This window comes from Leopardus geoffroyi, chromosome B2 (genome assembly GCF_018350155.1).
Source record: "Leopardus geoffroyi isolate Oge1 chromosome B2, O.geoffroyi_Oge1_pat1.0, whole genome shotgun sequence".
Taxonomy (NCBI): Eukaryota; Metazoa; Chordata; class Mammalia; order Carnivora; family Felidae; genus Leopardus; species Leopardus geoffroyi.
Window position 1 is genome coordinate 35,353,861 of NC_059332.1, and position 284,209 is coordinate 35,638,069.

Here is a 284,209-nt window from a genome sequence, read left to right on the forward strand (position 1 = left end):
TTGCTGTAAGCATCTCATGTACATTAACTCATTTACTAGTTACCCTCATTTTACAGATGGGGAAACTGAGGCACGGAGCCATTTAGTAACTCGCTTAGGGTTATTATTTAGCTAGTGAGTGGCAGAGGCCATATGAACCCAGTTAGTGTGACTTCGCTCCCCACATTCCTCACCGAGTCACCTCATTGTCCAGAGACCAGACACATGAATAGCTAGCTGTTGGCGGCACAGGTAGTGAACGCCACATAGGGAGGGCCTCGCAGAGGTGGCAACTCGTGTCATCCATTCATCCAATAAATCTTTAGACTGGGGTGTGATGATGAGCAAAAACAGACATTTCACCTGCTTTTGGGAAAAGCCTCTAGTAGACACACAGACATTAACCAAATTTCCACACCGAAAAAAGTCAGCTCCAATAAACAGGTTCCCTGTGCTATGAAAACTGTAACCACAGACATTTGTTATTTGGTATAAATGTGAAAATGAGAAGGCTGCTTCTTGGAGGATGTGATGGCTGGGCTGGGGCATAAAAGATAAGCGGAAGTTAATCAGATGTAGAACAGAAAGAAGAAAGAATGTTCCAGGCAGAGGGAACAGCATTTGCAAAGGCGCTGAGATGTGTGTGTGGGGGTGGGGTGGGGTGGGTATGAGTGTAAGAACTGTAAGTCCTGCCCCTGAACTCTGGCCGGCTGGCCGGCTGGCCTTGGCAGCCCTCCCAGGCACGTAGCCCACCAGTCCAGTTCGGAGCCCCAGGCCCAACCCTTCTTGGATCATGCTGGAGGCTGGCCATCACCTAGTAGTGTGGGTACCAACCTCCCTGAGCTTCAAGTAACAGGCTGGCCTCAGGGGCCTCTGGAGGGAGGCCTGAAAAAGCTCCTAGAAGCTGGTCAAGGGACTAACAGGGACAGTCTTGTTGGATAGGGAGTGGGGCAAGTCCTCAGTGAGTTTTTGAAGAGTGAGTGAATGGGGGCACCATATAAATGACCTTTGTAAAAAGAAGCCTCAGGCAGCTGGGGGCTCAAATAGGCAATGATTGAACCCTCCCGGAACCACCAGAGCCTCCACTGGGAGTCAGAGCACTCAACTCATACCAATTACCTCCCACGCCTTGAGCGGGTGGGGAGGCAATGATTGAGCCCATTTTACAGGACAGGGAAAGGGAAAGGCAAGGCTACAGAGGAAAGTTGGAGCTTTGGGGCCACTTCTCAGCCTGACCCTTTTGAGAGGCAGCTGGGCCTTCGGCACATGAGACTCCGAAAGCCTTGCAGAGGTTTTATGCAGGGTCCAGAGGCTCTGGGATGAGCGGGCAAGACCTTAGCCTCCTAATGGGTCAGAAAGGGGGACAGACAGACTAGAGGAGAGGGAGCCCCCACTTCCTGTCTCCGGCGCCCTCTCCTCTCTCTGCCCTGTTTACAGAAAACAAAGTGCCTTTGGCTGACTCTGAACTGGTTGCCCTGAAGCAATTAGAGCAACCACTGTCACGCTTCTCCACCCCCTCCCACCATCCACCGAGCTGTCAGCCCAGCTGGGGGCCCCATGCTGGCGTCAGTTAGGATCTGCATGCCTGGGGCCCTGACCCTCTTCCCCCACCCCAGACAGCACTGAAAGGTGCCCAAAGCCGTCCAAGTTTCCACGGGCCCAACCTAATCGAGACTAATTGAGGGCTGTGTCATCCTCATCGCCGGGGGTATCTCATGAGAAGGCACATCACGGAATGGGCCCCTCTGGCTCCCCATGGGAATACGGGCCCCTCCCTTCCTGACTCCCCTTGTTGCCTGAGGTAGCTCTTTCAGCAGAACCACCCGACCAGAGGCACCGAACAAAGACGATTTGAATTCTCTGAGCCTCCCTTCAGCGCCAGGGTGAGGGCCTGTGCACAAATCCCTGTTGCGCCCCGTTGGGTTGGGGGGCCCCTGCAGGATGCCGCCACCCATCTGCCAGGACAGGGGAGTCACCTGATGGGATGGCATAGGCCAGGACCCAGGGTCTTGGACACTCAGTGGCTGACAGAGGGGCGGCCCCCATTGATTTGTGGTGGTCCAGAGACTCTCTGTGTCTTCTGAACACTTGACATCATCTTTCCTACCAGGCTGCCATACCGCAGGAGGGGTTTCTTTCCCCCTCCTCTACTTTGCGCCCACCTGCCTCACTCTAAGCGGGGTGTGCTGGAGCCAGTTCCTACAGACTTGCAAAAGTCAATTGTTAAAGATTCAGGAATTTTGTGAGCTGATTGTTAAACACAGCCATCGCTGAAAATTAAATTCTATAGGCGTGCCTGGGTGGCTCAGTTGGTTGAGCAGCTGACTTCAGCTCAGGTCAGGATCTCATGGTTCGTGGGTTCGAGCCCCATGTGGGGCTCTGTGCTGACAGCACAGAGCTTGCTTTGGATTCTCTGTCTCCTTCTCTCTGCCCCTCACCTGCTCATTCTCTCTCTATTTCTCTCTAAAAACTAAATAAACATTGGGGTGCCTGAGTGGTTTAGTCGGTTAAGCGTCTGACTCTTGATTCCAGCTCAGGTCATGATCTCGCCCGCAGTCATGGGATCAAGCCCCATGTTGGGCTCCATGGTGATTGTGGACCCTGCTTGGGATTCTGTTTCTCTCCTTCTATGTCCCTACTCTCTCTCTCAAAATAAATAAGTAAACATTAAAAAATCTTTATAAAAAATAAATAAACATTTTAAAAAACCAAAAAAAAATTAGGGGCGCTTGGGTGGCTCAGCCAGTTAGCAGTCCGACTTCAGCTCAGGTCATGATCTCACAGTTTGTGGGTTCCAGCCCCGCCTCAGGCTCTGTGCTGACAGCTCAGAGCCTGCAGCCTGCTTAGGATTCTGTGTCTCCCTCTCTCTCTGCCCCTCCCCTGTTCACGCTCTGTTTCTCTCTGTCTCTCAAAAACAAATAAATGTTAAAAAATTTAAAAAATTAAATTATACAAACCAGTGTTTCTCATCCTTTTGCTCACTATTGCCTACTAAACAGCCTTTTCAGACATTTTTCCCCCTAATTTCCTACCACCCTCCCCATGAAAATTTAATGTCACAAGACATGCTATATGTCTGTTTATGTACTGAATGCCTATCTTTATACATAAAAAGAGTAAGATTGTTTTTGTCCCCAACAAGAATGCATTTTCACCCCTGTTGAAAATGGAAGCTGTAAACTCACAAATATATTATATTAAAAATAAAAGTAATGTATACTGAGAACACATCACTTTCTAGTTATTTTACTATATATTTTTAAAAGTTTATTTATTTTGAGGGGGGTAGGGCAGAGGGAGAGGGAGAGGGAGAGAATCCCAAGCAGGCTCCATGCAGAGCCTGATATGGGACTTGAACTCACAAACCATGAGATCATGACCTGAGCTGAAACTATGAGTTGGGTGCTCAACCGACTGAGTCACCCAAGCACCCCTAATTTTTTTTATCATTGGTTCTTTCAAAGTTATATATATATGTATGTATGTATATATATGTATACATATATGTATACATATATGTATATATATATGTGTATATGTATATGTGTATATATATATATGTATATATATATATATATTCCCCCCCCCCCCCCCCCCCGGAGAGCTGATGGTTCAACATTTACCAGCACACCATTGGTCAGGTCTTTTAGTAAAAGAACAAATACTTTGAGAGGTGATTGATTGTTGTCACAGAAAGATCAGTTTGTCTAGCAAAAGCCTCACTTGAAGAAGCATGGGAGGACCTGGAAAATTCCAGTGAATGCGGGGAGAAGAGGGAGAGAAGCCAGGAGACAGAAACGACCCTCTGATGCTGACTCCATAGTCAGCTACAGAGTGCCTCTGTGTGAAAAGTTTAAAAAGGGGGAAAAAGTGTGTATATGTGAGTGAGTGTGTGTGTGTGTGTGTGTGTAATCCACACCCTGATGCTCTAGGAATGTTTGTGATTAGCAACTGCTTGCTTTCACCTCAGGTGTTGTGCACATTTTCAGCCACCCTTAGAGGCTGAGACCTCTGCACTGTCCCATTTCCTCCCAGTGTCCATGTCTAGAGTGTTCTGTAAATACTTGAATCTCGGTTCTACAGAGAGCGCTGAGAAACACCTAGTGAGGCCGGGTCTGAGGAGAGGGAGGACACGGGATGCTCACAGGCAGACCACGCTGTGGAAACTTCCCTTGCCAGTCTCCTCACCATCAGATGGGAGAAGAGCTCGAGTTCTCAGGAGGGCCTTCCAGCTCTCAGCGTCCTTGCCTGGAAAGCCAGCTCCTCTTCCTCCATGTGGACAAACCTGCCAGGTCCATCCTGTCCAGGCACGGCCTCCTGCCGCTCCTGGGGCCTCGCTCACGCCCCTCCGCCTGCAGGAGGGTCTTGGAGAGCTTAGCCTGGCTCCCTCTGCTTCTCCCACAAAAGGCCACACGTGAGACGGCGGGGTGCAAACTCAAACGTTCTGCCATTACTTGTCAGCTGGTGGGCCCCTGTCCCAGCACCAGCTCCCCCATCTTTCACACAGGAACGAGGCCTGCAGGGCCCAGGCTGGGGTAAAATTACATGAGCTGATGTGCTGAACGCAGTGTTGCTCCTTGTTAGGCCAGAATTGTGCCCACCCCGTTCCCCATTCATATGTTGAAGAGACTTAAAACCCCAGTTCCTTAAATGTGGCTGTATTTGGAGAGAGGGCTCTTACACAGGTAATTAAGTTAAAATGGGGCCGTTAGGGTGGGCCCTAATTCAGTCTAACTGCTGTCCTCATAAAAAGAGATTAGGAGGCACAGAGAGACTCTAGGGGCATGAATGCTCAGAGGGACGACCATGTTAGGAGGCAGCAACAGGGCAACTGTCTGCAGGCCAAGGAGAGGCTTCCAGAGAAATCAAGCCTTCTGGCAACCCTGATCTTGGCCTTCCAGCCTCCAGAACTATGAGCAAGTACACTTGTTTAAATCATGGCCTGTGGTATTTTGTTATGGCAGCTGTAGAATACTTTAATGCAGTCTTTAAGAGGTACTGATTCTTTCTGACATTAATTTGTGTCAGCCTTGTGTTATGCGTGAGGACTTTGTTTCTCTGCTTATAAATAACTGGAGGTGAGATCCAGGCAGACGTATCTTTCCTGTGTCTTCAGGGTCTTCGATGCCACACACAAAATATATACGCTTGGGCCTCTGTCCTCACTGCCTGCCTTGCCCACCTGCAGGCAAGGGAAGGGGGAACCAGTTGCCAACCCCCACGATACTGTTCAAACTTCAGGTCACGGACAAAGCAGGAAAGAATATCCAGTGGAAAAAAGGCAGTCTCTTCAACAAACGGTGTTGGGAAAACTGGACAGCGACGTGCAGAAGCATGAACCTGGACCACTTTCTTACACCATACACAAAAATAAACTCAAAATGGATGAAAGATCTAAATGTGAGACAGGAAACCATCAAAATCCTAGAGGGGAACACAGGCAGTAACCTCTATGACCTCAGCCAGAGCAACTTCTTACTAGACATGTTGCCGCAGGCAAGGGAAATAAAAGCAAAAATGAACTATTGGGACTTCATCAAGATAAGAAGCCTCTGCACAGCGAAGGAAACAAAACTAAAAGGCAGCCTACGGAATGGGAGAAGGTATTTGCAAATGACATATCTGATAAAGGGTTAATATCCAAAATCTATAAAGAACTTCTCAAACTCAGCACCCAACAAACAAATAATCCAATTAAGAAACGGGCAGAAGACATGAACGGACATTTTCCAAAGAAGACATTCTGATGGCCAACTGACACATGAAAAGATGCTCAACATCCCTCATCGTCAGGGAAACATAAATCAAAACCACGATGAGATACCACCTCACAGCTGTCAGAGTAGCTAAACTTAACAACACAAGAAACAACAGGTGAAGAGGATGCAGAGAAAGACGAACGCTCTTGCACTGTTGGTGGGAATGCAAACTGGTGCAGCCACTCTGGAAAACAGTATGGAGTTTCCTCAAAAAGTTAAAAATAGGGACTCCTGATGGCTCAGTCAGTTAAATGTCCGATTTCGGCTCAGGTCATGACCTCATGGTCTGTAAGTTCGAACCCCGTGTCGGGCTCTGTGCTGACAGCTCAGAGCCTGGAGCCTGCTTCACATTCTGTCTCCCTCTCTCTCTGCCCCTCCCCTGCTTGTGCTCTGCCTGTCTCCCAAAAATAAATAAACATTAAGACAATTTTTTAAAAGTTAAAAATAGAGCTATCCTATAACCCAGCAATTACATTACTACTTACCCAAAGGGTACAAAAATACTGATTCAAAGGGACACACGTACCGCGATGTTTATAGCAGCACTATCAACAATAGCCAAGTTATGGAAAGAGCCCAAATGTCCACCAACTGATGAATGGATAAAGAAGATGTGGTATATACATATACGATGGAATGGAATTACTCAGCCATCAAAAATAATGAAATCTTGCCATTTGCAATGACGTGGATGGAACTAGAGTGCATTATCCTAAGCAAAATAAGTCAGTCGGAGGACAAACACCATATGATTTCACTCATAGGTGGAATTTAAGAAACAAAACAGATGAACAAGTTGGGGGGGGGTGGAGAGAGTGAAAGAAACCATAAGAGACTCTTAATAGAGAACAAACTGAGGGTTGAAGAGGGAGGTGAGTGGGAGATGGGCTAGATGGGTGATAGGTACTAAGTAGGGCACTTGTTGGGATGAGCACTGGGTGCTGTATGTAAGCGATGAATCACCGAATTCTACCCCCTGAAACCAATATTGCAATATTGTATGTTAACTAACCAGAATTTAAAGAAAAATTTGAAAAGGAAAAGAAATCTTCAAAACCCAAATGCCAGGCCATGGAATCAATGCAGTGAGTCACATGAGCACTTTTCAAAAATAATGACACTGAATAGCAGAGATTAGAGAATGCCAGAGTGCATCTCAGGCAGGAAGGGAAACATTATTTCTTGAAACTTGAATTTGGTTTTACATATTTGTAAATAAACAAATGAAGTAACTACAAATTATTCTAAACGCTATGAATTATGTTTGTGTGTCTGGTTACTGCATTGTGGTATTAAATGCATTTCTTACTGTGACTTACAATCCACAAAGTCTGGGAAAAAAAACAAAAACACTGATCTACCAGTGATTTTCAATTTTCCTCTGAGTAAGTTGATGGTTGAAAAGCCAGTCAACCATCCAGAGGAGGCTTGGGGTGGGTGGTGCGGTGGGGTGGGGGTGGGGATGGGGGGGTGGGGAAAGGACCCTCAGGGGAGGACCTGAATGGGCAGAGTCACTTTGTCCAGGCCATAGCCATGGAGCCCTGACTTTGGGTTCTTTCCTCTCTGTGTCCTGGAACAAGTGACATGACCGGCCTGGGCCTCAGTTTCCCTAATCTCCCAAACCCACTCGCAGATGTGCTATGAAGATTACTAGAAACCAAAGAACCTGAAGGCACACACTCAATGCGGTAAGAGATGGTTTTGTTATTTCATCATTTCATTCAGGTCTGTCTACTCTAGTACGTGAATTGTTTCTCTACCATCTCAGGACAAAGGAATGCACATACCCCTCGCCCCTCGGGGATCCCTGGCTGGGGGTAGGCCAGGGACACAGGGATATCCAGAAAGGTATTTCAGAGTCTAAATCCCCAGGGGAGACTCTCTTCTTAAGGATTTTATGCAGATAACGTCAATTCTGGCAAACTCTCAAGCAGTTTCCAAAGGTGAGTCAATGTCCCCAGAGGCCAGGAGAAGGGTAGCTTCCCACCCTTTGTTCAGGAAACAGAGGGGTCCGGGCCTGCTGCCACCCCTTCCCCCTCTGGCTGGGTTCCCAGAACATTGCCTGCAAGTCTTGTCACTGCTAGAGGCCGTTCTGGGCTCCCGGGAGTGCAGAGCTGGGACAGCTCCCCGCCAAGGTGGTCCCATGAATCCCATGGCCTGGCAACCCCCTGCCTCAGCCAGGCTGCTTCTCAGCACACCTGTCTTCTCTGGGCCGACGCCTCTCTGAAACCCGTGTTGGCAAATCTGTTTCCAAGCAGAAAACTTGGACATGAGTGGAATATCTGGAATTCCTGGAGGATTTATAACCCAGCAACTGGGACAGGTGTGGGTAGCTGACCCCAACCCTACCCCAGCTCTGACCCTGCCTCCAGCTCTCCGCTGGTCTCCCTTCCCTGGCCCCACATCTAGGTCACCGTCCTGGCCTCCGTCCCCTGGTCCAGAGCAGACAGTCCTGGATGCAGAGCCAGGAGCTCGGTTTCTAGCTCCAGCTCTGCTTCTAACTCTCTCCGTGACCTCAGGCAGGCCACCTCACATCTCCAGACCTGTTTCCTCACCTGTAAAATGGGCAGGCTGATAGGACAAGGGTTAGTGCTGGATTTTCTGTAAGAGTCAGATCTTTAACTGTTCTTTCTAAAATTCTAGGAAATGGACTAGAGGAGTTGACATCATGCTGGTTTCCTCCCTAAGGAGAAAAACGGGCACCTGCGTTCCTGGGGATAGAGCCAGAGCTTGTGAACTATCAGATCAGCCTCCAGGGTTTGGAATCTTTGCTGGGACAGGGGCTGGGCATCCTTTCTGCAGCCCACACCGGCAGGGTGTGGCCTCTGGACTGCACAGGGTGTACTTAAGTCTGGGGTGGGGCAGAGAGAATGGTTGTTCCCCACACAGCTGCATTCTGCACCAGAGTGGGGAAATGGGGAACTTCTCTCTGGCAGTCCTCACATGCTGTTCTCCCTTCCCTTCCTGTGTCTCAGCACAGAGACCCTCAGCCTTATTTTGGGAATGCCCCTTGTCCAGGGCTGATCAGAAGGACCCCCAAACTATACCCATTCAGATCTGCCCCCAGATCATTGCTATCACCCATCACCCCATTCCCACCCCGCAACGCCCTGTCATCGCACCTGCCCAGTTGTGCTTTGTGAGTCAGGAGACCAACAGATATTCATCCCTCTGGCTTGGAATTTCACTTGGTGAAATTAATCCTCAAAAAGGTAGCCCTCGAATGTTCTTCCTCCTTTGTGAAACCTGACCTGACCACTGTCCCAGTTCCGGTGCCTGTCCCCACTTCCTCCACACCAGACATTCAATTTAATCAGCATATATTGAGTGCTGGCTACCTACCCTGTGCTCTGCTGGGTGCTGGGATGAAAGTGAAAAACAGACCCAGCTCTGCCTCTATGGGAGTTTAGGGCCCGCTGGACAGGGGCTCTTCTTACATATCCCTTCCTCCTTGCCCCCACCTTTCCGGCCCCCACTCCCTCCTAGACCAGCTCCCCAGGACAGCACCCTGTCATACACATCTTTGTAGCTCAGCACCCAGCAAGTGCCCGTCATCTAACAGGGCTCCAGTATATTGCAGACTACATTTGTGTGCCCATGAAGGGAAATTGGTTTATGCCTGAAGTTGGTCCTAACTCTGTTATTTAGGGATAACAGATGATAGGGAGAGTAATTAAGGCTAGACATTGGGTTAAATCATATGTTACTGCTGCCTGCAGGGTGCAGTTTGGCCACAGCTCTCAACATTATAAATGCATTCACTTTTGGACCCAGTAGTTTCACTTCTCTGAGTTTATTGGACAGATGGATGCTCACACATGTGAAATGATACAGGTATGGTGTCACTGTAGTATTGTTTGCAACAGATTGGCAATGACTTAAATGTTCATCTATGGGGACTATTTTTTTACTTAAAAAATTTTTTTAATGTTTATTTATTGAGAGAGAGAGAGAGAGAGAGAGAGAGAGAGAGAGAGTATAAGCAGGGTAGGAGCAGAGAGAAAGGGAGACACAGAATCCGAAGCAGGCTCCAGGCTCTGAGCTGTCAGCACAGAGCCCGACACGGGGCTCAAACTCACGAATGGTGAGATCATGACCTGAACCGAAGTTGGACACTCAACTGACTGAGCCACCCAGGAGCCTATGGGGTCTATTTAATACATTATGCTACACCTATATGGAGCAGAATCCTACGCAGTATGAAAAAAAAGAAGTTGTCTTTGTTGTTTTGTTTTTATTTTTAAGTAAACTCTGTGCCCAGAGTGGGGTTTGAACTCATGACCTTGATATCAAGAGTCACATGCTCTACCTACTGAGCCAGCCAGGCGCCGGAAGAAGCTCTCTTTGGATATAAATAGGAAAACCTCTAAGACATATTGTTGCATCAAAACAGAAGTTGACAAAGAGTGTAGTAGTTCACGTAGTGTAAAAACTGGAGTAATGGGGAAGGAATGTATTTAAATATATACCTATTTGTTTCCATATGTGTAGAAGAGTCCTTAGGGAGAGTCTCAGGAAATGGGTAACAGTGAGCATCATGGGAGGGAAAATGGGCAAATGGGGAACAAGGTAGGAAGAGATCTTTCCACTGAAGAGCCTGCGAATCTTTTGAATATTGTATCATGTAAATATGTAACCTGTTAAAAATAAAAATAAAAATAAAATAAACTATAAAGATTATGAGGCAGCATGGAAAAATGTTTATAAGATAGGTGAGAAAAGGGGCGCCTGGGTGGCGCAGTCGGTTAAGCGTCCGACTTCAGCCAGGTCACGATCTCGCGGCCCGTGGGTTCGAGCCCCGCGTCGGGCTCTGGGCTGATGGCTCAGAGCCTGGAGCCTGTTTCCGATTCTGTGTCTCCCTCTCTCTGCCCCTCCCCCGTTCATGCTCTGTCTCTCTCTGTCCCAAAAATAAATAATAAAAAACGTTGAAAAAAAAAATTTATAAAAAAAAAAAGATAGGTGAGAAAAAAGATTTTTAAAAGTCTGTATTCAGAATTATAAACATGTAAAATAAATGCATGTTAAAAATTTCTATCTTGTGGAAGGGATAGTCTGGGTAATTTTTATTTCCTTTCTTTTTTGTAATTTCCCCCCCAAATTTCTATAATAAACACATACTACTTCTTTTTTAATGTTTATTTATTTTTGAAAGAGAGAATGAGTGGAGGATGGGCAGAGAGAGAGAGAGAGAGGGAGAGAATCCCAAGCAGGCTTTGTGCTGTCAGCATGCCCAGGCACCCAATTTTATTATTAGAAACAAACCTGTGACATAAGAAAATACATATATACTAAGCAAATTGTATATTCTGTATAATCTGAATTATGGAAACAAGGTTGAAAAAGACTAGAAGGAAATATGCAAAATGTTCACAGTGGTTGTCATATTAGATAATTTTTATTTTTTTAGTGTTTATTTTTTTGAGAGAGAGAGAGACAGAGACAGAATATGGGTGGGGGAGGGGCAGAGATTGAGAGAGAGAGAGGGAGACACAGAATGCAAAGCAGACTCCAGGTTCTGAGCTGTCAGCACAGAGCTGGATGTGGGGCTCGAATTCATGGACCGCGAGATAATGACCTGAGTCGAAGTCGGACACTTGGCCCACTGAGCCACCCAGATGCCCTAATAATTTTTAAAACATTACAATATTTTGTATTATTTTCATGACACCTGGAAGGAAGGAAGGGAGGGAGGGAATCTAGTGGAAGGGAGTTCTTCAAAACAACAGTTGTGTTAGGGAAGTAAGATAATGAGTCATTTTTGTTGTTTTGTTCAGTTTTCCAAACTTTTCATTATGTGGTTTCATTGTTATTTTAGCAGGAATGGAACCCTCACTGCTGTAGAGTGGGATCCCTGAAGTGCTGCTGATTTGTGCTAAGGACCTGAGCTCCCTGTTATTCATTCCAAGTCACGAAGCCCAAGGAGTTGCCCTGGATGGTGATGGGAGATTTCTACCGGTGACATGTTGCTGGGGAGAAAAATAGCCCAAATCAGAGCACCTTTGGGCCCTTCAAAGTTGGCAAACATTTAGGGAATCCTGACTGCCAGGCCTGGTGCTGGGACTACAGGGTACCAAAATCCAGTCCCTGCCCTTGCTGGGCTCTAGGCTCCTATGGCATCCCAAGGCCAAGAGGTTTCATGCAGAGAGAACAGGGGTCCTCCAGAAGGTCTGAGCAGAGGCCTGGCAAGATCAGGCCTTGTAAGCAGTGACGGACTCTGACAGTGGACAAAATTGGGCCTAAAATTAGGCCTGTTCAAGGGTTGGGCTCTCACTGGTCCTAAACTGCCTTGCCATAGGGAGCACATGTCCCCTCAGAATGTCCTCAGTGGAAGGACACTAACTAGTGATTATAAACCAAACTGCCCAGCAAAGATTTGGGTCATCCAAACTGGAGAGATCTGGACTCTGAATCTGGCTTTACCATTAACCAGCTATGAGATCTTGAACAAGTAATTTCACCTTTATGAGCCTCAGTCTCCTTATCTACAAAATGGGGAAAATCATTATGATAATGAACAGTCCCTCCCTATCTCCCAGACTTTCTGTGAGGATCAGCTGACATAATGTATATAAAAGCATTTTAGGGGCGCCTGGGTGGTACAGTCGGTTAAGCGTCCGACTTCAGCCAGGTCACGATCTCGCGGTCCGTGAGTTCGAGCCCTGCGTCAGGCTCTGGGCTGATGGCTCAGAGCCTGGAGCCTGTTTCTGATTCTGTGTCTCCCTCTCTCTCTGCCCCTCCCCCGTTCATGCTCTGTCTCTCTCTGTCCCAAAAATAAATAAACGTTGAAAAAAAAATTAAAAAAAAAAAAAAAAGCATTTTAAAAGCATAAAGGATGGGAGCACCTGGGTGGCTCAGTCGGTTAAGCGTCCGACTTTGGCTCAGGTCATGATCTTATGATTCCTGGATTTGAGCCCTGCATCAGGATCTCTACTGTCAGCTCAGAGCTGCTTCAGAACCTTGGTCTCCCTCTCCCTTTGCCCCTCCCCCACTTGCGTGCACACACGCGCGCTCGAGCTCTCTCAAAAATAAACAAACACTAAAAAAAAAAGTATAAAGGACGTCTGCTGACAAACGGATACACAAAATGTGGCATACCAATACAATGGAATACTATTCAATCTTAAAAAGGAACAAAGTATTGATACGTGACAACATGGATGAACCTTGAAAACATTATGGTTAGCAAAAGAAGCCAGACACATAATTTCATTTATGTAAAACATCCACAACAGGCAAATATACAAAGAAAGAGAGATTAGTGGTTGCCAGTGGCTGGGGGAGGAGAAACGGAAAGTGGCTGATTAATGGGTATGGGGTTTCCTTTTAAGGTGATGGAAATGTTCCGGTACTAGACAGAGGTGACGGTTGCACAACACCATGAATGTACTAAATGCCATGAATTGTACACTCAAGTGCTTAAAACGGTAAATTTTAGGTTATATTTATTTTACCACAATTTTTTAAAACTTATAAACAGTATACATGATGATTCAAATCTGAGTTTATTATAATTAATATTTCCATGGTTAATAATCAAACAGATTTGACGTTCAGAATTTCCGAATTTTCATCTGTACTAGGGCAGAGTGAAAAGTGCCTAGAAAAAGCAAAAAGAGAGAAAGGAAATCCCCCTCAAAGTGTGCAGAGCCCTAGGGATTCGAACCATTCAGCCCAGAAGCAGTATGACCAGAGGGGAAACCCAGAATGCCAAGGCCAGGGAAGCAATGATGTGGGAATTTCAAAATCCATCTGCGTGGGCTTACCCTTTAATTTGGTGGCTGTGAAATCCCTTGGGGAAGATTTAATCCCCAGCCTCCTGCCCCCCAAATTGTTTCCCAGCCAGACTGGAAGAGTCCTTCCTGGCTCCTGCCCCGAGAACGAAGGGCAGCTTCCAGGACATAAAAGGGCCCAAACCTGGCTTCGTTGCTGAGTGACCCTGGGCCCACAGCCTTTAAAGCCTGAAAGACTGTCCTATGAAGAGTTCTTGATGACAATGATGTGACACTTTGATGCTGATGTGATGTAACAAGAGAAACAATTCACTTGCAGGACACTCAGATGTGTAAAGAAGATAGTTTCTTTTTCTCCGTTACTGATACAATCTGTCTCTTGAGCCCCACCTCAGGGAGTAGGAGCCAGCAAGGGAGGGGACAACTTACCAGTTAGGCATCTTGGTCTGTTCCCATTAAACTCCATTCAGTAGGGGCTCCTGGGTGGCTCACATGGTTGACCGTCCAACTTTTGATCTCAGCTCAGATCTTGATCTCAGGGTTGTGAGTTCAAGCCCCGCAACTGAGCTCCGAGCTGGGCATGAAGCCTACTTAAATAAATAAAATAAAATAAAATAAAAATAAACTGCATCTAACAGATAAATATTCAGTCACTTCATAGAGGCACTTCTCCCTTCCCTGCCACTCCCTGGCCCCATGCCACCTTGGGGAAGGGTCCGTTGGCACACAGGGAACCTCGTGCTTCCCCTGCATCTTTCCCTCTCCTCCCCACAATGCACCAGGCCATGAAAGGCCGACACACCCTCTCTGCCAGGGGTTCCTAAGCTTCCATGACAAGAACCAGTAACTTGGGCACTGGTTTAAAATGCCCTTTCTGATTCTTTCCCTCTAAATAAATAAATAAATGTAAATAAATAAAATGCCCATTCTGGGGTGCCTGGGTTGTTCAGTCAGTTAAGGTTCTAATTCTTGGTTTTGGCTCAGGTCATGATCTCGTGGTTTCATGAGTTCAAGCCCTGTGTTGAGCTCTGTGCTCGCAACATGGAGCCAGCTTGGGATTTTCTGTCTCCCTTTCTCTCTGTCCCTCCCTCACTAGCGCTCTCTCTCAAAAATAAACTTTAAGAAAAAAAATTTTTAATGTTTATCTTTGAGAGAGAGAGAGAGAGAGAGAGAGAGAAAGCAGGGGAAAGGCAAAGAAAAGAGGGAGACACAGAATCTGAAGCAGGCTCCAGCTCTGATCTGTCAGCACAGAGCCTGATGTAGGGCTTGAACACATGAACCGTGAGATCATGACCTGAACCAAAGTCAGACGCTTAACTGACTGAGCCACACAGGCACACCAACTAAGGGTTCTTTTAACTGCTAAGATACCCCTTCCCTGAGTTTGAGGCCTCTTGGAAATCATCTAGTCCAACTTTTTTTTTTTTTTTTTTTTTTAGAGAAAGAGTGCACATAACCAGGGAGAGACAGGGAGAGGGGAAGAGAGTGATTGAGAGACAGAGAGAGAGAGAGAGAGAACCTCAAGCAGGCTCCATGCTCTGCGTGGGTCCTGATGCAGGGCTCCATCCCATGACCCTGGGATCATGACCTGAGCCAAAATCAAGAGTTGGATGCTCAATTACTGAGCCACCAGGCGCCCCCAACCTCTCTGTTACAGGTGTGGAGACCCAGACTTGGAGAATGAGTGACTTGCCCAGGACATACAACTAGTCAACAGCAGGGCTGGGAATGGACCCCAAGCCTGATCCAGTGCTCAGCCTCAGCGCTGGCATTTGATGTGTGATGTTTGCCATTGGGTAACTGCTGTTGAACTAAGGACAGAGAGTCTTCAGAGGAGTGAGATCTACCCCATGGTTTCAGAATTTCACTGAGTTGTTAAAATGAGAGGACCCATCTAAAAGCACTGCTTCAGTGTTGTTGCACCATAAATTTGTATTCATTGACATCTTCTCTTAAAATTATTTATTTATTTTTTTTATTTTTTTTTCAACGTTTTTTATTTATTTTTGGGACAGAGAGAGACAGAGCATGAACGGGGGAGGGGCAGAGAGAGAGGGAGACACAGAATCGGAAACAGGCTCCAGGCTCTGAGCCATCAGCCCAGAGCCTGACGCGGGGCTCGAACTCACGGACCGCGAGATCGCGACCTGGCTGAAGTCGGACGCTTAACCGACTGCGCCACCCAGGCGCCCCAAAATTATTTTTTTAAAAGTAAAGTCTTTACCCAACATGGGGCTCAAACTTATGATCCCCTGATCAAGAGTCACATACTCCACCGTTCCACTGACTGAGTCAGCCAGGAGGCCCTCTATTCATTGATTTCTTCTTTTTTTTTTTTTTTAATGTTTTTAATTTTTATTTTTGAGAGAGAGATGGGCACAGAGGATCCGAGGCTGGCTGTGCACTGAGCCCGATGCATGGCTCGAACTCAAGAACTGTGAGATCATGACCTGAGCTGAAGTCGGAAACTCAACGGACTGAGCAGACTGAGCCAAGTAGGTGCCCCTAGTCACTAATTTTTAATATGTGTGTTTTTTGGTTATGACTCCAAACCTAATTGCAGCCTAATTGTTTTGCAGATTTGGGGGAGCCAAAAGGGTGAGGGTGGTAGCTCCAGGGTCCATCAGGGGGTTTCTGGACCCACTCAACGCTAGTTTCACCTTTGCAAGGTGCAAAGCCCTGAGGCAGAGAACTCTTTTGAGGTGGTGAGTAATGGGTGAGAAGCCTTCTGAGCTCCAGTCATAGGATCTTTGTCCCAGCACATTTCACAATCTGGAAGGGCGAACTCCCAACTCCAAAGGGTAGGAAGAAAGGGAGCCCACGGTTAGTGAGCAGCTGCCGATGAGCCAGACTGTGTGTTAAATACTTGACAGAGTTGTTTCATTCCCACCCTCACCCTGCAAGGCTGGTACTGTTATCCCCATTTTATAGATGAAGAAATCAAGGGTTAGAGAGGGTGAGGGTAATTGGCCCGAAGTCTCACACGTTTTAAATTAGCTGACCTGGAGTTTGAACGAAGTCTGCTAGACTCCAGAGACTCTGTGGACGCCACGGAGCTTTCAAGGGTGAAATGCCACCTGCCAACTTTACTGAGGCTTGCAGATCCCACCATCTGCTCCCAGCCATGGCTCCTCTTCCTCCTCCCCTGTTCCTGATCCTCCACTGGACTGGCAGTTCCTGATGATGTGCTGCTCTCATCGGGGGCTCATGCTTATGCTCAGTCTTAGCTTTCATTTTTCTGACCAGTTCACAGCCTTACTGAGGCGGTGTCCTAGAGACGCAGTCACTGCGTGCCCCACCCACATTCCTTCTGGAGGACCGTTACCTGAAAACCTGCCCTCAGGGTCCCAGCTGACTGTTCCAAGGCAGACAACTGAGCGAGGTCAGTTGGGCTGTGAGAGCCCCACTGCTCGTGCTTTGTGGGACTTGGCTTAGTAAAGAGGAGCTGTTTCAGTCAGATGCCTTTTCAAGAACTGGGAATTGGGAAATCCAAGAATGGCCGTCGAATCAGTCATGGCACTTGAATTACAAAGGTTGTGATATAGACAGAAGTGGGAAAAGGTATGACGAGCCACTTCCGGATTGATGAGTAAATAAACCAGACATATTCAATGAGAAAAGAGTAGGGTGTGTGTGCAGAGGGGCAGAAAGACCACACATACCCATGCATGGCAGCCGCAGTTCCTGTGCTTGGATTCCCACGAGCCTGCTGGATCCTCCATGATAACTTTTTCCTGAGGTAAACTGAATGGGCTTCTTTTTCTTGAAACCAAAGAAGCTTTGTCTAGAGCAGGAGGAAACGAAATAACTTACGTTTGAACTTCCTTACAATTGGCAAGGGACACCTTTGGGTTAAGGCTCCCAAAGAGCTCCAACCAACACTTGGAGCAGCTTTTAAGCAGTGAAGAAAAAGGAGTCACATGGTTTTCCAGTTATCTATTGCCGTGAATACCACCCCGAACTTAGAGGCTGAAAACAACCATTATTTATTTTGCTCATAAACCCGTAATTTGGGCAGGGCTGCTCGGGGACGACTTGTTTCTGTTCCACTCGGCATCCGTTAGGGTGGCTCGAAGGCTGGGACTAGAATCACCTGAAGACTCACTCACTCATTCAGATGGGTAGAGGCTGGTGAGTGGGGCCTCAGCTGTCTGCCACACACGCCCATATGTGGCCTCTCCACGTGGGTTTGCCCCTTTCCTGTGGCATGGTGATTAGGTTCCAAGAACCAGCATTTCTAGAGGACTGAGTGCAACCGGTATCATCTTTTATGACCTTATAAGTCACACAGCATCATGAACCCACTCAGATTCAAGGGGAGAAAGCATACGTGGTGGGTGGAATGTCAACATTACATTGTAAGAACATGTTGGATGTGATATGTTGTGGTGCCCATTTTTGGAATAATCTGCCACATAGCGCCATATAGTGAGCTATAGACATTAGGAAGACAGTGAAAGCCCCTGGCCCATATTCAAACAATTGCATATTAGATGCAGCAACAGATTAAAAGGCTCAATAAAACCACTACACTGAGACCGAATTATGAAAGCAGACAGAAGTAGAAAGCACAGCAGTGTGGGACTATTCAATGCAGGTGCAAACAGCCTAGCAGACCTCAGTAATTTCCGGGAGTCTCACTATCTAAGAGCACACCAATGTTGGATTTGAACCTTCTGTTAAGAAGCGAAGGATGGGGTGATATACTTTGGAATGAGTTACACCAGAAATCATTAAAACGATGGTTTGGGTTTTATTTAAGATTGAATGTATGTAGGGGTGCCCGGGTGGCTGTCGGTTGAGCATCCGACTTCGGCTCAGGTCATGATCTCCCAGTTTGTGAGTTCGAGCCCCGCGCTGGGCTCTGTGCCGACAGCTCAGAGCCTGGAACCTGCTTCCGATTCTGTGTCTCCCTCTCTCTCTGCCCCTTCCCTGCTCATGCTCTGTCTCTGTCTGTCTCTCAAAAATAAATAAAGTTAAAAAAAAATAAAAATAAGTAGTGTATGTATATATATGTATGTACTTAAACTCATGACCCTGAGATGAAGACCTGGGCTGAGGTCAAGGCTCAGATGCTTAACGACTGAGACACCTAGGTGCCCCAGTTTTGGTTTTTAAATGGATGATGACTTCAGTAACACATTAGCTTTCCCTCAGGATGATATAAAAATCTTACTATGGTGTCTTACACTTATTTTATGTTCTACCTTTCAACTGGAGCAACCTACCTTAGAATTCTCTTGGAGATATCATTCCGTTATCTTCCAGCCTCTATTGCTGCTGAAGGTAGTCCGCTGTTAATCTTAGTTTCTTTATAAACTGTCTTATTTCCCTGGCTGCATTTAAGATTTTTTTTTTCTTTGTCTTTGGCGTACTGCATTTGCTCTTACATATATGTCTACCGGGGGAATTTTTAAAAATTCTGCTCGGGGCACCTGGTGGGCTCAGTCAAGAACATGTGACTCTTGATCTCCGAGTTGCATGTTTGAGCCCCACATTGGGTGTAGAGATTATTAAAAAGGAATAAATAAACCTAAAAAGACAATTCTGCTAGGGTTCAATATGATTCTTTTTTTTTCCAAGTTTATTTATTTTGAGAAAGAGCAAGAGAACCCCAAGCAGACCCCTGCTGTCAGCACAGACCCCTATGGAGGGCTTGATCCCATGAACTGTGAGATTAGGACCTGAACTGAAATCAAGAGTCAAATGCTCAACTGACTGAGCCACCCAGGCGCCTCTCAATGATTCTTTAATCTGATGATACATGTTATATATAAAAAATTTGGTCTTTGTCCCGGGTTCCTGTAGGGAAGATTCTAAACCCTTCCTAATTTTCCAAATAGACTATCGTTGTTAATTACGATGGGACCCTTAGACCACATCTGAGTTTATGTTAATGAGTAACTCAGGATGGGGCTGGTCACGCCAGAAAGACTAACCATGTGATTAGAGGGTTGGGGATTTGAGCCACATGGTATCAGCCTAACTTCCTCTTGGGAAAGGAGGGGGCTGGAGAGTCAGTTCGATCAATTGTGTATATAATGAAATCCCAACAAAAACTGTGGACACCCAAAGCTTGGGGGAGCCTCCTGGCTAGTAAATCCATCAATGTGCTGGGAAGGTGGCACATCCTGATTCCAACAGGGAAGGGGGCAGGGAAAGTCTATGTTTGGGACCCTCCCAGACCTCACCTATGTGTCTCTTCATTTGGCTAGTTCTGACTTACATCCTCTAAAACTGTTATTAAGTATAGCCCTTTCCTGAATTCTATAAATCATCCCAGCAAATTATGGAACTTGAAGGGGTCATGGGAGCCTCTGAATTTGTAGCCCATTGGTTAGAAGTGAGGATGTCCCGCAACCCCTTGAATTGGCAGCTGGGGTCTGAGTAGAGACATCTTATTTGGACACTGTGCTCTTAACCTGCGGAGGCTGTGCTAACTCTGGGCTATTACTGTCAGAATAATAATGTGTGTCAGTATTGCACACATCTTTATTCACTCTGGAGAGATTTCAACGTTAGAAATCTGTGGTCATCAAATACTACCCCAGATTATGAACAACCAGTAACGACTTCCCATTGCCTATTGTTCCAATCACAATAAACTGTGGCTCCTCCGCCTGGCATCAAAGACACACCATTAACCACAGGAGAAACACTGTCATGCCTTTGATGTAGCAATAAGAGTGTAAAGTAAAGGCCGTGTGGAAGATGGCATTAATGTTTCTTTAGCAGACATCACTGGTTCTCTGCTCAGATCTTTTCAGATCTCTTTTCAGGTTCTGATCCTTCTCCCGATTTCTGTGTGCCTTTGTTTCTAAGAGCCATGCACCTGTGACTCTTTTTAAAGGGCTGTTCCGGGGCTACTGGAGCTGCTTCACCCGCATTCCGAAAGCCCAAACTGCACAGTTGCCTATGTTCCCATGGAGCAGTCCCTTAGCCAATGACGGACAGCTGTGGAAATACGAGAGCCTAACTCCCCTGCCTGCAGGTGGGACAGACTCTGAGGTGTAATTTACACTCCAGAATGCCCTGCAGGGTGAGGTTCATCCCAGGACTTTGCCTGATAATACTTAGCTTTGTCCCCTTCCCTGTTCTGTTCCCCTTACTCCTTTTCTGGATTCTCCTAGGAACACTTCCTTAGTAAATCACTTACCCACAAATCCTTGACTCAGAGTCTACTTCTGGGGAACCTAACCTAAAATAGCTCCTAATTATTCATTGCCAAGCAGGTTGCCATGTGACTTGCAATGCCTGGGGAGGGGGGAGGGAACAGGCATTGTACGCTACACATTACTTGAATCTTAAGAATCATCACATTGTTACTAGAATTGCTTTTTTCTCTGGGGGAAAGGCCAACACAGGGGCTGCTCCCTCAGCCTGGGTCCCAGAACAAGACATGTGAAGAGCTACAGCTGACACAAAGCCAACATGTAACATGAGCAAGAATGAACCTTTATTGGAAGACCATGAGATTTGGGGTTTTCACTGCAGAACTCAACAGATATTAATACAGGCAGTGAGTGTGACATAGCAGTTAAGAGCATACATCCTGGAGCTAAACAGCCAAGCTCTACGGCTATCTGTATAACCTTGACCAAGGTGCTTAGCCTCTCTGAGCCTCAGTTTCTCCATTTGTAAAATAGGGATATTAATCATATCCACTTCATAAGGTCACTGTGCAGACCAAATGAGTTAACATATATAGAGTGCTTCAAACAGTGTTTGGCACATGGTAAATGCTTGATAAATATTAACTGAAGTGAACTATAATAGCTAGCTCATCCCCAAGTTTTCACTGTTTCCTCCCCAGCATCCATTCCACTCTTCCCACAGTACTGATTTCTATTTGAGGATCTATCTGGTTCTGAGAAAGCTATTTTACTCTGACTTCACTTGGCCCAACATGAACCTAATAGCTAGTAGTGTGTTGGTAAACTGGATCCAAGGAGGGTGGGGAGGGAAGGCAATTTCCACAGTGTAAATACTCCCTACTTAGCCAATTTCGAGCTATCAGTGGTTTTTAACAATTGGCTTCCAAAATTCTTGAATATTTAATAATCACCCGGGGAGCCAGTACTCGCCAGCTCCAACACCTCACATGCCACTCCTCTAGCTACAATGCATAAATCCCAAGCTGCTCTCATCTGTGAGAATCTCAGAATTTCTGCAACTCTACTCCAACACAGTTTCCCTGCATGTTGTAAAACATGAAGGAGCTTTCCTAAACGTGTTAGGTTGAACATACAGAATTGCCAACATTTAACTCGTTTTGATCTACATAAAGAAAGGGTCGCTTTCATATGATCCAACTTAACAGATCAAATGCACAGGAAAAATGGTAGCAGAAAGAGTAAGGAATGAGGACAGATGGAAGGAAGGAGGAGGAGGAGAAAGTGGAGGAGGACGTCGATCCCACCAGAAGCAAATCTGGACTATGACCACGTGGAGTTTAAAAAGATGTTAATCCTTTACTCCACAGTGGGTATTAAACATAATTATGGACAATTAGCTTCTTTATTATTCAACTATATACCCTCTGGGAAGTATCATATTTTACCCTATAAGCATATCCAACAACTTCATTCTTCCAACTTTGCTTTTATGGCACTAAACCTAGTTCCATCATGGGCTAGAAATTCAGAAAGGTCTTAGGAGAGATTTTGGCAAGCACCTTGCGACAGGTGTTTGAGAACACTCAGGGTCACGCTACCCAGAGTTCCATTTCCCTATGGCGTTTTTCTCCTCCGTAAACTCACTTGCAGCAAGTTGGCGCGTCAGGGAGCCGAGGGCAGAGGGCAGCGGGTTCCTTCACCTCTCCGAGGTTGAGGTCATTCACCTGTCTGGTGGGGATAAGAACTCCCCTCAAGAGCTGGCCCCGAGTACTAACGGGGGAAATACAGGTAGGAGGCAAGGCGCTCGGCTGCCAAGAGCCCTTAAGTTAGACAATGTAGACACCGAGGGGCTGTCACAAAGCCCAGCCCGCACCAGGTGAGCAGACACACGCCGGGCACCACGTGCAAATTCAGCGCTCCCGCCTCCGCCGCTTCCAGGCGGCCCCTGCGGTGGGCGCGGCCCCGCTTTCCTGAATGCCCCGCAAGTGGGCCCCCGGGCCCACAGCATGAGCGAGTCTGGCCCGAGGGCCCCCGACCCCGCCCCAGCCCCGCCCCTCCGCCCCAGCCCCGCCCCTTCTCGTCCTACGGCCCCCTCCCCACCGCGGAGATCCGCGCCTCCTACCAGGCAGCCCCCAAGAGCAGCCCAAACGAGGTGACACCTGCACAGATAACACTAGCACACACCTCCACACACGGCTACACTCTGCTTTTGGCTCACAAACGATCCACGTCTCCCCCACGCCACACAAAATCCACGCACCACGGCACTCGGAGCATGCGCAAACCGCAAAGCCGTGTTCCTGCCTGCCACTGGTACTTGTCAGTTCCGACATTGATTACAGCGTTCACTCTGCTCACCAAAGGCAGAAGTCCCTCAATACCTCACACACAACACACACTAGCGCACCACCTATACAAGCACGCACTATAAACACCATGTATTTTGCAGAATACGTGAGTCACTCACATCCACACACCACAACGCACCGCTCCCTCCTCATGCCGATGACAGGCATACATTCCACACTACACCGAACACAAAATATATACTTAAACCTCTGATTTAAAAAAAACCCATCACATTGCACACAAATGACGTGCATACATGACCCACACCACACTAAATACAACACGTTATACAAGCCCTACACATACGCATGCATCTTAGAAACACATGCACATAGCACATCTTCACACACTCAGCAACTGAACCACATAACTTCTAGGTACCCTTATGGTGACCAGCCGTCCTTTATGTACCCAGAACCGGCCTGGTTTTAGCACCGAAAATCCTACATCCTGAGAAAGCCCTCAATCCTGGGCAATCTGGGAAGATGGTCCCCCCCCCCCCACACACACACTGTTCCAATGAATTAGGCTCGTCCCCCAATAAGTACCAGTGATAAAATCTGAGCTGCTCTGGGAGCAGAGAGATAGGGGGAGAAGGCCAGAGCTAAGGGGACTCAGGTGTGGCTCTCTCAGCAGTAAGTTCCATCCTCTGACTTGTCTGTAGGGGGAAATGCAGTTAGGGAAAAAAAAATGCCTTAAAAATAAAGTTGCTCACTGCACCTTCCAAAAAAAAAAAAAGGAAAAAAAGAAAAAAGAGAAGAAAGAGTCAAAGAAGTCTAACCACACCTGACTTTGAGGTTTTACCCCTGGCAAAACACTTTGACTGAAGTTATCTCATCTTAGAAAAACCTGTGAGGTAGGTAGTATAGGTGCTATCATGACAATGATGCTGGAGAGGCGCAGGCACCTGCCTGAAGTCACAGAGCACAGGTCAGGCGGAGCAAGTCTGGAAGAAGTCCCATCCATCTCCCGGATCACCCCACCCAGGCTTCCTCCTCCTGCCAGCTGTCTGCACAGCCCCCCTCTTTCCTCCAGCCTGGCTGAGACAGTGTGGCTGCAATCAAGAAGCCACCTGTCTTGAGCCACCACCTTCAAAAGCCTTTCATTCCGTCCTAATGGGGCAAGGCGCCCAGGCCGCCCCACCCTTAGGGCGGATTAGGCCTCGCCTCCCTTTTGGGGTTTAAGGTACATCAAAAGAGCTCCCTGCACCAAAATAGCTCTCACAGGCCCTGTCTGGTAGCTTGAAATCACACCACAAGAGATCTCTTTTAGGTAAAAGACGTTGTGCTTCGAAGGCCCCTGCTCGAAGTGCACCTGTGTCCCTGGGACAGCCTCCCCCACGGCAGCCTCCAGCACCTCGAAGCTGGTGTTGTCTTCCCTGCCGCTCCGTGCATTGCAACACACATTGCCTAATGCCAGCCTGCTGATGGAATTGGATTGTTTCTAGCAAGTCCTGCGGGAATGGGGCACAGGCTGGGAAAGTTTGATCGTGGCCGAGGGAAGGTGTGAGAAGGGTGCAGTGTGGCTTGGAGATGGGAAAACAGGATTGTACAGGTATGGGGACAGGATTGAGAAAGATGGGGACATGCCCTTGGTAGGAGTGGAGGAGACCCTGAGTCTAAGAGAAAGGCAGAGGGAATGCCATGAGCTTTCCAGAGAGACCAGGAAGTAGAAGAGGGTCAAATGTATATGGTGAGCATAAGGGGGGGGGGGGGGGATGGAGAGGTTGGTGGGAGAGAGCTGTTTGGGGGGGACACTGTGGCTCCTTGCTGGCAGCACCCTGGTCAGGACACTTGAGCAATCACAGATTATTCCTCTGTAAAAGTTGCAGAAGAAAACGTAAGGTCATGGGAAATGTTTGCGATGTATTGATAAGTGAGAAAAAAGGTTTCAAAACAGGACATAGAATGGGATCCCTATTTTGTAACAGTGGCTGGAAAGCCACCAAAATGTTAGCTGTGGTTACCCCTGCTGTAGGGAGGATGGTTTGCATTTCATCTTGGACGCTTTCTGTATTTTCCAGACTTTCTACAATGAACTTGGAACATTCTGTATATATCGGAAAGAGTTCTTTTAGATGAAGATTCACTGAGTATTTATCAGGTGCTTATTAAATTCTACAGTGTAGGCACCACACATAATGAAGAGAAATGGAAGCCGTGACCACTGCTCTCCGATTACCCTTAAATCCAGTCATGGCACAGGGGTTCAGGTCCATGCGCAAAAATGTGGCCTCAGGAACCAGACTGCCTAGTTCAAGTCCCTCTTCTGTAGCTTCCTAGCTGTGCGACTCGGGCGAGTGCCTGGACCTTTCTGTGCTTTGGTTGTAATCCCCACCTAAGTGTTAGCTGTTATTGTTATTAGTGGGTAAGAGCTTTGCCTCTGGAGCCAGCCTGTCTGGGTTCAAATCCTTGTTCTGTCTCTGTCTGGCTTGGGCAAATAGTGTAATATCTGTTTCTACCTCAGTTTCCTAATCTTTAAAATGGGGATGCCAATAATGGTGCTTCACAGAGTTGTTATGAATATTCACCGAGTAGCTATGGAGAAAGTACTTAGAACAGTGCCTGGCACATAGAAAGTGCTCATTAAATGTCAGCTGCTATAATACTAATTATTGTTGCTGCTGTTATCATTGCTATTGGGGAGGCAGGGATTGGACACCACCCAGCAGGGCACCCCACGTAGGGGCAGCCGGGGGTACAGGATGCACGAGATGGGGCTAAGCTGGGCCCTGCAAGATGGCCCCATCCCCTCTCGCCTCTCTCGTATTCTCCTCCAGCCCAGGTTAGTCTAGGCCTTTAAGTTTCAAAACTGTGGCCCCTAAGGTGCCACTCCTTGCATGTACACCACCGCCTCCCTGATCTTTATTTAGCCATAAACAGGGTAGATTTATGGTAAAGCTGATGAAGGGAGGCTTCCAGGACTTATTTGCATGGGGAGTGCCTGGCAATATTACATTTATAATTGTGTTCTTCTTCTTTCCATCATTACATAAATTTCAGCCCCACCCGGATCCTCCTTTAATTTGGGGAAGGGGACTTCTAATTCAGACTTCTGATGAAATCCAGCTCCTTTCTTCTTTTTAATTTTTAAAATTATTTTTAAATTATTTTTTAATGTTTGTTTACTTTTGAGAGAGAGACAGAGTGTGAGTGGGGGAGAAGCAGAGAGAGGGGGGAGACACAGAATCCGAAGCAGGCTCCAGGCTCTGAGCTGTCAGCACAGAGCCCGATGCGGGGCTCGAACTCATGAACCACAAGATCATGACCCGAGCTGAAGTCGGACGCCTACCGACCGAGCCACCCAGGCGCCCCAAACCAGCTTCTTTCTTTAACTGGGCCTGGTCACTGAGACCTACCCGGGTGGGATTTTTGCACATGTGAATCTGTTTTCCTTTGTTACTGGTGCATAGTACTTTATGTCTCTTCTTGCAGCCATAGCCTCTACTTGAATGAATGAATGAATGAATGAATACACTCTGGGTCTGTTTTGTTCTCAAGGTAAACCAGCAGAAAAATGGCTTAGTTCTTGGAGCAAAGCTCTTGGCAGACAGGAGAAGTTGGAAGGCCTTTTGAATCTATGTGGAACAAGAAGCCTCTGAAATCTTGGGAGTGTTTGGCAGCTTAGGAACTTGACTACAGGTCTACTTGGGAAAATATGTTAAGTCTGGAAACTCAACCAGAAGCTGAAATTGATGAACAGTCACAGGTCAGGGAGGGAGGATCCCTGTCATACCTGTGTTCTTCATTGACAGCTGGTGTTCTCTAGCTTTCTTAAGGCTGCTCTGGTGTTCTTCTTCTTCTTTTTTTTTTTAATGTTTATTTATTTGTTTTTGAGAGAGGGGGAAAGGGCAGAGAGAGAAGGAGACAGAGAATCTGAAGCAGGCTCCGCACTGTCAGCACAGAGCCCGACACTGGGTCCCAGCTCACAAACCATGAGATTATGACCTGATCTGAAGTCATATGCTTAACGACTGAGCCACCCAGGAGCCCCTCTGCTGTTCTTTATTAAAGATTTGTGTTTTTATTTAAAAATGGGCAAAATCCAGAGGGGAAGCTGGCTCGTCCCAGTGTTAGGCATGAACTCCAGTGTATCTCTGGATTTCTGGACTATACTTGAGGGGACTTTTTCAGGCCATGCTCAGAACCTTGCCGTTTATCTCATACTAGCTGCGTCATACTCTTTGTGATTATTTTATGTGTCCCAGCTTTATCTCCTCTGTGACCGTTAATTCTGGAAAGGTGGGGGCTTTCACATCCCGTCCCTGACAAACGCTCAAAGGTGAAGTATTAAATACCCCAGCATTAAATAGGTATGATGATTAATTTTGTATTAACTTAGTACCCAGTTGTTTGGTGAAACACCAGTCTAGCTGTTGCTGAGAAGGTATCTTTTTTTTGTTTTAACGTTTATTGATTTTTTTTTTTTTTTAAATAGGATTTTAACGTTTATTTATTTTTGGGACAGAGAGAGACAGAGCATGAACGGGGGAGGGGCAGAGAGAGAGGGAGACACAGAATCGGAAACAGGCTCCAGGCTCTGAGACATCAGCCCAGAGCCTGACGCGGGGCTCGAACTCACGGACCGGACCGCGAGATTGTGACCTGGCTGAAGTCGGATGCTTAACCAAATGCGCCACCCAGGCGCCCCTAACGTTTATTGATTTTTGAGAGAGAGAGCAGGGGAGGGGCAGAGAGAGGGGAGACAAAGAATAGGAAGCAGGCTCCAGGCTCTGAGCTGTCTGTCATCACAGAGCCCAGTGCAGGGCTCGAACTCACAAACTGAATGATCATGACCTGAGTGGAACTCAATCGCTTTAACCCACTGAGCCATCCAGGGGCTCCGCTGAGAGGGTATCTTTTAGATGTGATTAACATTTAAATCAATAGACTTTGAGTCTATTGAGGTAATTACCCTCCTTAATGTGGTTGGGCCTCATCCAGTCAGCTGAAGGCCTACAAGAAAAGACCACCGAGGCTCCCACCCGCACTCTAAGAAACAAAGGAATTCTGCCTCTGGAGGGTCTCCCAAGATCGCAACATCAAGTCTTGCTGAAATTGCCACCCTGCCCCTACATGAGGGACATAACAGCCCTCCCCAAAAGGACAAACCCCAGTACCTCACAGTAAACCTATTTGTCTGTCTGTCTCTGGATACATACACAGAAAGTAGAGTGTTCTACAAAAACTTTCGTAAGCCCATACGGTGAAAGCGAAGAAGCAATTGCTGTCAACTTCCATGGAATTTTTTTGAGTGTTCTCAGACCCGAAATAAACTTCTCTTAGGCTTTTCAGATCTGTTAGGACACATCTTGCTAATGGATGCATGAAATAAATTGAGATAAAGCACGGATGTTCACAGACACAGTTCAAAGCTGTGGCCTCTTGGTGCTGAGATGCTGAAGGCGGTTCTGGGGGCGGGAGCTACAGTTGGTGGCGCCACTCTCCCTGCCCCAGTGCGCTGTGTCTACGACAGCTGGGTGCAGAACAAACACTGAACGCTATTTTCACTCTCAGCACCCCCCTCCCCCCCCTTTTTTTTTGTAAAAGTGACAGTCCTCTTCAGATTTCTTTTGGTTAGCAAAACCAGGTACAAACGTAGGTCTTGCATAAAAACAGAGTGTAGTAATGCAAACTTTTGCAAAGCGAGGGATACCTGTATGTATATATATTTAGTGTGTATACAAAATTTGGTTCTGTTTCTCTAGAGAACCCTAGTACAGCATGTGGCTTTCTTACTTGGAAAAAAAAATCATTCGTGATGCCTTTTCATGATGTTAAATGCTTGGACAGGTGCAGGAGGTCTGGGAGAGGTCAGCAGGACTTCTTGTATCTTGCCTCTTTTTTTTTTTTTTAAGTTTACTTATTTATTTTGAGAGAGAGAGAGAGAGAGAGCATGCAGGGGAGGGGCAGACACAGAGGGACAGAGAGAGAATCGCAAGAAGGCTCTCCGCTGTCGGTACAGAGCCCATCATGGGGCTCGAACTCACGAATCGTGAGATCATGACCTGAGCTGAAATCAAGAGTTGGTTGCTTAACTGACTGTGAGGCACCCAAGTGCCCCTTGCCGGGCTCTTGATCAGGCTCGGACTTAAACTTTCAGTCACAAATAAGCATTAGAAATGAAGATCAGTTCTTCCTTTGCTACCTGCCATGCAGGCAGCTACATCTAAAACCATGTGTGTTTGTAATAACGAAAGACTAGGGGCGGCCAAAATGTCTGTCCACATGATGGAGTGCCATGCGATGGCAAAGGGAATGGGGCTCCTTGTACCGACGTGGAACAGCTGTGGGACAAATTGAGTGGAAAAAAGCAACGTGCCCCACACTGTGCTTCCATGTGGCCAGGTGATGGGAATATATGAATATTTATATATTCATATATATACACAATCTTTGGTTTGTGTCAAATTTGTACGGTAGCAATACCAGAGCTAAAAGGATGTGAAGACATTTTGCAGTGTTACTTACCCCTATTAGTGTGAATATCTTACACCCCAGACCTCGGGTGACCAATCATCCTGTTTGCCTGGGACCGACAGGGTTCCCTGGGCACGGAGCTGACGGTATGGAAACCCCAAAGGTGAGTCATCCTAATACACAACCTAATCGGGTGGGGGGTGTTACTGAATACGTGCATTTGCACCTTATTACATGTCTGAAATCTGAAAAGTTCTAGATTCTGAAACCACTCTGTCCCCTGGGGTTTGGAGGAAGGACTGGGGACCTGGATGTTCACGGGTCTACCTCTGGCAGGAGACGCAGCAACCAGCCACAGCCTCTGGGAAGGAAATGGGTGGCTGGAGGGCAGGGATAGGATAGAACATTTTCACTGCATTTTCTTTTGCATCTTTTGACTACGAAACACGTGAGTGCATTGTCTCCTCAAAAAAAATAAATACAGGAAATTATGGAGAAGCAGAACTCCCTGCACTTTTGACTAAACTATAAATGGAACTTGAAAGATTTGGAAAAACTACATTACTGTGCTACTGTTGTTGATGCCCTCGAAACAATATTTGTCTTTTTGATTCTGCTGATTCCAGCGTATCCTGTCCTGAGAGCCGCTTCGCCTACGGAGCCCTGATTTGGGAGTCCGGAGACTTGCTTTTCATTTTGTAAACCAAGAATGCTGAGTAGGTCTCTCTGCAGCAGCAGGTGGCCCGGGGCTCCTGCTCCAGCAGCCTGCTCCACAGCCCCGGGCGATTTTTTTTTTTCTTTTCCTGGCTGGTAGTGGTTATTATTATTTTGAAAAATCAAGAACGATCATGCAGAGCAAGTAGAAACAGGCTGGGTCAGCTGAAAAATGCCCACACGCTCCCGCCCTGGGTCTCTGGGTGATATAATTAGCTGGTTGTATCCAGCGGTGAGTGGGCGGCTGGCTCCCCTGGCACCCGCAAGGCCAGAAGATGATGTAACAAAAGACTAGCCCGGGCAAGGCCAAGCCTGAGCTGTGCCTCCAGAGAGGCTGACTTGGCGTTCTGCGGGCGGGAGGGGGAAGGGAGTGGGGGTTTCAGGGCTGCAGGGTGGGGGGTGCCGACTGCCCAGGAGGAAAAGCCAGCCTTCTGCTCACTCAGCCTCGAGCACCCGTCCTGTACCCCCATCCCTACTTCTCTCATTCTCACCAGGGTAGAAGGATCTGCTGAGAACTTCTTAAGCTGAGGAAGGGGTCTTGAGCTTGGATAGACTAACTACATCAGGGTCCCCAAAGCTGTGAGGGTGCAGGATGTGGATGTCTCAGGCACCTGGGAGATTTTTCAAATGACCTGTGAACTTGTGTAGCTGGCTGACCCTCACCCAATTTTCATTCAGTAGGTTTGGAGAGGGCCAGAAATCGTGCTGACAGCACAGAGCCTGCTTGGAATTCTCTCTCTCCCTTTCTCTGCCCCTACCTAGCTCCCACACGCTCTCTCTCTCTCTCTCTCTCTCTCAAAACTAAGTAAATAAACATAAAAAAATAAAATGAGGGGCGCCTGGGTGGCTCAGTCGATTAAGTGTCCGACTCTTGATTTTGGCTCAGATCATGATCTCATGATTCGTGACATTGATTCCCACGTTGGGTTCTGCATTGAGTGTGGGGCCCACTTGGGATTCTCTCTCTCTCTCTCTCTCTCTCTCAAAATAAATAACTAAACATTAAAAAAACAAAATGATATTAATGATTACAAAGATACATTATGAGGAATAAGCCTACCTCGTACCCCGGGCCAAGCAGGCTGTACACAGCACAACTCCAGGGGGCACTGTCCACGCAGTTGGATGGTGCTCGGTGCCCCGGACGTGGGTGACGCAGTCATTATTTCTTGTGTCTTCTTCCAGAGAGAGCCCATATGTTTGCAGGATCTGAACATTTTTCCAAAGGGGTTTTCCTTTCCTCCCACTCTGTTGAGAGGCAGTGAACTAGAGGGAGCGAGGTCTGATGGAGAGAGTTCAGGCCTCTACACGGTGATAGAGGATGGGGCCCTCCCTGAAGCCTCACCCTCCGCCCCACCAGCCAGGCTGGCTCCCACAAACCCCATCAAGAACCTGTCAGGGTCTCTGTACCTGCATTTCAGGCAATAAAAGGCCCTTTCTTAACAATCCTCCAAGGCCCCCAGGCAGTTTTCAGATGGATTTGCTGAGTAAGGGGTTTTCCATGCATTTCAGTGTTCTCAGCAGACTTTGATGTTGACTAGTAAAAACAAAACAAAACAAAACAAAACAAACCTGTGTACCAGAGAGAGGAAATTGGATCCCGCTGTGTGACTTTAGACAAGTCACACTGTCTCTTTGTGTGCTGGTTTCCTCCTTTGGGAACTGAGGAGTATCAGGCCTATTTCATGTTTTTCCATCCTCTCAGGGAGGTTGCAAGACCGTGGATATGAAAGTACCCATCTTATAGATGAAGATATTGAGGTCTAAGTTCACGCGGCTCAGAGGTGGCACTGTTCTTCTTGTGGCAAGGTCCAGAAACTCAGCAGGAAAAGACTCTCCTGGGGCGCCTGGGTGGCTCAGTCGGTTAAGCTTCTGACTTTGGCTCAGGTCGTGATCTCACGGTTTGTGAGTTCGAGCCCCATGGAGCCTGCTTCGGATTCTGTGTGTGTGTCTGTCTCTGTCTCTGCTCCTCCCCCGTTTGTGCTCTCTCTCTCTCTCTCTCTCTCTCTCTCTCTCTCTCAGAATAAACATTTAAAAAAAAAAGACTCTCGGGGCGCCTGGGTGGCGCAGTCGGTTAAGCGTCCGACTTCAGCCAGGTCAAGATCTCGCGGTCCCTGAGTTCGAGCCCCGCGTTGGGCTCTGGGCTGATGGCTCAGAGCCTGGAGCCTGTTTCCCATTCTGTGTCTCCCTCTCTCTCTGCCCCTCCCCTGTTGATGCTCTGACTCTCTCTGTCCCAAAAATAAATAAAAACGTTGAAAAAAAAAAAAAACAAAAAAAAAGACTCTCATAAAAAAAAAAAAAAAAGGAAAAGACTCTCTTATAGGAAGGTGGGGGGCGGGGGTAGAAGGCAGGGAGAGGCTTTCATTTGCCTCTCTCTCCTGCTGTGGCACAGATGACTAGCAGCTCATCATAAATCTGTGCCCCTATCCAGGGACTACATTGACCCTTGCATCTAGGTGGGGACGCATGACAAGTTCTTATCAATGAAATGGGGGTGGGAAATGATACACGTGACTTCTGAGCCAGATGTGAAGAAAGGCATAGGCCTGCTGGAAGCAGAGACCCTGATGTCCTAGGGGATGGGGAACTACAGGATGGAAAGAACCTGCATCCCTGAATCACCACGTGGAGGTCAGCTACTCGACGGCCATAACACCTTAGTTGTATTCATACGTGTGTGAGAAATACACTTCTTTGGGTTGGTCTTGAAAATCAGTTGGAGACTTTATTTGTTACAGTGGGTAGTAGCATCCGCACACGCACCCCCCACTTTTCTTCCTAAGTCCAGCCTTGAGCTGCTTACATGTACCCAAAAGGAGACGAGGACAACCGTCCAATTATTCCTTACAGCAAACTGAATGTGTGGAACGGGAGATATTGTCTCCCCCCTCGCTCTGAGATTGGGGCCACCAGCATTTGGGGCTTGGTGGTTGCAGCTGTTGGCATTCGGCAATGGCCCTGGCGGTATTATGACCATGGGTGACGCTCAGAGCCATCCTAGGGAAGCAAAGACAAGGACAAGCAGCTGATGGGAGGGTGGGGCCACAGCCAGAGGCCTGGGTCTGCCCAGACTCTCTGCCTGTGTCACCTCAGCCAAAGTCAGTGCCTCCTGGGGCCTCCATTTCCCCATCTGTAATATGAGTCTAAAACACTTGTCGTGGGGGTGCCTGGCTGGCTCAGCCGGTAGAGCAGGTGACTCTTGATCTCTGGGTCGGGAGTTCAGGCTCCATGTTGGGTGTAGAGTCTACTTAAAACACACACACACACACACACACGCTCATACACACACAACACCTGTCATGGATGGGGAGGCAGGGAGGAAAAGATCGTGAGGGGTGAGATAATAAATCTGAAATTCACTTCCTAAGACTCCACACTTCTGTGCAATCAAAAGATCCAAACCCAACACCCTCAGGACTTTGATGTGTAGGCCGGGGCTATTCTTTGGGAGGTACTTAAAGATAATATGAGAGAAGAAAACAGTGAAAGATCACATAATTCCTACTCTTTGGGGGATCATCCAGAAGGCTGTTCTAAGCTAATGGGGCTGGGAGAAGGGTGTCTTGGAGCTTTGAAGGCCAGTGAACCCAGTGTCTGTGGGTAGTTTCCTTTGCCACCAAATGTCTGCTCTCAGGTGTCTGATATCTGTAATTCCGACATTACTGCTTCATTGTTCTGGATTCCTGTTTGTTCCTCCACAAAAATGCAAACAATGATGATCCCTAATATTTGTTCAGTGTTTTACACTTGTTCCAATAATCCTGAAAGAGATAGACGGGCCCAGACACTGGGTGTGGTGTTTCTCAATCACTTTTCCTGACAGGAAGATGGTGGGCAGTTCTACTCCTAGGTGTATATCCAAGACAAATTCTGGCATGTGTGCCCTAGAGAATTGGATAAGAATAGTTGGAATAGAATAACACAATATTGGAAATAACCCAAGTGCTCCCTGACAGGAGATGGGGACCACTGGATGTTAAATAACAGTGACAGTGATTGAGCCCTGTTTTAATTAACAAGACACCATGTTAGAACATGGTGACAAGCACAATCTTTATTTGCTCACAATTCCGTAATTCAGGCAGGTGCACATTGGGGATGGCTTGTCTCTACTCCATGTGGCTTCGACTGGGAAGGCTCGCCTGGGAAATCAACTTTCAAGATGGTGCTGCTCACATGGCTGGCACATTAATGCTGGCCATGAGCTAGGAGGTCAGCTGGGGCTATTTGGTGTGTGTCGGGGAGGGGTTCAGTTATCTTGCACGTGGCCTCTCCACATGATTTCTCACAGCATGGTGGTCTCAGAGTAACCAAAGTCTCACACATGTTTCAAGGCCCCCAAGAATGCAAAAGCAGAAAGTTGCTAGACTTTCTTTTTTTTTTTTAATGTTTATTTTTTTTTTTAATTTTTTTTCAACGTTTATTTATTTTTGGGACAGAGAGAGACAGAGCATGAACGGGGGAGGGGCAGAGAGAGAGGGAGACACAGAATCGGAAACAGGCTCCAGGCTCCGAACCATCAGCCCAGAGCCTGACACGGGGCTCGAACTCAGGGACCGCGAGATCGTGACCTGGCTGAAGTCGGACGCTTAACCGACTGCGCCACCCAGGCGCCCCAATGTTTATTTATTTTTGAGAGAGAGAGACAAAGCGTGAGTGGGGGAGGGGCAGAGAGAGAGGGAGACACAGAATCCGAGGCAGGCTTCAGGCTCTGAGCTGTCAGCACAGAGCCCTACACGGGACTTGAACTCACGAACTTCTAGATCATGACCCGAGCTGAAATCGAGAGTTGAATGCTTAACCGACTGAGGCACCCAGGTGCCCCAGAAAGATGCTAGACCTTCTTAAGGCTTAAACCTGGAGCGGGTACCAGCTTATTTCTGTCCCATTCTATTGGCCCAAAGAGTTACAACCTAGACAGATTTAAGGGGAAGAAACTACGAGAGAGTGTGAAGAACCAGAGGTGTAGTTCATTGGGTGCCACGGCCTTCTACAGATGGCAACCACCCAAGGCCACGCGGATAAATCTTAGGTAGGTTATGGTGCAGGAACAAATAATCGCCACATCTCAGTGACTTTACACAATAAAGGGTTACTGCTTTCTCACAGATCCCACACAAAGCGGTGGGGTACTCTGTTCCACACAATCTGCCAGGAACCCAGGCTGATGGAAGCTCCACCATGTTGAGGTGGCAGCATCTGGGACACGCACTCCCACTTTTGCCACAGCCACGGGAGGCAGAAAGCCTGGAGAGTTTCACTTGGCTTCAGCCCTGAAGAGGCAAATGTCACTTATGCTCACATTTCATTGGCCAGAACTAGTCACGTGACCCTGTGTAAGTACAAGGAGGGGCTGGGAACGCATAGAAAAGTGGGTGAGCGTTAAGGTCTTGGCCACATGGGATGAAACTACTGAAAACAAAGGAAAGCTCAACATAAAATTCAAGATCGTGTTTACTGCAGGATAAGGGAGGAACTCACAGGAAGGTGTCAGTGATTTGTAATGTTCTGGTTCTTGGGTTGAGCAATGAGTGTTAATTTTATATATCTATAAATGAATGGATGAGTGAATAGATGAATGAATAAATAGAAGAAGGGACTCAGAAGCAGTGACACTGAAGCCTAATCTCAGAGGGCAGGCCAAAAATGGCCATTTCATAAATATTCCATGAGCTCTGGCTGAGGCCGCTAGACCTCAAAGGTACAAAGATGAATAAAATATGGGCTCATCCCCTCCAGGTTCCCAGCTCAGGCAATGCACTAGGCCCACAAACCAAGCAAGCCAGCAAGGCACAGGGAAATGGATTGCTCACCAGTTCTGGGAGCCAGAGGAAGCCCTGTGAAGGCCTCCTTCAGAAGGGTCATGAGGGTTGGGTCGTGCAGGATCAGTAGGAGTTCAACAGGTAGCGAAAGGAGTGGAGGTGGGTGGGGTAGGTTGGTCAGGAAAACTCATTCTAGGAACAGCGAACAATACGTACAAGGTACAGAGAGCCCTTCATTCCTCAGCTGCCTGTGTTCGCAGGGTTTCCTCGCCACCTTCTCGTCCCTGAATGATCTGATCAGCCCTTTCACCTGTGCTGTATGCCCCCCCCCCCCCCAGAACCCTCTGCAGGACCCAGGCACACATTCTCCCTACTGGCTGTTGGGAGCATGGGTTGCTGATGAGTCTTTCTTCAGGAATCGGCCCCATATAAGGGAGCTCTCTTGTCCAAGGTCATGCACCCCCTCCCTACCCCAGGGGCAGACACATTCAAATGACTGGTGAAAGCAGGAATATAAAGGTCTAGCTCCCTTACTTCAATTCAGGGAGCTCAGCAGGGCATCCCAGCTCCAGAGCTCCCTGTGGGATCAGCTAGGGCCTGTCTGGAGTCTCCAGTCTCCATTATAGTCCAACTCATCTCTCTGCTAGATCCTGTTCCTTTTGTACCCCCCCCCCACAGGTGTTGATTGTGAATGCACTCCCCAAGAAACCTCGTTCAAGAGTATCTCCACTTCAGGGCACCTGGGTGGCTCAGTGGGTTAAGTGTCTGACTGCCTTGGGTTATGGTCTCACGGTTCATGAGTTCAAGCCCTGTCTTGGGCTCTGTGCTGACAGTGCAGAGCCTGCTTGAGATTCTCTCTGTCTCTCTCTCTCTCTCCCCCACTTGAGCTCGCTTTAAATACATAAACTTAAAAAAGAGTATCTCCACTTCAGGTGTGTTTTCTAGGAAACCTATCTAAGGTACCCACTAAGTAAGTGATTAAGTAAGTGATTACTTAATCAGGGATGAAAACCCCCTTCCTAGAGGCGCTTCTATAGCAACAATATTAACGAATATTCACAGAGTGATTTCTGAGCTAGGCACTATGCTAAGCACTTTGCCTATGTGAGTTTATTTAATAAAGAACGGAATGAGTTAATGCCAAAGAAATGAATTTCTAATGGTGAAATTTCAGACTCTGGGAAGGTGAGATTGTCAGCTTAGGGAGTCTGGAAGTGTTTGTGTGGCACATATTCTGTCACAGACTTTTTTCTCTGTCTTGCTGTTTAGTAGTCCTAATCTTTTGTATTGGCTGGGTAAAGCCCCCAGCAAGTCAGGGATAAGGCTCCCAAACTCATTCTTCCTTAAAAAAAAAAAAAAAAAGAAGAAGAAGCAGCAAAGAAGAAGGACTTCTGCTCTTCTCAGTGGTGCAATAATATTTCTGTTCTGTCTTTTTTTTGGGGGGGGGTCTCGCTTCTTGGGAGCCTGTGTGGAGGTGAATTCCTCTGAAAGCCAAGTGCCCCTGTTTGGGACTCCCCAGACATTTTCTGAGAAATGGTGACATTGTTCCTCGTACTTCCTCTCCCTTCCTGAGCAGCCCCTGTAGCTACTTATATCCTCCTTCTTCAGGCTTGGGCTTTCCACCTTTCCTTTCTGTCATCACCTGCTTCCTGGTGGGAGCCGATCTGAAATTTCTTGTCTCCCAGGCTGATCCTCTCTCCATCCCTAAGCTGCCTCCTTCCTGGGGAGCATGCCCAGGCAGCAGGCTGTAGCCCTGACTGGCCTTCCGGCCGTCAGGAACATGTCCCAACATGTTGGGCACTGACTCGCGGCTGCTTATCCTTTGAGCTGCCTGCTTTGGGGCAAAGAGGGGGGTGGTGGGATACAGGAGACCCCCCCGAGACCTCAAGGAGACCTTGGTCTGAATTTCTCTGAACAGCAATATGTGCTTTGCAGCAGATCTCTTGGGATTGGCCTGGGATCTGGTGTGTGTGTGTGTGTGTGTGTGTGTGTGTGTGTGCATTTTTTGCATCAGATCTTGCATGTGACTTCCAACAACCTGCTCTTTTGCCCTCTTCAGGGCAGAAGTCCTTTAAGGGCACACCTGGCTACACACTCAAGTGTATGGTTGGAAATTCTTTTTTTTTTTTTTTTTTTTTTTTTGAGTACTGAACAGTATTAGACACTTAGTAGGTGCTTAATACTTGTTGAATTCTGTTGTGGTGGTGGTGAGCTAAAAGTTATAGAAAAAAAAAAAAAAACAGAACTCACTTCCCAACAACAACAACAAAAAGAATCATCTTGTGAAGTTCAGTATCACAAAACTTTAAATAATTCAATACGGGCCTTCATTAACTTTTTTTTCCCCCAAAGTAAACAGACAGACAATGTCAAGTCTCTTTGAAATGCCTGAAAGCCAAGGGGAGTCAAGGCAGTAGGAGGATATGCCTGTCTTCTTCTGGACATTTGACAACGCAGTCTTTGGTATGTTGGGGGTGGGGGCTGCATGGAGAAAGGGAGGAGGGGACTGGTCCTGGGGTCTTGGCCTTTTTGAGGCCCTCCTGAGGTCCATCTGCAGTCCTGGCCCAAATCCAAGATCAGGTAGGCAAGAGAGTCTGTTCTGTGCCCTCCCACTCCTAACTGGGCTCCTATGCCAGCAGTAGAGAAGACCTGTCCTCCCTGAGGTCAGCTGCATTAGAGGAAGAAAACTGGGCATGTCTGGACAGAGATTTCTAGACACTGAAGAGTCCTAGATGTCAGTAATTGTAGCTGTTCTAAGCCTGAGTTCTAATTTTTAGTGGGATTTCTGTTCAAATTAACATTCTGTTCTCTGCAAATTTTTTTTTAAAGATTTAAACATTTATTTTATTTTACTATTTCAGTTTATTTTTTTGAAGTAAGCTCTATGCCCAACATAGGACTAGAACTCAGACTCCCAAATCAAGAGTCACATGCTCTACTAACTGAGCCAGCCAGGTACCTCTGTTCTCTGCAATTAAAAAAAAAATTTTTTTAATGTTTACTTATTCTTTTTTTTTTTTAATTTTTTTTACTTGACGTTTATTTATTTTTGAGACATAGAGAGACAGAGCATGAACGGGGGAGGGTCAGAGAGAGAGGGAGACACAGAATCTGAAACAGGCTCCAGGCTCCGAGCTGTCAGCACAGAGCCCGACGCGGGGCTCAAACTCACGGACTGTGAGATCATGACCTGAGCCGAAGTCGGCCGCTTAACCAACTGAGCCACCCAGGCACCCCAATGTGTTTATTTATTCTTGACGGAGAGACAGAGTGTGAGTGGGAGAGGGTCAGAGAGAGAGGGAGACACAGAATCCAAAGCAGGCTCCAGGCTCTGAGCTGTCAGCACAGAGCCCCACACAGGGCTCGAACTCACCAGCCGTGAGATCATGACCTGAGCCCAAGTCGGGCCCTTAACTGACTGGGCCACCCAGGCGCCCCTGTTCTCTGCAATCTTTTAAAAGCTAAATCTGCAAATGTTTTAGGTTAAAGGAGGCAAAAATGGAGTGCAAGAGGGGCTGGGGGTGTGAACTGGGTGGGAGGAAGTGGGCACCTCACTTGCTTCTGTATCTGGGAGAAGCACTAGTGGATATTTCCAGAATTGTCTTTCATCAATGTCACCTGAAAATGAAGGGTGCTGGGTGTTTGCCTCTTTCTAGAGCCACTATGTAAGAGAGGGCAAGGGGCAGAGGGCTCTGGGTGGGAGGCAATAGGCCTATGCCCTAGGGATGCCTGGGTAGTTCAGTTGCTTAAGCATCTGACTTCATCTCAGGTCATGATCTCAGGTTTGAGTCCCACATCTGGCTTGCTGCTGTTTGCACAGAGCCCACTTCATATCCTCTGTCCCCCGTTCTCTCTGCCCTTCCCCTGCTTGTGTGTGCTCTCTCTCAGAAATAAACACTAAGAAGAAAATGGGCCCGTGCTCCAACCGCAGCTATTTATTTGCTTGCTGTGTGACCTGAGTCAGATCACTGAACTTCTCTGAACCTCAGTTACCTTTAGTTCTATGGGCCTTGATTTCCTCATCTGTGCAATAAAAGGGACTGGATCCCTTTCTGGCCTCCCAGATGTTTTGTTGAGGTGTCTGGGTGTTTCAGGCGGTGCTTTGGGAGAGGTGGTCTAGGGAGAGAGCCTAGGAATAGTGATGCTATAGTGGGCTTTTCTGGGAATTCCAAAGTGAGGGACATCTTTTTTATTATTTATGGAGTTTTATTTATTAATGGTCACCCCTCATGCTCTTTTCGGGGCCAGAAAGAGGGCTTATGCTAAGAATGCCATCCCTTCCTGGGGAGTGCCAACTCACACCCCAATGAAAACCACCCAGATTTGTAGCTCAGTTAGTTTCCCCACCAACTGTGTAGAGCACACACGCCCAGGCGCGGGGGGTGGGCGGGGGGGGGGGGGAGGGAAACGCCCTCCAGCAGCTGATAACATTGGCATCTGAGTTCTGAGGTTCTAGAGCGCGGCCGGGAGCTACGAGCGTCCCGCGGCCCTGGAAGGGCGGTCCCAGGCCTTCAGCGGGCGGAGCAGCGGGTCCCGCCTCCGAAGCCATCCTTTATAAGAGCAGCGCCGGGCGGTGCCAGCAGAGGTGTGAGCCACTGCTCCAGTCTGTGTCCTGGAGACCCGGAGCCGGGCGCGGATTCACGGAGCCACCGAGACCCTCAGAAGAGGTGAGGGAGTCGTGGCAGGCAGGAGCCGACCCTGGACCGGCAGCTCTGAGCCGAGAAGTGTCTGCCTGTGCGTCCGTTCGCGTCCGCGAGTGTGTCCTCGCGGGTGTATGTGTGTGTGCTGTCTTCACAGGTGAATGGCGTGAGTGGGTCGGTGCGCGGGTCTGGGGTTTGCTCCCACGGGTGTCTCCGTAAGTGCCCGTGTGACGGAGGCCGAGTTTGGCGGAGACTCCGGGCGGAGGGAGGGCAGGAGATGGAGGGATCGATCCCAGCCGTGCTCCCGTCCCTTTGAAACAAAGCAGGGTGGAGGAGAGGCGGGCACCCGGGCGCCGCGGACCCCTGGCGCCGTTAGCGCTAGCGGCGAGCGGCTGGAGCCCCTGAGCGCCAAGCTCCGGGAGGGGCGGGGAACGCGGAGCCGAGCAGGTTCATCAGCGATCCGCTCCGGGGCAGCTCCCGGGTCCACTAGGTGCCGTCTCCCCGCCCCGAGGTCTAGGTTCCCGACGCCTCCGTGTCCGCCACCGCTGGGCGCTGAGGTCAGCGCGGGCTGTGTCCCTGGTCCTTGGGAAAGTGTTGGTACACGTCCCTTCAGGGCAATCGAGGAGGTGACTCATGGTGACAAGGAGACCCCGGGAAACGAACCGGGTGAGGTCAGAGCCCCGCCCGGGCTGGTGGGGGACAGTGGCGCCCCAGAAGTCAGCTTCCCGGCCCTCGGCGGTCTCTGACCCCCCACCCCACCCCCTCCATCAGCACAGTGACCTATTTGGCTGGCACGAAGTGTTCTCAGGGAAGCCGGGGACGCCAGGAGGTCCAGGACTGGTTGTGCGGTCCCCGCCTCGCAGCGCGCCCTCGAGGACGCGGAGCGGTGGCCCCGCGCGGGGTGGGCCCAAGCCAGCCAGTCGGTTTGAGAAGAGCAGGAGTCGGACACACCTCTATTCCATCGCGCCCGCCGAACCCCGGCCCAGCTTGCCCGCGACTCGGGTTGCGGGACTCCGCGGAGGGAGCGCAGCCCTGCGCAGCGGGGCGGCGGGGCGTGCAGCCCTCGTCCGGGAAGGGGGGGACGGGGAGGGGTCACAATCGGAGGGTGGGACTTCGGGGGGGGGGCGCGACGCTGCTCCGGGACTCTGTCAGCAGCATCCAGGGGCTCCCGGCGCCCCCCACCAAACTGCCCTCTCCAAGGGCGACAGGTCTGAGCGGAGCCGGGGGACGACGAGTCGTCCTTCGAACGCCGCCACCCTGCGCGGGCCACAGTGCATCCGTCCTGTCGGGGGCCCTCTGGGGACCCTGGTGCCCTTCTAGTTCGGACAAGAATCTTGGATTTACTAGGGTTTGGCACTTTAGGGCGCCAAGGCAGCTCCCCCCTCCCCTCCCTCCACGTCGCGTTTCGAGGAGGACTTTCGAGCGGTTTTGTTTTCCTTGCTTTCGTCTATTTTTATTTTCCAGGGATCTGACTCATCCCGTGCTTTGGGCGTGGAGATAAGGTGGAGGGCCCAAACCTCTGCGCGCCTGTGCGTGCTGTGTGTGTGTGTGTGTGTGTGTGTGTGTGTGTGTGTCACAGAGGAGCGCGCGGTTTCCCAACAGTGGCGGGGCTTTCGGAAGCCTGGCTGGCTCAGCGTGACGTGTTTGCGGCCCCTGGTTCTCCTCCTAGTCCCCACCCCCCGCCACCTCCAGAGGGTGACGCGCAGCCCGAGTGGAAGCGAAGTTTTGGCGGGTGGGGAGAGCTTTGCAGGAAACTGACTCATCACAACTCCCTGCTGCTGTCCAAGGCTCTGCCCACGCACCTCCGACCCTGCGCCTGATTTCCTGGCGACCAGCGCCCCCTTCCGGCCCCGGCGCGAATAGCAAACACGCCTTCCCGCGGAATGCGGTTTCACCCGCCTTTCCTTCCCGCTCGCTTCGCCTGCGCAGAGATCGCTCGCCGCTTCTGCCAACGCCCCTTAAAAAGAGTACGCCATTGGTTCAACAGTGTGTAATGAGTCCTTACTGTTTACTTCGGAATTAAAATTGGTTGATGTCTAAGGCACGAAGGCCAACAAAGGAAGCTCTTCTCAGTTACTTGTTTGTAAAACAAGGGTTTGTGTTTCTCAGCTTTCCCTGAGCTGGGAGTTATGATAATGGTAGTGAGATCAGATTTTGATGCGGAGCCTATGGGAGCCATATGGGCTGGGGTGTTAGGAGAAAGGATTCTGGTCCCAGCTCCTGGAAGCCAGGGAATATCCAGCGTCTTGATGAAATCTTAGGCAGGCGCCTCCTCCTTGTGCCAATGAGGCACTGAGACCCAGAATGTCCATTTCGGCCATCCTGTGTATCCCCTCTTGAATGGCACCCCAAGAGTGCCCATCTGGGGAACTGCCAAACACCTGCTTAAATCCCCCTTAATTTGAGTTAATTAATCTGGGGAGAGAGGGACCTATCAATATGGTTTTTTTTGTTTTTGTTGTTGTTTTGTTTTTTTAGAGAGAGAGAGAGAGAGAGCGCGCGGGCGCGCGCAAGCAGGGGAGGGGCAGAGTAAAGAGGGAATCCTAACCAAGTAGGCTCCACACTAAGGGCAGAGCCTGAAGCAGGGGCTCTATCCCCACCCTGGGATCACGACCTGAGCCAAAATCAAGAGTCAGTGGCTGTTTTGACCGAGCCACCCAAACAACCCTGTTTTTTTTTATTCTTTTTTTTTTCTTCCTTGAGAGAGAGTGTGAGTGGGGGAAGGCCAGAGGGAGAGAATCTCAAGCAGGGTCCATACCCATCGCAGAGGCCCCAGTGGGGATCCATCTCATGACTGTGAGATCATGACCTGAGCCAAAAATCAAGAGTGCAGTACTCAGCTGGCTGAGCCACCCAGGTGCCCCTGGATCTGTATTTGTAAAAAGCTCCCCAAGTGGGGTGCCTGGTTGGCTCAGTTAAGCGCCCAACTTCGGGTCAGGTCATGATCTCACAGTCGATGGGCTCCAGCCCCGCTTCGGTCTGTGCTGACAGCTCAAAGCCTGGAGCCTGCTTCGGATTCTGTGTCTGGATTCTGCATCTCCCTCTCTCTTTGCCCTTCCCTCACTTGTGCTCTCTCTTTCTCTTTCTCAAACCTAAAAAAAATATTTTTAAAAAAGTTCCCCAAATGATTCTGCTGGGACTGTAGTTAATAATACAAAACTAGAAGAGTAAGGATGAACATCAGAGCGCAGAACGCAGGGCAAACAGGCTTGGGTTCAAATCCTGGCTCTGCCACTTGTGAGTTGTGTGGTCTTGGGCAAGTTACTTAATTTCTTTGAGCCTTCGTTACTTATTATGTTAAAAAAAAAAAAAAAAAGAGAGAGAGCAAACATACTGCACTGGGTAACCCCTCTATGGGGCAGTGGCTCTTGGCCTTTTCAGTTTTCTGGTTTGGGGGCAAGCCTCATATCTCTTCAAACTCTTGGTCTTTAAATTTGGTCTGAGGTCACCTGGTGCCTCTCCTCCCCCATCAGCTCTGAGAGGTGGGGTGGGGAGGGGTAGGTGTGGCGGGGGTCCAGGTCTTCCTGCCCGAGGAGGTCACTCAGAGCCTGCGAAGCAGGACTTGTCCTCGGGAAAACCCAGTCCCTGCCAAGGTTGCACAGCCACTCAGCCCTGGAGTCAGGCCAGAGCAGAGCAGGTGGGTGCCAGCTCTTCGTCATGAGCAAACTCAACCTTGGTTTTCCCTCTTCTGAAGTGGGAGGAGAGGAACCGGGTAGACCGGCCACCTCTCATTTTTCTTGCCTGCAAAACGAGTTCCTTGGATGTAGCCAACATGGGGCAGGGGCTTCCAGGCTGTCTAGACTCCAGATCACCTGATGTGCCTGGCAGGATGTGGCTCAGCCTGGGAGCAATCATTGTCCTGCCCTGCCCAGCCTCTCCTCACCCCCAGGCCTCCAGCTTGATGACATCCTTGGGAAAGGCCCTGAGCACACAGCACCTGTCAGCTGCTGTCTGAAGGAGGTGGTGGCCCGGGGAGTGATGTGGAGAAGGCTCAGCCAGAACTGAACACCGAGAGCAAAATAATAACACTTCTGTTTTCCAAGCACTTCTGTCTACCAGGTGCTTTTCCCAGCATGTTACCTACATTAACTCAGTTAATCCTCACATCTGTCCTCTGAGACATTCACTAATACTGTCTCCATTTTACAGATGAGAAAAAATAGAGCCCAGAGAAGTTAAGCCATTTGTCTAGGGTCACCCAGCAGAGCCTGGATTCCAACCCAGGCAGTCTGGCTCCAGAGCCCACACTCTTAACCACAAGAGCCAGCCTCTCAACTCTGTTCCATCTGCCTTGCCTGAAGGGACTCCCTGACCTATTATTGCTTGAGGATGCTTCCACAGTTCCATTTTATAGATGAGAAAACTGAGGCCCAGAGATATTAAGTGACATTTTATTTTTACAATTTAAAAAAAAATTTTTTAATTAAAAAATTTTTGTTAATGTTTATTTATTTTTGAGAGAGAGAGAAAGGCACGCATCACGTGCGGGGGAGGGGCAGAGAAAGAGAGGGAGATACAGAATCCGAAGCAGGTTCCAGGCTCTGAGCTGTCAGCACAGAGCCCGACTCGAGGCTCGAGTTCACAAATCGCGAGGTCATGACCTGAGCTAAAGTCGGATGCTTAACAGACTGAGCTACCGAGGTGCCCCTTTTTACGATTTTTAAATTAAAAAAAAAATTTCGGTGACTATTTATTTGTTTATTTATTTACTTAAAGTTTATTTTTGAGAGAGACAGAGACAGCATGAGTGGGGGAGGGGCAGAGAGAAGGAGAGAGAGCATCCAAAGCAGGCTCCTCACTGCCAGCACAGAGCCCGATGTGGGGCTCAAACTCACAAAACCGCAAGATCATGACCTGAACCAAAACCAAGAGTCAGACATCTAACCGACCGAGCCACCAGGCACCCCTTTAAGTGACTTTAAAATTTAGGTAGTAGGCAGCAAAGCTAGGACTGGATCCTAGGTGTTTTTTATCCCAGGGGCCAGGGTACTTTTGTTTCAGAACAGGATTATCCCACATGGGCATCTGGGTAAAGGGGCTCAGGAGGCCAGAGAAGCTGTCAGCCTGTCCTTTCACAACGCAGAGTTCTAACCGCTATACGATCACGGCCCTTTCGTTTGCTACCTGACCTCTTGGCCAGGGCTGGGGTTGGGAAACTACTGGACTCTGGCAATTCACACGTACTTGGGGCATTCGCACCCATGAGGGACACCTTGGGGGGACAACAAATTGATTTTAGTTGATAAAGCCTGGCGGTAAACAGGACTCTGATCCCTGCTATTGCAATAAACTTGTCTTTGTCAACACAAGTTTGTCCTTCAGCTGCTCCCTCCTCCAGTGACCTTGGGGTACCAGGTTAACCCAGCTCTGCCCCCACCCGGTGGCTGTTGGTTGGGGACTGGGGACGGCCTGTGGGAAGGCGATGGTGGCAAACCAGCTGGAAGGAGCCAGAGAGACCCCATGTTCTAGGAGGAAGACTTCATCTGAGCCCAGCACAGCCTGGTAAGGTAGGGACCAATTTCCTGAGTGACCAGGGCCTTACTTGTGTCTCGGCTGCAGGTGCCATGTCGGAGCCGTCCCGGGATGCCCACCAGATCCCACATGGCAGCAAGGCCTGCCGCCGCCTCTTCGGCCCAGTGGACAGCGAGCAGCTGCGCCGAGACTGTGACGCGTTAATGGCAGGCTGCGTGCAGGAGGCCCGGGAGCGATGGAACTTCGACTTTGTCACCGAGACACCGCTGGAGGGCGACTTTGCCTGGGAGCGTGTGTGGGGCCTGGGCCTGCCCAAGCTCTACCTGCCTGCAGGGCCCCGGGGGGGCCGGGATGACCTGGGAGGGGGCAAGCGGCCCAGCACCTCGTCTGCCCTGCTGCCGGGGACAGCTCGGGAGGACCACCTGGACCTGTCCCTGTCCTGCACTCTCATGCCTCACTCCCCTGAGCGGCCCGAGGCGTCTCCGGGTGCACCTGGCACCTCTCAGGGCCGAAAACGGCGGCAGACCAGCATGACAGGTGAGGATAGACGCAGGGAAGGACACTAGAAGGAATCAAGACTCTCAGAATCTGTGGTGCGAGGGACCGTGTCTGGTCCTGCAAGGGACCTGTCTGGTCCAGTTTGCTCATTAGGCCGTAGGGAAAGCAAGCCCAGAGAGACACAAAGCAACTTTCCTGAGGTCCCATGGCAGGTATACAGCCATGACCAACTCACTAACATCTACTGGGAACATTTATTGTATGTCAGGCCCTTTGCTAAGGTGAATTTCTAAGGTAGGTTTCATTTAGTCCTTAAAGCAGTCCTGTTCCATATAACATTCTTGCCACTCTTTTATAGGAGTGGAAATAAGGCTCGGAGAGGTAGGGTGGTTTGCCTATGGTCCCACAGTGAATTTGCAGTGGAGAGAAAACTAATGACAGTAATTTTCCGGCTGCCCTATCCAGATCTAACTCACCTTCCCCATCACACACACACACACACACACACACACACACACACACACTTCCATTCAGTCCTCAGAGCACTACACAAATGGTCAACTTCATTTTATATGTGAGGAAACCGAGGTTCAGGGCGATGCAGTCAAGAATGCCACGGGAAATTTACAGCTGGTGCAGAACTAACAATACTGAAGATAGTGGCTCACGTGTATATGGCCCCATCATGGGCAGAACACTTCTCATGGGTTCTCTAATTGCATTCCTATAGCAGTGTGGTTCAATAGAACTGTGCAGTGATGCAAATGTCCAGTGCCACTAGGCGCAATGTAGCCATTGAGCATTTGACATGTGGCTGGTGTGACTGAGGAACCGAATTTTGCATTTTATTTGATTCTAGTTTGTTTAGCTACACAGGGCCACCACAGTAGTGGTGGGCAGCTTGGCTTGGAGCAGGCCCACGGATGTGGGTCTGGTTATAATCAGTCCTGTCTGGGAAGTGTGGTGGGATGCCTGGTATAACGGTGCCGTGGGAGACGGAGTGGGAGTTGCCAGAGTTTTACCCTGTACTTGGCAATGTGTCCCTTTGGCCCTGGGGAAGAGGGCCTGCCCCCTCTGCTGTGGGTTTTGGATGGATGGCTCTGTTGGGCCCTCTTCCTCCTGGCCTGGCTGACTTCTGTTCTCTCTTCCCAGATTTCTATCACTCCAAACGCCGGCTGATCTTCTCCAAGAGGAAGCCCTAATCTGCCCCCTGGAAGCCTCAAGCTCCTAGAAATGAGGCCCACCGCCCCCCCCCCCCCACTGCCCCCACAGGCCTCTTCTACACCTTTGCCTTTAGTCCTTCAGTTTGTGCGTCTTAATTATTATTTGTGTTTTAATTTAAACTCCTCCTCATGTACATATCCTGCTTGCCACCACCCTTCCCCCCGCTCCCCCCCCCCCCCCAGCCTTTGGCATTTCCAATTATTTAAAAAACCATTAGACAGCGGAATGATAGGTTTATTAGAGCGCTAGGTATTTTTATTATGCGAACTATTATTTAAGACGTCTTCATCCTGTGCTCCCCATTTCTGCTCTCCCAGAGGTAAGGTGGAGCTGGCGTGACCCTCACCTTCTGGGTGGTGCTCCCTGGAGGGGCCTGGCTCCTTCAGCTCACCACCTCATGGGGGTTATGAAATTTCTGCCCCTTTCCTGCATTCTCAAACCTGGATTCTTTATCATTTGAGAAGTACACAGATAGCACTTTGAAGGGGGCCCAGCAGGGTGGGGGCATCATCAACACTTTGGAGGCCCCTCCCCTTCTCTGAGGTCGGGCAGTGTGACCTTGAAGTGGGCACAGCCTGGAACACGGCTGGGAACGTGGCACTTTCCTGGCCCCTGATGCCCCGCCCTGCTCTGTGAAGGCACGGGCGAAGGTAGGGTCCTGTAGCAAACCACCCCACCTCCTCTCACCCCGTCTGCCACCCACAGGGAAGCCAGTCTCAATGTTTGGCCTCCCCTGCACTTTTCTAGGAGCCCCAGACGCCCCTCTTTTCCAGCTGGGCTTTCAAGTCCCTCTCTGCTCCGCTCCCCTCCCCCATACCCTTTCCCTCTAGTACCCTCTCGGCCCTAGGTGGCAGCTCTGGGGTGCCTGTCCCCCCAGCTTAGTGGACTGGGAGGGAAGGGGTATGCTGAAAGTAGGGGTCCCCAGTTCTACCTCAGGCAGCTCAAGCAGTGGCCGCCTCCTCCTCTTACCTTCTGGGGCAGAGGTTCTGGTGGTTGGACCGGCCTTCTTGAGCGGGGATCCCTCTGTCAGGGGTATGTTTCGGGGAGCAGAGTTTTCGAGGAGGAAGAGCGTGACACCAGCCCCTGGAGCCCCTCCAAGGACCTTCCCCACTGCCCCACCCTCCCCCATTTCATTGCACTTTGATAGCAGCTGAACAAGGAGTCAGATGTTTTAAGATGGTAGGGTAGAGGCTGTGGTTAGGGTATGCTAAGTGGGCTAATGCGGCCCTGGGAGTTGGGAGTTATTGTCTTTCCCAGCACTGAGCATTGAGCCCCTGGAGGCATCGAAGCACTTCGTGGGTCTGACCCCAAACATCTTACGTTCCTGTAACGTGCTGGCCTGGACTGTTTTCTCCTGGCTCCTCCTGTCTCCACCTAGACTGTTAGCCTCTGAAGGGCAGGGAACAAGTCCTATACTGCTCTGTGCCCTTCATTGCCCCTTCCTCAGTGCTGGGTATACAGCAGGTGCTCAATAAATGTTTCTTGGTGATTTTACTTGTAATATTACCATTGTGGCCCATACGCCTTGTCATTTGTAAGAATGAGTAGGCAGAAGTTCTTTCGGTTGTTTCCACAATTTTAACAATTAAGCATTTAAAGTTAAAAAAAAACGCAGAGGCTTAACAAACAGACCATGAGCCAAAAAAGACGACAACAAAACAACCACAGTAAACATCACACCTCTGCAAAGATCGCCACGGTCAATATTTTGGTTCCTTGTGTGGTCTTTCTTAGTAAGGGATATGTTACTCACCAGAGAACTGCACCTCATTACTCATGGCGGAAATGCACATTAAAACCACAATAAGATAACACTGTGCATCGACCAGAATGACTAACGTGAAAAAGACAATGCCAAGCGAGGGCAAGGGTCGGGAACAACCGGAAGTCAAACCTGGCTGGCAGAAGTATGAAATATTTCAACTACTTTAGAAAACAGGCAATACCTTCTGAAAATGGCTCCCCTCGTGCCCACCCCATGACTCGAGACTCCCCTTCCTGTTTGTTCTCACGAGAAATCAGTACATATTTCCACCAGAAGGCACGTTCATGGCAGCGTTATTCTTGACAGACCCAAGCTGGGAACAACCCAAATGTCCACAACAAGAACGGATGTGTAAATTGTGGTATCTTTCTAGAGTGGAGTATTATGCAACGTTAAAAAGAACAAAGTACTTTATGTGCACGTTTCTGATGATCTGTTCATAGCTAACCACTCCAAGACTTAGTGGCTTAAAACGATGACCTTTATTTGCTCCTGATTCTGCAATTTAGCCAAAAACCACTTTTCAGATACGGGATAATTCTCTGCTGTATGGGACATGGCTTTGCTCTAGAACCCTAGGAGTCTGAGGTAGGGCTCTCCCACTGGGACTTTTCAGAGACTTCACACTGTCTACTTATCTGCCACGGATATTTCTAGTACCATGGGACACACAAGGTCGTATGTCCCAAGTGCTTGTCCTATAGCATGGACCTGTCACAGAGCCCTCTTTGGTTCTGGACTCCACTCAAACGTGGCAGCTCCCCATGCCATCTGGTAAATGGGCCAGAGCATTAGGTTTTTTTTTTTTTTTTTTTAATGTTTTATTTATTTTTGAGACAGGGAGAGACAGAGCATGAACAGGGGAGGGTCAGAGAGAGGGCGACACAGAATCTGAAACAGGCTCCAGGCTCTGAGCTGTCAGCACAGAGCCCGACGCGGGGCTCGAACTCACGGACCGCGAGATCATGACCTGAGCCGAAGTCAGCCACTTAACCGACTGAGCCACCCAGGCGCCCCAAGGGCCAGAGCATTAGTATATGGCCTCCGAAGTCCACCTTGGCTCGCTAAAGCTATGCCTCTTTTGAGGGGGAGCATGTCCTCAGTACTTGTCTTTTCCTATAGAGGGAACGTCCCAGCACGTCCCAGTTCATTTGACCACTTAAAACAGAACATGACACGTCTCTGAATTCTTGTAAAGAACGTGAATATGCCCCATTTCTTATCCCTTTTCCTGAAACGGATCAGAGAGAATGCGCTGGCCATATTGTTAGCTTCTTACAGTCAGAGGCTGTGTAGACTATTCTAGCAAAGATACCATATCTGATATGATGCCTGCAATTAGGGCAACGACGTGGATAACCATCAACTGCCATGCTTCGTTTGGTTATTATAGGAGCAGTATGGGGTGGATGGAATGGGGATATGATGGGAACCACCTTGCTTCCTGCAGGCCTTTGAAAGGAGCACCGATCTCTGCACTGCCACCTGGCAAGCGGCGTTGCTTCCGATTCACTGTCTTGACTAGGGGGATAACTTAAGAGACTTCCATTCAGTCCTTCTTTCCATTAATGGCTCTTAGTCCATAGATAAGGAAACTAACCAGTGCATGTTCTGCCAACTGCTAAATGTATCCACGCCTGTCGCTGATTGAGGGCTTCCTTCTAGGGGGCAAGTTTGGGTTCCTCCTCTCATGGGTGAAACAACTTCCCATGATGCCGGAGGAAATCGGAAGAATGGGAACATTTGAAGTGAGAAGCTGCATCACCACCAGGAACCCATGTTTCAGGCGAACAGAGGTGTGGGCCTGTGGGACAGGGACGGGGGCTGGGGGGGCATCAGCTTTGGCTTCCGTAACTTCCCTTCAGCCAGCCTAGTGCCCAGATAAACATGCTGGCAAAAGTCACTGCGGCTTTACCCTCTCCCGCCAGCCCACAGAAATGTGAGCTCCGTGAGGGTAGGTCTTTGCCTGTTTCATTTGCTGCCATGTGTCAGCACCGAAGGAGTGCCCAGCACACAGTAGGTGCTCAATAAATATTCGTTGAATGAATGAATTATTCCCTGTGGCTTGAATTTCCTTCCTGACCCCAGCGTTCATCTCTCACACCCAGTTCTCCGCCTACCCCACTCCCAGGTGGCTGCCCTCATCACTTGACAATCAGTCTGGCATTTGAACATGGCCATCTGCTAATTGACAGGATAGAGAAGTCGGAGATTCTCTCAGTCTCCTTTTTTTTTTTTTTTTTTTTTTTATTTATATTTGAGAGAGAGAGAGAGACAGCATGAGCAGGGGAGGAGCAGAGAGAGAGACAGACAGACAGACAGAATCAGAAGTAGGCTTCAGGCTCTGAGCTGTCAGCACAGCCCAGCATGGGGCTGGAACTCAGGGGCAGTGAGATCACGACCTGAGCCAAAGTCGGACGCCCGACCGACTGAGCCACCCTGGCGTCCCAGTCTCCTTTTAAGTCACAAATATAACAACGGCCAGCATTGATGATCATCTGCCTGCCGTGGTTCTAAATGCTTTATGCGGTTTATAGCATTTAATCCTTGCAACAAACCTATGAACGGGGTGCTATTACTACCTCTGTTTTACAGATGAGAAACTGAGGCAATAAGCCCTTAAGCCACTTGCCTGAGGCCACCCCTCTAGGAAGAGGTGGGGAGCCAGGATATTCATGCTGATGACCCAGGTCACATTGCCTGCTTGTTCCATACACGAGCAAGGGGAAGTGCCTCGCCCAGGGCCACTACCATCATGAAGACGCTGAGGAGGCTTGCGGGCACCTGTCTCCAACCCCCCCCTTCCCCCTCTGAGGTTTCTCAGTCATTTGCAAGGCGTGCTATGTAAATGCAAATTTGAACCAAGCTCCCTGGCCCTGGTTTCCCACCAGCCGGCCTGAGCTCCATCTAGAGACAGCTTGGAGCCAGCCAGGTCTGGACACTGTACCTCAGGACAGAGAGTCTTTTGCCTCAGGGTTTCCTAAACTGTCAAGTGAATGCAAGCATCTCCGGGGAATTGAAAAAGAGTGAGTGTGAAACTTTCCCATTGATAAAACGGTCTCACTGTCTGGGATCCTTGTTCATTCATTCAGTTTCTGTAAAATTCAGTTTCTGAGCTCAGTGTTTTTAAGTCCAGCGACACCATATTTTAAAATTAACTCCGCTGCTTCCAAAAAGGCCTGGATCTTTTTTTTTTCTGAGCACTTGGCTCCGGCCTCCTGCCAGCTGGCTCACGGCAGATTCTCTCCCCTGGGGCTGCAGCAGAGGGCAGCCAGGCTGAGCTCTGACCACTCTGGCTCCATTGGGGAGGACTGGGACCACCCCTGCCTCCTCCGTGCCCCTTTAATTTCCATGGTTGGGAGGTGGGTCGTGGGGATGGGGGGCAAATGAACTGAGGATGCTTTGACATCCTGGGGGCTGGGTCTTAAAAATCGAACCTCACTCTGTTCCCAGGGAAGTGGAGAGAGCCCTCACTGCTGAAAAGTCTTGGATTTGTTACAGTTGCTCTACCAGCAGCAAACGAAGTTAGCTCTACTTTCAAAATGCATCAGGGGCGCCTGGGTGTCTCAGTCTGTTAAGCGTCCAACCCTTGGTTTCAGCTCAGGTCTTGATCTCACGGTTTGTGAATTTCAGCCATGCATGGGGCTCCACACTGACAGTACAGAGCCTGCTTGGGATTCTCCCTGTCTCTCTCTCTCTCTCTCTCTCTCTGCCCCTCCCCCGCTTGCTCTCTCTCTCAAAATAAATAAATAAACTTAAGAGAATATTTTATTTTATTTTTTTTCAACGTTTATTTATTTTTGGGACAGAGAGAGACAGAGCATGAACGGGGGAGGGGCAGAGAGAGAAGGAGACACAGAATCGGAAACAGGCTCCAGGCTCTGAGCCATCAGCCCAGAGCCCGACGCAGGGCTCGAACTCACGGACCGCGAGATCGTGACCTGGCTGAAGTCGGACGCTTAACCGACTGCGCCACCCAGGCGCCCTGAGAATATTTTAAAAAAATACATCCAGAATCCTCTTGCCATCACCTCCACGGCTGCCCTCCTGGTCCAAATCGTTACTTCTTGTGTGAATTATCCTAACAGCCTCCTCACTGGTCTCCCTGCTCCTGCCCTGAAGTAGCACAGTCTATTATCCACAATGAAGGCAGCCAGAGGGATCATTGTAAAACCTCCAAATGGCTTCCACCTCACTTACGGTTAGAACCCAGGTCTTTATGTGGCCTACAGGTCCTCTTGTCTGTTCCTTCTGACCTCGTCTTCTCCACTCTTCCCTCTATTACCTTCTCTCTATCACTGTTCCTCATGTACACAAAGCATGTTCCTGCCTCAGGGCCTTTGCACTCACTGTTCCCTCTCCTGAACACTCTTTTTCCATATCTTCTTATTTGTAAGCTCTATTCCAACATCACCTCTTCATCCAGGCCTCCCCCAGCCACCCCATCTAAAATTCACTTCCCACCATTCACTTTGCTTTATTTTCTTTGTAAGCACTTATTACATATGTTTTTTTTTTTTTTCCTTTCAGTTTTGTGTCCTCAGTCCCTAGGATAGTGTCTGGCACATATTAGGTGCTCAATAAATATTTTTGAATTAAAAAAATGAATGCCTTATTTAGTTCAATAAAGCTATAGAAACTCTCTGGGTACCAATTTCCTCAGCTGTAAAAATGGGGTAAAAAGGATGGTTCATTGTGAGAATATCAGTTTATTTAGAAATTACATTTATTAAATTTCAAAACCTTTTGTTTTGAAATAATTTCAGACACAGAAAAATTGCAAAAATAGTAAAGTAATACTTTTCACCAACAGTTCCTAAATTTTAACGTTTTTCCACGTTTCCCACATCACTCTCTCTCTGAATATGTACAAATTATTCTTTTTCTTTTCTTTTCTTTTTTTAATGTTTATTTACTTATTTTGAGAGAGACAGAGGGAGAGAGAGAATCTCAAGTAGGCTCCGTGTTATCAGTGCAGAGCCCAACACGGGGCTCGATTCCAGCAACTATGAGATCGTGACCTGAGCCGAAATCAAGAGTAGGACACTTAACCAACTGAGCCACCCAGGCACCCCTTAAATTTATTTTTGAGTGGGCAACATATCAAGATGGTACAAAATAACCAGTGAAACATAAATTTCCCTCCTTCTCCATCCCAACACTTTTCTCCAGCCCAACTGTTACCAGTTTCTTGTATATTCTATCAGAAATATTTGGCATATTTACAGCCGTATAGGAATGCATGTGTATTTACAGGGCATACATTTCATCCACACACTTGTTCTTCATGCAAAGCGTACTAGACTCACCACTCTGCACCTTGCTGGTTTTATTCAACAATATATTTTGAAAGTCTTCACGCTGGCCCACCTGTATCCTTTTCATTTTCTTCACAGCTGCCTAGAGGCCCTACATGGACATATTTGAGCTTTAATCAGTTCCCTGTTGATGGAAATTTAGGTTGTTTCCAGTCCTTTGCTGCTATAGACAATGTGGTAGTGAAATCTTTCTATATCGTCATTTTGCGCGTCACCTATAGGACAAATGACTAGAAGTGAAATTGCCGAGCAAAAAGCTCTTTCCTTTTTAATGTTGACAGATATCACCACATGGCTTTTCAGGAAAGCTGTGTCAGTTTATTCATTCAGTTCTTCCTTACAACGTGTGAAAATGTTTTCCTGTGTCCTTTATAACACAGCACGCTATCAATTAAAAAAAAATTTTTTTAAATATTTACTTATTTTTGAGGGAGACAGACAGAGTATGAGCAGGGGAGGGGCAGAGAGAGAGGGAGAAGAATCCAAAGCAGGCTCCACGCTCTGAGCCGTCAGTACAAACTGACATGGGGCTCGAACCCATGAACTGAGATCATGACCTGTGGTGAAGTTGGACACCCAACAGACTGAGCCACCCAGGCGCCACTCAAATTTTTTTTTTTTTGCTTTGCCAATTGGAGAACTTAAAATATTATGTTGCAGTTTTATTTTGTGCTTATTTTATTTTACTTTTTAATTTTTAAAGATGTTTACTTATTTTTGAGAGAGAGATAGGAAGTGCAGAGAGGGAGACACAAAATCTGAAGCTGAGCTGTCAGCACAGAGCCTGACTAGGAGCTTAAACTCATGAACTGTGAGATCATGACCTGAGCCGAAGTCAGATGCTTAACCAACAGCCACACAGGCGCCCCTGTATTTCTTTTATTACAAGTGAAAATAAATATTTTTCACATGTTGAAAAGCCATTGGTATTTTTTTATCCCCCATGAACTGTCTATTTATTGATGGTCCTGATTTCTCTATTTATTGATGGTCCCAATTTCTCTATAGGAATTCATGATCTAAGAAGGAAATGAGCTTATTTTCTGTGACATGTGACTATTTCTTCACAGTCTGTTTGCTTTTTGACTTGTCAGTGGTTAATTATTATTATTTTTTTTGCCATTCAGACGTTTATTTTTTATTCTAAAATTTCTATTTCATCATATGTGTCAATCTTTTATGGCTTCAAACACTTTGTGATAAACCTGGAATGGCCTTACCTGCTCCAGGATTATTTAAAAACCCATCCCATGATTTCTTACAGCATCTGTTGAAACATACACAAGAGTAGAGAGAATAGAATGAATCAGTGGTGCCCTCGCCAACTTCAACAGTAATCAGAACAGGGCCAGGGCCTTAGTTCATCTGTGCCCCACCCATCCTTCCACCCCTCCATTACTTTGAAACCTATCCCAAATAATTTTATGGGTTTTTATTGCTTGAACTTATACCATCTGGAACTATTTTATTTTATTCTTTTTAAAGGATTTAATTTATTTCTTTATTTTTAAACGTTTATTTATTTATTTTGAGAGAGAGAAAGAGCATGAGCAGGGGAGGGGCAGAGAGAGGGAGAGACTGACAATGCAAAGCCCAATGCGGGGCTCGAACTCACAAACTGTGAGATCATGAGTCGATATCAAGAGTCAGACGCTTAACTTAGCCACCCAGGCGCTCCTAGTTTTTATTTAATTTTAAGCAATCTCTACACCCAACTTGGGGCTCGAACTGAACCCCAAGATCAAGAGTTGCATGCTCTACCGACTGAACCAGCCAGGTGTCCCCATCTGGAATTATCTTAGAGCCCCAACTTTGCTTTTTGCAGATAGCCAGTCCATTCTCTGAATGGTTTTTTGAGTAAACCATCTTTTTAAAAATATTTTTTAAAAAAATGTTTATTTTTGAGAGAGAGTGTGTGAGTGGGGGAGGGACAGAGAGAGAGACAGGGACAGAGGATCTGAAGCAGGCTCTGTGCTGACAGCAGTGAGCTCAATGTAGGGCTCAAACTCAGGAACTGTGAGATCACCACCTGAGCCAAAATCAGACGCTCAACTGGCTGAGCCGCCCCGGCACCTCTTGAATAAACTTTTATCCACTGATTTGAAATGCCACTTGTAACATACATGAAATTCCCGTATGCATTTGAGTCTATTCCTGTCTATTCTGTTCCATTGATCCATCCCTGTATATTCATGCTCAAGTACCACTCTCTTCTGATGGTTGTAGCTCTACAATACATTTTAGTGCTAAGTTAGACTATTCTCTAAAAGATGATTTGAATGTAAGCCTCCCCCAGTACTTGCAGACACTGAGTCACGGTGTACAGGTACCCCGGGGCAGTCTGTATACCAGCTTTAGCCATAATGTGCCCCGTCAACACTCCAAGGCATAGCATCACCCTGGCAACCAGAGACTTGGGTCCGAGTCCTGGCTTTGCCACTGAGAGCTGGGTGACCCTGAACAGCCCACCTTACCCTTCAGAGCCTCTGCTTAGAGGGACCTCCCCTCCAGTTCCAGCGGTCTACAGTTCTAAGCTTCTAGAGAGAGGGGCCTGGGGAGTATCAAGCCAGATTATGAAAGGACAGCCAGTACTCGCTGCTACAGGAAGTCCTGTAGATAACACAGGAGATTGGCTTGCTGGGTAACGGAAAGGACGATTAAGCAAGAGACAAGACTGTTAACAGTTCCAGAGCTCGTGGGCTCCTGGGGGCAGTGGTTGCCTCGTCACCAGGTCCGGGAGGCCAGCACTGGGTGCCCGACTGGGAGCCTTTAAGAGGTGGGAGCCACTGGAGTTGCAATGCTTCTTTTCTTTTGGAGGGGTGGGGGGGGGGAGAGGGAGCAGTGGTCCCCATCTGGCTCCTATGACGAGGGTGCAGAGATCTGAGCCCTCTGTTCTCGAGAATTGGGAACTTTCTGCATGGTCTAATGAGGGCCCTTGAGCAGGGGACTGGGATAGATTGCCTACCTTAGATGGCTGTGTGACCTTGGGCAAGTTACCTGGCTTCTCAGAGCCTTGGTTTGTCTACAAGTCAGTGAGGGGAAGAGAGAGGGGGAGTAGACCAGAGCAAGGCGTTCAGTGGTCTCTCAGACCCACCAACCTGGACATTTGGGTTCTGTGACTATCACTATTATTTTCAGTTATTGAAGTGGGGTGAAGGGCAGAACCAGTTCCTTGCCCCTTTGGTGAGAGAATGATGGAATTGGGGAAGCCCTAGGATAGCTGTCGCTTATCCCATTTCTCTTTTTACTTTTTTTTTTTTTAATGTTTCTTTATTTTGGAGAGAGAGACGGAGCATGAGCAGGGGAGGGGCAGAGAGAGAGGGAGACACAGAATCGGAAGCAGGCTCCAGGCTCTGAGTGGTCAGCACAGAGCCCGATGCGGGGCTTGAACCCATGGACCCTGAGATCATGACCTGAGCCGAAGTCGGACACTTAACCAACTGAGCCACTCAGGTGCCTGCCCCCCGCCCCATTTTTCTTACGTGGCTCTCTGCTCCCTGACCCAAAGCTCGTGGTGCCTGCTCCCCTAACCCAGTCCCCCAGTGGGGAGAGCTGGTTCCTATAGATGCCTGGGAGCGAGATCCATTTGCCCTCAAGTTTGGCTTTCATGTTTGTATGATTGCTTGGGCGAGGAATGTGGGGAAAGGGGGTAGGGCTGAGGGTGTGTGTGCATGTTCCTGGTCGTGAGGGGCTTCTGACTGTCACGGGTGTGAGGTGGCGATAATGGCGGTGGGGATGTGGCAGAGGATGGAGGGGTGCCCCCGCTGGCTGACTCTGAGGGGTGTTGACCCGAGTGACTCCGAGTGGCCAGGGACCTTCGTCCGCGCCAAAGACCTGTGAGGAATGTCCTGTGAGACCCGTGAGGGAGGGGTCGGTGGTGGCTGAGTGGGAACTGGCTGAGGAGGGAGTGTGCGTGTGACCCCACTATCTCTGAGGGGTCGTTCCTGGCCGCGAAGGGGGCGCGGACTGTTTTTAGGGTTGCTACAAGGCCATGAAGGGAGAGTTGGCCATCCGCGACTGATGGTGTTCGTACTTTGAGGCGGTGCTGGTGGTCGGGCACCTGCTGTGCTTCTGTCCCGGGGCCTCCTGACAGGCAGGGGGTGGTGCCTCAGAAAAGCCCTCCGGGGAAAGGACTGAGTGCTGGGGCTGTGGCCAAGTGGCAGCCGGTGAGGTGTCCAGAAGGTGCTGCCTTCTTACCAAATGCCAGGGAACTGTTGGGCTGCGGTGACGCAGTTCGACCAGAAACTCCCAGAAAAGGATGTCAAGAGCATCCCATATCCTGGGATATGGCCACAGGGAATTTGTTTTAGGATTCTCATTTCCTTTCCTTGCGGGAGCCTGACAGACTCAGTGATGTGGCACCCGTATCGTTATAAACTCTTCCCCCAGGGCTTTGGTTCTAGAAGCTTCCCCACTGAGAGTCTTATCTTGCTGCCTCCTGTTATCTCCATCAGCGGAAGTCCACGTGCGGCTTGAGTTTCCAAGTCTCACACCTACAGGCAAAGCCTGCCCACTCGGCCCTGCTCCAAAGCCCTTGTCTCACGCATGTGCGTCAGGCATCCGTGGTCCCCAGGGGGCCCTTCGGCCCACCAAGGAGGGACCTTTCTAGGAAGTGGCCTTGGGGGAAGCCCATCCCACACAAACCAGCACAGTAGATCCTGTGCCAGTTCCACTACTGGCGTCACGGCTCGAGCGGGTCTCTTGCTTCTCAGAGCTCCCTTCCCTCGGTTTCCTCACGTGTCAAGTGGGAAGAAATCGTATCTGTCCGGTACTCGGCTTTTATGAGGCTCAAATGGAATTCTGCCCCCATCTGCATCATCACCACTATTGTCAATGCCACCTTCACCCAGCAGTCACTGTGTGCTGGGCACAGCTGTGAGGGCTTCATTGTGGGCTGTGTAGTCAACAAGTATTTGCTGAGCGCCAGCTGTATGCAAGGCACTGTTTGGGTCCCTGGGTAATTAGGTTACAGCAGTAAGCAAAAGAGCATACTTTCGGCTCATGGGAGGCTTACATTTCAGTAAGAGGAGATGGAGAATTTACAGAGTAAGTGAATAAAAGACTATTCTGAGAAGGTGACAAGTGCTAAGAGAAAAAAAAAGCCAGAAAGGGAGGGGGGCTGTGCCAGGGAATGGGAGGTGGTGTTTCAACTTGCATTATCATATCTAATCCTCACTGCAACCCTGTGGGGTAGACAGCAGTCCCTTGTTCCAATAAGGAAACAGACACGGCGGGGTGGGGGGTGGGGGGTGGAAAAAGAAGGAAACAGACATGGGAATGTTAAGCGATTTGCCCTAGGTCACACTGCTAGCAAGCGGCAGGACTGGGAGACGCAGAGGTCTGTCTGACTCCAAAGCACTGTGACTGGAAGTCACTTCCTCTCTTGGGCCTCCTTTTCCATGTCTATGATTCAAGAGGGTGGGATGGACTGCCAGGAGGAGGGGCACCTCTTCCTAATTCACCGAATGGAACACTGCATCGTGGCAAGACTGCTACCTTGCGCTGGCATTCAGTCGGTGCTCAGTAAATGCTTGTCACTCAAGCATATGCTGGATCTTGGGAAGGGTCTGGGCAGAAGGAAGTCTTCTTGGCAGAGAAGACTGCTAACTGTCCTGTGGGGTGGGGAGCCCTGACTTGTAGCATTTGCTGGTTCATATGGCTTAAGTACTCCCCCGGTGGCAGAGCCCAAGCCACTGTGCTAGAAAGAGACGTGCACAATTGGCTTTTGCAAGGGCCTCAGATCTGACTCTGCGATTTTCATCTATGATCTTAAAACTGCATCTGAAACAGATTTGGAAGGCCCCGAGAGAGGCAAAGATAGTAAGCTGGAGAGAAACAGATGGAGACACAAAACACACAGGAAGAAAGAGAAAGACTGGGGTGGGTGGGTGGGTGGAGAGAGATTGAGGGACAGACTCTACTTCCTTTAAAGTCTGGGGGGCTCCACAGCCTGGGGAATTGCTTCATTCAAGTCCTATGCAACCCGTGCGAGGGAACACGCCCAAAGGGAGGCTGGACCAGTGGCTCCGGACCCCTGGAATAAGCCCCCCATCCCTGAAACAGAGTCCCCTGACCCCTCCACTCAGCCTGTCTGTGACCTTTTACCCCAGCAGAGAAAGCCCAGAGGGGCCTTCTTGTTCCTGCTGTTCAGTTCTTTTGCACATTGCTGTTCATGGCTTCTAAATCCCACCTGCCTCCTTTAGAGCTTGGCCCAAGTCCCATGCCCGGCAGAAAGCAGCGTGCCTCTGCACATCAAGCTCCTCCCACCCCATACAGTTTCACGTGCCCCAGACTTATTCCCCGCCCAGGGCAGGCTCAGACTACACCCCTTTCAGATTCCAGCCTCCCTCTCTTCTGTCCTTGGGGTCTCACCTAGACAAAATCCTCATCAACTGACTGACCTCAGACCTTCAGCGACAGTGGGGAGGTCCCCAATTAATGAATTGGACAACGCTTTTATTTTTTTTATGTTTATTTTTGACAGAGAGAGAGCACATGAGCGAGCAGGGGAGGGGCAGACAGAGAGGGAGACACAGAATCTGAAGCAGGCTCCAGGCTCTGAGCTGTCAGCACAGAGCCTGACGCGGGGCTCGAACTCACGGACTGTGAGATCATGACCTGAGCTGAAGTCGGACGCTTAACTGACTGAGCCACCCAGGCGCCCCTCTTTCTTTTTAAAAGTAGGCTTCATGCCTAGCAAGGAACCCAATGTGGGGCTTGAACCCATGACTCTGAGACCAAGACCTGAGCTGAGATCAAGAGTCAGACTTCCAACCGACTGAGCCACCCAGGTGCCTTAGAGAAGACTTTCCAGGAGCAAACATCTGAAAGAGATGAGGGCACATAGATAGGTTGGGGGAAGAACATTCCAGGCAGAAGGAACAGAAAGGGCAAAGGCCTCATGCTGGAGGCCACGAAGTTGGGGATGGGTCATGAAGTTGGGGAGGCCAGCTGGGGTCCAATCAGCTTCATCAGCCATGGTGTCTTTTCTCCAGGAGCCACCAGAGGGTTTTCAGCAGAGTGGCTGTGTTTGGCAGCCCGGTACCCCCTCACCATTCTTCTGTCCCCAGGCCGAAGCAGTATGGAGAGTGAACAGAGAGTTTCCCGAAAAGGCCGCAAGCTGGGCTCCAGCCGCCGGCGGCAGATGAGAGAAGCAGCTGATAGCCTGGATGCTGCTGCGGCCCCAGAGCCAGAGTCCTGGTCCTCCCAGGCGGCTGCCGAATTGCAAGCCTTCTTCCAGGACTGTGGTGCCAAGGAGAGGGGCTTTGTCACCCGCGAGGACCTAGCGGTGAGTCCAAGTCCCTAGCTCATCCCCTGAATCCCCTTTCTTTCCTTTTAAAGAATGTTTATTTATTTCTGAGGGGGGGTGGAGAGGATCCAAAGCGAGCTCCTCACTGACAGCACAGAGCCTGATGCAGGGCTTGAACCCATGAACCACAATATCATGACCCAAGCCGAAGTCAGACGCTTAACTGACTAAGCCACCCAGGTGCCCCCTGAATCCCTTTTCTGTAGCCGTCTGAGACTTTCCATCCCAGGAAGACAGGGCATGCCTGTTCTTTGTCCTTTCTCTCACCCAAAATTTGCTTTCAAAGAGGAACTCTCATGCACTGTTGGTGGGAATGTAAATTGGTGCAGCCACTGTGGCAAACAGGATGGGGGTTCCTCAAGTATTTTGCAATAGAAAAACCCCTACAATCCAATAATTCAACCACTGGGTATCTGCCCAAAGAAAACAGAAACACCAGTTCAAAAAGATATATGCACCCCTGTGTTCATTGCTGCATTATTAGCCAAGATATAGAAGCAACCTAAGTGTCCATTGACAGATGAATGGATAAGGAAGATGTGGCATATACATATAAAGGAACATTACTCAGCCATACAAAATGATCTTCTCATTTGTGACCACATAGATGGACCTAGAAGGTTTTGTAGTAACTGAAATAAGTCAGAGAAGGACAAATAGTCTATGATTTCACTTATATGTAGAATTAAAATCAAAAGAAATGAACAAACAACCAAAAAGCAGAAATAGCCTCATAAATAGAACAAACTGGTTGCCAGAGGGGAGGTGAGTAGAAGACCGGCGAGGGGTTGGTTAAGTGTCCGACTTTGGCTCAGGTCATGATCTCACGGTTTGTGGGTTCCAGACCCGTGTCGGGCTCTGTGCTGACAGCTCAGAGCCTGGAGCCTGCTTCGGATTCTGTGCCTCCCTCTCTCTCTGCCCCTCCCCAGCTGGCACTGTCTGTCTCTCTGTCTCCCCAAAATAAACAAACATTGAAAAAAAAAAAAAGGACAGACTGATGGGAAGTGGGGAACAGAGGCTTCCAATGATGGAGACCATGGGGATGAAAGGTACGGCATTAGGAATACAGTTAAGAGTATCATAGGCGCATCTGGGTGGCTCAGTTGGTTGAGCGTCCAACTCTTGCTTTCAGCTCAGGTTCTGATGATCTCCCAGTTTGTGGGTTCGAGCCCTACATCGGGCTCTGCACTGACAGTGCAGAACCTGCTTGGGTTTCTCTCTCTCTTTCTGTTTCTCTGCCTCTCCCCAGCTCATGCCCTCTCTCTCTCTCTCTCTCTGTCTGTCTCAAAAAAAAAAGGTATTGTTATAGTGTTGAATGGTGGTGTCACACTTCTGGTGAGCACAATATACGTGTAGACTTGCCAAATCACTATGTTGTGTACCTGAAAGTAATATAACCTTGTGTGTCAAGGATGCTTCCATTAAAAATTAATTAATTAATTAAAATACAAAGACCAGTGGGCAAAAAGCACAATGTACATATCAGGTATTTATGTTTGTATGCAAAGAAATGTTCTCCATTTTGTTGGTTTCATTTGAGCTGGTTGCCTGCAAAACACATTTGTCACACGATAACATTAATGTTTTTGTGTCTGGCACAAATTATTACCTTTTTTTTTTTTAGATTCGAGTTAGTTAACATACAGTGTAGTATTGGTTTCAGGAGTAGAATTTAGCGATTCATCACTTACACGACACCCAGTGCTCATCCCAACAAGTGCCGTTCTTAAGGCTCATCACCCATGTAGCCCATTCCCCCACCCAACACCCCTCCAGCAACCCTCAGTTCCTTCTCTGTATTTAAGAGAATCTCTCTCTCTCTTTTTTTTAATGTTAATTTATTTTTGAGAGAGAGAGACAGAGTGTGAGCAGGGGAGGGGTAGAGAGAGAGGGAGACACAGAATCCAAAGCAGGCTCCAGGCTCTGAACTGTCAGCACAGAGCCCGACGTGGGGCTTGAACTCATGGACTGCAAGATCATGACCCGAGCCAAAGTTGGACGCCTAACCGACTGAGCCACCCAGGCGCCCCTGTATTTAAGAGTCTTTTATGGTTTGCCTCCCAAAATGTTCTCTGGGTTAATTGACAAATACACATGTTTTCTGAGGCAAGTAAATAAATAAATAAAAATTGCTCTCAGAAAAAGTGAGGAATTTATTTATATTAATGTGTAACTAAATGACTGACAAGACGCTGTGTGTGCCACTCTTCCAGAAACATTTGCATTTTAACAAAGGAAAGGACTTCAAGCCAAAGAAGGAACTTGCAAGTGATAGAATTTCGGGCCCATTGAGCTGGGAAGTTTATCCTGGGGAGCAGTCAGAGTCCTGGAAGTCAAACCATGTTGATGACCGTAAACATCAATGAAACATAAGATCGGCCATGGTTGTGTGTTCGAATAACGAGTCTGAGGCTCTGGCCTAGACCAACATTGGCCAATTCTTCTTTGGTTCTTCCTCATTCTCTGCAAAGAGGCCCATGTGGGTTGCTGGAGTCACACTGGGCCTGCCCGTCTCCTCCGGACACTGTTCCATGCTCCAGACTCTGTCCTTCCCCCATCAAAACTGACCTTTCTTGTGTTCTAGCCTCAGGGCCACAAGGTACAAATGGCTGACGTTAAAATACAATTTTCAGGGGAGCCTGGCTGGCTCAGTCGGTAGAGCATGTGATTTTTGATCTTGAGGGTTGTGAGTTCAAGCCCCACGTTGGGTGCAGAGATGACTTATTAATTAATTAATTAATTAATAAGACTTTTTCAGGGGAGCCTCTGCCAACTCCCGAGAATAATTCAGTTAAAAAATATATATATATAATTTATACATAAATTATATATACATATATTAATTTATACATAAATTATATATACACACATATAATTTATACACAAATTATATATACATATATATATAATTTATACATAAATTATATATATACGTATATATATAATCTATACATAAATTATATATATGTGTATATATATAATCTATACATAAATTATGTATATGTGTATATATATAATTTATACATAAATTATATATATGTGTATATATATAATTTATACATAAATTATATATATACATATATATAATCTATACATAAATTATATATATGTATATATATAATTTATGTATAAATAAATATATGTATATATAATTTGTATATATACATACAATAATACATACATACATATGTATATATAATTTTCAAAAAGATAAAAAATAGACTTTCAAGTAAATATAAAATCAACACTTATCAAAATTCTTATCTAATGAATTATTATTGTTGATTAATGAAGGAGCCAGGAAGATGTTACGACTGGCTCAAAAAGTATGTAAGAAGCTAGGATACAGTATTTAAAGGCAATCTGACAGGACAGTGTTAGGATAAGATTGCTGAGTTCAATTTTTAACATGGCTGATGTCCCACAGGCTGTAAATCTTTGGGGTTATCTGTTCTACTAGACAAAAATTATTTTCATCTCTCCTGGGCAAAACTCCACAAGTTAACCAGTAACTTCAGCACGTCTGGGACTTTTAATTAAAGATAAACAATGAGATGGACTGAGTGCATTCCTCTAGTCTAGACAATGCTTGAAGCGACATGCTCTCTACCTTTTGGCCCTGTTTCCAAGTTTCCAAGTATTCAGGTGATTTTCTGTGATGATAAATACTCTCCCAAACTTATTCTCGATATAAAAAAAGCCAATTCTCATTAGGTTTCCATAAGTGAAACATGTGCATCCTTGAGTTTGCTCTGCAAATCCAGACTTCGAAGGCATTAAGCCATTTTAGCTTCTGTCTAAACATTTTCATGCAGAACCTTAGATTTAAAACCTCTGTTATTTGCTCTTCTATGTAGAGTGAATGTTTGTCCCAGTTTGCCTGGGACTGGAGGGGTACCCGGGATGACAGACTTCCAGTGTTAACACTGGGAAAGTCTGGGGCAGACTGGGTCAAGCTGGCCACCCTATTTTCTATCCTCAGGCCAGGAAACTAAACCCAAGACTCTCTCTCCACCACCTTTTACCTGCAGCCCCTATAAATGCAAAGGGTTTCCTTTCTCCTTGGGGTTCCCAATTTTACTAAGGTCCCTCTCCTGCCCGAAAGTGGTTTTCTTTATCAATCAACTGGCTCCAGGCCAGGTTTCTGGAAGGGTTTTGCAGACATTGGTTCCATGGCTGTTCTTTACAATGGACTCGTCATGTCTGATTAAATGAGAATCATTCTCCTACATGACTCATCAGTTACACAATTGATTCATCCAGCTATATCTCAACAGAAAGGAGGACAGACTCTTATTGAACCCATGTAAATAACTATGTTAACATGGAAAGTAAGGAGGTTCAGTAAAATTGTTGGTTTCTGATACAGGAGGGGGTCAGTCAGTGAGACTCAGACAGCATTTAAAATGTTTAACTTCAGGGGAGCCTGGGTGGCTCAGTCAGTTAAGCATCCAACTTTGGCTCAGGTCGTGGTCTCATGGTCCGTGAGTTCCAGCCCCACGTTGGGCTCTGTGCTGACAGCTTAAAGCCTGGAGCCTGCTTTGGATTCTGTGTGTATGTCTCTCTCTCTGCCCCTCCCCTGCTTACACTCCGTTTCTCTCTGTCTCAAAAATAAACAAACATTAAAATGTCTAACCTCAGTTGAACAATTCACTCCGTTCTATGCAATTAATTCTTGTCCTGCTGGATCTTGGGTGAGCTGGCTGCTTCTGGACTCAAGTGTCCTAGAAATTGTCGGTCCACCAGTTCAGTCTGAGGGTCGGCTACTGTCAGAGGTATCAGAAGCATAGAACCTGGTGCAGTTCTTTCCCACAAGTCTTTGGGTCAGTCCTTTGTGGCCTGCAGATTTTACCGGAGACTTCAGGACAAAACAGGAAAGCAGAAACTTATTTGGTAACGAGACTGAAAAGCTGTAATTATTTATTACAGTAACTAATATTATCAGAGTAGAAGAGAGTAAAGTTCTTTGTTGGGATACTGCACATAATGATTTCATAAGGGTTTGATCAGTGCTCCCCCTGAAAATAAGCACTTGCAAAGGCATTGAGAAATCTCCAGGGCCTTCCCATAAAGCATGAAATTTCTGAAATAGTGTATTAATGACATTTTACCTACATAAAGCTTGAACATCTCTTCTAATTTGGTAGTTCTTCTGATGATGCTCTTTTTTTTAACCCAAACCATAAATAAATAAATAAATAAATAAATAAATAAATAAATAAATAAATATTGTTTTTAAGTGTAACCTTCACCCTCCTAACCCAAGCCATATTTGATGTCAGATTTTGTTAGTTTATACCCTCAGTTTTGATTTTCATCTACATGCAACAAATATTGCAAGATTTCTTTTTTTTTTTTAATTTTTAAAAATAATTATTTATTTTTGAGAGAGACAGAGCGCAAGGGGAAGAGGCAGATAGAGAGGGAGACACAGACTCCGAAGCAGGCTTCAGGGTCTGAGCTGTCAGCACAGAGCCCGATGTGGGGCTCGAACCCATGAACTGTGAGATTATGACCCAAGTCAAAGTTGGACGTTTAACTGACTGAGCCACTAGGCGCCCTGAAACTCTGCCCCAGTTAAACACTAATTCCCATTCTTCTTTCTCCCCATCCTCTAGAAGCCCCCCTTCTACTTTCTGTCTCCATGAATTGGACCACTCTGGGTCCCTTGTATAACTGGAAAAATACAATATTTGTCTTTTTGTGACTGGCTTCTTTCACTTAGCATGATGTCTTTAACGTTCATTCATGTTATATATAGCATGTGTCACAATTTCCTTCCTTTTTAAGGCTGAGTAATATTCCACTGTATGTATAGACCACATTTTGTCTTTCTGTTCATCCCTCAATGGACACGTGTGTTGTTTCCATCTTTGGGCTATTGTGAATAGTGCTACTGTGAACTGGGGTGTACAAATATCTACTTGAATCTCTGCTTTGCCTTGCACAACTATTTAAAGTGGCAGGAATGAATTGACTCATTAACATGACTCAAAGGTCTAGCTGCTCTCTTGCACATAAAAATAAGAAGTAAAAGGATATAAACTTAAAATCATGCTTATCAATGTTTTAGCTTTTCTTTTTCTTTCTCTCTCTTTTTTTTTTGAGAGAAAAAGAAAGAGAGAGAGTGGGGGGGGGGGGAAGGGCAAGAGGGAGAGGGGAGAGAATCTTAAATAGGCTGCACGCCCAGCACAGAGCCCAACATAGGGCTCAGTCCCATGACCGTGGCATCAGGACCTGAGCCAAAATCAAAAGTAAGACATTTAGCCGACTGAGTCACCCAGGTGCCCCAATGTTTCAGTTTTTCTCAGAAACTGTCCAGGTAGCCAAAAATTCTTTCTTTTCTTTTTTCTTTTCTTTTCTTTTCTTTTCTTTTCATTTAAGTTTATTTATTTACTTTGAGAGAGAAAGAGATGGGGGAGGGGCAGAGAGAGAGGAAGAAAGAGAGAATCCCAAGCAGTCTCTGCATTGTCAGTGCAGAGTCCAAAGCAGTGCTTGAAATAGTGAACTGAGCCTGAACTCACCATCTGTGAGATCATGACATGAGCTGAAATCAAGAGTTGGATGCTTAGCAGACTGAGCCATTCAGGCACCCCCTAAAATTCTTTATTAATTAATATTAGTTCATGTTTTTAAAGTTACCTAAGGATCTTGGAATTGTGTAATGAATCAATTTAGTTGAACCCAAATTTACATTTTTATAATCTTAAACATTATGTGAGGATTATGTTGGATTATTTGATTAGTGAGACAAAATCAGAAGTGTGGAAAATTCAGATTAACTAGTTTCTTCACAAAAAAGAAATCCAGGGGCGCCTGGGTGGCTCATTCGGTTAAGCGGCCGACTTCGGCTCAGGTCATGATCTCGCGGTCCGTGAGTTTGAGTCCCGCGTCAGGCTCTGTGCTGACAGCTCAGAGCCTGGAGCCTGTTTCAGATTCTGTGTCTCCCTCTCTCTGACCCTCCGCCATTCATGCTCTGTCTCTCTCTGTCTCAAAAATAAATAAACGTTAAAAAAATAAATCAATAAATAAACAAAAACAAAAAAGAAATCCAGATCTTATAAAAAATAGAAAGTATAATTGTACAATACTTAATATAAAGCAGAGAAAACACAGATATTATTTATATTTTATAAGCAAAATTATTAAACCAATTTAATTTAGCCAAAGATCCACATTATTACATTAACTTGGTTCCTTAAAAGCTTTCTGAGCTAGCAATTTCTTTTAAGACGGATTTAAAAAAAAAATCTAGCACAGGGGCACCTGACTGGCTCAGTTGGTTGAGCATCCGACTTTGACTCAGGTCGTCATCTCAGGTTGGTGATTTCAAGCCCCGTGTTGGGCTCTGTGCTGACAGCTCAGAGCCTGGAACCTGCTTCAGATTCTGTGTCTCCCTCTCTCTCTGCCCCTCCCCCACTCATGCTCTGTCTCTCTCTCTCTCAAAAATAAACATTAAAAAAAAATTTTTTTTAATCTAGCACATTTAAAGCATTAGAAGCTCAGTTTCTTTATTTTCTGTGATTTGGGGGGAAATTAGATTTATATAAACACTTATTTGTCTCTATAAACCAATCAACACAGAACCCCTGTAAGAGACATAGTACTCTAAGTCATTAATACCCTCCAGATGCAGAAAAATATTTCATACTCACAGAAGAGTTAAAGGTATTTCTGAATTACAGACATGTAGACACATAGATACACAGACACAGTGGCTTCATATCCACAACTCACAGGCCACAGGTCAAAAGTAAACACAGGCACACGAAACTCACCTGTCCAGATCTCAAAGAGTTGTTCTCCTTCCCAGTGGGTACAAAATGCTTCGCCACTTTGGAGCACACGTAGAAAAACCACCATCACCACCACCACCAAAGATCAGCAAATCAGGTTTTCTGTTGCCTCTCAATCAATAGACACTAGACAGTAGGTCTCTATCATGCGTCCCACAGAGATCAGCAATGGCCGGTCCATAAAATTGAATTCCCCATCATGGCGGCCACCAAAAATGAAAACACAAAATCAGTGAGGAAAAAAAAAAAAAGACAACAACAACATAAGAAACAGCAATGGGGCGCCTGGGTGGCTCAGTTGGTTAAACATCTGACTTCGGCTCAGGTCATAATCTCACGGTTCATGGGTTTGAGCCCTGCATCAGGCTCTGTGCTGATGGCTCGGAGCCTGGAGCCTGCTTCAGATTCTGTGTCTCCCTCCCTGTCTGCTCATCCCCCTCTCGTGCTCTCTCTCTCAAAATAAATAAATAAATAAATAAATAAATAAATAATAAAAATTTTTTTAGAAACAGAGTCAGCAAACCTAAAGTTCTGTCACACATGGGATTCCCTCCAAGAGCCAAGAGAGAAAGTGCTTGGGTTCACAGAGACCATGAAAGGCACCTCTCCAGTACCGTAGGTTGCTTGGTTCTGACATCTGAGTTTACTAGGGCATCTCCATGAAACCTCCCAAACTCTTAAAATATAATTTTCAGAAAGATAAAATTATTACCCTTGGGCAAAAATAAAATAAAGCCATCTCAAAGACTCTATTTAGCTCATTAATTAATGAGAGATATTATGAATGGTTGAAAGAGCATTTAAAAAGCTGAATAACAAAGAAGTGTTACAATGAGATGGCTGAGTTCGATTTTTAAAAGCTGGTTAATGTACAACAGGCCATGAATCTTTGAGGTTATCTGTTCCAGCAGATGAAAATTGTTTACATCTCTCCTGGACAAAATCTACAGGTTAATGTGTGACTTCATTTAGTCTGGGACCTCCAGTCTGTGCCGGGGGAGGAAATGAAGTACATTCCTATAGTCTAGAAGATGCTTGGGTGGCCTTTGCCCCTGTGGAATGCTGAAAGAACGTGCTGTCAACCTTTCGGACTTATTTTCAAATTCCAGATAATTCTTTTGGATACCGATAAACACATTCTGGGGAGGATTAGCTACTCTCCTTTATTAGGATCCTAAAGGGTGAGACTCAGAGCAGATAAGTTTTGATGTTGGATGGAGAAAGGGAAAAAGTGTGGAGAAAGGTCAAGGCTGTGCTGAGGGGGGTGCTGTCTTGGGTGGGGTCCTGGAGCCTCAAGGGTAGGCCATAGGACAGGTTGGGGCTGGGACTCCAAAGTTGGGGAGAGGGGAGGTAGGAGTGGCTGAAGGCAAACACCTCTTTTTTTAATTAAAAAAACTTTTTTTTAATGTTTATTCATTTTTGAGAGAGAGAGAGAGAGAGAACACACATGCCTGAGTGGGGGAGGGGCAGAGAGAGAGGGAGACACAGACCCCGAAGCAGGCTCCAGACTCTGAGCAGTCAGCACAGAGCCCGATTCGGGGCTCGAACCCACCGACCGTGAGATCATGACCTGAGACGAAGTCGGTTGGATGCTCAACCGACTGAGCCGAAAAGACGTCCCCAAACACCTCTTCTTCTTGAGAGTGGCCCAGAGTCTTCCCCAGGGGGAACAGCGCCCAATTTACCTCTTCCTTGCAGGTGGCCAAGTTCAGCTTCCTGAGTGGCGAGGACGAGCTGGAGATGATCTTTGACTGGGTGGATGTGGAGCAGAAGGGACGCCTCTCCCTTGAAGAATTCAGCTCTGGGCTCAGTATGTCTGTCCTGGGAGGGCCTCTGGGGACTTGCTGCACAGCCAGGAGTCCCATGCAGTGTGCCCAGTACGGGGAGGCTGGCCTGACAGGAAAGGCAATAGAGGACCTCACCACACACCTGAGGGCAATTCAGGGCGTGGATGACAATATGGATTAATCTGGAGATGAGGATACTAAGCCTGTGTGGGCAGGCAGCTGGTTTAAGACAGAGCTCCGTCTTAAAACTCTAACCCAGGAGGCCTGTTCACTTCTTTTACCACCAGCGAGAGCAGTTCATTGGCTGGGGGCTCCCCTTAGCAACCCCCCCCTCCTCCTCCAGGGAGGCCTCCAGGCTTACTTTCTGATGCCTCACTTGTGTTCTCCCCCAAAAAAGGCTTCCCTTGAGCAAGAAGTTAAACACCCCCATTCTTGGGACCACAAGCCTCGTTTCTGCCTGAGGAAAGCTTTGGTTAAGGGAATTTCAGGCCCCAGGGAGCAGCAGAGGGTGATATTTAGCGGTTGAGGACTTCCCTGACCCTTTGTCCCCGTTGGGCAGGGCTACTCCAACACCTGATTCTCAAGACAGTCCCAAAAGGACCTAAAGAGACCAAGGCTGGCAGGGTACATTATTTCCACTGATCTTCTCAATAGGGGTATACCTTCCAGCCCAGGGAATGGAACGTGTGATGTCCTTGCAGAGGCCCTGCAAAGCACAGCTCGGCCTTAAATGTCAGCAAAGCCATCCAGAGTTCTCAGGTCTGCTGAGCCTCCACAAGTTTGGGGGACAACAGAGAGGGAGGCCAGGAATCTGCATTTACACATTGTAAAATGGGCAGAGTATAACTTAAGTAGATTCCCAAGGTCGATATGACGAACGTATGAACATGGCCCTGTATAAATGTGACCAACGCAGATACAGTTATCTCCCCAAGGGCTGAAGCAGGGCAAGATGGGAGATGGGGGGTGGGGGGTGAGCCCAGCCCCACTCTGCTGCCTTTTGTCCCCTCTGTCCCACAGAGAACGTCTTCGGCTCCAGCACCCACGGGGTCCGCAGAAAGAGGCCAGTGCCCTCCGAGAGGGAATCTGCAGCCACCAGCTTCCCGGTGCTGGAGGAGGCTGACCCTGAGGAGAAGGAGGCGTTCTTCGCATTCATACAGCAGCTGGGGGCAGGCCACTTACTTCCCGAGTAAGGCTGGCGCTGTGTGTGGGGGCGGGCCTTGCCAGTCCGTGGGGGCGAGGACTTACCCGGACTCGGTGTCAAGGTGGGAGGCCACCAGATAGAGCTGGGTGCAAATCCTGGTGTGGCCACTTGTTAGCTGTGTGACTGCGGGCCAGTGGCCTAACCTTTGACCTCTGTTTCCCAGCTGCAGTGAGTTTAAGCGCAGTTGTGGGATTAAATGAAGCCCGTGTGGAGGGTGTCTGCTCTTGAGGAGTCCCTCCCACCACCACTCGCTCCCCCTGTCCTGCCCTATATGACTGCTCCCCAGGATTGGTGGGTTGGGGGTATCAGTCTCCCCAGGGTACTCACATTCTTAAAAACACGACTCACTGAGGGTGCCTTTCTTGACCCACAAAGAGGATCCCCTGATTGGAGTGGTTTCAGGTACGGTGAGGCCCTGGGCTGGACAGGTTTGGAGATGGGGAGGGATTTCCTCCAAACTGTCTCAGCCCCTGGGCTCATGGGGTTCACTCATGCCCAGAGAAGGGGGACCCTGCCTCTCTCACGTCTCCCAGGTCCCACTGGGTCTCTTAGAGCCGGCAAGGGAATCACTGTTGCCCGTTTACCTACCTCAGGGCGCTCTGTGAGGACAGGCGCTCAGAAGGTGGGGCCAGGAGTGGTGGGGCATGCCGCGTGGGACTTAGGGTATAGGCTGGCAGGGCAGGTGTGGTGGGGAGCCATCTGCCCACTTGGCAGCTTGGCCTGGGCTCAGCCCTCCGGCATCTGTCTTCATGACTTAACTAAATCTGTGTGAAAACAGCATTTGTCGAGTGCCAGCCATGGGCCAGGGTCCAAACTGATGCTTTCACTGGGCAAGTCTCATTCTCCAGCGACCTTACTGGGCAGGTATCAGCCTCCCCATTTTACAAACAAGCCCAGAGAGGGCATGGGAGTTACCAAAGTCACACAGCTACAGAGCGGGACAGGAGAGAAGGCAATGGAAGCCCTGGGCCGTCAGGCCCCCGAGGCCCCCCCCCCCCCGCCCCCCACACCATAATTCATCACCAAACCGTGGAGAGATGAAGGGCTATGGGGGTTCACGAAGGGAGAGGTTCTGGCCAAGGTTCCTGGAGGAGGTGGGAACTTGAATTGTACCTGGTAGGGTGTAAAGAGGTTTACGCCGCCCAGGTGCCCGGGTCTCCTGGAGTGTTGCCATTAAAATGGAGAAGTGGGCCCCCTGCCTCCTGGTCCCACCTCATATCTAATCTCTGGCTAACCCCCTTCCCCAGGCAGGCAGAGATCGGGCAGCTGTGGGGGAAGCTGCGGCAGGAGGAGCCCCAGCTGGCAGGCAACCTGGAGGGCTTTCTGGCCAGGATGACCAGCCGCCTGCAGGAGGCACAGGCCGACAAAGAGGCTTTGGAGCTGACCCTGCGGAAGTGAGTGGGGCTGGTGCGGAGTACGTGCTCTCTGCCGTTTGGCTGAACGCGAATTGGATTCCCTCGGCTCCAGAGGCATAGAGGCCTGGGTGGGGTTCACCACAGGGCCCGGGAGCTGGTGGGGGGCAGAGCTGAGCTGGAAGAAGGGATGGCTTGGGGGGCCCGGTGAGGAGGACAGAGCTGGGCCTCAACAGTGATGGGGATGGCAAGCATGTCTCAGTGCAGGGCCACCGTGGCACCCACCTCCAGGGACATCGCTCTTGTAGATTATGACGCATGTGGCAACCCTGGGTTTGGCGTGGAGTCTGAGTTTGGGGGTGGGGATGGTGACACGGGAAGCGGCGATGGAGTGAGGGGGGCAACAGGGACCATGGGGCAGGGCCAGGGGAACCAACATCTTGGTGATGGTTACAGGAGTCAGCATGATGACCGTTGTCAAGGGCATACGGGTCAGGGGCTCTTACTGGCACGACTATTCTCAGGGTGGCAGGGGTGAGTGGGTCAGGGGCTATTACTGGGATGACTGCTCTCAGGGTGGCAGGGGTCAGTGGCTCCTGAGGTGAGCAGTGGGATGGACCCTAAACCCAGGCCCAGTCCACCCCTGCCAGCAGTAGGGTCCCGGGGTGCTGACGTGCCGCCCGCCTCTCACCCCTGCCAGGCGGGACTCTGATCACCATCGAGAGGTGCAACAGCTCTATGAGGAAATGGAGCAGCAGATCCTCCGGGAGAAGCAGCAGCTGCAGGCCCAGGTGGCCTCCCCTGGCAGCCCGCCCCTCCCCCCCCTGCCCTGGACTCGCTGCGGGGGCGAGTAGCGGGGCCAGAGACCGGCCAGTGGGGGCAGCGGGGAGGCTGTTGGGAGTAGGTCCTGTCACCGCCCCCCGCCCCCCCCCCCCAGCTGGCATTCCTGAGAGAGGGGGTGGGGAGAGCTGTGCCTGAGCCCCCTGCCCGTCTCTGCCAGGCCTTGCTCTCCGGGCCTGTCTCCTTGTGGCCACCATCTAGGCCTGCGTCAGGGAAGTTGTCCTGAGATCCCTCCCTGCTGGGGCGTCCTGGACCCAGGCCCCGGGCCTGGATGAGGTGGAGTGTGGGGAGGCCCGGCCCTGCTGGGGCTTAGAGTGTGCAGCACTGGGGCTGAAACCTGTCTGCTCTGCAGAGCGACTCCCGGGGCCTGGCCTTCAGCTCCCAGATGCAGGAGGTCCTGGAGGCCAAGGAGCGTGAATTTCAGCGGCTGACTGAGGGCCAGAGGGAGGTGAGTGACAGCGCTTCCCCGGGAGCCCGATTTCTGAGCACAGGCTCTGACACCCATCTCCTGAGAATTCATGGGGCTGGCTGGGCTCCCGTATAAGAGTGGCCCCCTTTGCTGAGATGAGGCCAGGCAGTGCCGAGGGACCGCTGGGAAGGTCCAGGTTCAAATCCCTGCCATTGCAATTAAGAGCCATGCAAATCTGAGGTAACAACTTTGCTTGTCTTGGCCTTAGTTTCCCCATCTGTAAAATGGGAATAGCCACATCTACTGCATCTCCCAGGCTAGTTTTGTCAAATGAGGTAATAAATGGGAAAGCACTTTGAAACAGGAAAGCACTGGGCAAACGTGAGAGCTCAACGTTGGAGAGGCTTAGTGGCAGGGTGGTATTCGGCTTTTGTCTCCACTGTCCACTGAGTGACCTTGGGCAGGTTTTTAACCTCTCTGAGCCTTGGTTTCCTCATCGGAGAAATGGAGATCAGAACTCTTGCTCTAAAAGGCAGCTGAGGGGCGCCTGGGTGGCTTGGTCGGTTAAGCGTCCGACTTCGGCTCAGGTCATGATCTCACGGTCCGTGAGTTCGAGCCCCGCGTCGGGCTCTGTGCTGACCGCTCAGAGCCTGGAGCCTGTTTCCGATTCTGTGTCTCCCTCTCTCTCTGCCCCTCCCCTGTTCATGTTCTGTCTCTCTCTGTCTCAAAAATAAGTAAAAACGTTAAAAAAAATTAAAAAATAAATAAATAAAAGGCCACTGGGATGACAACAGATGCCATATCTGAGGGCCTGGCGTGGTGCCTGGCACATAGTAGGTGCTTTACACATCACAGTTGTTACTGTCTCTGAGTCTGACCTAGCTCCTTGCTGCCCTGATGCCCCAGGGCTCATGGCCTGTGGTCACTTCCAGTTGGCATTGCGACTAAGTCTTTGGGTCTGAGACCCTGCCCTACCATCCCTTCCTTTCTCAACTCCCAGACCACCATCCTTAGTAAACTCGCCAGGACAACCAGCTGTCCTTCGGCAATGGACAAGGTTCCCAGAGCCTTTCCCACCGTTGCCTTGACTGGCCCTGTCACCTGGTCTCGCCTTCCCAACGGGCTGATTTCCAGGTGCCTCTACAACAGCTGCTCCTTGGAAATGGAGGCAGACCCCTTCGGCCAAGGGAGGAGATTGGACGTTCCACATGGGGCCATTTTGTCCCATCCCCTGCCAACGTGAAGGGTCTCCCCCGAGGTCATTCATTCCTTCACCTAATGATTATTTATGGTGCACCTACCAATGCCTGGTACGGTTCTAGGTTCTGGGGGACATGACAGACACAAACCCCTGCCCATGGAGTTATAGCCTTAGTCAGGAAGATAGATGACCAACAAAATTAGCAGGTAAAATCTATAACATGTGAGATAATGCTAAAGAGAAGAAGAGAAGCAGGGTGGGGGGATAGAAAGGTTTTGACAGGGGAGTCCAGGAAGACCTCACTGAGTTGATGACATTGGAGCGAAGACCTGAAGGAGATGAGGGGTGGGCCGTGTGACATCTGGGGAAGTGCAGTCCAGGCAGAGAGAACAGCGAGTGCAAAGGTCCTGAGGTAGACACGTGCTATGAATGTTCCAGGAGCAGCCAGGAGACCTGTGGCTGGAGCAGACAGAGGGAGGGGAGAGTAGTGAAGGGGGAGGCCCGAGACCCAGTGGGGTGGGAGGGACTCTGCAAGGCCCAGGATGCCCCGGTGCAGGTTTCACCTTCCACTCTGAGTGTTCCAGCTGTGTGCCATCTCCGAGTCATGTGACTTGCTGTTGGCTCGGGAGCTCCCAGCGGACCAGATGGGGTTCGGAGATGAGCAACCATCACAGAGCTTTGAGCAGAGGAGGGTGTGATCCCATTCACGTGGCAGGCCCTTGTGGTGCTGCAGTGTGTGTTCCTTATACAATTCCCTCTCTCCTCCCTACCCCAGCAATTCAAATGTCTCTCCTGGGTGGGAGGTAATGGAGCTTGTTAGGCCAATAAGGGGTTACCCCCCCCCCCCCAATCCTTTGTGTGTGTGTGTGTGTGTGTGTGTGTGTTTGTGTGTGTGTGGTTTTTTTTTTTTTTTTTTAATTTTTTTTTTTCAACGTTTATTTATTTTTGGGACAGAGAGAGACAGAGCATGAACGGGGGAGGGGCAGAGAGAGAGGGAGACACAGAATCGGAAACAGGCTCCAGGCTCTGAGCCATCAGCCCAGAGCCTGACGCGGGGCTCGAACTCACTGACCGCGAGATCGTGACCTGGCTGAAGTCGGACGCTTAACCGACTGCGCCACCCAGGCGCCCCTGTGTGTGTGTTTTTAAGTTCATTTATTTTGAGGGAGAGAGAGAGCGCACAGGGGAGGGAGCAGAATGAGAGGGAGACAGAGAATCCCAAGCGGGCTCCGCACTGTCAGCACAGAGCCCGATGTGGGGCTCGAACTCACGAACCCTGAGATTATGACCTGAGCCAAAATCAAGAGTCGGCCGCTCAACCACCTGAGCCACCTGGGCGCCCCCCTCCAATGTTATGTTGAAGCTCGGTCTCCAGAAGCCTGGGGTCTGTACCCAGAAGCCTGGGGTCTGTACCCCACGGTGGCCTTTGGAGGCTGTTTGTCGCCTTGGAAGGCAGCTGGGCTTCTCCCCTCCTCATGCCCCGCCTCCTACAGCTGGAGGCCCGGGTCCAGTTCCTCAGCAGCACACATCAGGAGGCCAACGCGGAGAACCGGCAGCTTCGGGAGGCTGAGCGTGACCTGGCTGGGCAGCTGGAGGAGGCGCAGGAGCAACTGCAGGTGACCAGGGGGCGTCTGAATGCCGCCAGGGGCCACGTGTCCTGGCAGACGGAGGAGGAGCCAAGGCAAGTAGCTGCCATCCCTGGGCTGAGGTGGGGACCAGGGGCTTCCTGAGAGAGGTGAGGGAGTTCTCTGAGGCTCTGGTCAGCACCCAGAACACCCCCAGAATCTCTCTCCTTAAGCTTTACAACAACCATGCCAGGCTGACATTCTCATGCCCGCTTCTCAGACAAGGAAAGTAAGGCACAGAGAGGGGAAAGTCATGTGTCAAGGTCACACAACTGGGATTCACACACACACACACACACACACACACACACACACACACACACACGGTCTAGTGTGGTAATGGACCCCAGGCAGGTACTCACTCTACCTGTTATAGCCCAGAGGAGTGAGATGGGCCAGGATGGTCAGGGGAGGCTTCCTGGAGGAGGGGAGGCTTCGTATAGGCCCCAAAGGATGGGCAGGATTGGTTGAGGGGGAGGAAGGGGGTGCGTGCAGGGTGAGAAGGACTGCCCGAGCAGAGAGAGACCGGGAGGGGGGCCAGCTGTGAGGCGTTACCGATGGGGAGACATGTAAGCGGGGTTGGTATGACATCTATCTGCCCCTCTCCTGACCTTAGCTTCCTAAACCCTTTCTAGTGTCCCCAGGGCAGGTGAGGAGAAAGCTCCAGACACCAAGGCAGTCTCCTCAGAGGAGGCCCCCCTGCCTGGACTGTTTGGGGATGAGGATGACTGGGACCAGCTCCTGAACAGCTTCAACACCTCCTCGCGCAGAGCCCTGCAGCTCTCCTGGAGCCCACCCTCCACCCCGAGAGCCCCGGCAGGCCCCCAGACGCCCCGAGTAGTCAGGCAGATCTCCATCTCGGAGCTGCATTCTTTGCCATTTGGTCAGGGGCCACCTTCAGATCTGGATGGGGCTCCAAGGAGCCCCACGGGGGCGCCCTCCAGGGCCACGGAGGGGAAAGGAGTGGACGTGGGTGGGCAGGACATCAGTCCAGAGCAGCCTGTCCAGCCTCACAGCCTGGAACCTAAGGAGGAGTCAGGGCCCGGCCCCGAGGCCATCTTCCACGGGAGTTCCCCAGGGGCCCCGAGTGAGGAGTCAGGGAGCCTAGTGGGAGCTGCACTCAAAATGCTCATTCCTTTGGAGGATGCACCCCCTCCTCCGGTGACCTCCTCTCCTCCCCAGGCCCCAGCTGGGCCCAGCGAACAGCTCCAGGCCTCATACTCAGATGACAATAAGAGCCCAGAGCCCGGGCCTGTCCCAGTCAAGCCGCCCAGGCAGAGAGAGGCCCTCCTGCATCAGGACCCACACGCCAGTGGCTCTGAGCCAGGACTGGGGTCCCCAGGAGCCGGAACCCCCACACCGGGGCTGGCTGAGCCCTCCCAGGATCCAGAGCCTGTGGGTCGGGCTCCCACAGAGGGATTGGAGCAGGGCCAGCTGGGCCCTGGTGCGCAGGAGGGCCATCCTGGAGGGCCAAGAGAAGCTCACAGCCAGGTCCTCGGGCCAGAAGGCCTGCCCACCCTTTCCCGCAAGAGTCTAGAAGAAGAGCCCAAGGTCGAGGAAAGGAAACAGGTGGATCAAGGAAGGCTAGACCTCAGTTCAGGGCAGTCCACTGAGGCTCATGGCCTGAAAACGGGGCATTCAGAACACCCCCAGCAAGACGGCCTGCCTGCCCCTCACCCGAATGACGTACCGCAGGCTCAGGCTGAAGCAGGGGCCCCTGCTTCTAGAAAACAGTCACCTCCACTGGACTCTCCCCATGAGGGGGCTCAGCGCGGGGATGGAGCAGGGCCCCGGGAGCCCACACAGAACCTCCCCACCTTGGTTGAGCCGGAAACCCACCCCATGCCCTCACCTACAGCTGCTCATACAGAAGAACAAGGCTCCCTACGACCCAGGGAGCCAAGGGCAGAGAACAGGCCTGAAGACCCAGGAAGTGACTCCAAGGAGGCTGAGCTGACCCCATCCTCAGGGTCCCTCACTGCCAACAAGCCCCCAGCCAACCCTGATTACCTCTTTCACATCGTCTTCCTGGGAGACTCGAACGTGGGCAAAACATCCTTCCTATACCTGCTGCACAAAAACACCTTCATCCCTGGGCTGACAGCTACTGTGGGTAAGAGCCCACCTGGGCCGGGGGTGCGGGGGAGAGTGGGGAGGAGGCTGGGTGGGAGGGGAAACCCAGGGCCCGGGGCCAAGGGGCTGGAGCAGGGCCAGAGAGAGCCGTCTCCGGGGAAGCTGCAGGTTCTCCTGGCCACGGGCCCTGCATTAGACTTTATTTTATGTGGCATAATCTTACTATTTTACTAATTATCTCTAATTATAGGTAATTTGCTTTGCTGCATTGATCTGATTAGCTTATAATGTGCCACATCAACAAAGCACCCTGCAATTTAGGGGCCAATGCTGGTTGATGGTGAAAACAAGCAAGTCTCCGCCCACATGGGCCGTGGGCAGGCCACTGCGGGGGTCCCTGCTGCTCACATTTGTTCAGGATCAACCCCCCCGCCAGTTAGCCAAGCTCTGGCAGGAAGTTGTCTTGGGCAAGTTGAACACTTTACACAGAATGTATTTCTAGAGTAGGGTCAGTTAGTACCTGAGTTCAAATCCCCTCTCTGCCACTAGCTAGCAGTATGAACTTGGGCAAGTTATTTAACCCCTCTGAGCTCCCAAACCCTCATCTGCATATAATGGAGACAAGAGTGCTAACTTCCTAGAATGGTTGTAAGGGTTACTTCCGTCCGTACATGTCAAGTCTTAGAATAATATCTGGCATGTCATAAGTGCTCAATAAATAGTTTTTTTATTATTATTAAGTTTTTAAAATGTTTTTTATTTATTTTTGAGGGGGGGAGGGGCAGAGAGAGAGGGAGACAGAATCCGAAGCAGGCTCCAGGCTCCGAGCTGTCAGCACAGAGCCCGACGCGGGGCTCGAACCCACCAACTGCGAGATCATGACGTGAGCCAAAGTCTGGCGCTTAACTGACTGAACCACCCAGGCACCCCTGTTTTTATTGTTATTATTGTAAGTAAATATTTGCTAATGTCTAATTCAGTGGCCCCTGCAAATGAAATGTCCCCAACCACAAAGACTCCGCTACCTAAAAACGTCAGGATATATGACCACTTGGCATCGTATAGAGCCACAGAAATGCAAGCGCAGGAATGAAGAGGAGACCCACTTAGGCACAAAGACGGGGGAGATCCGTGTGTTTGTGTCAGTCAGGGTGCAGGCTGTCTGGGGACCAGTGTCAGGCCAGTGAGTAAATGACAGCCTTCATGCACAAGAGGCTCTAAGACAAGTTCTCAAACTTTTTTCTAAGAATCCTAACCTGGGGAACCAGTTAAGAGTGCAGCGTCCTCGGGAGTAGGGGACTCATAGCAGGCCTGGTCTGATGTTGAGCGGGGTCACAGGGTCTGCAAGGCCACCGTTATTAATCACTAAGTTATTGGTTACTGACTACCTACCGTGCCCAAGCCTGTCTTACATGCCTTATTCCTTACAGAAGCCCTCCCTGTATTAAATGATCTGCCTCCGTTATTATGTGCTAAGAAGGTCCCACAGAATTCAATCAAGAAAAACACAGGTTGCAAAATTGTAAAAAGACAGGTCGAGCCTGCGCTCACTGCTAGGCAGCTTGGGAGTGTCTGAGATCCAGGTGGGTGAGACAAATCTGTCCCAGGGCCAGCTGCGGTTTGGTGCCCCCTGGTGGCCGCCATCCATCTGGCTTCATTATCCATGGGGACGATTCTGGCTTCCCCAGTCGTGAACATTTCCCCACCCAGCGTCACCTCTTCCATTCTCACCCCCTCTCAGAAGAACAGGGCTAGGAGGAGTCCCAGAGCCAGAGCCAAATGGGTTATATCTGAATGTGCATTTTCCATAGCCCCATTTTACAGACGAGGGAAACAGATCATTGAAGACCTGATTAACTTGCCCAAAGTTCATAGCCATAGTCTCCTGCCTTCAAAGCACATGCCCTACCCTCTTCTGGGTCTAACCCTCTTCTGGGTTCAGCATTACTCTCTCCCTGGGGAGATTCCTTCGGAAAGAGGTCATTGTTATACTCTTCAGGTAAATAGCAGATTCCTTGGGAAGGAGATAACTTCTATTCTTAACGGTTTGTGTGGTTATGTTATAACATGTTTGGGGGACAGTATGGGGGCCGTATGGGTGGACTGAAGAGGGGATGGACAGGGAGGTAGAACAGCGGGGGTAATGAGGGGGGGTTACGAAAGAGTCGTTTGTAGGTTACACGGTGAGTATTTAAGCCGAAGCTGGATATTATCACCGGGGGTTGGATTAGACCATCTCGGAGGTTCCTGCAGACCCTGGGCTTCCTAAGACATTCAGGAAAGAGGGCAGTAAAGAGAAGTAAATGCTACAGACTTCTGCATCACCATTCTGCAGTCAGGTCTCCCAGGTGGTCACTTCCTGTGGAGAGCATGGGCAGTGGGGGGAGGGAGGTGGTCCGTGGTTTTGACTGCCTCCGGGGAGAGCAGCAGGTGTTCACGGAGGTCACCATAAGAGACGGAGGAAAGTCTCTACTAGCTCAGGGCTGATATGAGGAGGCACCCCTTTCCTGAGCTGGCCTGGGGCCTACAGTGGGCCCTGTAGGAAAGGGACAAAGAAGCCCCTCTCACTCACCCCCTACTCGGCCGGATTTCCTTGGGAAGTGGGGATTGGCAGGAAGGTGCACCCCAAACTTTCTACACTTCCCCGGGATTTCACTCTTACCTTCATATCTCCAGGGACAGAGAGGGTCTGAAAGCATGACCACAGCAGGGGTGGACCTGGGAAATTTGAAGGGCTAGGGTTCAGGGAGATGAGAATAGTGATGAGGGGCGCCTGGGGGGCTCGGTTAAGCGTCCGACTTCAGCTCAGGTCATGATCTCACAGTTCGTGTGTCCGAGCCCCGCGTCAGATTCTACGCTGACAGTGCAGAGCCTTTTTGGGATTCTCTCTCTCCCACTCTTTCTGACCTTCCCCTGCTCATGCGTGCTCTCTCTCAAAATAAATAAACAAACATTAAAAATAAAAAGAATAATGGTGAAAATGATCACCTCCCAAGAACCCCCTCCGGAAACTGGGCTGAACCTCACACATAAGTCATTTAATTCTCCCAACCACTCTGCGATGTGCGTCCTTTTGTTTTATTTTAAAACCTTTTTTTTTTTTTTTCACAGATATTTATTTACTTAAGTGAGCTCTACACCCAACGTGGGGCTTGAACTCAAGACCCTGAGATCAAGAGCCACGTGCTCTCCCAACTGAGCCAGCCAGTCGCCCCGGTGCAGGTCTTTTTAAATTGTCATCTTGCATGGGGCGCCTGGGTGGCTCAGTCGGTTAAGCATCCGACTTCGGCTCAGGTCACGATCTCGAGGTCCGTGAGTTCAAGCCCCGCGTCAGGCTCTGCGCTGACAGCTCAGAGCCTGGAGCCTGTTTCCGATTCTGTGTCTCCCTCTTTCTCTGACCCTCCCCTGTTCATGCTCTTTCTCTCTGTCTCAAAAATAAATAAACGTAAAAAAAAATTAAAAAAAAAATAAATTGTCATCTTGCAGATGAGAAAGGGAGGCTCAGAGAGGTACAGTGACCTGCCTGGGGTCACAAAGCCAGCAGCTGAGGGCGGGCAGCTCACAGTCAGGCGTCCCTGACGGCATTGCTCCTTGCGCCCTCCTAGGCTGTCTGTTTCTACCCTGCTGTCTGTTCCATAATTAGGAACGAAACAGGGAGTATTCTAAAAAAGGAAATAATGAAACTGGTTTTCTTGAGGGACCTGAGGAATAAACATTGCTGTACAGGTGGGAAGACGGATGTGTTCACAGAGGTCGAAACAACGCAAGGTGCCTCGAACTGGCACTGACCGCCAGAGTGTGGGAGTGCGGTGGGGGCAGTGAAGCCCGCAGGCTAGGTGGTCAGGAGAGGCATCTTGGCAGACGGGGGCCCTTGTGTACGGGTGGGATTTGGAGAGCTGAGGGGAAGCCCGGCGGCCCGAGGGGCTGGTGCCGGGGACAGGTCTTGGCTGGAAGCCCTGGATGGTAACTTAGAAGCAGACCTGATGCCCTCTGCGTGTCCTAGGTGTGGATTTTCGGGTCAAAACTCTGCTGGTGGACAACAAGTGCTTCACGCTGCAGCTCTGGGACACGGCTGGCCAGGAGAGGTAACCGGCCCTGTCTGTAATCGTGGTGTCAGGGCCGCTGAGGTACAGCGGGGTGGAGGGCAGCCCTGACCTCGAAGAGTCTAACGTAGGCAAGAGGCAACCACGTGCATGAAAGGTATCCAGCCCCTAAGCATTTAGGAGGCTGGGGAAGGAGAGGTGAGTCAAGCCCCGGTGGGGTAGGTGACCCAAGGGCCCCTCGGCCTGACAGGGCAGCTGGCAGGGCCATCCCTGCATGGCCTGCAGGGACGGCTGCCCATTGCCTGTTCTGAAAACGCCAGCCTGCCCCTTTGCAGTTAGGCAGTAGCGATCGAAACTTAAAAGGCATATTTTCTGGGGAGCCTGGGCGCCTCGGCTGAGCGTCTAACTCTTGGTTTCGGCTCAGGCCATGATCCCAGGGTCGTGGGATCAAAGCCCACGTCCTCTCTCTCTCCCCCACTCTGTCCCCCTCCCCTGCTCATGCTATTTCTCTCTCTCTCTCTTTAAAAAAAAAAAAAAAAAAAAAAAAAAAAAAAGCCACATCTTCTTTGACCCAGCAGCTCTGCTTCCAGAAACTTACTCTGCTGATCAACTCATACATGACTGTAGTCTCGACACGTTCAAAACAACATCACTTATGTTGTGAAACACCGGGAATGACCAAAACGTCCGGAATGGTGGCCCAGCTGATTCTACCCGATATGTAGAATAGTATGAAGCCACAAAAGAGATTGAGCGTTCTCCCCGTGCACCCATGGGGAGACACCTCCAAGACGTTTTACGAACTCAAAAAGCAAAGTACAGATTACTGAGCATTAACGAATACAGTGAGGACTTTACACTGTGTTTACCATGTGTGTGCGTGTATGCACATATACAGTTGTGTGTGTTCATAAAATCCCTCTGGAAACTGCTAACCCTGGCTGCCCCCCGGGGAGGGAGACTGAGTGGCGGCAGGATGGGGGAGGTGGTGGTGGGGTGGTGTTAGACTTTTCACTGGGTGCTGGCTGGTACCTTCTGAAGTCTGAGCCATGAGAACCATTACCTATTCAACGAGAACTACCCTGTGAGAAGGAAAACTCTGTTTGGGAAGCAATTAGAAGCAGGTGAGGCTCCTTGCCCCACTTTGCAGATGAAGTAGCTAAGGCCTGGAGAGGCCAGGGCATGGGGTCAGCCCCCCAGGCCTGGCCTCACACAGACCATCTGGGCAGGTACCACAGCGTGACTCGGCAGCTACTCCGAAAGGCTGATGGAGTGGTACTCATGTACGACGTCACCTCCCAGGAGAGCTTTGCCCACGTGCGCCACTGGCTGGACTGTCTCCAGGTGAGCCGATGGCTGCTGGGGTTGGCCCCAGTTTGGGGAACCAAGAGGGAACTTGCACCCTGCCCACACCCCCCCTTTCTCCCAGGATTACAAGTGACACAGCAGACTCGTGGGTGATGCGACCCACTGAGGGCAGGTGGCTGGATGGGCCGGGGGCATCGGCACACAAAGAAACCACAACCACATAGTACCGCCTCCAAAACAAACTACTTCCTTTATCTTATGAACATTTCTTTCCTATATGCAGTAGCTTGGGGGTGTCTTCTTGACACCTGGGAATAATGCAAGTGTAGCGACACTCTAAGTGATAAGTCGTCCGTCCACCCGTCTCTAGTTCTCAACCCGTGTGCTTAGTTGACAGGCACATACTGAAATTCTGCAGCATGGGCTAGCACCGCAGAGGGGTGTGAAGGAAGACGTGTTGTCTTCTCTGTGGGAGTTTCTAGTCTAGTTGAAGAGAAGCCAACGAAGTAGGATAAGGTGATATATGAAGGAGGCTGGGCTCTGGGTCTGACAGGACCTAGGTGTGAATCCCAACTACCCTGCTCCAACTCTGTGACCTTGGACACGTGACTCAGCTTCTCCGAACTTCGATTTTCCAGCTTCTCTCAGACAGTTGTTAGGATTAACTGACATCATTGCCTTTAGCACAATGCTGGGTATATAGTAAGCACTCAGTAAACAGAAGCTTAGCAGCAGTAGTAGTAGTCATGAAACCACTAGGAAATGAGCCAAGCCGGCCTGTGTAATCAAGCACCGGGCTGTTCAGCACAGGCAGGAAGAGAAGGGCATGGGCGGGAACAATCCTGGAAGGCCTGCTAGGGGAGGCACTTTTGAGGCTGGCCTCGGAAAATGGCTGACAGGTTTGTAGGCAGAGAGGAGGGGCTGACTCACTGTCCACCGAAGGGTGTGGAGTGGGTGTGACCCGGAAAGGCGGTCATGGGGGTGGGGGAAGGGCAGGGTGTGCTTAGTCAGCTCCCTGGAGGGCGGGGCCGCGTCCACCCAGGGCCTGGCACAGCATAGCAGGCACCCAGCACGTGTGGCTGAGGGAATGTGTTCTGTGTGCAGGACTCAGGGTCCGATGGGGTGGTCATGCTTCTCCTGGGAAACAAGATGGACTGTGAGGAGAAACGGCAGGTGCCCACCGAGGCCGGGCAGCAGCTGGCCCAGGTGAGTACCCGGGCATCAGGCCCTCACCCAGCCGGGACTGGGCAGACCCCTCCCTGGAGGTTAGTGGACAGGTCACCCCGGCCTGGCTAACCGAGAAGGACCCGTTGCCCGTTCCTGCCCCTGCCCCTGCCCTGCCAAAGGCCGGGTCAGAGTGGACAGCGGCCTGGCCCCCTCTGTCTCTGGCCTACCCTGTTCTTAGGCCCAAACGTGAAGCTGTGATGGTGGGCGTGACATTGACCCTCACGTTGAACTAGCAGTTCTCCACACAGCATTCTGACCCCCACAAAAATATCTTCCGAGTAAAGAAAGGTTTTAAAAGCTTCACTTAAAATTCCCAATCAAATCTTACTTTTCTCTCTGGTCTCTAATTAACATAGCATTCCTTCTAATTTATTCTATCTTAGGACTCAAATTCTTCTCTGGCGAGAGCGCATCAAAAGCCCCACCACCAGACAGTGGATACTATTTATTTACGAATAGAATTTGGCCACATTCCAGAAACTCTGGAGAATAATAGAGAAGGAAAAAAGAACCCACCCCTTGCCCCACCTCTGCGACAACCCCTCTTGGCATTTCCATATTGTATTTCCTTCCCCTTCTCTTTTCTCGTAATCATGAGGTCATCACTGTGGCTCCTGGTTGGCGGGAATTTTTCCCTCTTGAATGTAGTGGCTCATCTCTTTGACATGGTAATTCCTCCTCTGGCAATTTATCCTGAGGAAAGAATCAGAAATAATAATCCCTAAGAGAATAGAGTAACGGATACCCGCGTATAATGTATAATCAAGAATGTTTACGTGAGGATGTTATTTACAGTATTATTTATAAGAACAGACATTTGGCAGTGGGTGGTGGTCAAATTGTGGAGGTTCATGGGAGAGGCTAGCATTTGCCATTAAGAATCCCGTCCCAGAAAAAATATTTGAAGGTGTGGAGGAAATGCTTACAATATAACGTGAAGTCAAAAGAACAGCTTCTGAATCCTGTGAGGTTGCTGATATTTGACTGGGGCCCCGTCAAACTAGCCATTGCATATGGTTTAATCCAACAGTACAATGACCTTGAGCCCACCCTACCCCAAAGGGTTATATAAAACAGAGCGAGGGGCGCCTGGGTGGCTCAGTCGGTTAAGCGTCTGACTTCGGCTCAGGTCATGATCTCACGGTCCGTGAGTTCGAGCCCCGCGTCGGGCTCTGTGCTGACAGCTCAGAGCCTGGAGCCTGTTTCGGATTCTGTGTCTCCCTCTCTCTCTGACCGTCCCCTGTTCATGCTCTGTCTCTCTCTGTCTCAAAAATAAATAAACATTAAAAAAATAAAAAAATAAAAAAAAATAGAGCGAAAAGATATATATCAAACACTGACAGGAGTGGTTTATATTTTGCACCTATACATTTTTAGAAACGTTTATTCATTTTTGAGAGAGAGAATGTGAGCAGGGGAAGGGCAGAGAGGGAGTGGGACAGAGGATCCCAAGTGGGCTCTGTGCGAGCGGCAGGGAACCCGATGTGGGGCTTGAGCTCACGAACCATGATCATGACCTGAGCCAAAGTCAGACGCCTGACCGACTGAGCCACCCAGGCGCCCCTGCACTTACACTTTTTGAATGCTGTATTTTCCAGTATTTCCCCCACTTGAATATTTTTGAAATAAAAAACCCCACACAACTAATGGTTTAAAATGCCCCCGGAGGGGGGCACTGGGGTGGCTCAGTTGGTTGACCGTCTGACTTCAGCTCAGGTCGTGACTTCGCTGTTCCTGGGTTTGGGCCCCTGCACTGACAGCTCAGAGCCTGGAGCTTGCTTCACATTCTGTGTCTCCCTCTCTCTCTGCCCCTTCCCTGCTCATGCTGTGTCTCTCTCTGTCTCAAGAATAAATAAACATTAAAAAAAAAAAAAAAAAAAATATATATATATATATATATATATATATATATATATCCCCAGGGAGAATTCTCCAAGTTGGGACATGGGCTTTCCACCATTGCTCTGTGGGCTCTGGAACGTTTCCGGGGTGGCATCTTTAGCATGGTGGCTGGCCAGGGTGGAGAGGGCCAGTGGGCAGGACCAGGGCTGGGACCAGTGGCCACACAGAGAAGGGGCTGCCTCGCTTGTTGTGGTTGGCCTAGGGACGTACTGGGTGGGACTCTGATGGCCAGGGCCGCCCCCACCAGGATGCTCAGTGTGCTCTCCGAGGGCACCCATACCCCTGTCTGTCTGCAGGAGCTGGGAGTCTCCTTTGGGGAGTGCAGCGTCGCCCTAGGTCACAACATCCAGGAGTCCATGATGAACCTGGCCCGGTGAGTGCCACCCCGCCCCTCCCCACCCCGAGAGCCTCCTGGGCAGCCTCCAGACCCCCCCTGAGGGAGGGAAGGCCCACTCTGAGGAAGCACTGCGACAACACAGGGCTCACACTCTGGGGAAGGACAGAGAGCACTGTGCAGAGAGTCCGAAGCCACTTCTACCAACGCCGTTGACTGCATCACCTCCTAAAAGTCTCACGTGCCCTGTCTGAGCCTTGGCTTTCTCCTCTGTGCAGTGTGGTGGCACAGAGAGAGTCACTTTCCTGCTCCCAGCCTTCTAGTAACTCCCACTAGATTTAGAATAAAATCCCAATGCCTCGCAATGGCCTTCCTCATCTCCGGAGCCATCTCCCCTGTCCCTGCGTGCGTGTGTACGTGCACACTCACTCAGCTCCAGCTGTTTAGGGGGGGACCCTCCCTGACCACTCCCCATCCCACCACTATTCTGGATCCCTGTCCTCTGTGTCTTTCAAAGTCCTTCTTGGGGCGCCTGGGTGACTCAGTCAGTGAAGCATCCAACTCTTGATTTTGGCTCAGGTGGTGATCTCGCGGTTCGGGAGTTCAGGCCCCGCGTCGGGCTCTGCGCTGACAGCGGGGAGCCTGCTTGGGGTTCTCTTTCTCTCCCCCTCTCTCTGTCCCTCCTCCCCCCCCCCCCCGGCTTGTGCTCTCGTCTCTCTCAAAATAAACAAGCTTTAAAAAAAAAAAACCCTTCATGGGGAGCCTGGGTGGCTCAGTCGGTTAATCGGCCGACTTCAGCTCAGGTCACGATCTCGCGGTCCGTGAGTTCGAGCCCCGCGTCGGGCTCTGTGCTGACCGCTCAGAGCCTGGAGCCTGTTTCAGATTCTGTGTCTCCCTCTCTCTCTGCCCCTCCCCCGTTCATGTTCTGTCTCTCTCTGTCTCAAAAATAAATAAACATTAAAAAATTTTTTGAAAAAAACAAACAAAACAAAACAAAACAAAAACCCTTCTTGACAAATGGTAATCACAGGTGCATTTGTCTGCTTCCTTGTTGCTGTCGGCCTCCTGCACCAGACTGTAGCTCCAGGAGGGCAGGGCCGCGTCTGTTTTGTTCAGCCCCTCCCTCCACACCCAGGGCCCAGCACATACTAGGTGCCCAAGAAATGAATGAAATGGGTAAGGCGGACGGGGTACTAGGCCAGATGATCTGGAAGGCCCTTCTCTGACAAAGCAGCCCGGGGCGAGCTTGCCAAACCACGCACCCGATCACACTGTGATGGCCTCTGATCCAAAACTGCTCAACCGATTCCCTCCGCTGTAGAACAGAAGCCCGGGTTCCTGAATGTGGTTTCCAGGCCCCTGGGGGCGCTGACCCCCTGTTGCCTACAAGGCTTCTTTCTGGGCTGGTCAGTCTTTAGGCTTTGGGAGTTAGCCCAGTGGTCCCCACACAGTAAATATAATCTGAGCAAGTGAATGAACCCATGAGCTTCTTTTATTTCCCCAATCCCCAGCTCTCTTTTGACACAGAGCCTTTGCCCCCTGCCTGGAATGCACCCTGCTTTTCCGCTAGCGAACCCTTGTACGCTGCTGGGTCTCAGCTCTGACGCTGCCTCCTTCCTCCGTAAATCCCTGGAGAACCTGGTGTGAGGTCCCTCGGCGTGCTTCCCCATTCCTGGGTTCTGACAGCCCCTTCTCCTCTCTGTCTCCCTTACCACTCAAGGCAAGGCCATGCCGGCTTCACTGTCCCATTCAGAGTCCCTTGCACCAAGCCTGGCACACAGTAGTCTGGAAAGGATGCCAGGAAAGAGAGGGCAAAAGTCTCCATGGCCCCATTTTTCCGGTGCCGTGTGGAATGCAGGACGGGAACAGAGCAGGGGGGGAAGAGAGGTAGCTCAGGGGATGCAATCCCCCAGCCCCACAGCTGCACCCGCAGGTCCCTCCCTGCTGCCCCGGCAAGGTGAGACAGAGGACTGATGTCTGGCGTCGTCACACAGGTCACTCAAGATGCAGGAAGACCGTCTGAAGGACTCCCTGGTGGAGGTGGCCCCCAAGAGGCCACCCAAGAGCTCTGTCTGCTGCTTCTGACCATCTGGCCCAGCCAGGACAGGACGGCACCCCTCGGGTTTCCTGTTCCTCGGCTCCTGTCCCACCTGCCTGGACACAGCAATGACAGAGACGGCCAGCTCGGATGTTCAGGAAAACCCCTCCTCCGGTCAGGACTCGGATCCCAGGGTAGGGCTGCACTAACGCTGCCCTTTGCACTCTGAAGAAGGACTTTGCTGAGGTGATGGCGGTGAAAACTCTTTAAAGAAAGGAAAAGTCTAGAAAAATGAATGAAGGAAAGCACACCACATTCTTGGGCACACATCTCTGGGTGGTCAAATTGCAGCGTGAATGTGCGGAGGTGTTATTTCCCTTTTTATATGTATTTGTATTTCCAGATCTTCTGCAATGATTCGGTGTTCTTGATATAATCAAAATGAAAAATAAACGCTAAGGAGAGGGAGAGAAACTTCCCTGGGAGCTGGCTTCGGGGCTGACTGCTAACGGACACAGCCTGTTAATGACAAAATACTCTTTATTCAAGCAGTCCCCCTGTTTCGTGCCTGCCAAAGCTGGTGAACCTTGTCCCATTCACCCCTGTTTGCAAGCATGGAGTTCCTTCCGAGCAGAATCCGAGTCTGGGGAAAGAGCAATGTTCTGATGGCCCCTGACAAGCCCTGTTCCCCCTGTCTCCTGTCCCCCCCTCCCCCACTTCCTTTCCCCCAGACCTGACTCTAAGCGGTCGTATTCAAGGATCACCTGCTCTAATGCCAAGACGTCCCCTGGTGCAGCTCTCTGCCCTCAGTCGTCAGTCTCTGGGTGCTCTCGAGGTCCAGCTGGGGTGTGGCTGGTGGGGCCTGGGGAGCAGCAGAGACACTGGCCGCGGGTCACCCGTGGGCTCCTCTTTGGAGCTTTTGTAGGGATTCCCAGAACTGCACAACATTTGCCTCCTGAAAGGTACAGCCCCCCCCCCCGCCCCGGGCTGCGGTCTCCCATACCCTTAAGGAGCTTGTTTCGAGAATCTTAGGGAGACGGCCCCTCAGTGTTGGACTATCTCCCGTCACGTATGTGTGTCGTGGTTGTTGTCCCCGTCATCTTACCGCTAGCCGCAACAACACCCACCATGTCCTGCCGGCCAGCGTGTGCAGGATGCAGGGTGCGTAATGATAACTTCGTGATCCTTCAATCCTGGTGAATTCCCCAGCTGAATCCCAGGAAACCCCGGTTCCGTGGGGGAGACAAGCAGAGACAGTTCCAAGAGAAAGGGGTACAGAGCAAGAGACTGCAGGAGAGGAAGGGAGGGTGGGAGGTGGAAGACAGAGCTTGCCTACAGGTCGAATCGGTCTCCGATCTTGGCCCCCATCCCTCTGCTCGGTTCTGAAAGGGATGCCTCCACAGCAATGAGCTCTCTGTCAATAGAGGCATACAAGTGGCAGTTGGGTGACCCTTGGCAAGAGGCAAGGTGGAAAAGGTTCAGGCATCCGAAGCCATGAAAGGTTGGATCCAATGCCTTTAACGGACCCCATTCAACCTCTAGACAGTACGCAGGACGACTTTGTGATCTAGGCAGTTCTCTCCCTGGCCCCTCTTATGGATTCTTTCTTATCCCCGATCTCTTCTCCCTTCCTGGATCCTCTCCGTCAGCCCACAAGTGTCTCCCTGCTCTGAGAAGTTTCTAGATTGTAGTAGGTTCCAAGACAGACAGGGAGAGGTGGGCTGGAGAGAGTGATGTGTGCCCATGGACGAGGGTGGGAGGCAGGTCTTGCTGTTGCTAATGGCTCTCTCTGGGGCCTGGGGACCTGGCAGGCACCAACGTCTCTGTCCGGTAGGCCAGTGAGTTAATGAGGCAGGTAAGCAGGGTGTGATTCCTGGGGGAGCCAGGAGAGCGGATAGAGCCCCTGTCCTCTGGGGGACCCCGTACAGAAATAGCCCCCAGGCCTGCCCCTTTCATCTCAGCTCTGCCCCCGCTGGAGGCAGCCAGCTCAGGTTCCCTCGAGGTGGGGTGCCAGAAGGGACCACACACCTGCCCAGAACCTTCTCTTGGCTTTCTCTGGCTAGGTCCAGCTTCTGTGCCGAGCAGGGCTGTGGAGGGGCCGCCAGCCTTTCCTGGTGTCAGAGGGCTCCGCGTCAGCAAGCAGGGCCCAGGAACCTCAGAGCAGCACGAGGCAGGTAAGGAGAGCAGCAGGAGGGGCTCAAGGTAGATTTCAGAGGGAGCATCCAGGCAAGTGGTGAGTTCCCAGGGCACGTCCGCCAAGCAGGCGCTGGTCACAACTTAGCTTGAGGCTGGTTAGGAAAAGGAGGGTGAGGGCGCCTGGGGTGGGTCAGTCCGGGAAGCCTCAGGCTTCAGCTCAGGTCATGATCTTGCGGTTCATGGTTCGAGCCCCGCGTCAGGCTCTGTGACAGCTCAGAGCCTGGAGCCTGCTTCGGATTCTCTATCTCCTCTCTCTGCCCCTCCCTCGCTCTTTCTCTCTCTCTCAAAAATAAATAAACATTTAAACAATTTTTTTAAAAAAGAAAAGGAGGGTGGGACTGGGCTGATGGGGCTCAGGCGGTGGAGGGAGAAGGGGAGGCCAGGGGGACAAACTGGAGTGTGGACAGAGGTGTCAGGGAAGAGAGATTTTTGGAACGGTGGGTGGGCAGGAACAGAACAGGCATCATTTGCAAAGCTCCTACTTCGCGCCAGGCACTGTTCTGAGCACTTAGCTTGTATCATTCAACCCTCACATCAGCCCTGTGGAGATGGGGCTTGTGATTATCCCCACTTCACAGCTAAGGAAAATGCGGCGCAGAGGATGAGTCGCTTGTCCGCAGCCACACAGCTAGCAGGTGGTGCAGGGGGGTTTTGAACCCAGGCTCTGGAGGCCACAAGCGTCGCCATGAAGTTATGGAGCTTCTCCTAGGAAGGTACGGACGCTTAGGTGGAGCCGGGGCCGGGGCCCTGGACCCTTTCTTTCCCTCCCCTCGTCTCCACTTCTGTCATTGGCAGCAGGCCTGGGCCGGGTGAATGAAGAAAGGGAAGACAGGGCAGTTAGGGACTGAGGCTGGTCCCTCGGTTCCTCCTTCACCCACCTTCCAGGAATGGAAGGAGCCTGAGACCTTGCAGTGGCGTGGTATTGGAGGCAGAATTCACACAGGCCCCCCTGAGGTCTCTTCTCGGCTGCCCTCGGGCCCCGAGGCCAAGCAAGTCCCCCAGGCAGGGCTCTGCCGCAGGGGCTCAGGGGACCCCCGGCTCCGAGCCAGAGAGGGGTCTCTCCAGACTCCCCCTGCCCCCAGTGTAGGAGAAAAGGGGAAGGAAAGTAGAATCAGGCCCCCACGGAGCTGTCACGTTTGCTGCTGGATGCCTAGAAGCTGGTTCAGGGTACAGACTGAAGACATATTTATTGAGTTAATGGGCAAGTCTCTTCCCAAGAAAGCTAGGGATCCCGGCCTGATCCGCACGGTGGCAGGTGCAGACCGTAGCCCCCCTGGGCTGACTCTGGGATGTCTAGACTCCGTTTCCCAGCCTGGCTCCGGGGGCCCCCCATGTTCTCAGCATGTAGGACGCAGTGAGGGGGAGAAGATCCGGCACCTGGGGAGCAGTGCCTCCCCCCACCCCCACCGGGTACCCAGCACAGCCATAGAAAGGCGGTCGTTCCCAAGCTGGTCCGCCCCGTAGACTCATCTGGAATCTTTCAAAAAAGCCCACATCAATGAAATCTTGTCACTGGGACCCACGCATTAGTATTTTTGAAACTCCTCAGGTGATCCCCATGCACAGACAAGCTTGGGAACCGCTGGCAGGGACTTCACACCTTCTCAAAGCCCTTCCATATGCACTTTCTTACTTGAACCTCGAATTAAAATCTGTTTCACAGGCAGGCAAGGTTTTGTTTAAAAATATATATGCGCGTGCGTGCGTGCACGCATGCACGTGCATATACATAGACACACACACACCCCAAATTCGTTTTGCACTCCCTGCAGAAATTTTATTTATTTATATTTTTAAAGTTTATTTATTTATTTTGAGAAAGAAAGAGAGAGAGCCTGAGCAGGAGAGAGGCAGAGAGAGCGGGGTGGGGTGGGGGTGGTGGGGGTGGAGAGAGAGAGAGAATCCCAAGCAGGCTCCATGCTGTCAGCGCAGAGCCCGGCGTGGGGCTTGAACTCATGAGTGTGAGATCACGACCTCAGCCGAAACCAAGAGTCGGATGCTTAACCGACTGAGCCACCCAGGCGCCCCATCCCCGCAGAAGTTTTAGAAATAAAGAAGTTAAAAAGAGGAGCATGAAAATTACCCTTTTGTAACAGTTACTGTTGACATCGGTTTTATGTTATTTCCTTACTTCTCTACAGTTGAGGAAACTGAGGTAGGGAAACGTTAGGTAACTTCCCAAAGTCACGGAGCTACAGCGTAGCAGAGTCGGGACTTGAGCCCACGGTGTAGACCGAGCCCGTGCCATCAGGCTGTTGTGAGGTCTCAGGGGACCGATGCATGCCAAGGGGGCCCCCTGGATGCAGGGCTCTGGGAAAGGAGGGGCGCTCAGCAGGGGAAGAGGCCGGTTTCTACACTGTCCTTGTGTGTGTGGAGCAGGAGGATGGAGTCTAGGCCGGCGCCCAACGCCACGTTCACCTCCGGGCTCACAGCCACACCTGAGCGACTGCTCCGTCTCCTCTTTGCCGGAGTCTGCGGCCTCATCCTGCTGGTGGGGCTGGTGGCCAACGGGCTCATGCTGGTGGTGGTGCGCCGGGCCTCAGGCGCCCCCCGTCCGCTCCTCGCCCTGACCAACAGCCTCATGGTGAACATCACGCTGTCCGACCTGCTCTTCCTGGCCTGCGTGGTGCCCGTGCTGCTGCTCAGCTTCCTGCGGCCCCACTGGTGGCTGGGCCCCGTCCTCTGCACTGCCAGCCAGGCCACCAACAACGCCACCATGTTCTGTACCTTCTACAGCATGGCGGCCACGGCTCTTCTGCGCCACGTGGCCGTGGCCTGGCCCGACGTGGCCCTCCCGTCTGGCCGGGGCGCCCGCCTGCTGCTCTGTGGGGCCGCGTGGGTCCTGGGCCTCACTGCATCATTGCCTACCTGGCTGTTCCAGAGGGTGGTCGTGGAGGAGGGGGCCGTCGGGGCCCCGGCCTGCCTCTTGCTCCTGAGCCCTGCCCAGGCCTCCTGCTACTTCAGCCTGCTGGGAGCCCTGGCCTTCCTGCCTTGTACGCTGGGGCTGGGCTGCTCTTTCGGCCACGTGGGCTGGCTCCTGCGGACACGGCCCCGTGGCCCCAGCGGGGAGAGCGTCCGGGAGCACCAGGAGAACGCAGGGCTCATCCTTGTGGTGCTGGTGGTCTTCGTGATGATGTGGGGGCCCTGCTCTGTGCTGGGCTACGTGGCAGCCGTGGGCGGCCTGCCTGCCACGCCGGTGGCTTTCGTGGCGTCCAGCCTCTGCACCATCCTGGCCTATTCCAACTGTGCCGTCAGCCCCATCCTCTGCTTCTACCTCTCCCGCCCCTTCCGGGCAGGGCTCAGGGACCTCTTCTGCAGGCCAAGGGCAGCCAGGCACCCTGGGGGTGTGGGCGGGGCCGGTATGGTGATGGAGAGCATCCAGCCTGGCCTCAACCCAGGTCCCCGGAGGCCTCTGGGGTCTGGCGAGGGTCTGAGAAGATAGGCTGATGGGAGGGCTGAGAGTCAAGAGAGATGGGAAGACCCTTAGCGACGTTAGAGCCGGTCCCCTCCATTTTACCAGTGGAGACCCTGAGATCCAGAGAGGGCAGGTGGCCCAGCACAGGTGAGACAGCAACCAAAATGGCAACTAGGTTGATGCTCCCATTCCACCTGGGGACTCAGATACCTGTAGGCTCTACTACTTTCTAGTGGTGTGACCCTGAACAAGTCCCTTAACCTCTCCATGGCTCCGTCTTCTCAGCTGGAAAGTGGGATAATGGTAGCACCTTCTTCACAGGGTTGTTATAAAGATACTCGTAACACACATAGAGCGCTCAGAACTCACCTGCTGCTTCATAAGTGCATATGAGTGTTGGTCATCGCGATTATCATCATCATCATTTTATTTTTATTAATTCAGGGGCACTTGAGGGGAGTGGACAAGAGATCGGTAAAGGGACTTCCAAAGGCAGAAGTGTGGAGGGGAATGACCTGGGGAATGACAGTCCAGGGTCCTTAATCCTGAGGGCCTGTGGAGCAAACAGGGGTGAGGAGGGAAGACAGCTGCACCCGGGGTGGGAGCCCAGAGGCCAGGAGAGCCTTTCAGCTGCCTCTCCCTCCTCTGCCTGCCCTCTCCTAGCTCAGTCACACACACCTCTCAGCCCCACAAGGGAACACAAAGTCAACCTTTGTGCCGTGACTTTCTGAACGCCCTCCTTTCTTCTCTGTGGTTTCCTTCCTCTCTCCAGAGAAATGAAAGGTCCCCACCTCTCCTACCCAACCTCCTCTGAGACGCTCCCAAACTCCATGCCCTGCCTCTGGCCTCCTGGTAGCAGGCCTCAGTCTTCTGTGTTAGTGGTGGAACCAGGGAGGTGATCTCTACTTAAAGTCCTAAGACAGAATGTTCAAGGTTTTTTGCTTGGTAACAGTGTTACAGCTAAACACACACACACACACACACACACACACACACACACACACACTCTCTCTCTCTCTCTCTGACTCCATGGTCAAAAAGCTTTGGAAACACCGGATTGAACCAAGTTAAACTGGTCTCTTTGCTGCAGGACTTATCAGAGCCTTGAATGCTCCAAAGGCCACTGGGATTCTCTGAGAGGGGCTCAGAGTAGGCAGTTCCTCAAAATCCATGCCAAAAAACCAATGTTTCATGGGCCATACCTTGAGAAATCACCCAGGAGAGAAGCTACAGTGTCAAGCTCAGTAAAGGTGCACTTGGCCCCTCTTGGGCGGTGGCTCTGAGACTTGATTCCCCTGCCAGGTGGGCATCTCTGCTTGACGCTTTCCCACAGACGTCCAAGGTGAGGCAAAATGGGTCACTGGCTATGGGAACTTCCCTCTTCCCAAGCTATGACCCCACCCGGTACCCACTCCAAGCACATCGGAATGCAAGTCAGAGGGTGATCTAATTATAGGGACAGCCATGAATCAGCTCTAATTTACTATAAAATCATAAGAAGTAAATAAGTCCCCAACTTTGGTATAATTAGTCCCAAATTTCTTGTGATGTGCAGATTGGGAATGGCTGGCTGGAGGGCTAATCTGAGAGTGAGCTTGCCCAGAGGAGGGGAGAAGTCCCCTTTCCCTGCGATCCTGGGCTCTGATGGCCACAGGGGTTGACAGATGAAGCGGGACACGGAGGGCAGGGGCTGCCCTCTGAGGGGACAACTGTGTGTGAATCAGTGTTTCCAAACTTGAGCAGGGCCTGGCGTGAGTGCTAGGTAAATACTTGTTGAGGGATGAGTCAGTGGGTGATCAAATGTAATAAACTGACCCACCTGTTTTTGAGAATAATCTGATCATGTTATTCACCTCTCTCACCTCCTGACTCCATTTCACTCAAGAGTAATGCTAAAGCCCTAACCACGGCCCACAAGGCCCTATGCACTCTGGATTCTTCACCCCCCTGATCTCACCTCCTGAACTAGCTCCCCACTTAATACAGTTCCAATCACACAAGCCTCCCTGCTGTCCTTCACATGAAGTATGCTCCTGCCTCAGGGCCTTTGCACTTGCTGTTCCTTCTACTTGGCCTTGGATACCATCGTGCCTCCTTCTCTCATTTCCTTAGGGCTCATTTCAACCTTCACTTCCTCAGAGAGGCTCTCCCTAACCACCTCATTAAAATACCACCCTGTCCCTCTCTAGCCCCTTATTTTCTGCTATTTGTCTTTGTAACTCTTATCACCACCTGAAATTAAGTTATCTACCTATTTAAGTGCTTACTGGGTTTTCCTGTCTTATTTATGTGTTTGTTGTAAGCTCCATGTGGAGACGGGGCCTGTGTTTTGTTCATTGCCGCATCCTGAGTGCCCAGCACAGACCCTGGCACATAGTAGTTGCTCAGTAAATCTTCATTAAACAAAAGAATGGAAGAAAGATGGAGAGGAGAACCTGGACTCTGTCGAACAGCAATATATTTTCTATTTTTCGCAGGGAAAGGAAAACAAGAAACTTTAGTAAAAGAACCAAATTTACTCCAGTTTAAGGCAAATTCCACACAGAGACTGTCTCAGAGACGGGCACAGGACCAGACAGCATAGAAACACCACCATCATGCATGACAGGGAGGGAAGTGGCATTGGGCAGCAGACGGGCGCGGGGGGGAGAGGGGGGGTGGCGCCCAGGCATGGGATGTGCAGTGGGCCTCGGAGCCTCATGCTGCAGGAGGGGCTGGCATGCATGACCAAGGCTGGGCAGCTGGTTGGGCCCAGGGGTGAGATCACCTGTCTCACCTTCCCCACAGCAGGGGCAGGAGCTTGGGCTCAGACACCAGAGCCCAAGGCTGAAGGACTCAGGTGGATTTGGGGTGACAGGATGGAACAAGGTGATCCCAAGGGCCAAGACGGCCTGGGGTAAGGGGTTGCACTGCTAAGGAGTGGGATGGGGGGAGCTGGGCATGGCATGAATGGACTCTCAGGACATCAGAGCTGAAGGTAAATCTGGGACCATCTGGTCAACCCTCTTGACTTACAGATGTGGAAACTGAGACCCAGAAGGCAGGAGGGCCTTGCTTGGGTTCCCACGGGCGGCAGCTAGAGGCAGGGCTTGAACCCAGGACCTCTATCTCTTATCCCCGTGGGTCAGAGGGGCAGTGTAGGAGTGCTGGGGCTGAACTGCTCCTTCCAAGGCCTCCAGGGGGGTAGCAGAGGCCTGGGCCCCAGAGGCCCCAGGCAGCTCTGGCAAGAGGAGGGGATGCCTGGAATCAGAAGTCAGCTGTAGAGATGCCTGTGGGTCTACACCAAGGAAAGGCCTGTGGATCTGTATATCTAAAACCATGTCCTTCTGGGCTTGAGAGGCACCAGAAAGGACCCTGTGCCCAAAAGGCCTCCATTCCCAGCCCACCATGCGGCCTACGGCCTCCCCTCACAGCCTCCCCTGCATGGGTCCGCAGGGCTCCCAGAGCATGCAGGTGTCCCTGGGAAGGGTCACGTGTTCAGGCATCCCTGCAAACCCAACAGCCTCACAGGGTTCACAGGAAACAGGGATGGGATAGATACTGGGGTATAGGAGGGCAGGGGCCAGGTATAGAAATAGACACCACAGGAGGAGGGAGGCCCAGCCCAGGCTTCACGGCCATATAGGAGCAGATGGGATTGCCAGGTGGGCCGAGGGGGACCTCAATTCTCCTCACTGTTAACACCTTCCTGGCTGGGCCAGAACCAGGTATCAGGGGGAAATGAGAAGGGCAGGGGCCCAGAACCTCACCTCCACCACCTGTACCCTCCCAATTCCCTGGGTTGGGCCATAAGGCTAGGAAATTAGAGAGGAGTCTTCAGAGGCCCCGCCTCCTGCTGGCCTCCCAGGCACACATGTTACAAAGGCTGGGCGGGGCAAATTGCAAGAGACCCCGCCTATACTCCCCCCCCGCTGGGCGGGGCAAATTGGAGACCCCGCCTACACTTCCACTGGCCTCCCCGGGCCCCAGCCGCCCACCACAGGCCAGGGGACTTCGGGAAGAGCGCTCAGATGTGTGTGTGCAGGGGGGAAGCAGGGGGCGTGCGGGCTGGGGACTGTGGGGGCGAGGGCTCTGGGGCCGCAGGCGGGGGGCGCGGGCGGATGCCCTGTGACTTCATGTAGGACACCAGCTGGTCAGGGATCTCGGCCAGCACATCGCGGGCCAGGCGGGCCATGCTCAGCACGTGGTTGCCAGTGCGGTCCACGTAGTCCCTGAAGGGCACGAACTGGCCAGAGGAAAGGCAGGGTCAGGCAGGGTCTCCGGCTGGACCACAGCCCCCCACATCTCCAGGCCTGGGTTCCTGTCCTATTCCTCCTCAGCCTCAGCCCTCTGCACTCACCCCCTCCCCATGGTGGTGAATTCTCATCGCCCCTGTTCTCTCATTCACTCAACAGATTCGTACTGAGCATCTACGTCATGCCAGGATACATCACCAAACAAGAGCCCTTAATCTCTGAAGTCCTGGCACCAACACAGGGACTTAGCCGGTGCTCAGGAAACGCTGACTGAGCCCCCTGGCTTGTAAGAGCGGGCCTTCCCATCTCCCCCCACCTCTCTCTCTCTGGCTCCGCTTCTCCTCTTCTCTCTCACGCTGACACCTAAAGTCAGGCCCCTCTGGCTTCCTCCTAGGCCCCTTGAGCCCCTCACCACCCCTTGAATGCCTCAGCGCATTCCTGGCTCTAGGCCTGTCTATGCAAGGGTCCCCCCTCCCAGATTGCCCCTGCTCTGAGGTCTAGCCTCCTCTCTTTGCTCTCTACCCCTGGAATGAACCCTCCTCCATCCCCTCCTTTTTTCTTTTTCTTTTTTTTTTTTTCTTTTCTTTTTAATCCAGGGGTTCTGGAGAATGTCAGTTTTTATTCCCAATCTCCTAAACACTAGGGACTCAGTCTGCAGGAGATTCACAGACAGAAGTGCTTACTAAGGTGCATTCTGAGGCTTGACTGGGCAGGGACACCCTGAGGACAAAGACCTGTCTGCTCATTACATCTGCCATCCTACATGGGATGTTCAGACAGGGCTTCAATTAAGCAAGCGCTGCCCTTCTCGGAGAGGGCGGAGAGGGCCGCAGCAACACTATAGACACCTCCCCCCCCCCCCTTCAAGAGTTTGCCCTCCCACTGGGAAGGCGGCCCAGCAGAAGACAATGGAAGGTGCAAATACCAAGGGTGAGTGCTCTGCATGCAGGAGGCCAAGGAGACCTGGGGGCTCAGGGAGAGCACTGGCAGAGCATTCTGGTCGGGGTAACAACATTAGGGGTGAGTCTCAGACATGGGAGAGAGGGGTCCAGCTGGGGGAGAAGTGTGACCCAAGCACTGATTCCCGCTCCCTTCTCCGGTGGCCAGGCCACTCTGGGGCTCTCTCCAGGGCCCCTCTCTAGAGAAGTCTCTAAAAGGGGGGTGTATAAGGCCAGCCTGGCTAGAGGGGCTCTTGCATCTTCCTTGGAGCAGGCAGGATTTGGGTTTCACCTGGACAATGTCCCGTTCTGCCAGCTTCCCCCGGGAGGAGATCCGCACATCGTCACCGTCCAGCTCCACCATGGCTGTGTGAGGAGAGGCATTGGGGGTGGGGTGAATTAATGGTGGGCACCTGGGCCTGGCACACCAGTGGAACTTGTCCTCCAATCCCAGGCCAATCCAAGACAGAGACCGTCAGACCAGATCCCCATGTTAGAGATGAGGAAACTGAGGCCAGGAGACAGGAGGAGCTCAACCAGGTGAACCCCTGGCTTCTAGCCCAGTGTTCCAGCTCCCCCACCCTCCCCAAGCTCCCAGGGTTGGAGGAGGGAGGAGTGACTGGGCCTCCTCCCCACAGCCTTGGGATGGGTACACAGCCCGACACACCCTTCCCTGTGCAAACAAACACACCCTTACACCCTGTGCTCACCCAGACAGTCACACCCGCCCATGAGCTCTCACTCTTTGGGGAAGGGTCATTCCCAAGGGCCTGAAGCCTCTGGGGGAATACCTGGGGGGATGGGGACTTACCGTCGAACTCCGCCTGGCCCACGCCAATGATGATGATGGACATGGGCAGTTTGGCAGCCTGGGAGATCATGGGTAGGGGCAGAAAGGGGTGGGTCAACAGAAGACAGAAGGAAAAGAGAAGAAATGGAACAGAAGGATGGAGACACGCAGAAACACAGAAAAGGGGGGAGGCGGAAGGACACAGACAAAGGGAAACCAAGGTGAGGCCCCAGAGAGGAAGAGAGGGTCGAGAGGGTGAAACGGGTCACAGGTCTGCTTCTATGAGACACCCCCATCCCCGCTGCTGTCCCTGGGCCACCAAGTGGGACATCTTTTATGTGGGCAACTAGGAGTGCCAGCTGGGGTGGGAGTCCCTTATACAGGGAGAACACCCAGTAGGGGGAGCCATGTTCCTGGGCCTCCCCCACTCTGGGCTCCCGCTGGACCTGGCCAGGCTGGGCTGGGGTCTGGGGCAGCAGTCCTAGAGATGGGCTAATAAGGGAACCATAGGCATCTAGAGGGAGTGGACCATCTAGGGTGGGTGCAGAGGTCATCGGTAGGACCCTTCATCAGCCGGTACCCCCTCCGCCCCCCAAACCCCACTGCGTGGAAAGCCTCGTCCCAAGGGTTCCTCTAAAGCAGCGGGAAGGCATGCCCCCCACCCCCATTTTCCTCCCCCTTCCCCACCCCCCCAGCTCACATTGACGATAGCCTCCTTAGTCTGTGCCATGTCCGAGATGACCCCGTCCGTGATGATCAGCAGCACCGAGTACTGAGAGCCATCCTGCACTGCGGCCGCGGTCCTGGGGTGGGGTGGGGGCTGCTATCTGTCTGGCCCGCTCGGTGTCCCTCCCCGCCCCCCACACTTTGGTGGGGACAAGCCTTTAGCCGGAGGGGAGTCTCTTTAGGGTCAGAGCTCTCTGAAAGGCGGGTCGACGGGAAGAGACACCTCCTCCCACCTTCCCAAGAGGACAGGGGTGGACACGAAGGCCGTGTGAAGATGTTGGGATGGGCGTCCAGGGGCCCCGGCACTCACCTGGCCACGTGGGTGACCACAGGGGCGAAGTTGGTTGGGCCGTAGAGCTGCACCGTGCGCAGGCTGTGGTGGTAGGCCTCCAGGATGCCATCAATGCCGCAGCAGGAGGGGTTCTCCTGGTTGCCGTTCTGGGGGCACCGGGGATGGGGAGGCTGAGCTCAGGAAGGAGGGAGGAGTGGGAAGGAGGGCAGCCAGGTGCTCTGCTGGCGGGGGGGGGGGGGGGGGGGGGGCGCGTACAGCCAGGGAGGGGGAGGCCAGCAGGTCTGGGATCTCCTAGACTCTTCTCTGGTGGGGGGTAGGGGAAGAGGAGGGAACCCCAGGGCAACACGTGCTCTGGGTGAGCAGGGTTCCAACCTGCCCCTTGCACCACTCTTTGTACCTGCTCAGGCGGCACCCCCTCCACGAGAGCCCTGGCTGCTTCCCTCGGGGGGCCCCCCGGGCAAACCACTCCGTCCTAAAATGACTGCAGGGTCTGAGTGGCTCTGGAAGGGCCAGCCAACTAACCTGTCCTCCCGTGTCCTGTGCCTGGCACAATTGAGCGTCCCCAGCTCGTGGGAGGGAGGGAGAGGAGGTGGCCTGAGAAAGCATCCCTCAGGTCCCCCATCGCAGCACTAACTCGGGGAGTTGCTGGAATTACCTGTAGTTGCCCATACCCAACGCACACCCCTTTTACCCTGATTTCTGGGGTGTTGGTGGGGGTAGTTCAGCCACGTCTCTACTCCACCTCTACTCGGGTCTTGTCAGAAAAAAGAGGGCAGACCCCACTGTGGGTGGCATCAGAACATGGAGGGGAGATGCTGGTGAGCCAGCTGGGGAGTGGGCTTCTGGAGGCCCTGCTACAAGCCCCCCTACACACAGCAGGCAGCTTACCCCCCGCCACCCCCCGCCCAAGGGCGGCACAGATGTCCCCTTGCCCCAGGCTCGTCACCACGCCCCGAGCCCGGTGGGCCCTCAGCCTGTCCTCCCAGGACCTCCTACCAGCGGGAACTCGTGGGACACCCTTCCATCAGGGGGTAGCTTGGCCCCGAAGCCAAGGGCAGGGAACATCTTGTCGCTGTCATAGTGCTGGATGATCTCCCCGACGGCAGTCAGCGCCAGTGCATAGGCGTTCAGCTGGTAGGGGCTCATGTAGTGCAGGGACGTGGACTGCGAGGGGTTCCCTGCAACACGGGACACGGGAACATTTGCTGGTGTCGACACTCCAAGCACCCCGGGCTCAGAATGCAGTGGGGGGGGTGCCCAAGGCACCCCTAATTTGATTTATTTATCCTTGACTCCTTTCTCTCTTGCCACACCTTCAATCCTTTAGTAACTCCTGGTTGCTAAACCTTCAAAATATATGCAGAATCCCATCTGCTGTCCCCAGCTCTGTGACACCACCAGCCACCCAGCCCAGCTCTCGGCCTCTGCCCTGGGGCCTGCCGTCCAGCCAGACAAGCCTGTCAAACCCCAGGCAGCTGGATCATGCCTCTTCTCTCCTCCAAATGCTCCCATGCTCCTATCCCACCCAGTCCCAACCGGGGTGGGGGGTGCCCACAGGCCCCACAGGGTCTGGCCTCCGCTTACCTCCCTCCTGGCCTCCTGCCACCCCCTCCTATCACCCACTCAGGCCTGACCCCTTACCATCCCCACCCCAGGGCCTCTGCAATGGTGGTTCTCTCTGGGACACTTTTCTATAAATGTGTACATGGTGTGTGGTCTTCCTGAGCAGACTCCTGAAAATTACAGCCTCCCCCAACGCTCCCTGTCCCTCTTCCTGCTTACATTTTCTCCATAGCCCTTGTCACCACTGATAATGCCCGCATTTTACTTATTTGTTTATTAATGAGGGGCACTCTGGCACGGACTGCCAAGGTACAGATCCTGTCTCTATCTGTGTGCTCGTGGATGGTTCCTTAACCTCTCAGCCTCAGTTCCTCGTGCGTAGAGTGGGGATAATAGTCTCACCTCCTGGGATTGTTGTGAGGAGTCGTGGTGTGTTACTGGAACTCCCCTCATTGTAACGACAAGGCCCCTTCCAGCTCTGACTTCCTACCACTCTAGGATGCTAGGGCCCACCTGAGGAGTCCAAAACCTGGGCTCCTTCTGATAGACATGGAAATGGGCACTGAGCACCGCTAATGGAGGTCCAGACTCCAAGGAAGGTTGTGAAGTTTCTAACAGTGTAAAGTGGGGCACTGATTATTCCTGGTGACTCGGTCATAGCCCAACCCTGGAGAAGGTCAGAGGAGGGAAGGGAGCTGGGACAGCCCCAGCGAGGGTGGGAACTGGGGCTCCTGCCCTCGCTGAGGACCACAGAGCTCTGCTCGGCCTGAAAGTTGGCCTGCACAAAGGATGTGAGGTTTAATCCCGTGAGGAAACACTTTTTCTCCATGTGCTGTTTGTGGGCCCAGAGTAGCACTGCCCTATCTTTGCAGGAAGACTGGGTGCCCTCAAGGGCAAGGCTGTGCCTCAGGGCACATAGGTCCAGAGCCCAGACTTATTAGACCATGGTCCAGTCTGGGGATGCCTTCGCCATCTTGATTATACTTTGGCTCTCCAGGCTTAAGTACCTTCTTTTTGGTGAGGATGAGGCCAGAGAATATGGGAGATCTGGCTCCCAGCTAGGACCAACTACGACAGCTCTGAAAAGTACCCCCCATCCCTTTCCAGCCCCAGCCCCACGCCAGCTCCTCTGCCCATCCTCCACTCACCATTGGAGGCCGTGAAATCGATGGCCACCGTGAAGTTGATCTGGGTCCTAAAAGAGGAAGAGGAACAGGGGAGTTAGCTGGACAGGCGGCAATCTGGCTTCCACCCCAGCCCCACGGCTTGCCAGGCATGCGGCTTTAGTGGAGTCCCTTGTCTTCCAGCTCTGGAAAACAGGGATAGTAATGCCAGCCACAGCCTCCCCCCCCCCCCAGAGGATTGTTGTGAATATAAGAGGTAGGCAGTGCGAAAGCTCTTTGAGGATGATTCCGTTCTGCGTGGACACCTGGTGACGATGACTTATTTATTCTCCCAACCCTGCGCCTGGGCCCGCCTGAGTTAGGTGAAGTAGGGTCCCACTGTGTTTCTGGTTCAAATTTGGAGTCAGATTCGGGGTTCACGCTTACTTGACAAAAAAAGAGAGACAGAGATATTGTGCATCTCTGAGGGAAGAACAACACCCCACTTATGATGCTGCCTTGCCAAAAGCTGGAACGTGAATCCTACTGAACTTCCAGATCTACCAGTTGTTTACAGGAAATATAAGGGACAGAAGAACATGTTAAATGACAGCAGGGGGATGCAGCCAGAAAAGCCAGTCTGGGGGCAGCAGTGAGGAGTCCAGGCCCCCTGCAGACCTCGTGAATCAGAATCCCTTGGCGGGGAGCAGGAATCTGTTTCAGCAAAGCCTCAGGTACTTGGGGGAATCAACAGATAAAAAGAGAATTAAGGGACAAATGGACCAATCGCAATATATTGATCTTACCTGGATTTCTGATTCAAACAAGCCAATTAAGTAAGACAACGGGGGAAATTCGAACACTGAAAAGGTCTTTGGTATTAAGGAACTGTTTGATTTGTAGGTGTAATTATGGTATTATGGGTACATTTTACAAAAAGAAAGTCCTTGGGGCCCCTAGCTGGCTCAGTCGGTAGAGCATGCAACTCTTGATGTTGGGGTTGTAAGTTCGAGCCCCACGTTGGATGTAGAGATTGCTTAAAAATGAAATCTTTTAAAAAAATAAAATAGGGGCGCCTGGGTGGCTCAGTGGGTTAAGCATCCAACTTCAGCTCAGGTCATGATCTCACAGATTCGTGGGTTTGAACCCCACGTCGGGCTCTCCGCTGACAGCTTGGAGCCTGCTTCAGATTCTGTCTCCCTCTCTGTCTCTACCCCTCCTCCACTTGTGATCTCTCTCCTTCTCTCTCTCTCTCTCTCAAAAATAAACATTAAAAAGTAAATATAAATAAATAAAATCTAATTTCTTTTATTAAAAAAAAGAAAGTCCTTAAATTTTAGGGGCACCTGGGTGGCTCAGTTGGTTAAGCGTCCGACTTCAGCTCAGGTCATGATCTCACAGTCTGTGGGTTCGAGCCCGCATCAGGCTCTGTGCTGACAGCTCAGAACCTGGAACCTGCTTCAGATTCTGTTTCCCTGTCTCTCTGCCCCTCCCCTGTTCATGCTGTGTCTCTCTCTGTCTCAAAAAAAAAAAAAAAAAAAAAAAAAAAAGTCCTTATATTTTAGAGCTATATCCTGAAGTATTTGGGGGAATGAAATATGATGTCTGAGATTTGCTTCAAAATAATTGGATGAGGGGCGCCTGGATGGCTCAGTTGGTTGACGGTCTGACTTCAGCTCGGGTCATGATCTCCCAGTTTGTGAGCTGGAGCCCCACATCAGGCTCACTGCTGTTGGTGTAGAGCCGCTTCAGATCCTCTGTCCCCCTCTCTCTCTGCCCTTCCCCTGCTTGCACTCTCTTTCTTTCTCTCTCTCTCTCTCAAAAATAAACATTTAAATTAAACTAACTGGGTGAAAGGAAGCATGCATGCATGGAACAAGGCTGGCCAGCAGTTGGTAACTGTTGAATCTGGATGAAGGGTATTTGGGGTCTCATTACACCTTCTCTCTACTTTTGCATGCATTTGGAATTTTTCTGTAATAAAAGGTTTGGTGTTGAGGCTTCAGATTCAGGGTGGAAGCTTTCTGAGGGTTTGGCTGTTCTAGGTTCTGTGCTAGATGCTGACAGAACAAAGCCGACAAGGGGCATCTGGGTGGCTCAGTCGGTTAAGCGTCCGGCTTCAGCTCAGGTCACCATCTCACAGTTTTTGAGTTCGAGCCCCGCATCAGGCTCTGTGCTGACAGCTCGGAGCCTGGAGACTGCTTCGGATTCTGTGTCTCCCTCTCTCTCTGCCCCTCCCCTGCTCACACTCTGTGTCTGCCTCTCAATAATAAATAAACATTAAAAAAAAAAAATTAAAGAACAAAGCCGACACGACGTGAACCCCTGATAACGTCTAGTCTCGTGGTTCTAGTGACCACAGAGTCACCAGGGGAATTTGTTTAAGAAGAAGGTCCTAGGGCCCCACTCCAAAGGATGCCAGTTCAGTTGGGTCTGAGATGGGGCCCCAGAATCTGCATCTTCAACAGACATTCCCTCAACGGACATTCCCTGCCCTCATCCAGGGATGGATTCTGAAGACGGGGTTCTGGGATCACACCTGGGGACACCCTTCTGGTGGGCCCCAGTTGGGGTGATGTAAGATGGGGCAGGGCTTACTTCATCTGCATTTAGCAGACGGCACCTCTCAGAAGCCAAAGCCCTCTCCCCACCTGACTACGGATGAGCTGCTGCTCACGGGACCATCGTCCCCTAGGAAGGATGAAGGACACGGTTAGCAGGAGACCCAAGCCAGGGTCTGCTGGCCAGAGACGGTCCAGCCCACGCTCTTTCCCCTCGTCTGCTGCCTGGAGGCACAGCATCCAGTGGACTCCCAACGTCTGCGAGAGATGCAGACACCAGGAGGCAAGAGCCTGGGTCCCTCACTGACTGTGTAGAGCGTCTCACCCATCCCTGCCATCCCATGAATGAAAAATAAACTGTTGTTTGTATTAAGCCTTGAGGTCACAGGATTATCTGTTATAGCAGTTGACCTACCCTATTCATCTCTTTGTGGTCATGTCTCACTGGGGAATAGACAGATTGTGTCTTTGTTAGAGGAAGGGAGACACTTGGAGGGTAAGAGCTCTGCTCCCAGGGCCACTATTGGGAGGGTGGTTCTCGTCTATGGGACCACAGCTGAGGGACACCCACCGGCCCGGCTCTTCCAAATAAGGGTGAGGGGAGAGGCAAGCCTCATTCCTTAACTGGTCTTCCCATGCTCTGGGTTCTGAAACGACCCAGGGAAGGAAGGGGCTGGAAAGCAGGTACAGTTAGGGGACAGCTGCTCCCTGCGGGCTCGCCTCTCCCGCCTAAGGGCAGAGCAGGGCAGAAGGCAGGCTGCTGAGCAAGCTGCTCCCTCTGACACCGGGCAGAGGTGGCCAATCCCTCTCTCCAGGTCCAGAGAGGATCCCGGGACAAGAGCCTCCATCAGCTGCCTGCCTGGACACGTACGTGGAGCTCTCGCTCCCCGGAGCCAGCTCTCTGGCTCAAGTCTCTGGGGAGGGCGGAGAGAGGTGTGGGGGAGGGCCAGGGAGGCGCCAGCAGCCTCTGAGGGCTCCTCCATGAGACATCGCGGCACCCAACCCTTTAACTCCACTGTCTCCGCCTGCATCACACCCCACCTGGTAGCTGTGAGGCGGGCAGGGCCACGATTATTCATTACTGTGGAAGAAATGCAGCATGTGGCGACAGAGGAACCCTGCTGCTGGCTGGGCGTGTGGCCACGGGCAAGTTATGTAAAATGGGAGATAATCATCCTCACCCTGCCCACTGTGCTCTGTAAATTGGGGGCACTATGCAAATGAGGAGAAACAGGATGTGGACTGCTTGAGAATTAGCAGGTGCCATGGAATGCTTGATGGGATAGAGAACAGGGCAGTTTTGATGGGGGATGGGAGCAAGGGCAGGGTCTGGAGTAGGCTCAGAGGAGAGGCGGGGGTGGGGGGGAGCGGGGGGGGGGGGCCTCTGGGTGACCGCAGGCAGGTGTGTGCTCAGTGGGTAGGAGAGCTCGCAACCTTGAAACCAGTTTCAAGGCGACAGGGAGTGGTGTCATGGGAGAGTAAGTGTGGCTTCCCAGGGCCTGAGTTTTCCCTCTGCCCTGGAGAGCCCGGCAGCCAAGTGCCCACTTGGCTGGGAAGAGCCTTTGGCACCTGCCCTGTCTTCTTTCCAGACAGGTGTAGTCACTCACCTGCCAGCACCTGTGGGCTCTCGGCTTCCCACACCCTGACCTGGCACCTGTTCTGGCAGGGAGCACACTAACCTCACCTTGGAGTCAGACTCTCTTTCCTCGAGCTGTTGGCTGGAGCCTCCAGGCTTCCCTGCCTGCCTTGGCCTGGATGCCAACCCCTCTGGCTCTTTCTGCTTCTTACACTCGTGTCTGACCACCTGGGACCATCTGATGGCTCAGCCCCCAATGCCTCCTGTCCCTTGTATGTCCTTGATGACACTGGGCAGGTTAATCATTGCCCACCGCCCCCCCCCCCCCCACCGAGCCTCCCCAAAAGACCAGGTATCAGCAGCTCAGAGAAGGAAGGACCATTAGAATTCACTTGACTCCAACTTGTGTGTGTGTAAAGGAGGAAACTGATACGAAGGGAGGGAAAGCGACCTGCCCAAAGTAATGGGGCTAAATTAGCAAGTGGCTAAGAAGGGCCGAGAGCCTGGGCCTCCTAACTCCTAGTCCAGGGCTCTTTCCACCACCTCCCTAAGCCCTTAGTTCTCTTTGCCACGGAGTCCCTACCACCTCCAGATCCCATCCCTGCAAGGGAACCTGATGTGACCCAGGCTGGAGCCTCCACAGCTCAGGAGACTCCTCTCCGGCCACTCAGGATCCAGGGACATGCACGGCTCCGGGCGAGTTATTTGAGGCCAGAAATGGGCGTTCGCTCAGGGCTCACAGGCTATGTCTGGGGCCTCAAAGAGGCCAGCGTGAGGCTAGCGCTGCTCATGTCGATGGGTGGGGCCCCCTTCCTCTCCCTGAAGCCAAAGAAACCGGGCTGGATCTCTTCTCACCCTCCTTTGATGTAGTCAAGAAATGTGCACTCGGACTCCACCGCAAAGGAAAGCAGCGTGACCTTGAAAACAAAAGGCAGCTTGGTCAGCGGGGAGCCCAGGGCTGGGGGGAGACGGTTCGCTGAGAGTCAGGGGGCACACAGCAGGCCACTTCTGCAGACCCCACTGCATACAGTACCCACAACGACCCTAGAAGTGCAGCTGTGGTCCCATTTTATAGCCAAGGAAACTGGCTTCAAACAGGTCACGCCATCTGCCCGGGACACGGCTGAGTGAGACTGGAACCCTGGTCGGTCTGACTCCAGAGCCTGCACTCTTGACCTTGATGCCAAACTGCATCCTAGGAGGGCCCTGCCTCTGTCACTGGGGCACAGGGGTCAAGCCAAGAGCACGAGTTTCCCCTAAGTGGACACCGATGTGGAGTGTGGAGGGCAAGGGGGTCTTCCTGACACAGGCCTGAAAACCTGCCAAAGCTGACTAGCTCCACCCTTCCATGTCCTGCTAACTGTCGACCTAAAGCACCCCTCTTTGGTCTGCGCTTATCTTAAACCTTACTTGTCCCGGCTCATCCCTCTGGTGTCTCGTGATCCCTGCCTTCTCAGCCCTGAGACCCTCATAAGCAGCCTGTTCTTTCCCTGGAGGTACCTGACGGGGGGCCCCCCTTCAGAGCAGATGCCTTTCGACCTATGCCTCCTGGCGGCTTTGGCATCAGCTCGGCCAAGACAGGCAGCTACCTGGCACCTCGCTGCAATAATGATTTAGGATCATGGAGACAAGTGAAAGCCTGGCTGCCAAAACCAATTAAATGAGGCAAGACTGGGGCAGGGGACCTATTACCTGTGCCAGAGAACTCTACCCTAGAATTTGGGGAAGCCCCTACTGGTGCAGATTCTGCTATCGTTACCAACTCTCTGGGTAGGCCAGGGAGGGCCTCTGCTTGACATCAGCCCAAATAATGGGAAGGTCTGTGGGTGCTGAGCTGGGCCTCGGAGACCCCTACCTGCTGTGGTTATGGTGTCAGGCACCCGGACGGACAAAGCCTCCTTTCACTAGCAGTGGACCATGGCAGTGGCCTCTACCCTGGCCAGCGGTCACCAGATGACCAATGATCATCTTGCGGCCTGGTCCCCCAAGGACCAGGGGACCCCCAAACCAATTACATCCGTTTCCGTTTTGGGGGTAGGGCTCTTGCCCTGGATCTTTTTTTAGCTCCTCACATGAGTCTAACCGACAGCCGGGGTTGAACCCCACTGCCCCCCACAAGGCTCTGGGCTGAGGCAGCTCCCTAACCTGCCTGACCATATGGATTCACCCAGGGACTTTGTTGCTCAGAGTGTGGTCCCTGGACCATAAGCAGCAGCAGTAGCACCTTGATGCTGCTTAGAATGCAGACATGCAGATTCGTGGCACATTAACAAGATCCCCCGAAGATTCTGCACACAGGAAATTAAGTATGAGAAGCTCTATACATGGGTTCCCGAGCCTCCTGATATGGAACCCCAGAGAACTGGACAGGGCACAGGCATTTTAATAAGCATCCTGGACCCTGACTGATTTGTTACGGTGAAGACTGACCTGAAACAAATCATGTCCCCTCTCTGGGCCTCAGTTTCCTTATCTCTGAGAAAACGGAAAGAGATCGATGGTTTTCAAACTTTTTTTTTTTTAGCAGTACATCTGAGATTTCTCAGCTGGGGAAGGTGCTGCCTCCCCTAGGGGCATGGGAATGTGTAGGAAAGTTCTGGGGCTCTGCCAATGCCTGGGGCTCTACTGGTAGCCATGGCTGAGACCAGGGGTGCTAAGCGCCCCACGACGCACAGGGAGGTCCTGGGACATGAACAATGCTGACAGCACGCAGCAGACACACTGCAGCTTTGGACAAAGGAAATATTATTCCAACATTCTCCTGACTGAGAAACAGTTACAATCAGTCCCCTTTGAATGAGCACAGTAATTTGCAGTTTGCAGGCCTGCGTCTCCATCTGTCTGTCACAGCCACTCAGCGCAGTAAGCCGGGCAGGGATGATTTATTCGCCCCATTTTACAGATGGAGAAAATAAGGTTCCTCAGAGGAACCCCGGAGCTCCCTGACTAGGACCTCTTCTGGGTCTGGAGGTGCAGTTTGCTTAACTCTAATGACTAAGTGTGGCTGCATTTGCAGATGGGGCTGTGGACATCTACAGCACAGAGCGACACGAAGGGTACAAATCTTGAATGTATTTGCAGGGCAAAGATGCTGGCTTGTTCTAGAAGTGCACTGTGGGCTCCGCCTCAGGGCCTTTGTACATGCTGATCCCTACAGCTAGAATTCTCTTTCCCCAATATCCTCAATACTTGCTCCCTCCCCTTCTTTGAATCTCTGCTCTAATATCACCTTCTCAGAGAAAAGCTTTCTTTAATTACTTAACATCAAATAGTTATTTTGTCTCTGGCATTCCCCAACACTTTACCTTTTGTATACTTTTATCTACAGCACTCCTAACGACAAGACAAATACAGGGTATATGTATGTATGTATGTATATATATATATGTTTTCTGTCTCCCCCACTAAAATATAAGTAACAGAAGGGCAAAGATTTGAGTCTGTCTTGTTCCCAGCTGTATCCCTCATGCCTAGAACATGACAGTGCTCAGTAAACACTTGTTGGATAAATGCATGAATGTCCTGAAGATCAGCCCCCGGAAGCCACGGGGCTAGTGTGATCCTAGGATGGTCGTGGTAAACAGGGGCAGTGCCGGCTGCCAGCGCTCAGTTTAACTATTGTGCTCACTGCCATCTCTAGCTACGACCTTGGTTGCGACTTTCTGCCTCTGTGACCTTGGGCGAGTCACTTCCCTGCCTGCAGCCTTGGTTTCCTCTTTCATGACAAAGGGATGGTAATGTCTGCCTCTCAAGGAAACAACCTATGAAAAAGCACCGGGATGGGGAATTTCCCACAGCAAGGGCCTCTACTCCTTTTCTGCTTCCTTTCTACAGGAAGTCCCCATGGGAATTTCTCATTCTGTGTCACAGGTATGGCCTACACCATCTACATCGACATCTACTATCTCCCCCCAGGGGGAGGCTCCATCGGCCCCACCCCTCCCCACCCCCAACGCCCCACGTCTGGTTCCCACACTCTGCACAAGCCCACCACACAGACATGCGCAACAGACCTAGCTTGGACCTCAGGATGTCTATGCCTGGCTGCAGGGGCGGCGGGGGTGGGGTTGGGGGGGGGGGGTGGCGGGTGCCACTCACTGTGCCAGAATTCACGTATTTCTTTTTCTTCATTTTCTTTTTGGGGTTTACCACCTGCAAGAGAAAAGTCACAGGATAAGAAGGAGTGTTTCCAAGCAGTCAGGGCTGGGCCCCCAGAGCTTCTAACGACCCCTGAGTATGGTCCCAGCCCCAGCCAGCAGAATGTGGGGTCCAGAGAAGGGGAGGGTCCCGGGAGGTTTTATGAGAGATCGGCATTTAGATTTATACACGCGGGCTTCCTGATTAGACCCAGTGTTCCACGACCAAACACAACAGGAGTAATATTGATTTAATCTTCTTCCCCACTGCTCCCCCAAACACGCCCTCCACCCAAAGCAGCCAAAGGAGGTTCGATGTTGCAAAGGGGCCCTGTCTGCGCCTGCCCTTGTGTGTTGGCTCAGGCTGCTCCCCTCACCCCAAATGCCTTCCCCTCCTTCCTCCACCAATTCCCCCTCCCTGAGATCCAGCCCTACTGCTGCCCAGAGGACTTTGAGGCTCCCCCCTCCCCCCAACACTGCAGTTAGAATTTCCTTAACTGTTCTTCATGTGAAAGCTCTCATTCCAAACCAGACCTGTCATCAGAGAATATATCACAGACCTAGGGGCATATTTAGTAGATGCCCCTAAAAAAAAAAAAATCCCTTGTTGCTGGGCTTAACTCAGTGGTCTCAACTGCCCGCCACCTCCCCCCTCCCAGGCATTTGGCAATGTTTGGAGATATTTTGGTTGTCACACTGGGGGAGAAGGTAGAGGCAAGGGATGCTGTGAAACATCTTGGAGTGCACAGGGCAGCCCCCATCACAGGAAATCATCGAGTCCAAGATGCGGGCAGAACCACGGCTGAGAAGCCCTGGGTGAATGAGGAGGACCAGAACCCTCCAGGGGGATTTCACACCTGCCACATCCGTACCGGGCTTGAACCTCACCAGCTGGTTTGTTTTCACCTGGGAAGCTCAGGCCCAGCCTTTTCCTAATCTCCCATCAAAGGAAGCAAGGTGGTTTGATTTTCACACCCTAGGTCCTCTACAGGTTCCTGGTGAATTCATCCCCCCCCCCCCCACCATCTCTCCAGGGGTGGCCAGCTCTGTCTTTAGCAGAGGCCTCTTCTGTCGGAATGAGAGTTGCTATCCATTTCTGGAGATAAGGAAATGAAGGGACAGGGACAGTGACTTGCCTAAGGTCACACAGCTGCTCTGGGTAGTGATCAAACTGGAAACGAGGTTCCAGCCCTCAGCCTGCCTTCCTGCCTACCTGGGTGTCACCTTGATAACAAATACAAACACATTCCTTCACAAATACTTCTGGGGGGGGGGGAGTGGGGGATACCAGTTTCTCTTCTAGAACCTTCACTCCAATTGGAGAAAGATACGTCCTAGGGAGATACAGGACAAGAGATACCAAAAAGGGGAGCCAGAAATGTGAAGGGAGTTGGAGGAAGGAAGGACTGTTCTAGGTCCAGCATCAGTAAGGCTCCCCGGGACAGGTGGTGTTGAAGGCAGGTGCTGAGGACAGGAAGGGTTTGGGGCACAGGGAGACGGAGGGAGGGCATTCCAGTCAGAGGAGATAGTTGCAGGGGGTGGGGGGAGGCAGGGGGCGGGCACAGAACTGGGGTCCAGTTTGACTGCAGGGCCACAGAGTAGAAGAGTAAACTGGGCTGGCTGGAAGAGAGCCTAGAGGGGCCAAGCTAAATGTCTGATGACTTCTAAACTAGTAGGGGCAAGATCACAGGTTCTAGGATGCTGGAAGGGGAGGGGAGGGGAGAAGGAGAGACATCAGGGGTATGTTTACCCTCTTGGTTCTGCCACCTACTGGCTGTGTGACCTTAGGCAAGTTACTTAACGTCCCTGGGTTTCAGTTTCCTCATCTATAAAATGGGAATAAAAAGTACCTACCTTATAGAAAGGTATGACGATTAAATAGGTCAATACAAGCAAAGTGTTTAGAACATGGTCCGCAATGTAGCAAATACTATATAAGTGTTAGCTGCTATTAATTTTTTTTTTAATTTTTTTTTCAACGTTTATTTATTTTTGGGACAGAGAGAGACAGAGCATGAACGGGGGAGGGGCAGAGAGAGAGGGAAACACAGAATCGGAAACAGGCTCCAGGCTCTGAGCCATCAGCCCAGAGCCTGACGCGGGGCTCGAACTCCCAGAACGCGAGATCGTGACCTGGCTGAAGTCGGACGCTTAACCGACTGCGCCACCCAGGCGCCCCTAGCTGCTATTAATTTTTATTACTACGACCCCTACCGCCCCCCACTAGTCCATGTGAGAGGTCATGAGCGGGTTGCTGAACAGGTAGTGAGCTATGGCAAAACACCATTTCAAGAAGTCAACACAGGTCTTGGGCCCGGGGCATGGCTGCGGGAGCAGGAAAGGGGTCAGGGTTGACCAGGTAGACACAGAAGGAAGGAAGAGCTGGTCCCAGGTGGGAAGTTCAGGTGGGAAGGCTGGCCACAGCTCTGCAGGTGGAAATTTGCGAGCCTGGGGAGAGAGCCCATGACAACCTCAGAGCCTCCACAGGTATGAAGGCCACTCGGATGATGTGTTGGTCACAGACACATTCACGGGAAAACCATGTAGTAGGCCAGCTCCAACCCTGCACTGTGCCTCAGTTTCTCAATCTGTCCCATAAGGGTGTGGAACTTTTAGGACTGAATACACCTCAAACTTTTATTCCAAAGTCTCCTCCCAGCTGAGGAGAATAAACATGGACTCCTGGGGGGCTGGGTGTCGCCCAAGGACCTGGCCACAAGCACATTTCTTTGAAGTCTTCTGGGTTACCTTTAAATTAGCCTGTATTCCACATTTCCACTCTCTAATTATAACTGTTTTAATATTAAAGCAATGTTTTGTTCTCAGATCCTCATGTGAAGTGGGCACTGAAGAAACGCCCTGTTTATTCTGAGGTTTCGTGCCCTCCCAGCACCCCACCCTCACCCGACGGTACCAACCTCTCCGGCCCTAAATGGCTGCACCCTGAAGTTCCACGTGGGGGACCATCGCCCCCTGGGGGCCAGCCAGGGAATCTCCCAACTCCCAGGCTGGAATTCTCCGTCTTCTCCTCTCCCTCTCTTCACACCCCCAGGGTCCCGACGGCCCCCCAGGGCAAGTCTGGGGTGGGCCCTCCTGTGCAGGCAAGTTCCTGAATGGCTCTCAGGGGCCAGGAGCTGTGCCGGCTTTGGGAATAGGGAGTGAGACACTGCCCCCACCCTTGAGGACGTCATGGTCCTTGAGGGGACAGAAAGCTTGACAAACAGGTAATAGCCAGGGGGTGGGGGGTGCATAGGAGCACCGAGGAGAGGTATTTACTTCAGACTTTGGGGGTGGAGTGCGTGTGCAGGCAGAGAAGGCTTCCTGGAGGAGGAATAAGACCCAAAGGGAGTCTCCAAAGATCCACAGACCCAACCAAGTGAAGAAAAGCTAAGGGAGCCCCAGGGGAGGCACCATGGAGTGAAGCACAGAGGCTGAGCCAGCAGGGCAGTTCAGAGAGCCTTGGACAGCATAATGGGGCTGACAGTGGCGGTAGACAGGGAGGGAAGGGGCAAGACCCCAGGGCCTCCTAGGGGTGGGATATGTGAGTTTACTTATGCACGCCCACTGGTTGCAGATTGCAGGCTGCTGGGGTGTGGAGGAGCTTGGACTCTACCCTGTGGGTAAAGGGCCCTGCAGACTCTCAGCTGGGGTGAGGGCGTCTTTCGGAACCTCCTCCCCACTCCTCTGCATGAACCGGGCTGGCGCAGTAGGAGGGATGCACAGCCAAGGGTTAAGGAGGGCAGCGAGGTGGTCAGACTGCCATTTTGGAGGAGCCCTTGGATTACTGAGTGGAGGACGGTAGGAGGTGGGAAGGCCGTTAGGGGGCCGTTGCAAAGCCCCTCACGTGGGGGAGATCATGGCGGTGGAGGTGAATGGGAATGGAGGGAACAAATGTCAGAATGTGTAGGTGGTAGGATTCAGTTGTGGACTGCATGTGGGGTGAGGGGCAAGAGGTGTCAAGGGTGACTCCCGAGGTGCCCCCCATGATGACCGCCCAGGAGTTGGAGCCTGCTGGCCAGGGAGAGGGGACAGCTGTGGAGAGGCCTTCAGTTTGGGAAGGCTGAGTCTGAGGAGAAGCCAGCAGACAGCTAGACATAGGAGTCAGACACCCATGGGGATGCCAGGGCCCAGGAGAAAGGTCTTTCCTGACAGAAGCCTGTTTTCCCTTCAGACAATTTGGACTCTAGAAAGGCCTTTCAGTGACCCCCGCCCCATACTGCAAGCCCTGCCAGAGTTGAATTCCTTTTCTACCTGATGGTGTTTCTGATGGGGAAAACAAGTCAACCCAACCTTGTCTGCTTTGAGCTTGAGAGATCATGGCCTCTTCAGAGCCTGTCAAGCACCCTTAAAAGCCAAACTCCCAAAGATGTAATCTCTTCGCTTCACTTCCCTAAAAATCTCCTTAAAGGAAGCCAGGGAAGGAAAGGATGGGGCCTGCTTCTCTCTGCCTGGTGGGGGAACAAAGACAGCCCTTCCCTTGGCTGATGCAGAAAACAAAGCAATTAACTGTGAGGATCAGAGCCCTTTCAAAGAAATTCACCCACGCTCTATCTTCACAACGGCCTCGTTCAAGCGACTTCAGTGTGTGCACGGATCATCAGCATGATCCTGCTGGGTGCCCAGCGCTGCCGGGGCCAACACCACGACAGGAGGCCACAGAAAGGGCTGTCACCTGGCCTGCCCTTAGGGAGCTTCTGTCTAACCAGAACACGAGACCTGCCCACTCAGAACCCAGACACAGGGGGAGGGAGTGAAGAAAGTGTGGAGCGATTCAGACTCAGCGACGGAAGTCAAGGCCTGTTCTTCAACTTCACTAGCTGAGTGGCTGCTAATGTGAGGAGAGAGCCCAACTGTAGGGCCGTGGTGAAATGTAAATCTCTTGGCACACAGACGCTCAACAGATGATGCTGGAAGACAGCAGTGATGTAATAATAACAACGCTCACTAGGGGCCAGGCACTGGTCTAGTGACTTATTTAATTCTCAGTATGCATGGCGCAGAGTGGTTCAGGAACTTAGCCCAGGTCACATAGCTAGGACGTGGTAGCGTCAGGGTAGGGACCCAAGTGGTTATTAGGGTTATAAGTATCTGCAGTTAAGCTGGTCTAGCATGAACCGTGCATGAAGTTCCCAGGGAGGAAGCATGAAGTTCCCAGGGAGGAAGCATGAGGCCGGAGTGGCTGGGAAGGCCACCAGAGGAGGTGGAACTCGGCCAGATTTGGAAGGTGGGAGGGCATCCCGGGAGGGCGAGCACACCCACACACAAAGGCTCAGCAGCAGAAAGTGTCCTTTAAGGGCAAACACTATCATCTCCCGTAAGACTGGGGGCCTTGTCCCAGGTTCTCCAGGTCCCGGTGGAGGGATCCTAACTCCCGTTCCTCTGACTCTTTCCTTCCAGAAAAGTTAAGATATTCAGCAGGCCCTGAGACTGGTCTGATTGAAGGCAGAGGGCCACCTTGAACTCAGGACCTTGGGTCTCAGGCCTCAGAGCCTTCTGATGATGTTCCCCCCCCCCGCCCCACCCGCACCCCTACCCCCCACCTTGTTGGAAGTACTCTGTGGAGGCCTCTCCACAGCTGTCCCCTCTCCCTGGCCAGCAGGCTCCAACTGCTACTCAGTGATTTGGAGCCAGACACGTCAACACTGTTTGCCTTTTGATTTTCCACTTACTGAACCGCATGTCTTTGGGCAAATTCCCCAACTTCTCCGAGACTCAGGCTCCTTAACTGTAAAATGGGACAATAACACCCACCTCCCGGGAGAGCGTGCAAATACCCCAGCCCCACACATGGCCCCCTGGAGTCCTCAATGTCTGGGAGTCATGTATTATCAGAGCAGACCCCAGCCCCCAGGGCGCCCACCTCACCTCGTAGATGTTGAACTGGCTCTGCCCACGGGCCAGCTCCCGGTAGCTGGTGGTGAACTCCCCGATGAAGTCGTGGCTGCAAGGGAAGGGCTGCCGCTGAGACCAAGCGGCCCGGGCCGCGCCTTGCCTCTGCCCACCTCCCCGCCTCCCACATCCCTTCCCCTGGCTCCCCATTCTGCTTGGGGCCCCTGCTGCAGGGGCGCATGCCAGCAGAGAAGCTGGGTCCCTGGGGAAGTGTCCAGGGTCACCCATGGGGCGGGAAACCCAGTGGTGACCTAGCAAAGTGCGGGGCCCCGGACGACGGGACTCGGGTTCTTGTCGGAACAAGCCAGCCGTGCAAGGGATTTTGAGGACAACTGGAGAAATTTAAATATGAAACGAATATTCGGTGGTATTCAAGAATGATTGTTCCATGCGTCAGGTGTGATAATGGCATTCGCAGTTATGTAGAAAAAGGTCCTTATTTTTTAGACGTTCTCAATGAGATATTTAGGGGTAAAAACGCCTTGATGTCTGTAATTTAAACTACATCAGCAAAACACAGATAAAGCAAATGTGGCAACATGTAACACTTGTAAAATTCAGATGATACGCTTAAAAGCATTCATTAAACTCGCCTGTCTTTCTGCGTATTTGGACATTTTCCCAATGACACTTTTTGAAAAGGCCATTTACGCTACGTCCACCCAGGCAGCTGGAGGTGTTTTCTGCGGCGGCCACACCTCCTGGGACTGCCCCCACTGTCACTGTCCCTGGTGGAGGGAACCTGGAGTGCCTTCCGGGGAGTGATGCCCAAGGCGTGTCCCCGGGGCCTGGCTCTGCCTTGAGTCCACACTGTATTTTGACTACGTATTTCTAGCTCTCTGCATTCAGACCATAAGCTCCTCGATGGCAGGCCTCTACGGCATCTGGTGGATGTCCCCAGTTTTCCCCAGTGAAGGAGAAATATGGGGAGCTCCCAGGTAAGATGAAGTAAATCATGGGTGGAAACATAGAGCTGACGTACCTGTGATGTGGTTGAAGAGGGGAGGACAGGGGGACAGAGCGAGTTTACAGGTGCTGGGGCACTGGTGTCCTCTCTTGGAAGGCCTTGGGGAAAGGTGAGCTACTTGGCCCAGCCAGGGCCTAACTTAGAGCTGTCTGCACAGCCCTTTACAGTACCTCCTATCCACGTCGCAGACTTGAGAGGCATCGATAAGGAGTATGGGCCTCTGCAACGCCCCCGGCAGTCCCACAGAATGCAGGAGTCACAAACGTCAGGGCGTATTTGGCTTTGGTCCAACAGACAAGTAGGAGCCAGTGAGGTTTCTGGACTACAGCCACAGGAGGCCCCTTCTGGTCCTCATCTGTGAATTCCCAGTGAGGCTGCTCCCTGGGAGCACATTCACAGACAGGGAGGGCACTGACCTCCCCAAACCCGACTGGAAAGTGCCACCCTACTGGCCAGGCTTGGCCCTACTCAGGTACTGCTTCGTGGCTCTGGAGACCATTCAAGTGTGTCAAAGCTTGCATTTCCTGGGGCGCCCGGGTGGCTCAGTCTTAGTAAGCATACTTCGTGGTTTCGGCTCAGGTCATGATCTCACGGTTCATGAGTTGGGCTGTCTGCTGACAATGCGGAGCCTGCTTGGGATTCTCTCTCTCCTGCTCTCTCTGCCCCTCCCCTGCTCTGTGTCTCAAAATAAATAAACTTAAAAAAAAATAAAAAGCTTACACTTCCCAAAGCCGACTCCCTCAGGGCCTGCTCCCTGCAAACAGATCCTCTGATGCACCAAGGGCCTCGCCACTAGATTCAGGGGAGTCTCTGAGGGCTGAGCTTGTCTTCTGTGCCCGGTCACCCGGGCCTCTGTGTGCTTAGCCTCACACAGAGAACACGTCCATGAATGCTCGGGGGGTCGCTCGGGGGTTGCTAGTTTCTGTACATTAGGATATGCACATTTCAGAAAATCCTAATTCTCCCAAATGTATGGAGATTTTAGTCACTGGCCAGCCGCTAGGCAGCTAGTTTGGGAAAAGAGGCCTCTTATGCCCCTGGAACCTGTCATGCAGGTCACAGAGCCTCTGGTGCTTCAGTGGAGCTGGGCAGGGATAAGCCACTGGAGCAGGGGACCTCCCACGGGAAGACCCTCTCGCCCCCAGAGCTGTCCCCATCCCTGCTCACCTTTTGTCCTCCTGCCTGCTTACCTGCCATCGCGATCCCAGTCGTACACCTCCACCTTGATGGTCCTGCAAGGCAAAGGGTCCGTGGTGGGATGAACTTGACCCAGCACCTGTGGATGGGACCTGAACGGGACCCTTCCCCTGCTCCTGGGCCAGAAGGGGATACAGGGCCCCCCACTAGGCTCCGGCTGCCCTCACTGGAGACGCAGCAGCCCAAGAGACAAAGGAAGTATCTTGAGGCCTTTTGGCTAAGGTCTTAGGGACAGTGGCAGCCCGAAAGCTGTGTAGAGACTCCCCCAAGTTTCAGGGAGAATGTGGAAAAACAGCTGCAGACTTCAGTTCACCCCACCTTCTCCTTGGCCACCCCAGAAGGGACACAGGTCCCAGGATGAAGCCATATTGTGAATTTATCAGGGGCGGGGCTGTTGTGGCAGGAGCGAGGCGCTCCCCAGATCTCAGGCCTAACCAGTCTGGGCTCTCCTGGGGAGGGGGCGACAAGACTGCAGGTGTGTGTGGTGGGACCCCTGGGTCTGAGGAGTCTGAGTGGTGGAGAGCCAGCCCAGCAGGGAAGGACCTAGAGCCCCTGACTGGGGGATGGCCTGCTGAGCTTTTCCATTGCGACGACTGGCTCCTGAGTGAGGGTGTAATTATCTTCACATTTTAGCCTGGCTGCTTTAATTAGTTTGTTTTGACTCCTGTGCATGGGGCTGGGCTTTGGGAGCCCATTTTATTTTTAGCTCGTTTCCATGGCAACAGGCTAGCAGACCAGAGGTGGGAGGAGGGAGGTGGAGGGCTGCGGGTTAACCCTTGGTGCCAGTGGTCCTCCAGGGACGCCCAGGCAGGGACGAGGGGGGGGGGGGGGGGGAGCTGCCAGGGTCCCACTGCAGGGTCAGGGTCCGGGGAGGCGGGAGAGGCGTGGGGAGCCGGGGTCTCCAGCCTTCAGTCCTAAATGGGGCTCACACAGACCCGTGCCTGGGCCCGTCTTCTATTAAACATCTCATCATCTCGCCCATGGCCGCAGCCCATCTCCTCGGGTCTGCGAGGAGTAGGCCTCGGGACTGCGCAGCGCCCAGCAGGAGGCGCTGTCCCCCTTCAGATGCGCCTTCACGGCCCCCGGGGCGGGGTGCCGATCCGCCTGCAACAGGGCACATAACTGTTCCCAATGAGGGAACGTCTTGTAGGTTGTGCACCAACCGGATTTTTGTTACCAAAATGTAAAATGGGGCAGGCGCAGAAGCCCACCATTTAAAGGAACCCTCTAAATTCTTGTGAAAAACAAAAATACTATGTCTCTCTGAGGTGAATTGTGTGGAAAGAAAAAAAAAAAAAAATCTAGGCTCCTGAAGGTAGCTGATGAGCTGGAAAGAGAGGAAAGAGGCTGGGGTGCAGACTCAGATGCTGTGGGACCTGGGGATGTCACTGAACCTCTCTGAGCCACAGACCATCATCTTCAAGGAGGGACAACAGCAGCCTTGCAGAACAGCTGCAAAGCAAGTCGGCAAACCCCGCCTGGCACACAAATGGGTCTCTATAAACATGCCTCTTCCTGGGGCGCCTGGGTGGCTCAGTCGGTTAAGCACCCGACTCTTGGTTTGGGCTAGGGTCACGATTTCACGGTTTGTGAGACGGAGCTGGGGCATCGGGCTCTGCGCTGACAGCACAGAGCCTGCTTGGGATTCTTTCTCCCTGCCTCTGCCCTCCCCGTGTGTTCTCCCTCTCTCTCTCTCAAAAATAGATAAATAAACAAAAAAAAAAAAAAAAGGAAAAAAATGCCTCGTCCTCCTCACTTGGGCATTTGGCCACACTTGGATAGTTTTTCATATGAAATTTATTTAAATCAGGGACACCCATGCCTGGGTACCTGGGCTCTGCCACTTCCAACTCCTGGAACGACAAGGCTGGACATGACCTTCGTGGCATCCAAGCCAGGCCACCTGGCAGCCAGATCACCAGACACACACAGCCCCAGGTCCAGTTCTTGGCAGCTCTGGGCAGTGCCCCCGGGATCTAGTTTAAAGGTTTCCCTAGCGCCTCTGCTGTGCGTGTTCCAGAGTGATAACCTCCAGCCCCCTCATATTCGGATGGGGAAACTGAGCCCTAAGAGCTCCCAGTGATGTACCCAGGGTCACAGAGCGGGTGAGGGTCAGAGCCAGGACCCTGCCTCACAATGCCAAAGTCCCCCAGTCCTTCCCAGAGCCATGCAGCTCTGTAGGGGACATTCAGGAACCCCAGGGAGGAGTGCTGGTCACCAACACCAGCCTCTCAGGCGACTCGATCAGTGACAGCCACATGCTCAGAGGCTGTAGGAGGACCTCAGTTGCAGCCACAGCCTATCTTGGATACCCCAAAAAAAATCACTGGAGAGCTTTTCTTTAAAACTCCCAGGGCCACAGGGCCTGAGTCAATTGGTCTGGATAGTACTCGGGCACAGGTAGCTTTGGTCAGTCCCCTGGTTGACTGGAATGTGCTCCAGAACCACTGACCTTCTCCAGATGAGAGCACTGATTTTCCAACCTGGTTGCATACTGGATCCCTGGAGAGCATTAGCAATCCTGAAGCCAATGCCTCAGAATCAGTTGGTCTGGGGTACGGCCTGGGCAGGGGGATTGTGAAAAGCTCCTTGGGGAATGTGACATTGCAGCCGAGGTAAAGACCACTTGGAGTGTGGATTCCTGTGTAAACCCACCCCGGCCTCAGCTGAGGCTCTAGGGATGGCTGCAGCTTAAGGGGTCAGATTAGCTCAGAGACTGCAGCCTCCAGCGCTGGGGGAGAAGGAGGTAAGAGAAATGGCACCCAAGACAGGGGGAGGCAGAGGCAGAAGCCAGACACGGCTCTGACTACTCTACGGACAGTTCTGTCACTGTCCAGCCCTGGCTGGGCTGCCCTGGGTCACCTCGTGTGCCACTTGTGGGCTGCGGGCCTCGGCTCCAACCCCTTAGCACAGGCCTAATAAACGCTCATATCAGACCAACTGTGATTTCTGGGGACCGCACAATAGAGAAGGGGCTCCTGGGTACAGGACAGTGAAATGGGCCTCTGTTACCCACAGAATGAACGTATTATTTGACATCTAAGGCTCAGAACACGGAGCCCCTAATCTGAGAGGCAGTGAGGTGGCCAGAGAAGGCTGCAGGCTCTGGGGCAGTCCCAGTTCCTCCAGGTACCAGCTGTGTAGCCCTGTGCAACTGGCCTACCCCTCAGGGACTCTGTTTACCCCTCTGTCAAATGGGATCATCGTACCCACTTTGGAGTGCTGTGAGGAGTCAACTATGTCATTCCCGCATCATTCACACCAGCACTGGACACGTGTTGTTCTGTTCCATCTAAAACACTCCAGCCTTTTGTCCAAGACCCTGTCTCCCAAACAATCCCCTATTCACCATGAAAATATCAGCCCCACGACACTAGGGATTTTTGTGTGTTTTGTTCACCAACGTATCTTCAGGTTCTAGAACAGTGCCTAGCATATGGTAGGGAACATAAGTATTATTCAATGCCTGTTGCCTGACTACGATCTAACAACTCCGAGAAGTTACTACCCAGTAACAATCCCCTCCTTCCACAAAATCACAAAGGGAAGCCCAGGGTGTGTGGCTTTCCTCAGGTCACAAGGCGGCTCTGCAGAGCTGGGTGTATGTGAGCCTCCGCAGGCCAGCAGGGATGAGGGACGCTGGCAAAGGAAGCAGGCCCCCCTCTTGACACACCACTGGCACACGGGCAGCATAGTCTGCCCCCCCCCCCGCCCCCGCCCTGGCAGAGGTGCAGGTCTGCCTCCTAATGAGCGTCTCCCGGGGCAGGAAGAGGAACTGGGCTGACAGGTCCCCTCGCCTGATTGAGTCAGCCCCCCAGTCAACAGTCCTAGAGGCTTCTAGGCCAAGAAGAGGGGGTGTCAGGCCTCACTGAGCAGGCAGCGAGACCGGATGGCAGCGCTCCATGCAACCCCAGCCGTACGGCAGGGGCCTAACCTCTTCTGTCGCAGTTCAGTTTCTGCACGTGCGAGCTGGGGAGGAGAGAACGCTCCCAACCCAGGGCACATGTAGTGGCTGGGTTCAGAGGAGAAGCACTTCCCTTCTCCAGCAGGCTGGCAGAAGCACATGAAGCTTCTGTGAGGTGCGAGCCCCCAATTCTGGGGAATCCTCTCCCCAGATGAGGACCCAGGACAACTGACCCTCTTAAAAATCCACTCATTCAACATTAAGGTGTGAGTGAGTGAGTGACAGCATCCCAACCAGGGCAATCTGGCTTAAGGGGACTAAATCCTCAAATCACAGAAGGTTCAAGGAGAGAGAAGGGGGACTTCAGGAAAGCCAGGGGAAGTGCTTCTTGTCATCACCCACTTCACTCCACTGGAGAGCTGGACTTGCTCTGATCTGGAGGCCAGCTCCCCTGATTCCAACTGTGCTCAGCTGGCTCGCGTGGGTTTGGCCTGGAGACACAGCAAAGGCAGGGGGACCCCAAACCGGAGGGCCAAGCCAGAGGCGACTTCTGGAGAAGAGAAATGTCCCTTCTCCTTGTTTTGGCAAGATACAGAAGCTCCAGGCCTCTGTTTCCCCATCTGTGAAATGGGCATGTCACTAGTACCCAACTTCTGGGTTACTAGTGCGATTTAAATGCACAAAATACGAGAATGCATTCAAACCAACTACGACACAATTTGGCCCATGTCTGAAAGACTCAGCAATCTTAACTCATTTCCACCCCCCACCCCCGACTCCCATCATGGCAGGAAAACGATCCTTTCTCACAGATCCCTGGTTCTCATCCTCCTGGCCTCTTTTTCATGATAGGAGTTGATAACTCCTGTTTGGATTCTCCCCTCTCAGTGCCCTGCTCACAGCCGCCCTCCCCGCGTACCCTGCTACCTCTCTGACCATCTCCGCTTCCTTCTCCTGCTTCCAACCTGTACGGAGGCCTTGGGCACCCCACCTCTGCCAGCTCTCTGTCCCCCCCGTTCCCTTGGCAGAGCATCGCTGTGCCTGTCCCACAGCCCCTCACCCTGGCTCCCTGTCACACTTCCATTTCTGTCTCTTGACCCCAGCTCCAAACACCTTGACTTCCCTTTCACCCCCTGATCTGGGCAGATGTCAAGGCTTTTGAGTCTTTCTTCCACCTCCAGGCTCAAAGCAGATCTGCCCCAAGGCCCTGGGCGAGCCCTCCTCCAAACGTACCCAGCTCACACCCGTCTCAGCCATCTGGCAGCAGATTGAAGGTTAAGAACACGGATTCTCTAGCCAGCCTGCCTGGTTCCAAATAGTAAGACACCGGGGAAGCTACTTAACCTCTCTGGCCTCTGTTCCTTTACCTGTAAAAGGTGGATAGTATTAGCACCTTTTTCAGGGGAAATACTAATCGTTGGGAGAAATTAACTTAGTTCATAGACATAAATTACCACGGAGATGCTACAGGAGCCTTTGCTATTATTATTATTATTATTATTATTATTATTATTATTATTATTATCATTATTATTACCTGTCTGCCTCCCATTCTGGCCTGGGAGCAACCTAACAGGGAGACTTGGGTCTGACGCTCAGAATGCCCACGGCACGCAACCTGGTGCCCAGTGCCGGCTGGCTTGGAAAACAAGGCTGTTAGATCAAGTTGAATGTGTTCTTGTGAGGCTTCAAGAGGTACCTCAGACGGAAGAGGAAAAGTGGCTTTGTTTTCTTGCACAAACCCCTCCCCTTTCCTCCCCTGAGAGGGCCTCCCGGACATTTGCACCTCCCAAGTGGCTGTTGGGTACATAGGTCACCCTGGAGCACAGCAGCAGACAGGCCTGCTCGTTTTCCAGGCCAGCGTGACATGCCTGGCCCCTCCATTAACACTACCATCAGTCACTTCACTTCACGGTCAATCTGTTCCTGGCTGTGGAGAAGGACCCAGCTGCCTGGCCATTCTGCAGGGAAACTGGTCTGGGGCTCAGCCTGGGAGGGGGAAATGGGGGCCTGTGGGGGTGTTCCCCACCATCTGCACCCTCCACCACACCCTCACCTCCTCCAGTGGCTGCACAGTGACCCCAGGCCTCTGAGCCCGGCTGCCCTCCTCACTGTCCCCGACGAGGTTGGGTTCTGAGGGTGCAGGGCTGTGGGGGGTCAGCTGGACCCCCAACAGCCTCTGGGCAGAGGAGCCAGAGATCTCAATTCCTCCCACCCTGTGCAACTTGACCTGCCAGGCTCTCCCATCCCTCAGCCTTGAATTTCCCCTCCCTTTTCCTGTCATCTCAACCATTCTTCCAGGAACCAATACCCCCAGCTCCTCCCAGCCTTCCCCAAGCCTCCTTTTAACCCTGCTGCTCCAACCAGACCGTCCTCCCAGCCCCCAGCACCCCAGAAGCCTCAGGACCCGGTCAGACACATACCAGGGGTTCATTTGGCTGGAATGCCTATTTTTGTCTCCAGTCTTATTTTGCACAATTATTTAGCTATCTAAAATGCAGATGTGCACACATCTGAACTCCCTGTGGTCAGACTTCAAGTTCCCTCAAGATGGAAACGTGGCTACATTTATATTCCCCTAAGTGCCACACAGCTGCTGGTGTAGTGGAGCCAGCCTCTGTGACTGCCTCTGGAGGTGCTCAGTGACAGCCTTTGGAGCAGATTGTGGCTGTTCTGTTCCCAACAAAGAGGCAGGAAAAGGAGCCACTTCATCTCCTGGATCAGCAACCTAGTAAGGCAATCTTGAGGGCTTCCTGGAGGAAGACAGGGGTGTCTGAAGGCCATCCACCTTGTCATTCACTCTCCATCCCACCACACATACCCAGTCGGAAGCCACTGTGAGCAGGGTCCCAGGGAGCCCACGCCAATGCCATCGGCCAGGATGCCCCGAAGGTGTCTGACACCCCAGTATTCCTGTCGAAGTGGCCAGCAGAGGCCCGGCCTCCTCAAGGCTGCCCAGGCAGCCCTGCCCATGAACCCCCTGCCAGCTCATCCCCCAGCTACAGCAATCACCAGGAAACCAGGCTGGGTTCTCGTGACTTAACACAGACCGATACCAGCTTCCAGCTTCTACCCCCACCGCCCCCCCCCCCCACTCCCCGGCACTTACCACAGTTTGTAATTACATGTTTCTCTGTGTGATTATTGGATTAATGTCTGCCTCCCCCGCGAGAATGTAAACTCCACAAGGTTGGGCAAAGGGTGAAGACTATGTGTTTTGTTCCCTGCGGATTTCCCAGCATCTAGCGCACAGTGCCTGGTGCCTGGTAGGAAGTCTATAAACGCTTGTGGACAAAATGCCAGGTTTGGTATTTTATGCACACCAGAGCCTGCTTGTGGAGCTTCTGAGCAGCCCTTTAAGGCAGGTAGGTAGCCATTTAAAACCCATTTTACAGATAAGGAAACTGAAGCTCAGACAGGTCAAAGTTTGCTCAGGGTGCCAGGGCTTTTAAGTCACAGAGCCAGGATTAGAAGCCGAGGACCCGGGACCTACGCCCAACAGTCTACACTCTAAAGGGTGATGGCGATAGTGGACATGTCATAAGAGTAAGCTGTCACATCAAAAAAGTTTCACGTGGGGCGCCTGGGTGGCGCAGTCGGTTAAGCGTCCGACTTCAGCCAGGTCACGATCTCGCGGTCCGTGAGTTCGAGCCCTGCGTCAGGCTCTGGGCTGATGGCCCAGAGCCTGGAGCCTGTTTCCGATTCTGTGTCTCCCTCTCTCTCTGCCCCTCCCCCGTTCATGCTCTGTCTCTCTCTGTCCCAAAAATAAATAAAGGTTGAAAAAAAAAAAAGTTTCACGAGTTCTCTGTACTCCGCCCCACCCCCCACCCCCCACCCCCCATTTATCTTGGGATGCTGATTCCCCGGATTCCATCTGCAAGGAGTTGGGGCTGGTGGGGGCCCCGGCCACCTCAGCCTGCATCTAGAGCCCCAACCTACTCCCACTTGCCCCTCCACTGGAAATCATGGAGACACAGGCTGCAGAGCTCCAGGCCAGGACCCCCAACACCCACAAGGGCTCCCCCGGGGAATCCCAATCCCCCAGCCTGGGGAGGTCTTCACCAATGCGGGGGAGGGGAGGGCAGACAGCGGTGGGGGAGGGTGGGGAGGGAGGCCTGGGAGGAGATAAAGGCAGACACTGCCCAGGGAGGTGAGAGGCAGGGACAGTGCAGCTCCAGGAGGCTCCGCCCATACTGCCTGGGCAGCCTGCACGTGCACCTGCGCTGGGGAGGGACATTTTCTCATCTCACCGGTCATAGTCCCCGTTGCAGAGTGCTCTCACAGGAATGGAGAAAGTTTGCCAGACTGGGTTTAGGGTGTTCTTCATGACCTCGGTCTTGTGGCAGATGGTGAAGCTGGTGAAGAAGAGAGGGAAGGTGTCAGGCCCGAATCGAGGGAGGCAGAATCCAGGTCAACAGAGGGGCCACAACCCAAGAGGCTCTGCGGATGCCAGACAGTGGAAACTACAGCTGCGTGAGATGATGAGCCACCTGTCAGTAGCAGCATCCAGCCAGGAACTAGATGGCCACTTCTTTCTTTTTTTATTTTATTCTTTCTAACGTTTATTTTATTTTTGAGAAAGAGAGAGCGCGCGAGCATGGGCTGGGGAGGGGCAGAGAGAAAGGGAGACACAGACTCTGAAGCGGGTTCCAGGCTCCGAGCTGTCAGCACAGAGCCCGACGGGGGCGGGGGGGGGGGGGGCTAGAACTCATGAACTGCGAAATCAGGACCTGAGCCGAAGTCTGACACTTAACCAACTGAGCCCCCCAGGCCCCCCAACTAGATGGCCAGTTCTTGGTGATGTTTTTTGGTTTGGTTGTTTAGGTAGGCTTTATGTCCAGTACAGAGCCCAAAGTGGGGCTTGAACTCACGATCCTGAGATCAAGACCTGAGCTGAGATCGTGAGTCAGATGCTTAACCCACTGAGCCACCCAGGTGCCCCTCTTGGTGATCTTTGAGGGAGCAGGTGCAGAGCATCAGGAGATATGGGTTCTGCCCTTCCTCCCCCCTCCCCCCACCCTGTGTGACTTTGAGCTAGCAGAACCCTCCCCTGTGAACTCAGGGAGTTGGCTGCTATCAGCCATTCTTCATCTGAGACCCATGTGGATGGGTCTCAGGGATTTCAGGGATTTCAGGGTCTGTGGATGGGATTTCAGGGTTTGTGAACCCCTGGAATTGGGGGAAATTGGGTGGGTGACTCTCATCTGCTTGCTGTCCCCCTCCTGGAACACTGTCCCAGATTTCCATGTTCATGGCTTGCCTCCTCACTTCCTTTAGGTCTTTACTCAAATGTCACCCCTCTGACACGAGCACTTGCCCTGAGCACCATATATCAAATTGACAGCTCCTGGTCCCCTGACTCCGACATCCCCTAGACCCCTTCCATGCTTTTTTTTTCTTTTTCACTTGTTACTGTTTGACATTTGACATAGTCTGTGTATCTCCTTATTTATTGTACGGTCTATCACTAAAATGTAAGTCCTGTAAAGGCAAGCGTTTTGTCTTCTTTGATCACTGGTGTATCTCCAGTGCTCAGAACAGTGCCTGGCACTTAGTAAGTGTTCACTAAATATTTTTTTTTGGAACGAACTAACGAATATCTGTACGTCTCAGAGGAGAGTTTCCACAGATTTCACTGGCATTCAAGGCAGTGAAAGTAAGGCCCCTGGCTTAGACAATCTCTAAGACACTTTAGGCTCTCCCAGTCTGAATCCATGAGGCTGCTTTGCAAACTAAAAGTGTTGAATTGGCTTATCCCGCTGGGCTCCAATCCAGCATCCCTGCCCACTCCCCATGCCACGCCTGCTGGCCCTATCCCAGAAGCCTGCCCCACCACCTGGAGGGGCAGCCAGGAGCCAGGGTGGAGCTGGGGGCAGAGGCTGTCCCCCTGACACTTCCCAGCATCCACTCCAGCCCCCTCCCAGCCTGGAAAGGTCACCCCGGAAAGTGCCTGGGCCCCACCCATGCCCACACAGCCTGTGCCATTTCTTCTCTGGCAATTTTCAAGTCAAAATGTCATTCCTGTCACCGCGGCTCAGCGTTTCTCTGCTCCTTCTCGCCCGCCCACTGGAGAGTAGAGATACATGTGGGAGACCTCCCCACACACCCCGGAGCTGGTGACGAGGACAGGAACAGGGGCGACGGGGACAGGAGGGACCATGGCTGCCCAAGCTGGGGCAGGTAGGTAAGGCAGGAAGAGGAAAGGGTTGGGGGAGAATCAGGTGCAGCCGCTGGGCGGTGAAGGGAGGGAGGTTCCAGGGTGCAGAAGCCCTGGCCGGGCTCCAGAGGCCTCCTACCTGGAGCAGTGACCCCGGCCTGCTGCCCTGCTGTGGAGCCTCCCAGCCCCTCCATCTTTCTGGACCCGCTGACTTCTCTGTCTCCTATCCCCTGCCAGCCAGTTTCTTGACCCAGTCTTCTGAGCTATGAGCCCGATTTCCTCCCTACATGCTTCTCCCTGAGCCCTGTGTCGTTCTGTTTTCTGCTTCAGACTCTTGTCTGAAACTGCTTTCTCTAAGGTCCCCCGGGGCCCCTCACCACCAAACCCACAGACTCCTCGACTCCCCGCTGCACTTGCCCTGGGGGGCCAGGTCTCAGTGTGGCCACGGACCTCAGGATGGTCCCTGCCATCCTGTCATGACTCAACTCCATTCACTCTGACAGACGGGCATACACTCAGGACGTGGTGTGGGAGAGCAGGAGCCACGGGGCCAGACAGGCGAGGCTCCAGTCCCAGGGCCACTTCAACCAGCTGTGCAGCCCAGGGCAAGTGACTTTGTCTCTCTGAGCTTCCCCTTCATTGTAAAATGGGGAGAAAACAGTAGCTACCACTGCCAGGCCCTGTTCTAGTTACATTAACTCATTTGGTCCTCAAAGTAACCCTGTGAGGGAGGTGTTATGATTATCCCCACTGCGCATACTGAGAAACTGAGCTGTGGACGTTATAGTTGCACTGTCCAACATGGTAGCCCCATGGGGCTATTGACCTTTAAATTAACCTCCATTCAATTAAAAACCCAGTTCCTCAGTCACACTAGCCCCGTTTCACATACTCAACAGCTACATGTAGCTACTGGCGACCGCACTGGATAGCCAGACGCAGAACATATCCACCCTCCCAGAAGGTTCCGTGGGTTAAGAGACTTGCCTAAAGTTACACAGCAGGCGGGCTGGCACAGCCCGGCTCTCCATCACGTTCTTGATCCCAGAGACTGGGACTGAACGAGGCAGGACAGGCTGCACAGGGCCAGAGCACAGGGGGTGCTCTGTGGGTGCCTCCTTCCCCTTCCCTCCTGGGGAGGCAGGCATGACATTCCACTCCCTGGGGTCCCTCACTGACCTTCCTCCTGTCCTCTTCCTAACTGGGGCCGTCTTCTACTCCTCTCTCCTCAAGCCCGTCTTGCACCAGTTCAGCCTCAACCTGTGCCCGCAGGCTGGCCCACCCTTCAGGGGCTTCTGGGTGGGTTTCCTGAGCTGCCCTGAGCGTCCCCTCCAAGACAGCTCCAGCCCCCATGCTTCGAGCGAAAGTCGCCCCCAGATAAACTCCCATCGCCTCCCCCATCTGACCAGCTCCTTTGCCATCTTTAACACTCTGGGTTCCCCACAGCTCCACTACTGGGGAGGAGGGGGGCTCTGCCGTCAGTGGCCACCCGAGTCCTGCCTAGTGAGGTCCTCCCCTCCCCGCTTCCTCCCTGCCTTTCCACAGCAAGGCTCGCCTGCGCTCAGCACCTCCCACCTGTTCGCGGTGTCAGTCACGAGTCTCTCCCTCTTCCCTGCCCCCTCCCCACCCATCCTACACAGGCTCTTCTAGAACAATCACTGGCAAACACTTTGCAACACACCCCTCTCCTGCTCCCAAACCAAAATCCCTCTCTCCCGGCCGGCTGGCCTTCACCTCAGAGACAGACCCGGCCTGACCAGGCATCGCCTCTCTGGAGGGGACCTGTGGGGACATTTTCTTTCCGTGGGCGCCCAGAGCATCACTGGGCCCTTTTCCTCCCTCCCTCAAGTCAAGTCAAAGTCAACAAGAATTATTTAAAGAAACCCTGCTGGGAGTCCTTCGGTGAGACAAAGACTCCTTTTGTTATGCAAATGATCATACCTAATTTCCCTTGTTTTGTTCCTTCAGGTTTTAAAATCAGTTTTCCCCTCGAACTGAAACACACCTCCTCCTGCTACTCCCTGCCCCCCAGTGCGCGCGCGCGCGCGCGCGCGCGCGCACACACACACACACACACACACACACACACACACACCCAGAGTTTCAGAATCTAGGGAAACTTGGTGGACGCCTCTCTGTCCCCTGCTCAGAGCATACCTGCTTTGCACTTACTTTCATTTTCCCTACCCTATTATTTTTCCCCGCTCCTCCCCCAAGGACCCATTTTCTTCCCCTCCTTTAAAACCTGCTTCCAAGCTCCCCTTCTCCAGCAGCGTTTCTCTAATTAACCTCCCTGGCCCCATCGCTTCCTGGTTCTGCAGAATCCCAGCTGTGAGTGGCCACAGCCTCCCAGAGCTGTACTGCTTAAAGAGACCATGGAGACCTCCTAATCCAACTGGTTCATTTTACTGATGAGAATACAGGCCCAGAGAGGGGGCATAACTTGCCCCAGGTCACACAGCGAGTTGGTGGGGGGCACCGAGGTCCCCAGACCCTCAACCTAGAATCTGTGCATCTGTGTGCATGGCTGACCTACATTTGCCAGTGTGTTGTGTGTGTTTCTGTCATATTGTGGGTGGCTTCTAGATTAGGGAGAGGAGAGGAGGAAATGGGGGCTTTGAAGACGTGTGCGGTTTTGAATGAAGCCTGTGGCAAGGTGTGGGCTGGGCAGGTAAAAGGGTTCAGATTTGCCAGGCTGAGCGTCTGGTAATTGGGTGGGGGGCCCAGGTGGTAGTGGGGTGTCGAGACGGCTGCAGGTAGAGACGGGGTGGGCTAGAGATAGGCACTGATCTGTGTGGAAGAAGAAGGGGCCGTTACAGGAGCTCCTTATTCCCAGCTTAGCCCTGTTTTTGCCCGCTCCCCTCACCTCCAACGTACCTACCACCCACCATTGCTGAGCCCCTCAGGAGGGCACTGCTGGCTTGGAAGCTGTCCCCACCCCTTACCCCTACACACACACCAGTCCCTACCACGTGTCAGGGCACCACCCAGGAGCCCCAGACTTCCACCCTGAGCAGGAGCCCCAGGGCAGCACTGGGAAGAGGCGGGCCCAAGCCCTCTTGCCTGGTGGGTCACCACACCCCTCCATCCCTGATTCCCGAAAGGGGGTGAAGTGCTGTTAGAGAACTTACGTTCCATCCTCATTGCTTCTGTAAAACACCAAGAAGGGGTCGGACTTCCCAAAGAAATCTTTCTTGTCCAGCTTGTTGGCACAGAACTGCATGGTGGCTACATCCTGGTGAGAGGGAGAGAGAACAGGGGTGTGAGGCAGGAGTAGGCTGGAAGGTGCCCCAATCCCTGTGGAAACACAGCCCCAGGGCCCTGGAAAATAGGAGGGTTCTGAGCACCAGGCTGGTTAGAAAGGACAGCATGTTACATTTGCCCTGCGCCAACCAAGGGCCAGGCCCTGGGCTAACACGTTGGACGGTCTCATTTCATCCTCAAACCCCACGGCGCAGGTCTAATGGAGCAGCCGGGGGGGTGTGTGAAGCAGGTGCATTCTGGAGCCAGCTGCCCCAGTCTGAATTCTGGCTCTGCCACTTTCTAGCTGTGTGCCCTCAAACAAGGGAGGCAAGCCGTCAGAGCCTCAGCTTCCCCTCTGTAACACAGGGCTGACGGCAGTACAGACCTCAAAGCACCGTCGTGAGGGCCAAATTGCAAAGCACTTAGCCCAGGAGCAGGCACGTCCATGTTAACGCGCACGTCGCTTTATTACTATTTTACCAGGGGGCTCAGAGAGGTGAGACGGCCAGCCTCAAGGCTACTCTGAACTTGGTCTGCCAACCTCAAAGCCCTCACTCTGTCCACACTGCCTCATTGTCTCACACCCTGTGTGGCTCCTGGAGGACAGCCCAGATGAGGCATTGCTTTCACACCCACTAACCCAGGAGAGGCCCACCCAACTCTCGAAGGTAGATATGGCCCATTTTACAGCTGAGGAGTCTAAGGCTCAGAGCAGGGAGCGACTCCCCCAAGTTCACCAGGCAGAGCCCTGGGTTTCTGACTCCCCGGGTCGTTCATGGCCCTGGATGACCCAATACTCAGCCCAAGAGCACAAAGAAGGTATCCAGGCCCTGCTGAGGACTGCTGGATCCCTCCCCTCACGTGACCCCAAGCCCCTCAGTCTGCCATGGCTGACAGGGCACTGGGCAGAAATGCCCCCATGTCCTTCTCTCCACCCATCCCCCTGTGGCCTCTTCAACCTGAAATCTCTGCATCCCGAAAAATCTCCTGCCAACCGGCCAGAGCTCGGAGCTTTGTCTTCTAGTCCTTTGGGCCTGGCCTGCCCTCAAGGGCTAGGGCCTGTGGGGAAGTCACCTAACTCTCACGCTGCCCCCTTCCTCTCAGTGGGGAAGAGGGTCTCTTGAGCTCAGCCCCACAGCCCGGTGAGGACCAAAATGGTGGCAGAGCTGAAAAGGCAACCTCCCACAAGTTTGAAGGGCGTGGTCAAAAGGTTTGGTAGGGAGAAGGTGGTGGTATAATGGTTAAGAATATGGTCACTGGAGGGGCGCCTGGGTGGCGCAGTCGGTTAAGCGTCCGACTTCAGCCAGGTCACGATCTTGCGGTCCGTGAGTTCGAGCCCCGCGTCAGGCTCTGGGCTGATGGCTCGGAGCCTGGAGCCTGTTTCCGATTCTGTGTCTCCCTCTCTCTCTGCCCCTCCCCCGTTCATGCTCTGTCTCTCTCTGTCCCAAAAATAAATAAACGTTGAAAAAAAAAAATTTAAAAAAAAAAAGAATATGGTCACTGGAGCCAGACCACCTGCTTCAGTTCCAACCCTTTCTAGCTGTGTGACCTAGGGCAAGTTAATCACCCTCTCTGCACTCAGTTCCTCATCTGTAAAATAGGGTACTGGCAATGCCTACCTCATAGGCTTGTTGTGAGGCTGAAGTGAGTTAATATGAGTGTACTGCTGAAAACAGGATATATACGGTGCACACTAGATGCCATGTACGTGTAAGCTCTTAGGGATATTTGGACACTTGCCCTCCTTGCACACACAACATATGTGGCCTCTGCCCCTGCCCCACCCCACCCCAAATGCCTCCCTTCAAGGACAGCTGACAATAGCAAACACAGAGCATCCGTTCACTCACTCACTCACTCACTCACTCACTGATTCATTCATTCAACAAACATTTATTAGATACCGTACGTGTAGCCAAGTCACTGAGTTCCTTATCACCTTTAGCCCGAGAAGTAATCCTCTGTTGCTTTTTTATAAATGAGGAAGCTAGGGCAGAAGAAGCTGACCTGCCCAAGATCACCAGCTGGCAACCAGCAGAGTGTAATTCAGCACGTATGAACTGGCTGCAAAGTCAGGCCTCTTTGGGCATACCACTCTGCTGAGAGGGAGCGCGTTCCAGCTGTGAGGCCCTCTTCCCTGGTTTCTTTGGACTCCAGGGGGGGGGGGGGGTCGGGGTTGGGGGAAGGGGCAGGGAGGGGCTGGCCTCTGGTTAATCTGGGACGGAAGTACCCACTAAAGGGAGGCTCTGAGGAGGGGCAGTGCTGAGGCACACAGCAGCCAGAGCACAGAGGTGCGCGGGTAAGGACGGCTTTCATCGTGTCCCTCTTCAAGACTGACCCGAGAGGAAGAAGGAGCTGGACTGGGGGCTTGCAAGGCCTAGCAGCCCCAGGAATCCTAGAGCCTCCAGAGAAACCTAGGACTTCAGACCTGGAATAAGAGAATGGCTGACTTATTGAGCACTTACTGTGTGCAAGTCACTGTGTTAAGCCTTCTCTTTACATACGTTATTGTATTGAATCCTCATAAAGACCATATGAAGTAACTCCACTATTCTCCCCATGCTACAGATGAGGACACTGAGGCTTTTAAAGGCTGTCATAGGCCCACAGTCACACAGGAGGTAACCGAGGCAGGTAGACTTCAGGGCATTCCCTCTCAGCCTCCCAAAAAGATCTCTAGCCTTCTAAGTCTGTCCCCTATAGTCACTGTAGGAGAAAGTTTCAATCCCACCCCATGCTGGATGGAGGAAGCATTTTAAATGCCTCCCTGGGGAGTTCTATCCCATGGCCTAGAAAAAGGAGGCGGCTTAGGACCAGGTGGGCTCCTCCCAGCACTGGCTATATAATTTGTGGGGCCCAGTGGAAAGGGAAAATGTGACAGCAGGGCATTAAACCGAACTTAGGCCCTGTGTGACTGCACAGATCATAGGCCCATGAAGCCAGTGCTGGCTCCTCCTCACGGAGGCAGCGGGCAGTGGCATCAGAAAATACTGACCTCTTGGGGCACCTGGGTGGCTCAGTCGGTTAAGCTTCTGACTCTAGATTTCAGCTCAGGTCACGATCTCATGGCTCATGAGCTCCAGCCCTACATCGGGCTCTGCACTGGCAGTGTGGAGCCTGCTTGGGATGCTCTCTCTCTCCCTCTCTCTGCCCCTCCCCAGCTAGCACACTCTCACTCTCTCTAAGTAAATAAATTAAAAAAAAAAAAAAAGAAGAAGAAGAAGAAAACACTGACCTCTCAGATTCTGCTGAGGACAGAGTGGAGATAGCCCAGCAAGGCGCCCATAGTTCTGGTGTCTAAGCCTCAGTTTCCCCATCTGTAAAGTGACATGCTGGACAGGATGACTACACTGTCCTTTAATGCAGGGCAATTTAGGCTTCCGTGTGAATGCTACAGGGAGCGCCCTGGGACAGGGATGGCCGTGGGGAAGGCTGGCACCCAGGGGACAGTCTGGGAATCCAAAACCCCTCCACCGGCTTCCCCGGGATACGGTTTAGTCGTATCTCCAGATGTGATTCCACACAATCAGAGGTCACCTATAGGACACCTGCACCTGAATGAACACAGGCAAGCCACACACAGCAACCTGCCCCGGTTGACTGTAAAATACACACATATACTTGCAACAGCCAAAACCAAGAAATCCAGGAGAAAGAGCTCTTCCTTTTGCTTCCTAGGAGAACCTTCAAGGCCCTACAAGATCAGGAAGGGGGGCAGGAATATGAGGACAAAATCAATGCAGAACTTAATTATTGTAACTTCCAGGACCATTCAGTGCTCCCCTGGGAGGGGGGGCCCCTGGCCCCGGCACAACACCTGACACAGAGAACAGTACAGGGGAGTCAAGGCCACCTGGCTGGAAACCACTTCTGCGACCTATCAGCTCAGCAGCCTCTGACAAGCAACTTACCCTAAGCCTTGGTGTTCTCCTCTGGAAAAACAGAGTAATAACGCCCCCTGTGAGCCTGTCAGGAAGACTGAGGCAAATGGCATATGTCAAATACCAGCCCACAGTGCCTAGCACGGAGCAGCTGCAAGAACAGGGGCCAACACTTGTGGAATGCCATCCTCCACTGGGCCGGACCCCATGAAACTGCCTACCTACAAAAATGGCAATACCACATGGGTCGACCTCAGGTGGACGTGCCAAGCACTGTTTTTACGGTGACTAATTCATTTTAATTCGTTGAATCCTCTCAACCGCCCCAATGAGGTAGATGCCATTATCGGTCCCATTTTAAAGATGAGGAGACTGAGGCCCAGAGAGGTTAACACCCTCGCCGGAAGCCACACAGCTACTAACAGGAGAAGTTGGGATTGGAACACAACAGTCTGGCTCCAAAGATTAATAACCGAGATTCCAAATGATGACCCCCCCGAATCATCAAGATAAGTTGAATTTGTGTTCTGCAGCCTCAGTTTGAGGACTCAGAAAAGTGTGAAATCCATTTTAGAAAGGCTTCCTCCGTGCAAACTAGTTAAAATTAAAGAAAAGAAAAGAAAAGAAAAGAAAAGAAAAGAAAAGAAAAGAGAAGGAAAGGAAAGGAAAGGAAAGGAAAGGAAAGGAAAGGAAAGAAAAGAAAAGAAAAGAAAAGAAAAGAAAAGAAAAGAAAAGAAAAGAAAAGAAAAGAAAAGACTGGCTCTAAAAATCAGCTAACTGGAAAAAGCTTCCAGGCAGCCACACCTCATTCCCCTGCTGATGGCAAATACAGGTTTTGCTGGCGGCTTATTTTGTCGCTCAACCTGCCCTGCCATCCCTAACAAGATCTAGACCCAGAAACAATCACCAAAAGCCCATTAAGATTATGGGTACTGCTGTGCCATTGTGGAATCCACAGGGATACAACAGACCTTCAGTGAGATTTCTAGGCTGTAACGAAAGCAAGCTTCTTCCCTCACGGGTGAGCCCGCCCCAGGGAGTCCTGGAGACAAGGAACTGTCCTGGTCTGGGGACCCTACTTCGGAAGGCGGCTCTGAATTATGTCAACAGTCATATCATATGAACAAGGCTTTGACTGCTCCCCTTAAATGTGGGTTAGTGAATGGACCCCAGGAAGAGGCTGGGAAGTGGCAACAGTTGGGACTGAGCCAGCAGGACTAGGAAGCAACGAATTCCGGCCATGGTCAGAGGTCCCTCTGTTTGATAGCTTCAGCTGGAGGGTGGGGCTCTCTGAGCACAAGAAACGCTGTTCCCAAACCAGAAGCATCTCTGGAATCAACTGTGCAGAAGATAAACAACTCCTGCAATATATAATTTCCTGCAATTTCTGCCTTTTCGCCCTATCTTTTTAAAAAACATATTAAGTTCTTCTAAAACAGCAGGATTGCCTCAATTTGCATCTTTCCACATGTTAATCAGGCTGCTTGGGAGACTACAGCAAACAGCCTTTCTCTCCAGGGTGGCCTGGCCCACTCTAGCACTAGCCCTCCGACCCAAAGAGGCCTTGCAGGTCAGAGGTCAGGCCCAGAGGTCAGCAGGTGGGCTGAAGGCTGGGAGAGGGTAGCAACACCCTGGAGGGGAGAAAAGAAAACCGGGTCTTGCTGGCATGCTCCAGGATCAGAACAAGAGAGTAAGGCGAGTACAAAATTTAAAAGGCGCCCCGAATCTCAGTAATCAAAATAAAGATATAATGTGACACCTTTAAAAATCAGCATCAGTGCAAAAATCCATAATAAAACACCAACGATTTAAATAAAGCCGTTTTACAAATGAATAAACGGAGGCACAGAAAAGTCAAGTAACTTACCCACAGTCACACAGCTAGTAAGCAGTGGCATTTGGTCTAGATCCAGAGCCCAAGTTCTTAGCCACTTTGCTCACATACTACACCCTAAAAAGTAGTTTTATAGCTTTTTTAAAAGTTTACTTATTTATTTATTTTGAGAGAGTGTGTGTGAGTGGGGAAGGGGAAGAGAGAGAGGGAGAGAGAGAATCCCAAGCAGGTTCTGCACTGTCAGCACAGAGCCTGATGTGGGGCTTGATCCCACGAACTAAGATCATGACTGAGCTGAAATCAAGAGTCGAATGCTTAACTGATTGAGTCACCCAGGTGCCCCCCCCCAAAAAAAAGTACTTTTAAATGGATGGTGGAACCATGGTGATATTTATTGTTTTCTCCTCAAAGTTGGCTGGGTTTTACAAATTTCCTGGAACTTGTACATTGTCTTTTTTAGTCCAAAAAAGAGAAGACATCAATTAAAAGGAAAAAGAATCATTAGCTACAACTCTGAAATTCAGCACTCCAGCAGGAGGGAACACAGCTCAGAGTCAAGAGTCATTCTGTGCGCAGTGACCTCTGAGAGGGCTTCCACATTCACAGAAGGGCCCGGAACCCCAGGCTGCTGGGATAAGACTACAGAAGCAGGGACCCAGGGCACAGGTGTTCTGGGATGTCCGCGAAGACCACATAGGCTAGAACTGATTGGAATATAGATGGTGGGTGTAGACGTTGGTCTAAGAGATTGGGTCTGTCTTTACACGTTGACTGTAACAACCACATGGGGGTCAAGCTGTTTTTTCTCTGCTGTCTTAATAGCTGACTTCCCAAACAATCTAATCAGTTGTACATCTGTTGATTTGGTCATTCAGAAGCTGAAAACCCCAGATTGACTGTTTTCCCTCCCACTCATGGAGACTATGTGCCTGGGATACTAACCAAAATCCATCAACAAAAGCTCAAACGAAAAATGGGATTATTTGGCTAGGAGGATGTTCAGGGCAGTATTAATTACATTTTTTCCTAGAAGAGAATAGATTTAATAAATGATGGCTCATCCATATAATAGAGGAACAATATATAGCTATTAAACCCACGTTTTCAAAAAATATCTAATGATATGGGAAAATAAATCTGAATACCATATTCTACTAATTATAAAAGGGGTGCCTGGGTGGCTCAGTGGGTTAAGCCTCCAACTTCAGCTCAGGTCATGATCTCACGGTTCATGGGTTTGAGCCCCACGTTGGGCTCCGTGCTCACAGCGTGGAACCTGGAGCCTGCAGGACACTTATATCCGTGCTAGCCATAACATGCATCTTTCCTAAATACCAACCTGCATACTTCTGAGTCTCAGAAAAGCTTCACCACTTCCCCCCACTTCACCTAACCTCTTTCTTCTTATCTCTCTCCCTTCCTCCCAGGACTCTCCCCTAGGCTCCCACATGGAGACACTGGGCTCTCCCTGGTATCTGTCCTCAGAACAGTGAGAGTTCTGACTTTATCAAGATTCAGAACTGCTAAAGGGCTCTGCTACAAGGTCCTCCCCCCCCCCCACTTCCCACCCACTCCCACCTACACCCTCACCTCTCTGACATCACTTATCACTGTCTCCCTGCCCCAGGGCCTTTGCACAAGCTGCTTTCCTTGCCATCTTCTTCAAGGTAGCTGTAAGGGCTTATTCCTTCACCTGTGTGTATTTTGGCATATTACATGATATTATCCATGGATTTTTCTTCAGGATAGTAAAGAGTGCTGTAAAATGCTTTCTATTAAAAAAGAGGCAATGGGGGGCGCCTGGGTGGCTCAGTCGGTTGGGCATCCGACTTCGGCTCAGGTCATGATCTCTCAGTCTGTGAGTTCAAGCCCCGTGTCAGGCTCTGTGCTGACAGCTCAGAGCCTGGAGCCTGTTTCAGATTCTGTGTCTCCCTCTCTCTCTGACCCTCCCCCATTCATGCTGTCTCTCCCTGTCTCAAAAATAAATAAACGTTAAAAAAAAAATTTTTTTTTTTTTTCAACGTTTATTTATTTTGGGGACAGAGAGAGACAGAGCATGAACGGGGGAGGGGCAGAGAGAGAGGGAGACACAGAATCAGAAACAGGCTCCAGGCTCTGAGCCATCAGCCCAGAGCCCGACGCGGGGCTCGAACTCACGGACCGCGAGATCGTGACCTGGCTGAAGTCGGACGCTTAACCGACTGCGCCACCCAGGCGCCCCTTTTTTTTTAAATAAAAAAGAGGCAATGGGTCTGATGAATTAAGGACTACTGCTGTACTGTGATTGCTGGTTGACATTTCTGTCTCTCGCACTAAACTGGAAACTCTGGGGTGGTGGCAAGGACTGAGCCAAGCATGTTTGCTGAAAAAAATGAATGAACACGTGAGCGGGCTAGTGATACCTAAGGGGTGGGGGTCTCATGGGGCAGCTGCAGTGAGAAGCTTTGACTCCCGAGGCTTGTGAGAGGGGAGCCACACTCTCTCCAGTGTGTACAGGAACCTGACAGGGAGGCAGTGAAGACGTGCTATCTGGCCAGGACCCCCGGGCTCCACGGCAAAGCAGGTCTGGGTGTCTGGCAGGCGTAAGGGTAGCTGAGGATCTGGGAAGGGGAGGGCCAGGAGCTGTCCAACCTGTGCGTCCACAACACCCCCCCAGCTCTCTTTAGAAGCCCAGCCACTCACCATGCCTGCTGAAAGCTACTGGCCCCACAAAGATCACAAAGCCCACCCCTGTTTCATGTACCATAAAGCTCATGGCTGCACCGTGGCTGAGGGAACTACTCCCTGAGGACTAGGGGTCCACAGCCGAGCAATCTTTTTAAAAAAAAAAAAACTTTTTAAATGTTTATTTATTTTTGAGAGACAGAGTGCGAGCCAGGGACAGGCAGAGAGGGAGACTGAATCTAAAAGCAAACTCCAGGCTCTGAGCTGTCAGCACACAACCTGACACAGAGCTCGAACTCACAAGCGGTGAGATCATGACCTGAGCCTAAGTCGGACGCTTAACCGACTGAGCCACCCAGGCACCCCTCTCCGCCTAGCAATCTTAAGCTGTCACTTCAACCTCTCTGCACCTGTGAACTGGAGGCACTCACTCCTACCCACCTCCCAGCCCTGTGGTGAGGACCAAATAGACTATAATCATGAGGATCTTGGTCAATTGTGAGGGCTATGCAAATGTTGGTCAGTATTACACAGAATAATAATAGTTTTACTGCTGAACATAATTAAATCTTTGGTGATTCAGAGGCCCTTCAGGAGCTTAAGCTCATCGTTGTCAACATCCAGTATGAATAGTATTTGGGATCAAATTCCAATTGTTGCAACTTTCTTGTTTAAATTCTAGATAAGGAAAGCTTTTCTGTAACCTATCAAAGCATGCTGGTGACCCACTGAAGTCCTTTGCTAGTCCCCACCCGTCCACACCATCCGACTACTTAGCAGAACACATTCACTTGAGCAGAAAGCCCTGCTCTGGTTGGAAAAAAAAAAAAAAAAAAAACCCTCTCAGACTCCACCCTCTTCCTTTGATCCTCCTACTGAATGCCGAGCTGGAGCCACAGAAGCAAAGCAGCTCAGATGTAATTATTTTCATTCAGCCAGATGCTGGGAATTAGTCTCTTTTCCTTGTAAGTATTCTAGGGAAAGACAGAACTCAGCCCAAGACGCCCCGAAAGAAAAGGAGCTGACAATCTCAAGAGGAAGGGTGGGGGAGGGAGCCCACCCCCCACCTCCTTGCCCTGGGAACAGCTTAAATCAAGGAAACTGTGGCCACCCCTGGAGGGAAGGTGGGGAAGGAGCAAGGAACAGGGAGGCGCCTAATGGATACTAAAAGGCAGATTGTTTGCCAATCCCGGAAAACTAGACCAATGACAGCACCCAGCATTGTCCAGGGCTTTAGAATTTCCAAAGCACTTTCACTCGTATTACCTTATTTAATTATAAACTAGGGAGGAAATCACCAGCTGAGCTGGAAGCTTGGGGGCAAACGGAATTTAGGCTTCAAGAAATTCAGATTCCATCCTTCCCAGGCACCAGTTAGGCAGAGCCGCCTCCATGAGCCCCTTTAATCCTGGAGACACCTCTATCAGCCCCAACATACAGATGGAGAAGCTGAGGCTCGGGGAGCTTCGACAGCTCTCCTGTAATGTCGGCTGTGTTCTCTCTCCCTTGCCTGAACGCCAGTGACTTCCGGATGGTCAGCATACACATTTGTAGTTTTCATCGCGGTCCGCTGCTAAACATTTGGTCTGTGCTTTTATTCGGTTACAGATTCCTCCTGATCGATCCTGCAGGACTGGCCACCGCACACCAGGCCCTCTGCTGGGGCGGTACACCAGAGGGGGTGTGGTCCTGCTGCTAAATTCCTCCAGACCCACTGAGGTTAACAGACACTTGGACGAGCCAGAACGAGCAGTGGCCTAGAAGTCGATTTGGTCATCACTACACTGCCCTGGCCTATCATTTCTGTGTCTTATTCTCCAACGGGAGGCCCCTGAAAGCAGAGTTTGGAAGCCCACAGCCTGGTGTTTAAAGACCCTGGCTCTAGAACCAGATTGCCTGGGTTCAAATCTCTCCTACCCAGTGGCTCTGTGACCCTGGGCAGGTCATTTAACCTCTCTGGAAAAGAAAAACTGTAATATAGCAGATATTATGTAATACATCACACTACTTACAGTATTACATCGCACATCACACTAATACACATTAAGAAGTGGATACATGTAAACCACTTAGCATAGGGTGTGGCTCAGTATAATTGCTCAATTAATCTTGGCTAACAATTTATACCCCCACAGCAGCAGTTCTCAAAGAATGGACCAGGAACCCTCAGGAGGTGGTCCAGGAGGCCAAAACTCTTTTCATAATAATGCTAATAAGACATGGAGTTTTCTAGAATTTACCTAGCAGTGATACACAACAGATTGACTGCAGAAGCAAATATGAGACTCTAACTCTCTTCTGTTCAGCCTGACATTCAAGATATTTACAAAAATGCAAAACAAGGCCGCTCTTCTCACTAAATGACTCTTGTTTTGGAAAAGGTAGGTATTTTTCAGAAAAGTTGTTATTTATGTTGTCATTGCTAAGTGAATTAACATATAGCTTCTTAATCGCTCAACTTTATTTTCTAATAAGGCAAATATTTATAGCTAACAAATATCATAGTTGCACTGATTTCCCAGGAAGGTCAGAAAATCCTGTTTCTCCCCCTCCCTCCCACACCCTCTAACCTGAGCCCTATGTGAACTCGGGTTCCCAGGTTACCCCAGGCTTGGTCCTGTGTTCACACTCCGTGGCCACCTCTTCCTTCTCTCCCCGGGACCCACCCCCATTCCCACCTGTGGCTTCTAATGAACCTAAGAGGCATGCAAGCCTGGGAACGAGCCCAGGTTTTAGAATCGGGTTGACCTGGGTTAGAACCGTGACTCTACCATTTCCTGTCCTTGAACAGATGACTCCCTTTCCCTGAGCCTCAATTTCTTCATTCGTAAAATGGGAACAAGAACAGCACCCACCTCTTCGGATTGTTGTCAGGAGCAGTGATAACTTAGGCAAAAATGCCCCTCCCCTGACAAGTAATAACTATCATCATCACTATGTTTTGCCATTATTTTTAGCCATTGAGTCCCCTGAGCCCCTTGTTGGTATGCTCAGCTACCCCTTCAGCTGTCCCCACCTCCTGCCTCTCCACGGTCCCACCGAAGGAGCAAAACCAAGGGCCGCCTGCGATGGCAGACTCTAGCTTCGCAACACACACACCCCAACCACACACCCTCACTCCCTCGACCCTGTGCAGGGCGCCACCCTACTCCAGAGCTAAAAGCGCAATATGACAACGACATGCCAAGCCCCCAGGCTCCACGACGGAAAAAGCCCCTCTCTGCCAGTCCTGGAGCCAAAGCAGTCTTGGTTCAAAGACATGTGAGAGGTGATCATGATGGGGAATGGAGGAGCCCCGGCGTGGAGGGCAGGGGCCAGGGCCAGTCTGGCTCTGCTGCTAACTGTGGACGAGTTCCTTCCCCCTCTGGGCCTCAGTGCGCTCCGCTATAAAGGAGAAGGCACCGGGGCGCCTGGGTGGTTCAGTCGGTTAAGCGTCCGACTCTTGGTTTTTTGGCTCAGGTCACGATCTCACAGTTCACGGGCTAGCTCTGATGTTACAGAATTTTGTGACCGCCAGGTCAAACTGAGGAGCCCTGCCTTCCCCCGGATACCTTCCAAAGACACACGTGGCCCCGGGGGTCACAGGGAGAGCAGCCTGCCCTCTGTCACTGCTCCACCCCTGCCCCCACCAGGTCCCGTCCTGGAGCCCCTCTGCCACTCACCCTACAGTTGCTCAGCTCCTCGGCGGACAGGATGATGGTGCCACATTTCTTCCCTGGGACACCACTGGGAGAGGAGAAGATGAAAGAATGGAGAGCCAGACAAAGACAGACACACAAAGCCTGAACACTCCCCGAATCAGCCCTCCTCACCCTCCCTCCTCCCCCCCACCCCAGCAGACCTGCCCAAAGCCCCTGGGGAGACAGAGTCTCCTGAAATCCATGTGGCAGTGTGGCCTAGTGCACTGCTTCCTGGGCCAGGCCCCCAGACCTGGAGCTGCCCCGCCCCCTGCTCCCCGAGAGCCCAGAGCCCCGCCAAGGGTAGTGTCTGCAATGAAAGTCCTAGAAGTGGAAAAGCATCCAGACTCACCCGGAGGCTTCCAGACCAGTGGTTCTCAAACTTTCCATCCAAAGACCACTTCTGTGGGCAAAAGACCTCGTGGGCCAGCCACCCCACCCTGCACCCAGCTGACCCCCAGAGTCCCGGGACATTTCAGCTCTGAGCCACTCCGATTTATCATGGGAGGGAGAGCAGCAAGGGGGAGTTAAGCAGAAGGGCTGGAATGCTCTTAGGGCAGCTTGTCCAGGCTCTCTCCCACGGCTACCTCCCCTTGAACTCCTCGGCTGGGGTCTCTCCAGAGAAGAGAGCTCCTGGCCATTCATGCAGCAACTCAGTGAGGGGGGCAACCAGGACCTGAAGTCGGCCCACCCGAAGAATCCCTTCCGGGAAGGCGAGTTCCCAGGGTGGGCCTTCACCCAGGGGACCTGTACCACCTCTTCCCTAGGTCAGGAAGGACCCCTCCCCCAGGCACCAGCCCATCCCACTCCAGTGTTTGGGATGAACCTGGGGGTGGGGGCCCCCGGTGTAGCCAGGGGCCACTGGGAGGGAGAAAAAAATGTTACGTTGTCCAGCAGCTGTGTGACTTTGGACTCATGCCTGCACCTCTCTGAGCCTCCGTTTCCTAGCCCCTACAAATGAGTGTGTTTGTAGCCTCCATTATGACCAGCATGCACACACAGTGCGTATCATTTCCCTCCCCGCCCCCTTTCCTTTACAAAGTTGCAAAACTGAGAAAATCCGGCCCCACCCCTCAGGCCAGCCTCAGGAGCAGCAGCACGCTGTCGGCAGAACCCACTTTGAGAACCACTGATGGAACTCTCCCCAGTGCCAGCTTTCGGAGGGAGGGGCTCTCAAGTAGAAAGGAGCAGGGGAGCTGGCCCCAGAGGTGGGGACAGCCCAGAGCTCTCCAAATCAGGTGAGCAGAGCAGGGGCCACATCTGGAGGCTCCCATCACAGATGGGTGGCAGGGCCTGCCAGCCTGTCCCCCTAGACGTGGGGAGTGCCCCCAAAGCACCTCCCCAGCCCCGGTCTGGCCCTTCCCGGGACTGATATGTGTCTGCCCAGGGAGACAGAGTCCTCACACCAGCCTCTTCCGCCAGTGTTTCTCCCTCTGCCTCTGGGCCCCTCTCCTATTTCCCACCTTCCCTTCCCTCCCCTCCAGACCCAACCCACTCCCACCTGCTTGGCCTTCCTTTCTCTCTCTCTCTGCCTTTCTGGCCCTCCCTCTCTGCTCTTCTCCCTGACTCCTGTTCCCTCTCCAACTGCTGCTTCCATACTCTCCTGGTAAATTAGCATCCACACCCTTCCTGGGCCGTGAGCACCCTAGGCCCCCTAGAGCCCCTGTCCCATATCCAGCTGCTCTGGTGGCCGGTGCAGCTGCTGGGACCCCAGCTCCTGGGAGCTCTCAGCAAGGCCAGTGGAGCTCTGCTCACTGGGCCAAAATGCTCAGCTGTCTGAGGCACCTCCAAGGCTGCTCCCGCAGGCAGATATCCCCTATCCTGCCCCCCAACACCCTCAGATGAGGACCTTCCCTCCAACCAGGAGAGGGGACAGGCAAGGAGTGGGGAGGGAGGGTCTTTGTTGCACACAGTTGCAGGAAGCCGGCCAAAAGCAGATGGTCAGGGTGGAGGCCAGGGGAATGGGGCTGGCCCACCACAGCTGGTAAGCAAATAGAAAAAGTGAGGATTTAGCAGAATCTTCTCCATGAAGAGGCAGACATCCAGCAGTGGGAGCATGGAGGGGAAGTGGAGTAAGGAGATAAAGGGAAGGGAGGGAAAGAGGAAGGGGAGAAGGGCAAGAGGTGAGAGGCTGAAGAAACCAGGCCAGGGAGAGAGGAAGAGAATGTGTCCAGTCCCTGGGGGCCACCGGAAGCAGCCCCTACCTCTGATCCCCACCCTGCTCCCTGAAGTCCCATGGGCCACTGGGCCTGGGGATGCTGGAGCTCAGGTCTGGATGGGGGAGGGGCTGGCTGCAGAGTGGCCCAAAGCACCCACACCCTGCAGGAGGGACCCAGGCTCCTCTCTCCCCTTGGCCAGGGCTGCGTGCACGGTGGTGGGAGCAGGGACCGGGCCTGGACTCTGAGGCTCCCTCTGCAGAGCTGCCTGGATGTCTGAGGACTCCAGGACCAAAGATGTCTGCTGACCTACCCATTGGACACAGCTGGCATGGGTTTGCCTGTCCTGGAATTCAGGCTGAATGCTCCTATCCTGCGGAGAGAGAGGAAGAGAGAGCATGCCATGAGCCAAGTACCCTCGTCCTGAGAGGCCACAGAACTTGGCATCGGAATTCTTGGAGACAGGTTTCTATTCTGGATCAAACGTCAAAGCAGGACCAAAAGCCATGGGCCAGAAAAAGGAGAGGTCTTCCTCCCAAGCCCTGTTGTGAAGTCCTGGGCGACCGCCCCTCAGGGGTTCTCAAAGTGTGGTCTCCGGACCAGCACCATCAGCGTCCCCCGGGAATGTGTTAGAGATGTAAATTCTCAGGCTCCACCCCAGACTTGCTGGATGGAACCTGGGGGTGGGGGTGGGGGGTGGAGCCCAGCCATCTGTGCTTTAACAAGCCCTCCTGACGATAAGCCTGCCACAGTGTGAGGACCACTGCTCCACTTCTTTGAGCCTCAGTGTGTGAACTGTGAAATGGGGAGACCTGCCGAGTGAATCTTGTGAGATCAGAGAAGCTGATTATGGTCTGGCCCAGAGGAGATGCCCAATGAAGGGGAGCTGTGCGTGGGTCTCACTGGGGAGAATGAAGCATTTGAAACCTTCAGTGGGGGAAACGGGTGCCCCTCCTTCACCAACCCATCGTCTCCAGGATCCTGCCTGCTCTCATGGCTGGCCTCCCCAGCCATCTCCTGCTGAGGTCCTCCTCAATCCCCGCAGAGGGCGCGCCTCTCCAAAGGTGGGCTGGGTGACAGGAGGGAGGAAACAGACCCGAATGACAAATGGGCTTTAGACCCAGGCAGTTGGGAGCTGGGAGGGACAGATACATACCTCACTCTGGGGGCCCCAAATTCCATAAACTTCAGAGCCCCCCAAACCTGGTCTCCCTACTCCTCCTCAGCCTGCATGACTGGCTGACTGCTTTGCCCCTACCCTGAGCCAAGGGAGGCTGGAAAGTTGGCCCACTGCTGGGGAAGCAACCCAGGCAGGCCCCCCACCCCTTTACACTTACGTGAGGGGCTTCTCCAGGCGGCTCCCAGGGGACCCCACAATCTCTCCGAGGGTGCAGAAGGCTTGGCCCAGAAAATCCTGCATACCCGGGGAACAGAAAAAAAAAACAGTGTCGCCCACCCTGCCCACAGCCACCCCACCTCCTCCATCACCCCATCCCTAGAAGTACGAGGGCTCTGAAATGACAGGTGGCAGCATCAGACACACAGCCTGTGTCACGGTGAAGTCCGAGGCCGACCCAGACCTTGGCATTTAAGAGATGTTCAGAACCTCTGGGCAGTCGCTGGCAAAACTCACGTGTTTGGATAAATCAGGGCTCTTCGAGTCGACGTCGTATCTGCATGGGACGCACAGAGATGGTGAAGATAGCTGGGGCATCCTGCCCAGAACTGCTGGGGCCCCTGAGCCAAGCCAGGACCCCTGTACTCCAAAAACCAGTCTCTGACACAGTGGTTACCCCTGGGAGTAATGGCTGGGAGGCGCACGTGGGAGCCCCGTGGGGTGCTGGACGTGTTCTGTCTCTTGATCTGGGTGGTGGTTACATGAGTGTGAACATCTAAAAGTGCATCATGGAATGGACTCTTATATACATGTCATACCTCCTTAAAGACTGAAAAAGGAAAACAAACTTGCCGTGCAGCCCTGGCTGGTTCACAGGTGGCTGGGCCACCTTGCCCTTCGCTGCCTGTTCTCCCATCTTCCCAGCTGAGGCTTGGCTGCCCTTGAAACGAGCTCAGGACCTGGCCTTTGACCTTCCCCGACTGCGTCACCTTGCTCAGGGGGGCCCAGCCTGACCTTGGGTCTTGTCACTCAAGAACGAGGGATGCACTCAACACCTTCACCTCTTCCCTGCAGCTGGGTACCTCCCTTTATCCGGAGCCATACCTGCAGCCCTCTTCGCCAGTCACCAGGCCATGCAGACCCAGATGCCTTCTGCTGAGGGCACTCATTCTCGTGCTCCCCCTACCCTGAGCACCTTCTCTCTCCAAAATGTCCCCAAATGGTGACTTCTCGACAATGGGCTGCAAGCCCTCCATCCGTCCCTGAAAAGTCATTTCCTTCCACTGCATTTTTTTTTTTCCTTTGCTCCTTCAAGCCCCCAACCCCCTTTCTGTCCACCCTGTCCACAATTCTCTGCGACACGGTCCTTTCTAACCACTCCACGCCTTGGAAAACCAACAAAACAATGTTCCTCCTGTCATCATCTTTAACCTCAGCAGAGGGGCACTCGGCTCCTTTGCGAGACACATGCACATGCTCTGAGCCCCATCAGCCAGGTTACCTCTGCAGGAGGGGAGACTGGGGAGTAACCTCTCCTCAAACAAGCTCTGACAGAGGGAGTAGTCAATGGGGACCGCCCTGGCAGCTGGGGAGAAAAAGGCTCCCTGGAGGTGGAGTTAGAGCTTGCCCCCAAGAGCTTTCCTCAACTGGCCCCTAGAGTTAGGGCTTGTTCAGGGCCCCCCACGTAGCTGAGACAACCGGTGGGGAGCCTCTGTTCTCTCTCCTCACCTCTTTTCCATCTCCTGATGGAGGCGGGGCTAGACTTCAGCTAATCGTCACTTTTATTCCAGGCCAACCCTGAGCTCCCTCTACTATCATTGGCCCCTCCCCTTCTCTGGTAAGGGGAGCTACTACCAACCCAGGTCCTACAGTCCCACCTCCCGTCGGTGGTTCCTCCCCAAGCCCCAGCCTCAGCACCATCTTCCACTTACAAGTCAAAACGGAGGTTCTGCTTCTCCTCAAAGAAGTAATCCACGATGAATTTGCGCACAAAGTCAGGATTGAGTGTGTTGTCAATGACTTCAGTGCGTCCGAACTGCAAGAGAAAACGGGGCATGGACCTCAGGGCCAGGCTGGTGGGGCAAGGGAGAGCACTGAGCTCAGAGCCCCTCAGTCCTGGCCCCAGCAGTAATGGAAGCCATGCCTATCCCACCTCATGGCCCCCATCCCCACCCCCCAGCAAGGGTGAGATCTCTTCCATCTCTAACAATGGAAACCATCCACCCTATGGGTCCAATCTCCACTGTCAGCTTTATTCTCTCTACCTCTATCCAGGCTCCACGCAAGTTGTAAGGTTTTGATACCTGGACACCTGAGCGGGCCCTTCACTTCCCCACCTCACTGCCTTTGCCTACGCTCTGTCCTCCACCTGGCCTTCCCCTTTGTGCCAGAGGCATATCTTCCATTTCTTCAAGGTCCTTTGATAATGCTGTGTCCTCCAAGAAGCCTTCCTGATTCTTCCTCTCAGAGACTTTTACTTTTCTCCGAACCACCACTGAACTTGTGCTCACCCCTATGACCACGGTCCTTCTCTGGCTGATTCCACAGTTAGGCGTGCACGTATCTGATGCCACAATTGTAAACGAAAGGGCAGAAGAAGGGATGGTGGTATCTTGGAAGATCCCCCACCTCCTGCCCTTGTAGAATCCCCTCCTCTTCGGGGTGGGCTAGACTTCATGACTCATTTCATGAACAGAACGGAGCACAAGCCACTCCCAAAATGTTACAAACAACTATGACTTCTGTCTTGGGCACCCCCTCTCTCGCTCTCATTTGCTTGCTCACTTTGAGGAAGCCAGCTGCCCTTTGGAGAGGCCCATGTGGCAAGGAATTGAGGGGCAGCCTTAGGCCAACAGCCAGTGAGGAACCAGGCTGTCAGCCAACCCACCTGTAAGGATCTGAATCTTACCAACAGCGACTGAGTGAACTTAGACGTGGACCCTGCCCCAGCAGAATCTTGAGATGACCGAGGCCCTGGCCCACACCTTGACTGTAGCCTTGTGAGAGACCCTGAGGTAAAGGAACCCACAAAGCTGCACCCAGATTCATGACCCTGTTATTGAAGTTGCGAAACTCTGGGCTAATTTGTTACACGGCAACAGATAACTAATGCATTGATGTAACTCTTGGTATCCCCTATGGCATATACTCTACAACTTTACACACATTAGGCACTCAACAATTGAATCCCCCTGAACTCCCCAAATGACATAAGGCAAGTCACTCCCATTTCTGGGCATCAGATCACTTGGAGGGTTTGTTAAAGGATGGATTGTAGGTCTCACTCCCAGAGGTTTTGATTCAATAGATTTAGGGTGAGGCCTGAGACTTTGCATCTCTCAAACTGTGCTGCTGGTGCGGGGACCTCCCTTTGACAACCACTGGGCTAGACCTTTGTACACAGGGCCCTGAGCTCCTTGGAGTCTCCCTGCAGAATGGAGGAAGGCAGTGTGGACATAGTTCCAGGCCATCTGTTCCATCAAAACAGCTCACTCTTACGTCTGTTCAACACACTGGACATTTCTGGTGAGATTTTGTTTCACAAAAGCGACGTGGGACTAAAAGATAAAGCACAAAAGCACTGTACTATATCCTTCCTGAAGGGAAGGCAGGATATTCCACAAAGTGAACAAGACAGACAGGTGCACAATAAATATTTTAAATAAGTTGCTAATATATATATTTTTAATTTTTAATGTTTATTTTTGAGAGCGAGAGACAAGAGTGAGGGTGGGGGATGAGCAGAGAGAGTGGGAGACACAGAATCTGAAGCAGGCTCCAGGCTCTGAGCTGTCAGCACAAAGCCTGACTTAGGGCTCGAACTCACGAACCGTGAGATCACAACCTGAGCCGAAGTCGGACGCTTAACCGACTGAGCTACCCAGGTGCCCCAGTCGCTAATATTTCCGAATACATAAACATGTTTTTTCAAATTGGGTAGTAATTGCCAAAATAAAAAATTAATCCTGAATACTAGTCCTCCTTAATGGGGCTCTGCAATCCAGAATAATGCCAGTACCTGGGCCCCTCTCCCGTGAGGTGGGCCAGGCCCAGTTATGTAGGATCTACCCCAGCACTCACTTCTGCCCTGAATTAAGTTAGAAAGCTGCAAAGAGAACCCCCATCTAAGGCAGTGTGGGTTCAGCTGAGAGCACTAGATCTGGAACCTTCTTGCCCTCATTCCCTGTCAAGTCCACCTGCTAAGTCTCTCTCCTATCCCTCTGTCTTCGTTTCCTCTGTTGTGGCCTTGGTCTGGGCTTACCATTTTCTTACCTCAACTTCCGCAGCAGCCTCCTAGTGGGTCCACTAAGTGGGAACACTCCTAATGCTTGAAGACTCAGCTCCCGGGGAAGTCCTGTTCTCCAACTCCCAAGCCCTCCCCTGTGCTCCCATAATTCCCCTCACACCCCTCTTGCTGCACTTACCATGTCCCCTGATAATGATCTACTGAAGCTGTTTCCACCCTACTAGATTGAGCTTCTCGAACAGCGGAGGATCCAAGCTCTCCTCATCTTTGCAGCCCAGGACCTGACACTGTCTAACACAGTCACAGGCTCATAGTCGCAGATGATTAATAGTCCCAGGAACTGAGCTAAATATTTTGCACCGTTTTACCTTATTTAGTCCTTTTATGGTAGGCTTCCCCATTTTATAGATGGGAAAACACAAGCACAGAAAAGCTAAGCCATTTGTCCAGGGTTTCACAACTAGTCATCGCTGAGGTCAAGTCACAAGCTAGGCATTCCGTCCCATGCTCTCTAAGCCACATTGTGCTACACATAAAGTCCCTCGGGAGCGCAAAGACTCATAACTGCTCCCAGCGACTGGTACACAGTAGGTACTCAGGAATTGTTGAAGGAAGGAGGGTTGAGTGAGGGAATGGATGAGCGGGTTTCAGTCCCAACCTTATCACAAGCTAATTGTGGGACTTGATCGGAGCTTTTCAAAGCTCCAGTCTCCTTACTTCTTGGGGGTATCATCTAAGTCAATTACTGATTCAACAGTTTTTAAGCACTTTTCTTTTTTTTTAAATTTTTTTTTCAACGTTTTTTTTTAATTTATTTTTGGGACAGAGAGAGACAGAGCATGAATGGGGGAGGGGCAGAGAGAGAGGGAGACACAGAATCGGAAACAGGCTCCAGGCTCTGAGCCATCAGCCCAGAGCCTGACGCGGGGCTGGAACTCCCGGACCGCGAGATCGTGACCTGGCTGAAGTCGGACGCTTAACCGACTGCGCCACCCAGGCGCCCCATTTTAAGCACTTTTCATAGGCCGGACAGTGTGCTGGGTGCTGAGCTACTAAGGGAGCATGAGCCCTTCACTTAAGGACTTCTCTATCACAGGTGGGACAACTACAACACAGTGTGACAACAGCGCTAGCAGAGCTACATACAAACGTCTACGACAGTCCCCAGCCTGCACACCAGAAGCACCATGGAGGTGTGAAGGATAGTGAAATCTACAAAAAAGCAGATTACTGGGTGTCCTGCTTCACATACTAGTCCAGGTATCGGACTTCATAGAAATCTGCACCTTTCGTTATTGTTGAGCTATTTTACAACTCTGTAAACTGCAGGAAGGAAGCAGAGTGCAAAGGATTCTTTTTTTTCTTTTTCAAGTAGGCTTCTAGCCCAGAGTGAAGCCCATGAACTCATGACCCTGAGATCAAGACCTGAGCTGAGATCAAGAGTTGGACGCTTCCCACAACTATATGGTCGACTAATCTTTGACAAAGCAAGAAAGAATATCTGATGGAAAAATGACAGTCTCTTCAACAAATGGTGTTGGGAAAACTGGACAGCGACATGCCAAAGAATGAGACCAGACCCCTTTCTTACACCAGACACAAAAATAAATTCAAAATGGATGAAAGACCTAAATGACAGGAAACCATCAAAATCCTACAGAAGAACACAGGTAACGACCTCCTTGACCTCGGCTGGAGCAACTTCTTCCTAGACACGTCTCCGGGGGCAAAGGAAACAGAAGCAAAAATGAACTACTGGGACCTCATCAAGATAAAAAAAAAACTTCTGCACAGTAAAGGAAATAATCAACAAAACTAAGAGGCAGCCTACAGAATAGGAGAAGATATTTGCAAATGACATAGCTGATAAAGGGTTAGCATCCAAAATCTATAAGGAATCTATCAAAGTCAACACCCAAAAAACAAATAATCCAGTTAAGAAATAGGCAGAAGACATGAATAGACACTTTTCCAAAAACAAGACATCCAGATGGCAAACAGACACATGAAAAGATGTTCGACATCACTCATTATCAGGGAAATACAAACTAAAACCACTATGAGATACCACCTCATATCAGTCAGAATGACTAATATTAACAACACAAGAAACAACAGGTGTTGGCGAGGATGCAGAGAAAGAGGAACCGTCTTGCATTTTTGGCAGGAATGCAAACTGGTGTGGCCACTCTAGACAACAGTATGGAGGTTCCTCAAAAATAGAACTACCCTACCATCCAGCAACTTCACCACTAAGTATTTATCCAAAGGATATAAAAAGAAAAACAGATTTGAAGGGGTACATGCACCCCAATGTTTACAGCAGCAATATCAACAATAGCCAAACTAGGGATAGAGCCCAAATGTCCACTGACTGATGAATAGATAAAGAAGGTATGGTATGTATGTGTGTGTGTGTGTGTGTGTGTGTGTGTGTATACATACATATATATATATACACATATATCATAGATAAAGGATGGAATATCTATCTACCAATAGATAAGGAAAGCATATATATATACATGTGTGTATGTATGACGGAATATTATTCATCAAAAAGGATGAAATCTTGCCATTTGCAGCCACGTGGATGGAGCTAGTGGGTATTATGCTAAGCGAAATTAGTCAGAGAAAGACAAATACCATATGATTTCACTACTATGTGGAATTTAAGAAACAAAACAGATGAACATATGGGAGGGGGGAAAAGAGAAAGGGAAACAAACCATGAGAGACTGCTGAAGATAGAGAACAAACTGAGGATTGATGGAGGGAGGTGAGTGGGGGATGGGCTATATGGGTAATGGGCGGGGGGGGGGGGGGGGGGGGGGCCGCGCCTGGGTGGCTCAGTCGGTTAAGCTGCCGACTTCGGCTCAGGTCATGATCTCCCGGTCCGTGAGCTCGAGCCCCGCGTCGGGCTCTGTGCTGACAGCTCAGAGCCTGGAGCCTGTTTCAGATTCTGTGTCTCCCTCTCTCTGACCCTCCCCTGTTCATGCTGTCTCTCCCTGTCTCAAAAATAAATAAAACGTTAAAAAAAAAAATTTATATGGGTAATGGGTAGTAAGGAGGGCATTTGTGATGAGTGTTGGGTGTTGTAAGTGATAAATCACTGAATGCTACTCCTTAAACCAATATTGCACTGTATGTTAACTAACTAGAACTTAAATAAAAATTTGAAAAGAAAAAAAATAGTTGGATGCTTAACTGACTGAGCCACCCATACCCCCTGCTTGTTTTTTTTGTTTTTTTTACAAATGATTCTTATGTGTAGAAATGTAAATAATTTTTTTTCAGTGGAATATAATTACTTGATTATTATCCTGTGGATACTGACCAATTTTGCATCTGTTTATAAATTAATTTCAGCATTCCCGATTGCCTGGATACAGCTGACCCTTGAACAACGGAGTTAGGGGAGCTGACCTCCACACACAGTCAAAAATCCACATATAACTTTTGACTCCCCCAAAACTTAATAGCCTACTATTGACCAGAAGCCTTACTGATAACAAAAAAGAGTTGATTAACACATATTTTGTTATGTTATATATATTACACACTGTATTCTTACAATAAAGCAAGCTAGAGAAAAAAAATGTTATTAAGAAAGTCATAAGGAGGGGCGCCTGGGTGGCTCAGTCGGTTAAGCGGCCGACTTCGGCTCAGGTCATGATCTCGCGGTCCGTGAGTTCGAGCCCTGCATCGGGCTCTGTGCTGACAGCTCAGAGCCTGGAGCCTGTTTCAGATTCTGTGTCTCCCTCTCTCTGACCCTCCCCCATTCATGTTCTGTCTCTCTCTGTCTCAAAAATAAATAAACGTTAAAAAAAAATTTAACAAAAAAAAGAAAGTCATAAGGAAAAGAAAATACATTTATAGTACTATACTGTATTTATTGAAAAAAATTTGCATATAAGTGGATCAGCAAAGTTCAAACTCGTGTTGTTCAGGGTCAACAGTATGTGTGTTGTTTGAGTCATCTGAACCAGTTGTAACATCTTACTGGTTCCCTCATTTAATTAACAAGTTAAATAAATCTTTACCATGTGTTCATTTTATATTTGCATGGGAGTCATGCTTTTACCTTTTAAAAAAATGTATCCTTTAACAGGAGCTTTTTTAAAAAGCTCAAAGCCCCCACACAGACCTATGAAACCCGATCTCAATGGGTGGGGCCCGAACAACTGTGTTTTTTTTTCAGTTTCCTAGGTGATTCTAAAGTGCAGTTGGAGTTCAGAACCACTGATGGAGGAAGGAAGAAAACTAACCTTGACTGAGCCCTTTCTGAATGCTCAATAGATCAAGTGGATCGTTATCTCATTCAGTTCTCATAAAACGCCCCCGTCAGTTACTACCCATTTTCCAAGTGAGAGAATCAGAGAGGTTAAGTACCTTGCCCAAGGTCACACAGCTAGGCAGAGCTGGGACCTAAACGCAGGTATGTCTAATCCAAAACCCATTATATTTTTATTTCATCTAACATCTAACAGGCCTCCTCAAGTACGATGAAAACCAAATAAAGATGAGGTGTACTTCACAAGTATTTATAAAATCCCCACTGTGTGCAAGGCAATGGCGAGGGCACAGAGGTGAGTAAGACTGGGCTCCTCCTGCATCCCCTAAAATTCAATAACGATCTTACAATGTATAATCCTCGTTCCAAGAGAACTGCTGCATTTTCCTCTTGTGCTCTTTCTAATTGTTAATACCTCTAGTCTTCAGACAAAAGGAAAATTTCTCTCACACCCAGGTGTGAGAGAATCCTCCTTTCAGAAAGGGCTCTGCCACCTCCTCAATGTACTGCTCTCCCAAACAAGGTTAAAAAAAAAAAAAAAAAAAAAAAAAATCCCTCTGGCTGAATTTTAGACGAACCCCAGTCCAGAAGGCACAAGCGTTGGTGCGGTCTCTCTCCTCACCCGACTCTCCTCAGAGATGCAAGGAAAACACCCATTAGGGAAGATGACGGTGCTGCTTTTAAAATGGCACTTGAAGCTTCACTCGAGGGGAATTCCCTAGAGAGTGATCTCTGCCAGAGAAGAAAATGGAGTTCCCCTGGAAACAGGACTTGGAGCAGGACTCCAAGGACCCCCGAGATTTCCTAGCACAGGAGAGGGGGCAAGAGAGCCAGGCTGGGCAGTGATGAATTTCCAGCACACAGGGGTAATTAACATATGCCAGTCACAAACAACTGTGAAATCTACAACCCAGGGATTTACTAAAGATGTTTTATAGCCTTCATTACTTTGGCTAATAACAAAGGGGGGAAAAAAGGGAAAACTTGGGTTTTGAACATCCAAGAAGCAACCAGGTCTCTGTCAGGCCCAATTTACACACCTATTAATGACACTAGGAAACAACCTAACTGATGTTTAAAAAAAATTCAATTTGGTTGGATTTCCTTCCACACAGAATTACTGTTTCCAAGCCACAAGGGACTTGGACAGATGAGGTATTAGCACCGAGCAGTGGGAACCACATGAAAGCATATAGTCTTTTTTTTTTTTTAACTTTTTAAAAATGTTTATTCATTTTTGAGAGAGAGAGAGAGAGAGAGAGAGACAGCGTGAGCAAGCGTGGGGGAGGGGCAGAGAAAGAGGGAGACACAGAATCCAAAGCAGGCTCCAGGCTCCAAGCTGTCAGCACAGAGGCCGATACGGGGCTTGAACCCATGAACCATGAACCCAAGTCAGATGCTTAACTGACTAAGCCACCCAGGTGCCCCAAAGCATACAGTCTGAATGACATATGGCAAATCCTGCTTGGGGGAGAAGGGGAGAATGGGTTAACCCCTCGCCAACCATAATCAGAGCCAACCCAGCCCTGAACACTCTTCCAGCTCCCTGCCCCTCCCTCGGTCCATTCTGAACTCCTCTGTCTACACTCCAGGCTCTGCAGATGGCAGGCAGTATCTCACATTGCTCACAATCTGGGGCACAGGCCCCCAAACACTAGTGGACATGGGATTTCTCTGATGAACAAAGCTGAAGGCAAACCTCGAAATCTTGGTTTTACCAAGTGATTCTCATGCAGAGGGTCTTGGAGAACTGTTCCCGATGAGACAAGGGCAAGTGTGGACTGGGTAGGGCACGGTGTGAAACTGGGGAAGGGGCTGAGCGATCTGAAAGAAAGGTGAGGGGGACCTCCGTGGGCCCCAAAGCCTGGAATAGTCTCCCAGTAAGGGAGAAAGAAAGAGAAAGTACAAACAAGTAAGAAACCTGGAAATTAGGGTATTCGCCCTCTGAAAAGCTCACTTGTCCCTGGCAACAAAACCCAGCGGGAAAAGCTCCTGACATGCCACAAAAGATGCTCCCGAGGGCTCCTAAAACCTCTATGACTAAGCCCCAAGAATATCAATTAAGCAGCATTAATTACATATCATCAGTTCCAGTGAGACCCTCAAAGGGAAGGCAGACTTAAACCTTCTTTGAGAACTAAATTAAATGGCTCCCCGGGGCTCTGCTACACACAGAAGTTGAGAGTTACGGGGGCGGGTGGGCAGCTGTCCCAGCAAACTGCAAGGGCCACTGCAAGGCTGGGATTGAGAACCCCGGTCAGGCAAGTAAGGTCTTTCCGTTCTACAGCCAGCTATGAGGCCAGGAGGGGGTGATCTTCTGTCAAGACCTGGGCCTCCTGACCTCCAGGGGGGCATAGGGCTGGCAGTTAGTCGTGGACTGATTTGGCGGCTTATTCTCTGCTGCCCCCACCCCACCCCACCCCACCCCACCCCACCCAGCTCCTTCTCTGTCCTGCTCTACACTCCAGGGGATCCTTTCCCTTTTGAAGCCCATTGCCCTGGTTCCCTTGCCCTGTGGATTTCAGTTGGGTTTGGCCAATGGGAGGCCCTAGCAGATGGGACATAGGTGGAGAGAGACATGGGGTTATTTCTTCCCACTCTGGCCCAGCCTCTGCACCACGGTTCTGGGAGGGGCTGCTCCCCACCTCACCCACCCCCCCCAACCATGCTCTGCCTCTCAATCTCCTCTCACTACCCCTCAAGCCTGCGGTGAGAACAGCTCTCTGCTGTGGCTGGGCCCTGGGTGCTGCCCTACCCTTATGGGTTTCCTCAACCTCACCCATACCTTTGAAAGAAACCCATTACCTCTGTCTCTTGAGTTCAACGAACCGAGTAAACTCTCTCTCCCCTGCTGCTGCCCTGACTGATCTAGTTTCTCTCTCACAAACACCTTCATACACATACAATTTCCAACTCAACTGAACATAAACCAAGTCCCCACCCCACTCCTTCTGCTGAAACACTGTGTTAACACTCATGTCACCAACAAAGGATGCGACTCCCACCCATGCAGCTGGGATGACAGCCTTCTGGGATGCAGGGTCTCAGCACTGCGGTCCCAGCTAAGGACCCCCGTGGGAACTCTCGGGGATCAGGGCTCCCACCCCAGCCTCCTCCACTTGGCAGAAAGTGGCCATCCGGGCCCCATCCGCACGGTTGCCAGAATGAGGCCCAGGTGGGGAAGAACACCTACCAGATTAGAGACACAGTTTGAGGCTTTTAGTCAGCTCTAAGTGGGTTTGTGACACCCTGAAATTGAAAGCAAATGTCTGCCTGTACATGTCTGCGTTTTCTGGGTAGAGGAGCTGTGGTTTTCATTAGTTTCCTAAAGGGAAAGCATGTCTTCAGAAAGCTTTAAGAACCTCTGATTCTACCTTTGAAGACAGATCTTAGGGTTTCCCACACATGGCAGGAAGTGAGGCAGCAAATAAGCGAAGTAAATAGAACAGAGTCTGGAGCCAGGCTTCCTGGGTCCAAATCTGGCTTTGCTCCTCAGTGGCTGTGTGACCTAGAAGAAATCCCTTTGCCCCACTGTGTTTTGGTTTACTCTTCTGCAAAATGACAACTTAGCCGCACATTGTAGGGCTGTCGGAGGCTTACACGATTTGGTTTATGTAATGTACTTAGAAAGGCAGCCTGGGACATAAAATGAGCTCTGTAAATTAGTGATTCCACACTCTGGTCCTTCCTAAATCCCAAAGCCTGGCCCAGTCACCCAGGAAGTGTGTACCTCCCGAGTCTCCGAACTCAGCCTCTTCTCTGAGCTGTTGCCAGCCCTAACTGCTAACACTGCCTCCTCACCTTGCATGCCCGAGAGGCCCAGGCTCTGAGCGGTTTCTCTCCAGACATGTTCCACACGCGGGCAAGGCTGAGGGAGAAATGCAGGGCTGCCCCTTTGCTCTTACCCAGCAGCTACTCTGTTAAGTTCCAGGCTCTGGCCTCCCCGTGGGCATCCCACAAACTTAAATGCCAAGGCCTTTGCTAGAAAAAAAAGGCAGTAGAACGAGTAAGGTTTGCTTAAAGACCCGGGCCTGGAGAAGAAAATTCGCTCTCCTGCTGCTGGCTGGGAAGGCAAGGCAGAAGGGCCCCTCGGGCTAGGAGGCTGCTTAGTGAGGGTGGGGAGGGGAGGAGAGTTCTTGACCCTCGCTAACCCTGCTCAGACACACGGACTACCAAGCTAGGAGGTACAAAGCAAGGCAGCCTGGGAAGAGGCTCTTTTCTCTGTTGCTTCTAGATTTCTAAAGTCTGGTCCCCTCCTCCCTCACAAACCACCTGCAAACCCCTGCAAATGCCCATGGTTGGGGGGCACTGGGGGCCAGGGCTATGGAGCCACGGTGGCGTACAGAGGTAGCCAGGCCATGGGTTTAGGACCCCCACTGGCCAGACTTCTGCTTCTTATTATTTACAGGAGACTACCTAGAATCACCCCTCAGAGGGTGCATTTCCCCACTGCTAAGACAGCAACTCATTCCTTCTCCAAGGGAAGGACAGAACGGAATGTGCATGAAGCCTTACCTAGAAAGTCTGCTGCACAGTTGACCTTCAGTACTGACAATAACCCTCACGTAGCCCTAAAGTCAGTCGGGCGCTAGGTGTTTTCCACATTTTGTCTCCCTTACTATTATCTCCATCTTACAGATGCCCAAGGTCGTACAACTGGTGGGTAGAAGACACAGGATTCGAACCCCGGCAGTCTGTGCTCCAAATCAATAAGGAATTGATAGGGGCGCCTGGGTGGCTCAGTCGGCTAAGCGTCCGACTTCGGCTCAGGTCACGATCTCGCGGTCCGTGAGTTCGAGCCCCGCATCGGGCTCTGTGCTGACAGCTCGGAGCCTGGAGCCTGTTTCGGATTCTGTGTCTCCCTCTCTCTGACCCTCCCCCGTTCATGCTCTGTCTCTCTCTGTCTCAAAAATAAATAAATGTTAAAAAAAAAAATTTTTTTTTTTAAATAAGGAATTGATATAGTCACTAACCAATAAGAGGTTAATACTGTGAGTGGGGCTTGGACTGTGTCCTATCCAGCCTTTACTCCTCTTATTTTCCTACCTTCAGCAGAACCTCTCGACTCCTTTAATGCTTGCTCTCTCTTCCACCTTGTTGACTCTTCCTGTGGGTTGGGGGGCTCTAGGCCACATGGCCCAGGTGAGTGTCCCCGACCTATTCTTCTGCTCACCTCCCACCTGACACTTCCAACTCCCACAGACTACACCCCACCCCCCACCCACATACTCCTGGTCCCTCCTATGATTTCCATAAACATTTGTTGATAAACAAGTTGACCTGGAAGCTGAAGATTTTAGAGGTGGAAGGAACCAAATCCTCTCAACCAATGAGAAAAGACAGGCAGAGAAGCGGGCGGTGTGCTCTGACACAGGTCACACAGCTAATGAGGCAAAAGGCTGTGACCAGAGCCCAGGTCAGGTCAGCTCCAGCCTGGAGCAGTGCCCTGTCCTCCCAGGAGCCTGTCAACGCCTCCTCTCTCAGGTTTCTCTCAGGTCTTCCTCCCATCAAATCCTCCTCCTCCTCTTGCTTTGTATCGTGACTCCTCATCTTCAAATCACTTCCGTGATCTCATTTAACTCCCCCCCACCCAGTGACCCCATGGAGACATTATGATTGTCACCCCCATTTTACAGATGAGAGAACGGGGCTCCAGGAGGCCAGAAGGACCTCCCAGAGGCACCCAGCGGTGGGGAGGGAGGACCAGGGCTCCCAGGAGTGATGGAGCCACTGTGTCCCATGGTGTTTACCGCGGTCCCCTGCCTCAGTAATGAGTGGGTGGTTCTGCAAGCCTGAACAATCTTCACAGCCCCGGATTTAAGCAGCCCTTGCCTTTTTACAAATTACAGCTGGATGGAGCTCCAGAGACCTCCCCCCAGCTGCAAAGCCCCCAGTGGCTGTGCTGGCCGGGACAGAAGGAGGCCAGAGCTGACAGACGGCTCTCCACCTCGAAGCTGCCCACCCTTTCCCAGTCGGAGCTCCCCTATAATTTTCATATATAATTGATGGCTCCTTAATTGGGGATTCTAAAAGCCCTGTGGCAGAGCCCAGCCCTGGCCCCTCATGAATCATGTTCACCGGGATTAAAATTAGAGGCCAGAAAGCTCTCTGACTCAAATAGAAATTGGAAAAAGGGGTGTGCTCAGTGCTGGGAATGGGGCCCGAGCGGGTGCCCGGGGCTGGAGAAAAGAATGGCCTGAGGTCTGGGCACGAGGAAGGAGGGCCTGGGTTTCCAGCAGGAGCACAAAGGACCTGGTTCCATGCCAGGCCCACATCGTCTTCAGTCTGGAAAGCTCTCTGAGGTTCCCTCACAGGAGGAGTCCAGGATTCTGTGGCCACCCTCTTGAGGAAAACCAGGCCCAAGAGAGGAAGGGGCTTGCCTAAACTACAGAGTGAAACTTCTGTGGCCTGATGGCCTTCCAGATCACTTCCTGTTCTGTTAAGTCCTCTGGGTGTGGAAGGGCAGAGGTGAGTGAAGAGACCCGAGGCTCCAAAGGCCTTCCCCGTTGTCCAGGCCTGGACAGAGAAGTTTCCCTCTCTGGCCCCAGACACCAGCATCGGCCAAGCTCATAATGAAAGACTTCCTGACAAAAGGCTTAGTTCCTAATTAGCCACTGTTCCAGATAATCTGTTAAAAAGTCCCAGTTCCTGGAGGGAATGGCCCTTTTACCAATGAGCCTAGCTGCCAAGCTGCTGGCAAAACACTCTGCACCAGCCTGCGCCCTGGTCTTGCCTGGGCAGGAAGCCCTGGGTCTGGCAGCAGCCTGTGGGGGGAGGGCCCTGAGCAAGCCCCGCCCTAAAGGCACCTGTCCCCTAGAGCACCCTATAGCTCCTGCCAAATGGCATCAGGGTGTCTAAAATGATACCATCAATGGTTCTTTCCTCCAGGTGAAGCAGCGGTTCCTCCCTTCAGGACTTCTAAGGAGCCGTTATTGAGCATTTTCTCTTGCCAGGCGCTTTACATGAATTAGCTCCTTTCATCCTCACAGCAGGCTTGTGCACCGAGGCACTTGCCTAAAAGCCCCAGCTGGGAAGGTGGTGGCCCGGATTTGGACCCAGTCACCCTGACTTCGGAGCCCACACTCTCAACAGTTCCGCCACAACTGTAAAATGCACCGGGACATTGACACTGAAGAGTAAATAGGTTTCTCGGCCGCCAAAAGATCTGGACTAGAACCTCGGGGTTTAGCAACCCCCAGAGTTAGAAAGCAAACTCTCTTCCAGTGAAATCTTGGGCTCCTGTCTACCGTATTACACGGAACTAACAAAACGTCTCTGGCTGAGCAGGGGAAGGGGAGGCAGGAGCCACGCACAAATTCACATCAAACCTTGAAGTTCGAAAAGCCCACTCTGACAGAGGCCTGGTCAGATGGGAGGACTCAGAAGACCACCTCACACCTCAGCTCCACCACTCTCTGGCTGAGTCACTGGGTGAAACGGGGACCCCTCTGTGCCTCTGCCCCCTCATCTGGGGTGTGCTGAGGCCAAGGGGGATAATGGGGTGCTGCTGATGTGGAAACCGCACAGGCCACAGGAATGTCATTCGACCTCCTACTGAGGGAGCAGCAGGACAGGGGGCAGACCCTCCACCCAGCTTTGTCTGACAGTATTGCATAATGATATTTACAAGTATTGAGCACAGCCAGGGACTGTGATGAGCGATTCAGTCATTACGTCCACACCACAGCCCAACGAGCAGGCATCAGGATCCCATTTACTGATGGAAAAAACTAAAGCTCAGAGAGTTTCAGGGAAGTGACAGAATCAGGATTTTAAGGGACACCGTGACAGTACCTTGCTGTGCCAAAGCAGGTTCTAAAGCCCTAACCCTGAGACAGTGAGCAGTGCCCATGACCCATCTAGTCCCCAGAGGCAGGCTTTCGTCCCAGACCGCCTGCTCCCGCTGATGGCAAGTGAGGGCCCTGAAAATTCAGCTGCGTGACAAGAGCAAAGGCCATTAAAGGTTGCCCATGGGACCCGAGGCTCAAGAGGGACCTTTCTTTGCAGAGGCAGACTCCTCTCTGCAAAAATGGGAGAGTCCAGGGGCACCTGGGTGACTCATTCAGTTAAGTGTCCAACTTTGGCTCAGGTCATGATCTCATGGTTCGTGAGTTCGAGCCCCACATTGGGCTCTCTGCTGTCAGTGCAGAGCCTGCTTTGGATCCTCTGTCTCCCTCTCTCTCTGCCCCTCCCTTGCTTGCACTAAAAAATAAATAAAAACATTAAAACAAAACAAAAACAAAGCAAAAAACGGGAGAGTCCAGAAAGCCAACCCCATGCTTGCCTTGGAGTCCAGCTCCTGGAGAGGCTTGTCTCCTGCTTTAGGGCTTAGCAGTAATAATGACCATTCATTACTTTAAATCTTTTGATAAAGGTCTATGTCATGTGACTGGGACCAGGTCCTACGCTGGTCATCAGACATCCCAAATTGGGCTCACAGCGTGGTGGCAAAGGGTCATTTCATTTCACATTTAAACTCTTGACCATCAGACAAACTGGATCCCCACTGTCCTTGCCCACTCCCGTCTCATCCCTGTACTCCACAAGACTGAAAACTGTCTTCCTGTTTCTGTCCTTTCCCCCACAGTCTGCTCTGCACACAGTGGCCAGAGCTGTCTTTCTGAAACATAAATGGGGCTGCATCACTATCCTGTTCAAAACCCTCAAAAAGCTTCCCATCACACTCAGAGCAGTGTCTGAACTCCTACATGGCCTATAAAGCCCTATAGGACTTGCCCCTGTAGACCTCTGCAACCATACCGCCCACTGTCTTCATTGTTCACAGCACTCAAACTATACTGGCCTTCTTTTTGTCCTTTGAGTGCAGTGAGTTTGTTCCTACCTCAGGGCCTTTGCACCTGCTGTACCCCCTACCTAGAACACCCCCTCCCAGACTTATGCATGGCAACACTTAGCACTCGATTCAAGTCACCAGAAAGGACTCCCTTGGCCCCCTAACAAAAGCAGTCCCCTCCTCCCTGGTCACTCTCTCATTATGCTGTTTTATCTTTTTCACAGCACTTATCAATCAATACCTGAAATTGTCCAGTTTCTTTGCTGATTACACTAAGCCTCTCCAGAGTAAGGACTCTGCCTGTCTTCTTCTCCACCATGTGCCTGGACCAGTGTGTGGCATATAGTAGGTGCTCAATCAATAAATGGTTGTTCACTGACTGCTGACTCTTTGGAAACCGATCAGACCTTGTACTCCCAACAGGGTTCCCAATGGGGCACTGCCCTCCCTTCCTCAGCTCATCTCTCACCTCTCTCTAACACAGCCTGGGCCACAGCCAGACCGAGGCTAGTTCACAAACACACGGGACATTCCCACCACCAGGCTTTGCTAAAGGCAAACCCCCTTCCTGGAATGCTCTTTCTTCTTTCCACTATCTTTCAGTCCCAGGTCTGGTGCCACCTCCCCCTAGAAGCCTTCCCAGCCCTCCTGGATCTCTCCCTGCTGTGAAGCACTGAGAACTCACGTCCAAACTACTTGGGTAGATCCTGGCCTAGTTGTGGTCTGGAACTTGGGGCCTCTGAGAGGATCTGCTCCAATGCTCCCATCGAGATGAAGAACACAAGGCTTTTAAGTCCTTCCACGTCTGTCTGGTCTCCCCAGCTCCGTAAACGGTCTCTGAGGGCAGGAACCTCACAGCTACTGCTTTGCGCCCTGGATGATATCACAGTCCCTTACTCAAGTTATTTCCCTTCTCTTGGCCTCCCCACTGCTATCTGTAGAATGGGTTACCTGAGATAAAGCACCTAAACTGCCTGGTACATTGCCCGACACCCAGAGCCCATCAGTGATACTAGAACAAGAGCTACCTTTGACCAAGGGCCCATGTGACTCCTCCAGCTTATTTTATGTTCTCTCTCGTCCTTAGATAATCCAACGAGGAAACTGTCCATCTCACAGTTAAGAAAACTGAGACCCAAAGAGAATAAGCGTCTAGTACAAGGCCACACAGCTCTAAGTACCAAGGTCCTGACACAAACCCAAGAACGGCCCATGACACCATCTTTCTCTGTGGTTCCGCAGGGAGAGAGCCCTGGTTTCCTAGCCCCGTCACCTGGGCTAAGTTCTGTCACCTCTTTGAAGTCTGGAGATAATCTGTACCTGCCTGCAGAGTCATTATGAGGATTAAGGACAAGTATAAGATGTGATGCTGGGCACACGCCAGGCACTTCTTAAAGGAGGCCTGCTGTTACATAGCAGATTTTCCATACATCTTGGCTGATTCTTTGAGTACTTTAAACAATCAGAGTTGTTGGGGTGCAATCTTGGCTGCTGGGATAGGGGTGCCTGGGGAGCTCAGAGAGAGCCAAAGGTGGATCAGAGTTGCATAAAGGCATGCATGGGCGTGGCTGGAGGATTTCCTTTGGAGGAACAGCAGGAGGGTGGGAAGTACGCCAGACTGGGGGTGGGGGTGGGTGGGGAGGGTGCTCTGAATGTCTGGATGCAAGAGGAGGGACGGAGCTATGGAAGAAGGCGGGTGACATGCTGTGGGGTAGGGTGGGAAAAGCTTGGAGTCAAACAGCTTGGCTTTTATTCTCCTGTCAATAATACGTTATTTAAAATTATTATTATTTTTTTGTGAGAGAGTGCTCCCCAAGCAGGGGAGGGGAGAGGGAGAAGGAGAGAGACTTATTAAACAGGCTCTGCGCCCAGCCCAGAGCCCAACGTGGGGCTGGATCTCACGACCACGAGATTATGACCTGAGCCAAAACCAAGAGTTGGACGCTTAACTGGCTGAGCCACCCAGGCGCCCCTAAAATTTTTTTTTTAAGTTTTTAAATTAATGTATTTATTTTGAGAGAGAGAGAGAGAGAGAGAAAGCGAGCAGAGGAGGGACAGAGACAGGTGGACAGAGGATCCCAAGCAGGCTCTGTGCTGACAGCAGAGAGCCCGATGCGGGGCTCGAACTCACGAACCATGAGATCATGGCCTGAGCCAAAGCCAGATGCTTCACTGACTGAGCCACCCAGGTGCCCGTGAAATTATTTTTTTGAGTGCGTTTCATCCATCCCAGGAGTGGAGGTTACGTTTGAGAAGCCCTAACTAGGAGGCCTCACCTCAGATACAGGATCTCCCAGGCACCAGAGGACCCTATTAACAAAGGGAAGTTGGCAGTGATTTTTCAGAGCCAACGGGAAGGTGTGGAGAGACACATGAATGGTTTGCAGTGCCGCACAAGCGCTCATAAGCGCTTGTAGGAACACGGCCGGGACCTCACGCCTTGGGGGTGGGCCTGGGCTTCTGACACCCTCCCGGCTCTCCTGCCAGCGGAGGCTGCCCGACCCTCACCAGTGCTGGAGCGTCGTCTCTCCGCCCGCCTCCAGTGAACCTTTCAGGCAAAAGCAGGTCCTGGAACCTCACTGAGCTTATAAGGACAAGCAGGTGAACAGGGGGCCGCATGCTAATATTAGATTAGAGTCTCACGTAACCATTAGACTATATGAAATTGCCAACTTTTTTTTTTTTTTCTTTTCAGATTTTCAAACTGCAAATCCATATGGTTCCCCTTAGCATGCTGGTGCATGTGGCAGAAATCAGCCCGAGTCCTGCTTTCATGGTTGCGTAGGCTCCGGTGTCGAGGTTGTGTGGAAGCAGAGCCGTGCCTGCACCCACCTCTGACTGTGGGAGGCTGCTGGCACCTGCCCCAAAGGCCTGACAGCTGTGGACAGATATCCGGGGTTAGGTGGCTTCACGGCACATTTGAATCCCAACCCTGCACCGGTTAACAGAGTGGCCTTGCACGAGCCACTTCGACTCCTCCAGCCTCAGTTTCCCATCAGGGACGTGGGTCGATAGGATGTCCTCACGGGTGGTTGCAGCATTAGAGGTGAGCCAGCAGAGCACACGGCAGGGGCTCCCTCAGTGGCAGTTCCTCTCTTACAGCCATTTTTTAGGGTAGTCCGAGTGGGAGAGGCTCTAACTCCAGGCTAAGAAGTTGATGATGCTTTGGGGCATCCGGGTGGCTCAGTCGGTGGCATCCGACTCTTGATTTCGGCTCAGGTCATGATCTCACAGTTCGTGAGTTCGAGTCCCGCATCGGGCTCTGTGCCGACAGTGCGGAGACTGCTTGGGATTCTCTCTCTCTCTCTCTCTCTCTCCTCCTCCTCCTCCTCTCTCCCTGCCCCTCCCTGGCACTCTCTCTCTCTCTCTCTCTCAAAATAAATACATAAACTTAAAAAAAAAAAACCCACTATGTTAAAAAAAAAAAAAAAAGGTTGATGTTTTGTTTCAGAGGCTTGGGAAACAGGTGAATTCCTGAACTGTGATTTTAAGAGCCATTGGAACCAGGAAAAAAGCCCCTTTCTGTTCAGAAGGAGCTAAAGGGGAGAGAAAAAGTGCTGGCTGCCAGGGGTGAGCAAGGGGATGACCTTCAAGGCCAGAGCCAGAGAAGATGATGGGGCTGTGCAAGGGGGCAGGAGCCAGACAGACCACCACTTAGAGAATCAGGGTTTTGTGGGCAGACTAAGAGGAGACACCCCCGGACAAACGCCAAGGGAACAAAGGCACCAGCGGGGCAGGGAGTTGCCAGTGTAGGATGCTGCAATGCTGTCTGGGCTCAATACCATGATGAAGGCACCCCTGGGTCCACCCTTTCCTGGAAGAGACCCTCCTGACGAAGGACCCTTCCCATACAAGGTTGAGATGTTTCCCTATAAGCCCTTCTCTTCCTGGAAGCCCTCACTCCTTGGAGCCAACTGGGTCCTGGGGTTCTAGGCTGCGGAGGGGACTTAGCCCACAGGGTCTCCAAATATAGCTGTTTCCACTATGACAGAGCGCCTGGGCGCTCAAGTTGGGCAATGGCACACTGCAGTTGATACTTCGAGGCATCTGCACAAGTGTGATGTTAGCTGGTCCTTCGAAGAAAGACTCCTGGCCCCATTTGACAGATGAGTAAGCTGAGACTAAGAAGATAAAGATCTCGCCCAGGTCACATAGTCAGAAATCTCAGAGCGGAGATGGGAATGCAGGGTTCCAGACGTCAAGTTCAGAGCCTCGTCTGACTAGGCACTGGACTGTTATTCACGAAGCACTTAGAAGACAGATCTAGAAACACGGGATGGATTATAACCAGATTATGCAGATCCTTGGTGGCTGAACAGCCTACCTCAAAGAGCAACTAGAAAAACGAGGTCAATCTGGGAAAAGGTCTCCAGGGGAGGACCACAACGCTCTATCCCGTTCAACCCCGTATCGTTCGTGTGGACAGCAGTGGCAGCCAACCCAGGACCTTGATCTTGACCAAATCAAGATGCTGAGTGGACGATCGTAATTCAACATGATCTTCACAGCCATACAACAGACTGAACCTATCAAATGACAAATCTACTGAATAAATGAAGATAAATGTAAACTCTCACACTGAGGTTCAAAAATTCAATCGTGAAGTCTGAGCTGGGGGAATCCTGTCTGGAGAGCAGTTCGTGTGAAAAAGACACAGAAGCCCCACACTCAAGATGAAATCAGTCAGAAACACCGGCCACAAAGGCCGGTGAAATACTAGACGGCACGACAGATGTATGACCCTCAGAAACAGACACAGAATCAGGGACCTGAGGGCAGGAGCATGACCGTCTAGTTCAAGCCCCAGTGAGGAGGGAGCACACCCATGATGCTCTGGACTAGATAAGTTAAGTGGGTGCAGCAGGACACCCACTCTGGGAAGAACACTGATGAATGGACACGTGTTCCAGGGAGTGTGGCCAGACTGGAAAAGGGACATGAGACAGTGATAGAAAGAGGAAGTATGGATAGAAATGGTCACATTCTAAATCTGCCCAAAATATTGAGCTGTCCTCAAATATTGAGAGAAAGAGCACGTGGAAGAGAAAATCAACTTCTTGTGTGCACCTAAGGAGGGTCGAATTTGGGATGAGTGGAATTCTGCCCTTTATATATAACTATTATAGTTTTTAAAACGTCATGTTCTAGAAGTTATGTTCGCATTTAACCTCTGTGCTTCAGTTTCCTCCTCTGTGAAATGGGCCAATAATAATAATAGTAATAAAACCTTCTGCATGGGGTTGTTGTGAGGATTTAGTTGCTAAATACTTAGAACCGTGCCCCGTGCAGCACTGTTAGAGATGTGTTTGCTGTTAGCATTCTTATTGCTGTTACTGTCATTATTGCTATACCTTCCTGAATCAAAAATGAGCTTCTAGGGGCGCCTGGGTGGCTCAGTCCGTTGAGCGACCAACTTCGGCTCAGGTCATGATCTCACGGTTTGTGAGTTCGAGCCCCACGTCGGGGGTCTGTGCTGACAGCTCGGAGCCTGGAGCCTGCTTTGGATTCTGTGTCTCCCTCTCTCTCTCTGCCCCTCCCCCACTCATGCTCTGTCTCTGTCTGTGTCAGAAATAAACATTAAAAAAAAAATTAAGGGGCGCCTGGGTGGCGCAGTCGGTTAAGCGTCCGACCTCAGCCAGGTCACGATCTCGCGGTCCGTGAGTTCGAGCCCTGCGTCAGGCTCTGGGCTGATGGCTCAGAGCCTGGAGCCTGTTTCCGATTCTGTGTCTCTCTCTCTCTCTCTCTGCCCCTCCCCCGTTCATGCTCTGTCTCTCTCTGTCCCAAAAATAAATAAAAACATTGAAAAAAAAATTTTTTTTTTTTTTTAAAAATTAAGAGGGGCGCCTGGGTGGCTCATTCAGTTGAGCATCTGACTTCAGCTCAGGTCATGATCTCACGGTTTGTGGGTTCAAGCCCCACATCAGGCTCTGTGCTGACAGCTCAGAGCCTGGAGCCTGCTTCAGATCCTGTGTCTCCCTCTCTCTCTGTCCCTCCCCTGCTAGTGTTCTGTCTCTCTCTGTCTCTCAAAACTGAATAAAAAACGTTAAAAAAAAAAAATAAAAAAATAAGACAATTAAGAGGGACGCCTGGGTGGCTCAGTCGGTTAAGCATCCGACTTCGGCTCAGGTCACGATCTCACGGTCTGTGAGTTCGAGCCCCGCGTCGGGCTCTGTGCTGACAGCTCAGAGCCTGGAGCCTGTTTCAGATTCTGTGTCTCCCTCTCTCTGACCCTCCCCCGTTCATGCTCTGTCTCTCTCTGTCTCAAAAATAAATAAACGTTAAAAAAAAAAAAATTTAAGAAAATGAGCTTCTCTGGTTGTAGACAGAGTTGTCTCGTGCCCCTTTGTGTCCCCAGCAATCTACCCTGGCACACAGTAGGTATCCACACATGCTTGTTGACATTTAGAGATGAACTGTCATTCCCAGCCAGTGTGAAATGTTCCAGGAACTGAGGTTGCTCAACAATAGCGCTCTGGCAGGGATGTGTGGGTGTGGCCGCCAGAGCTCATGCCCCACAGGCGGTGTGGTTCAATCAGCGGGACACCCTAAGATTCTATAATACCATCTCCTCCTCTCCAAGGGGCCCTTGGCCAGGACAGCTGCCTGGCAAGTGAGGGGCAGGGATCACCTGCTCACACACATTTTAAATGGGGAACTAAGAGGCGCTCCCTACGACGTCCCTCCTCCCAGTGAGAATGTTTCTGGGACCCTTCCTACCTGGTCATCCTGCCTTCCCTGGGACAGCCAGAAGGCCCTGGCGAACTCTGATGCAAGTAGTGCTCAATTTCCTCAGCTAAAATTACATCTGGAGTCAATTTTCATAAAATGCATTGACAGATTTAGGTTCTGGAAGATGGAGCTTTCTCAGAAGGCATTAAAATGACCCAAACGGTTAGAATCAGCTGAAACCCGGCAGCCAGGGGCTGAGGGAACAGCTTTCCTCCTTCCGCAGCCTTGTGGGAACCCGGGGTCTGGACCCTGCCTGGAGAGACCGCTGTGCCTGCGCTTTGACTCCTCCTGGTCACTGGATGATTACCTCTCGGCCAAGGTTCCACTAACAGACGTTTTGCAATGAACTAACAGGTGGGAATCGGTTCCTGTTTATGAACAAAAGCAGTCTGCCATACCGGGGGCAGCTCCAGAGATGGATCTGGATGTTTCTTTAAATTTCCCATTCCTGGGGCGCCTGGGTGGCGCAGTCGGTTAAGCGTCCGGCTTTGGCTCAGGTCATGATCTCGCAGTTGGTGGGTTCGAGCCCCACGTCGGGCTCTGAGCTGACGGCTCAGAGCCTGGAGCCTGCTTTGGATTCTGTATTTCCCTCTCTCTCTCCCCTCCCCCGCTTGTGCTCTGTCTCTGTCTCTCTCTGTCTCAGAAATAAACAAACATAGGGGCGCCTGGGTGGCGCAGTCGGTTAAGCGTCCGACTTCAGCCAGGTCACGATCTAGCGGTCCGTGAGTTCGAGCCCCGCGTCAGGCTCTGGGCTGATGGCTCAGAGCCTGGAGCTTGTTTCCGATTCTGTGTCTCCCTCTCTCTCTGCCCCTCCCCCGTTCATGCTCTGTCTCTCTCTGTCCCCAAAATAAATAAACGTTGAAAAAAAAATTAAAAATAAATTTCCCATTCCTGATACTTTCCTCTGTGGGTCACAGAGAGAATTGGGCAAAGAAATAGGGCCTCAGTATGTCTGAGTGCGTCTCCCCTTCTCCAAATAGCTTGAAGCCTGTGTCCTAGGGGTACCCAGCTGGCTGAACTCTGCCGCCATCACCCCTGAAGGCTGGGTATGGTGTTGATTGTCCACGGGGCGGCCTCCTTGATCTCTAGGAGCCCTCCTGCTCTGACATTCTGACCCCGTGACCCCAGCTGTCCCCAGCCTGACCGCCACGAGCTCCCTGAGTTGCCTGTTCCTGTACTTTGCCAGCCTCGCTCAGCTGCTCGCTGTCCATTCTGGACTGTCTCCCTTTGCCCCTCTGGATCCACTCTCTTGGCCACCCTGCTCTGTGCCCGGGAGGCAGACCTGTGTGGACTGCCTCAACAGTCCCCTACCCTAGGTCTTCCAGTGGGGTGATACCGGGGGCCGGGGGGGGGGGGCGGGGAGGCACTGGCAGGAGAGCAGAGGGTGGAAAGAGAGCGAGGTTGCCCGGGGCCCCCGCTCCTCCTAGGAAGTCCCCCTGGGGTCTGCGTCCCCTTACCTCCTCAGGCCTTTAGCAGTAACAGCTTTCTGCTGTTGCCAGCCTCATGATTCGTCACCCCTCGCTGGTTTCTCTTAACCCTGAGGACTCCTTTATAAACAGCCCCTTATTAGCTCCTCCAGCTGCCCAGGACCTGGACTGACCTGTTCATTCCGGCCTCCCGCTGTGCCGTCCCTTCTACCACCATCTTTGCTGCTGGGCCCTTGTGCCGTGTCCCCCAGCTTGAGTGAAACCCTGCTCCTCCAGGTGGGTGCTCCCCCCGCACTGGGGCCTAGCGCCCTGCCTCCACCACCTGAGGCCAGGCCTGCCCCTCTCTATAGAATGAAGGGGTGGAGCGGATGATCTGGAAGTTCCTTCTGACCCACGTTCTCCTCTGCTCTATGGCATGCACCCCTTAGCCCGATGGCTTGTGCTCAGTCACACTGGATTTTTAAAAGTCCAATGAGCTAGCAAAGTGCTTTAGCTAGGGGAATCTGGGTGGCGCAGCCGGTTGGGCGTCCGACTTCGGCTCAGGTCATGATCTCGCGGTTCGTGGGTTCGAGCCCCACATCAGGCTCTGTGCTGACAGCTCAGCGCTTGGAGTCCGCTTCCGATTCTGTGTCTCCCTCGCTCTCTGCCCCTCCCCCGCTCGCACTCTCTCAAAACTAAACAAACGTTTAAATAATTTTTTTAAATAAATAAATAAATGAAAGTCCAATGAGCCATCAAAGTGCTTTCGCTAGGGGCGCCTGGGTGGCTCAGTCAGCTGAGCATCCAACTTCCACCCAGGTCGTGATCTCGCAGTTCATGAGTTTGAGCCCTGCATCAGGCTCTGTGCTATCAGCACGGAGCCCACTTTGGATCTTCTGTCCATCTCTCTCTCTCTGCCCCTTCCCCATTTGTGCTGTCTCTCTCAAAAAATAAATAAATCTTTAAAAAAAAAAAAAAAAAAAAGTGCTGTAGCTAAACACGGTGTCCTGGCTGTAACTCTCTCTCTCCTCTGAACTCCCACTTTATTCCCACTGATACTTTTTTCTGTCACCGTTTCCTCTGTTAGGATTATTCACACATGTGAATCTCCCCTTCCAGGCTGCAAACTCCATAGTTCCAGCTTTTGGTGAGGCTCTGTTTTTTTGACTATCTCCCTCTTTCCCCACTGCACCTGATAGGTTGCCTGGGACACATAAATGCTTACCGTTGCAAATATTAACCGACGGGGGAGGGACCGGGTGGCCCTGAACGCTCTGGATGATGCCATACAAGGGTATTTACTGAGCAATGACTGCCCACCAGGCACATTACATCCCCATCTTGTTTCACCCGCTCTCACCACAGGCTTACCAGGTAGGTGTTATCCCCATATTACAGATGTAGAAACTGAGGCACAGAAAGGGTAAGCAACTTGCTCCAGATCCCGCCTCCAGAGAGGGCTGGAGCCAGGAACAAAGCACAGGGGTACCTGACACCAAGGCCTCCCACCTTTCCTCTGCTCCACCTGAGGGTGAGGGGATAACGATACAAGGTGGACAGTCAGGGACCCTGACCCAAATGGAGACAAGTCTCAATTACTGAATGTAATTAATCGCTAGCAGAGCAGTGCCCTTAGGAAGAGGCCCGTCCAGACTTTTCCTGAATGAATCACTACGACATTAACACATTGCTGCTTTCTGTGAAGCTCGGCCAAAAGGCCTCAAAAGTAATTAGTTCACTTAAGTAGGCTAAACGTTCCCCCAGCAATCTGGTTTACACTGTAATTGGCTTAGGGTCTCAGAGAGGGCGAAAAAGGTAAAGTTTAGCCCAGCCCCTGTGGAAATACTTCCCACACATTTTATGGATAAAATTCACCCCCTTCGGCCACTTGCTCCTGCCCCACACGGGGGCAGGGGTAGGAAGCAGGGCAGGTGACGCTCTGGCCAACCCGACAAGGAAGGAGGTTTGTTAATCAAGTCTGAGTTACTGAGGCTTTTACTGGCTATTCTCATTCTGGCCCTGTCGTCCAGGAGGGACTCCCCAGGTTCTTGGCAGAGCTTGGAAGGCAGACTAAAGAGTTGGGACTTGATTCAAAGCAGAGAAGAGTCACTGAAGGTTTCCAAGCAAGGGCATCACCTAACTGAATGATCACATTGGTCAGAAACCAAGGGAAGGCTGGTGGAGATGAGACATGGCGCCAGCTGCTATATCCATGTCTTAGGCCACCGCACAAGATCTTTCTTTCTTATTGGGCCTGGATTCCCTCTGTCTCCCCCTCAGACTGGGGCTCCTTGAGGGCAGGGCTGTGTCTCCCCCTCAGACTGGGGCTCCTTGAGGGCAGGGCTGTGTCTCCTCCCTCAGACTGGGACTCCTTGAGGGCAGGGCTGTGTCTCCCCCTCAGACTGGGGCTCCCTGAGGGCAGGGCTGTGTCTCCCCCCTCAGACTGGGGCTCCCTGAGGGCAGGGCTGTGTCTCCCCCCTCAGACTGGGGCTCCCTGAGGGCAGGGCTGTGTCTCCCCCCTCAGACTGGGGCTCCCTGAGGGCAGGGCTGTGTCTCCCCCTCAGACTGGGGCTCCCTGAGGACAGGGCTGTGTCTCCCCCCTCAGACTGGGGCTCCCTGAGGGCAGGGCTGTCTCTCCCTCAGACTGGCACACAGAGGGCAGGAACTTTTCCCTCCACCATGTTTCTTCTTGCCATAGCAGGGACAAAACTCCGTGCTCTTCAAGCCTTGCTATCCTTCCCAGGGGCTCAGATGCTGCGCTCCCAAACACATCAGGTGGGATGCCTCCAGAGTTAGACAAACAGACACATAATGAGGGCCAGGCGATGTTTCCAGGGTGGGCAAGGGGCCACCTACCTCCCGCCACTGCTTGTTCTCCATCCCTTGAGTATACATGACACATACTGTGGGGAAAGGAGAAAAACAGGGTTAAGACCCCAGGCCAAGAGGAAGGTGGGGGCCCCAGATGGGGACAGCTCTGGAGGGGGAGGCATCTCAGGAGACTCTGACCTGGGTCGCACCGTTTACGTCTGGAGCCGGGGTGGGGGCGGTCGGCTTGGAGAAGGGGCCTAGAACATTAAGCATGTCTGGGAGAGGCACCCTTTTGGAGGAGGTTAGGCCAGAACGTGATGGAGGGCACGTGGAAGACTGAGTCGCAGAGACGGGAGAGGACATCTGCATCCTTTCAGACCCCAAGGCAGTCTCATGAGGCCTGGTACCATCACCAGCTCCACCTCACTGATGGGCACACTGCAGCTCAGAGGCGGCCAATGACCTGTCTGAGATCATACAGTTGACTGGCATTGCTCAGGGCTAGCTCCCTGGACTGCAAAATCAGCGCTCATCCCCGCCCCTCCCCGCCCCAGACCACAGCCAGTTGGGGCTCTAAAATGTGCCGGTTTCCCTGGGACCAAGAACTCCTGGCCTCAGACACCCCGATCCCTGCCAACCCCCTTGGTCGTGTTGAATCTTCACCAGTTCCTGCAGGCTGGGAAGGGTCAGACTCTCCAGTTCTCCTCCAGAAAGTATCAGTAAAACACTAAACAGCCTGGATGCACCCGGAGTGGTGCCTGGCACATAGCACGCAGGAAGGGCTCCAGGGTCGGCCGCCGCAATCGGTCGGAATGTCGTTGCTGTTGTTGTTACTGTTATTATGGTCAGAGCAGGACTTACGTGGGTCGGACTTGGAAAACATGTCTTTGTCCAAAAGGTTCCTGAAAGAGCGGGGAGAGAAGAAGAGTTAGCACAGCCAGAGAGGAGGCTCTCAGGGGATTCAGGCCGATGTGAGACGCAGAGGCTGCCTCAGGCCCGCTGCAGGCAAAACCCGAAGAGAAGACGGCTCCTTCAGGACGAGATCATTAGGTGCTCATTAAAACCGGCATAGGGCGGGCGGGCCCTGGAGGTCCCTCAGCTCAGCTTCCTAAGGAGCGGGGCTCCCCACCTCCCACCCCAACCAGCCACACACGCTCTGGGCACCCTGGATCCCGCAGGACCTCACTCTTGAGCCAAACCTCACTCTGCCCAATGTCTTAGCCTGTTCCAGAAATTCTCCTGTCACCTACCGCAAATAAATAAATAAAGTAAAATCCAGCAAACAAAACTTAGCCACCTCGTGTCCCATTCTCTGAGGGCTCTAGTTACAGCCAGTTTATTCCACCCTCTCATCTATGCCGATAGATTAATGATACTTGGAGCCATGGGATACAGACTCATTTGAACAGGGTCCCCGGAAGCTAACACATGGCCCTGATAATCAGACTTGAAGGCACTACAGCAGGACGATGGACACATCTGGGGACCGAGAGGTCCTGAACGGGTGGCGAGCCCCTCCTGCCCCGCTTCCGTGCTATCACACGCTCTTGAACCCCAGTGATGGATGCTAAGTGTCCTGTAAATTCGCTCCCAATTCACACGCTGCCCCGCGAGGTCAGTACCGGGTAGGCATCATCCCATCGGACAGATGCGGAAGCGGAGGCATAGAAGGATCAGGCAAGGGTATGTCCTGAACATCTGTGTCCCTCACTCTATAGTGACCTGCTGCTGTTGGGAAGCAACACAGCCCAGTGGAAACTCAGTTTCTGGCTGGGACGTGACTCGGCTTCTCTGAGCCTCTGTTTCCTCACCTGTACAATGGAGACAATAGAACCAGTCCTGAAGATTGCTGATGCCTTACCCTATCTCCTCAGCCCTTCTAGCTCCTGTACACACCCACGGTTTCCTCCGGCATCTGCTTCTCTCCCAAGGGCCTTCTCTGGCAAGCCAGCTGCAAATTACCAGGAAGTGTATGCGCCCCCAGGTCAGCCCTCAACCAATGATGGGCAGGACTTGGGGGTAAATACCCAGTTCTTCATTGCTCTCCCCACCCCCCCAATGCCAGGCAGATCCCAGGCATGCTCCCAAGTCTCCAGTGGGACCGAGTCCCAGGAGAAGCCCAGTGGGTGACCTCCTCATCAAAGACCTTGTTGACTCGTGTAAGGGCCCCCACCCCCACCCCTGGAAGACTTCTGTGAGCCCTCCTGCCTCTGCAAGCTACTGTTCCTTCCTACACTACCCTAAAGTAAGCCTGCCCGGGGCGCCTGGGTGGCTCAGTCGGTTGAACGTCCGACTTCAGCTCAGGTCATGATCTCGTGATTCCTGAGTTCAAGCCCCACATCGGGCTCGTTGCTGTCAGCACAGAGCCTGCCTCAGATCTTCTGTCCCCCTCTCACCACCCCTCCCCAACTTGCGCCGTCTCGACGATAAGTAAAACATTATAAAATAAATAAAGTAAACTCTGGCCTTGCCAGCCATCTTAGCCTTGTCCCACCTCCCTTCCAGATGTCCCCAGGGGTCTTCTCACCCTGTCCCTCCACTCCTTCCATGAACTCCTTTCTCAGAAAGGAGAAACAATAGACACCGGTCCATGTGGCTTCCTGAACCCCAACTCCAACTGTCAGAACATGGAGCCCTCTGGGTCATCTGTTCCGTCTTCTCCTAGGAGGGGAGAATGAAACCCAAGGAGTGGCAGGGAATAGGCAGTGGTAGAGCCAGAAAGATCTAGAAGAAGGCCTTACCCTGGGTCACTGTCACCAAAGCCATCAGGAGTGGCAGTCTATCTGGGCAATCTGACCCCACAGTCAATGCCAAAGGTGGGAGGTGGGAGGTGGGAGCCAAAGACAAGCTGATGAATGGACAGATGCAGTGGCAACCAGGTGCCAGCACATGGCACCCCTGCTGCTGGGGAGGCCCCAGATCACGCTCATGAATCCTCAAGACTCCCAGAGATGCCCTTGAGAGAGGGATCCCCAGATCCCCACCCTCTGTTCCAGCCTTCATTCAGGGCCTCTTCCCTAAAGGCCGCCACCCACACCCACACCTCCTCTGCTGGTCTCCACCACTCCTGCACCAGATCTGCTTGGGGACAGCTGTCACTTTGGACATCATCTGATAAACCTCCCAGCCCACCGCAGTGAGAACCAGATGAAATGATGAAAGGCAGCCCTGAAGGGGGCAGGGGGAGTACAGGTAAGACATCACTTTTAAGTACGTGCATCCACACCAACGTGGGCTGACCACCTCCTCCTGCAGTGTGCTAGGTTTGGGGGCAGAAGGGTCTATCTTGATTTCAGCAAAGGGCAAAATGTCTTCACACCAAAGATGAGACTCTACAGTGGGCAGAACATGAGGCGTGGTGAGGAGTAATAAAGAGGGTTGGAGGGGGCAGGACTTTATTAAAGAGAGTGCTGGAATTTATCTTTGAATTCCATAATGAAATTCTATAATTGCACAAAACCTTAGAATGTTCAAGCTAGAAGGGACCTGAGGTCACCTTTTCCAATTCTTTATAAATCAGGAATATGAGACTCTGAGAAAGGACATCTCATTTCTCTAAGGTCTGGGTCTCCTCCAAGCTTGGGTCTGGAACTCAGGTTTTGTCACATCTAGGCTAGTGAGACACTGGATTTCAGTGTGTGTGTGTGTGTGTGTGTGTGTGTGTGTGTGTGTGTGTGTATGCGTGTGTGACAGAGACAGAGAGACAGAGAGAGACAAAAAGATACAGAGAGATAGAGACATAAAAGGAAGGACACAGAGACAGAGACAGAGGTGGCTCTGCCCATGTTCCCACCTAGACTGAGAAATAGAACCAGTCATGTAGCTTCAGTGGCTCCCTGCCCTGTAACCTCTGGACTCTCACGGAACCCTGGGGCTTGGATTAGCCTGACCCGGACACCCGAGGATGACAAAAACCCTTGTCCAATTCCTATCTGTCCTTGATTTTGCCTTCCCTGAACAGGCACTGACCAACAACCATCTCCTCTCCCCTCCCCAGAGCTCTCTTGGGCCTGTAGTGTGCAGCCCCTAACTTGTAGGGCCCCATGTCCATACTCAGCACACCCTGGGCTGCAAAATGAGGGACACATCTATCTCCCACACTGGCTGGGTGCTCCTCCATGCTAGGGACCCCACCTCTGCTGCAGGCCAGCCCAGCATGTGACTCAGAGCAGGGTGCTGGCAAATTTGGATGAAGGAAGACCAAGAGGAATGGCCATATGGGTAAGACTCTTGTCTCCCCACCCGCATGGCGTCTGCTCAGTCAGGACCGGCCCCTAGACTCTCTTTTAGCTGTACGGCCTAGTGGTTAAGTGCGTGGGCGGCAGGCAGACAAGCGGGGTTCACATTCCAGCTCTGGACAAGTTTCTTGCCTTCCTTGTGTCTCAATGTCCCCACTTATAAAGGAGGGCTAAACTGGTTCCTCCCTCAGGACTGCTCTGGAGCACCTGGGCCTAGTGAGGCTGCTCAGAGGGTCAGTCATCATTGGCTCAGGGCTGAACAGAGCGGCCACTCTCCTGGCGGGTGTTCAGGTTCATTTGGTGAAAAAGAGAGACACAGGATGGGCGACACGAGCCACCTCCCCCCTCACCTGACCAAGGAAGCCCACCCCCAACACATATACTCCCAGCACCCCATTGTATGTGTTGAATCTCCTACTGGCTAACAGCAGCCCCACTCACCCCAGCCTCAGGCCCCTTCTTGGCCTCCCCACCTTCCCTCCCACTCAGCTTAAGGCCCCTCTGCCCCTTTACCTAAGTCCCTGCACCCTACACCCCTCTCTGATCCCTTACATCATCCACAATTGCCCCTATCTGTACCTGACCGCAAGGGCCTGTCCTAACAGAAGTATCAGGGCCCGCTGAGCCAACTCTCATGGCCTTGAAATGGTGGCTTCCCCACACGAGCCATGAGCCTCTCACTTCCTGGGACTCACCTCTGCCCCCTCTTGTAAAAAGGCAGATTCTTGGGCCCTAGGCCCAGAGCCCGGTTTCTGCTGGTCTGGATGGGCTCCTGGAAGTCATGTTTCAACTATCTTCCCCACCACACACACCCACACCCACACACCATGCTTCTGATGGCAGCACTCCAAACACTGCATGTTGGGACACTGGGGTCTTTAGGGCCTCAGCTTCCCCCACCGCAACCATGTACACAGACACAGCGCTTGAAAGCTGTCACGTGACCCTCACCCCGAGGCACCGAGGACTCGCAGGCTGAGGGACAGTGACTGACTTGCCCACAGACACAGCCGGTGAGAAGCAGTGAGAAGCAGGGTGGAAGGAGACCAGGTCTGGCCTGAAGCAGGGCCCCGACCACAGGGCTCGGCCACACCAGACCATAAGTGCTTTTTCTCCACCTTCCGTCTTGGGAGAGCTCAAAGAGAAATTCTTTCCAACAGGCAAAAGGTGTTTTTTTCCCCAAAACAGCATAAAACCCTTCAGCTGCCCGCAGAGCAGCCTGGAGCTTAGCTTCTTTTGTTCCTGAAGTCAAGGCTGGGGAAGGAGCCCAGGGCCCCTTTCCTCCCTCCTCTCCCCCAAGGAATCGTTTTCGATTCGGTGGCAGCCAGAAAAAACAACTATGCACTGAGTGGTGAGGTCAGAAGTCTCCAAAGCCCCAGCAAAGGGAGAGAGCACTGAAAGGGCGGAAATAGGACCTCTTACCTGGTGCCAAAGACGGGAGCCTGAGGGTACCACCCTCCCATCTGTGAGACTTCAAACAGTAGGGAGTATAGGCTGGGACTCTCCAGTCAGAGAGAGGAGGAGATACAGCCCTGTCCTCAGGGATACCCAGTCTGAGGGGGGAGACACAGCCCTGCCTTCAGGGAGCCTCAGTCTGAGAGGGGGAGACATAGTCCTGCCTTCGGGGAGCTCCAATCTGAGGGAGGAGACACAGCCCTGCCTTTGGGGAGCCCCAGTCTGAGGGGGGAGACATAGTCCTGCCCTCGGAGCGCCCCAGGCTAAGGAGGGGAAATACAACCCTGCCCTCAGGAGGTCCCAGTCTGAGGGGAGGGAGACACAACCTTGTTCTCAGGAACCCCAGTCTGATGGGGAGACATAGCCTTGCCTTAGGGAGTCCAAGTCTGAGGGGAGACACAGCCCTGCCCTCAGGGAGCCCCAGTCTGAGGCCAAGATACATTTGCTCTTGAGCTGAGCTGCTGGGTAAACTGACCATCACACATCCCTGGTTGTCTCTAAGCGAAGCCCAAAAATGCTGTATAGATGCTCTGAGCAATGACTCCAGCTACGGCATAGTGGGAAACACGTTAAGAGCACTCACCCTCAGCTTTTCCTGGACCGGGAGTCCCCACGGACCCCCTGAAACTGGAAGGAAAACGTGGCATATTGGTACATTTGGATGCATTCTTTGGGATGTCATCAGATTCCCAAAGAGGTTCCTGAGGCTAAAAGAGTTACAAAAACTTGGTTCATCTTTTCCCCAGCAACTCTCCCTAAGCATCCTTCCAACATCTGGCAAGAGGTGGGGAGCACAGAGAGCAGATGTGGAGCTTCACTGCTCAGTCCAAAACTCAGTTCTGCCCTTTACTAGGTGGACGACCTCACTTAACCTCCCTGTGCCTCAGTATCCCCATCTGTAAAGTGGGGATAATAAGAGTCCCTCTCTCCTTGGGATTTTCTGAGAATAAACAGAGCTCATAGATGCAAAACAGTTAGAAGAGTGTCTAACGTTGTAGTAAGCTGCAATTCGGTGCCTGGAATTCAATGGGTGCTCGCTAAAGGCCTGTGGAGAATGAAGTAGGATCTCTAGGGACGCCTCATGCTCTGCCCCCCTAAACAGGCTGCAGCAGGACTTTGAGCCCCCGCATGCTCACCACTGCCCAATACGGCTGCACGGCCTTCCTTACAGAGAGCAGACTGGGGACACGTGAGCCACCATCGGGGAGAAACAGGAATCTCGAGAAGATCCACAGAGATCCCTGGCCCCGAAGAGCCTCCCAGCAACACCCGATTTCTCTGAGGAGCAATTCGACCCCAAACATCTGGCCCACACCCCAGGCAGGCGAAGAGGGTGGGAGCTGGCAGACATTAATCACAAAGACAGTCTGCTCCGAGTGCTTAACCTGTGACACCCTATTCACCCTACGTATCAAATGCCAGGAAGTGGACGTGGCCTCCTTCTAGAGGCCAGGGTGCTGGGGATGAGAGAGGTGCCCAGTGTCACCCAACTTGCCAGGGAACACGCTGAGCTTGAAGTCTGACGCCCAAACCCAGCTACAGGTGCCACGGGGAGTGTCTGCATTTCCAAACCCAGGGCCACCCCAAGCCCCATCCTGGCCAGCAGTGCCCCCTCCCCTTCTCGCTCTCTCCTGGGTCCTGCTCTGGCTCTCAGCAGGGCTGCTTCCAAAGGAATGGCTGGAGAGAACTGGAGGGCTTTCTGTCTCCTCCTGCCCTGCTCTCCGTCCACACACGCAGAAGGAATCCAAGAAAAGAAGAGGAGGGAGCTGGGGAAGAAAGGGACGTTGGCACCCAGCCCTTGGCACTTGCCCATCTCCCCCTTTGAGATCCCGCTCCTCACCCGCGTGCACTGTTTCCCTGCCAAGCCACCTCACCAAGGTCTAAAAAGCAATGTGCACACGGCTTAAAGAGCTCTCCTTCCTGGGGCTATTTGCATTATTATTACTATTATTAATTACTGCAATAATTGTCCCTCCCATGCTGTGTGGCCAAAGGAAGAGAGCCTGAGTTCTGGCCTCAGAGGCATCCACGCTGGAATCTCCACACAGCCACGTGGTAATTCTGTGACTCTGGACAAGCTACTGACCCTCAGTTTCCTCATCTGCGTATGGGGTCACATACCTGCCTTCTGCAGTTGTGAAACCAATAGCTTAAAATAGGAAGGCAGGAAGCACGTTGACTCCTCGCTCCCTTATGCCCCCTCCGGTCCTATTCATCGTCTTAAAGGTTTCTACTTCAAAAACACACTCCAAACCCCACACCACCATCAGCATTGTCTCTCGCTCGCTCGCTCGGATGTGGCAGTAGCTTCCTGCCTAGCAGCGTGCTTCAGTCCCTGCCCCCGTCGTCACAGCAACCAGAGAAAAGTTTTTTTAGAAAATGTATCAGATCACATTACTCCCGGTTAACCACCCGACCCCCCCAAGTGCTGTTAAAATACCCAACCCCTTCGCGCTGGTCACAAGGCCATGACCCACATCCCCCATTTCCCCTCTCAGCTCGGCTTTCTTCCCTCCCCATCTCCCACACCGCTCCAGCTACACTGGCCTCTCTGCAGTTTTGAGAGCATACCAAGGTCTCTTCTGCCATCGGGCCTTTGCACTTGCCGTTCTCCCCCTCTGAATCACCTTCCCTACGGTCCCTCCCCCAATTTGGCTTCCTCATCCTTTGGCTCTCAGCTCGATGTTACCCACTCATCCCGTCTGTAGTGTCCCCCCAACAACCACAGACTTATTTGCAGAACACCTATCTCTATCAGACATTACTGGCTTAATAAAAAAATGTATATATTTGTTATAATCCCCCTCCCCACCCCCTCACACACAGATCACTGTGAGTTCAACAAGAGAGTTTGTCTATCTTGTTCACCACTATATCCTCAGCACTTCAAACTCAAGACTTGAGGTACCTGGGTGGCTCAGTCGGTTAAGTGTCTGACTCCTGGTTTTGGGTCAGGTCGTGATCTCACGGTTTGTGGACACGAGCCCTGCATCGGGCTCTGTGCTGACAGCACGGAGCTTGCTTGGGATTCTTTCTCTCCCCCCTCTCTCTGCCCCTCCCCCTGGCCTCTCTCTCTCTCTCTCTCTCTCTCTCAAAATAAAATAAATAAAAACTATTCAGACTCAATAGCAAATGAGGATCAGTACCAATTGTTGAACAAATGAATGTATCAGTAGTGTTCAGTTATTGGTACCTATTACCATCATTAATTTTATTTAGTACATCCCCGTTTATATGGAACTTCACAAATATAATCTCGTTTGTCTTTATAACAATCTTCTAGAACGTGGACAGGACCAATATTTCTCCCCATTTAACAGATGGGAAGACTGAGGCTAGAGAACTTAACTGAGCCGGCTGAGATTGTGGAGAGGGTAAGCCAGGAACCGCATTGACTTTCAGTGTCCTGCCCAGGATTCTTCAAGATCCAAAGGCATAAAGCTCTCCTATTGGGACCTGCAGGCACTATGCTGGGCCACCAGAAGTGAGCAGTATTAGAGGACAGAGCCATCTTGCAATGTTTTGCCCAGGAATGTTTGCCAACTTATCACACTAAGTTTTCAGGGGTTTTTTTGTTGTTGTTGTTTTGTTTTTGTTTTTTTGTTTTTTTTTTTTTTCTTGCCCAGGAAACTGTCAAGAACAGAAATAGTCAGGGGTCTGGCCAAGCTGTGCTTGGAGAATCGGTCCCCAGTCACCTAACACAGGCTGTCCACTGACTGCAGGAAAATCTAAGGAGCTAGTCCTCAAAGATACCAAACTCCAAGTACCCCCAGGGAGCTCAGGTAACATATGGATCACTTGGAAAGCCTCCTGTGGCAGAGGTCATGGCTGTCCACCCAGCAAGCATTCCTCACTCTCTTCCTGCTAAACAGAATCCACAATGGTTGAGGTATCTGATAGAAACACCCAGAATCCTAGAAGGTAGATTCTTATCCCTGTTGCTATCTACTGAATTGTGTACCTCCTAAAATGTATATATTGAAACACTAATCCTCAATGTGACGGTATTTGGAGATTGGCCTTCGGATGGTAATTAGGGTTATGGGGGTGGGGCCCTCGTGATGGGATTAGTGTCCTTATGAGAAAAGATACCAGAGAGCTTGCTCTCTCTTTCTCTGCCACGTGAGAACACAGTGAGAAGGTGGCCATCTGAAGTCAGGAAGAGAGTCCTCCCCAGAACCCATATGCTGATCTCAGACTAACATCCTCAATGGTGGGAAATAAATTTCTGTTGTTTAAACCACCCAGTCTATAGTATTTGGTTATGGCAGCCCATGCTAACTAATATGCTAGTCCTCTAGAGGAGGACGTGAGACCTAGCTTTAGCCACTGAAATAGAAGGGAAGTCTGGTGAGATTTGGGGAAGGATTGTGCTTTCCAGATAAAAGAACTTGTGAAACAGAGGCCTTTGGCCCCATGCCTTGCTTCCTATCTTTGGATGTGGTTGTGATGCCTGGAACAGGTGCAGCCATTTTGTAACAAGGAGGTCCCCCATTTGGATGGCAGCAGAGTAGAAAGATAGCTGGGTTCTTGGTAGCAAAGTGAGTTGACAAACCTGCACTGAGATAACCTACCTCCAGACTCACTGTGATCTGACAAAAAATATATATATTTGGGGTTTGAGCCACTACCAGATTTTCTGTTATCTATAGCTGAAACATTCCTAGCTGAACCTGACTCCTCTGTGCCCCAAAGCTTTCCAGCCTTATTCCCCTTACCTCCTCCCACCCTCTCTTCCCAATGGTAAGTCATCTCCAGCAATGGCCTTGGGTCCAAGCAAGAACTGTGGGCTGGGAGAGGAGGAATGGGGGCTACCACCATATGGTTTGGATGCCATGGAAAGCTCACTGCCATCCCATGACTCTCTGTGGTCTCTGCTCCCTAGAGATTCCTCCCATTCTGGGTTTGCCTCCCAGAACCAGAGGCATTCTAGAGTAAGGAAGGCCTTTCCCATCCCTGGAGAGAGAGCACGTACTCTTTGGTGACATCTACTGTGGCTGGCACCCAGGCCCCTACGATGACCCTCATGGAGACCCCAATCCCCAACCTCAAGAAGCCCTCAAGGCTCTGAAGTCTGAGGAAACTGGATTTGGATCCCATTCTCCAAAATGTGCTAACTGAAACGTTTTGGGCAGGTCCCTTAACCTCTCTGAGCTCTGATTTCCTAATCAGCAAAAAGGGAAACTACTTCTACGTACCTTACAGGATTGTTGCAAGGTTAAAAAGATACAGTAATTGTGGATGGCAGAAATCGAAGATGGTCCCCAAGAGTCCTGCCCCCTGGTGAACAAGCCTGCATAATCCCCTCCCCTTGAGTGTGGGTGGGACCTGGAAATATGACGATACTCATGCCGGTGATCACTGCTACTTTACATAAGACTCTGTCATGGCCGACTGGGGAAGAGACCTTCCTGCTGACTCCCAAGAAGGGACCCGCCATGTTGTGACAGGTCCACACAGCTAGGACCTGAGGGCAGCCTCCAGGAGCTGAGAACCCTCCTGATCCATCAGCCAGCAAGAAAACAGGACTTTAATCCCACAGCTTCGAGGAACTGGATTCTGCCAACCATCTAAATGAGCTTGGCTTAGGCCCTGAGCCTCAGATGAGATCATAGCCCCTGCAGACACCTTGATTTCAGCGTGGCGAGGCCCTGGGCAGAGGGGCCAGGTGCGCTATATGCCTAAGCTTCTGACCTACAGAAACTGCCAGAAAATAAACGGCTGTTGTAAGCCGCTGGGCGCGCGGTAATTCGTCATGCAGCCCCCGAAAATTAACATCATGATCTTAGTTTGAACCAAATGGCTGCTTGAGTCGATTGAAAACAGCTGAATACAGACCACTGCATACGGTTCAGCCTAATACGGATGTGAAGTGCCTAGCATGTAGTAAGCACTCAGTAATTCCCACTCATTCCCCTGGCTCCACTACCAAGCGCCTGGGAGTAATCCTTTTCCTAACACTGGCCTTGACAGCTGCCACGTTGCCCCCAGGCTCCTCCTTCCCCAGAGCTGCCCTCCCAGCGCCTGTCAGAAGAAAGCATTCAGAGCCCATTCACACCCCTTCCGAGTGAGGTCCGGGGCACAGCTCCTGAGCTAGGCTGCCTCTCAGGGCTCGGCAGCAAAACGCCAACTTGAACAGACAGCAGAAAACATCTTCGGGGCAGAGACAGCAACTGCCCTCCAACCCCGCCCGCTGGCAGGGGCCCGGCCGCTGCTTGAGAGATTCCAGCCTGGCCAAGCAAACTGTCTGCCTTCTGGACTCTCCCCTCCTTGTCTTCCCTATGGGCGCCAAGAGCCCCACCGTGTGAAACTGTGCATTCCTTCTTCCCGCAGGACCCTGTGGAAGTGCAAAGGTTTCCTGTTACATAAAAAATGCAAATCGCTCTTTCTAACACACTGGTCCGGATCCCTGCACAGAGAGACCTGAAAAATAGTGAGGATCCTGGGGAATGGGACACGAGATAGCTGACTTTGGGATGGGTCTGCAGGGAGGCTAATCGTCAGGAAAGGTCTGCAACAGACCATCAGAGGAAGGAGAAGCTTGCGGCTCACGTTTTCTACGACGTCTTCCGGTATCTGGTCCCACAAACGATCTACTCTACTTACCCCCAAAACAACCCTTCAGAATCTCTAAATGTACACATATGTCAAATCTATCTCAGTAAAGCTGAGGCGGGGAGGGGTGGATAAAAATCTCTCCATGGATCAGATCTCCAGGACCCACACAAACCCTGGGATCCAACTAGAAAGGCAAATGTTTATTTACTCTCATGTGTCAAATACTAGGCAAATCAATTACTATTCATGGGCTGATCCACCTCACCCTCATAACGGTGATAACAATCAATGCACACCTTTTACAGATGAGAAAACAGAGGCACAGGTTAAGTAGTTTATGCAACGTCACAAGGATAGAGCTGGGATTTGAACCCAGGCAGACAGATCCCACAGTTGATGTTCCTAACCATTGAGCCAAATAACCAGAAGCTTTATAATATTTGAACCTGAGTTTACTAAAGTCAGTGAAAACAAGTGTTTGCGCGTAGACCATAGATCAGCCCAAGGGATATGCTACCCAAAGCGGAGAGACCCAAGTACGTCCATCCCACAGTGTCACGTGCCTTCAGTGGAGGCTTGGCTAGGCCTCCACGGTGGTCCTGTGCAGGGGGTCAGACGTGCCCCTGGACCAGGCAGCTCTGCTCAGCTGGCAGTGCCCTAGGAGAGGCATGGCAGGGCATCAGGTCTTTCCCAGGCAAGAGCAGAGAGCTCCTGGGGCTGCAGGGTTGGCTGGGACCTTCCTCAGGAGCAGGGCGGAGCTGGAAGGGAACTGGATCCCAGGGATGCTAGTTTCCAGTTCCCTGAAATACCAGGCCCCTCGACCTGAGCTGCCCATTCTAAAAGCCCCTTGAAGTTCTCACCCCACCAACCCCTCTGCCTGCCTTCCTGTCCCTGCCCACCAGAAGGGGTCACCTAGATGCTGAGCGCAGGCCATCCCTTAACCTCCTCTCTTTTCCCTTCTCTCTCTCCTTCTTCTAGAACCTAGATATTTGGACCTGCTGGAGGGAAAGATGGATTTACAATTCCAAGCCCACCCAGACTGGTTTTTGGCCTCCCCTCTGTTCCAGGTGACTCCTGCCTCCTCATCCTTCCTACCGACACCAGGCCCCACCCTCTGGGTGGCTTTTAGACCAGGAGCAGGGCCTGAGTCGGGCTGATGGATCACATCCCTTGAGAGGCCAGGGCCGATCCCAAATCACATCCCCCAGGAACTCAGGGGGATCCCCGGGTATTTCTTAGGCAAAAACCTTGAGTCCTTTGGACCCCTCCGCTTTCCGAGAGCAAACAGGAGGGGCCAAGTGCTGCTGCCTTACAGTAATCATCGTACCTACTTATTGAGCACCGACTATGTGCCAAGCAAGTGCAAAGTAGGTGCTGGGTGCCTCCCCATCCTCTACTCCCGTAATTCTTCCAACCGCGTTTGTTACGTATGTGCAACATGCATGCCAACCACTCCTCTAAGCAGAGGCGCTACCTCAGCAAATAAGATTTCTCCAATACAGGTTTCGTTGTTTGTACTTGACCAACGGGGGTGATGGAGGCGAAAAGCATGCCCCAAAGGGTGGAGCTGAGTCGGTTTCAAGGTGTCTGACTCCAAAGCCACAGTGCCACGTGCCCTCTGCCTCCTCTCCTCTCCACTGCAGTAGAGGGTTCATAGGTCTGAGCCAGGGTGGGGATCCCCGTCCTCCAATGCTTAGACAGTTGCTTTGGGGGAGGAGGGGTGGAGCCTACACGCCTGAGATGGCTTCAGAGGTGGAATGCTCGGTATGTGAGTGACCGCTGGGCCAGGCTGAGTACGCAGGACCCAGGGGACACAGAAGACTCTGTGATTCGGACTGGGTGTCTCATGGGTGAGAAGGAGGGCTGCAAGTGGGGGGCATGAGAACAGGCTTTTCAGGATGGGGGGACATGAACTGGCAGAGATGAAAGAGGGGTGAATTCAGGATGGGGAATAGGCTGCTCAGAGCCCGGTGGTGACAAGGATCTGGAGACAGCTCTGACACAAGCCTGACAAGCTGGGAGGGAGCGTCAGGCGCAGGGATGTGTGCTCCACAGGGAAGGAAAGGCAGGCTGTGGCAACTATCGATGGCTGAGGAGGTGAGACTGGAGCTAATGGGCCATCAGGAATCTCCCAGCAGAGCGATGGCAAGATGCAAATGGCGTCAGGAGAGAATTCTGACAGCGATGTGCGGGACCACGGGGGAGACATGTGGGTGTTATCACAGGAGACCCAGGAAGGGCCTGGCATGGGAGGGGGGGCTATGCTCCACCTCACAGGCCCTCCCTCCTACACACCCTCAAATCCCAGTCCCTCCCCTTCCCGCACCTCAGCCCAGCCCTCTGTCTGGCTACAGGGCCCCCAGGGCCACAACTGTGGAAATGAGAGTTGAGAGGCCACGAGGGTGAGTGAAGGGTCTGACCAGAGAGGGGCCTGGATGAAAATGGAGTGGGTGATTTGGAACAAGGGCACAGCCAGGACCCCGGAAATGCTATTGGGTAGCATCATCTAGGGTAGGAGGAACAGCAAATCCAGGGGAATGTCAAGGTGGGCTATGCCCGGGGCCACAGTACCCCTCACAGCCCAGCCAGGCAGTGACCCTAGGCCAGCCATAGGATGATGACTGCATTAGAGAAGAATCCCCCTTCTCCACTGGTACCTCATACTGCCTGGGGCAGCCTCTTCCTCGGGAGAAACTGGGAGAGACCCAGCTCTCGGATGGAGAAGTTACCCCCAAAGTCTGTGTGACATGACTGAGGATTTGGGGGTGGTAGCCCATAAAAACACACCTCCCCTCCCCTGCTGGACTCTAAAATTCCACACTCGCTGTCCTAGTCCTTTGGCTTCAGATTTTGTGTACCTAAGTTATTGTTTATTTTAATGGTGCCACTTTAAGTTGTTATCAGTTATCCATAGCTCAGTTATCCATTGATTGAATGAATCAATCTGATCCTTTTCCGCCGGTTCTGTTGTTGGAGATGAAGAAAAGCTTCAAACCCCGGGGTCTAGGGTAGTGGGTGGGTGGGGTGGAGAGGAGGATATTGGGGCAAAGGAGCAGAGAGAAGAGAGAAAAGAACAGAGAGGGCGGAGGCTGGGTATTCCTGGGGAGGATGGGGCAAAATCACTCACTTCACCATTTGGGCCAGAGTTGATCGGCAATAACCTGTGCCAAGACCCCGGGATAGCCTTTCATTACCTCCCTCTCCTGCTTGGGGCGCCCGGACCCCTGTTCCTGTGTCTTCACATCTCTTCTCAGCAACAGCCTGGAGTGCAAACTTTCCGAGATAGGACCCCAAGCCTGGCTTCCCCCCATTCCGCGGTCATCACCCGTGGCTGGGCGGGGGCTCCTGCTGGACAGGCACGGGGGGGGGGCATCCTGGAGGCAAGGACACTCTGAAAGGGGGCGCGCGAGGGTAGAGGGTCCGCGCGGCAGGAGCCGCGGGGCTCCGGGTCCAGGGGCGGGGCAGGGGGACCCGGCCAGCGGGCGGCTCACCTGCAGGACACGGTGATCTCCACCTTGGTGGCCGGGATGCTGCCCGCCAAGGAGTCGAACTCGCTCAGCGACGCCATGTCCTCAGGCTGCTCCATCGCCTACCGCGCCCCCCACCCCAAATTAGTCAATCCCTGCGCGATTCACGCCTCCTCCAAAGCGACTGAAACCCTGGGCTCTCCCCCAACTCCGGAGCCGGCGCTGGGCGGCAAAGGGAGGAGAGAGGAGCGCGAAGAGGGGGCGTGGGAAGTGAGAGAGGGAAGGGGGGCGGAGGGAGCGGGGGCCGCGGGTAGAGGAGGGGGTGCAGGTGACGCGACGAGGAGGCCGGGGCGGGGGCAGCGGAGAGGGGCGAGGTGCCCAGGGAGCTGGGGTGCAGCGGACAGAGGCGGAGGGGCGCGGGGAGAGGGCACCGGGAGGCACGCGCGGAGTCGTGGAGAGGGATTTGGGGAGACGAGCGTGCGGCTTCGGGTGGGGAACAGAAGGGATGAGGGAGAGGGAGAGGGGCGTGGGGGGCCGGCTCGGGCGCGGGGGTGGCCGGACGCCGGGAGCGCCCGGGCTGTGCCGCCCCTCGCTGGGTCTCGGCGCGGGCGGCAGCGGGGCCGGGGACCCGGCTGCGCGCGCCACCTCCTCGGCGCCGGCTGGGGCTCCGGGGCGCCCGGGCTGCGGGAAAATCAAATCTGCCCGAAGCCGCCGCCTCCCGCCGGCCGGGGCGGGCTGCGTGCCGGGTCCGCGCGCGCCGGAGGGGGCGCCCGCAGGGGCCGGGGCGGGGCCGCGGGCGGGGTCTGCGCGCGGGTGTGAGTGTGTCCGTGCGAGCGTGAGTCTGTGTGTGTGCGTGTGTGCGCGCGTGGCGGGCGTGGGGACGCGGCTCCAGATGCTGGCAGCCTGGGGGGTGGGGGGTGAGCCAGAGACGGTCGGGGCCGTGTGCGTCTCCTTCTGCGCCCACCCCCTCCCCCCTCCCCCCTCAGGGGTTTCCTACTGGAAGAGGGAGAGGGTTTTGTGAACCGCCGGGCGTCTGTTTGAGAAGGGTCTACGCCGGGCTGGGTGGGAGTGACGTGCGCAAAAGAGACATCCTCCCGCAAAAGGCTGGGGGAGCTCTCTGCTGAGGGTGAGCCCCACTGGGGGCCGGGCGTCAGTCTATAAACAGCATCACATCTCTTGCGGAGGTGTGTGGGGGCGACCCCGGTGCCCGGAAGGGCCTCCTGGGTTTCCTAAGGAGGGTCGTTAGGACCAGGAAGAGTCGGTGCTTGGGCGCTCCCCCATCCTCCTCTGGCCACACCGAGTCAGCCACCTAAGCCACACGCCAGCGCCCTCCCCATCCCCGGCCCGTCGTGACCACGTAGCTGAGCCAGCCCCTGGGGTCTAGAAGCTTCCTCCACCAGACTGCGAGGGTGGCCGGGGCTCCCTGGGCTCCTATCCAGCCAGCGCTGAGTAGGCGCCTGCTGTGTGCAGGGTTCTGATCCTTGTCCTGGGAGAGTGGGGACAGTTGAGGCACCTCTCAGGCGGCACCCCTCCTGAACCAACCCCTTCATGTCTTCAGGGCTGGACGGGCCCCACCCTGCCTCAGCCTGGCCCTTCCAGACCAGGGGTCAACAGGGCTGTGAGCTGTGGCATCTCCCTAGGGCTGCCCGCATAGATTGCTGCACTGAGACTCCGGAAAATCCCCCGCAGGCCCTCCTCAGCCTCTGTCCAAGCTTTGCAGAGATGGAGCCCACTTTTCTACGCCCACCACCGGATACCGTGCGGGCGGGGGGGGGGGGGGGGGGAGGGCTGGGGGAGGCCAAGAAGGCTGGACGCAGAAAAGTCACGCCCTCTGGGAGGCATGTCGTTGGCAAGCCGGGCCTTAACTGGCAAGTCCAGAGATTGTTTGAAGTTGATTCCCAGAACACCAGATACAGCCAAAGTCAAAGATGAGTATAAGAACACATTCCTTGGCCTAGGTTAAGTGTTTTCGTTTACCCACAGGTCAGGTCGGCTGGACTCCTTCTGCCACCTGGGACTGACACCAAGGGGCAGAGGCGCTGGGACTCCCATGGCAGTGGGGCACACTGGGGTCTGAGGGCCCCACTCCTGGATTGACCCTTAGCCCTACCTCCCCAGAGAATAATCCCAGCCTCCTTTCCTGAGGGATGCAATACTGGGCTTGAAATTTCTCTGCCCACCACCCTCCCATCCCCCCCATACCTCTCCCAGACAGTGCTGCAAACCTACTTGTGGACCGTTATCCATTCATTCCACCAGTGTTTACTGAGTACCTACTGTGTGACTGGCGTACTGCTGGGGCCATTTGGGAAACTTCTTGATAACCACCATTCTATTTTCAAAGAGCCTACCCTGGGCTAGACACCATGATTCTTTTTTTTTTTTTTTTTTTTTTTGAAATATTATACCCATACCATAAAACTCACCATTTTAAAGTGTACAATTGTGGTTTTAGTATATCTCACAAGGACCATACATGATTTTAAATTCTCAAAATAATTATAGGTGTTGTGGCATTGCTGTCCACATGTAATAAATAAAGAAGTTAGTGGCCAGAGAGGCTAAGTAACTTGCCCATGAACACCCAGGGGGGAACTGGCAGAGTGAAAATTTGAACTCCGATTGTTGGGACCAAAGTTTGACTGCCTCTTAGGGAGGCCAGATGTAGGGCCAGATGATGGTCTCAAAAACCATCTATGAAATTAGGCCCTGTTCGGGAGGGCAACAAAGGGAGCCACTGCAGGTTGTTCAGCAGGTTAGTAAGACTAAAGGTTCTACCATGTTACCTTGTAATGTGACAGCATCTGCGATAACAGTCCCAGGACCTCTTTCTAGAAACATTCTGGACCTGTCTGTTTCTTTCCATTCCCTCTTAGTCATTGCATTTCCACTGCTGGGTCTTTGGCAAAAAAGTTGTATGGGGTACCTGTTCTGTGCCAGGTGCTGTCCTAGGCTTACAGAATTCGCCCCCTGGGGCGCCTGGGTGGTTCAGTTTATTGAACATTCGACTCTCAGGTCTTGGCTCAGGTCATGATCTCACGGTTTGTGGGATCAAGCCCTGCATGGGGCTCTGTGCTGACAGCGCAGAGCTGGCTTGGGATTCTCTCTCTCTGCCCCTTCCTACACTCTCTCTCAAAAATAAATAAACTAAAAAAAAAAAAAAAAAAAAAAAAAAAAGACTTTGTCCCCACAGAGTCCTCAGGTTAATAGGGGCCCCAGGACATGCAGACAGATGGTGCAGACAAACCACAGTGAGACTTGAGGAATGCTGCTGAGGTAGGTATAAAGGCCCTTGGAAGAGAAAAGAGTAGCCAGGAGTGCCTGGGTGGCTCAAGCCGTTGAGTGGTTGAGCGTCTGACTTCGGCTCAGGTCATGATCTCACAGTTCCTGTGCTGACAGATGGGAGCCTGCTACAGATTCTGTGTCTCCACCCACCCCCACCCCCCGCCCCTCCCATTTGTGCGCTCTCTCTCTTTCTCTCTGTGTCAAAAATAAATAAACATTAAAAAAATGTTTATTTATTTTTGACAGAGAGAGAGAGAGAGACAGAGCATGAGCAGGGGAGGGGCAGAGAAAGAGGGAGACACAGAATCCGAAGCAGGCTCCAGGCTCTGAGCTGTCAGCACAGAGACTGAGACGGGGCTCGAACTCACAGACCGCGAGATCATGACCTGAGCTGAAGTCAGACGCTCAACTGACTGAGCCACCCAGGCGCCCCCCCCCCCCCCGCCAATAAACATTTTGAAAGCAAAGAGTGGCCAACAGTTTTCCCTCAAAAGTGGAAACAAGGGAGGGTCAGGGGAAACTGCAAAAAGGAGGTGATCTTGAGAAGGGCATTGAAGATGATGTCTGTTTGGTTCCTCTAGAAGCAGACCCGGAGAGAAAGATTTGAATGTGAGTAGTTTATTTGGGAGACGAAGGAAAACGCTGTGGGGAGCGCGGAAGTTAAGACAGGTAAGTGGGCAATCCTGGGTGGTTTCTCAAGCCGGTTATCACTGGGCAGCTAGGGCTCATTCGCACTGAGGAGCTCTGGCAGAACACGCCCCGGAATTAGCCCGCCGCAGGGGTGAGAGAGCAGGGGTGTGTATACACCAACTTTTGTCAGTGGCTGGGGGTTCCTGTTTGGGGGGAGGGCGGGGAATTCCCTGGCACTTCTGGCCTCTGCCCAGCACAGAGTGGCACATGCAGGTTCCAGAGGCCAGAGAAAGCTCCAGGCAAAGAAATGCAGGTGCTGGCATCCGGATGTGGGACTGGAACATACTGAAGTGGTAAAGGTCAGGGCATCGCCGGGACAGCAGCTGCTACAGATGATGAGCTTCTGCCTGAGGGACAAGGCTAAGCGGGCACTCCTGGCAGGGAACCAGCGCGATCAAGGGCCAGAGGGAGACCGCAGTGTGGCTGGAGCCTAGGGTGAAGGTGGTGGAGGTAGAACAGGAGGCCAGGAGGTGGGGGGCCATGATGCAAGGCCACAGGTCTTGGCCTCCTCCTCCTCCTCCAGAAGCTTTTCAGAAGGGAGCACTTCAGGACTGGTGGTCTGGAAGATACCCCTCAGCCACATGGCCAACAGAGTGAGCCCCAGAACACAAAACTTGGTGTTCAGGCCCAGGGCAAAATGCTCATAGTCCTTGCTCAAAGGAATTGCTGATGGTTCAAAAGCAGCCAGCAGGCATGCCATCCGATGGGCCATTTCTTCTACTGAGGTCACTTGTGATGCCAGCAGGCCGGCAGGTGCTGCAGACGTGTTGTCTGGGCCTGGCAGCCACATCAGAACCAGCCATGGCCCTGGCCCACCCGGCCACGTAACCAACGCGCGTCCCTCTGATTAAGAACTGTGAGCACGGAATGGGCCATGCCCAGAAGATCTAGAATAATCAGCATCAGCGCTTTGCCTTTGCCATCTAAGACTGCACACACGCGCTCCTCTGACCTAATCCGCGGTGTTAATGACGGCAGAGCAATTTCGAGAGGCAACTCGCAGCATTGATAAGGAGAGGAAAAGCACCACGGGGTTTAGGAGGCAGAGTTCCTCACAGGGGAGGCAGCTGCTGTCCACCCTCTCAGTACACTTCGTGTAAATGCCGCCCTCAGATTTGCCCTGGTGGAGACTGGTGATGGTCGGAGAACAGGGACCCAGAAGAGCAGAAGAAGGACTCTGCATGGGACAGGGACAGACTAGAAAAATGTGTTCTTTACTCCGGGTAAATGAAACCCTGAGCCAGACAGGGCACATGGCTTGTTAAGCAGGGCATGGGCGGGTCTGAGCCTCTACTTACTCCCTTGGCTGGGTGTCCTTGTGCAGTGAACACCCTCCACCACCACACATGGCAGCCCTGGAGAGAAAAGGAAAGATAGAGGGCATGGCAGAAACCTGAAACCACATGGCAGTAAGGAGGTGGGAGAGATGTAATGTCTGATTCCATCCATTAATAGAAATGCTAGAAGGGGCTTGGTTGGAGACCATCTAGTTAAACCCCTTCTTTTACTAAGAAGCATAGGGAGGGCGAACGCTGCATTCAAGGTCACCTGAACTCTTCCCTTGATAAGAAACTCCACCAGTAACAGCAAGGTCAGGTACCTAAGAGCAGTGAGGACCTGCCTGGGAGGTGTGGGGAGAAGCCATGCTCTGCCGGAGTAGAGGAGGACGCTAAAGCCGGACACAGAGCTCTCCACACCTCTCGTCCCCTTTCCTCCTAGAGGGTGACAGTCTTCCAGCCGGATGCCCTACTATCCCAACCAGAACCCCACACCGCCCCTCCCTCCCACTTCTCCCCAGATCATAGCGCCAGCTAACTGGGTCCATGGGCAAAGAGAAGCCCCAGGCCCTCCCGCTGCCAGCCCAGCAGCCTCTCTTGCCCTAGGATCCACTCCTCCCACGCTTCCCTGCCCTGGGGTCTGTGGCGGCCCAGTGGGCACTAGCTTCCTCTCTCACTTCTCCTGCTCTCTTCTTCCTTCCAGCCACTCATGATTTTCCAAGTGAGGGGAGCCTCCCAGCCCTTACAGTTTGGCGACCAGAATCTTCACAGAGGCACCGGAAACCAAAGTCAAGTTGCAGCGCTCTGCTGGAGCTCCCCCCCTGGCTCCCATCTCACTCTGTGGTGAAAGGACTTACAAGGCTGTGGGCCCCACCCCCGTGACCTCTCTGACTTCATCCCATCTTTCTCTTCCCCTCACTGACCCCATGCCAGCCACACCGACCTCCTCATTGGCCCTGCGACTCCCGTCTCAGGACCTTTCCACCTGCTGTTCCCTCAGCCCAGTCTGTCAGGTATCTGCCCAAATGCCCCCTCTGCATGGAAGCTTTCCTGGCCACACTACCTAACACAGTGCCTCGTCACTCTCGTCCCCCGGTCCTCTTTATTTTCCCTTATAGCATTATCCTTGTCTGCCTCCCACCAGGATGTAAGTTTTATGCAGGCAAGGACTTCCCACCGCTAACACCGTGCCTGGCACATTGCAGGGGCTCAGTCAGTCAAATGACTAAAGGAAAAGTCTGCCCCTTCCCTCTGAAACATCGACTCATTCATGAGGACCCCGGACTTCCACCAAGAAGTCCCAAACAGGGCCTGGGTCTTCCCCACCACGCACATCTTGCCTTCTGTCCAGTGAACATTTATCGAGCATCTATGATGAATTCAGTTGTTAAACTGTTTGACAACTGTCAGATCGAGAATCTCTGGGCCCCTTGGCCAGTAGTAGCACAGAGAAGGGAAGGAATTTATATATTTGTTTTTTTACAGAGAACCTGCCATGTAATAGGTGTCGTGGTGAGAATTTAACATCTGTCACATATTTAACCCTCACACTAATTCCATGATGCTACTGTCCCATTTGGCAAATAAGCCCCCGTGCCAAACTAGCTGCCCAAACGAGCTAGGCTAGTTGGTTACCAGGGATATAGAGATAAGGGAGACCCTGTCTCCTCAAAAGCTTGTCCAGTGGGGTTGGAGCAATCACTTTGAATTAACGTTCTAGAAATCTGTAGAATAATGGGCATCATCTGCTCCATTTTACAGATAAGGAAACCGAGGCCTGAAGTAGTTCAGTACCCTAACTTGTCTGAGCTCACACAGGTAAACGACCATAGGATACAAACCCAGGACTGTGTGGATCCAAAGCCCCTTTGCCCAACACCAAGCCGCCTCCTTCTAGTCCTCACTCAGGGCCTCAACCAGGAACCTCAATGTCTGCCAGCATAGCCCAGGTCTCCAGCCCCTCACTGGTCTGTACCATATGATCTATGCTTGGGGCCTTGACCCTTCCACTTCTCACTTTGTCCAGGGTAGATATCACTGTCTGTCACCAATGCCCCCATATTTAATACAGTATTTAGCTTGGCATTATTTGTGTTTTTAAGTTTATTTATTTTGAGAGAGAGAGAGAGAGAGAGAGAGAGCGCGCGCGCGCGCAAGCACAAGTGGGGGAGGGGCAGAGGGAGAGGGAGACAGAATCCCAAGCAGGCTCCACACCACCAGTGCAGAGCCCCATGCGGGGCCCAAACCCACAAACCACGAGATCATGATCTTAGCCGAAGTGACACCCTTAACTGACTGAGCCCCCCAGGCGCCCCTAAACTTGGTATTGTTAGTTGCGATATTAGAAAGCTCACTGCTGCTTACTTTAAAGATAATCCAACTTACCCAGACTTTACAGATCTGGAACTGAGTCCTTGAGAGGGGAAGAGATTTGCCCAAGGCTGTTCTGCCAATAAACAGAAACTAGAGATAAAAAAAACAAAATTAACAGGAGTTCTGGTTAGAAGGAGTCTCAGGGATCTGCTCTCACCTCGGCTCCTTCAGGTAAGACATGGGTCCCTTTGACTTTCTGTTGATTGAAAAACACAAATGTGCCGTCTCTGGGCCTTCCACAATAAAAGCCAAGGTCCTTCCAACCTGTCCTTCCACTGAACCTCCAAAACTGTTCTCTTAGGTAGATTTTTTTTCTCCTCTCCCCACTAGCAGGGGACGTGCCCTGAAGGCCTTGACCTTGGTCCTCCACAGTGTGGCCTTTCCCGGGCCTCAGCCTCCCTCCTTCTTTTCACTGGACTTAATTGCATTTGAATACATTATGACCAGCCAGCCAGTCTGCTCCTGGGCCTCTTGAACTGTCTCCACTTGATGTAAGCCGATTTCCTCTTATTTGAGCATCTTGGGAAATGGAGAGTGAATCCTCACATTTCTTCACAAGCTGAAAAGCACACTATGTCCCTCCCTGAAGGCCCAGCCTCCCACCAACACGCTTGTCACATTCCCGATTGGCAGGCTCAGGCCTGGGTGAGGGTCAGAATAGCTACATTTTTACCTGGCTGGCTTCAGCTGACTCTATTCCCAGAAACCCCTCTCCTTTCTCCCCTGTCCGAGCTGCTGTGAGGGTCTGCCTCGGCCTCAGGACTCTCTGCCCCCACTACCTGAGGCCATTGGGTACAAGGCTGTGGTTTCACCCAAGCCCTCAGGTCCTCTGTCACCACTGCTCCCTCACATCTCCCTTTGCTGCACCTGTATTGGGGCAGCCTGAAAAGCCACTGAAGATGAAACACTTCTTTTAAGGTCTAAATTAATTTTCATGCCAAGCTGCCCGCGTTTGCCTGCCTGGCTGCTGAAGACTGAAACGTGCACAAAATGCCATGAGACTGGCTTTGTGCAGGAGCTAATGTCCCAGTGGCCCTGCCCCTGGAGCTCGCCTGCTTGAATCTCCAGCTGTCTGCCATGATTTCCCTGGGTTTTATTCACTCTAGGCCCTGCACTGGAAGAGCAGCTCATCAGACACACTTCACATCTTGCCTCCTCCACCCCTGGCTAAGAAAAGTTGCCCTGATTACAGGAAGTATGTGTTCCCCAGTTCGCTGATAATTCTATCAGGAGCCAGGGTGAGGCTCAGATGTCAGGCTCCCAGAGCTGCTGCTGACAGCCTGCGTGCGTGCCTGGGGGCTGGAGGCAGAGTGCCGGGTTCTCCATTCATGCTGTGACCTTGAACCCCTCACTGCATTTCTGCTTCCCAAGTAGCCCTAGCTTTAAAAATGGGAATAATACCCATACCACCATCCCCCCAAGTTTGGTTTGAGATTCTAATTAGATAAGGACGTGCTGGGAGCTACTGGGCGAGAAAAATACCTTCATCAAATCATCGGCGTTTAGACCAGAGCGGGTTTAGTCTGGGCCCCTCGTTCCACAGATGGAGGCTTGGGGAAGGAAGCTGCCACGGTCACACAGTGGCCCGCGTGAAAACCAGTCTCTATATTTTCGTGAGAGCAAGGAGGGAACAAAGGTAAATGCTGTCACTATGGGAGTCTGGGGTATGGCAGAGGGAGAGCACAGACCCCCAGCTTGAAGCTCAGCCCCGCCAAGGCCCAGCCAACTGAGTGGAGCCTTCACCCATGAAATGGATGCACCTGTGAATGGGACATCACGAGGCCTCGTTCATAGGCCTTCAGAGAGTTTCAAGGGAATAATACGTGTAAAGCGTCTGGCACCTGGTATGTTCCCCAAACACAAGTTCCTTCCCGACTCTTGTTTTATCTTAAACAGCATCACAAATGCTTTCAAAAAGGGAGGCACAAAGAGAACATCTTCTTAGAGCTGAATGTTGCCAAAAAGACAATGTGAACCTTGGATTCCCTTTCCTTTGGGGGCTTTTCTTATACAGTGAATGTGAAATGGCCATTTTCCCTGTCAGCGTAATGAGGAAGTAGAAATATTGCCTCTCCTTCCTCCCCCGCTGCTTCTGCTGTACAAGAGCTTCCTCACAGGTACACGTGGGCCAGCAGCTTTTAATGGAACTGTGGCTAAATCCTCATGGAGAGGAAAGTGATTTCTGTGAGAGTCGCTGAGTTGTGAGGCTAATACAGTTATGATCCAATAAACACACTGATTAGGGTCATTTGTGTTCCCGCCCCTCTCCCCCCCCCCCCCCCCCGCCCCTTCCCTCCTGCTGTGCCTCCACAGGCCTGGTTCAGGCTGCTGGGAAGGAGCTTCGAGACAGCTAAGCCTGGAGCCTCCCAGCCAGCCCCGCTTGGGGACACCCTAGGACGCAGCAGCAGATTGGTCAGGCCAGTGAGAGATTCAGGATCCAACCCCTACCCTGCCACTAGATCATTCTCTTTATCTGTTGGTCATCTTCCTCCCCTGTATGCCAAAAGTGGAGATAAATGGGCTGAACTTGGGATCAGAAGTTCCCAAGTTCAAGTCCGAGCCCTGGCCTTTTACTAGCCATGCAACCCTGGACCAGGTATCCTATCCATTCATTGACTCTGGACAAGGCTTTGTGCTACTTACCTTTGGTCTCCAGTTTGCAACCTTAGAGGCTGATTTGGGGAATTAAGAGAAAAATACAAATAAGAAGCTTCCACAGAGCATGGAACAAGGGCAATGGTAACTTCATTTCAAGCTTCCTTCTGGTTGACTTTCTGATTCTTTGAAAATATTTGCTGTTACTGGGCATAAAAGGGGTACCAGGGGGCGCCTGGGTGGCTCAGTTGGTTAAATGTCCAACTTTGGCTCAGGCCATGATCTCACGGTTCATGAGTTTGAGCCTGGTGTCAGGCTCTGTGCTGACAGCTCGAAGCCTGGAGCCTGCTTCGAATTCTGTGTCTCCCTCTCTCTGGCCCTCCCCTGCTTGCGCTCTGTCTCTCTCAAAAATGAATATTCACTAAAAAAAGAAAATTAAAAAAAAAATGGTACAAGGATTACTTGTTAAATGAGTGAATTCAACAGTAAAGCTGAATATTAGAGGGAACTAGCTCTTTTTAATGAGGCATGCTATAGAACCGGGCCCTGTGGTCACAAGGACTCAGCCAATCTTACCATGCACAGTGGGCTTCTCTTCCATCTAGTCCAGTAGACAGGAAAGAGGGTTGGTCGGCATGTACCAACAGATAGACTTAGTGCCAGGCTGACATCTCAATTCTGGCCTCTTGCAGTCTGAATAGTTGCTGGTTTACCACATCCAAGGGGTGGCAGGCCTGCCTTAGTAAAATCGCGAAAGGCATGGGTAGGCCTTTCCTTCCGAAGCAAGGCTAAACTGTATTCACAGCGGCCTCTAGTGGCGAACTTGCAAAACAGCATGCTAAATGGAAACTTGGCAACTGAAGGTATCTTCTCAGAATGACCTAGATTCAGAAATTTGGGGCTAACAGGGGACTACTTCTAATCTTCGCTTGATGAATAAGGAAACCAACTTCCGGAGGTAAAGAGCTTTGCCAAAGGTCACACAAAAGCTTCATATCTCTCTGTCCACAAACTTTGCCCCCAACTGGCTACCTGTGGTTTCAGATGCAGTTAGGGATCATGAATTACCCATTTGGAAGAACAAAGGAGGACCCAATTTCTAAAATCAGACCAAGCCAACCTTCGAGTGAGACCCTAACATGTTCTCTTCCCCTGCACTTTGCTTCTCTCTTATCTGCAAAAAAAATGTTGCTGGAAAATCCCTATCCTGGTATTTACCTAGAGTAAGTAACCTACTCCTATAGGCAACAAGGCTCTGAGGCCACAAAGCACTTTGTAGGCAGTAAACTCCACCACTCAAACAAATGTGCTTTTCAATGTTTCCTCCTCCACACGTTGCAAGAATGTGGTGCCAGAAGGGGCCACAGTGACGTCTCAGATTGGCTCGAGGATCTGGGGGTAGGAATCATTTCCCTTATGCGGGGAAAGCTATTTTGACATATTCTGGAGACACAATCCAAAAATAAATCAAGCTGAGGACTTCCAGAGGGCTTAGTGGAAAGGTTTTGCTGCCATACCAGCTAAAATCTGGGTTTGGAGATGCGGTGAAGCTATTTCAGCGAATGGATCTTAATCTTTTCCTGACAGAGAACAATTCTAAATTTGATTCATTTAGCAATAACTTCAAAGAACTGCATAAGGTGCTGAGGGGGCTCCCAGCGGGGAATAAGACAAAACCTTTTCTCTGAGGCTAGCCCAATGGGAGGGAGAAGCTGTACAAGATAACACAGGGATGAAGAGGTAGGAAAGGGGTGTGGTGGCTTTGAGGGCCACTGGTAATTGTAGCTGTTTTCTAAATGCTGGTGCTTTTTCAGATGACCTGTTCTAGCTCATTTAAATCTTCACAACCCTATGAGGCCAGGGCTATTATCCTCATTTTATGGTGGAGGAAACTAAGGCACAGAGAACTTAGGGAACTTGTCCTTCGCACCACTGCAAAATGGCGAAGCTGGGATCTGAACAGCAGTCTGGTTTCAGAGCCCTTTTTCTTCAATGTCGTATTTGCTGGTGACCTCTCCCCTGCATTTTCTGTGATGTCTACAACCTATACCATATCTTACCCACGCTGGTGCCCACACGGGGACTCAGTGCCACACACCATGGTCTGATGTCCGGTGTAGTAAAGTGGGAATAAAAGGCAGAAGGGCACTATTTCTAAAAGCTTAATCTCAGCAGCCAAAGCCAGAAGCAGTTAAAGCTCATCCTGTGCTTTGGATCTCTTCACTCTTCCAAGGCCACCACTGGTCGGGGAGGCAGGTCAGGTTATGGTGCGGACTGTCCCATGGCTTAGGAAAATCTCCCCCGCCCCCACTGTCAGGTTGGACAAACGTGACCTCTGGGATGTCACTACTCAAAGTCTGATGTCTGGACCAGCAGTCACCATCTCCTGGGAGCTGGATAGAAATACAGACTCTCTGGACAGATGCTGAATCCCGACTTGCTTTCTAGCAGGCTCCCGGTTATTCTTGTGTATGGTAAAGCATGCCAAGCGCACTGTACTCAGGCCCTTCTTTCCTTCTCTGAGCAGTGACGGTACATTTCCACCACTCCCACGACCTGGGTGAAAACGGGCATTCTCAGGATTATAATTCGGGGAGGTAAGTGGATGGATGTCTTATTCTTTGCTCTTAGAGGTGCGTCCAATGATGTCTGCCCAGTTCAGGCCAAAAGAAGTTTCTACTTCCCCAGAGTCCAGAACAGTACTTTGCCCAACACCATCTCTGAAAAGTTAATAAAGTCATTTACATAGTTTGTTGTTGGGTTTTGCTTTTTTGTTGTCAAGAGGAAATAAAGAGAAGCATGGAGAAAGAGGCTGAAGGTGGGGAAGGCTTGAGGAATACAACTTTTTGGTCATTCCCTAAAGTAACCCATCATTTCCAAAATTTATGGAATGACAAGGAAGAAGATTAAAGCTACAATCCCCTCTTCAATCAAGGAGCTGCCAATTTAAGGAAGCCACACTACATACCACCTCTGGGTCCGTAACAACATAAAGGTGGGTTTCCCACAAGTTCAAGGGATGCTTTAGGTCTCTCAGCACATCCACCTGGCTAATCTATACAATTCCCCCTCACTCAGAAATGCCAGTGGATATCACCTAAATTCTTTCTTAGATACTGCCTTTTTAAAGTCCACCCTGCTCTTGAATAGAAGCCCACTGGAGGCCCACAAACCTAAAATGTGAAATCTTGAAGATGAGCCCTACAATCCTACTTGAGATGGTTCACAGGTTAAAATGGCTGTTAAAACTTCATAGTCTTTAAAATCAGAGCCCAGAAGCAATTTCAACCATCAGTGGCACTTTATTTTGGAAGTTTCTATGTATTACATAGATGGCAACTTCCTTTCTGTTACCACCCCCCATTAAAAAAAATCAGAAAGACTGAAAAAACATATAAAATCCCTTATCCAGTTTCTCTAGTCCTAGGTTAAAAAAAACTTAAGTGGTGCCTCTCCTTCATGACAATACTGCTTTTTAAGGAGAATTCATAGTCTACCCTTATGCTCACTACAGAGTTCTACTCTTTCCTGGGGAGAAAATGGTCAGTGTTTCGGTTTGCTTTTCATAAATTCCTTTCTCGATTATTACACATTATCATTCCCCACTTGACACCTTCTTAGAAACTTGATTGTTGGATGCATTTTTCATTTGGCAAAAATCCAATGTGGCTTTGCGTGGGATGTCTAAGTGTCAGAAACAGCAGTGTTGATGTTCTGGTTTTGAGAGGGAAAATATATATAGAGATGCATACATTCCCTGGAAGAACAAATGTAGGAGACTGAAATAGGGTGTGCATGGAGTTAAGAAGGCTGATAGACACTACTTGGTTTTGAATTCTGTGGCTGTCAGCCACTGAAGACTGCGGTGTAGGCCAGAATATAAATCTCTGCAGGAAGAAGTTTGGTTAGGCACCACGAAATGACAGAGCCGGCTGCATTTTGTTCCAAGTGTATCAGAACAGACACAACCAAGGAGGGGCTCATTTGCAATAGGCAGTTCCCCGTGAATAACTACTTATGAGCATTTCTGTGAATGCTCTGTCAACAGAGGCACCGGGGGAAGAGAAAAGAAGCATCCTATTAAAATATACTTCCGGGGCACCTGGGTGGCTCAGTGGTTGAGTGTCCAAATCTTGATTTTGGCTCAGGTCACAATCCCAGGTTCACTGTATCGAGCCCTACGTTGGGCTCTGCGCTGAGTGTGGACCTTGCCTGGGATTTTCTCTCTCCCTCTGCCCCTCTCCCGCACTTGTGAGCGTGCTCTCTCTCTCTCTCTCTCTCTAAAATAAAATTTAGAAAAATTATTTAAATAAAAGAAAATAAAAATATACTTCCATCTCTAACTCACCCAAGACCCTAGGTCTCCTTAGCTCTGTGATTTGCAAGGCCAAAATGAAGTTTAAGTATGTGTCATTCTAGGTCATCTGGAAGCTGGTTCACCGAGGCCATCTCAGAGGACCTGAGTGTGCCCAAGAAAGCAGCAAGCCTACCCAGAAGGGTATGCCTTAATGATCTTCACATCATCCACAGGGCGGTCCTGGGAGTTGGTTTCCACCATTCCTACTCGATTCACCATTCCTATACCCTGGCACACACGGCCGAAAATGGTGTGCTTGCCATCAAGCCACTGGGTAGGGGCTAGGGTCACAAAAAATTGGCTGCCGTTGGTGTCTGGCCCCGCATTGGCCATTGCAAGAATTCCGGCCCCTGGTGGGAAAAAGGAAGAAAGAGTATGAATAACCCCCAAAGCTCCAGCCTGGAGCGTGTTACACCATCCCAGACTTTGTTCTGGCCTCTGTCCTCAACCACGTGACCCAAACAATCTTGCCCTCAGGGCAGGCTCTCCGCCTTTGCACCAAAGGCCATCACTGCACTACCCCAACAACCTCATCTTCCTGGTCTTCACCTACTCCCCAGCTTCTCTATCCATGATGATCCCCACCAACTGCTGGGCCATGTTCCTGATTCCCCTCCAAATCCCAGCAAGGTCTCCTCCTTCTCTGAGGAAAGCAGACTTTAGTTATAGTGCAGAACTACAGACACATAGTATATAAATATAACTCCCAGTTTATGACAGCAACATTCAACAATTAGAGGCTAGAACACTCAGGCCAGCACTCTGAATTGCTCAGGACCCTGAGAGAGGCGTCAGCTTCTCTAATCCACCATGGCTCTTTGTGGCGCCGTAGCTGGGCAGCGGCATGGCACCACGCCACGGTGTCAGGCATGCGCCCTGGATCACACCCAAGGGCAAGCTTTTAAAGTCCTCTCCCTCCTCCTACCCAGTCCGGCCAGACTCTTTACTTACCCGTGAATTTCAAGTCTGGATGAAGTTCATCTTCAAACTGCTTGCCATAGATAGATGCACCACCTCGACCTGCCAGATTAGAAGACAAGAAGCCAGTCAGCTAGTCCCACGCTCTACACCTCACGGAAAGAATTATGGTTCAGGGTCAAAAGATTCTTCAGAGTATACAAAAGGAAAGAGCAGTGAGCACACCTGGCCCCTGCTAAGTATATTGCAACTACGTAGCCCAGCAGCAGGATCAAGCACAGACATAGCACATTCGGATCACTGGTTTCATTCAGGTAAGAGGTTTCTTTTCAAAATAACACCAAGAGTGTTTTTTCCTGGTTATTAAAGTAATACGTGTTCACTGTCAAATATGCAGAAAGCATAGAGCATTATCAATAGGACATTAAAGTCCCCTATAATCTAACTATCTACAGTTTAACTACCATTTATAATTTGATGGATTAAGAGATTTCTTAATTTTTAACTTTTTTATGAGTATTTTAGACAGGAGCTCCCCAAGCCTTAACCCGGTGCCCATCACAGACATTGCTGATCAACCAACATTCCTCCCTGCTGAGCTTCGACGGGCCTCTGTAGCCTACCAACTCAGAACTGTAGGCAGCCATGTTTAATGGACCAGAGATGGCACAAGACTTAAAGAGCTACTCGCCGTCCTGAACCTAGATGAAGGAAAGTAACATTCATTTAAGTCAAAGATATCCAGCTTAAGGAAAACAGAGTGGAAAGTGGCAATGTGGCAGAAAGGAATATCACAGCAGGCAGAGTCCGTGGAGAGGAGAGGTCGTGCATCACTAAGGAGATTATGAAGAGACGTGAGATTAGGAACGCTTTGGTAGCAACATCACCACCTTACGCCATTTATATTATGTCCACGAGAGTGTGGCGCTGGCACCCAGGTTCTGTTCTTAGAGCAAAATGATACAATAAATATGGTGTTCCCAAAGGAAAAAAAAAATGTCCAAATAGGAGGCAACTCGCCTAATCAACTATTTAGCAAAAAAATATGACTTGCTGAATTACTCTGGTTTCTCCAAGTTGACCAACAAAGACAAAACAGCCTGGAACAAAGTGAACATTGGGTTCATCAGCTTACTCTGCTTGCCTGGCAGCCAGAAAACAGCCCAGACACAGGGAGCTCACCTCCTCTTACAGCCTGCTATGAAAGTAGGATGTTAACGCACCATGTTCCTCCCAGGCCCCAGGGGCCAGCTAAGGTGTTTCCATGGTGAAAATCCCTTGCAGTACTTAGAATGTTCCACCACAGAGAGCCTGTCATAGCCCCCGGTGCTGGAAGAAAACACTTCTCATGCAAAGAAGAATGGGGGTGAATCCTAACAGACTCAGAGAAACCTCCCACCCGGCCCAGGCTACCTATGCTTCTGGAAAAGTACCCAAATACCAAACTTTATAAAAATTTGTTCCGGGGCGCCTGGGTGGCTCAGTCGGTTAAGCGTCCGACTTCAGCTCAGGTCACAATCTCACGGTCCGTGAGTTCAAGCCCCGCGTCGGGCTCTGGGCTGATGGCTCAGAGCCTGGAGCCTGCTTCTGATTCTGTGTCTCCCTCTCTCTCTGCCCCTCCCCTGTTCATGCTCTGTCTCTCTCTGTCTCAAAAATAAATGAATGTTGAAAAAAAAAATTTTTTTAAATAAATAAATAAAATAAAATAAAATAAAAATTTGTTCCAAAAATTCCAACCTGTCAGTTTACTTCTCAAGAGCAATCATGTAACCAATATATTATCTCAGACTACAGAGTCAAGGTTCCTACCTGAGGCTGGGGGCAGAGGGGGTGGTTAGTGCTAGGGCTGACTATGAAAGAGAGGGCCATGGGCGCAAACTGTGGTCAAGCCCTAAATCCAGGGCTTAAGTGAGCAAACGGAGGGCGAAGTTCAGTAGCGGGCTGTTCGTCGCAGGCTGGGCCTTGGTAGTGGGATCCCTGCAAGCCGGGGGCTTCCAGGATGAAACCTCAGGGCCCCTGCCCTCTAGGAACCGAAAGCCATCACATAAATGGCACCAAGAACAAGAGGGTTAAGGGATGGGCCAGTCAAGAGTCACAGATGAAGCCCGGGGGTTAAGTCATTAGAAGGAGAGGAGAGGAAAGAGCACGGAGGCCCCTCTGTACTCACCAGGCACAGTCTGACCAGTTGCAACTAGTGGGGGCTCTACAGCACCATTTACACACAATATGTTATCTTTTCATAATCTAATTCAACCCAGTAGGGTTTGCAACAAAATGTCAGAAAGACAAAGAATTCCAATCAAAACATTCCTTTGGGCATGTGAATTGGGGAGAGACGGTAGGGGGACAGCCACGATTAAAGAGTTTTCCAGTGCAGAGCAGGGTACCCAGATGCCAACGATCACTTATAAAGCTGACAATTTGGAAGCTTTGCAGTCAAAACTTTGCTGTGTGCCGAGTCTAGTACAGATACAATGGCGACAGGCACTGATCTGTTTTGTAAACTCTGTATTCTGGACGTTCTCTTACTCTTCTGTCCCTCCTCTTCAACATTTATTCAAGGTATTTAATATCTCAGATGTACAAAAGAGACAAGGAATAATGAGACAAACAACTGCACCCTCGCTCAGGAAGAGTGTGGTCAATCCAGTCAAAGACACCATGCACACACTCCCTGCCCTCCGCACCCACCTCCCCGCCAGCTAACAACTACTTCAAAGAATCACATTTTCCTCTCAGGTAGACATTAGGCTGGCCAGGAGTCTGTCCCTTCCGTGCTTTTTCCTTTTTACTACCTAAGTATGCACCCTAAAAAAATGCATTGCTGCTGTGCATATTTTTCGGTTTATATAAATGGTATTATACTCTATGTATTCTTCTGCAATTAGCTTTTCTTTGTTCGCCATATTTATCCACTTTGTTCCATGCGGCTCTCTGTAGTATTCGTTCCAACTGTGCGATTGTAACACCAATCTTACCTTTCCTCATGTCGACGGGTGTCTGGGATCCTTCTCCTGTTTCTGCTGTTGTAAACCATGCTGCAGTAATCATTCTTACGCCTCTCTCAGACAAGTGCGGGAGCTCTTAGGGACAACACCTCATGGACAGGCAGGGTCACGGTTTGAGTATTTCCCCATCACCAGATTTCTCCCAACAGCTTGCCAGAAGTGGCCCCAATGTGCACTCCCACCCACAGTGCTCACTCTTACTGCTCTAGGTGCATTAGCCAGACTTTCTAACATTCCTCAGTCTGAGAGGTGTCTGATCTCTTGGGCTTTAATCTGCATTTCCTTGAAGGTGTGCATAACGCCATGTTTACTGGCTATTTAGCTTTCCTCCTCTGTGAACAGCCACTTATCTACTAAGTGGTTTGACATTCATATATATAAAAATATGTATATAATTCATATATAATATATATAATTCATATATATATATAATTTGTATATTATTAGGATTAATATTTTGGATACTAATCCTTGGTCAATTAATGCTTTTGCAAATACTTTCTTCCGGTGGATGAAATTTTATCACTCTTTTAATGGGGTCTTCTGCTGCACAGAATTTTTCGCAGTTGAAATCCCTCAATCTTTTTCTTTATGATCTTCTGCTTTAAAAAAATATTTCCTTCTCCCCAAGACCCCTCCGATGTCTCTTCTTCCTCACTGCCTGGCAGAAAACTCCCACGATGAACTGGAGCGGCATCTAAGACACGGTGGTTTCAAAGACGACCATACTTGGTGCTACTTACCCCATCGCTCCCATGCCACAGCCCCTTTTGGGACCAGTCCCAAAGCAGTACAGGTGAGCCAGGGACCCATGAAGAGGCCTACGTGAAAGCTCTGCCTGGGGCACCTGACACCAGGAGGCGACTGACCAAACCCATCAAAACCTCTTTTCTGGCAAGAGAGCATCTAACAGCAGGTTAGCTGTTCTCTGAGCATTTCTAACTCTTTCTCTAACCCCTTCTCCATGGCCTACTTCAACCTCAGGAACAGGAGAGGCAGGTACTGATCAGTGCCTTTTGCAGCTAGGGGTAGTCAGATGATCTGGTTCGGACTTACTAATACAAACAGAAGCCTGCTGAGTAGAGTTTCTGGGAAAGCTAGAACTTTCCTGATAAAAAGGGAAAAACAGGCTCCTTTGTCTTTCACCCATAGCTCTTTCCCCATCTCCCTTTTTTGAAAGCAGAGGTGATGTCAGGAGCAGCAGCAGCCATATTGCAGCCATAAGACAAGTCTGAGATCCAAGGCCAACACGCTAACAATGACGGAATGGAAAGATATAGTAAGCTTGGGTCCCTGACAACTCTGTTGGGCAGCTGAACCAAGGCCTACAACTGCTTACCTTCAGACATTTTCTTATGCGAGAAAAACAAAAGCTCTCTTTGTTTAAGCCGGTGCAGTTGAGTTTTCTGTTATGTGCAGCCAAAAGCATTCCAAATTGATACAATCACTGTTAGTAACAGAGTCTTTGGAAGAGGGAACTAACAGGTGGAGCTGCTGCTGTTGGATTACCAGGGCAAATGCCAGATACCAGATCTAACGTGGGAAAGAATGCTACATCTCTCCAAGAAGCTTTGAGGGTCTTAGGAGTCCTGTCTTCCTCACTTGCCTCTGGGGCCAGAGAGATCCAGATTTCCATTCCAACTCCACCACCAACTGGCCGTGTAGCCTTAAGGAAGATATTTACCCTCTCAAAGCCTCAGTTTCCTTGTCTGAAAAATGGAATAGTAGAAGTACTTCTGTCTCGTAGGTCTGTTACAGGAACTAAGTAAGATCGTGCACAGAAACCACGCAGTGTAAAGCATGGAGCAAACTCTGTATTATCAGCGACGATGAGCTATCTTTTTTTTTTTTAATGTTTTTATTTATTTTGAGACCCAGAGAGACAGAGCACGAGCAGGGGAGGGGCAGAGAGAGAGGGAGACATAGAATCCGAAGCAGGCTCCAGGCTCTGAGCTGTCAGCACAGAGCCTGATGCGGGGCTCGAACTCACAGACTGTGAGATCATGACCTGAGCCAAAGTTGGACGCTTAACTGACTGAGCCACCCAGGCGCCCCTGAGCTATCTTTAACGGAGATAACCTGGGCATTTTCCTGTGAGAGGCAACTGTAGGTAGTGATTAATACTTCACCTTAGGAGTCAGCCTGCATGGGTTTTTGCAGTTCCTCAATCGGCAAACCTCCACCACTCCCTCACTGCTCCTTGCTCTGAGTGTAACTCTGCTTATTTCAATGACAAAAAAGGCAGAGAACTTTCACGTGCTCTCACCACCAAATCCACTCCCCTTCCCACATCTCCACCCATTTCCCTTCCTTCTTCCCTCATTAATAAACCGTTCTTGTGACTATCCCACCACCATGTACCTAATCGAGCCCATTCACCGTTATGGAACTTTGCAACTACAATTCCTCCCTCTGCTGTACTATTTTTTTTCTTTCTAGTAGACCAGGCCTATCAGCAAAAAAAAAAAAAAAAAGAAAGAAAAAATGAAAAAAAAAAGGTCTTAAAAATTAAACACAACACTCCAAGTATCCCTATTCCTCTGCGCCCCTTCACAGAAAAACTCCCCAAAAAAGCTGGCAACACTTGGTGTCTTGGCTTCCTCTCCTGCCTCTAAATGCGCTCCAATCAGACTTTTGCCCTGACCGCTCCATTACAATGGCTCTTGCCAAGGTCATCAGTGACCATCACGTCATTAAATCCAATGGCCAATCCTCAGGCCTCACCTTGCCTGCTCCGTGAGCAGCATCTGACAGTTGATGTCACCCTTCTAAAAATCCCATCTTACTGGTGGTGGCTCCTCCCCTTCCTCTACTGGCTCCTTCTCCTCTGCCCCTTGTCCTTTTACATGTTAGACCTGCACCGATGTGTGAAGACCTCCCCTTCCAACCACTGCTCTCTTGCCCCTTTAACTTTCACAGGCGTTACTCCAATCAAGCTCTTGAATGTCTAACTCTGTCTTAGCATCTGCTTCCCAGAGGATCAGAACCGACAGAACCACTATCACCCTAGGCCAAATACAAAAAACTCTAGCTTTGATAAACGTCACAAGCTTCCAATGGGTCTCCTTGCTTCTAGCCTTGTCTCCTGTTTTCCAAGCCAGCTGGTTCTCCACATGGAAGTCAGGGGGACCCTTTTAAAACAAGCCTCATCATGGCAGTCCTCTGCTCCAAATCCTCTGGTGACATTTCATCACGCTTAGGACAAAATCCAAAGTCTTCACCACTATGAGACTCCATGACCTGGTGTCCTGCTACCTTCCAAAGTCATCTTCTGTCACTCTTCCCCCCACTCACCTGCCCTAGCCACTTGGTCTGTGCTATTTCTTGCCAAGCATCCTCTGGTCTAAGGCCTCTGATCGCTATTCCCTCTGTGGTGTCCCTGCCCCTGACAGTCTCAGGCTCACTACTTCACTTCATTCAGAGCTCTGCTCAAATGCACCTCACCAATGAGGTCTTCCCTAATCCCGCTATCCAAAATAACACCTCCGTGACTCCTGTGGTTCTCAACTGAGGGTGAATTTGCCCGTTAGGGACATCAGACAATGTGTAGAGACATTTTTGGTTGTCACACTGAAGGGTCTACTAGCTTCTAGCAGGGAGAGGTCAGAGATGCAGCTGAAGAGCCTACAATGCACAGACAGTCCTCTAAGCAAAGAATTATCCAGCCCCAAATGTCAACAGTGCCAAGGCTGAGAATTCCTGCTCTACGCCCTTACAGCATTTTCTGCACATCATTTGTCACGATAGTGATAGTGTATTATGTACTTAGTTGTTCACTGTCTCTCCCACTAGAATGAGAACTTCACCAGGGCTTCCTTAATTTACTATTGTATCCCCAGCTCGTAGAACATGCCTGGAATATGGCAGGAGGTCCAAAAGATCTTTGTTAAGTAAGTTAACAATCAAAATAAAGAATAACAGTTTTTAAAGCTCCTATTTTGGGTCAAGACTGTACTCACCATTTTACAAACATCGGCTCATTTACGACTCACAACAACTCCATGAGGTGAACACAACCACACTCTGCATGTATAGATAAGACGACTCAACGAGCTTACACAACTTGTCTACATTTAGTAAGTTCAAGTGAAGCCAAGATTCAACCCCAAGCCCACCAGGCTCTACGACCCTGTTCACCCCACACTCCATGACCTTGCCATCTACCATGGCTGAATTAAATTTCCTCACTTATTTTTCTTATCCCAGACTCAAGAGTCCCAAAATAGTTCCAGAATAATATTAGATCAAATCTGAACTCCTGTCTGGGAGTCTCCATGAACCGGTCTGATCTTATCCACCATGCTATCTCTAACTACTCTGTGCACTCTGTCCCTAACAGCTCCTTAAGTGTCCCCTAAACATGCAGTTCAAGGACCTCAGAGATCACATTGTATGTATCTGTCCTGGACATGGAGAGGTGGTCGGTCCAGCATGTGAGACACAACATCTGGGGTGCTGCGCTCTCCTTCACACTCAACACGTCTCTGTCACTTGTGCCTCTACTCATTCTTCTTCCTAAATCTAGAATGCCTTTCCCTGTCCTCCTAAGAGTTAAAAGTCTACATTTCCTTCAAGGCCCACCTCACAATATGCCTCCATCCATGCTAATTCCACTCCACTGTACTTTTTCTCTTATTATGAATTATTCCAACCTATGTCATATATATAACCCAGAGTGTACCACCATAAATTTGCATATTATATTACCTTATAGATGTTTCTTTTCTTTTCCTTTTCTTTTTTCTTTTTTAAGATTGAGAGAGAGAATGAGAGCAGATGGAAGGGCACAGGGAGAGAAAGAATCCTAAGCAAGTTCCATGCTCAACGCAGAGCCCAACACAAGGCTTTATCCCACGACCCTGGAATCACGACCTGAGCCAAAATCAAAAGTCAGACACTTAACCGACGGAGCCGCCCAGGCACGCCTCTATTGTTGTTTCTTATAAGAACCATCTTGTCTTCCTGGCAGAGGAGGGAGAGCTGTAAGTAAAAGAAAATGCCTCGGCTTCTACTGCTTAAGTCTCTTCACAGGACTTGGAACAGCACAGGATACCCAGCAGACTCTAAGCAGATATTCACCAAATGAATACAATTAACGATGAGCTGGCCGTTCCACAGTTAAATTTCAGGTGTTCCTGGGGCTACCAAGAGGAGACGAGGAGTCAGAGGGAGGGCGATGTGCAGTGTAATCAGCATGCAATTAATCACCGCGATCACGCCAGCTGGTGAGCACGGCGAAGCTAACTGCAGAGCGTGAAGAGCGAGAGGAAGAGCCTGACAGGATGCCACGTCTTACAGGGAGGAGAGGAAGGGAAGAAGTTAGTAGAAGCAGATAAAAAAGACAGCTAAGGAAAAAGCCGGCATAGTTATTACAACAAGAGAAATTTTAAAAAGGAAAAATAGTTTAAAATGATGCAAGTGGGGTGCCGGGGTGGCTCGGTGGGTTAAACGTCTGACTCTTGAGTTCAGCTCAGGTCATGATCTCACCGATCGTGCGTTCGAGCCCCGCATCAGACTCTGCACTGACAATGCAGAGCTTGCTTGGGATTTTCTCTCTCCCTTTCTCTCTGCCCCTCCCCAACTTATGCTCTCTCAAAATAAATGAATAAAACTTAATAAATAAATAAACACAGCAGGAATTCAAAGTATCTGAATTGAGAAAACACCTGGCAAAGGTGCTTAAGAAAGACTGTGGAAGGAATAGTTAGTTCCAGAGTAGCCAGACCAAGGGACAGGGAGGGACAGAAATAGTACATCGACTTGCTGAAGAGCCCAGGATGCGTCATGCTGTTCACCTGAGATATTTAGCAAAAAACATGTCGCCTAATCAGCTAGCAGTTCATATTAGTGACCCAGGAGGGCCTAACCTTGTTTGCCTTCTACCACAGACCTATCAGCTCAATCATTCATTACACTTGAGGCTGGATGCAATTACTTGGAAATCTTTTGAGTGATTCCATTTCATTAAAATTGCATCATGGAAATGTGACATTATGAAGGATTGCAAAGCAATTACAGAAATATAGGGAAGCTCTGACATGAACAACTCACATCTGAGTCACTTCCAATTCTTGTACATTTATCATGGACTCTCTCAGTTCACTGGCGTTATGAATTAAAATTTTATCTCGTAACGAGAGAGAGGAAGAAGACAGGAGAGTATATCAAAGTGCTGACAGGACACTTTCAGATAAAGAAAGAGGAGTGAGGCAGGCTTAGACTCCCTCCATACCTGATGAAACAGACAAAAAAATTCCACTTTTTTCCAAGCCCCAAATTCACCAGCATCAACCAAAGAAAAAGGAAAGAAACTTAGTACAAAAATGCTGAGAAGAGTAAGCCAAGGAAAGAGAGATTCTTCTGCCTGCACTCCCTAAAAGTAGTAAGCAGGAAAGAGAGTGTGGAACCCAGAGAATTCTTACAAATAGCCTCCAATTTTGAGAAGCCAACAGAAGAAGTGGGTGAGCAACCCTGAAAAAACTGAAGAGAAGTCCCTGAAGACAGAAGCCTGTGCATACCACAGGGGCTCAGCAGCGGCATGGCAGGCCACCAGCCACGGCCACCTTGGGGGAGCGGGGGGGGGCACTGGGCCATGCTGGGGTTCAGGACAAGCTATCCCAAAATATGGCACTTGGGCACACTGAATTATTTCAAATTGAAGGAATCTGAGAAACATCAGGTACAAGAAGGACACTGTGACGTTCCCTTGGAGTAGGTCCTAAGACCCTCATGTGAAAGGTGCCCTCACTATACCTGGGGAAAAGAACATCCCATTTCTAAGACAGAAGGACCCCAAGAGGAAGCTGAACGAACAAGCCTTGGTGTTTACTACATTCAGTTCAGACCCCTTTCGTCCTAGCATGTTTTCTCACAAGTTTCCACTCTAGCACAGAACACTCAAACAATGAAACCACCCTAGCACAACACTGTCAAACCTAGCACAAAAACACTCAAGTATAACCATTTCTTCAGGTCATTTTTTTTTTTTTTTTTTTTTTTTTTTTTTTAGAGAAAGTGAGAGCGAGCACAAGCAGGGAAGAGGGGCAAAGGGAGGGAGGGAGGTGGAGAAGGAGGGAGAGAATCTTTTTTTTTTTTTTACATTTATTTATTTTTGAGAGACAGACAGAGAGCATGAACAGGGGAAAGGCAGAGAGAGAGAATGAGAGAGGGAGACACAGAATCTGAAGCAGGCTCCAGGAGCTGAGCTGTCAGCACATAGCCCGATGCGGGGTTCGAACCCATGAACCGTGAGATCACGACCTGAGCCGAAGTCGGAAGCTTAACTGACTGAGCCACTCAGGCTCCCCGGGAGAGAGAGAATCTTAAGCAGGCTCCATGTTCAGCATGGAACCCAATGTAGGGCTCAATCCCATGACCCTGAGGTCATGACCTGAGCCGAAATAATCTAGCCAAACACTCAACCAACCGAGCCCATGGGTCTTCAATTCTTTATCAAGGTTCCAGTGTCATCAAAACTTAGAACAAACAAATCTGTATGCTTTTCTATCAATCTCTCCTGTTATGGAGACCCAGCTATGAATGAAAAAGGGTAGGAGGATCCTTCTCCTCCACTACAGCTGTTCTCAGGGGACTACCCAGAGTCCAGGGTTGGGGGAGAGGTCTCCAGGGAGAGGGCTTTACTAGAGGCTGGGGAAACAGAACAGAGGCTGGCCCTCACGTAAGGTGCTCACTCAGCATTAGCTCTCCCACTACCTCATCAGGCCAGAATAGAATGGAGAGAAAGCAACCTAGCATCTGGAATGGGAAGGACAATGACAAAGAGGATCCACTTGTACTGTATCTGAACAAATAAAAGGTACAAACAGCATCAGTGCCGACATACATTAAGCATAGATAAGATGAAAAGAAGTGGCACAGAAACTATGCAAACGTATTACAACAAATGGAAGGACAGAAAGAAAGGAAGGGTTGTAAGAGAAAAAACACCTCGTGGGGCACTTGGGTGGCTCAGTCGGTTGGGCGTCAGACTTCGGCTCAGGTCATGATCTCACAGTTTGTGAGTTCGAGCCCCGTGTCGGGCTCTATACTGACAGCTCGAAGCCTGGAGTCTGCTTCAGATTCTGTGTCTCCCTCTCTCTGCTTCTCCCCCATTCACACGCTCTCTCTCTCAAAAATTAAATAAACACTTAAAAAAAAATTTTTTAAAAAAAAGAGAGAAAAAACACCTCAGGAAGTCAGTCTGGGAGAAAACATAGTCCAAGGGCTTCTCCGCAGCTGTCTCAAGCTACAGATGCTTCAATAGAAATAAGAATCCAATAAAACAAAAGCTCAAAGACAAGATAATAAATCAACAAAATTAGTGAAATGACTGCAGAGCTATGGAAACAGATTGAGAGCCCAATAACACCAATACAGTGCTAATAAATCAATCAGAGCAAAGGACAGAACAGACATGACCACAAGTTGAATAAGGCACAGAGTAAAGGTCTAAGATTATCTCAGTGGATGCAAGACAAAACAGAAAGACATCATCTCACACACTCAGAAGAAATCTAATAGGGGCGCCTGAGTGGCTCAATCGGTTAAGGATCTGACTCTTGATTTCAGCTCAGGTCATAATCTCACAGTCATGGGATTGAGCCTCGCTTCTGGCTCCACACTAAGTGTGGAGCCTGCTTGAGATTCTCTCTCTCCCTCTCTCTGCCCCTCCCCTGCACGCATGCTCCCATGTGCTCACGCTCTCTCTCTCTCTCAAAATAAATAGGGGAGCCTGGGTGGCCTATTCGGTTGAGCATCTGACTTCAGCTCAGGTCCTGATCTCACAGTTCGTGAGTTTGAGCCCCACACTGGGCTCACTGCTGTCAGAACAGAGGCTGCTTTGGATCCTCTGTCCCCCTCCCTATCTCCCCCTCTCAAAAATGAATAAACATTAAAAAAAAAAAAAAAGATTCTTAATAACTAAATAAACATATAAAAATTTAAAAATAAAAGTAATGTAACATATGTGAAAAGCAAAGGTCATAAAACAAAGAATAACTAGTTTCCCAAACTAGGAAATCAGAGCAAGTGACAGAGAAAATATTCACAAATACAAATCAAAACACTTCTCCAGAGCTGAAGGAAGGAATAAATCTGGCCTCCATATTCTCCAAAGCCATGTTTACAACCAGAAGTCAACAAAACAGACCTGTCTAAAAAAATCTGAGTGAATGAGCGTGGCCCAAGAACAGAATACCCAGTCATGGTCTTTTTCAAATTCTAACATGATGGAGTTTAAAAAAATGTAACACCCTCCAGCGTCTGCAATACAAACCACTCAGCAGGAAATTCTGCCCTCCAGCCCTTGTGAACAGAAAAGTCTAGTGGTAAGCACTGAACCCTCTGAAATGTAGAACCCATACTGTAGCTGAGGGAATCAGGCACAGAATGGAAAATGTGCCCTGATGAAAAATAAAACTAATGACAAAAATTGAGAGCAAGGGAGGGAGGAGTGTAGGTGTGAGGTAACAGAAGAGATATAGATGTGTATATATCTCTGTCCCCAGTTCCAGGCACAGAGCTCCTAAAACTCCTGTAATTTCCCACATGATAAGAATACTAGGGGCAGCTCTTGTTCTAACATTTGGTCTTTGACCTGTCCTTGAAATTGGGCTTTTAAAACCCTTTGAAATTCCTAAGTGATAAGAGCATTAGGAGCATCTTTTGTTCTAATGAGGCAGGTGGACTCCTGGATGGCGACTGGTCCCCAGAAAGACCAAGCCATGACTAGAAGCATGGAATTTTCAGCCTCCCATCCCCCTACCCCTGCTTCTTCAGAGAAGGGAGAGGGGCTGAAGTGGAGATAACGATTGGTCATGTCTACATGAAGAAGCCTCCAGAAAATCCCAATACTATAGGGTTCAGAGAGATTCCAGGTGGGCAAACACATCCCCGGATGGTGACGTACCCTAATTCCACAGGAACAGAAGCTCCTGCCCTGGGGACCCTCCCAGACCTCACCCTGTCCATCTCTTCATCTGGCTGTTCATCTGTATCCTTCATCATGTCCTTTAATAAACTGGTAAACGTCTCCATGAGTTCTGTGAGCTGCTCTGGCAAATTAAGGGACCCCAAGGAGGGGGTTATTGGAACCTAGGCTTGCGACTAAAGGGGGGCCAGGGGAAGAGGGGCAATCTTGTGGGGACTGGGCCTTAACTTGTGGGATCTGATGCTATCTCTGGGTAGATAATGCTGGAACTGAGTTAATCTACGACACTCACTTGGTGTCACAGAATTGCTTGTCGGGGGCGGGGGGGGGAGGGGTGATAAACCTAAATACATTTGTGTCAGAAGTGAAGTGATCTGTGTTAGCAGTAAGGGAGACATGCAGGAGAAAAACACAGGAGGAAAGAACTAGGTTTTTCCCATCACAGAATGCAGGCAAAACTGAGTTTTTTTCTAAACAACAGGAATGGGTAAAAATTTAAGTACTGACTGCCTCACCTTTCATAACAGGAAATCAATTTTTTTGTTAAGTATACACAAAATTAATTTTTTTTGTTTTAAAAACAATAACATGCATGACATAGTCTATTGTCTTGAAATCATCTCTATTTAGCTAGTGATCTATCCATTCATCCATCCTTTTATTTTTTTTAATTAATTAATTTATTTTTTAATGTTTATTTATTTTTGAGAGAAAGAGAGACAGAGCATGAACGGGGGAGGGTCAGAGAGAGAGGGAGACACAGAATCTGAAGCAGGCTCCAGGCTCTGAGCTGTCAGCGCAGAGCCCAACGCGGGGCTCAAACTCACGGACCGTGAGATCACGACCTGAGCCGAAGTCGGACGCCCAACCGACTGAGCCACCCAGGCGCCCCTCATCCATCCTTTTAACTAGGTATCTGAAAAGAAAGATTTCTAGAATAATGTCCACCAACAGTTAACATCAATTGTTTCTGAGAAGTGGATATTGTGAGAATAATTAATAGTGGCTAGAAATCTTTAGGAAGGGGGCATCTGGCTGGTTCTGTCAGTTAAGCATCTGACTCTTGGTTTCAGTTCAAGTCTTGATCTCATGGTTCGTGAGTTCAAGCCCCACATCAGGCTCTGCATTAACAGTGGGGAACCTGCTTGGGATTCTCTCTCCATCTCTCTCTGCCTCTCCTGTGCTCTCTCAAAATAAATAAATAAACTTAAAAAAGAAAGAAGAAATCTTTAAGAAGTATATGTATAAATGATCTTTGTGTTCTTTTTTCTAGTTTCCTATATCTTCTGTATTTTTAAATGTGTCCATATACATTAAAAACATTGAATACCTCTGGTTATAAAGGATAGAGAACTGAAAATGACAAAGAAGAACAAGATTAAGAAAAGACTGGCACAAAGATTATCAAACTTATTTAAAGGCAAAAAAAGCAGGAGCAGAAATTAGCAGAGAGAAAATGCAGACTGAGAAGCAAGGGGCCTTGAAACTCATGTTAGCATGCACCAATTTCACTAATAAATCCCATCTAAATGACAGTAACTCCCAAATTCATACCTCCATCCCAGATCTCTCCATGAACTCCACACTCCTATCCCTTCACTTATTCAACACCTCTAAATGAAGACCTGACAACTATTTCAAATGTAATGCCTAAAACCAAAACCAAATTCTTGATTTTTCCCTCCACACATGCTCCTCTCTCAGCCTGCCCTATTTCACTGAATTCAACTAATGTTGGCTTGGGGCGCCTGGGTGGCTCAGTCAGTTGAGTGTCCGACTCTTGATTTCAGCTCAGGTCATGATCCCTGAGGGTCACAGGATCCCCAGGGTCGTGGGATCGAGTCCTGCATTGGGCTCCACACTGAGCATGAAGCCTACTTAAGAATCTCTCTCGGTCACCTGGGTGGCTCAGCTGAGCATCCACCTTTAGCTCAGGTCATGATCGCACAGTTTGTGAGTTCAAGCCCCGCGTCGGGCTCTGTGCTGACAGTTAGGGGCCTGGAGCCTGCTTTGGATTATGTATCTCTCTGTCTCTGAGCCTCCCGTGCTCACACTCTGTCTCTTTCTCTCTCTCGAAAATAAATAAACATTAAAAAAAAAAAAAAGATTCTCTCTCTCCCTCTGCCCCTCTCCCCTGCTTGCTCTAAAATTAAAAAAACAAACAACTAACGTTGGCTTAACTATACCTGTCCCCGTTGGGTCACCTCCCTGGATCATGAAGTCTTTGATGATTCTGTGGAATTTGGTGCCATTGTAGTAACCTCGACGTGCCAACTCTGCAAAATTCTTACAGGTCTTTGGAGCATGCTTCCAGTACAGCTCCAGCACAATGATTCCCATGCTGCAGTGGGGGGGAGGACAGTAGAGTTCTAGTCAAGAACAAGGTCACAGCAAACAGGAATATTATGGGACTGATCCAGGATTCTTTATTTTCAAACTTATGTAAGTCATGAAATTGTAATAAACATCAGACCTCATGCTCAGCAAAGGAAAACATCACAATGTAAATAATATAAACACAGGTATCTTCTTTGAGTAAAACACATAGGGAACTTCTGGTACTTCTTGTAAACAAAATAACTGTGGACAACTAAAAATTCAAACTAGCCTTATATATTAAAAAAAAAAAAAAGTCACTGATCATGGGAAACCAGTATAACCAACCCTCAATTTGGAAAAAAATCACTTAATATTTAATTTGTCATTTTTTTAAAAAGAAGGTATTATTATATCAGGAATTTGTATTTATTTAAACATGCATAAGTTTCTGGGTAGGGGTAGAAACTTGACAAATGGGAAACAGGATGGTTTTTAATGAGTATTTTTTTTTTAATTTTGTATTTTTGAACCATGTAAATACATTACCTATTCGTAAAAATTTTAATGGGAAAAAAAGGTACAGTTTGTGTGTATTTAAGAGAGGGTGCAACAAATGCAAAACCCGATTACTTCACATCTCTATACCTATCAAATGGGATGAGCCCTTCCCCTCTACCTCCCCCCGCCCCCCAGGTACTGCTCAGGAAAAAAGTAAAAGACTTAGGTGCCTTCCCCTCTCCTCTACTCCATCACTCACCTAGATCTTAAGCTCCAAGAATGTGAAAATTGAGGCAACTATGTATAGTCTGGATAGCCAGTGCCAAGCACAGCATAAGCACTCTATAAATATATATATGTGGTATATGCTAGAACATAGCTCTCTAAAAAAAGCCTTTCTACCAGCAATTCATCCCCTACTAACAATTCAGCAGGGATCGACACCTACTCTGTGCAAGGCATGGTTCTAGGCGGTTTTTTCCCTCATGGAGCTTATATTCTGGTGCATATTTTTTAAATACAGGGAATAACTTTTTGGAATGGCAATCAGGAAATACCTATACAGTTATGAAATCAACATACCTTTTGAGAGCAATTTCAACTTCTAAGTATTCTATAACAAAACTCACAAACGTGCTGCTAAAGGACACGGTATGTGGAAGGATATTCATGCCAGTATTTGTCATAACAAAAAACAAGAGGCAACTTAAGTGTCCTTCAAAGAAGTGGCTAAAATACAAAATATCCACACTATGGGCAGCTGTATTAGCAAGTGAAACAGAAGCAAATTACAGAAAAAAACATATATACAACATATATACAGCATGATCACATGATTTTGTTTTTAAGAAACAACATAAAAGAGACGGGCATCTGGCTCAGTCGGTTAAGCCTCTGACTCCTGATCTTGGCTCAGGTCATGATCTCACAGTCTGTGAGTTCAAGCCCCACGTCAGGCTCTGCGCTGACAGCACAGAGCCTGCTTGGGATTCTGTCTCTCCCTCTCTCTGTCCCTCCCTCACTTGCTGTCTCCTTCTTTCAAAATAAGAAAACAACAACAAAAAGATAAAAGAAACAACACAAAAGAGATGTTTAGATGTTCGCAGAGAAAGATGTGGAAGGTCATCCAACAAACTATTTACTGTTTTTACAGGAAGAGGTGGCTTTCACTTACTCTATATACTTTTGCACTGCTTGGATTTAAATTTTGATTTATTTTGTAACTTAAAAAAACGTGAACAGGTGAATTCAGAAATTGCTTTCAAGTTGGGGCCTGAAGTAGGCTTTTGGTGGTAGGGAAGATGACCAGGGAGCAAAAGCAGCATCTGAGAACTGTGCTCCGGGGGAAAACAGCACGAGCAAGAGCAGAAAATAGAAAAACAGTAACTGGTCCTTGGCTACTGATGTGGGAATGGCAGAAGATGCAGCCAGAGAGGGAAGGCAAAGGCCAGATGAAAAAAATAACAATCTTGAATGTCAGGCTACCATGCTTTAATTTTACACTGTTGTAGAAGTAAGAAGTTACTTAGGTTATTTGTACTACTTTCTTAAGATCACTTTGGACTTTTTCCAAAGAGGCAGTGGAATGAATGGAGCTCAAGAACCTAGCATGTGAGGCAGCCGGACCAGGCTCCAAATGAGGTTTCCCGACTTACTTGCTGTATGAGTCTGGTCAAATCATTTCATCTGTAAATTCTGGCATTTCTCTTGCTAAAACTGGAGAGAAGGTGGAATAATACCCATGTGGGTATTAAGTGGATTAAACTATATGAGATGCTATATGTCAGGGGCATGGCACTCGCTAGTTAGTGCTCAGTTATAGCACTCTTTGATACTGGGGGAAATGTGTCTCTTCCTGTGCCTTTCTAATAGTTTAATGCAACTAAACTGCTTACAACATTAGTAGTTACTGTAACAGCTGTATAAACGAGCCCCACCTAGATGACCGCAACTCTGAAATTCAAAAGCGGTGTGTGTCTTAGGCACCTTTTTTTTTTTTTTAAATGTTTATTTATTTTTGAGAGAGAGTGCACACACGCACAACTGGGGAGGGGCAGAGAGAGAGGGAGACACAGATTCTGAAGTAGGTTACAGGCTCTGCGCTGTCAGCACAGAGCCTGATGTGGGGCTCGAACGCAAGAACTGTGAGATCATGACCTGAGCCGAAGTCCGACACTCAACCGACTGAGCCACCCAGGCGCCCCATAGGCACCTCTAACCTGATTCCAGATGCAACGTCGCTGGCTTGTAACCTCAACACACGCTAGTTGAATGAATGAATGAACCACCGGGTGGGAGGAAGGCAACCAGGCCACTGTCGCTGAGGTCTCAGGGAGAGCCAGTGTGGAGCTCGGACGCGGGAGGTGGCGGTCCCCACTCAGCGCTCAAGCTGCCCTTACGGCCGCCGCTCTACGCTTCTCCACGTGGAGGCCGGCCTCCAGGGGGAGCGTACCCGGAACCCAGCCCCGCGGCAAAGCCGGGGCTCCGCGTCGCCACCGCCAGCCCAGCCCCCGAGGCCCGACCCCTCTCACCTGGTCTCCAAGTACACATTGGGCGGCTGCCAGGAGTCTGGGGGAATCGCCGCCATAGCGCAGCGCGCGCAATCCAGCAGCACTTGCTACTTCCGGTGTCGATGCCTGGGGACCCGCCGCTGCTGCGCACACTTCCGGTCCTCGCCGTTCAACCCTTGCTATGGCAAGATTTGGGGAGTTGAGACAAGGAAGAAGGACCCCACTTCCAAGGCGGAGAAGCTGGTATGTGAAGCGAAAACAGAACGGCTGCAGAGACGGAGAAAAGCGCAAGCTCCATTGTAGGGGGTGGTCTCCAAGTGAAGAGCGCGACACTCTCCTGTAGCTCTGATTGGTTCGTTTAGGCGGGGAAGGCGGGAAGAGCCAGAAAATCTGCACTCCGATTGGAGTTATGTCCTAATTTTCCATTGGAAGAAGTTCTAGTTCCACAAAGGGGCTGGGACTTGAAAGAGAGAAGTAGAATGGAAGGGAATAGAAATGAGAGGTGCCAGTATCTGACCTTTGTAAGGCCCTGTACAATTTACATAGCACTTACATTTTATTATCTACTCCACAGAGCAATCCTGTAAAGTAGATATTATTGTTCCCATTTTTTCAGATGTGAAAACCGAGACCCAGCAGTTAAATGACTTGTTCATTTGTCTCTAGCCATACAGCAAACCTGAGCCTTAAGACTCCAAAAAGTAGAGCAAACAGTCTGGGACAGAGAGAGGAAAAGGGTCAGGAAGAAAATGAGAAAGAAGGAAAGGGAGAGAGATGAGAATGAAGATCAAAGAGATGAGGGCTAACGCAAGGCTTAGAGTGACTGGCTGGGATATATGGGATAGAAGGTTGTTAGGGAGGTTTGTTCAGGGTCAAAGAGAAGCAAAGTAGAGGCCCTGCAAGGTTTGGAGGGAGGAGGAGAAAGAAATGGGGTAAGTAAATGTTGTAGATGCTTTGCACACTGGTTAATAATGATGGCTACAGGGCGCCTGGGTGACTCAGTTAAACGTCAGACTTCAACTCAGGTCATGATGCCGTGGTTCACAAGTTCCAGCCCCAAGTCGAGCTCTGTGCTGACTGACAGCTCAGACTCTGGAGACTGCTTCGCATTCTGTGTCTCCCTCTCTCTCTGCTCCTCCCCCGTTTGTGCTCTGTCTCTCAAAAGTAAATAAATGTTAATAAAGTTTTAAAAAATTAAAAAAAAATAACGATGGCTAAATGAGTTCTTACTTTATGTCAGGCATCGAGCTAAGAACTATGGTGTACTTTCACATTGTTAAAATCAAACACAAATGGAGACCAGACTTGAAAATTTCCTGAGCAGGCAAACCAGTTTAGTCATATAGGCAAACCTTAACTTAGCTTGTTCTGTAAAATAAGGAAACTTAACTTGGGCCACTTCTTGTTAATGCCTCTGAAAATCAAAAACAAAACTTAAACTGTTCTCAAAATTGATATGAAGTAACTACTCTTTTTAAAACTTTTTAAAATATTTAAAAAATATTTTACACTGTCAGCACAGAGCCTGATGTGGGGCTCAAACCCATGAACTGTGAGATCATGAAATCAAGAGATGGACGCTTAACCGACGGAGTCACACAGGTGCCCCACTATTTTTTTTTTTTTTAAGTTTATTTTGAGAGAGAAAGGGAGAGTGCACCAGGGGAGAAGGGGAAGAGAGAATCCCAATCAGGCTCTGCACTATCAGTGCTGAGCCGGATGTGGGGCTCGATCTCACAAGTTGAAATCAAGAGACACTTAACCAACTGAGCCACCCAGGCACCCCATGAAGTAACTACTTTTAACCCATCCCTATCCCTAGGAAAGTTCTAATATTATAAAATATCTGAAGAGTAAAAAGCCACACTATCTCCTCACCGGATAAGCTGCTTCATAACGATATACCTCCGAACCTCATTCCATGTTCGGCTTGAGTGCTTCCAGTTTGCAAACTATTTTTTGTGTGTGATGCATTTTTACTAATTACTATTTCAGTGATCCACTTAATCTTCAAAACTCCATGAAGTTGATGTTACTATACCCTTTTTATTTTAAGGAAACTGAGCCTTACAAAGATTAAGTGACTTGTTCAGTATCACAGCTGTGTCTGCGTATAGTTAGTTCAATCCTAGTTCCCTTAATTGTCAGGTAGGAATAAGGGTATACGGTGTTGTAGAGATCAACTAGACAGTGAGCAGGCTGGGCCTCTCCTTCATTTCTGTGCCTTTCTCGAAGAGTACTGAGAATAGGGTGTTCAGGTTTTGTTGAATTAATAATGGGCAGAGGACTACATTTTACGCTGATGAGTGCCGGGCTAAGGTAAGGTATAATACATTTTACACTTTCTGCAGTCTCGTATTCATGTCCTCTTTATGACCCTTGAGCTGGGCAGAAAAGTCTTTATCATTGGTCCATTCTGTCTATTGTTATTTGAGTCACCTTTCTCTGGATCTTATGTAGTTCCTTACTATCTATTTTGGGTGCCTTAGGGCACAGTGAGGATGCATTGGAGTTTTACACAAGAATAAGTCAGTGTCTTGTTGTCTCATTCCAAAATCCTTCCCCAAGAGACTCTGTATTTGTTGGCCTTTTGTCCCCAAGAGAACATTGGGTGACTTCAGGGAGGAATTTACAGAGATTTCTGAGTATAACTAATAGTCCACCTTAAATTACTCTGAGTGTCTTGTATTAACTTCATCTATTCTGTTAAGCTTAATTTGTCTTCTTAATAAATGTGCTTTATTAAAACCAAAATTATAAACTCTTACAGAAACATCATTTTGGGGGCTAAAAACTTGAAGATCATCCTCTTTCTCTCTGCTCCCTGTAAGTGATACATCATCAAGACTTATCAATTCTTTTTTCCCAAATTACCAGGCTTATTTTAACACCAGGCTTATTTTAGAAGCCCCCTTGTGGGGTTCCCTGCCTTTTGGCTTTTCCCCACTAATGCATCCTACACACACACCAGCCAAAGCTTTCCTCCCAAGATATCTTGTATGTCACTTTGCCAAGAAATATGAAATGGTTTCCCTTGGCCTGTTAAAGTCCCCAGGGCGCCTGGGGACTGAGTTGGTTAAGCTTGATTTCAAGCTCAGGTCATGATCTCAGGGTTCATGGGATCAAGCCCCCCCGTCTATGCTGTCAGCACAGAGCCTGCTTGGGATTCTCTCTCTCTCTCTCTCTCTCTCTCTCTCTCTGCCCCTTCCCTGTGTTCTCTCTCTCTCTCAATATAAATAATAAATAAATAAATAAACATTAAAAAAATAATTTATAAAAACTAAATAAAATAAAGTCCCAAACCACTTGGCCTGGGCTTGAAGGGCCTTCACCCTGACTTCCCCAGCCTGATTTCCTACCATTTCATCCATGCCTTAAATGTGCCACCAACATTTCCACTTTCTGGGCCTTTGCTCAGGCCATCCCCTTTCCTTGCAATGCTTCCCAAACCTCGCCCATGCCTGGGTCCCAACTTCTTCAGAAATCCTCTCTTCCTGTCTGCGAGTAGGTTCTCTCCCTTTCTCCCTTCTTGGTCTTTAGTCCTCTGCCACCTTTCATTGTTGTCTAGCCGCTTGTACACATTCTCTTCTCTCCAAGTAGATTGATAAGAGCCCATATTAGGGACCACGTCCAAGTTCGGTTCAGTTCAGCATTCCCACAGGGCCTGGTCCAGGCCGGAACCTGAACAGAGAGAGCCTCCAGTGGCTGGGCGGAGCTAAGTCACCACAGGCAATTCTGTGGCACAGAGTGTTACCACCTGGAAACCTTCTCAAGGGTTTTTCTAAATGCCAACAGAAGCCCAGACTAAAGAAATGAGTATGTTTATCCATCATTTCCGTCCCTATCCTCTCCCCCAAACCGTTCCTCCTCCTGTGCCCCAGTCACTGTTGTCCTAGTCACAACACATCTTTTGATTCCTCACCCTCCTTCAGCTACATCCCCACACACATTCCAGATTGCCAAGCACTTTCACATTCATGATCTCTTCTCCCACCAGCCAGGTTTTAGAGTGGAGGGCTCTGAGTGACCAACAGGAGGAGGCGACAAGCTGCAGGGCCCACAGGATTTAGTGTGGGCTGGAGCCCAAGCCTTTCCCCTGCCTTCCTCCCCTGAACCTTTCTACAACCTGATTTGTCGTACCTGGGAAATCTTCCTGAGCAGATTCCCATTCTTCCATTCCTTTTACCTAGACCATCAAAGTTATTTTTCCCTTGAACTTTCCAAAGTTAATTTTTCCTCCTCCAGTCTAGCCTTCGTCCATCCCACGGGATTTATATGGCCATAACAGAACTCTGATCCCATCACAACCCCACTCAAAAACCTTCAGTGGCCCGCCACTGCCCACAGGTCAAAGTGTTAGCATTCAAGTTCTTTCTGGCTATGCCAAACTGATCTTTAAAGATTGTTTAGGGGCGCCTGGGTGGCTCAGTCGGTTGAGCGGCCGACTTCAGCTCAGGTCACGATCTCGCGGCCCGTGAGTTCGAGCCCCGCGTCGGGCTCTGTGCTGACAGCTCAGAGCCTGGAGCCTGTTTCAGATTCTGTGTCTTCCTCTCTCTGACCCTCCCCCATTCATGCTCTGTCTCTCTCTGTCTCAAAAATAAATTAAAAAAACATTAAAAAAAATTTTTTTTTAAAGATTGTTTCTTCTGGGGCACTTGGGTGGCTCAGTTGGTTGAGTGTCTGACTGTTGATTTTTGCTCAAGTCAAGATCTCACAGTCGTGAGATCAAGCCCTGCCTTGTGTCTTTTTTTTTTTTTTTAATATTTATTTATTTTTGACAGAGAGAGACAGAGCATGAGTGGGGGAGGGGCAGAAAGAGACGGAGACAGAATCTGAAGCAGGCTCCAGGCTCTGAGCTGTCAGCACAGAGCCCGATGCAGGGCTCAAACTCACGGACCGCGAGATCATGACTTGAGCTGAAGTTGGACACTCAACAGACTGAGCCACCCAGGCCCCAGTACCTTGTGTCTTTTGATCATGAGAGGTGGTTTCTAATTTAATTTTTTTGATGTTTTTATTTATTTTTGAGACAGAGAGAAAGCATGAGCTGGGTAGGGGCAGAAAGAGAGGGAGATAGGAACTGAAGTGGGCTCTGTGCTGACAGCAGAGAGCCTGACATGGGGCTTGAACTCACAAACCAAGAGATCATGACATGAGCCAAAGTCGGATGCTTAGCCAAGTGAGCCACTCAGGTGCTCCGGTTTCTAATTTTAGTGTGTTAAACTGTATCAATTTATCTTTTACAGAACATCTCAATTCTGACTAGCCACATTTAAGTACTCACTAGTCACTTGCATGGCAATGGTATTGGACAGAGCTACTCTAAAGTTTTATTGTTTCGATTTTTTTTTCTATAATACACATAGAATTTATTTTGGTGCATGGTGTGAGGTTGGAGTTAAGTTTCATTTTTTCCCATATGTATATATAACCGACCCAGAACTATTTAGTGATAGCATTGTCCTTTCCTCAGTCCTCAGTTGTACCTCTTTGTCATAAAGCAAGTGTATATATATGTGTGGTTCTCATTTTGGTCTCTTTATTCTGCACAATTGGTTTGCCTATCCCTGCATCAGTATCATACTGCCTTTGTAGTTAGCTTTATTAGTATGAACCCAGTAGCATTTTGATGGCAGGTCTCTAGCAGAAAAGTTAGGATCTTGGCACTAAGGACTGGGCAAAATAAGTAGCCTGGGTTCTAATTGTGACCCCACCACTCTTTGTGTAATCTTGAGCAAGTTAACCTTTCCATAAACCTCAGTTTGGTTGGTATGAGGATAAATTTTCAGGGAGGAAGAATTTCCTCTGCATTTCAAGGTCCTTCCAGCTGGACAAAGAACCAAACTGACGTGAGACAGAATAACAAGAGAAAATCAAATTTAGTTTCATACATGTGGAGAATGCACACGCATACACACACACACACACACACACACACACACACACACACACACGAAATTCCAAAGATAGCCAACATGAGACATCCTGAGCTAAGGAGAGGGGCAGAACTTGGGAATACAAAGGAAAGGAAGGCCTTGTTCTCTTAGTAGTAAGGCAAGAGATGTTTGGAAAACAAAGATTGCCCTATAAATTTCTTAGGTAAAGAGGGATCTCTATTAATAGTTCTTTCTGGTATAGGCAGGCAGTTGAGGGGGTGGGTAGAGAGCTTTTCCTAAATCTGCTGGGTTTTTATTGCTTTTATTTTTTTAAAGTAGACTTCACACCCAATGTGGGGCTTGTACTCACCACCCTGAGATCAAGAGTTGCAAGCTTTGGGGCGCCTGGGTGGCGCAGTCGGTTAAGCGTCCGACTTCAGCCAGGTCACGATCTCGCGGTCCGTGAGTTCGAGCCCCGCGTCGGGCTCTGGGCTGATGGCTCAGAGCCTGGAGCCTGTTTCCAATTCTGTGTCTCCCTCTCTCTCTGCCCCTCCCCCGCTCATGCCCTGTCTCTCTCTGTCCCTTTAAAAATAAATAAACGTTGAAAAAAAATTAAAAAAAAAAAAAAAAAAAAGAGTTGCAAGCTTTATCAACTGAACCAGCCAGGCGCCCCTTGGTTGCTTGTAATTCAAAATAATCATCATGCCAAAGTGTCCGTCTTTGGGTGGCCTGCCTTTTGGCCCCTATAGGGACTGTTTATATGATAGGGTTGTTGAATTGGTTTCACAAACATAAAGGGTTTGGCAATGTCTCGCACAGAGTAAGCTCCAATAAATAGTTATGAGTGGGCTGTGTGTTTATTTGTATGATTTGTTTGCTTGTCTTTCTTTTAGACTAAGAGCTCCCAGAGGTAAGGGCCTGCCCTCCGTTACCTCTCCTTCCCACTCCTTAATGCCTAACACGCTGCCTGGCACGGAGTAAGGGGGGCCCAATCAAAGGCTGTTGGATCAATCAGTTCAGCTGCTTAATCCGCGCGAGCGCGGAAGAGGACAGATCCCGGTAAAGACTCAAGTGGACCAAGCAGGAAGAACCTGACGCCAGGGGGAGCAGGAACCCGCACTCTCCAGATCTCGCGGAACTTCGCGCGCGCGCGTGCGCGCGGCCAAGTCGCGGGGTCTGTTTCTGACGCAAGCGCGAGGCGTGAGGAAGGAGCTACCCTAGCACGCGCGGCCTCGCCTGTGGTGTGGGAGTTGCTTCCGGGTTGCGCGCCCGGAAGCAGGAAGTTGGCGGCTTACCCTCCTCGCCCGGAGGCTGAAGTCCCCGAGGCGGGAGGAGCCCGAGGGGGCGCGGGCCCCGCATGTGAGTGACTGGGGCCCGAGGCCGGGAGGGGGGAGGCCGCCCTGTGACAGCCTCACCGCCGCTCCCGTCCGTGACACCCTCGCGCGGCCCTTTTCCTCTTGCCCTTGCGCAAACCTCTTTTCTGAGCCTCTGGGGTTTTGCAGATTGACAGCACCACCGGCAGCTCCCCCGGGGTCGACTCCCATAAGACGTCTTTTCCTTGGCTCCGCGGGGCCGAGCAAAGCGAGGTCGACCCTGTTGGAACTTGTTTCGCAGGTGTCACGGCAGTGTCCAGAACACCATCGGTGCTAGCGAAGTCTAGATTTCACTGCTCTTTTGACAACATTCTTCATTTTTTGGTATATGGAGTAGATTCCTGGCCCCCTTCGAAACACCTTTTATTAATTGTTAGCCGTGGAAGCTTGCCTTGTGTCAGTGGAAGTCTCGGTTCTTGCATTCCCCACAAAAGATTTACACGAGGATCCGCACTGGCATAAAGACCGTGAGAAGGAAGGTAGCAAGCACAAAGCAGTTTTTTAAAGGGCAGTACACTTTCAGGATGGAGTGGGCAGGCCTGGAGTTAGCGACTGCCCCGAGGCTACAGTTGTTTTTTCACTCCTACCGGTAGGGGGAACTTTGACCCTACAAGGTTCTTGTCGAAACTGTCTCGGGAAACTGTCATGTCCGTTTCCCAACGGGGATGGCAAACTAATACAAATGCATTGTAATGAAGTCTAGGGTTACTCTGGGGCAGAAGAGTTAGAGAGAAGCGCAAGCCTTGTACCTGCTGCTCTGGGTCTTAGAGCCCTGGAAAGTTGGGAACCTTTTGCCCTCAGGTCTCTAAATGTAACCTGTTTATGGCCTTCCCTGCCTCCAGCTCATAGCTAACCAAGTGCCTACTCTGTTATTTCCCCTTCAAGGACTTGGGGCTCTGAAATCTTTCAGGTTGAGGGCCAAAGTCAAGCTTCTGTAGCTGCTTCCTACTGAACAGGGGCAGTGTTTTCATTAGAGTTTCACTCTTTGATATCTGTCTGGGCCATGAGGAGGTGGTATGAGGTTATAGGGTGGAGTAGGGCTTGTGTCCTGGTCTCAGAAGGTTTGACCACTCCAGTCCAGGGGCTATAGTAGTCTTGATGTTTTCTCGAAAGGGGCTGATATCCTTGTTGCAGTAAGAGGTGAAGGTGGTCTTGTCTACCACAAGAGGAGATGAACTTAGTTATAAGATTAGGAAGACATGGTTCAAAAAGCAAAAGGATCACACAAAGGAAAGGTCCCATGAAGGGAAGTATCCATGACATAAGACCCCAGGATAGGGAGATGGTGGATGTGCTTGCTGATAGGAGACGATGGGCTTGCGTTTGAAGTCTTTTGATACTTTCTTGAATAACCTGACTGATAGACATAAAAGCAACATTCTTCCTGGACTAATGTGCCCCTTTGGGCTAAAGTAAGCTATCTAATGCCCTTCGATTTTGGAGGACTACCCCTGAGAGTGACCACCAGGACAACCAGACTGGAGTTGAAGGAAAGCTTACCTGTAAAGGAGGTTAAGACAGAGTAGGTGGCTCCCATGTCTAAAAGAAAATTAATTGTCCTACCTGCCAGTGAGTTGAGTTGGTGGCCTAAGGTTGCCAAGACTTACATAGTTTCTTGAATGGATTTGCCTAATTCTTGAGAGAGTGGAGAAGGACAGTCCTCGTGATCCCTGTGGCCAGTCCAAAGGCTGCTCCCTAGGAGGGCCCCTAGCAAGAGGAGTGTAAGGACCTCCTGCTTGGATATGGGTGTTTCAGTTACCATAGAGAGGGAAACTCTTTGAGTAACTCCTATGAGGGATACATCTGGAACTAACCAGGCCAAAGAAAGTGCCCTTCCATCCATCTGGAAGGGTCACATATGCTTGAGTTCCAAAAATAGAGTCCCTTCTGAGGACACAGGTGAACCTTGGTTAGAATAGAAAATAAAGGCACTTTGGGGCGCCCGGGTGGCTCAGTCGGTTAAGCGTCCGACTTCGGCTCAGGTCACAATCTCACGGTCCGTGAGTTCGAGCCCCGCGTCGGGCTGTGTGCTGACAGCTCAGAGCCTGGAGCCTGTTTCAGATTCTGTGTCTCCCTCTCTCTGACCCTCCCCCGTTCATGCTCTGTCTCTCTCTGTCTCAAAAATAAATAAACGTTAAAAAATTAAAAAAAAAAAAGAAAATAAAGGCACTTTCAAAAGGGGCTCCCCTAGGGCCAGCAGTGGCCTTAAAGAGGACCAAAGCCAATATGAAGGTGGGCAAAGAGGTCATGACTAGATGTTGTAGAGTTGCGTTGCTACTTTAACACCGTTAAAAGACCCACTCTTTTAATTTTAAGTTTGTTTTTGAGAGAGAGAGAGAGAGAGTGTGAGCAGGGGAGGGGCAGAGAGAGAGGGAGACACAGAATCGAGTCAGGCTCCAGGCTCTGAGCTGTCAGCACAGAGCCTGATGTGGGTCTTGAGCCCAGGAACCATGAGATCATGACTTGAGCAGAAGTGAGACGCTTAATCAACTGAGCCACCTAGGTGCCCCTTAAAAGACCCACTCTTAACCTTCCCCCAAAGGTCACCATCACCCCCTGTCCTTGGTCCTCCATGTCGCAATATTGTCAGGGCCACCCGTCAGCCCAGATAACCTCCTTCTTCTTCAATACACCTTATTAACAGCCTTGTCCCCTGTTGGAAAAACTCCTGGAACATATGTTCTGGGATCCTTATCAAAAGCTCCTCTTTAACAGTGTTAAAGTAGCAATCAGAAACACTTTCCCAAAAGAATGACTCACCTGCCGAAGTTAGGTTGAAATTATAAAGGCAGGGAGACAAGGGAATAAAACCCACTGGGGTCCCAGATGTTGGGTTAGTACTAACACAGATTGGGAAGGTCATATTAGAGAGTTTAAGTTGAGTATATAACAGTCACAAAATAGCAGCTGTTGGGCGGGGCCCCTGAGCATTTAGGATTTTTGTGCTGTGTTCCATGACCTTTCTTTGGAAGTTTCTTGCACTTACGTGGGGCTGGGAGGTCCATGTTGGTATCCAGAGACGGGTATAGGTGAAACTAATGGGGTTATTGGTGGTGGCCCACAATGAAGCAGGTGCAGGAGTTACAATGGCTAAGTGGGGTCCCACACATATCCAGCAAGAGGAATTAGAATTGGTATTGTTGAGATAGCATTGAGCAGTATTAAGTGAGGGGGGCTACGGGGCAGCATGAGGCAGAAGTGGCTTGTGATCAAAGAGGTACCATACCTATGGATTTCTTTAAGGGTGTAGTCTTGGAAGTCCCCCTGCAGGACTACACTAAGGTATTGGACATAACAGAATAGAGGATTTTAGGATTTATCTGAGATGGCCCCTTTTTGAAGAGCAGTTTGAGGTCTTCCAGTGGCTCACCGGTATACTCAGAGGTATCAGGGTTGTCCTCTTTGTTAGAGGTCACAGCAGGCTTGGCTCGGGAGAGATGGATCCAGCTGGAAATTCCTGGGACCTTGATGGTTGTAGGGGTGGATAAAAGAACAGTATAGGGTCCCTTCCATAAAGGCGTTTGTTGGGATCCAGGAGCTCAATCTATCCAGGTTTTAATTAGGACCTTATCTCCTGGTTGGACCAGGGATGTTGGGTTTGAGTGGTCTGGCTTTAGTAGGACCTGTTTTTCCCATAGAGCCTCTCAAAGGCACTGACTGAGTCCCAAGAATGTATGAATGTTAGGTTAGCTTTGTTGGTAGGCTCTTCACTCCCATAACCAGACAGGAGTTGAAGGAAAGCTTACCGTAAAGGAGGCTAAGACAGAGTAAGTGGCTCCCATGTCCAAGAGAAAATTGTCCTACCTGCCATGTCAAGGGGTCACCCTGGGCTCTGTCACAATGAGGGAAACAGTGAGTGGAGGAGCCCATTGGTGCCATAGGTTGCCTCAATCCATGGTGGTGACAGCTTGAAGGGATGCTGAACCCCTGGTTGTCCCATTAGTGGGGCAGTCTCTCAGTGTCCTGTTTGAGGACATTAGGACAGGCCACATTAGGGAGCTTAAGGAACAGACATCTCTCCATTGTCTCTCCTTTTTGCAATGGTAGCAGGCTCCTTTTGGTGTCTCCCTTTTGAGGGGGCGACCCTGGGGTGATGGCTGGCATTGCAAGGCCACCAGGAGTTGAGCTTGTCTCTGGTCCTTACGTTTTTCCTTTTCCCTTTTTTTTTTCCTTCTCCTGGTCCTGGCCATAGAACACAAAATTGACCACCTTAAGGAGTTCAGAGCTTGGGATGTCTGGCCCTAGGGAGAATTTTTGGAGCTTCCTCCTAATATCTGGGGTGGCCTGAGTGATGAGTCGACCATTAAGAACTGTAACACCAGCCTCTCATCTGGGATCAAGAGTATGTTTAGCTGAAGTCTGTCTGAGTCTTTCCATAAAGGTTGTGGGGGTTTCTTCCTTTTCCTGGTTTATGAAAGCCAGCTTGTTATATAATTAATTGGCTTTGACTGGCATCTTGACATTCCATTTGTTAGATTATAAGATGGTCTTGGGACCATTGCCCTTGTGCAGTTCCAATGAGGATCTGTTATTGGAACTGCCATGTTATCTGCCAGATACCTTGCACTGGAACTATGAAGTTTATCCCCAGATTAGATGGTGGGCTCCCCAATTCTATCTCAGTCTGCCTTGGAGAGCGTCTGATTGAGAATGAGCACTATGTCCTTCCAGGACAAATCAAAAGTTAGTATAAAACCCTGAAGTCCTGACATGTAACTGTCAAGGTCCTAGGAAAAATCTCCCAAGTCCTTCTGGATTTGGTGGAGATCACTCATAAAGAAGGGAATTTGGACCCACATGGTGGTTCTGGTTGGCTCAACTATTTCCTGGAGGAGACACAGAATTGGAAGGGGCTTGTTAGGACTTGACAGTGTTGGTGGTCTTGGATATGGGGCAATGGATCATCGTTTTGGGCTATGGTAGGATTTGGTGGGGCTTGGGGAAGCCTCCTCTGGTGGTGGGGGAGGGGACTTAGGACTTAGGCCTGTGAGGAAATCTAAAGTGGACAGCTGAATTTTGCAGGTTTTGAAAAGCCTGAGGTTTGTTTAACATAAAGGCTTGGACCTAAGGGAACTGAGACCACTTTGTCTGGTCTATACAAAATAGGTCTAGTTTAAGATGGTGTTATAATCCAGTGTCCAATTGTAGGGCCCTGTTGCCCCATCTCTTAGTTTATATTGGGGCCATGCTGTATTGCAGAAAAAGATGAGCCTTTTCCTCTTTAAAGGTTGGGGGTCAAACTTATGCCAGTTAGTGAGGATGCATCCCAGTGGTGAATCCCGGGAACTGCCATCGGGTTTCCCATATGTAAGGGAATAGCAAAGAGAAGGGGAAGAAGTAGACACAGTATTCCAAGAGTGCCCCCTTGGAATGTTGTGTATCAAGAGGAGAGGTGGCCTTTCTACCTCCTTTGAAGAACGACCCTTCAAGGATGTCCCCTCAGGTGAGGCGCACAGCCCAAATTAGTATTATTGCAGCCTGTCCTTTCTTTACTTGCCTCCCCCAAATTGAGGTGCCCATGAGGGAGGGATCTGGTATATTTTATAACCCCTAATGAGTCCCTGAGTGCCAGGATGCATGCCCCAGCCTTCAACATCTATGTGGTTCCATTTCCAGATTTCATCCCAGGCTCCTCTCAGTTTGTTTGTTTGTTTGTTTTTAAATTTACATCCAAATTAGCATATAGTGCAACAATGTTTTCAGGAGTAGATTTCCTCTCAAAAGTATTAACTCGAGGAGTTGGAATAGACACAAAGATTTGCCCTTACCCTCTTAGAAATAAACTCCCGCTGGAGACTGTGATTATCATGTACCCACCTTGGATTTAAGTATCAGAGGCTGATTGAGACCATCTTTCCGGAAAGGGAAGGGGAGGGAAACACGTAAGAAGGTGTGATTTGAGGCAACAACACAGAGGGAGAACTACTGGTTAGATGAATCATCCAGGAGATTGAATGAGTATGAAAATGGACCGGCCCAGCAGATGGAGAGGCTTTCACATATATACAGCACGTCCTCGGGGTTTGGGCGGGGGGACACAGACTTTGTGAGAGTTATGGCAGAAGTGGCTTAGGAGAGGAAGAACTATAGACAGTAACAGTAGTGGCCAAATTGCAGAGTGAGTGAGAGCTGACCTCCGAGAAAGTAAATCAGATAGGGATCCTCTAGCCTCAACGGGGTAAGGACTGTCTTACCTTGGGCGATCGGAGTCGCGGCACCAAAAGATGTTACTGGGGGAAGCTTGCATGGTGTCAGTGGAAGTCTCGGTTCTTGGATTCCCCTCGAAAGATTTATAGGAGGATCCGCGCTCGAATAACGACAGAAGGGAGGTACCAAGCAAAAAGTGGTTTATTAAACCACCAGTACACGGTCATAATGGAGGAGACGGGGGTTGAGGAGTCACCGAGGATACAGTTTTTTCTAAGTAAGTAGGGTCTTGAGCCATGCAGGAGGCGGTCTCTATTGGAAGCTGCCTCACATCTTTGGGGAGACGCCTCCTACCTGTGGAGGAGAACTTTGACCCTACAAAGGTTCCTGCTGGAACTGTCATGGCGTCACTCCCCACCAGGGGGCGCAGAACCTGTAATGCAAATGCCTTTTAAAGCCAGGGGTTACCCTGGGACAGAGGTTGAAGAGGAGAACGCATGGTCTGCACCTGCTGTCCTTGCTCCGCTAGCCCGGAAAGTTGGAAACCAAATGTTTGTTGTCTTTCTCTCATTAAAACTCAGCTCCCACAGGTAAGGGCCTGCCCTCCATTACCTGTCCTTCCCACTCCTTAATGCCTAACACGCTGCCTGGCACGGAGTAGGGGGGGGCAATCAAAGGCCGTTGGATGAATCAGTTCAGCTGCTAAATTCGCGCGAGCGCGGAAGAGGACAGACCCTGGTAAGGACTGAAAGGGGACGAGCAGGAGGAACCTGACGCCAGGGGGAGCAGGAACCCGCACTCTCCAGAGCTCGCGGAACTTCGCGCACGCGCGCGTGTCCAAGTCGCGGGTTCTGTTTCTGACGCAAGCGCGAGGCGTGAGGAAGGAGCTACCCTAGCACGCACGGCCTCGCCTGTGGCATGGGAGTTGCTTCCGGGTTGCGCGCCCGGAAGTAGGAGGTTGGCGGCTTACCCTCCTCGCCCGGAGGCTGAAGTCCCCGAGGCGGGAGGAGCCCGAGGGGGCGCGGGCCCCGCTTGTGAGTGACTGGGGCCCGAGGCCGGGAGGGGGGAGGCCGCCCTGTGACAGCCTCACCACCGCTCCCGTCCGTGACACCCTCGCGCGGCCCTTTTCCTCTTGCCCTTGCGCAAACCTCTTTTTCTGAGCCTCTGGGGTTTTGCAGATTGACAGCACCGCCGGCAGCTCCCCCAGGATCGACTCCCATAAGACGTCTTTTCCTTGGCTCCGCGGGGCCGAGCAAAGCGAGGTCGACCCTGTTGGAACTTGTTTCGCAGGTGTCACGGCAGTGTCCAGAACACCATCGGTGCCAGCGAAGTCTAGATTTCACTGCCCTTTTGACAAAATTCCTAATTTTTTAGTATGTTGAGTTGATTCCCCGCCCCCCTTCGAAACGTCTTTTTCTAATAAAGTGTGGACTTGTATGCGATAAACATAGCATGTAGGATTTCAGAAAGTTATATGACTTGATTTATTGACCCGATAATGGGGTGTTTGTAATCACCATTTGCTACAAAAATCTCCTGCCTAGTGTTCCTAAGACCACTAACCTTGCTGGTCACAGGTTTTCCTATTTAAGAGCTCGTATAGCCTTGGTATTCGCGAGTATATTTATTTAGTCATCGCTTGATAATAGAAACTACTCCCGGATGCTTAACTATTCTGACTTTTTCAGGTTGCTCATTTGGTTGTTTCCATGGTGGAATCCTCTATGGGCATTTCTCCCTTAATGAAATCGTGTGTTCAGGGTTTATCAAAATTTCTCTCTAAGGAACAACATCCATTAACCTAAACTCAACTTTGCTATGTTGAAGTTTGACTAAAGTTCACTTAGTCCAACTTGCATACCAAAGAGTGTCCATGTTAGGCTCTTTCTGCTTTGAACCAAAACAATTTTCAAGATCCAGTTTTAATCCCTGTTCCTCTAACAAGCTACCGAGCAACACCACAGAGATTGTCTAAATGAGAGGTTCCTAATCTACTCACCTAAACCCTCCTTAGGTTGATGTATTTTTAAAAATAAGAAGAATAAATGGTAAAATAAACCAACCATTAGTTAAATTCGTTTGAGAACAGAATGATCAGTTCCTTTGTATAAATTTGTTCAGACGATACTGATCAGGTTCCATGACTCTGAGGTGAATTTCCATGTCTGTTGTTAGTTTCTTCTGATATTTTCTCCACTTATCTCTGCTTTCAAGTGTTAAATAACAAAAAATTCAAACGAGTAAATTTTGAACATCTAATTGCTGTAATTAAATCATGAATCAGGCAGCATCCCATCTGACAAGTAGAGAGGAGCTCCTAAAGGGCTACAGGAAAGGAAAGGTTTTTCAAAGTAGAGAGTGAAGTAAAGGAAATTATTTTTTTTTAGGCATTGCCAGTTTTTTAGGCAAGGTCATTCTAAGGGGGAATGGGGTTTATCAGTAAATGTTCTAGCACTGACCAGGAAATTCCATGTTGGCTGGGTAAAGTCACATTTCCAAGGGATTTGAAACTGCAGTTAGCTTAGATGTTAAGTCTTGGTTTGCTGACTTGGGACCCTAACCTAAGTGACACCATTTTGGGCCTGTGGTTTTCTTTTTAACACAAGGAACAATTTAGTGTGAGGAGACATGGAAATAAATATAATACAAAGTGATCAGAGTTGTGTTTAGGGTTCAAAGGACAAACATCAAGGCTGGAATAAGGAGTTCACTGATTGGAAAAGCATGGGGGCTTTTCCCCATGGTAGGCAGAGACAATTATTTGTACAAAAGCAAAAAGATGTAAAATGGGATGACAGTGAAGAACGTGAGGAAGGAATAGGAAATGAGACTAAACAGGTAGGCAGTGACCAGGTCATAATGGGAAGCTAAGTAATTTGAACTTTGTCTTATTAAAATTACCAAGTCTTAAATTCGGGTATTGGGACAAATGTTTTACATTCATCATCTCGTAATCCCTTCACAGCAGTGTTGGAAAGACACAATTATCCCTATTTTATAAAATGATGAAAACTCAGAGGCTTAGATTAAGTACTGTCTCATGACTATACAGTAGTGGAAGATCAGGTGTTTGTATTTAGCTTTTTCCAAGTCCATTTGCCTTCTTAACCACCTTGCTAAATTGTTCCACAGCAGGACATGGGGATTCAAGGAAGTTGCTTTAAATAGACAAGTAACATTAGCTGATTTGTTTCAGAAAAATAATTTGTGGGGCGAGTTGAGGATGGATCAGAGAGGAGAAGGAGAACTGGCAGTATAGAGATTAAATTTATCTTTGTGATGGTCCACAGGACAGATGTTGAGAGCCTTGACTACCATTAACGTAGAGCTAAAAAGGAGATGATGAATGTCGGAACTATACAGGGAGTAGAATCGAGGATTTAGTGATTGGTTCATTAGTGGTGATGAAAAAGGAGGGGTTTTAAATATGGAGAACTGGTGTTTCCATTAATTACAAAACAGAATATAGTAGGATAAATGGGTTGTGGGGGTGGGGGGGCAGGAATAATAAGGCACTTATGGGCACATTACATATAGGGAACAGAAGGAAATTTCTGCCAGAGTGTCTGGTATATAGATAGATGGATGGGTCTGGAGTTCTGGAGGGTTTTAGACTGGAGAAGAGATTTGGAAATCACTAATAGCTGGTAGTTAAAGCCAGGGAGGGAATGAGAAGATCAAGGACAACTGTGATGAATACTAGCATTCAGGGGTATGGTCTCTGAGAAAAGAGAATTATGCTAAGGTTTGAGAGCACTTGAGGGAGGAAATGGCTGGCAACAGGAACTTCTGTGGAGAGGTCAGTTAAGGTAGTAATTGAGAAAATGTCCTTTTGACTTGGCATGTAGAGAGCCATTGGTGACCTGAGAGCTATATTAGTGGTGTGAGGGGGGCAGAAATGTGATTTGAGTGGTTAATAAAGACATGGAGACCTTAGAAACACGAAGGTGAAGTGATACCTTTTTTTTTTTTTTTTTTTTCTTTTTTCTTTTTTTAAGGAACTTGGCTCTGGAGGGAGAACACGAGCACTGGAATTCTAGAGAGAAAGGATTTTTTTTTTTTAACGGTAGAAACTGGAAAAGATGAGGATATGAGCAGGTAGAAATAAAGTTTATTTATTCTAGAGAGAGAGCATGCAAGCAGGGGAGAGGGGCAGAGGGAGAGAGAGAGAAAATCTTTAGCAGGCTCCGTGCTCAGCACGGACCACACCTTGGGGCTCAGTCCCATGACCCTGGGATCATGACCTGAGCCAAATTCAAGAGTCGACCTTCTGAGCCCCCGAGGCGCCCACCCCTTTTTGTGTAGCTAGATGCATCTATTTTGCGTCTTAGACTTGCCTAGCTGGCACAGCTGTTTAGTTTGGAAAGCTGAGCACCTCCAGGTGTTCACTGTCAAATCAGTGTTTAGGACATATTTATAACCATAAAGAAGTTCTGTATTAAACAGGACAAAGGAGAGGTTCGCATTTAGTTGGACCTCTTAACCTGTTTTCTGCAGTAAACAAACTTTTATTGTAAGTTCTGTTAGAGTCATTCTATCGGTTATGCCTCTGTCCTGTTTTTTTCCTAGACTGAGACACAGAAGGAATTGTGGAGAACATCTCATCAGAGCTGTCAGTGGCTTCCTTCTATTCCTGAGATGCTCCTTCAGAAGTGAACAGCCTCCTGGCTTATCTCCCCCACCTTACCTCCAACCTGGCCTCCCTTGAAAGCAGAATTTCTTAACCTCAGCACTCTTAACATTTTGAACGGGACAGTTCTTTGTTGTGGGATGTTTAGTCTTCACCCACTGGATGCCAGTAGTGCCCCTCCAGTTTTGACAATCAGAAATGTCTCAGACATTGCCAAATGTCCCCTGGGGAGCAGAATCACCCCTAGTTGAACTGCTGTTCTAGAGCAGTGTCTCCCATTTGGGAGTGTGCCTTTTCTCAACAGGGAAGAGTTTGAATACTTCTGCACCAGGATCCCACTCCCAGAGATTCTGGCAATTCAGGATGTCTAGGGTGGTGCATGATACCTTGATTTTTATAATTCTGCTAGTGACCCTGCCTGTGCCCTTGCAGGTTAAGAGTCAAGCTCACTCTTTGGAACTTCCCTCTGTGGCAAAGCTCATTCCTGCTAGAGTTGGATCTTCTTTCTTTCTGGAGGTAAAGGAATTGCCTTTGCTCAGCTGATTTCAGTCAGTGCCCTCATACTTGATGCTAAGCCATGACTTTGTGTTTGAGGTTTTTTTTTGTTTTGTGTGTGTGTGGTTTTTTGTTTTGTTCTGTTTTTTGTTTTGAATACAAATCCTTGTGTTGAAGGCTTTCAAATCTCAGCAAGGGAGCTGCTTTGCTGGTATGAAATCCCAACCCAAAGGGACAAGATTTTTTGTGTGTGCTTAATTGACATCATATCTACTAGATGCCAGTACCCCTCAAATGTGACCATCAGAATGTCTCCAGACTTTCCAAATGTCCCTGTCCAGAATTGCCCCCAGTTGAGGACCACTTGTCTAACGAAAGCCAGAAAGAGGGCTTATTATGAAGATCCCCACGTGCTCTTAGAAACTTTATGAAGTTATTGGTAAAGACCCTTCCAGTAACTTGGGAAATATGTCAAAATCTCAAGGAGAAAGGATGTACAGCTTGCAAAAATATAGTCAGTATCATAATACCATTGTATATTTGAATTACCAAAAAAAAAAAAAAAAGAAGAAAAGAAAACCAAAAACTGTTGTTTTTGCGATAAAAACTGGGGGTTTAGTGAGGTTTTTATGTGTCCTGAAAGTAGGCAGAGATTTACAAAGGTTGTGAAGTAGTCATCAGAAATGGTGATAGTTGATTCTCTTTTGAACCTCACTTGTACTTCTGTTCCCTTCACGGTTCTCCTAAAGGCCCACCAATATGATGTTCTCTTCTGCCTGAGGGATTACCTACACGTACCCCACCTTCCAATACTTGTCAGAATTTTTTACTGGAATCCTTTCCAGAATTCTCCCTGCTCTCTTTCCTAGTCCTTTAATGAGTTTTAGTGGATTTTGACTGGATGTTGTTGGGTAATTTATTGTAGTTTTTTTGAACAAACATTATCCTTGCTTGCTTGCTTGGAATATCTTTGTTAATTTCAACAGGAAAAAATGCTATCTCTGGAATCACTAGTCACAAAATCAAGATGTGAAAAATGTTGTAATAAGTTATCGCTTTATTCTTTTTCCAGGAATCATTGTAGTTGATCACTTGTCCAGTTCTCAGCCAGTCATTTGTGATAATCGAGGGGCATGGTGTTGTGGTTTCCAAACTGCCAGCTCAGAATAGGAAAATACTTGGTAAGGGAGGCAGCATGCATAAAGGTAAAAAGCATCAACTTGGAAGTCAGGCACACTTGACTCCACATCCTGGCAAGTTATGGAACCTTTCTGAGCCTTACTTTCAACATCTGTGAAATGAGATTAATCACATCTACCTTTTGGCAAAACAAAAAGCAAAGAGACAAACCAAAAAAAAGACTCTTAACTATAGAGAACAAACTGGTGGTTGCCCAAGGGGAGGTTGGTGGAAGTGGGGGGAATGGGTGAAATAGGTGAAGGGGATTAAGAGTCCACTTACCATGATGAGCACTGGGTAATGTACAGAGTTGTTGAATCACTATATTGTATACCTGAAATTAATAGAATACTGTATGTTAACTATACTGGAATTAAAATTAAAAACTTAATAAAGAAATCACACCTACCTTTTGGGATTGCTGTGATGATTTACTAAGGTCATGTTTCTTGTGTGCTTAGCACGGTGCCTGCATTTAGGATGGCGCAACTGGAAGTGGTCATTTAGGAATGTAATTGGACGGAAGTCTTTAGTTTCTAATGAATTGAAGTTTTTCTACTTCCCAAAGCCTTCCAATACCCGTAAAATTTTAGAGCTAGAGGGGACTTTGAAAACCTCTTGGTTCAGTCCCTTTATTTTTTTAGGTGAGGAAATAGACCAAGTGACTTAGCCAAAATCATAACAGTATAGTTTAATAAATGCCATAGCAGGGGTAAGTTCAAATTCTATAAATATACATTTTACAAGACCAGTGCTCTAACCCCTGAGCTATAGGTCCTGTAAATACACATTTTAAAAACATCTTTACTGAAATTTAACTTACATGCCATAAAATCCACCTGTTTGAAATGTACAATTCAGGGTTTTTTAGTACATTCACAAAGTTGTGCAACTATCACCACAATTTAAGTTTTGAACATTTCTGTCACTCCAGAAAGAAACCCTTGGATCTACCGACAGTCAGTTCCCATTCTTCTCCACTCTGTGTCTGCATAACCACTAATTAATCTACTTCCTGTCTCTATAGATTGCCTCTATTATTAACTTTTTGCAGTTTATTAATACAGTCTTACAACATGTCATCTTTTTTGACTGTCTCCCACTTAGCTTAAGGTTTTCAAGGTTCACCTATGTTGTTGGTATCCATACTTTATTCCTTTTTATTCAATCATATTCTATTGTATGGATATACTACATTTTATCCATCCATTTAGTAGTTCATGGACATTTGGATCGCTTTATTTTTGAGCTATTATGAATAATGCTTGGATATCCATGTACAAATTTTTGTGCAGAAATATGTTTTAAATTCTCTTGAGTTCATACTTAAGTGGGGTTGCTGGATCATATGGTAACCCTGCTTAAGTTTTTGAGAAACTGTCCAGCTGTTTTCCAAAGCAGCTGCACCATTTTATATTCCCACCAGCAGTGTACAGGAGTTCCAGATGCTCAATATCTCCCAACTTATTATCTGACTTTTTTTTTTTAAGTTTATTTATTTATTTTGAGAGTGCAAGAGAGAGAGAGCCCTGGAGGGGTAGAGAGAGAGGGAGAGACAGAATCCCAAGCAGGCTCTGCACTGTCAGTGTGTAGCCCGACGTGGGACTAGAACTCTTGTCAGAAATAGAGTTTGTGTATATTTTCCCCCATTCTATGGGTTGTCATTTCACTTTCCTAAAAGTTACCATTTGTAGCACAAAAATTGTTAATTTTTAATGTAGTCCAATTTATTTTTTCTTTTTCTGCTCTTGCTTTTGGAGCCGTATCTCAGAAGCCATTGCCTAATGGAGGGTCATGAAGACTTTTTCCCCTGTGTTTTCTTCCAAGAGTTTATAGTTTTAGCTCTTATGTGTTTGATACATGTTGAGTTAATTTTTGTGTATGGTAGAAGGAAGGGTCCTACTTCATTCTTTTGCATGTGGATATCTAGTTGTCCCCGCACCATTTGTTGAAAATACACATTTTTAAATAGAGTTTACACCATCCTTTTATCTGAACCTGGAAATGAAAGCCTATGTGGCCTAGGAAAAACACAGTCTGAGCAAGAGCAAAGAGTCTGGGGAAGGGATTTAGCCTTTTAGCGTGTGGGGGTTCCCGCCCCTCCCCAACCAATTCCTCAGTCTAGATTACCTGCCTGTTAATTCACCATTGGAAATCCAATACTGTTTTATTTAATTGGTTTGGGCTGAGGCCCTGGTATGAGCATTCATTAAAAATTCTGGTGACTCCAGTGTGGAGGCACACTTAAGAACTAGTGAACTAAAGGGTTAATAGTCCTACCAAGGACCAAACGGTCAGTATCAGGAGGTGCTGCTGGAAGGGGAGATAGGCTGAGGTGCTTGCTTTTCTCCACGGAGCTGCAGGAGCTGCAAGACCTTTGTCCTTGGCTCTACAGGTGGCAGCATCTCCTTACTGAAAAAATAGAGTTGCTCCACGTCAGTGCTTTCTGGGGTTAGAAGCACTTTGGGCGTGACATATATGAAATAAGACGACTTCTACATGTAAGGGAAAAAGAGACCAATAAAAGAGCATAAATCCCAAGCACTGTTTTTCCTTTGGTAAGTGACAGAAGATGTTGTCTTATAACACAAGCATTTTTTAAAAAGAACGATTTGATTGCATGTTACAAATGTTACAAGAGAGTATTCTACTCTGCCACTTTAGTTTCTACCTTTTCTTCTGTGGCCACTGTGAAACAGTTTGGCTTTAAAGTAACTATGAGAACAAATTGAATTTTGAAATTAGTTAAAGATCTTAGGTCTTTCAAGTATATGAAATACAAGTAAAATGCTCTTTATTGTCTAAAGCTGTATTCGCAGAAAAGTATGAGGACTCTAGCCTGCAAGGTCTGAACAGTCCCAGTGCCGTGGTTTTTGTGTTGCCTGAAATTCTTGCTCTGCCAGTAGCAAAACGTGTCAGTACGTTCCCCATAGTAAATCTTGCAGTGCTTAGTTCCTCCTGTGTTGCTAAAAGGTGTATCTAATACAAATGCAAAGAAATAATGGATCAACAACACTCCATATTGCATTTCTTTTTAAGTAAATTGCCAGTAGCAGGCCTCCTGTGATTGGTTTCAATAATCCTTTTGGTTGGCACTAGTGTTTCAGAGTCCCATTAGGGATTTATTGTGCTGTAGACTAGTGCTCCTCAAAGTGTCTGTGAACCAGTAAACTGTGTTACTAGCCCACAATTAAGGAACACTTAAAAGCTGTGTAGTACTAACTTGACCTAATCTAGACATTCGTTATGTTCTACAAAAGCATTGGCTTGCAGTGGATTGGGGAAAACAGGAAGCTGGTCCTTCCCCATGAAGCTCTGTTCTAAGTGAAGTAACTTTGAGGGGTGCCTGAGTGGCTCAGCTTTGGTTAAGTGTCTGACTTCAGCTCAGGTCACGATCTCACAGTTTGTGAGTTCGAGCCCCGCGTTGGGCTGTGTGCTGACGGCTCAGAGTCTGGAGCCTGCTTCGGATTCTGTGTCTCCCTCTCTCTCTGCCCCTCACCTGCTTGCTTGCTTGCTCTTTCTCTCTCTCTCTCTCAAAAATAAATAAAACATTAAAAAATTAAAAAAAAATAAAGGAAGTAACTTTGAGGAAGAAGGTATTTTAAAGAAACCATCTTTCTTTTTACATTTACTTTCTTTCTCTCAGGGATTTTGTATTGGAAGACATGGATCTTGCTGCCAATGAGCTCAGCATTTATGACAAACTTTCAGAGACTGTTGATTTGGTGAGACAGACAGGCCATCAATGTGGCATGTCAGAGAAGGCAATTGAAAAATTTATCAGACAGCTGCTGGAAAAGAATGAACCTCAGAGGGGACCACCCCAGTATCCTCTCCTTATAGCCGTGTATAAGGTAAAAACGTGTTTTGACTTGGAGATTCCTTGAACAGAGCACAAACTCTTCAACTTTCTCCCCAAATTTTACTGTTGACTGCTTCTACCATCTAACCTTAGTTTTCCTATGAATAAGTTGGCCTTTGCTCTTGTTACCATGAGTTACTAGGAAATTTGACCCATTTTGTTAAATATCCATGATGAAAGCTATATATTTATAATTAAACTGTATTTGTGTATACTTTTTAATGGAGGACATAGCCCCATAGAAGCCTGGTGCTGAGTGGCTCAGTTGGTGGAGCATGCAACTCTTGATCTCCGGGTCATGAGTTCAGGTCCCACTCTGGGCATAGAGCCTACTTAAAAAAGAAAAAAACAAAAAGAAGAAGAAGGTTGGTGAGCCTTGCAGTTCTCATAGTTCTCAAACTTTAAATGTATTTCATTCAGGAGTGAATGTAGCCAATTTGGCAATAAATTATATTTAAAAAAATAAAATATAAATTAAATAAATTAAAAAATGAAACTATAAAAGGTTAAAAAAATGAACATAAATGGCTTGTTTATGAAAATGGATTAGTTCCTAAGGCACAGTGAAAATAATGGAAGAGGCTGGGGTTTTTGGTTTGTTTTTTTTTTTCTTTTTTTTCTTGGCATTAAAGTATTTTGTTTGCTGGGACAATTATTAATCTTTTTCCTGTCTTTCCTTATAGGTCCTTGTAACCCTGGGATTAATATTGCTCACTGCCTACTTTGTGATTCAACCTTTCAGCCCATTACCACCTGAACCGGTGCTTTCTGGAGCTCACACCTGGCGCTCACTCATCCATCACATTCGGCTGATGTCCTTGCCCATTACCAAGAAGTATATGCCAGAAAATAAGGGAGTTCCTCTGCATGGGGGTGATGAAGACAGACCCTTTCCAGGTAGAATCCTGTATTTTACTACTTACACGGTGTTCTTGCCAGTGTATGGTGGGAAAGGAAATAACATGTACTGACATCTAATGAGAGACACTTTCCCACTTTTGTCTTTAAAAAACATTTTTTTGTTTTTATTTTTGAAAGAGAGAGAATGAGCTTGAGCGGGGGAGGGGGAGAGAGAGAGAGACAGACAGACAGACAGACAGACAGACACAGAAAGACACAGAATCCAAAGCAGGCTCCAGGTTCTGAACTGTCAGCACAGAGCCCAACGCGGGGCTCGAACTCACAAACTGTGAGATCGGGACCTGCACTGAAGTCGGACACTCAGCCGACCTGAGCCACCCAGACACCCCTCAATTTTGTCTTATTTAATTCAGTCCCCACTACAACTCTATTTGATAGGGGTTTTTGGGGGTTTTGTTTTTTTGTTTTTGTTTTGTTGTCCCTGTCTTGCAGATTGAGGAACTGAGGCTCAGAGAGATTAAGAAACTTGCCAGAAAAACACTCCTGGGGGAACCAAATTCAAACCCCCTGATTCCAAAGCACACATGGTGGGGATGAGTATTTTTGTTTATAAGGAAAATTTCAATGTATCTTATTCTACCCTTTTCTCTCCTGTGATCCCTATCCATAATAGATATTTTAATAAATAGCTATTGATTTATTGAAAACATCTGAGTCCAGCTTGCTTTTAACCAGATCCTCGAATAGTCCTTAGCCTGTTGGGCTGCGTTTTTGTCCCACTTTGTCTTACTCTTTCAGTATAGTGTTTCCTCTGCCTCACAGTATGCTTAGTGCTCCTAAGTGTGCAGTTTTGCCAATAAGTTGAATTTAAGAAACATTTAAATTTAGTAACAGTGTATCAGTGGGAGCACAGGAATTTCCGGTCTGACATACCATTTGAGGAGTTTCCTTTTGCGAAAATTGTAACCGTGTGATAAGACTTGAAATTTACCTTTTTTTTTTTTTTTTTAATTTTTTTTTTTTTTTCAACGTTTATTTCTTTTTGGGACAGAGAGAGACAGAGCATGAACGGGGGAGGAGCAGAGAGAGAGGGAGACACAGAATCGGAAACAGGCTCCAGGCTCTGAGCCATCAGCCCAGAGCCCGACGCGGGGCTCGAACTCACGGACCGCGAGATCGTGACCTGGCTGAAGTCGGACGCTTAACCGACTGCGCCACCCAGACGCCCCTACCTTTTTTTTTTTAATGTTTATTTTTGAGAGACAGAGCACCAGTGGGGGAGGGGCAGAGAGAGAGGGAGACACAGAATCTGAAGCAGGCTCCAGGCTCTGAGCTGTCAGCACAGAGCCCGACGCGGGACTTGAATCCATGAACCTCGAGATCATGACCTGAGCTGAAGTTGGACGTTTAACTGACTGAGCCACCCAGGTGCCCCTGAAATTTGCTTTTCGAGAAAGAACAGAGGGCATTTTATTTTATTTTATTTTATTTTTTAAAGTTTATTTATTTTGAGAGAGAGCTTGAGCTGAGGAGGTGTAGAGAGAGGGGGAGAGAAAGAATCCCAAGCAGGCTCTACGCTGTGAGTGCGGAGCCTGATGTGGGGCTCAAACTCATGAACTGTGAGATTATGACCTGAGCCAAAGTCAAGAGTCAGGTGCTTAACCAACTGAGCCACCCAGGTGGCCTGCATTTTATTATTTTGGTGGTATTCATCTTATTTGCCCGGATAAAGGAATATGGAAATTAATTTCACAGGTATATTATGGGAGTTTTTGTGTAACTGTTCTGAAACCTTTAGATTCCAACATAACTGGAATCTAAACTGTTTAGGAAGCATGCTTTCTCCTCAGTGTTGTGTTCAGAAAAAATTTCCTAGTGGAAGCTACACTTTATAATGTTACTCTTTTCTCTTTTTTAACTTTTTTTTTTTTTTTTTTTGAAAGTATGAGAGAGAGCGGGGAAGGGAGCTCAAGCTGGGGACGGATAGAGAGAGAGAATCTTAAGCAAGCTCCAAGCCCAGTGCAAAGCCTGACATGGGGCTTCATCCCTCGACCATGAGATCATGACCTGAGCCCAAATCAAGAGTCAGGTACTTAACCAACTGAACCACCCGGGCACCTCTATAATGTCACTCTTTAAGCCAAGATCTAATCAGTCATAAAAATCCCTTGTATTGAGTCTCCTTTGAAAGCTATTTTTGTAGACTTGAGGAAATTATGGAAAGATTTTCAAAATTATGCTAAAATCAGAGGAAGGGAACATTGTAAAGCAAAAAGCCTTGTGAGGTTTTTTTGGTTTTTTTTTTTTTTTTTTTTTTTTTTTAGTTAGCTCATATGTATAGAGTTTTTAATTCCAGATATAACTTCCTTGTATTTTTGAAATGTCATCAACAAAGCTTAAAAAAAAAAAAAAAAAAGTGATGTTTCCAACTCCTCTGTCAGAAAGGTCCAGAGCACATGGGGGAAAGACCCAGAGAAACTTGTCAGGCCAGCCTGATGCTGCTTCCTCACACGCATCAACGCATCAGCCTCCTTTCCTGTCTTCCTCTCACTGCCTCCCTAAAGGCATCTTCTGCCCTTTGGCACACAGAGATCAAGTCAGCAGTTTTTAGGACCAAATTGATGGCAGTTACTCTGTTTCTCCCTGTCCTGTAAGGGAAATTTCCTTAGGCTATTGAGTTAGGAAGTGACAGTTGATGGACCACTATTGCTCATTCTCTAAATCAGAGTCTAATAATTCAAGAAACCTTCGTGTCTTGTCAATAAGCCTAACTATTGGGTTCACTCCAAATGAGTATTTTGCCTTGCAGGTGGAAACTGAATTCTTGGAGCTCAGTTGTAAAGAGAGAGCATTGGAAGGGTGTGGTTTTTAGCTCTTTAATGTTGTTGACTATTAAAGTGCTGCTTTTACTTACCAGTGTGGATATTGATGCACCATATATTCTTGTGTGTGATCATTCTGGGAAGCTGTGGGCATGTACAACTAATAGCATTTTGCATAGCATTTGGAAGGAAACTGAAGAATACATAATAATATAAGGGATAAATAGAAACATGGAGGAGAATTAGGTACAAGAAATAGGAACTGCTGGGCCTGTAAGAGGGCTAGAAAAGGAAAAAAAAAAATTATCCTTCCTGATATCATGGTACCAATGAACAACTGCCTTTTAGTTAGAATTACTTAGCAGCACCTTTGAAGTAAATGTAGAGGGAACATGGCATGGCAGATTCAGCTCCCTAAAGGAAAGCCCTCAAGCATATTGTTTGCTAAGGGCTGGCCTGTCAAAGGCCCCTGGATCATCTGACACTCCTTGCAGTGGCGCCTTGGGAATGACCGAGGGCACTGGGAGCAATGGTGAATACCTGACCTCTGGTAGTTTCTCCTCTTGACTCCACCCAGGGAACAAGAGGCAGCAGAGGTGGGGTTCTTTTTCTAGGTTTCAGCCTTGGGTAGCAAACCCTGCTCCTGAATTCTCTTGATGAGAAGAATGGAGGGACTCCATAGTGACTCACGTCAGCCTCCCACTCTGCAGCAGAAAATAAATAAGCTGACACTTATTTAGTACTTACCAGATGCCAGGCCCCGCTCTAAGGGCTTTCCATATATTGCTTCATTTAATCTTTACATTATCCCTGTGAGGGAAGTTCTGGTTGTATGCCCGTTTTAAGGATGGAGACACCAAGGGACAGTGACATTATGTCATTTGCCCGAGGTCCTAAGGCTACTAAGTCATGGAAGCATGATTCAAACCCATCCTATCCTCGCAGTCTGAGCTCTTAGCTTCTGCTGTGAGTAGGGTGTCGCTATACACTATACCCACAGAATCTAGCTTTTAGTTTGATTTGGGAGTTCTGTGCTCTCTCTCAGCTCACCAGATGCCTCCTTTCCACTCCCTGGTGCCCAGAACAAGGTTTTTCTGGCTGGCATTGCATGTCCAAAGATAAACCATCCTCCGAGTCCTGGCCCTTTAGAATTTTCCTGAACTAGTCTTTTCCTAGGCATTCCACCCAGCTCATCTTCCCAGTCTACAGCCTTATGTGTAATGTGTGACTTGTTTGACTTAATCCTTTATCTGATTAGCCCATAGTTTTCCCTTCACGGTCACATTCTTAGTCCCCCCCAGTCCCAACCTCATATCTTTATGTCCACTTTGATCCTACCAGCCATCCTCTTGGCTTTCATCCTTCCATGGAATCACTGAGTCTTAGAGCTAAAGAGGAACTTTAGCACTGATCTAGTACATAGCCTTGTTTTGTAAAGAGGGAATTGAGGACAGGAAAGGTGAAGTAACTTGTTCACCCAGCTAAAAATGCCTCACTGGCACTCGAACCTTTATTTCTTAATTCTAGTGTGGTGTTCTCTCCATTACACCACATTCACTGTCTGCTATCTTTGCCCTCAGCCAAGCCAGGCTCCTGCATGTTAGGCCCAATTTGTTTACTTGGGACATCAGTAATTTTTTTTTTTAAGGTTTTATTTTTGGGGCACCTGGGTGGCTCAGTCGATCAAGCATCTGACTTTGGCTCGGTCATGATCTCACAGTTCGTGGGTTCAAGCCCCGCTTCGGGCTGTGTGCTGACAGCTCAGAGCCTGGAGCCTGCTTCCGATTCTGTGTCTCCCTCTCTCTCTATCCCTCCCCTGCTCACACTCTGTTTCTGTCTCTCTCTCTCAAAACTAAATAAACATTAAAGAAGAATTTTTTTTGAAAGATCTTATTTTTAAGTAATCTCTACATCCCACGCAGGGCTTGAACTCACAACCTTGTGATCAAGAGTCTCATGCTTTATCGACTAAGCCAGCCAGGCGCCCCTAGGCATTTATAATTTTTAATTATGACACCCATTGATGCTGAGGAGGTCTGAGATAGTCTCATATACAATGGAAAAGCGTATCTCTGTATCTGTACCGCATAATTGGAACTTTACATATCCATGACCTTTCAAGGGAAGGTTGGAGTAGATCCAGCAACATCAAGTGGTTTTAGGAGTAAATCATTCAATGACTTAGAACTGAGGACCAAAGCAGAGTCTAGGCTAGTGCCCAAAGATGAACTGCTTGGACCTCAGAAAATGCCCTACTATTTTATTTGCAAATAAAATTTGAGGTGATAATAACAAATATGTCAAGCACTTACTGTGTAGGAGGCACCGTACCATGTACTATGTTGTGTATTTTCTCAGTCCTTACAACAATTACAGAGGTAGTTACCATTTTTCTGTCCCTTCCAAAGATGAGGAAACTTGATATGCAAGGGGGTTGACTAACCTAAAGTCTCACGTTTAGAGTCCACTTAAATGTATATATATATATACACACACACATACATACATACACACACACGTACATGTATACATACATATATATATATATATATATATATATTTTTTTTTTTAAGTTTATTTGAGAGAGAACACACATGTGTGAGCAGGGGTGGGGCAGAGAGAGAGAATTCCAAGCAGGCTCTGCACTGTCAGCATGGACCCCAGTGCAAGGCTCTATCTCATGAACCACAAGATCATGACTTGAGCTGAAATCAAGAGTCGGACCCGGACAGAGCCACCCAGGTGCCTCTAGAGTCCATTTTTTAAAATAGAAGTATAGGGGCACCTGGGTGGCTCAGTCTGTTAAGCATCCGACTTCAGCTCGGGTCACGGTCTCATGGCTCGGGTTCGAGCCCCACGTCGGGATCTGTGCTGACAGCTCAGAGCCTGGAGCCTGCTTCAGATTCTGTGTTTCCCTCTTTCCCTGCCCCTCCCTGCTCATGCTGTCTCTCTCTCAAAAAATAAATTAACATTAAAAAAATTTAAAGTTGAAGTATAATTGATCTACAATGTTACGTTAGTTTCAGGTGTACAACATAGTCATTGGACAAGTCTGCACTTTATGCTGTGCTCACCACAAGTGTAGCTGCCATCTGTCACCATACAAGGCTAATATGGTACAACTGACTGTATCCCCTATGCTTTATCTTTCATCCTCATGACTTACTGATTCCATAACTGGAACCCTGTATCTCAGCCCCCTTCACCCATTTTGCCCATTCCTCTCATCCCCCTTCCTTCTGGCAACCATCAGTTTGTTCTCTGTTTTTTTGAGTCTCTTGCTGCCTGTTTTTTTAAAAAAAATTTTAATGTTTTTTTTATTTATTTTTGAGACAGAGAGAGACAGAGCATGAGCAGGGGAGGGGCAGAGAGAGAGCGAGACACAGAGTCTGAAGCAGGCTCCAGGCTCTGAGCCGTCAGCACAGAGCCCGACGCGGGGCTCGAACTCACGAACCGTGAGATCATGACCTGAGCCGAAGTCAGACGCTCAACCGACTGAGCCACCCAGGCGCCCCCCCCTTTTTTTTTTTTTTTTGATTCCACATGTAAATGAAATCATATAGTATTCATCTTTGTCTCTCTGACTTAATTTCACTTAGCCACAGTACCCTCTCGGTCCACCCATGTTGTTACAAATGGCAAGATCTCATTCTCTTTTATAACTGAGTAATATTCCAGTGTATGTGTGTAATATGTGGGGTTTCACTTCTCTGTCACACTTTTTAAAAATTTAAAATAGCTATTATAAGGAGGTTTTTTTGGAGCAAAGAAACCTTGGACATTAAAAGAAAGTTAGGAAGTTACCATCCAACTTCCATGGGCCTTTCTGTCTGCTGCTGCAGGAAGAGTGGATAGAAAGAGAGGGAAGGCTGGAAAGAAGGCACATGCAGCAGGTAAGGTGGCCGGAGAAGAGCTCTGTCCTGGAGTGGCATGGAATGGTCTGCTCTGTGCCGCTGGCTATTTTCCAGGATGGGATTTTGCTCACTTTGTGCTATCATGGTTCCAGCCGATTGTATAGCGAACAGATCAGGTGAAGCCATCCTATCTGGAAAGATAGAGGCCAAGTTGGGAGTCTGGGTACTTCTCCTTTTTGGGGCATTTTATGGGAAGGGGAGGAAGCACCCCATTCGCCTGGCGATTCCCCAGTCCCTTCCCACCAAAATATAAACACTTTCTTTATCCACCTTGGTGATCTCAGGGCTGTAGAGAAATCAAAAGTAGCTCTTCCTTTTGAAGATTGGCTCCCCTAATTCAGATGGATGGCATAAGTTACCCCATTCCAATGATCCCTTTTCCTCATTACTTCCCCCTCTTCCTTTGCTGGACGCCAGCCTGGCCAGTGTCTCTGCTCCTGTAGAGTACCTCTCCAGAGGCCTGCCCTCTTAAGATGACTGAACCCTCCATTTCATAAGTTTTCATGGCCTCCAAAGACATTTCTATTTGAAAAATACATAAAACCCATACAAAGACAATAAAAAGGTATAAGATTTTTATGTTTAAATACACTTTTAATAAAGTAAAATTTCTCTTGATCCCTTTAACTCCTCCACCAAACCAACCCCTGGTAACAATTTGATATACATCCTTCTGAGTTTTTCCATGGCTGTACAGATAGGTATACTTTTGGGTACACACACATACATAGAGAAAGGTCTTATGTAGGTTGCGTAAATACTTCCAGCTACTACCAGAAGTTGGGTGGCTTAAAACAACAGTAAATCTGGGGTGCCTGGATAGCTCAATTGGTTGACATCTCGCTCTTGTTTTCTGCTCAGGTCATGATCCCAGGGTTATGGGATCAAGCCCCGTGTTGGGCTCTGTGCTGGGCTTGGAGCCTACTAAGGATTCTCTCTTTCTCCCTCTGCCTCTCTCCCCTAAATCAAAATCTCAGTAAGACTGTACTACCTCTAGGGAAGATTCTTCTTTGCCTGCTTCTGGTGATTGCCAGAAATCCTTGGTATCCCCTAGCCATGATAGCAGAACCCCAGTCTCTGTGGCCATCTTTACATGGCCATCTTTCCTCCATATGTCTTTTGTATCCTCTTATCTTCCCATAAGGATACCATTTAGATTAGGTTTAAGGCCCATTCTACTTCAGTAGGACTTCATCTTAATTAGTTACATCTGCAAAGATTCTGTTTTCAATTGTGGTCACGTTCTGAGGTTCCAGAAAGACTTGAATTTGAGAGGGACACTATTCAACCCAGTATACACATTTTTTCAGGATCTTATACTATTCCATTCTGTGACTATTCCATAATTTAAATTTCTAGTTTTTTGTTTTTTTGTTTTTTTGGGTTTTTTTGCTGTTATAAAATGCCCCTGGGACATTCATATATACGTACCTTTAAAAAGTTTTTTTAAATAATTTATTTTTGAGAGTGTGCATGCAAATAGGGGAGGGGCATACAATAGGAGAGTGAGGAGGACAGAGGATCTGAAGCAGGCTCTGTGCTGACAGCAGAGAGCCTGATGCAGGGCTCAAACTCACAAACTGAGATCATGACCTGAGCCGAAGTTGGATGCTTAACTGATTGAGCCACCCAGGTGCCCCCATATATACATATACTATTATTCCTGTAAGAGATTCTTAGAAGAAGTAGAATAGCTGGGTTAAAGGGCATTTTCAATTTTAATAAATACCACCCAGATTGTCTTCATAAACTTATACCAACTTTCATTAACAGTATATGTTGCTCACCAGAACTGGATATTGTCACTGTTTTGCCAGTTAGAAAACTAAGGAATGGTATCTTATTTTAAGATGTATTTTTTTTTACTATTATTGCAGTTGGATATCTTTTCATATGTTTTATAGACCATTTATATTTATTTTTCTCTGAATTACTGTGAATTGTCCCAACATCATTTATTGCATTCATCCTTTCTTCACTGAATTGAAATTGACCTTTATCACAAATCAAATATTCTCACGTGTGTGTGTGTGTGTGTGTGTGTGTGTGTGTGTGCGCGCCGGATTTGTTACTGCATTCTTTATTCTGTGTTATTAAACTTTTTGTCTGTTACTTTATAAGAACATAGTTCTTATTATTTGCAATAGTTATGTTTCATAAAGTCTATGCAAACTTTTTGTTGCTTTATAAGAAGATATAGTCAATTCTCATTATTTTCTGTAGTTATGTTTTATGAAGTCCCTGCAGACACTGAATTAGTGTTTGCACTAGTTACTAATTAGTAATTACTAATTACTGACCCATTGCCCCTAGGGAAAATCAGAGTTAGGTTCCTGAGAGTCTCTGGGCACATTTTCATCAAGTGATGAATACCTGACTTTGTTTTATGTATATTTTTGTTTAAAGATACCTTATTTAATATATATTGTTGATTCATTAACACTGAATTCACGTCAACAAGCACTATAACTCCTGCCTAAACAAAGCTTACCCAACACATGTATTTTCCCTGGAAGGCACATCACAGCCTGCTTGCACTTAGGAGCGCTAGAGAGTACTTTAGCACTGTGCTCCGAGGCCATTTTTTAGTTAGTGAACTATTTGTTGAGTTTTGGGTTCATAGCAAAGTTAAGTAGGAAGTACAGAGAGTTCCCATATACCCCGTCCCCACAAACAGCATCCTTGGGAGCCATTCTGAACTGCAAAACCACAGTAAGAATGCGAAAACCATGGCACCAAGTAGCCAAAAGGACACTCGTTTACAGTTCGAAGGTGAAGCAAAAAGGTAGAGTTTGTCTGCTTCCACCTCAGCTAGAGTTCGCCCCTCTGCATCACCACAGGAATTGATTGGGGTTACAAATCAATTTCAGAGAGTAGGCAGGTTCACAGATCAGTCTGTAAATAATGAGGATTGACGGTACTTTCTGAATTACAGTAGCTTTATAGAATGCTGCTATACGTTTTTATACTTAGTAGTGCAAGTTCCTCATTTTTTTCTTATTCAAGTTGTCTACAACTCTTACCGTACAATATTAGACGAATAAGCCAATTGAAAATGGGCAAAAGATTTGAGTAGACATTTCTCCAAAAAAAAGATATGCAGATAATGGAAATGTAAACTAGCGCAGCTGCTTTGGAAAAGTTTGGCAGTTCCTTGGAAAATTCAACACAGAGTTATTAAGTGACCTAGTAATTCCACTCCTAGGTGTGTACACAGAAGAATTGGAAACACATGTCCACACAAAAACTTGTATGCAAATATTCATAGAAGCATTGTCCGTAGTAGCCCCAAAGTAGAAATGTCCAGCAACATATGAATGAATAAGCAAAATGTAGTATATCCACGTAATGGAATATTACCTGACAATAGAAAGGAAAGAACATTTGATATGCACTGTAACATGGATGAACCCAGAAAACATGCTAAATTAAAGAAGCCAGACAAAAAAGACCCTATATTGTACAATTCCATTTATTTGAGATACCAGGATCTGCAAATGCACGGACACTAAAAGATGAGTAGTTGCCTAGGGCTGGCGGCAGAGGGGTTAGAATGGGAAGTGTCTACTAATAGGCATGGGGTTTCTTTTTAGGGTAATAAAAATGTTTTATAATTAGATAATGGTGATAGTTATTCAACTGTGTGAATATACTAAAAGCCAATGAATTGTACACTTTAAATGAATGAATTTTATGGTCTGGGAATTAAACCTCAATAAAGCTGTTTTTTTTTTTTTAATTTTTTTTAATGTTTATTTCTGAGACAGAGACAGAGCACGAGTGGGGGAGGGGCAGAGAGAGAGGAGGACACACAGAATCTGAAGCAGGGTCCAGGCTCCGAGCTGTCAGCACAGAGCCTGACGCGGGGCTTGAACTCACAAACTGTGAGATCATGACCTGAGCCGAAGTCGGTCGCTCAACCGACGGGGCCACCCAGGCGCCTTTTTTTTTTTTTTAATGTTTTATCTACATGGAGAAATAAAATAATGCTCTTTCCCTCCAGTCTTGCCCTCTTTATGCCCAGCATAGAGAGAGGCTCGAGCCATCCAGTGACTCATGAGCAGTGAGGGGTGAGGGTCCTCAGGTCCACCATCTGCCTGAGGTGTATCATATGAGGCTCTTAATGTATTCTTTTTTTTTTTATTGTTTTTTTTTAAAGTTTATTCATGTTTGAGAGACAGAGACAGAGGGTAAGCTGGGGAGGGGCAGAGAGAGAGGTGGACACAGAATCCAAAGCAGGCTCCAGGCTCCGAACTGTCAGCATGGAGCCCGATGTGGGGCTTGAACCCACGGACTGCGAGATCGACCTGAAGTCAGATGCTTAACGGACTGAGCCACCCAGGCACCCTCTTAATGTATTCTTCAATGGTATCTGTGCCTGCAGGGGGTGTCCTCTATGGATTTTAAGCAGTGACCATACTTTGTAATTCATTTGTATTACCTAGAATGCCTTCTGGCCCTTAAATTATTTCCAGAGTTACTTGGGGCAGGGGATGGATTATTGCCTGTTCTTATACATTTACTCTTGTAGATGAACTTCAGAATGAGATTGTCACAGCCTCACCCTACTCCTACCTTCATCAGAAGCAAACTCTGGTGGGAACCTATCCAAGTTCTATTGAATATACTTTTGGGTAGACTTGGCGTTTTTGTAGTATTTAGCCTTCCTGCCCAAGATCGCGGTATGATATGTTTATTTATTCAGGTCTTATGTTATGCCCTTCTTGTTAAATTTATTGCTGGTTGTGAAAGAGGCCATTTTCCGTTCCAATTTTTAAATGACTGTGGCCAGGAGAGTAAGAAGTAATTGATGTTTCTGTGTCTGGATGTGAATGTCTTATATTCTGCCACCTTATTGAGTCCACTTTTTAGTACTCTATTCTTTCTTTTTCTTTCCTGATTTTCCTTCCCAGGGTTTTCTTCGTCCACCTGCTTCTGAAAGCATCTCTACCTGGAAATCCCAAGAATATCTAAAGTTCAGAATAAAACTGAAATTAACTAAGTTACAGTTAAAATAATGTGTCTGTGCTCTTAGGTTCAGAACTGCTCACTGCTAGCTCTTGAGGCACCTTTATAAATTGAGAGAAGATGCCCCCTTTCTCCTGACACATGACTCTTATCTCCTGGGGAGATTGCCATACCTAACTGATTCCGTCAGAATATGACACATGACTGCAGAAAAATGTCATAATGAATCTGCAGGTGTCTGGCGTCTCCTGTGTCCGGGCTCTCTTAGACGAGGTGCATTCAGGCAGTCTCAGCTGCAGAGGCATTCTTGTAGCACTGCTTATATTTTATTTTATTTTTATTTTTATTTTTTATTTTATTTTATTTATTTATTTATTTTATCTTATTTTATTTTATTTTTAATAAAAACGTTTATTCTTGAGAGAGACAGAGACAGTGCGAGCAGGTGAGGGACAGAGAGAGAGGGAGACAGAATCCAAAGCAGGCTCCAGGCTCTGAGCTGTCAGCACAGAGCCCGACGCAGGGCTTGAACTCACGAACCGCGAGATCATGACCAGAGCTAAAGTTAGACGCTTAACTGACTGAGCCACCCAGGTGCCCCTTTGCAGTGCTGCTTAGATTTGTAGATTTTGTCTTTGCTGCCTCAGTTTACCTCATTATATTTCACCTCTCATCACAGGACAATTTCTGCCACCCCACCCACCGCCAAAAAGACAAAAACAAAGTAAAACCCAGTCGTCCTCTTCCCAGCCTCTCTCTTCTCACTCTAGTCACAATCCAGAATAACCTTCCTAAAGCATCAGGAAACCCCTGCCCAAGGCCTTTGATGGTTCCTTGTTTTGCTCAGAGTCAGATGTGCTTCATGCCCTGGAAGCCTGCATCACGGCCTTCCTCCGCAGCTACTTTTCTCGTTTCCCCCGCTGCCCCCTCTGTGCTCTTCCCCAGTTGGGAACTCATGGTTAGTGCCTGTCTCCTGTCACTCTCTGTTTGCTCATCTGTAAAGGGAGAATAGCGCTGCCTCCTCAGTAATTCTACGGCAACAGGTAAATGATACAGCACGCGATGGTGACCAGCACCGAGCCGGGCACTTTCCACTTTCCCCTTCCTTCCCTCTCCCTCGTGAGGATTTTGGAAACTGAAATGCTGTATAATTATAACATGTTTAGATTATTTATGCCTCACTGTATGTCCATTACCCAAAGTTCTTGTATTTAGGCAGGAATTCATATTTGACCTCTAATCAGGAATATTTGAAAATATTCCAGAAGGAAAAATAAGGATAACTTTGCAGCCTCAGTGTGCCACCAAAACAGGTTCCATTGAAGGGTTCCCGGGTGTCCTTGGAGGCCCCTGGCAGGCTTAAGGGTGCAGCATTGTCTCCTGGCTGTGACAGTCTGTCCACAATTAAGGCAGGTGAGGAGGGGAGGTGACAGCCTCCTCAAGGAACACAGGATCTGTCTGCAGGAGATGGAGGGTGTTTGGAGGGTCCTCAGGAGACGTGCTGAGAACAAACACAGTCCTTCCCTGGTGGGGATTTCCTCCGCCCCGCTACTACTGCCTTAAGAAAACATGGAAAAAGCCCTTGCTGCCGGCCACAGCAAATGTTTTCTGGTTAAGAGTCATTTTCCAAGTGTGTTTATTGGTTCAGAGAATTGATTTCATTTCAGCCCCATTTGGTGGTCTGTTTATCTTTTGTTCTAGGCTTTCTCCCGATTCGGTTTCCATTGGGTTTTAATCAGAAACCATCTGGTGAAAGCATTTTGGATCCAAATTAGAGTTTATCATAAGAACAATCTCCAAGAACACAGATGAAACCCAGAGTGGAACAGAACACAAACAAGAAATAATGCAATAACACTATCAACAGAACAGTGTCAGAGGGAGGGAGGAGGTGGAGAGGGAAACTGAGAAGGGATGTGTAGAGAGGGAGTCAACCCTTCAGAGGAGGACCAGCCAGGGATAGGGGGTGGGCAGGCAACTAGCACTCACATCAGGGGCTGGTGGGCCCTTCTTCCCTTGCTGACCAACCTGCAGCCCTTGGAGGGGTAGAAACCATGGTTAGTAGCCCTCACCCACTTCTGAGCCGGGACAGAGCACTGTCTGATGGGCACCTGCAACTCACTTCGCTCCAGAGATGGGCCCCTGAAATGGTCCCGTCTCCTCTCCATCCCTTCTCTCTGCACCCTTTTCTTGCTCTCCCTTTCCCAGAGTCATCCTGGCCTCCACTTGGAGAAGACACACAGTGGGGCTCATCACTGATGATGGGACCTTTGCCGGCCCCTCCCCCAAGTGCTGTAGACTTTCAGACGCTTGGGTCACGGGTTAGAAAACAGTGGAAGATTTACCTCTCCAGCCCCACGTCACTGAATATACCAACTGGTCGACATTGCTGCTTTGACTTAGGAGATACATATACATGTTAAAAAAATATTTTCTGTAAAGTATAGATTATAAAGAACATAACCTCTCCTTCCTACCCCATCCTCTGTGCCCTCTGCCCCTTCCTCAGAGGCTACCTATTTCATATGTATCTTTTCAGAGGTCACCAGTGCTTATCATTGTTAGCTTTTAAAAATTCCTATTATAGGGGTGCCTGGGTGGCTCAGTCGGTTAAGCGTCCGACTTCAGCCAGGTCACGATCTCGCGGTCCGTGAGTTCGAGCCCCGCGTCGGGCTCTGGGCTGATGGCTCAGAGCCTGGAGCCTGTTTCCGATTCTGTGTGTCTCCCTCTCTTTCTGCCCCTCCCCCGTTCATGCTCTGTCTCTCTCTGTCCCAAAAATAAATAAACGTTGAAAAAAAAAATTTAAATAAAAATTACTATTATATCTCTCCTTTTTGCTTTCACTGCTGAGGCTACTAGATTTACCCGCTGTGTTCTTCCTGTATCTGCCTTCTCCACGTCCCTTCCTGTCGCAGACTTTGACTCTTGGTGGGCAAACAGTTGTGAGCAGAATGAGTCGGACCCCATCCCTGCCAACTGCAGTGGCTGTGCTCAGAAATTACCCCTCAAGGTGATGCTCCTGGAAGACACCCCGAAGAAATTTGAGAGACTCCATCCTCTGGTGATCAAGGTGAGCAAGGAACGCGCTTCTCCCCCTGACAGATGATCTGTTCGATGCCCAGAAGGCAGCAAGATCTGTGACATTCCTGATAAGTAATTCTGTGTTATTTTGTCTCGCTCTTGTCCGCCTTGTCAAGACGGGCCAGCTCTTGCTGCCAGAGGAGCTTCAACATTTTTTGTGCCAGTACCCCGAGGTGGCGGAGGGCTTCCCCGAAGGGCTTTTCACCAAGTGGTGGCGCTGCCTTCCTGAGCGGTGGCTCCCATTTCCTTATCCATGGTGAGTGCGGGAAAGGGCACTTAGTCTGTGTGTGGTGGCAAGGGGGCAGACAGAAGGTCCAAACAGTACCCCTGAGACCCTCCCATGCCCCGCACTGTGTAAACACTCTCCAGTACCCTCTTCGAGTCAGACAATACTCAGGAGCTCGCTGTTGAAAAACCAGTGATGGGAGATAAAGAGGATGAAGTCGAAGAGGTGCCTTGGAAGGGCTGTCGCCACGAGTGGACACTGACATTGCCTAATAGCATCACAGATTATCTCTGCGCATGTTTTTACACAGAATGCCTCCTGAGCATCGGAGGGCTAACGAGAAAGCCTGAAGAATAGAAGGGAAGCTTCATTTCCTGGCACCTTGTTTGTGCCAGGCAGTGTGGCATGGTGGTTAGTGCCTGTTGCTCATTGGTGATGCTCATAATAGCTCTAGGAAGTAGGAATTATCATTGTCATTTTCAGATCAGAAAAGTGGGGATCAGAGAGGTTAAGTACCTTGCTTAAGGTCACCCAGGCAGGATTGAAATGCAGGTCTGCCTTCCCATTTCTTCCTGTGTCCTATAGAAGACATGGTCTGTTTTTTGGGGTGAAGGTTTCTGTCTAGAAGAAAAGAAAGCCAGTTTCCATCTAGAACCATTCCAAAAGAGAATTAAAATGGCTTTTTTTGGACCTTTTTGTTAGATAATTTCTCAATGCTTTTGTCTTTCTTAAACCTTTATTTGATTTCTTACTTATGCATTGATTTGCATGATTGAATACTCACTTTAACTAGTCAGGCTTCCCACCGCATGCCACAGCGCCTTAGGTTCATGATTTTTGCCCGTTCCTCCTCCCTTCTGTTCTCCCGCCTGGCCTGTTACTTCAGTCTCTTTTCCAAGATAGAATGAATGGACCGTTTATTTCCTTCCTCTATATGTTGTTTTAGCTGGATTTTATAAACATCCCACCCACACGTACAAATCGTGGCATTTGTTGTGTGTGTGCTTGTGCATGTCACAGTTAATTGATTTGGCATGACTGTTCCTCATGAACCTGATACTTAAGATATTGTCCTGATATTTTTCCCTCGTTACCCACCGCCCACAGTTTTCCCACCGTGCTTAGCTCTGTTCGTCATGGAGATAGAGGCCGGCTTGCCCAGCTGAATTACTTCTGTCTCTTCCAAACTTTTACAGGAGAAGACCTCTAAACAGATCACACATTTTACGTGAGCTTTTTCCTGTTTTCACCTACCTGCCATTTCCAAAAGATGCCTCCATAAAAAAGTGCTTCCTTCTTCAACCGGAACCTATTGTGGGTAGTAAGGTAGGACATTTTGAGAGGACTTGGGTCGAGGCTTTTCCTTACTTAGCCCCGGGGCTGATGTCGTAATCCCTTCCTTCCCTACGTGTCAACTCAGGGTGACTTGAAGGGACATCCACATGACCTGAAGTTCTCTGCCTGTTGCTTGCCAGGGGACCTGGTGTGGCCTGCCCTGTTATGAAGGCATGCTTAAAGTCTAGTTACCTTGCAGATCTGTTTCCTGCTCTAGACACTTGGGGGCAAGCTACTTTTCTACATTAGGAAGTAGAATCCTAAAATCTGAAAGGACCCAAGCATGCAGTTAGTCTGAGTTCCCTACCTCAAAGTGTAAAGCAGGCAAACCGTAAATGAATGCCCCAACTTACTCATTTTGTGGCTAGGGACACTGAGCCCCAGAGAGAGTAAATGATTTGCCCAAGGACACAGGAAGTTAATAGGAGGGCTCTACCCACCCAATTCCCAGGTTGGCTTTCCCCAGAAATAAACAAATAAGAAACTTCGGGTAGAGAACTAGCTAAGCAGAAAGCTTGAGAGGTTTGGGGACAAAAGGGTTGATGGGCACGTGCCCAAGGCAGGCAGACTAGTTTGGGTGGCAACAGTTCTTGCTCAGTCCATGGCCAAGTACCCAGAGCCCACTTTTACCCCTCTGGGGCGAGTGGACTGGGTAAAAGCTGTTCTGAGTTGTGTCTGTTTACTTTTCTCTGAATTGCCCTTTTGTTGAGTCTCATTCCTGAGGACCGTTTTTGAGTTTGGATTGGTTTGGAAGAATTAAAAGGATGAAATTTCCCAAACTGTGACCCCTACCAACTCCGGGTTGTGTTTTCAACCTCCCAATACTATTGTTTGGCTCCAGATTTGCTGAATCGTGTTAAAGGAATTTCAAAGCCTATAAAAACAATCATTTTGTCTAGGAGTGAGAACTTCTGTCTGCCAGCAGTAGGGTGGAGGTGCTGGGATCTTGCCTCAGATTTTAAAGACGTTTATTCTGCTGTCCCCAGCTAGAACTCCGGGCCCCAGTATGATTTCATCTTCATAATTATGATACAATTTGGGGCGAAAGCTTTTATCTTTATCTTGGTTTTCCCACTTGAATCTGAAGTTAATTTCACCAGTCTGCTTAACAGGGACTCCGAGGAACCCCGCCAACAGGGTAAATACTAAGTTACTCAGACGCCTATCAGAGTCATCTTGTGGTTCGCAAGCATGTTTTGGGAAGGGGAGTGGTCCAAATAGGCAAAAATCCTGAGAGTCTGGTTTCTTAGAGCATCTGCTCCCCGCCCTGGCCCAGGCTCTCCTTTTTCTTCAGCCTTGTTACTCCGCCCTGTTGTCCACATCCCTGGGCCCCTAGACCCTGGTAAAGTCACATGTCTGTGCGCCTGGGATCCCAGAGGCAACCTTGGGATAGAAGATGAGAAGTGGGGTCTGATTGTAAGAGGCGAGGCACTGGGGAAGGAGGTGAAGGGCTCCAAGGCCCACCTCACCCAGTCCACGGTGTTGCCCGGGTCTGGCCTGCTCCATCCTGGTGTCCATTTCTTCCCATCCTGGGTGGGGAGGAACCTGGTTCTGCCCCCTCTCGGGGCCTGTATGAAAAAGAGATACATCCACTTGGTTTTGGTCTTCTGGAATTTCTTCAAGACCGCAGATGTCAGGGCTTCTGCCAGTCATTTGCAAGCCAGTAGTCCTCCTTAGTTAGTCTTCCTTCTGTCATGACGGTGGCAGTTGAATGGCTCTAGTGTTGCCATGGAAACGGAGTCGTGGCCACGGCCTGCTCTGAGAGCAACAGAGAGCCCAGGGTTGGAGACACAAGAAGATGGAGCTAAAACCAAACCTCTGGAAGCCCAAGTGGTGAAGAGAAAATCAGGACACGGCCCAGGGAGTCAGACTTCGGACCCTTGCGCTATGCGGACACAGAAAGGCTGTTCCTGGAGGGGACAGGGAGGTGAGGTCCTGAAGGTTTTCTCTCACCATCTAGATAGGAAGAGGAGCCTGAGCAAGGTCAGCTTCTCCCTTTGTCCCTACTCCCTGCCTACCCCAGCGCCACATTCGCAGCTGTTCCTGGCACACAGCAGGTTGCCCTTAATGCCTATTGGCGGCATTGGTATCCCTCACGGTGCAGTAGTTACCTGTGGGCATGCATAGCCCAGTTGTCTCCTTGGTATTCAAACTCTGAGGCCAATCTTACTGTCACTACTTTTTAGTCAGTAGCAGGATAGATCTGCTCACCTAGGTCTTGCCCGAAAGAGTGAACTTGAACTTCCTGCTGTTCAATTCTCATCAAAACTCTGGCAGTAAGAAATAATATCCTAGAAATGATACTGCGTTGCCCAAAGGATATGCAGACCGTCTGTTTCTCTAAAAAAATCCGGCTGGAGTACCTGAGTGGCCTCAGTTGGTTAAGCGTCCAACTTCGCCTCAGGTCATGGTCTCACGGTTCATGAGTTCGAGCCCCACGTCGGGCTCTGTGCTGACAGCTTGGGGCCTGGAGCCTGCTTCGGATTCTGTGTCCCCCTCTGTCTCTGCCCCTCCCCCACTCACACTCTGTGTCTCTCTCAAAAATAAATAAATATTAGAAAAATAAAAAAAATAAAAATCTGGCTCACACCAGACCCTCAGAAGATTGTATACTTAGACCACTATGTGTTGGCCTCTGCTAGACTTCTGTTAAATTGCACTGAGATGATTTGCCTTTAGCCTACTTTGGAGCTGTGGCTAGAAGTAGTCATGAATTACGAAGCTCGTGCTAGATCTACATTCGGGCTATTTGTTGAGGATGTCTCTTTAGGAGAACCCACAGAAGAGATTTCACCCTGGTCTCAAGATCAGGAGATGCCATGCTTAGGAGAAACTAGTTTGTTTTTGTCTTTCGGACATAATCGCGAATTGTGTTATTGGTTCTGTTTTCTTTGTTGCTTAGGCTGGTATGAAACTCAGAGCCATATATAGACAGATTTGTGTACGTTCATCTCCCGTGCCACTGGGTTTTATTTTGTTTCCTTTTCCTTCCTCTTCTTCCTTGTTTTTTTTTTTTTTTCCTCTCCAGATGCATAGAATGCATGACCTATTTATCATTGGCAGCGGCGAGGCCATGTTGCAGCTCATCCCTCCCTCCCAGTGCCGAAGACACTGCCAGTCCGTGGCGATGCCGCTAGAGCCAGGGGATATTGGTAGGTGGGGCCCCCAGGGGGCAAGGTCAGTTTCAGGATCTTTGTAGTTTTTAACTCAGAAAATATGCTAAGAATTAAATATTGTCTTCAGAAAGCTTCAATTAAATAGAGTCAAAAAGAGCATTCCTTTATGGACAGAGTCAGTATTTATGCTCGGTAGAACAACTAATAAGGAAATGTAGCAGAGAAGGGCCTCGACTTATATATATTTAGAATGTGCGATGTGTTCCATTGGTCTTAGAAACTTCAAGTTGGAAGGCATTATAGAAAATGTTTAAGGGCACCTGGGTGACTCGGTCGGTTGAGCGTCCAACTGCAGCTCACGCCATGATCTCACGGTTCGTGAGTTCGAGCCCTGCCGAGAGTGCAGAGCCCCCTTCAGACCCTCTGTCTCCCTCTCTCTCTGCCCCTCCTCCACTCATGCTCTCTCAAAAATAAACATTAAAAAAAAGAAGCAAATCTTTAGAGCAATCCTTTATTTTACAGATGAGAGATTGAGACCCAGAGAGGAGAGGTGACCATCCCAAGTTCCTCCCATCACCTAGGCAAAGCATCAAGCTTTAAGTGTCTCCTTCACCAGGGGCAGGCCAGGGGAGGTACAATTCTAGATTTGAGGAAACCCTCTCTGTGTCTCTTTTGCTAATAACACAGTGCGAGCAGTTTGTAAGGGCAATGACCCCATGAGGAAATATTCCCTTCCGTGTGGGTCCCACTGCCAAGTCATAGCCTCACAGTCATGACTCACCGTTGGCTCCATGATTTCCCAACTGTGGCTTATTCTGTGCATTATATTCTAAAAATCCTTTCCAAAGAAACAAGTTTGAATCAACTGCTGTCCGTAGCAATCAGTTTGACAGTAGAGTTTTCTTGGCGGAAGCAGATGGTAAGTATCACTATTGCCCTCTGTGTTTTTCCTGCCTCACAAAGCCTAGGGGGAAGCCTAGGGTCCCTGACAGAGCCCAGACTGGTTTTCCAATTGATTTCTTTTAATTTTACCTCTTTAGAAGACCCCAGTCCCTGGAAACCTTTCACCCATTTGGAAGTAGGATACAGACTGCAAACCATGACAGGCTTTAATCCATGTTACATAACTTATTTCAACGTAGAAATGAAAATCATGCAGAAATTAAGCGTTAACTGATAATGGAGCACAGCTGGCCTGGCCCCTGGGAATTACTGCAAAGAAGAGGATTTTTGTGTAGAAATTGTTTTTGAAGCTATTTTCCTGTAGCGGAGTGACCCTTCCATGAGGCATGTCTATTGCACAAGCCTGTATGGATGGCATTTGGGCTTGAGAGTGCGTAGTTATGCTTGAAAAAGTCTCTGTCTTATGTTCTGCAAATGCCAGACAGTTCAGACAACTACAGAAACACCTTAGTTATCCAAATTTTAGGTTCCTGGATCCCACAAACCTCTAGAATGCCAATTAAAGAATTAGGGGGAATAAACGGATGGCTGGCAGTGATCAAAGAAGCTTTGAGCATCAAAGGCTGGTGGGAATAGCAATGAAAAGCCGAAAATCCGGAGCATGATAACCTGCCGGGCTATGACTGGCTGGCTTGCTGACGAGAAGGAAAGGAGCCCTGTGGGCATGAAAGGCCAGCTACAGGACAGCAACATGGAGAAGGGATGGGGAACTGACTACAACAAGAGGGAGAGGGCAGGTCTGGGAGAAGAACGGGGTAGGGCGGGCTGGGGAGGACAGTGAGATTCTGAAGCAGTGGCAGAAATAGAAGCGGTGGCTGCGGCTGCCACAGTTAAAGATGAGCACAGGAAGCGGACCCTGACAGCAAAGGAGAATAATTCAGTGCTTGTAGGACAGATGGCAGCTCTAGCATTTTGGGGGGCCCTAAAGAATGGCACTGTGACAAGTAGGTTCTATGGTTTTTGCCGAAGTAAGCATTGTCCTCTGAAGGCAGACAGGAAGGGGACAGGAATACACATCACCAGAAAACCTGTGATGAGAAGCATTTTCAAGAATGCTTCATCATCCACCTGCCGTGGTTGATGAGTCACTGCCCATAGTGGCCTTTCTTTCTTTCTTTTTTTTTTTTTATTTTTTTAATGTTTATTTTTGAGAAAAAGAGACCGTCTGAGCGAGGGAGGGGCAGAGAGAGAGGGAGACACAGAATCCAAAGCAAGCACAGATGCGGGGCTCAAACTCACGGACCGCAAGACCATGATCTGAGCCGAAGTCGGACACTTAACCGACCAAGCCACTCACGCACCCCCATAGTGGCCTTTCTTGAGTCACTAAGTAGAGGTTAAATTCTGTTCAGTGCTCTCAATTTAATGATGGGTAAGGTATGTCGCACTCTAGATAATTTTCCATCAGGAGTTTATTGAAGTGTTCCAAGTTTTTAAAGCTTTTAAGTCTACCTTCCTACTCTACTCAAATAATGTAGGGTCAGTGTTTCCTAAACAGTTCTTCAGATCACTGATGACCCTAGGGATGGGAACAGGAGCCCCTTAGAAAAGCCCTTGGCAAATAGGGCTGTTGGATCAGTTGATTTGGGGAACTGCCTGTCTTGTGATTACATAGTGCACATTAGTGTACAGAAGTCTCCAGAAGCCTTAGAGGAACCTAGTGTTTCTCAAACTTTCTCAAACTTCCTTGACCATGGAACCCATTGGACTATCCTAACAGCATGTTACTATTTGCAGAACACAGTTTAGGAAGTGCTGGTCTGAGCGATTCTGGATGTTCTATAATGAGGCCCTGTGACCGATAACATTAGGAGACTTGGATGGGGGGGTCCTCCTTCCCTCAGAACTCATCGTATCTTCTTGCCAAGGAAGATGAGATGGGTCTGAGAATTGATGCCCAGCACCAGCCTCATCTAGAGCATCTTGCTTTTGTAAATCTGCTGAGTTGTGAGTCATAGTTAGCCAGGTGAGTGGTGGTGATGAAGCACTTGGGTTCGTAGTGGCTCCCATTGGACATCCGGTTACAGAGAGGACCAATAACGGCATATTTATGCCAGGGAGACCTGCCTTGTTCGTGCCCACAGGTGTGCCCAGTCCCTGCCATTCACCTGCTTTCCTGTTGCTGTTTCCCTTCAAGGCTATGCCGGTGCCACCCACTGGAAGGTCTACGTTACAGCCAGAGGGGTCCAGCCTTTGGTCATCTGTGATGGAACCACCCTCTCAGAACTATAGGAAACAAGAACTGTACAGAGGAACAACTTTGAGGTCCGAAGACCAGATCGAAAGGGGAGAAATAAAAACAGAAATGAGGAAACCACTTTCTAAGGTTACTTAGTTATCTGCCCTATGCATGCGTGTATGAGCCAGCTGTATGCTGGAGGCAATGGCCAGAGCCTGGCCCTCCCGACTCTTCCAGCCTCCCTGCTTGGCCCCGGGATTTTGCCGGTATCTGTCTGTGAGAGACTGGGCTCTTCCACACCTTCTGGAACCGCAGCCTTGAGGCTGCCCCCCAGGCAGGAAACAGGGCTAATGCCTTCCCTTACTTGTGTGGTGTGATCCCCTCTGCTGGCTCCCTGGCCACAGAGAGGGTAGCCAGCAGGTCCTGACTTCAGGGCCATCCCTTACGAGGTGGGCCTGCTTGTCCTGTCTTCCTGGCCACACCACCCGATACTTTTATGGAAAGCCATGGTCAATTAAAGAAGCTGTTGCAGTTTCCCAAGCAGAATGGAATCTAGAACCAAGATTAAGTAATGTCACTGTACTCAAGAGATGCACTGCCTTTCCAGTGTCCATGGCCCTTGGAGTCTCAGTGACATCAGGTTGGAGTCTGATTATAATTGAAATGGTAATTGCCGAGGTAATACTTTCCTCCATCTCATCAGGTTCTCATGCCGGCCCCCCCTCCCCTACACCCCCACCCCCAGCACCCTTCCCTTCCCTTCCCGCTCGCCTATCTGGATGGTTTCTCAGAAGCTGGACTCCTGGTCCTCCCTCGGCAGAGCCCTTTATTGCTGAGGCAGCACCGCTTCTGTCAGCTGGGTCGCTTTTACCAAGTGTCTTCAGAGGGGATGAGTTAGAGCGCTGGCCTGGGGAGAGGGCACCTCCCCGGGTTTGATCTTTAGGGTCCAACTTTCCACAGGGAAGATGTTTTACAGATGTGTCAAGCTGATGTTGTAATGTGGTTGGGGAAGGAGCTCCAGACCCCACGTGTTTGCCAGCTGGGTGTGCGACTGTGGGATCCTCTGTCTCAAAATGATTTCTGTCTTTGTACTTGGGAAACAAGGTGAGGTATTTTTATTATTTGTGACAGTATAAAGCTATGTTCTTTCAGTTGGGTGGTTCACTATGGTCATTGTTTTCTCCAAGTGCTTTTAGTGTGTATTAACCAAATGGTGTAAATGAGGACATAGTTTTCTTCCCTTTTTTACCCCCCCCCCCCTTTATTCTTTTATTGATGCTGCTAGATACCTGGCCTCTGGCCCTATGCCATCACCCAGCTGAAGGAAAAAACCACACTGTAGCCCCTGGTTCCGAATTGCAGAAATCAGATGAATCCAGGTGGCCGTGACAGGGTTAATGGCAGGCGGTGGTGAGGGCAGAATGTGTGACTTCTTGCAGGGTCCCCTTCATCCTTGGACGTACCCCTGCACCTCCAAGGACGTCCCTGGGCCCTCTCTCAGCCCCTCTCATGAGCAGCAGTGGGGATCATCAAGTCCCTGAGGGGCTGGTTTGTGAGCTTGTAAAGGAGAAGCATGGTTCACGGAGCTCAGGGTGGAAATACTCTGCCTCCACGGACTTAAATGAAACTAGGATGAATGGTACCTGAGGGAATTTTTTCTTAAACAAGTCCGCGCCTTGTGTGGGTTAATGCGGGAAAAACAAAATTTTTTGTCCATATTAAACTCATGCTGCTAAGCCGTTATGATTTAAGAGGTTTGAAATCAGAGGGATCATTTCAAGGCCAGCTTTGCGCAAGCTTTTAGAGCCTTTGCAGTGTCCTTACCCCTGCTGCGCACGGAGAAGGCTTATATGTAAACAAGTTCTTCAGAGTTTTCTTAAATTAGGCCCTTCGGGTTAACGAAAGAGAGGGTTCCTTAGTAGAAAAAGAAACCATCTTGATGGTTGAGATTTCTGTTTTGTCGTTTTGAATCACCCCGTGTTCCTTCCCCATTTCCCACCTGCCCTTCACACCACGAATGTTCATAAAATACCCACTTCAACTCAAAACTTTAAAGACTAGGAAAAGTTTTCTTCTTGTCGCTCTTGCATGTGTCGCTCTTCTGAAGTGTCCCCTGGGAAGTCCCCCAAGCCCCTGAGCTGTCGAGCTCCACAAAAAATGGTGTAGCCGCAGATAAGCTGAGACTTTTCATGCATTTCCGACTCATGTTACTTAAAGTCTACCCAGTTCAGAACTGAGGGTAGATTTCTGTTAGGAAATTTTCCACAGAGAGTTTTCCGCTCTTAATTACTGGATACATAGAAGTAATTGGCCTTATCCTCAAGGCAATTCTGATAAGCAGGGTACAGGAATGGCTTCCTACAGGAATGACCCACAGTGGCCAGCCAGTCCGTCTCTCCCCAAGGCTTTGTGTGAGGGTGCTGCTCACCCACCCCACCCCCGGCTCCCCCACGGAAGCAGCACAAGTCCTTCCACATGACCCGGTGTGCGAAAGAGGGTCATCAAGATGAGGAAGAAGGGTGGGGAGGCATGGTGGGGCCACCTAACCAACCCCCCACCTCCACCACCACAGTAAGTACAAAACCGCAGGGACTCGCAAGTTTGTTGAGTGGTTACTGAGAGGTGACACCGTGGTGACCTCCGCACATGAGTTGGGTTCGCTTGTAGGTTCCCAGAGTAGAGACTTGGATCCCCAGATCAGCTCTGTGGGGAGGAAGGTTGCTTTGGCAGCAGTCTGAAGCGCTTACCTCCAGATGTCCTGAGGTCCAGAGGAGTCCAGTATTGACAAGACGCTGTACTGGTTCAGGCTTATAGAAAGAGGCAGAACTTATCTTCTTCCCTTATCTCCAATTTGTTTTAGGGAAGAGCGGAAGTAAAATAATACGGTTTATGAAAACAGAAATCTAGGGAGTGCCTGGCTGGCTCAGTCGGCGGAGAGTGAGACTCTTGGTCTCAGGGTTTGTAAGTTTGAGTCCCACGTTGGGTGCAGAGGTTATTTAAAAATGAAATCTTTAAAAAAATGAAACAAAACAGAATCTACTTATTTGGTGAAAAACAAAACAGTCTAGAAGTGAGCAGATTTGGGCTCATTTTCTGAGAGAAAGAAGAGTAACATTCGTCCAGTCCATCCTAAGAGTGTCTCCATATACGTGATCTCCTTTAGTCGTTACTCAGCCCTGCGGACAACTAGGGCTTAGCCCAGTTAACTGCTGGCCAATAGGTAGTTGGTTTTGCAGTGTATTATTTTCCTGCTTCAGCACAGTGTGGTGCCCAAGAATGAAGATGTGGGTTTAATTGTCTCGGGTGTGCCCCCATTGGGGAGGAGGACTGAGGGAGGGGGTCAGCAAGCCGGGAACTCTTCAGGGTTTGTTTTCAAAACTGTCTTGGACAGAAATGGAAAAGGAGAGAATTTAACCAGATGACTTTTATAAAAATCCTTTCACTTTTTCCCTCCCTGTTTGAAAACTCTTTAAGAGTGAGTGTGGCTGGAACACAACTGTGTCCAGCCATTTTCCCATCCCCACATGTTTCCAGATGTGTGACCAGAAGAGGGACTCTGCCCAATTCCAGTTGTGGGTCCCCTTAGAGTTTACCTCACTTGTTTTTCAGTCCTCATTTCTGTTCCCTTCTTCCAAATTCCAGCATAGACCTCTGTGGAGGAACAATTTTTATAAAAATCAAAAGTTCCTTAGCTGCAGGTGACGGCCTCAGTCATTCTAATATAGTCGGGAATGAGTTGCTTCTTAACCAGTGGCCTCCACGATGAACATTCAAAACCCCAGAGCACATGTTCCCTTCTCATCTAATCCCTGCCCACAGGAGAAGCCCAAGTTGTAGGGGAAAGAGAAAGCTGCCTGTCTGGTTGCATGGAGAGAGGCAACCTAGGCTACCTTTTGAGACTCCGTTACTAATCGGAGGGGTCTTTTAGGCTTTTGAGCTCTCCTAGTGATGGGGGAGAAACTCTCCTGAGTTCACAACTCTTTGCTCATTAACTTTCAGCGGTGACCCATCACGCACCAAAATTGGTCAAAGGAAGGCCATGCCACAGATGTGCTTTAGATGGCATTCTAGACTGAGATTCTCTCCATGTTTGGAGCTGTTCATATTATACGCAGAGCTGATGGTGTCAGGGCCAGGAGGCTAGGAAAGTGCCGGTGCTTATAGAGATAGCCCCGTAGCAAAGGAAAAACAGGAGGCTCTGGGAGCGTGCTGTGTCGCCATCAGCGTGTGTCTCCCTGGCTTCCTCACCCCCAGCCTCCCAATGTCCAGCGGCTTCTTCCACAAAAGCATCTCCAAGAAGATGGACAGGTGCTCTCCCTGTTGTGCGCCACACCCAAGTCGGGCCCACCCTTGGACGCAGTGCTGGCCTTGGTGAGAGGTCCTCCAGCCAGCTTGTCTGATGTCCAGGTCCCTTAGTGTCTGGTTTCCCTGCCCTGCATAATTTAAGCATTAGAGCTAAATACATCTGTCATCTTCCTCTCTCCGGAGACTGGGAAATGTCCAGAGCTTTTCAGAAAGTGGAGAGAAGAAATGTTATGTAACTCCTAGTGGAGGCCTGGGGCTGACCCGACCGTTTCTCTTGCACTTAGCACGTCTGTCGGCGGCATGAATCCAACCGTGAGCCCCAGCTGCAAGCACCTGTGTAGAGAAGGGAAAGCAGTCTAGAGTTTCCGACAGAATCTGGGGAGTCCAGACCTCAGCTCTGTGCCAAGCTCGATTGCCCTCGTTTCCTCACAACACCTCTGTGGGGTAGGTGAGGTCATCCTGTGAAGCCACCTTTACTCAAAGACCAGCAGTGTCCCAGCCTTCAAATTCCAGCCTCTTGGGGCACTTTTGGCCCTCTTAGGAACAAATTCTCACTTATGCACAAGAATCAGTGACAGGATCAGACAGACACATGGCATTCCCAGGAACCCCTAGTCTCATGACAGGCAACTTCCCCTCCAAACTTCTTGCTACAGTTTCACCCTCAGAAGCTAGCTGTGGTCTCTCTCCCCGCTCCCTCCCGTGGAAGAGGCAGCAACAGACACTGAGGCCGGGGGACCAGACGGGGGGCGGAGGTAGGCAGGACAGCCACCGTGCATCTTCGGGGAACCGGGAAAGGTCCCAGCAGGCAGAGGCAGATGGACACCTGTCCCAAGCACATGTGCTCCGAATAGTGTGAGCTGTTCTAAAATGCGTCCAGTGCAGAATGTTGACAGTAACTTAATGTGCTGCAAACTCGTACGACTCCCACCGTGTAAAGAATGTATGTAAATTAAAGTTTTATGTAATGAAAGTTTTTACTTTTGCAATTAAAAGTGTGTATGTCGGTTGATAAAAACTGTTCTGTACTTGGTGTCATTCTTAAATTTCCGGTTCTCTCTTGTCCCATAACTGAGGAGACCTCTAGCCACATCCTACTCATGAGGCAGGCCCCAGGGGCCTGGTCACTTTGTTCCCCCCACCCCGCCACCCCGGCCTTGGTCCTCCCTAAAATTCTCTCCCAGCTTTATGAGACTCCTCTTTTCTCCACATCCCTGCACTTGGCCCAGAATTCAAATGAGACCCTGCATGCCCTTTTCTGTCTCCCCGGCCGGCTGCACATGGGCCGGATGTCATCACAGTGTCGCCTCACCTGTGGATGTCCTCGGTCCTCACAGGGGGACAGCCAGGCCTCTTGCTGGCCCACGTGAGCCAGCTGCCACTGATGAGGGCCACTCTCAGCCCTCTGTTAACTCAGTGCAGTTTTGAGTTAAGTCATTTTGGTGTGGTAATTTCTTTTTGGTAATGTCTTTTTTATCTACACAGTTTTATATAAATGCATAAATAGAACTGTTTCCTATCCAGTGCTTAGTGTCCTGTCTTTCCTTGATTGCTTGCTAGAGACTTTTTCCTCGCCCCATGTGACTCGCCCCCTTCCATGATCAGGTCTATGTAATATATACACAACCGTGCGTGTGTTTCCATGGCTTCCTCCATGCTCTCTAATCATAATCCTGAATCAAGATTCTTATCCTTGCCTTACCTAAAATGTGACTGTATTCCAGGCACGTGTCTGTCACTTTTCTTACTCAGTACCTCACAGAGTTCTCTTGAAGTCCCCTGGTGTAGCTCCAAGCCTTCCTATTTAATGGTTGATGCTCCACAGTGTGGACGCCCCCATTTATTCCATTGTTCTCTTACCCATGGTAATAAAGTCATCCTGTTTAATGACTGTTTGGATTCTAAGTCAAGAAGCTTAGAGTTCATTTTAGAAACGCTTGTTTTGGGGTGCCTGAGCATGGAGCCTGCTTGGGATTCTCTCTCTCCCCCGCTCGCACGTGCTCTCTCCCTCTCCCTCTCTCTCTCAATACATAAAAAAAGATTTTTTAAAAATAAAAACACTTGTTTTAAAACAAGAACATTCATCCTTCTTTGCTCCGGCTAATGCATATTCTTCAAAAATTCGAATCTCAACCCATTCCACGGTACTATTCATTTGCCTACTTGGAAGCTGGAGTTCAACAAGAAGAGGGCCAGGGCTTGATCTCATGTGAAAAGGTGACAAAGTCACCAGGTTTCAGTGTCCTTCTTTCCCTGTAGCGCTTGACACTCGTGGAGAACGTCTGCTTCCCTTGGCTTCTGTGAGACTCACTACTCCCTTCCTGAACCTCCTCTTTTCCACTTCTGTCTCCTTTGTAGAATTTCCTTCTTCCGCCTGACTCTGGAACGTTGGTCTCTCCTACCGACCCTCCGCCCTCTTCCTGCAAGGCCTCGGCTCTGTGCCTTCCCTTCCACCCAGGGCCGAGTCACCTCCACCCTACGTTCCCCGCCCACGCTTCTCGCCCGAGCCCTAGGTTTGTAAACCCAAGTGTCGCAAGCTCATTCCCCCAGTTTGTCTCCCAAAGTGCCTCTAGTTCACTGTGTCCAGAACGACTGTGGCAGCCTCAGAGAGCTCCTGTCTTTTCTCTCGGCCTCTGCTTCTGATCAGGACCAAGCTCTGGAGAGTTCTGCCTCCCTGTTGCATGTCCTGTCCTGGTTTAGAGCCTTGCCGCTCCACGCCTAGACTCTGCCAGTGGTTGCCTGTTTCTTGGGTACACTCTGCCGTCTCAGTTCACCACCCACAGGGCTGCCACAGTGCCCTTGCTGCGGCACCTGCCCCCGTACGCCCTTGCTCAGCACTCCCCAGTGATGCTCCATTACCCACAGGGTACATCCCGGCCAACCCCTCCAGCACATTCCACTCCTGACCTTTGCTTCCCCTCCTCAGTTACTGTGCCTCGCCCCTATGGAACCATCTGTAATTCCTGGAAACATCCAGGCTGGTTTTTCTTCTTTTCTTTTCTTTTTTTTTTTCTTTTTTTTTTTTTTATTTTTATTAAAAAACTTTATTTTTTTAGAGCACTTTTAGGTTCACAACAAAATTGAGCAGAAAGAGTTCCCATACACCCTCTGACCGCCCCCCACCCCACCAACACAACCTCCCCCACTACTGATGGAATCAAACCTACATTGACACCCTCATTATCCCCAAAGTCCACAGTCACACTAGGGTTCTCTTGGTGTTACACACTCTGTGGGTTTGGACAAATGTATAATAACATGTCTCCACCACTATAGTATCATACAGAATAGTTTCACCACCCTAAAAATCTGCTAGGCTCTGCCTATTCATCCCTCCCTCCCTGCTAACTAATCCCTGGCAACCACTGGTCTTTTTGCTGTCTCCATAGTTTTGCCTTTTCCAGAATGTCAGATAGTTGTCTCCATAGTTTTGCCTTTTCCAGAATGTCAGACAGCCTTTTTCTTTTCTTTTCTTTTTTAATGTTTATTTTTGAGAGAGAGAGCACACGAGCTGGGGGAGGGGCAGAGAGAGAGGGAAACAGAATCCGAAGCAGGCTCCAGGCTCTGAGCTGTCCGCACAGAGCCCAATGTGGGGCTCACACTCACAAACTGCGAGATCATGACCTGAGCCAACGTCAGACTCAACCCACTGAGCCACCCAGGCGCCCCAACGTTTTCAAATTGATTTCTTTCACTTAGAAATATGCATTTA

At 49.8% G+C, this 284,209-nt stretch overlaps 6 protein-coding genes across 23 annotated transcripts; 4 read left to right on the top strand and 2 right to left on the bottom strand.

The window, feature by feature from the left end:
• Positions 1–40,364: 40,364 nt before the first annotated feature.
• On the top strand, positions 40,365–49,155 carry CDKN1A (cyclin dependent kinase inhibitor 1A). 2 transcript variants are annotated; one of them, XM_045498000.1, is made up of 3 exons: positions 40,365–40,494; positions 46,027–46,476; positions 47,590–49,155. In XM_045498000.1, exons 2-3 carry the CDS (start codon positions 46,032–46,034, stop codon positions 47,637–47,639), a joined length of 495 nt encoding a protein of 164 aa, XP_045353956.1. In that variant the 5' UTR covers positions 40,365–40,494; positions 46,027–46,031; the 3' UTR covers positions 47,640–49,155. The 2 variants fall into 2 exon arrangements, with proteins under 2 accessions (XP_045353956.1, XP_045353957.1); XM_045498001.1 differs by having other exon boundaries at positions 40,414–40,624.
• An 8,273-nt stretch (positions 49,156–57,428) lies between these two features.
• Positions 57,429–91,680, top strand: RAB44 (RAB44, member RAS oncogene family). 3 transcript variants are annotated; one of them, XM_045498004.1, is made up of 14 exons: positions 57,429–57,520; positions 61,815–62,032; positions 71,548–71,659; positions 72,657–72,825; positions 74,088–74,234; positions 74,893–74,983; positions 75,385–75,480; positions 78,136–78,323; positions 78,903–80,380; positions 84,344–84,425; positions 85,613–85,727; positions 86,796–86,897; positions 89,117–89,193; positions 91,149–91,680. In XM_045498004.1, exons 2-14 carry the CDS (start codon positions 61,826–61,828, stop codon positions 91,237–91,239), a joined length of 2,955 nt encoding a protein of 984 aa, XP_045353960.1. In that variant the 5' UTR covers positions 57,429–57,520; positions 61,815–61,825; the 3' UTR covers positions 91,240–91,680. The 3 variants fall into 3 exon arrangements, with proteins under 3 accessions (XP_045353960.1, XP_045353959.1, XP_045353958.1); XM_045498003.1 differs by lacking the exon at positions 89,117–89,193; XM_045498002.1 differs by lacking the exons at positions 89,117–89,193; positions 91,149–91,680 and adding an exon at positions 87,302–88,062.
• A 4,052-nt stretch (positions 91,681–95,732) lies between these two features.
• Positions 95,733–96,830, top strand: LOC123609892 (galanin receptor type 1-like). Its single transcript, XM_045500909.1, has one exon. It carries the CDS (start codon positions 95,772–95,774, stop codon positions 96,828–96,830), a length of 1,059 nt encoding a protein of 352 aa, XP_045356865.1. The 5' UTR covers positions 95,733–95,771.
• A 2,469-nt stretch (positions 96,831–99,299) lies between these two features.
• CPNE5 (copine 5) lies at positions 99,300–196,421 on the bottom strand. 5 transcript variants are annotated; one of them, XM_045498005.1, is made up of 22 exons: positions 195,432–196,421; positions 180,551–180,591; positions 179,735–179,781; positions 153,341–153,444; positions 151,926–151,965; positions 151,630–151,706; positions 150,606–150,665; positions 148,489–148,539; positions 148,122–148,185; positions 135,969–136,072; positions 130,931–131,035; positions 122,770–122,811; positions 120,589–120,664; positions 114,686–114,739; positions 111,443–111,504; positions 106,496–106,542; positions 104,781–104,962; positions 103,803–103,930; positions 103,467–103,569; positions 102,788–102,845; positions 102,269–102,342; positions 99,300–101,028 (listed from the first exon to the last, which is right to left on the bottom strand). In XM_045498005.1, exons 1-22 carry the CDS (start codon positions 195,524–195,526, stop codon positions 100,810–100,812), a joined length of 1,833 nt encoding a protein of 610 aa, XP_045353961.1. In that variant the 5' UTR covers positions 195,527–196,421; the 3' UTR covers positions 99,300–100,809. The 5 variants fall into 5 exon arrangements, with proteins under 5 accessions (XP_045353961.1, XP_045353962.1, XP_045353963.1 ...); XM_045498006.1 differs by lacking the exon at positions 148,489–148,539; XM_045498007.1 differs by lacking the exons at positions 135,969–136,072; positions 148,122–148,185; positions 148,489–148,539; ... (5 more) ...; positions 180,551–180,591; positions 195,432–196,421 and adding an exon at positions 132,977–133,087.
• Positions 196,422–208,909: 12,488 nt separating this feature from the next.
• On the bottom strand, positions 208,910–229,511 carry PPIL1 (peptidylprolyl isomerase like 1). Its single transcript, XM_045498010.1, has 4 exons — positions 229,187–229,511; positions 226,025–226,179; positions 210,936–211,004; positions 208,910–210,334 (listed from the first exon to the last, which is right to left on the bottom strand). The coding sequence occupies exons 1-4, from the start codon at positions 229,240–229,242 to the stop codon at positions 210,114–210,116; spliced, it is 501 nt and encodes a 166-aa protein (XP_045353966.1). The 5' UTR covers positions 229,243–229,511; the 3' UTR covers positions 208,910–210,113.
• A 6,660-nt stretch (positions 229,512–236,171) lies between these two features.
• Positions 236,172–281,516, top strand: CB2H6orf89 (chromosome B2 C6orf89 homolog). Of its 11 annotated transcripts, XM_045498018.1 has the most exons (10): positions 243,480–243,595; positions 247,624–247,707; positions 251,261–251,423; positions 252,512–252,719; positions 253,411–253,624; positions 268,208–268,362; positions 268,490–268,629; positions 269,796–269,925; positions 272,963–273,086; positions 276,151–281,516. In XM_045498018.1, the coding sequence occupies exons 4-10, from the start codon at positions 252,531–252,533 to the stop codon at positions 276,243–276,245; spliced, it is 1,047 nt and encodes a 348-aa protein (XP_045353974.1). In that variant the 5' UTR covers positions 243,480–243,595; positions 247,624–247,707; positions 251,261–251,423; positions 252,512–252,530; the 3' UTR covers positions 276,246–281,516. The 11 variants fall into 11 exon arrangements, with proteins under 11 accessions (XP_045353969.1, XP_045353975.1, XP_045353973.1 ...); XM_045498012.1 differs by lacking the exons at positions 243,480–243,595; positions 251,261–251,423 and adding an exon at positions 236,236–236,400; XM_045498014.1 differs by lacking the exon at positions 251,261–251,423.
• Positions 281,517–284,209: the final 2,693 nt, after the last annotated feature.

Coding starts and splice junctions, on each gene's coding strand:
- CDKN1A (XM_045498000.1), top strand. CDS start 46,032: ATGTCGGAGCCGTCCCGGGATGCCCACCAGATCCCACATGGCAGCAAG. Junction 46,477..47,589: donor GCGGCAGACCAGCATGACAG/GTGAGGATAGAC, acceptor CTCTCTTCCCAG/ATTTCTATCACTCCAAACGC.
- PPIL1 (XM_045498010.1), bottom strand. CDS start 229,242: ATGGCGGCGATTCCCCCAGACTCCTGGCAGCCGCCCAATGTGTACTTG. Junction 211,005..226,024: donor AGGTGACCCAACGGGGACAG/GTATAGTTAAGC, acceptor CTAATCTGGCAG/GTCGAGGTGGTGCATCTATC. Junction 210,335..210,935: donor TCCAGACTTGAAATTCACGG/GTAAGTAAAGAG, acceptor TTTTCCCACCAG/GGGCCGGAATTCTTGCAATG.
- CB2H6orf89 (XM_045498011.1), top strand. Junction 247,708..252,511: donor GATCTTCTTTCTTTCTGGAG/GTAAAGGAATTG, acceptor TCTTTCTCTCAG/GGATTTTGTATTGGAAGACA. Junction 253,625..268,207: donor TGAAGACAGACCCTTTCCAG/GTAGAATCCTGT, acceptor TTCCTGTCGCAG/ACTTTGACTCTTGGTGGGCA.
- RAB44 (XM_045498002.1), top strand. CDS start 61,826: ATGGAGAGTGAACAGAGAGTTTCCCGAAAAGGCCGCAAGCTGGGCTCC. Junction 71,660..72,656: donor AGAATTCAGCTCTGGGCTCA/GTATGTCTGTCC, acceptor TCTGTCCCACAG/AGAACGTCTTCGGCTCCAGC. Junction 74,235..74,892: donor TTGGAGCTGACCCTGCGGAA/GTGAGTGGGGCT, acceptor CACCCCTGCCAG/GCGGGACTCTGATCACCATC.
- CPNE5 (XM_045498005.1), bottom strand. CDS start 195,526: ATGGAGCAGCCTGAGGACATGGCGTCGCTGAGCGAGTTCGACTCCTTG. Junction 179,782..180,550: donor GTTTTCCAAGTCCGACCCAC/GTAAGTCCTGCT, acceptor CTTTCCCCACAG/TATGTGTCATGTATACTCAA. Junction 122,812..130,930: donor TGCAACGGGGACTATGACCG/GTGAGATGAGAA, acceptor TTTGCCTTGCAG/GACCATCAAGGTGGAGGTGT.
- LOC123609892 (XM_045500909.1), top strand. CDS start 95,772: ATGGAGTCTAGGCCGGCGCCCAACGCCACGTTCACCTCCGGGCTCACA.